Consider the following 224230-nt stretch of genomic DNA (forward strand, 5'->3'; position numbering starts at 1 on the left):
GATGTGAGTTCAATCCCTGGGTCGGGAAGGTCCCCTGGAGGAGGGCATGGCCACCCACTCGTCTTCTTGCCTGGAGAATCCCATGGACAGAGGAGCATGGAGGGCTACAGTCCACAGGGTCACAAAGAATTAGACACGACTGAAGCCACTTGGCACGCACGCACACCCCGTGTAAAATGGAAACAGAGATGATAAAAAGGAGGAAATAAGGGGGGTAACAGGGAGACAGGGACTGGAAACCATAAAGGTCTTTCCTGGAATTTTTACAAGTTCTGGAGTAAAATTAAAGTCACAAAAGGAAATGAGTGAGGGGGTGGCCCCTATTAAAGGTGTGCACTAAAGGGAGGGGTTCCCCTTTGGTTTCTATATCCATATATCCATAGATTTGCAGCAAAGACAACAGTCAGCCATCAGAAGGGATGTTCAAGGTTGGGGGCAGCCCTTGGAAAGGAGGGAGGTGGCAGAGGGAAAATGGAGCGGAGTTTCCACTGCCATTGCCCCACCCCACGCTCTAACAGGTCTTCTAACCCAGGAGGACTCTGGCCACTCAAGATCCCAGGGCAATAGCTGGGCACAGCGCCTCCCAAGTGCGTGGAGCTACCTCTGGATGGGGCACCCCCCTGCACCAGCTCCATCCAGTTGCTGAACAGAAGAGGCTCTAAAGAGTCACCTAATTCACAACATATTAAGCCATGCTAAAGAGATTTAATTAGCCTCTTGATGTTTAATTTCCTCTCTCTGATAATGTTTAAACTGGTATCAAAACTCCAGATCTGTTCCCAGCCAATTCAGGATGGAAAATCCTCCCCCACTCAAGCGCCCGTCTTCCCACCCCCTGCAGCTCCTCCAATGGCCCTGTTGGGGCTCCGGATATTGGCTCCTCTGGGGGCATCAGTGCTTTATGGGTTTTATGGGACCCGGAGGTAAATATTGACAAAGTTTAAACAGGTCCAAGTCAGAGGTGAATGAATGCATGCAAACCCACTCTAAGGGATGGGAGATGGAGGGGACAGTGCAATGGAAAGGCGGCACTACTGTGGCAAGAGGCTGGAGCACAGGACCAACAGAGAGCAAGACTGTTTCCAAAAATGGGAACAGAGAGGGGGCAACCGACAGAAATGGTGAGAGATGTGAGTGCCATGTCAGAGAAAGTCGTGTCATGTTCTGGGATCGAGGATGAGAGGGTTTCAGCCCAGGGATAGCAGGAGGGACAGCAAAGCTGTCCTGTGAGCTGTGGGCTTCTCCCAACTCAAGCTGTGGGCTCTGTCTCCAGGCTCCTGTTTCCTGCCGACCAGCACCCTTCACTGGACCCGTGAGAACACTGGAGGAGCCTGCATTCCCTTTCTGGTGGTCTTTGGATGCTAACGTTCCCCTGCTCTGCCTTTTTGGCGCTGGGTCCCAGCTGCCAAGCCATGGGCCAGTGTGTTGGAAACCTGGCTCTCCGGTATGTCTCTGCAGAGCAACCGAGAAGGGGAAGTGGGGGACTGCAGCTAGGACTGGCCCTTCCCTGGCTGCTCTGCTAGCCTGGCAACCCTCTGGGGCCAGGTTTTCTTGTCTATAAAATGAGAACAATTGTTACCTCACAGACTCTGTGACAGATGAGAAAGCACCTCGTCAAGGCCAGATGCCAATAGATGAGAATTACAGGAGTGGAGGGTGCTGGCTGCTCCCCTAAGCCTGCCCACACCCCATGTGGTTTCAATTCCTCTTTCCAGCTGAGGTTGCAAGCCCCATTCTTCTCATCTTACTCCATGGGCTCCAACAGAAGTCTATGTGCTCTGCCAGCATTTAGACAACACTGGCCGCTCTTAGCCTCCCTCCCCCACAGCCCCAGAGCAGGCTATTAACCGGAAACAGGAAGCAAAAAATTAACCAAAAATAAGAACCGAAACCTACCTAATCTCTCACTGCCTCTCCAAATGCAAAGAGCAAATGAGCAGCTCCCATGAGGGGAGAGGGGAACTGTCTTAAAGAGGTTACCCCAGGATTCTGACACTGCGAAGAACAAGGGCAGAGTGAGGGCTGAATCTGAGGGGAGATGTGAAGGGGAACTGCAGCTGTGCAGAAAGGGAGGGAAGGGGGCAAGAGGCTGATGTAATTCTGAGCACGGCATGCCAGTGAGATGGAAACAGGTTTTTTAATATTGGAATCCCCCCAACAGCCACTGGAACCTAAGTGCCCCTTCATTTTTATCCTTGTATTTGTGAGTATCACAGACGACAACAAAAACAGGTTGGCACCAGTTTCTTCTGTTAGTGCCCTGTGTCTTCAGGGAGGCAGTCGCCCCTCCTGGGAGAGGAAGAGGCTCCTTTCAGATGAACACAGGGCCCTCCCTGGCTGTCCTCATCACCAGCATCCTCAGAACTCGTGGATATTAACAGACAGCACTTCCTGGGGTTCCAGGACTTTAATTTTCCCTGCTTTATCCCCCCACCCCCGACTTTCTATTTTTTTCCTTTTTTTAAAATAATCAAATTGGCAGAAAACTGGCCGGGGCTGGTGGCCACTGAGCAAGGGGGGATCCACTGAAAAATCCCCCAAATTCACACTGAGGTTTCAGGTCATGGTTGCTGAGGTGGGGGTGAGGTCAGGGCTTGGAGAGATTTCCCAACTCACCCTAGAACTGTTTGTCCAAATGACTGGGGAAGAGGTCAGAATGGGGCCCCCATTACTATGGATGAGTGGAGAAGTCAACGCTCCCCCCATCCCTCAAGTTCTTCAGAGATTTAGAGATAGAAGGCTGCAATTTCTAATTGCCTACAATCTTCTCTTAAAAATATAAAACACGTGCAGTTGGCTTTGGTACAAAAAAAAGAAAACAACAACAACAAAAAACCATTCTGGTCCCTGTGAGTTTTCCCCCTTATCCCCCAACAAACCATTATGGCCACCTCAACCTCCATTCCATCAACTCTAGGAAGCCAGGTTAAGTTCCTGGGGTTTCCACAGAAGACAGAGAGAAGGGGGAACAGCAGTAAGAGGTGGAGGGGAAGGGGAGAGGGACATGGCCCTGACCACAGCCCTTCCTGAAGGGGCAGTAGGGGCTTACGGCTGCAGCCTCTCCTCAAAGATGGGTGTTGCTCAGGAGGGGTGTCAGGGCTAGAACCCAGCAGCTGCATGGTTAAGCCTGAATAAACCCCAGTAGTGTTAAAGGACAAGGCCCCCTGTTCCCTATGGCTTGGTTCCCATGTCCCTGGTCCTCTAAATCTCCCCTCTCCCTCTGTAACTAATAAACAATAAATAAATAAATTTTCCTAAAGTAGAGGGAAGAAGGCATGAAAAATTGGCATCTGCAGTGTAGCTTCTGGATGCCAGCAGGGGGCACTGTGGCTTAATTCCCCCCGCTTCCTAAATGGCCCCCAGGTATCCAAGGATACCAAGAGATGGCAAGGACAGTAAGCAGTTCTTTCAAATGTTCCCTTGTCATTGGCAGATTGGAGTCCCCAAGGTTTGCCTCCCTCAGTAATGTTCTTCAGGGGACACCGGGCGGGGGGAGGGGCCCCCTTAGCTCTCGGAAGCTAAAGGCTCCCCATCTCGGCTCTCAGTCTCTTCCGGGATGTCCTGCATTCGGGTGAAATCTGGAGGAGGAAGGGGCAAAGTCAGTGAGTGAACAGAGGCTCCTGTGATCAGCCGAACCCCTACACGGATGCCTCCCTGTCTGTGGGCTGAGCAGCTCAGAGAGCTGGGAGGGATGGCTGCTGCTGCTGCTGCTAAGTCACTTTAGTCGTGTCCGACTCTGTGTGACCCCATAGACAGCAGCCCACCAGGCTCCGCCATCCCTGGGATTCTCCAGGGAGGGATGGCAGAGGTCTGTAATCCCCGGGTGATGGGAAAACTGTCCACAAAATAATGGATCCATACCTAGGTAGCTTGTTAAATACATGGAGATACAATATGGTTAATAAGATACAAAATATTTTAAGATGAGTATTATATGAAGTCACAGTAGCTTCGGGTTATTTTGTATTTCCTGAGCCAGCTATAAGAACTTGGAGGTCTTTGACATTTTTTCACTCTGAAAATCTATTTCTGCTTGAAAAGGTTTGGAATCATGGACCTACTGGAGCAGAGGCCCCTACATTTTCTGCTTCTGAGAGATCCACTACCTGGTTACCAGGAGGCAAACCAGGAAGCACTCTAGGCCCGTCCCAAGAGTGACTGTGGAGCTCAGTGGTTGGTTAAACATTCTTGTGCTTTCCAATGCAGGCTCCACTTGGAAACTACAGCCCAAAGGTCTGTACCCAGGTTACACCCTGTTTCTACGCCGTGTCTCTGCCAGGACCTCACCTCGTGGACTATGGGGTGGAGACAGACGGCTGCCGCCCTCCTCCTCGCTGCCGGTGTCGGGGTCACTGCTATCTTGCAGCCGCTCGTCGGGGCTGCCCAGCTCCTGCCTCTCTCGATCCTCAAAGGGTCGATGGACGGAGCGAATAGTCACAGGCAAATCCAGGCGGTCGTGGCCTCTGCTGGGCTATGGACAGCAGGCGGAAAAAGCAGGAGGTCCAGGAATGAGCAGTGTGAAGACTTGACTCTCAGTACATCTACCACTGACTGATTTCTTTCTGCACCCATCGAAATTGTTCAGCCCTCCCGCCAGTATCCTAATATCCTTCAAGTTTAATGCCTGATTTCATTTGGCCTCCAGTTCCTCTCAGATTCTCTCCTGGACCCTGATGTCCACCCCAGGTTAGTTCACTACTTCAAGCGTCCTTACCTGTGGGGGTGTGAAACTCAAGTACAGGGCATCACCAGCAGGGAGGCTCCGACGCCGCGGATCCAGAGGCCGGCGGGCCCAGGGGGCCTCAGCGACGAGTGGGGGTTCCGTGTGGCCCAAGGCGGCCAGCTGCCTGCGAGCCTCCTCGGCCTCCCGCTCCAGCAGGGCGCGGGCCTGCTCGCTCTCCCGGAGCCGGGCTTCCAAGCTGCCGGCCTCAGTCGCACGCTCCTCGCCGAGCCGTCGGCAGCGCCGCAGCTCCTCCTGCAATAGTGCGTGTTGCCGCTGCAGCAACGCTAGTTCCGTAGCCTGCTTTTCAGGAGCCACAGGGACGCCCCCGGCTCTGCCAGCCTCCCCATCCCGGGAATTGGCTCTGGTCAGCTTTTCCCGCCGCTCGGGGCCCTCAGGGAATCGGGCTTCCATCAAAGTGTCCTGCTGGGCCACAGCCGCCTGCGGGTAGAATGGAGATGAAGGGATGTATCAGAATCCCATTTCTTCTATCCCTCACTCCCCAGGGCCCAGATTTTGAGTCCCATAGAGCTTGAATCAGAGGAAGGTTTAGACAGGCCTGTTAGGATGGTTCTGCTCTAGCTAAGTGGACAGCTCTGGCCCAGTCCCTCCCATTCTCATTGGAGCCCCTACCCTCACTGACCTGTAGGCCATGCAGGAGTCCATAGAGATTGATCAATCGCTGCAACGCTTCCTGAGGACAGAGGAGGTGGGGGGAACAGAGTCCAAGCTTCAGGATGGGAGAACTGACCAGAATAAGTGTGGGTGTGGGGACAATAAGACTGCAGGTATTCTGCGGTATATACAGCACCCCCCACTCCAAACTGGGCTCCAGTTTCTCAGCTGAGAGTAACCCCTCTTTCAGTCTCCCATACCATCGCAAGCCCATCTCACCTCCTGGGGAGATCTCAGCTGATTTCCATTTCGATCCTGCAGAAACGGGCAAGGATGGGGCATCAGCAGACACACGAGTCCCTGGTGCCTGTCCCTGATAGCTCTGTGTCAAGGGTCTATAGGCCAGCAGTCCATTTCCCACCCTCTATCTAAGTCCTGACACCTCCTGAAACCCACCTTCTGGCTGGAGTCTGAGTCGGCTCTGCAGAGCTCAATGGATCCATTGAAGGTTCTGGCCTCACCATCTGTTGAGAAGGGGAAGATGATGCACCGGCCTCGCTGCCCCAGCACCCTGACACCACTCAGACCTTGGTACCACCTCATTCTCTTTAACTCCTCCCACCTGCCGTGGTCCCCTACCCGGGCACTCACTGGCAGTGACTCCAGGACTTGTGTTACCACCGCTATCTGGCTCCACGGGCAAGGACGGTTCCCGGGGTGTCAAGAGCAGCTCCACTCCAGGCCCTACCAGCAGGTCTTTCAGGCCCTCCACTGTGTGGAAAGAAGAGGTGAGGACAGAAGGGATGGAATTCTGCAGGGGGTGGGAGGGGCTGCTGTTCACTCAGTTCACAGGACATGCAGGCATCTAGGGAAATGCCCCCTGCACAGGTAATGGGGTCTCAGTGCCAACACCACATACGAGGAAAAGATCATTAAAGTGCCCAGGGGTGTGCAGGATGAGAGGTGGCAAACAGTAGCAAGGGCCATCTTCCCCCACCATTCCTGGCATCCAGCACCCAACAGGCACTTGGGGGAGTTCCAGACTATGGGATGGACATTCCCCTTGTCTAGCCACGTGTCCCTATTGTGTGATGGCGAAGAGGTGAGTCCAGATTCTTCCCCAGAAGCTCCCTCACCCTCACGGATGGCGTCCTGCAGTAGCCGCTCGCCACGAGGGGACTCAAGGGACTCAGAGCGGAAGAGGCCCCTGGGCAGGGTGGGGAGGGGCACCCCGCTGCCGCCATCCTCTTCCACCTGGAAGTGGGTCATCTCGGCAAATAGCCCAACCTTCTCCTGCAGCAGCTCCACCAGGGCCCGGTCTTTCTGCTGCAGCTCCACTGTGGATGAGAGACAGGTGAGCACCCGGAAGAGCCAGTGGGAGTGGAGGGGCAGCCCCAGGGATGAGGAGCCAGGTATGGGCAGGGCGGCAGGACTGCATTTTGGGTTTTTTTGGCATTTATGCAAAAGAAGAGAACTTTTGGGGGGGGAATGAGTAACACATGCAGTGTTGTCTTCAAAACGAAAGCGTGTAGCAGGGCCTGCAGGCTGTCCACCAGCTTTCATCTCCCCATGTTTTAATTACAGAAGGAGTACAAGTTTCCTCTGGGCGTGTGGCTGCCCAGTTACACGCCATTTCCCAACCTGCCTTGCAGTTAGGCATTGCCACAGGACTAAATTCTGACCAGTGGATGGGAATGTCTTCCTGATCTGGCCTTAAAAGAAACAAGTATAAACTCTCCTCGTCCTCGAACCCTCCTTGCTAGCTGGGATGCAGATGTGAGAGCGGAAGCTGGAGGAGTGATGCGGCCACAGAGACAGGGAATCTTCATGACAAAGAGGACACAGCTGCTCTACCACCCTGCACTTCTCGCTTCTGGACTGTTAAGTGGAGAGAAATAATCTACCTCATGTGACCAAATGGTTTTTGTTGATTTTTTTGTATAGCAGTTAGATCACACCCCCAATTAACATACGGATCTATGGTAAAAAAAAGTCAGTATCTTAATCCTGTTATTCCTAGTTTCCCTTCCCAGAGAAACCACAGTAATAATATCCTCCTAGAGACACTCCACACATATACACAAAATGCATGGCACATATCTATCCCCAATGCTGGTGACAGCATATACTTCACAGTGTTTTAAACCTTGCTCTTCTCACTTAACTAAATGTTTTGGTTGTGGGTCTACATCAGCCCTCATACAGCTACCTCATTTTAAGATAGTATTCCCCTGTGTGCATATATCATACTGATAAATTATTTAAACAAGCTCTGTGGGTAGACTTACTGTTTTCTGTTTGTTTTTTGAAAACGTCATGTAATTTTTTTTATTCAACTTTTTATTTGGTATTGGAATTTAGCCGATTAACAGTTCTGTGATAGTTTCAGATAGACAGCTAAGGGACTCAGCCATACATATACATGCATCCATTCTCCCCCAAACTCCCCTGGACTTACTCTTGATACGCCGGAGGTAAGCCTCATCCTCTGTCTCAATCAGGGGGAAGTCCTCCCTGGATGGGCATCTGGAGGGATCACAGGTTGGGTGGGGTTCGGGGAAGGAAGCTAGGTTACACATCAGGAATCTGCCTTCCCTCCTTCCCAAACATGCTCTATACTTCCCCGATAAGTCTTGTCAGCTCCGCGCCCTGGCTTCATCCTTTTCCTGGCACTGACGATCTGCATCTACTTGCCAGTGCCTCTCCGCAAGTCACCCAGAGAGGCAGCGTAGTGCGGAAGGACAACTGCAGGTTTTGGTGTCAAGCACACTGGGCTCAGATTCTGGCTCTGCAGTTTACCAGGTGGTAACCTCTCTATTTCTTCATATGAGAAACAGGGATGATATCTTCCTCACAGTTTGTTTTTTTTGTATGAGGACTAAATGAAATAATATACGAGTGCTTTGAACGTGGCATAAGCTCAATAAAACAATTATGAATAATGGTTTCACGACTACAAATATTTACATTATTAATAAAGAGGCCGCTATAGATCGACTGTCAATGGGATAGGAACTTTGGTCTTGTTTTCCCAGAACAGGTAATTTCATATTTTTGCACAAATTTCTGAAAAATTTGTTCAAAAGTCTAAATTGCAGAAGTGAGAAAATATATATAGTTTTATATATTATAAAGTAGAGAAGAATCCATTCCCTGAAAAGTATAAACAAAAAAATCATAAACATCCTAATTGAGTTTATTTTTCAGGCATTATCCTTGAGAATGCACTTTCTTTTCTTTTTTAAAGTTTTATTTATTTATTTTTGGCTGTGCTGGGTCTTAGCGGCTGCACAGGCTTTTTCTCTAGGTGCGGCAAGTGGGTGCTATTTGCTAGTCACGGTGTACAGGCTCCTCACTGTGGTGGCTCTTGCTGCTGTGGAGGATGGGCCCTAGGGCGCTCAGGCTTCAGTAGCTGCAGCCCGTGGGCTCAGCAGCTGCAGTTCCCAGGCTCTAGAGCACAGGCTCAGTAGTTGTGGGGCACGGGGTCAGCTGCTGCGAGGCATGTGGGATCTTCCCGGATCAGGGATTGAACCTGTGTCTCCTGCACTGGCGGGAGGATTCTTGATCACTGAGCTGCCAGGGAAGCCTGAGAATCCATTTTCGACATTTTATATGCACTTGACTTTTTGTCTGCATTGAAGGCAGCTCTTGGTCTGAGCCACCAAGGAAGCCCCTTTACTTTCTTTGATCACAACAGACACATACTCAGATCTGATGTGTGTCCAACAGAAGCCAGAGATTTGCTGCTTTAGCACACAAAATGATTTCTTTGTAGCCTCTATCGTATGGAGTTTGTTTCAGTCTTGCCCCTCTGATCACTAGTATCAATGCTTTCATTATCCTTTTTTTCTTTTTTTTTTCATTATTCTCTTTTTCATTCATTTTTAGAAAATGAAGGTGAAAGACAATCCAATCCAAATAATGGCCCACTGCCTACAGACTAAGATGTTAATGGAGGTGAAACTGTACTGCTGACTGGCAGGCATGCCAGCACGTGCCAACTTAAAGTATTCCTTTGGCTTGTCAGCTCATGGTGCATTCAGAAGGCGGTTGGGGTTGTCACTGTATAAAATGCAACTTTACCGGGCAAGAGAACATAGATGACCTTGCCTGCCTTGGGCTATCTTGTCTCTCTCCTGGCCTCTCCTTCCACTTCTGAACCCTGGGTTCTGTTCCCTGGGAGTGCTGTGGTCCAGCGCCCCAAACTGCAGGAACCACAAGTCCATGCACACACTCACACTCGCACACTCTGCTGAATGACGCGGATCCAGGTGCTCCGGTCATCCCGGGATGCCGTGTGGACCTCGTACATCTCAGGGGGTGCCGCACTGATCAGAAACATCCCTTTCTCCTGGTTAGCGATGTCCCGCACGATGAGATTCTGCAGTGACACCACCGAGGGCTTGTCCTGCCAATTGGGGCACAGGAAGGATTAAAGCTGGGAATCCTGACCCCTGGATATTTGAGTCTTCAGTCCTCCTGGAGTATCCAAAGGATTGAAGAGTCAGCCAAGAATATAAGTTAAGAGCTCAGACTCTGGTGCCAGCCAGAGTGGACTTAGAGAAACGTCTGTGACCTTTGACAATTTAATTAACTTTAAGCTTTACTTTTCTCATCTACAAAAAGAGGATAATCATGTGCCTTCCTAACACGTGTAAAAAAAAGTGGCTGCATATAGTAACAATATGCGTTGGCTCTTCTTATTCCTTCTGATCATATTTATATGCATTGGCTCTTCTTATTTTTCCTGATTATATTACGGCAGTGGTTACAATAATAGCTATTTGATGTTGGAGGATTTCCTGGCCAGGATAGGAAAGTAAGAAGGGTCTGAAACACTTGTCTATGCTGAGAAAGAAGGTGGAAGGTCTCACCAGGGCAGGAAAGATGTACTTCTGGTCCTTCTCTTGGAGAAACACCAGCACATCTGTCATCAGCAGCATGAGCACATCTGGCAGGGGGATAGAGGCAGGAGGAGAGTCAGCGTTAGAGGATGCGAGCAGCTGTTTCCCTTTCCCCGACCTCTCTCCCTCTGGTTGTTTCCTCCCCCTTTGCAGACCTCCCACCTCTCCCCATTCCTACAGCTCAGAAACGGTGGGGGGCGGGGGGGACACATGTGTCATCAGACAAAACAGTTTCTTGGGCTAGAGATGCCTATAAGCAATCACCCAGTGGCCTTGAATAAAAGCCTCTTTATCCAATGAATGCTCCTTAGCCTGTGGTCTGCCGACACCTAGGTTGTCTGCTATCAGGCTTCAGAGGCTCTGTAGATCCTCTAAAGTTCCATAAGCAATTTTTACATATTAATCTATCACACGTGTGTTTTTCTGTGTGAAAGGGTCCAGAATTCTTGTGAGGGTAAAACGACTCCCAGAGCCTTTCAGTTCCATGTTGAACAACTGACATAAGATCTTTTTGGATATTTGGTCTAAGATTCCCCCCATGCCAGCATATTCCCCACTTCTTATTTTGTGCTCCATGGGGAGGGGAACAGTTAGGTTCCTTATTCATTTCTCCCACCGTTGAACAATCCCAATCTCCTTCAACAACAGCAGGCCCTGCTTTCATTTTCCTTTTCTGCCCCACCTTCAAGGCCCTCACATTCTATGGGGTCCTGTGCTTTAAGACTTGGGGGAGACAAAGGTCAACCCATGAAAGTCAGATGTCACAGTCAGGAAAACACATGCATCCTCTGCCCTTGGAGATCTTTCTAAGTTGTGGGCACACAGAAGGGGAGGGCTTCTGCTAAAGGCTTCAGAAATAAAGCTCTTCAGCCTTGCTATTTTTAACCCCCCCATGGTTTATATTCTTAGCTGCTGCGTGGGAGGGATGGGAAGGAGAGAAAGGGATGGAGGAAAGTGGCTGGCAAAGCCTGCAATACTCAAGCCTATGGAGTGGGGACTTCACGACACGGGACAGAGGTGCAGGCAAGCTCTGGCCTCAGGTAGCATTCCTCACACCTAAAGCTGAGGTCTGCGACTCTTCTGCTTTGATTTAGGTAGGCAAGCCTTGCCCAGTACAGTCTGGGAAGAGAGGCTGGGACAGTGCGCCCCGCCCTGAACACACCTTCCCTGCAGCCTTTTCTCTTCTCCACTTGGCCCGCCCTTCCCTGGGCTCCACCCCCTCCAAGGGCCTTCCTCAGCTGTGTTCCCAAAGTGCCTGCCCATTCCCCAGCCCTAGTGGCTGGGACTCCAGCTGGTAGAACCAATTACCAGGGGCTAGTCCTCTAATCCTGGAATTTCTCTGTTTTTCTCATCAAAATCGGTAGCTTTCTGGGCACGCAAGGACCAAAGGAATGAACAAATCCTGACAACGAAGTCCTTGTATCGCCCATGAAATTAAATCCAGAATTCTGACTTTTGTTACAACAGAGCTCACATATTTTCCTCCCACTGGGTCTCACCAGGGCTACATTAAAAGAGGTCCTATGGGCTTGGAGGCTTCTCCCTCTGGCCATGGACTCTTGCCTGGTCTGCAAGCTGTCCACTGACCTTTGAAGCGCCCAGTCGCCGTCTTCCAGAGCAGGCAGCCATCGTGGATGAGCTTGCGCCGCAGGAGCTCCTCTCGGCCAAAGGGGCCCTTGCCGGGAACCGGGGCCTGGGCCCGAGGGTCCATGCGGTTGTAGATCTCCTGCAGGCGGGCCCCTTTCTCCAGCTCGTGCACATCCTGGTCCACGTTGGACAGCAGCTCCTTCACCAGCCCCAGGGCCGTGGTCAGGTCCTGGCGCTCCTCCTCCATCCCTGACACCGAGGTCGGCGTGAGGAAGGGGTGGCCCAGCCAGCTTCATGCCAGTCCCCATCCCACTGATCTCAATGCCGCCTTCAGAGGCTGCCCAGGGTTCCATATGTGACCCTCTTCCTCCCGGTGGTTGTCCAGGGCCACGCCTCACCCCTGACAGCCCTCTCCCTCCTCCTCCCGCCTGGACTCGCCCTCTCACCATGGGAATGCTGCAGGATGCGGTTGATGAGCACCGGGTACTTGGTGATGCGCTGAGTCACTAGCAGAATGCACTCTTGTACCCCATGCCGCTTCAGCACTGCCGAGCGGGTCACTTTCTACAAAGCAAAGTCAGGGCTCAGGGCCAGAGGGGCACCCGTGGGGAGGGCACCAGAAAGGACGCTGGACTTGGAGCCTAAGCCCTGGTGCCCGCCTGCACTTGGTCATTTACCTCATGCTGGCTGGCGGGAGGTTAATGACTCTGGAAAATGGGGCCGACAAGGTCACAGGTTTACTGTGAGGACCCAAGGAGCGAGAGCACTCGCTCTACCCCTGGAAAAACGAGCAGCTGTGTCCACTAGGGCTGGGGCACTACAGGAGGCGGAGGGTGGGTCTTGGAGAGGTTTGCTCACCCGGATGAACTGCTGGAAGCGTTTGTCTCGGGCATACAGCTCCTTATAGAGTTTTAAGGCCTTGGTGTGGCGGCTACAGAACTCTGAGTAGGTCTTCCGCATCTGCTCTGCGCTAGGACCTGAGAACTAGAAGTTGGGGGAGCAAGGCTGGGTCAGCATGTCCCCCAAAGTCACCTCTCATCCCCAATGCCCTCTCGCCTCCTGCCAAACAGGCTGGCTTCCTGCCTTTCCAACTCTCTCTGCCCCACCCCCCAGAGTCTGGAGATGAGAAATGCCCACTCTAGTCACACCCCCGCCCAGGACTGCTGCCCAGGGCTCCTGGCTTTTCTCACCTGGCTGATGAGCAGGTCCCCCAAGCGATGGATGACGAAGTTCCGGGTGCTACCAGGGCACAGGGCATGGCGCCGGCGATCCAGCAGCTGGCTGAGGAAGCGCGTGTGGATGTCAGTGAGCTCGTCCACACAGGGGAACAGGCCCTGGACCACTCCCGGCTCCAGTTGCAGCTCTTCTAGCATGCCCGTGCGGAAGAGGCGGGTCATGATCTTCAGTGTCCGCACATGGTGCAGCTCTGTCTGGATCAGCTCTGTGGGGACGGTGGAACACCCGGCTTGGCCACAACTCGTGGGGCCAAGGCTGGAGACCTCAGGCTTATTAGAGGTTTTCAGTTTCCCTTCCAGGCTAATATTCTGCGTTATGATCTTAGATCATTTTTCTAATCATTTATCTTTATGCCTTGCCATCTCAAGGCAGAATGAGGCTGTGGAGACAGGCAGGGGAAGGGGCTGAGAGAGGCTCACTCCTGCCATCTCAAGGTATAAAGTCAAAAACTATGTGTTCCTTACATGCCTAGACTTCCCACAGTCCCCAGCACAGAGTTGGGCATGCAATGGGCAGAGAGGAAAGACTAAGAGTTGACTGGAAGGAAGGGATTACGAAGGGCCTTGGAGGTCAACAGCTCCAAAAGCTGTGGACCTCGTAGCTACTTATGGGATCACTGGCAGGGTCTTGAAGGCCAATGGGATAAGAGGAAAGTGTCTTGAGAGGTAGGGGCTGGCAGAGGAAGGACACAGAGAAACAAGGCCAATAACAAAAGAGAAGTCCGGGGTGGTCTTCCCGGCTCACCATAGATGACATCCTGCTGCTTCATCACCTCCTTTTTATGCTGCTGCAAGAAGCTGCTATCCACCGCAAGGCTCCAGGAATCAGCTGCAAAATCCTTCTCATCCATCTCAAAGTCACTCATCAGCTCATTGTAGATCACTTCGGCACCTGGACGCGAGTGGGGGAAACGACTCGGACCCCAAATCTCTTCCCTGGGTCCTGGGCCCTTCTCTGGATCCCCTCCCACCCTGCCTTTCTCAGGCCAGCTCCCGCCCGCCCCTCACGCCTGGGTCTCCCCCAGGTCCGGGCACGGTCACCTTCGTCGATGAGGGACTCCACCGACAGTGTCCGGTTCCGCATGTTGAGGGAGTCCGTGGACTGTGAGAGGATCCGGCGCAGCCCCAGTGGAGACTCATCATTGAAGTGTCTGAGGGGAGTGGAGCCTGGCTGCATCATCCGACTGACTCGGGCGAGAGATCCCTTCCCAGGTTGGGGAACAAAGGCGGCATCCCAGAGGCAGTCACTCCAAGTTCTCCTTACCTGTCTATCATTCTGAACTCAGGGATGGGGAGGATCTCTCAGCCCCTCCCCCCGGCCTGTCTCCACAGCCTCACTCTGCCTGCCTGGTTCTACCGTCCCCAAGCAGAGGCTCACCCAGCAATATTGGTGGTGGAGACGCTTTTGGCTAAAGACAAGGAGGAGCGGCCACGGCGGGAGCCGAGCAGGGACTGCCGGATGTCGGAGGGGTAGATGGCCGAGCTGGGCCGCTCCCGAGTGGTAGCTGTCGGAGGGGATACCAAGCAAGCAAGCCTCAAACCTGGTGCCTTCCCAGGACTCAAGCCTCCCAGGCTCCTGGACTAGAAAGGAAGCCTCCTCTCCAACCCCACCTTTAGCCCAGTTCTAGTCAGAGAAAGATGATAATAATGCTACCCATAAACTTGTGCAATACTTTTAATGGTTACAAAGAGCTTTTCTTATCTCTTCCCGGCCACAAGCCTACAAGCAAACTGCAGCTCAGGATGGTGAAGAGATTTGGCTGGGGTGACTCAGCTGGTGGCTGAGCACAGACTCAGACTCTAGTTTTCCTGACTAAGCACCCCGCTCTTTCTGTCACACCAGATCTTTCTGAATTGGCCCTTAACAACTTCTGCCAACATCCCCAAGGGCCATGTAAATAACTGATCATACTAATATAAAGTGTGAGCAGGCTCAGATGACCAGTCATTCCAAGCCTTCAACCTCATTTTAATTCTGCTGTCCCGCCCCCAGGCCCAGGGGTCTCCATCTCCCTTGTGCCGCCGCCATCAGCTTCCAGATGAAGGGAGGAAGGTGCCATGCCAGGGAACGACCTCAAGGGGGCAGCAGAGCCCATGGGCCGAGAGGCCTGGTGGGCCAGGGTCCTGTGGCGGCTCCTGCACCCTCACTACTCACTCTTACTGCGAAGAGAAACTGACTGCAAGGCAGTGTTGTTCTTCAGCAGGGCAGCTTTCTGTTGCTGTGAGACAGAGGGCAAGAGAGACACCAAGAACAGCTGTCACCCAAGGGTCACCTCCGTGGGCCCAGGACAGGAGCTGGGTGGCTGGCCCCCTCGGGAGAAAGCTGGCTTGATGGCTAAGGGCATCAGGGTGGCTGAGCCCAGTGCCAAGGGGATGTGTCCAGAGCAACAGGCTGGCCCCCTCTGGCGGGGCCTGAGGCCTAGGGTGGAGGGTCGGGCTGCCCCGTGGAGAGGAGAGGGGTTGGGGAACACACGGTGAGGAATGAACGGAATAGGCACGAGGGTACCACACACTCACTACCCTCTCCCCCAGCCCTCTGCCCTCCCTGCCATCTCACCTTCTGCTTGACCTTGGTACAGTTGGCGAGGGTGTCTTTACAGCGGTTGTGGATAGTCACATTGCAGGCTGGGAGGGTGGGGTAGAGAGGGTGACGGGAGGGCCGGGTGGTACAGGACAGGACACACCCACATGCAGACCCCCATGTCCCCCTGGCCACACCGTCAGAGACTCGCCCCCTCCCCAGACTCCTTGGCCATCGCCACACCCCAGTCCCTCTCCTCCCGCCTCCCCCTTCCTTCAAGCAGGAGATGAAGTGAGGGGGGGATAGGTATGGACCACAATTAAGCCATAGGAGGAGGATAATCCTGACTCAGAGATGACCTATGAGGTGGACTAGAGGGAAGAAGGGGTTACTGGCTGCCAGAGATGAGCTCAAGAAGCACAAAGGTGGCTGAGAATGACAGATGGCAGAAAGGACGCCCACGGAACAGAAGGTGGCACAGGAGCAGCTGGGAAGGGGGCTAGGGGCAGGGAGGGGAATGAACATCCCCTGGGCAGCGAGGAAATGGGCCACATCAAGTGGATGCTAGCAAATGCAACGATCCTCATCGCACAGATGAGGAACCCGTCTCCTGGAGAGCTTAAATCATTTGCCAGAGGTCCTAGTGGCAGAGGTGGAGTTCTGGATTCTACGTGGAGCCACGTGTCTGCCGGTGAACCCTGGCTAGGCCTAAGCAACGCAAAGGCTTATGGATCCAGCAGCAGAGCTGGGACTGGCCATGCCTTGCCCCTGCCGGCCACGCCTGCCTGCCTTCTGTACTGCTCAGCTATGCTTGCTATGACTCCAGTCTCCCTTCCGGGCCCGGGGAGTCTTGTGCTCCAAGTAAGGCAAACCCACAGCTCCCACACTCCATCTGCTTCTCCCTCATCACCCAGCCCACCTTGCCGTGGGGTAGGAGAGAAGAGGCGAGGAGGGGTAGCCATGCCTGGGCGCTGGGACTGCCGGCTGTCTGTCCCTCTCCCTGATCTGCCCTCAGCCCTTGGCTGGCTCCAGCTTCCCCTCCCCCATCCAACAACACCGGAAACTCTGCTAACTCCTTCAGACAATACCCAGCATCAGGCTTACTTCCACAAATACAAGGCGAGCAGGGTGGGGCAGAGGGGCAGACAGAAGTGGGGGCTGGGGCTGCGCCCACCCCGCTGGAGCTCTCCTCGACCTCCAGCACCCAGTGTCTCTGGATCGAACCTCCGCTTTCCACCTGCTCTCAAAATAGCGCTTGCTGCCCGCCTCCCCAGTTCCCCTGGCAACGAGCTTCCAGATTGGGATTTTGTCAGGTCCCTAGAGGGATCTAGATTGGGGTTCCCTCCTCACCCTCATTAACTCAAGTTGAACAGTGAGGAGGGAGGGAGGCCTCACTGGTTCTGTCTGGGGTTCCCTGCCAGGTTCCATAGAGATTTAGAAGCTAAAGCTTTTGCTCCTCTGTTCCGCAGTGGGCCGTGCTGCTCAAACCAGAAGCAGCTCTTTGCCATAAATCTGGGGGTGGATGGGTGGACAGGGTGGGAGCCCTCTGTACAGGCATCTTGGGGAAGGAAGAAATCTTGGCTTGTACTTAATACAGGGCTATCCTGAGATGTGGCTGAAGGTCAGGAGTTCTAACCGCTATTCCCTCAATATACACATTGCTACCATATCCTCTCTTTCTCACTACGTATCTGCTGGACTAGAAATTTGAGATGAGTGTCCTTATCCCTAATCCTTCAGAGATTTAGAGATTTCAGCCTCCACCTAGTCAACAGAAAGGGAGGGGGCAAGGGGACCCTGAAGTCCTGAACACCCAGTTCGGCCCAGGAAGATCGGCAGAGCAGCTGCAAGGCTGGCAGCCTCCCATCCAGCTCCCCTATCCAACCCCCCTCCCCAGACACACAACATTCCTTCTCCTTCTCCAATCAGTTCTCTGACCTTCAGCAGCTGTTCGGGGAGCTGGGGGATGCCCAGCGGACGACAGCTGCAAGGAGAGCCACCCTGGCCTCCCCTCCCCCATCCCCCCGAGTCCTGCTCATACCATATTCTGACCGCCACTATTCCTAGACGTAAGGAAAGGGAGAAAGGGATCAAGCATCCAGCCCCGGCATTTGGGACTCAGAGAGTGAGCCTTATGGATATAGGGCAGAAAGGACAGATGGAAGGACCAGGGTCAGAGTGCACTGAGGCAGAGTGACATTCAGGGTCCAAAGAACTTACTTGGGCAGATGAGGGCTTCCTTGGCTGTGATGCTCTTGTTACAGGCATAGCACATGGTCATGCCCGAAACGGAGATGGTGGTGAAGAGGTGCCCATTGGTGTAGCGCGCATCCTTGGCTTCCTTCATCTTCTCCTTTTCCCGGGTCTGCAGAGGGGCGAGAGAGACAGGAAGTGAGGCTGGAGGATGCCAGGGTGCCTGAGAAGTCCAGAGAGCCAGAGGTGAGCGAGCAACGCCTTCCTGGGGTTGCCAGAAACACACCACTTCCTGAAGCAGAGCCTGCCGCAGCGTGCCAGAGGTAGCTGTCCAGAAGTGCCTGGCCATCCCCAAGGGCCGAGCTGGCCCCTGACCTACCTGGCCCCTGCGGCTGGGTTGCCTCCTGTTGCCGCTCATCTCCACGGCTCTAGACCTCCGCGTCCTCACTCCACCTCCCGGCTCTAGCTCTGCTCGCCCCCAAGCTGCTGTACTCTATTCTCTGTGCCGGGAGAAGATGCGCAGAGAGGAGGGGAGAGCAGGCAAAGCAGAAGGTGCCAGCTCACCAGCGCTTTCAAATCTATGGGAGTTAGCTCCTCTTATAACCATGACAACCGGTGGTGGAGCCACTGTCTCTGTGGCAGTGGCAGTCACAGTGGGGGGGCAGGAGATCCCCTCATCAGATTGGCTGAAGGGGGCAGGATGCCTCCACTGCCACCCTCAACAGGAGGTCAGGATCCCAAACCTTAGAGGCCTCCACGTCTGCTCGGCCTAGGGACACAGGGCCTCTCTGCAGGAGGCAGCATGTCCCCTGTTAACCTCAGGGAGGAGGAGCCTGGTTTCAATCTCTTCACTTGTCTTCTCCAGGATCTTTAAGAAAGGAAACTTGGCCATCAAGGTCTCATTCCTGGCAGGAAGTCTCTTCTGCAGTTTAACTTTTATCCTTCTCACGCTCCCCTCCAAATCCTAGGATTGCTCCCTTCTTCCTCCTCACCCAGTTGGTCTGCGAAGTCCTTTCTGGCATCCACCCTCTGTCCCAGCTGCAGCGTCAGTTCCTCCTGCCCTGCTCTGTCTGGCTGGGGCACTCTCTGGGCTCGTCCGCACAACCTCAGAAGCAGGCATTTCCCATCAGCTTTCTCATCTCCTGCTTCACACCCCGACTCCCACCTCTGCAGGTCAAGTTCTTCTCCCTGACCTCTTTTCTGTCCTTCCTCAAGGCCCCCGAACTTTCCCTGAACCTGAGGAGATGAGAAGATGGGACACCGTACTTGACACCCATTCCGGGACCCTCCTCAGTGGTCACCTCAGATCCCTGGATTTTCCCTCCACTCTTAGAGAACTGAGAGCAGGAAGCAGAGATGGCAAGACCACCCCTGGCAAGGCCTCCCTGCCTCTCTCAGAAACCGAAGAGCGAAGAGCGAGATCCTGATGGCCGAGGGTGATGAGCCCCGAGTCAGATGACGCTATCGGGGCCCTGGGACAGCCAATCGAAACTCAGAGGAGGATCCGCAGTCTGGACTTGGGGGTGAGGGGCCCAGTCCTGACTCTCAGCAGAAGTCACTCTATCAGTTAGGAGGTGGGGGAGGGGAAGAGACGCACTGGCTTGGGGTGAGGGTGGAAAAGGGAAGTGTGAAGGGATGGTATGAGTCAACAGCACAGGGGCCAGAGGGCACTGGACTGTGGTGCCCGAGGGTCTCAGGGCTGCCTGGTGCCCCAAGATCCCTCTCTCTCCCGGCAACCCTCACAAGTCCCAGGTGTGTCTGATGGTGAACAGAGCCTGGAGCTCTTGAGGTTATGCTCCACCAATCACCCATTTTCCCTTTCTCCTCCCCTCCCAGCCTCCTGCTCTTCCCATAACACCCTCTCCTTCCCATCCCTGGCCTCCCACCTCTTTCCCACCCTTGCTTCTCCTCTGCTGCTCTTGGCCTCTCCCTCCCCTCCTCCTAGGCCTTGTCAAGGAAGCTCACCAACCTCTCACTCTAACCTCCCTTTTTCTTTTCTGATACCTACCTATCTGGGCCACTAGAAAATTCTCTCTTTGGTCTAACCACCATGTGCACAGCTCCAAATTATAGCTCTTTAGGAAATCTAATCCTCCTCTGAATAAAATGGCCTTATAGAACCTGGGAGATTTCCCTCATAGCTCAGTCGGTAAAGAGTCTGCCTGCAATGCAGGAGACCCAGGTTCAATTCCTGGGTCAGGAAGAACCCCTGGAGAAGGAAATGGCAACCCACTCTAGTACTCTTGCCTGGGAAATCCCATGGACAGAGGAGCCTGCCAGGCCACATCCATGGGGTTGCTAAGACAAGACTTAGCAACTAAACCACCACCACCACCACAGAACCTCAAAATCCAAGTCCAAACAGCTCACTGCTCTACACTTTGCCTTCTCTTCTCCTCACCTGCCCTCCCACAAACAGAAAAGTTTGAGGAATTGTTATGTTTGAATTAAAAGTAAGCAAACAAAAAACCGTGACTGTATTAAAAAGAGCAACATGGGGAGGGGAAAATTAGGGGTATGGGATTAAGAGATACAAACTACTGTGTATAAAATAGATAAGCAGGGAATTCTAGTGTAGGGAATTCCCTAGTAGTTAGGACTCTGCAATTTCGTTGCTGAGGGTTCAGTCCCTGGTTGGGGAACTAAAATCCTCACAGCATGACTAAAAACAAAAAAGCGAAACAGACAAGAAGCGAGGATGTATTGCATAGCACGGGGAGTTAAAGCCATTATCTTGTAACAACTTTAATGGAGCATACATAATCTGTAAAAGCACTAAAACGAATATAATATGGTAAATCAACTATATTTTTTAAAAAAATGACATATCTGAAGCAAGGTCAAGTCCAAAATGGGCAGCCCTGCAGATCCACGGCTGCGCCCCTACAACTCCCCCTCTCCTCCCCCCCCCCCACCACCTCTGCCCTCTGCCTTCTGCCCTCAGGCCTCCAGGAGCACTCACCTGGGAAAGAGGCGGGGAAAGAGGGCGAGAGGACTGGGGCAGCCAGAGGACAGGGACTCTTATGGACCTTCCCTCTCTGGCTCCAAGGGCCCAGTCTCCTCCACCTCTCAACACTCACCCTTTCTCCAAGGGACCCCCTGTCTAGGTGGGCCAGCAGCGGGCAGCAGCCACAGCAGCAGCACATCCCAACAGACACTGCCCAGCAGCGAGCGGCCCTGGCACTGCCTAGTGCTATTGTCCTGGAGGCAGTCTGCACCCTCCCCAAGGGCTCAGGCTGGTGAGGCCAGACAGACATAGGGCCTGCACCCCAGGGCTGCCTGCTCCAGAGTCGATGGCCGTGTGTGTCTCTGTCCTACTCTTTCCAAATATTCTTAAGATCCCCCCTTACGTGCCTGCCCACCAGCCAGCAGGACAGCCCTTCACCTCACGACCCCATCTGTCCACCAAGAAAAGGGCCCACTGCTCCCCAATCCACAACACCCACTTGCAAACTCAGAGGCCCTTCCTTCAGTCCTATACTGTTCAGTGTCCAGAGTCCTGCTTTCTTACAAACCCTCACAGAAGGTCCTGCCACACAGCCTGCATCTCTGCCACTGCTCCATCAAGGATCAAGTGAATAAAGCCCGGGTAAGCACCAAGCACAACGGCTGGAACGTAACAGGCACTCAGCATATGCTTGGGAAGAAGGGAAGTAAAGAAGCATGGACGGATGGCGAGACACCAAGACAAGGGGTCCTAGCAGCACCCTTACCCCTGCTCTAGGGAGCCCCTCATTCTTTCTCACAGCTTCAGAGCTTTCAGTCTCCCCTTCCGCCTCCTCTCTTTCTCTCTCTTTGGCTGAGCCATGCACTTGTGAAATCTTAGTTCCCTGACCAGGGATTGAACCTGTTCCCTGTGTCCTGGAAGTGTGGAGTCTTAACCACTGGACCACCAAGGAATTCTGGTCTCCTCCTCTCTTGTTATTCTTTCCTCCCTCCTCCCAGAACTTCACTCCTAATGCCTTTGAATTTAGGCTCAGATGGTATCCTCTGAAAGTCAGAAGAAGACTTTCCTTCCCACTGTAGTGCATCCCAGACTTTGGTCATTTTGGAGAAAGACTAGGCAAATGGCAGAGGGCATTGAGGCTGCTGGCTCAAACACACAGGCAGTCTCCCCTTCTTCTGTGCTTAGTCTCCCAGGCCGAGAGATGAGGAAAACAGTGACGTACGCAAAGGCCAAGGAATGCCAAAGCCAGGACTTTGGCTTCCTGTACTCCCAAGCAGGCAGCAGAGGATGGTGGAGCTGACCCAGAGGAGCGAGCACCTCTCCAGAGCCTAAGCTGTCAGTGTCCTTGTTCCTCCATCAGGTATGTCCAAACCAAGACCTCTGGAGAAGTCACATGATGCTGAGAATGACCGCTGCTCAGGCCAAGGGGCAGCAGCCTCTTCCCCAAGGTGGTACAGTCTCTGTCCAGGCCGTGCTTGGTGGCCAGAAGGTCCCTGGAAGGTTCTACTCGGTTTCAAGTCATCTGTGGCTTAGACCCTGGATAGCAGGGGTTCAGAATCATAGGCTGCAAAGGGCCATGAGTCCTGAGGGATGGGTTCTAGGGCTGGGAATGAGAGAGGGGGTTCCTGGCCATGGGACTGAGAAGAGGGCTCGGAGTGGTCTCAGCCAGGCTTTGCTTCCTTTATGATAAGATGAAGGCAGGAGGCTAAGGAGAAGGCGGCCAAACCCAAACGGTAACACCAAAGCCAGAAGCATAACACAAAAAGCCATCGCCGAACACACAAAGGCACTTAATAAACGCTTGCTTGATGAATGAAGATGAGCTACCGGACGGTGGGGGTGGGCACACGAGTGGAGCAGAAGAGGGGCGCTGAGGGCCATAGGGAATAAAGTTGGGCTGGAGAGCGGGAGGCTCAGGCATCCTGAACCCCAGCCCGGCCCCCCCACCCCCCGCCAGGCCACACCTGTCGGGTCAGGAGAGAAAGACAAGCAGAGATGGAGGGGGGCAGTGATGCAAACAGACGGGCATTTGTGCAGGCGAACAATAGCTGTGCCAGGACTCCCTGCCCTCCTGGCACAGGGCAGGCCGGCTGAGTTGGGAGGGGGCAGCTGCTGCCTGCAGCCCCTCCCCCACCCTCCCCCAAGGAGACATAAACAAACCCAGAAGGGTCCAGCCAGCACCTCTCAGCCATTTCTCTGACCAGCTCCAGGAACCATGCCCAATCTGCTCCCTCTCGTTCCTAGATAATACTTCAAAGGAGAGACTGAACTAAAAATGGAACTGCTTCCTCACGTCCAGAGTGCAATGAGCCCCCTACTTTGGTGACCATCATTCAAAACAGTGACCCAGAGCATCTGGGGATAGGCACACAGACACACACCCACACTAACACACAAACACACCAACACACAGGACAGGGCATGTGCACATATGGGATTCACTCCTTCAGATCTGCCCTCCCTGACTCCAAGGTCAGGGGTTCCAGGAAAGCCAGAGGGACTGAGACTGAACCCCTCTTGAAATCCCTCGGGCAGCCCGCACGTCCCTCTCTAGGCGCCATCAGACCCCCTGGAGTCACTCAGCCACTACCTTAAGCATCACACTCCCTTCCCCCATCCTTGCTTCTCCCCTCCCCCTCAGCTCTTTTCCTAACCTCTAAGACCCCAAGAATCTTTTCCTATGCCCCACAAAGCCTCAGCCTCTCCGGAGACCCCCTAGTTCTTCAACTTCCCTCCCAGACTGCCAGCACTGCCAGTTCCCTCCAGGGCTCCCCCAGCCCTCCTCTCCAGTTCCACTCCCAGTCCCGCACACAAAGCCAGCCACCTCTCCAACAGCCAGAACAAAGAAATAGTCTCTCTCCTCTCCCCCACCACCACACTCCAAAGCTGGGGTCCTTTAGATTCCAGGGAGACCCCCTAGCCTCCAGAGCCATCCCTGATCCTCTGGTCCCTGCTTCCTTCTAGGGAGGAAAGGACTCTTTGTTCTGAGAGAGGAGACAGTTATGGTTTGGGGGAGGAGGAAGGTGGGAACAGAGGAGGAAAGACAGAAAAGGGACCTCTGGGGTTTGGGGCCTGTGGAGGTAAGAAGTAGAGCGCAGAGAACGAGGGGGTGGAGGACTGAAGACAGCCTGGAAGAATAGAAACGGAGTGAAAAGAGAAAGGAGTCAAGGGTGGCGGTGCGGGAGCTGCATAGACTCTAGGAGAGTGGGAAGGAGAAAGGGGCAGGTTCCACTTAAATTCCTTCTTCTTCAAGGAAGTCCCGAGGAGGAAGGCAAGGAATGGTGGGGGGCAGGGGCTGTCAGGACCGGCTGTGAAGCATCCCCCCAAATAGGCAGCAGGGGAGACCATCTTCCTCAATTATCTCATTTCCAGCAGGCCCCCTCTCCTTCCCACCGCAGTATAAAAAGAAAGGAGACAGCTGGTGTGCTTGGGGGAGGGGGAAGAGGGGATCCAGGGTTTGTTGGCTAAGAACCAACTCCCCTCTTCTGTAACCACAGTTTTCCGGAGGTGGCCCTCCCCTTCCGACCAGCCCAAACTGACAAGCACCCTCCTCCAGTGGCCTCCGTGCCCTCTCAGACCTACCCACTCAGCCCCCCACATCCCCACCCCCAATCAGCTTCCCAACACCCCCAAACCAAGATCAGCCCCAGGACCCCAGGATGGAAAAAGTCAAGCTTCTAGATTCCCAGTCCTCCTAATGACCAAAAACAAAACAAACAAACGCAACCCCCCACAAGGCATCAGGACCCAGTTATCCGGCTCCCCAGCTCCTCCCAATAACGGAAAAGGGACCCCAGTATCTACCTTCCCAGAACCCCTGTCTATAGCCCCTCACCGGTGCCCCCACGGCTTTCCTTTTTAGGGTGGAACCAAATTTCCGTGGTTTCAAAAAACCTCTCCTCCCCCCTTGGCGCTACTCCAGAGTCTCAGCTCAAACGGTTGAAAAATAAACAGACTTTCATAGCTGGGGCCTGGCCCGGCGCAGGGCTGGAAAGAGCCTGCCTGCCACCCCGCTGTTTCACCGCACTTCAGCCGTCACTCCTCTGGACTTCTGTTTGTCTTAGGCCCTACCCAAACCCCCAGTTGCTTTCCTGTTAGCAGAATCTTATCCCAGCCCCTCTAAAGAAAAGTTCTAGGACAGGATCTCTCCCAGCTTGGTCTCTAGATAGGTGGCCAGGTTAGGAGCTAGGAGGGAAGTGGGGGAAAAGGGTTCCATCACCTTTGAGGGCTCCGAAGGAGTGCCGGCCCATGCCTGAAGACAGTGATGGTGGTCAGCATAGGCTGCCTGCCGGGCAGAGACTGGGATTGGAAAGTGGCCAGAGATTAAAGCAGCTATGGACTGCGTCTTGGCCTTTCCAATAATGGGTATAGTGTGGCTGCCTCAGGCAGCTGGGAGGTGCTGTCTGCATGCACCACCTTCCTCCCAGCTCTCACTTATTCACAGACAAGTCAGCTTCATCATTTCCTGGGGGCTGAGGTGTGGAGAGGTCACAGTCTTTGGCAGTGGGCCTGGGTACCAAGGCAGAAAAAAAGGATACTTGGAAAGGAGTGGCCAAGAGCTCCAGATAGGGTTGGGGGACTAGGCTAATTATATATCCAGACTCTAGAAATGACAGAACAGTCCCAAGATGAAGAGATAAGAGCAGAGGTGGGGAGAAGGGAGGAGGGCAAAGTGCCAAGTGGGTCAGCCTAAAGGTTTCAGGTTATTTCAGGAAGCTGGTGGGGCAAAAAAGGGATGGGGGACCCTGATGTTTCAGGAACTGGGGTGCCCAGGAACCTTCCTAAGGATGGAAGAAAGGATCCTAGCTACACAAAGACCTCTGCTCCCTTCACCTGAGGGTGATGGCTTGGGGGGAAGTAAGCTGTCCCTAAGCTGTCCTGACCCCAGTCACCCGCCCACCGGCGGGGAGAACTGAATCACAGCTGGAAAGTCCATCTGCGAGGAGAGGAGGAGCTGACTTTTGTCTTGCACGGGTGGTGATATGGGTGGTGTTGGTGGTGGGAGGAAGCTGGGAAACCACCCCCTCCCACCCCTCGGCCGGATGGCGGGGACAAAGAGGGAACGACCGAGCCAGCGACTGCAGGGGGGCGGGGGGGTACACAGAGAGCAACCTGGTGGGACCCCGGGAGAGGGGGTCCCTGAGAGCCTTCACCGCGCCCACCCCCCGCGACACACACACCTCCCTGTTCCCGCTCCGTCCCTTACCGGAGCAACTTTCTTTCACGCGGCCCAAAACACCGAGTCCCGCCGGATCGGAAGCAGCCCAGCCCCAGGTCCGCTCTCTCCCGGGATCCCAGCGGAGAATCAGCTCAGAGCCGGAGGCGCGGGTCGCGTCGACGGCTCCCCCAGCCCCCTCCCCACTCACTCACAGTCCCCACCCACCGCGTCCCGCCGCTTTCCCGGCCATCGCTCCGCCCGATTTTGGCGCCCAGAAAGCAGGCGGGGAGACCCGGGAGCGCCGCGCACGGGTACCGGGGATCGAAGGGCACCCCAAGGACCGCGGGCGGGAGGGACAGGGGTTTCAGAGCCCACCTTGCTGGCCAGCTCTTTGCTCCGGTCGATCCGCGCCCGTGTGAGGGATTCGATCCGAGACATAATCCGATGGAGGGGCGCCCAGGAGGCTGCGGCGCGGACCCAGGCGTCCGGCTATTGTGGGGGGAGGGCGGGGGAGGGGTCTGCCCCGCACGCGTCAGTCTGGGGGACAGGAAGTCTGACTCCCCTCGCCCGGCACCCAGAGCCAGTTCCTCAAACCCGAGTCTCCACCCCCGCCCGAGCTCAGGAAAGGGGGAGGCGGGGCGGAGGGAGGGCGGAGTGCCGCGAGCCGGACCGGACGCCTCGGTCAGTGGAGGGGCAGCTCGCGCGAGTACAGGGGGCCGTGGACTGGCAGTCCAGCGCCGGTGTGTGCATGTGTGTGTGTGTGTGTGGGGGGGGGGTGTCTCTAACCCCAGCCGCCTCGGCTGCAGTTTTCCTAAAACCCTCCCTGGCCCGCCCCGTAGCCCTCACCCCACGTTCATCTTCCCCTTCCCCTTCTCCTCCCCCAAAGCAGTCCATCAGTCTAGAAAGACCCGCGGGCCGGAGGATTCCAGCCGTTCCCAGCTCTCCAGGGAACCCGGATCAGTTCCTTCCTGGCCTTCGGGGGCCCATCAAAGCAGGCCAGAGCCGACCGACCCCCCTTTTACGATCGAGGCAGGGGTGGGGAGAGGGCGGAGAAATCAAAGGGAAACTAAAGGCTGGGTTTTAGTTCTTTACAGGGCCTGGAGGAAGAATCCGAGAGGAGAGAGTCCTTCCCCAAGCCCCCAGCCTTCCTGGGGCCTTCCAGGCCTGCACTCTGCCCACCCCCTTCCCTCCTGCTTCTGCCTTCACTGACGGCTGGGGCCAGGGGTTGTGGGACCAAGACTCCGAGGAATCCTTCCTTGTGTCTAGCCCCAGTTCTGTCTGTTGCAAGTTAGACCAGAACCAGAAAGCCCAGCAGCCAACCTGCCCCACTGGAGAAAGGCCAGTGGCTCCCCGGGGAGGAACGGTGGAGTGGGACACACTTTCTGGAAACTCTGCCCCAGCCTGAGGCAACCTCCACCTTTTGGGGGAAACGCCTCCTCCCCTAGTATTATCATCATTCACATTGCCCTTCATTTCTACCTCTCAGAGCCTCCTGTCTCTGGAGCAACCAAAAGCACAGAGTCCTGGAACAGAGCATCTTAAGTTTGTAGGGTCGTCCCTGACTCTGGTCCTCAAAGGTGTGGAGGAAGGAGGGGAGGAGAGAAGGCCCAACCCAGACCCAGCGGCTCCCTGCAGGGCTTCAGCAGCAGGGCCGGGCTGCAGGTTTTAAGCCCAGCTCAGCACTCTTGTAGGTGCCAATTTTAGCCTCTGCCACTATTTTGGGCTCCACTGCCTCACCACTGGCTGAGCTCCTTGGGCTCCTCACCCCTTCGCTGCTCCTCTGACTTCCCCTCCTGCCTAGCAACTCCTTCACCTCTTTCTTCACCCATTCCCCCGTTTAGGATCCTTATATAGCAAAGACCAGAAAACAAGGAGAGCAAACGACCATGCCCAGTTCTAGGCTGAACGGAAACTAGAAAGCAGAAAGGACTTCCCAGGGCCATCAGGGAGGCTGACCTCTCCAGGGTTGCACCTGCAGGGGAGACCTACAGGAAGGCCCTAGGAACTCCCCCCAAAGCAGCAGTCTTGAAGTTCCTATACCCATTACCCCAGACTTACCTCCCCCCAGTGGGCGGCCAGGGCTCAGGAATGTACTAAATTTAAAAACAGACTGCCAGAAGCCAGAATCCTAGCCGCAAGGCTCCACCCACTAGGGGCCCAGAGACAAGGGGTAGGCTGAGACCTCGGCTTTTCTCCCAGACCTAGGGTAGGAGGGTGTTGCAAGCTAAGGATGGAATCTTAAAGGGCCAAACTCCAGTCTGGATATGCAGTAAACCTAGGACCTGAATCCCAGCGTTCTGTGAGGGATCTCAGTCCCTAAACTCAATTTAGAAGGTCTCTATATGAAAGAAGAGGACCTAATCTCATAACCCTCTTCTGCTTCTCACCCCAGTCTTCAGTAAACTTTCCACCCATTTGCTCTTTGTTACGTTCCCTCTTACCCTTCCTCTTCTTCCTCTTAAGAGGTGAATAGTAAGAAGGGGACTTAGGGAGTGGGTAAAGGGAATCAGTCTACCTTTAAGAACACCTGTGCTTTTAGTGGGCTAGGCCTGCAGCTTGACTTAATTTCCACTTTCTGTATCCTTGGGCATAGTGAACCCTTTTCCTTTTGCTTTGGCATCCCCTGACCTTTCTTCCAAACTATTTTCATCCCAGTCCTGTTCCTTCTATCCAGTGATGCCTCCCAGATTTTCTGAAATAATTTTTTTAGATAGACAAAAACAAAAGCCGATATTAATTCCTGCCAGAATCTAAAAGTAACCACCCCTTCTTTAGCTTATTTAATTTGACAGAGAAGTGCCTGCGTGCTCAGTCGCGTCCGACTCTTTGTGACCTCATCAGTTGTAGCCTGACAGGCTCTTCTGTCCCTGGGAGTACCCAGGCAAGAATACTGGAGTGGGTTGCCATTTCCTTCTCCAGGGGATCTTCCCAACCCAGGGATCGAACCTGTGTCTCTTATGTCTCCTGCACTGGCAGGCAGGTTCTTTACCACTAGGGCCACCTGGGATGCTCGAACTTGACAGATAACTCCCCCACATTCAGGGGTAGGGAGGCCATCCCAGAGAAGAACCTGGTTGCCAGGGTCTTGTCAAGTAGATGAGCAGAGAAAGCCACAGGGATACCTGGGCCCAAGTCCTGTGGTAGCCAAGAGGTTTGTTTTTCTTACTATTACTTTGGACCTTGTGTATTGTGGAGGGAATGATTAATCCATCAGAGATGGTGGAAGACGGGGACTTGTCTGGTGGTCCAATGGCTAAGACTCCTTGCTCCCAGTGCAGGGGGCCCGGGTTCAATCCCTGGTTGGGGAACTAACTAGATCCCACAGTTTGAATGCCACAGTTAAAAGATCCTGCATGCCGCAACTAAGACCTAGCACAGCCAAGTACATAAATATTTAAAAAAGAAGAAATGGTGGGAGAAGTATAGAGGAAATAAACTGTTCCCTAGGTTTACTGACAGAGGCAGAGGAAACAGTATATAGTCAACGCTCTAGGTTCATAATACAGCAACACCTCTTACTAACTGTGGGGTCTTGGGCAACAGGCTTAGCCTCTAAGTTATCTTGCCATAAAATGGAAAGTAAAATACTTATCTTTGCCAGAGTGTTATAAGAATTAGATGGACTTCCCTGGTGGAGCAGTGGGTAAGAATCTGCCTGCCAGTGTAGGGGACATGGGTTCCATCCCTGGTCCAGGAATATCCCATACGCCTCTGAGCAACTAAGCCCATGCCCCCGTGCCACAACTACTGAAGCCCGAGCACCCTAGAACCAGTAAGTCACGACTACTGAGCCTGTGTGCCCAGAGCCTGTGCTCCGCAAGGGAAGGCGCCGCAATGCGAAGCCCGCGTACCACAACTAGAGAGTCGCCCCTGCTCTTCGCAACTAGAAAAAGCCCACATGTAGCAGTGAAGACTCAGCGCAGTCAAAAATGAATTTTTTAAAAAAATGAGATGAGATGAGCTCTGTGAAAGTGTTGTTGTCAACTCTACATCGCTCGTCAAGTAAGAAGAAATAAGCTACTTCCTTCTTTCAATGCTTGACTGAGCTTCTCTCCAGCCACACCTCTGGTGTTTACCTGCTTATGGCCCCCATCCTGAGCTAGGAGGAGGGGAAAGGAAGAGATTTAGTGACTCAAGAACACACACTCATGGGGGTGGGAGCAAGATGAACCAAGAGATGACAAAGAGGGAAACAAGTGGACAGGACCAGAGCCCTGGTGAGGAAAGGCGGCGGGGACAAGGTCCTGATGATGCTAGTCCTTCCCGCTGCTGCTCTGGGCTCGTCTCTGCCCACTTTCCCCTTCATCCCCTCAACAAACTGCCAGGCCAAGGGTGGGCAAATGCAAACCAACTGGGATCCGGATGGCCCCTGCAGACGGCCCCTGCAGCATCGACTTCCCCTCTCATTCACATTGCAGGAAAAGAAGGTGATTCTGCCATCAGACTCTCCTGCCCTGCACTGAGAGCCTGCGGGGTGAGGGGCCCCAGACCCAAGGTCTCACTCTTTCTTCCCTAGAGAGCTCTGCTCCCCACCAAGAGGCAAGAAGGAACCTCAGTTGTGCCCAGCTTGCTCTGGTCTCAGACTGCCTGATCTCATGCTTCAGCTTCTCACTACAGCCTGCGGTGAGAAGGTGCTAAGAACCTGGTTTCATTTCTGCCCTCCCTGCCTACCCAGAGGAAGGAGAATCCTGGCTAAAAGACTGACAGAGAAGAGGGCCCAGGCACTGTGGGCAGGTGAGAACCTTACTGGGGAGAAACCTGTGGTATTTCCAGGTGATCCTGATGATGTCTCGTCTGGGGTTTCTCTCAATGTTCAGAAGCTACCCCAGTGGGAAAATACATGCATACTTGGGTAAGCCAGGAGAGGAAAAGGGGGACAGCTCATTCTGCCAGTAAATGAAGAAAGTAGAAATGAATTCAAGCAGTAGGCAGAGCTCCCAGTTTCACCAGAGCCTGAGGGTTGGTAATAAGGAAGAGAGCAATGTGCCTTCATCTTCCTGGGGTCAGAATTGCACACAGCCCCACGTGTGCGCTGTGTGTGTGCTCCTATAATCATACACTCCTGGCTTCCACTCTGCCTATGGTCTAATTTCAAGTCCTTCAGCTGCTATATCCGCCCATAAAATTATGAGTGTAAAAGCACTTTGCAAACCCTAATACTCTCTGAAGAAGTAAAAAGTGTTGCTGTAATTATTATCATCGTTATGTCCAATGGCTGAGATTTCTGCTGCCCACCTCTTAGCTATGTGGGGCCTAAAGAGAGGGAGGGCTAGGGCACTCCTTAGCTTCTGAGGTTCCTGGCCCTTCTCTTCTTCCAGCTGTCTACAGCTGGCTGCTAAGCTAGAGGCATGGGGAAAGCAGAGGAAAGGAGATTTACTGGGACATAGGAAGGGAGCCTGAGAGACATAATGTGTTCCCTTAAAACTTGAACCATTGCCCTGTGTCTCTGCCTACTGGCGGAAGCTGGGGAGGGGGGCAGATGGTGAGGTGGAGAGGAAGGGAACTGGGGAGGGCAGGGGGTCCCCAGCTTCCCGCTCCCCTGACGCCTACCTTGGCCTTTCCGGTCATGCCCAAGATCAAGCTGAGTGTCCGTCGCAGGGAGGAGCCTGCCCAGGTACCTGAGCTCCCTTCCAGTTGGCTACAGCTGCAGAGAGAAAAAGAACAGGTGAAGAGATGGAGCTAGAGCTGGAAAAGAACAAGATACTCCCAGAGATGGTGGACAAAGGTGCCATAACCAGGGGAGAGAAAATGGAGATACAGGGGGAAGACTGAGAGAGGATGGAGACAAGGGAAGGAGGACTTAAAAAGAAGAGGCTCCCACCCCCTACCTCCTGGGACTTTCTGGCTATGGTCACTACAGTTTCCCAGGCCCCTCTATATATGAGGGAGACTCCAGGCTCCTCCCCGATAAATAGAGACTCCCCCCTCCTCCCTAATGCTGGACCAATCTCTTTCATGCTGCTTCCCAACGGAAATGATATGGGGTGTGGTGGGCTCTCCAAGAGGACGTTTTTCCCCCACAAAACAAGAGCCCTGTGTACGACCCTCTCTGCTGTGTGGAAAGGGCCTCTGGGCCTACCGCCAATAAGGACTGAATTTCCTGGGATTTCATCAGCCCCATCCCATGAGCTAATCCCAAACCCAGAGCCAGGAGGATGTGTCAGCTAGAGATTTTCAGGACCACAAATCAGAGCTTGATATCTTAAAGGGCCCATTCCCAGCTCACACACCCACACTGTCTCAGAGGGCTGACCCACTCTAATCAGGCTTTGGCTGCAGGAGCCAAACAAACAGGTGCTGATTTGGCATGCTTATTTACACAGACACTGAAGGCTCCCAGCCTCCACCTCCATCCTTGAACTACATGCCTTCAGCCCCTGCCCTCTCCCCTAGGGGCTCAACTGCCCACGCTCACCTCTTCTTAGGGCCACTCCCCATTGGTCCTTGGTCACAGTCTCTCCCTAAGATTGTACAGCAGCCAACCTTCTGACCCTGACAACAGCCATCAACCTCCACGCTCTTACTCAACAGACACCCTGGGGGTCTAGATACTCCTTTTCTTTCCCTAATTTCTTCCTCATCCCATGGAGATACCGGGAACCTTCTTTGCCTTCCCTGCCCAATGAGAAGAAGAGGAACTCTTTGTAGTTCAAGGAGAAGGATATTTGGAGGCCTTTGATCAAAAAACGTTAAGGGGTGCAATGTTGCAGAGACCCTTGAGGCTACAAAATTCCTGGCCCAGTCCCATTGCCTCCCCCCCATCCAGGCCTTTGAGAGGCTCTGAATCCCCCAAACTTACCTTTGGCTGAGGTCAGCGGCAGAAGACTGGGACAAATTCCCTGCCAACACAAAAGGAGGCGTGAGGTGTCCAGCTAAAGCCAGACAAAGGCGCTCAGAGCTGCCTCCCCCACCCCCTCCACCTGGATCAGGTTCCCAAGCTGCAGGTGCCTGTGACGCCATTCCTGAGGGCGGGCGCTGGGGAACAGGGAAGGAGGGCGGCGTCTGAGAAGAGCCGAGCTGAGGAACTTAGAAGCCTGGGTAACAGAGCCCTGAGGGGTTGTATGGAGAAAGGCTGGGGGCCAATGTCACAGTTCTGTTTCCGGTGAATGGAAAGGACAGAGGATTCACTCTGAGCTCCCAAAGCCTCATCTTGATGACAAGGCATGTTGAAGGTAACTGTCCCCCTCTCTGATGAAGGAAGAACCTGGAGAGCCTCTTTCTGTCCTGTGTTTTCCTTCTTTGGAGGGAGAGTACCAAAGTCTTGAATTCAGATCTCTCATTTGCATAAAGGCTTGAATTCAGATCTCTCATTTGCATAAAGGCATTTTGGAGTTTCCAAGGTTGAACACAATGCATGACCTCTGGACCCAAAATTTACAGCTGGCTCTGAGGACTGGGGTGAGACTGGCAGAAGGGGCCACCACTGCTTTGCTCCCCACTTTTACTCACCAGCTGGGTCTGAGCAGCCCAAGAAGCAATTGATGCCACTCATGGATACAGACTTGGAAAGCATACCAGTGGCTGAGTGGTCCAAAGGGCCAGCTGGTGGGTGACAGGAACCCTGATCCTAGAATCAAGTTAAGAATCTTCATGCAAAGACCAAGCTTCAATCATCTTCCCCCCAGGCTCTTCACTTTCCCACAGCAAAAGGCCCTTCAGGCCTTCTCCCCCTCCCTACTACCCATATCTGGAACATTCCACTTGAAATAGTTAGGAAGTTATTCCTGCTATTTAGCAGTCATCACTCTGTTGCAACTCAAATCGAGGCTGTCTTAATATAGAAAATATCCTAGAAAAGATTTACCCTGAATGGTTTGCAAAGTGACAAACTCAATCTACAGAGGTCAGGCAGATAGTGAAAAAAAGACACAAAGAAACAAACAAAAAATGGGGCAGTCTGGTTTTAAAACAATAGGGAATAGAAATATTCATAAACTACACACCCAATCTTTTGAACCCTTTTTTTTCCTCAGCCCTACTTAGACCATTACAAAAACTGGCTATAGATCAGTCCATAAGGCAAAATGTAACATACTTCAGATAATCTCTATCAGAGAGATCATAGGAAACAATCCAGAAGCCCCTTTTCACAACAGACTGAATAGCGAATCTATGGTATATTTATATATACAACAATAAAAATAAACAGACTGTAGTTCACCCAACAATACAGATGAACCTCACAAAGAATGCCGAGTGAGAGAATGAAGACACGAAAAACTTATATACATAATGGTTGCATTCATATAAAATTTAAAACAGGTAAAACTAATTGATATTGTTTAGAGATGCACATAGATGTGGTAACTCTATCAGGGAAACTGACCTGGAAAGTCAGGAAAGTAGTCCTCTCTATCAGCAGAGGGCTGTGAGTGGGGAGGGACCCGTGGGGGTTCTGGCTTTGGTGGTACTTTTTCTTTTTAACCTAGAGTAGTTACGTGAGTGTTTGCTTCCTAATTACTCATTACATTGTACAGATATGTTTTATATGCTTTTCTGTATGTATATTTCAAATTTTTAAAAAAATATCCAAATATTTAGAAAATTAAAAATACCCTTCCAAATAGACTTGGTGATCAAAGAAGAAATCATTATGGAAATTTAAAGATATTTTATGACAACAATAATGAAAATACTACTCAACAAAACTTGTAGGAGATGGTCAAAATGTATCTCAAGGATAATTTATAACTTTAAAATGCTTATATTGAAAAATTTTTAATTGAGAATTAATGAGCTATGCCAAAGGTTAGATAAAAGATCAACAAAACAAACCCAAAGAAAATAGAAAAAAAGGGTATCATAAAGATAAAAGCAGAAATCAATGAAGTAGTAACAGCATAAAATAGGATCAATAATGCCAAGAGACACGCCAATAAAACAGACAAAACTTTGATAAAAGTGACGTGCCAATAAAAGTAGGATGAAAAAGTGGATCTAACTATAGAAAGAGCAAAAGGCGACTGGACAGATCATGCTCTCTATAACACAACGCCAGTAATTTTAAAAATGGAAACATAAGAGATAAATTATTTAAAAAATATATGTATATATATGACTTACCAAAACTGAATCTAGAAGAAATAGAAAGTCTGAATGGTCCTATTAAAGAAATGGAATCAGTAGTTAATCTTTCCATAAACAAAACACACAAGGCCAAAACAGTTTTATAGTCAAGGAACAGATTTTTCAAGCACTAGATCACTGATCCAAACTCTTCCAAAAAATAGAAAACAAAAACTTTCAAACCCTTTCCTTGATTCTTAAGCTACACATAGGCAATATGAGAAAGGAAAATTATGGGCCAATCTCTCTTATGCGAAGTGCAAAAATTCCAAACAAAATACTAGCAAACTGTAATAGATTTTTAATAGCCTTAATAGCCACAAACTATTTACAGCTCCTGCCATTAAGAAGGAATCTTTCTTCACTCTTTGTATCTGGGCAGGCCCGTGACTTATGAAGATGAATAGACCGTGACAAAAGCAGCATGATGTGATTTTTGAGACTATACCTCAAGAAACTTAAAGCGTCCTCTCTTGCCCACTTAGAATGATATTTCCATGTGATGGAGAAGCCATATGGATGAGAACCAAAGTATCACAACAGGCAACCTAACAACCCACAGCCATGAATATCACCATCCTTGACCATCAGTCCTTTTCAGCCACCAGATAACTGTGGCCACATAAGTGAGGCCAGGTGGAAGTAGCAGAAGAACGCCCAGCTAAAGTGAAAGTGAAGTCGCTCAGTCATGTCCAACTCTTTGCCACCCTGTGGACTGTAGCCCACCAGGATCCTCTGTCCATGGGATTCTCCAGGCAAGAATACTGGAGTGGGTTGCCATTTCCTTCTCCAGAGGAATCTTCCCAACCCAGGGATCGAACCCTGGTCTCCTGCATTGCAGGCAGGAGCTTTAACCTCTGAGCTACCAGGGAAGCTCAATACCCAGCTAAGCTCAGTCCCAATTAACCATCCATAGCACTCTGAGGGGGGAAAAAAAGGTGGTTGTTTTAAGTCATTAAGTTTGGGGTTGATCTATTATGCAGCAATAGATAATTGATGCCACAAATGAATTCCAGCAGTGCATAAGAAAGAGAATCCATCATGAAAGAGTTGGAATTATCCTAAAAATATGAAGGTGGTTTAAGATGCTGAAAATCTTTAAATGTGATTTACCTCAATGACAATATTAAAGGAGGAAAAAACATTACCAACTCAGTAAAAGCAAAAAAAAAAAAAATCATAGGATAAAATCCAACATTCACTCATTGTAAAACCAAAGGCCTGGCAGTTACCAATAGAAGGAATCGTCCTTAACTTGAGGAAGTGAAGTGAAAGTTGCTCAGCTCAGTTGTGTCTGACTCTTTTGCAACCCCATAGACTATACAGTCCATGGAATTCTACAAGCCAGAATACTGGAGTGGGTGGCCATTCCCTTCTCCAGGGGATCTTCCCAATCCAGGGATCAAACCCATGTCTCCCACGTTGTGGGCAGATTCTTTACCAGCTGAGCCACCAGGGAAGCGCCTTAACTTGATAGAGTATCTTTTAAAACCTTACAGCCAAAAATCAATTTTAATGGTAAAACATGAAATGTACTCCCTCTAAAATTAGAAACAAGACAAGGATAGCTATTATCCCCATTACTGTTTAGCATTGCAATAGACCCCTAGCCAAGCACAATAGGGCAAGAAAAAGAAATGAAAGAAAGAAACCATTGGAAAAGAAGAAAACAAAGTTCATTTAGAGATGACATGATTGTCTGCTTAGAAAAGCCAAAAAGAAAATGCACAAATTGTTATAACTGAAAAAAAAGAGAGTTTAGCAAGATGAATAACTATAATTAATTCAACTACACTTCTATGAACCAAAAATAATTATAAAATGTAATTAACACAATTTCTTTATATAAGAAAGCATTTATAATAGCAACAAAATCTATAAGGCACATAGAAATAAATCTAATAAAGATTGACAAGACCTGTATGAAGAAAACTAATACTTTGCTAAAAGACATATTGTTTAGAAAGCCTGACTAAATAGAGATATCATTTTTCATGGATAAGAAAATTCAATATTAGAAAGAAGTCTGTTTTTCTTAAATTAATCTTTAAATTCAATATAATCTCAATAAAAATTCAGCAAGAATTTTAGCTGATTCTAAAATTCATATAGAGATATAAAGGACCTAGAATAGCCAAGATAATTTTAAGAAAAGTAACAAAGTTGGAGAACTTAAATCACTACATTTTTAAGATTTATAGTAAAAGCTACATTAGCCAAAAAATAGATAGATAAATAAAACTTGTAAGAAAAAAACCCTCTTCTATGGAGAAAGGAACGGCTACCCACTTCAGTATTCTTGCCTGGGAAATTTCATGGACAGAGGGGTCTGGCAGGCTACAGTCTGCGGGTGTGGGGTCACAAAGAGTTGGATATGACTGACCGACTAACACTTTCACTTTCATAATAAAGCTACAGTAAATTAAGATAATGTGATACTGGCATAAAAATAGACAAATAGATCAATGCAACAGAGAATAGACCCCAGAAACAGGCTCACACAAATACACTCACTTGATTTTCAACAAAGATACCACAGCAATTCAAGTAAGAAAGTTAAGTTTTTTTAATGAAGACAATGTATATTTTTATGGGGAAAAAAACCAAAACTTTAAGATTTCTTCTATATACAAAACCTAGATAAGTCACAGACCTAAACATGAAAGCTAAAACTATCTAGAAGAAAACATTAGAGAAAAATCTTCATATTCTTGGGGTAGGCAAGATTTCTTAAACATGACCAAAAGCACTAAGCATTAAAAAACTGATCGGGACTTCCCTGGTGGTCCAGTGGCTAAGACTCTGCACTCATAATGCAGAGGGCCCCTGTTCAAGCCCTGGTCAGGGAACTAGATCCCACATGCTGCAACTAAAAAATCCTGTATGCTGCAATGAAGACTGAAGATCCCACATGCTGCAATTAAGACCTGGTGTAGCCAAATAAATAAATAAATATTTAAAAAAAAAAAAAAACTGATAAATTGGACTTCATCTAAATTAAAAAGTCATGTTTATTAAAACACAGTATTAAAATAAAAATGCAAGTCAAAGACTGTGAGAAGATATTCAAAATACACATATCTGGCAAAGGACTCAAATCCAGAATACATAAAGAGCTCTTACAAATCAATAAGAGAGAGACAAACTGTTTTAAAAGTTGAGCAAAAGACTAGGACAGACATTTCACAAAACAATGTATTTGGATGGCCAATGAGAATATGAAAAGGTGTCCAATAAAATTTTTCAACAGGGACATGAAATGTAAAACCAGAATGAGACAATTGAAAAACACCTACCAGGATGACTAAAATTTTAAAATCTTGACAGTAACTTATAATGTAAATAGATCTGAAGAATACCTATCTATCTATACATGCACAACTGAGTCATTTTGCTATACACCTGAAACACTGTAAATCAACTGTACTTCAATAAAATGAAAGTGAAGTCGCTCAGTCGTGTCCGACTCTTTGTGACTCCATGGACTGTAGCCCACCAGGCTCCTCCATCCATGGGATTTTCCAGGCAAGAATACTGGAGTGGGTCGCCATTTCCTTCTCCAGGGGATCTTCCCTACCCAGGGATCGAACCCAGGACTCCTGCATTGCAGGCAGACACTTTAACCTCTGAGCCACCATAAAATCTTGATTAAAAAAAGCATAATATACCCAAGAAAACATCTAATATATATCTATAAACAGTATGGAAAAAATATGATAAAACTTTATTGAAATACATTGAATGGAGAAGCATACTGTTTTCATGGGTAGGAAGAAGCAATATTGTAAAGATGTCCACTTTTCCTAAAATAATTTTTAGATTTAATGCAATGCCAATCAAAATCTCAAAAGTTTTTAATGCATGTTTTATACATGTTATACTTCAATAAATATGTTCTTTTTAAATTAAGAAACTGTTTCTTTAAAGACATTATAGAGAGGAAAAAGTCAAACCATTTTTCTCAATCTTTGAGATCATTGCAACACATATAACAACAAAGGCTTAGTTTCAGGATATGTACAGAACACACTCAAAACAATAAAGAAAAAACCTTCAAAGAATCCAGTAGAAAAGTGGGCAAAAGATAGGAAAAGGCACTTCACAGAAGAGGAAACACAAATGACCAAGGTGAAGAGAAAAAAATGCCAATCCCATTTGTAATAAGGATAATTCAAATTAAAACCACAATGAGATTTATAACCACTAGACTGGCAAAATTAAGAAATCTGATGATTCCAAATGGAAAGCATGTGAATCAACGGGAGCACTTGTATACTGCTGGTAGAAATAAAAAGTTTGTCATTATCTCAAAAAAATGAACATTGTATACTCTGTGACCCAATAATCCTACTCCAAGATATACCTCAGAGAAATTCTTGCAAATGAGCACCAGAAGATGGATAAAAGGATGTTCATAATGACACTCTTCATGATAGCAAGCAATGGAAATTATACAAATGTCCATCAGCAGAAGACTGGAATGAAAATAACGGACTACATCTGCAACATGTGGATAAAAATTAGAATGCTGAGTGAAAACGCAAGTTATAGAAAATTTTGTAGAATACATAATTGTTTTTAAAGTTAGAAACAAAAAAGAAATAATATATTACTAGGTAATACTTGGTGCTAAAACTATTTTTTAAACTACTTTTAAAAAGTAAATGAGTTATTAAGAAAACTGAAGACAGTGATTACCTCTGGAGGGGAGGCAAGGGAATAATAGAAGAAAGGCAGACATAAGCAAAGATAAATGTGTTAGTAATGTTCTTGTTCTTGAGATGGGTGGTTGATTGATTAGGCATTCATTTTTCAATATTACATTTGAGACAATGGAAAAATACAATACAGAATATTAGCAACTCGGGCAAACTGGAGGATAAAGCTCCCATCTGAGGACATCTGAATTTTAGAAATTGTAAACACTGTGCTGGCCAAGCAAAATAAATTCTGAGCTAGACTTGGCTCATGGACTGTCAGCCTGCAAGTCCCAGTCTAGTTTAATGAATTTCAGACTTTTTAGTCTGTGGACATTGCAGAGGACTTACACCAACTTGCTGCTGCGGGAAGAAACAGACAAATAAACAAACAAAAAACAGATAGACGAGGAGAAATGTAAGGGAAGTACTTAAAGATTAGACGAAGAGAGGAGAGGAATGGGAGAAGGCAGGCATAAAAAGAGAAAAAAAAAACCCACACAACACTAGAGAGGGGAGAAAAGCAGGAGACACATAATACCAGGAAGCGGGCAGCCGGACAGAGAGAGAGGTGGAAGGGGTGGGAAATAAGTATGAAGGGCCCGGAGGGAAGAAGAGGAAAAAAAACCCACTGTCTCCTGTGTATTAGCTGCAGTATTGGGCACTTCAACACTTTTTTCCCCAGTCTAACAATCACAACTTGAAAAGACAGGTTTTAGTAGCCTGATTTTCAGAAAGATGAAATGCACTGTTCAACTAGTGTGACTCTCAAACGCTGTTCTTTCTACTGGAGGGGCTGGAGGGAAGAAATGCAGAAATGCTGATGGAGAAAAGTGTGACCTGGGATAAGATGGGGTTTGCTGCTTCCCTGACAGACTGTTAACAGCCCCTTCTTCTCAGCCTCTCACCTGAACCACAGGCACTTGGACCGTGAGGCCGGGTGGGTACACTGGCCAGTATGTGCTGGACAGGAGGTAACCTTAAGTCACTGGGCTTGAGGCATTTCTATGTACCGCTGTCCCTCATTATCCACGGGGGACTGATTCCAGGATCCCATGAATACCAAAATCCAAGGATGCCCAAGTCCTTTACATAACATGGCATAATATTTGCATATAACTTATGTGCATCCTCCCATATTCTTTAAATAAGCTCTAGATTAATTATAATACCTCATGCAATGTAAACACCACATAAATTAGTTGCAAACATAATGTAAATGCTATGTAAACATTTGCTAGCATAAGGTAAATTCAAGTTTTGTTGGAACTTCCTGGAATTTTTTTTTTTCAAGTATTTTTGACCCATGCTTGGTTGAATCCATGGATGCTGAACCTGCGCATACCGAGGGCTGACTATACTCAGGGACTCTTAGCTGGCAGACACAGAGGTGTCTCTAAAACCTCCGCGTCTCCTCAGTGGTCCCTAGGTCCTGGTTTGAGATCTTCCCTGTGATGTTCCCTTAAGCCAGAAGCCTGAGCCATCTCTATATCCTTTCTTACTTGATAGTCCTGTAATTATCTTGTTAGAGAACTATTCTGTTTCAGGGTTACCAGATGCCTAGTTTCATCCTACAAATAGTGAGTTCATCTCCAAATCTGAGAAATGTGGGGTCCACAGAAAGAAGTAGTTATAACTGGGGGAACAGAGGCCTTTTACTGAGAGAGGGGCAGAGATGCCCACATCAGTACAGAGACACGGAAGGCAGGGAACAGAGGGTCTCGGAGAAAGAGGCAGAGGCAGGATACCAAGAGCAGGAAACAGAGCACACAGACCCAGGTAAGTAGACAGAGGGGTATAGACACCAGATCTAGATTTGGTCAGATGAGGTCAAAGTGATCCCTGGGCACAGAGAGCCTCAGCATCTGGCGAACAGAAGAGGCACAGACTGGTGGTTGGACAGGCAAAGGGGCAGGAGAGCGAGGGAAAGAGGGAGCTTCCATGGGGGTTTGTTTGTCCATACCACGCAGGAGGGTCGGCCACCTTGGTGCTGCAGGTCCAGAAAGGGGTCCAGCTCCTCTTGGCTCCGCAGTAAGGACGGCTCCTCGGGGCCTGTGCATCCCGATGCCTGCAGTTTATTCCTGAAACACACATTGCCACCACTGCCCTCCGTACCCAGTGGCTGGTGACGGGCACCAGGGAGAAACACCGCCTCAGCCCAGTCCCTGTTGCTCGCCCCCAGCCCAGCCCTTCCTGTTGGCATAGGCGCAGGCCAGGGCCAAACTGGCCTCCCTTTCGGGCTGTGCTTGGGCAAAGCTGTGGCACTGGCTGCGGGCAAGGATGACCCCTGCTGGTCAAAGGGCAGTATTGCCCTCCAGAAGACAGCCGACGGTCAGCATGGAGGGGAAGGGAATGGGGGTTCTGACGCGAACCTTAGCCCCTACTCAGATAAATGGTGTGCCCAGAGCACCCTTCCTTCTCAACCCAAGGGACAAAATTAGTGTCTGATCATGAAAGGTGAACCTGGAAGATCCTGAGATATAGCTGGCATCACAAAAGGCACCTCTGCCTTGGACGAGCTGCTCTTAGGAAGGTGCCATGAGTCCTGAAGACCAGGCTTCTCACCCAAGTTCCCTCCCAAGCCAGTTCAGAGGCAAGGGTCCTCTCCCGTCACATGCCCAGCCAGCCCTGCCCAGGAGCTTGAGAAGTTTGGTCTACTCACCAGGCTAAGAGAATTTGTCCAAGGAGACCATTGCCAAAGCAGAGAGACAGGCCCTTCCAAGGCTGGCAGGCCCTCACAGGCACCACTCACACTGAACCCTTCATGCTGACCCCCAGGCCTTCTCTTTCTGGCTTCCTCTCTGTCTTTGGGGAAGTGGTCAGGGTTTTTCCAGGAGAGGGGAAGAGCTGGGTCCCTCACTTCCGGTTTGTCATGCATATATAGAACCCTGAGCAAGAGGAGCTCTTCCTCCATCGTAGGGCTGGACTACGATGTCTAAACATCATGGGCCTGCCTCAGCCTGCACCATCAGGCGGGCAGCAATTTGGGAAAGGGGGCTAGGTCCCATGCCCCAACTCTGGGAGCACGTCTCAAGAAAACTTCTGAAGCTGTCTGGGCCTGTTTCCTCATGTGTAAAATGAGGCAATTGGGCCATATGATCCCTGAGTCCCTTCCAGCTCTGACTGTGCTGTATGTGCTATGAAACGCAAGTGGGAGGAGGCAGTAAGACCCGAGCGTCCTGCTACTCACCTCCCTTCCAAACCTCCCCTTCTCCAGTCTCACCCACTCCCCTGGAGACTAGTAGAAGGAAGGAGCTTGGACACTGGGGAGAGCTACGTGTTGAAAGGCAGGGTCCATTCTCCCCAAAGGCCCACCACAGGCCTGGGTTCAGACTCTCCAGGCAGGAGGCTAGGGGCCCAGGCCTCTTCAACTCCTCTCATTCCTTCCCAACCACTTTCTCCTGGGTCTAGGACTTGAGGGGAGAGACAGGAAGTCTCTGGTGTTTTACCTGTTCAGTGGATCCTGGAGCTCCCTGCCCGGCCCCCAGCTATGCCTTTTGAAGGGGTCGTAGTTGTGGCCGTGGGCACGAAAAGCGCCCGACCTTCGGAGGGGTACAGCATGGAAGGCTTCGCCCTCCTTTTTTTCCCTCTCCTTCTCATTCTCCTCCTCGTCCTCCTCTTCCTCCAGCTGCGCTCTGGACTCCACCGCAGAGAGGCAGCGGCGAGTGTGGCCTCGGGGCAGCAGGTCTCCACCTGCGAGGAACACCTCCGGGACTTCTCTGTTCATGGGAGATGCACACAGGCCAGTCTGAATCAAGAAGACAGAGAACGCTGAGCAGAGTTCTAGAACTCTGGAACCGTGGAACTAGGAAAGTGTCACAGTCAGCCAGGCCTAGAGCATCTGGTCACCCACTCCTCCCTTCCCCAAGGCACAGAACTGGAGGATGGTTGGCTCAAGATTACACAAAGAATTAGCTGAGGAGTCAAACCAGGAACGTGGGTTTTCTGACTCCCAGTCTAGTGTTCTGTCCTGTACATAATGACACCCTCCTTCACTCATTATCATTCCATCTGATGAGCACCTATCTGACAGGAAACCATGCCAAGCAAAGAGAAATAGGTATTGTTCTTACCCTCAAGGAATTCGTTCTGGTGAGTGAGTGTGTGCATGTGTGCCTGTGTGCACGCAGACAAAAGCACAAGAAATGTTTCCCAAAAATGTCACAAGAAAAGTTTCAAAAGAGAAAGCTTTGTGCTGAGTACATATAACCAGTTGGAGGACTTGGAAAAGGGAAACAGAAGGAAGTAAATAGCCTTTGAGATGGGCCTGGAAGGGTGGAGTGGTTAGGATTTGGCCACGTTGGAGAGGGAGGAGTCTAGGCAAATAAAACAGCAGGGAGAAAAGGTGCGTGAGTGAGACAGTATTATGACTTCTTCCTTCTAAGACTTCCGTCATTTGGGTAGTAAGACAGCTATTCTGACCTTTCCCCACGGAGCTGAGCGAAGGGCCCCCAAATTAGCCATGTTGAAATTCCTTCACTCTCTCTCCCAGTAGGCATTGTTCTCATAACCCAACACTCCTGGAGGCTGTCAGGGCTTGCCTCAGTGTGTCTCAGAGTTAAGAACCCTCAGGAGCTCTTAAAGTTGAAAATGATAAGCCCCGCTCCAGAAACAAGTACCAAATACCAGAGTATCAAGGTGGCGGAGGGGTGGGAAGGCAGCTCACATCAACTGTATCTACCCCTGCACTCCCTCCCAGGCCCCGTCTCTGCAGAACTTCTGCTAGAGTTTCCCAGGCTCCTCTTCTCCCAAGAGAGAAGCAACTGAGATGCTGGGAGGACCCAGGAGGACCAGGAAGCAATGAGCCAGAACTTGCCCTCCTCCCAGGCTTCCTGTGAGAGCGTCAAGCCTTCTGCAGGTTATTTTATTCCCCACCCCCGACACACACACACACACACACACACACAGACACACACACACACAGACACACACACACACACACCCCTAAAGTCCAGGTTGTTGGAAAGTCGTTCCTTCCAGCTACTTCCTCTCTCACTGCAACCTGCTGCCTCTGCACCATAACCACTGAGATGGTGCCTGTGCCCCACTGCACACCTGTCTACCATGGGGAAGGGAGGACACAAGTACTCAGGCCTCTGCAGGTGGATTCTGCTGCCCTGCCAGGTGGGTCTAAGAATAGAAAAGGAGAGGCCTAGGAGACCAGCCCAGGCCTGGTGTCTCAGCACATTGGGAAGCCACATAGAGGGGGCCTCTCGTCTAGCTGTTGGGACACATCCTCTCTCTGCGTCCATAGACTTGGGCCTCATGTCATCTGATGTGCCATCTGTAAACAGGATGGCCCAGGGACTTCCCTAGTGGTCCAGTGGTTAAGAATCCACCTTGCAAGGCTGGGGACGTGGGTTCGATCCCTGGTCAGGGAACTGGGATCCCACATGCTACAGGGCAACTAAGCCCACGTGTCACAACTAGAGAGTCCGTGTGCCACAATGAAACATCCCACATCCCATCTTAGAACAAAGATCTTAAGACTCGACATGGCCAAATAAACAGATATTTTTTAAAAATAAAATAAATGGGATGGGCAGTTCTGCAGGGAGCAGGACAGAGCCTCAGGGCCCACAGCATGATCCCTGCCAACCAGGGGTCTCAAAGCTGAGATTTGAGGCAAGGGGCGGGAGGTACTGACAAAAAAGTATTGAGGGAAGCTGGGAGGGAGGAAAGAGTAGGAACTCGGGGTACTCACTAGAAAAAGAGCAACAGGGTCTGGGAATAGGACAGAAATGGGCACTGAGGGGGCACCATGAGGACCTCAGATCTGGCATTCAATGACCTCGGAAAAGAGACAGAGCTGTTAGACCTACACACCTTGTACCCAACTTCTACCTGCTCTTCCTGGCTGGATTTTGCTCACAGGGCTGGATTTGACTAGATGAATGAAAAGCAGTGAGTGGAAGCCCTTTCCTTTCCCTCCAGCCCTGGAGATGCTTCCTGTTGGAGGTGGTACCTTGCTGCCTTGGCCTGGCAGACAGACATTTTTAATCCTGAGATCTTCATGTCCTGGGATCTCACCCTTCTTCCTCCAACTGAGACCACCTTGAATCCGACCTCTTCTCAAAGATCTGCCCTCTTTCTAACCTCTTCTGTCATGTCATACATGGTCTCTGCCCTCTGTGAAAATGGAATCCACGGGACTCCTTCTCCCTCATATCTTCATTCCATTCTTCGGAAAGTTTTTTCTGTTTTCTAAATTCCACTCCTTCATCAATAACTTTCATTCTCGCCTTCAAAGAGACGAGGTTTAGCAAGGTTTCCTCATCCCCCTCCCAGAGATACTCCGTCCTCCGCTTTCTGTGGCTCTGTGTTCCCTTCCTTGCTGCTCCTCACATCAGTTCTCTCCCAGCCCCCTCCCATCTTTCCCTGGGTTCCTGAGCTCAGGAAATGGTACAAGGGAGCGGCCAGGGCTGGGGCTCACACAATGGCTTAATTTAGCTCCTGAATGAGATCACCTCGTGTCACATCTCTGCTTCCGCTGAGCAGAGATAGGAGATTCTGAAATAGGTCTGGGATCAGATGCTGGGGATGGGGGCAGGGGAGGAAAGCCAGAAGGGGCCCTCAGTCACCTTACTCTTCTTCCTGCCTCTGGCTCAGATGCTTTCCCCACCAACACAGACCTTCGGCATCTCCTGATCTCTCCTCTGTGTGTAATCTCCATCATTTCCCTAGTCGCCGTTGATTCGTTAGACATTCTACTGTGTGCTGAGAGGGAGGCATGTATTATTTTAGTAGAGAGAGATTTCTCTTATTCAGAACTCTGAGACTGTAATTTCTTCTGGTTGCTACGGTGGCTTTGATGTTCGGCAGATTTGCCAGCTCTGCCACTTTCATAAGCCATGTGACCTTGGGCATCTCAATAAAGAACCACATGACATTGCTTATTTCATGTTTTTGAGCTCTGGAATCATCTGTAAAATGGGAATGATAACACTACCTTGAAAGGATATCGAAAGACTTGATGATAATGTAGGTAAATACGACTAATACTGTGCTTGGCACATATTCAGTTCAGTCCAGTTCAGTTCAGTCGCTCAGTCGTGTCCGACTCTTTGCGACCCCATGAATCGCAGCATGCCAGGTACTTAGTAAATGCTACTATTGTTGTTGCTGTTATTTAGAGGCAGAGAGAAGGCAGAGCATTGAGAAATGGAGATCTGGAGAGAGGAAGGCCCACGGCAGAAGCAAGACCCCATGGACTGTAGCCCACCAGGCTCCTCCATCCATGGGATTTTCCAGGCCAGAATGCTGGAGTGGGGTGCCATTGCCTTCTCCAATATGATGGTTACCTCACTGTTATCTCTTAAAAAGAGAGTGAATAAATAACCCACAGGCTGACACTAAAACAACTGTGATGGGGACTAATTATCATAAAGTACTTCTGATATAAAAGAAAGCAAACAACCAGAGCAAGAAGGACCTTGATGAACTTGCACTCTTCCAAGAGAAGGGAGGGGCAATAGCCTCTGGTGATTTGCAGCAGAGGTTGGCAAACTATGGCCTGTGGTCAAATCTGTACTATTTTCTTTTTTATATGCTTGGGGGAAAAAAATCAAAAGAAGAATACTACTTTGTGACACATAAAAATTATATGAAATTTAAACTTCAGTGCTCATAAATAAAGGGTTTTCTTGGAACACAGCCACGTTCATTCATTTACATACGGTATAAGGCTGTTTTTGCATTACGACAGCAAAGTTGGTAGTTGCAACAGAGACCATATGGCCTGTAAAGCCGAAAATATTTATTATCTGGGTCTCTACAGAAAAAGTTTGCAGAGTCTTGATTTAGAGAAGCTGGGCCTCAAAATCTCAGGAAGGAGAGAAAAAGAGATTAAAGAGAGACAGTAAGGCTTACTGCTCACCAGCCAGGCGTCTCTAACCAGCTTAGGGAAGAGGGACATCAAAGACCCCAGCTCATCTATTTCCTAAGTAGCATCTGAGCCTACAGGGGTAGAGGCTTAAACCCACAATCAGTGCCTACATCATCTTGTGGGACCCTCACAACCATTTCTTGAAATAGATATTATTATTTCTATTTTACATCAGAAGAAACAGGCAGCACAGAGAAGGAAAGTAACTTGCTCAAGGTCACAGGGCTATAGGAGGTAGAGTTGAGTTTCCACAGCAGATCCAACGCACTGCAGAACCTGAGTTCTCCTCTGAAACCAGAAGGCAAGCTCCCAGTGAGCGCAAGTGGCTAGCTTTGAAAGAAGTCTGGGGAATTCTCTGGCAGTCCAGTGGTTAGCACTCCATGCTTTCACTGCCGAGGCCTCAGGTTCAATCCCTGGTCGGGGAACTAAGAGTCCATTCCACAAACTGCTCAGCCAAAAGAAAAAAACAAAAAAGAAATCCAGCACTGTTGTTATCCACCCCCATTCTCATCCTCATTTCTGCCCCCTCCACACTAGCCAAAGAGAGAAAGCAGCTTTCAGAAGAAATTAGATGGGGGTAAGTTAAATCTGTCCTTTCTACTCCCTCTGGATCTTAGATATCTGAATGAGGTGATGGGTGGTGGGCAGGGAGGGCCCTGCTTCTGTTTGCAGTCAGCAAACACTGAGGGTAGGAACTGCTGAGAGCAACCACAGAGCTGGGCACGTGGGATGGTGGGCAATGCTGTCAGGCCCCTTCACAGTCTGGGTGGCTTCCTGGGTTTGGCTCTGGGGTCCTAAATCTCCCCAAAGGGGCAATAACTGGGAAGACCTGAACAAACTAGAAAGTAAAGAATGGGGAGGAAGGGAGAGGCCAGATGGCATGATCTGCGGGCTTTTCCTCGGGGTCTCCTAGCCCTAGAGGACAGGGTCATAGAAAACCCTTTGATGGTTCAAAATTTAATATACCTGCTTCTTCTCGCATAGAAAGTAAATCATTAATCCAACAGTATCCCAAATAAAAGACTACAGCAGTGCTTCAGGTAAAGAAGGTTTCAGTTTTAAAAAAAAAAAAGAAGGCTTCAGTAACCACAGTTCCTTCCCACCTCTCCCTGCTCCCCGAACACCCCATTCTACAGTGGGTCATACAGCACCCAAGTCTCTAACCTCACCTTACCCTGACTTGGCTTTACCATTGCTCCGTTTCTCGGTGTAGGACATACAAGATTTTGCTATGTGCTTGACATTGTGTAAGTGAGGGCTTTTCAGGTGGCTCAGCGGTAAAGAGTCCACCTGCCAGTATAAGAGATTCGGGTTAGATCCTTGGGTTGGGAAGATCTCCTGGAGAAGGAAATGGCAACCCACTCCAGCATTCTTGCCTAGAAAATCCCATGGACAGAGGAGCCTGGTGGGTTACACTCCATGGGGTCACAAAAGAGTTGAAAACGACTTAATGACTAAACAACAACAGTGCCTTATGGCACTGTTCATTTTATAATTAAATTTCATAATTTTATAATTAAGATGCTTGCTCCTTGGGAGGAAAAGTATGACAAACTTAGCATACTAAAAGGCAAAGATATCACTTTGCAAACAAAGGTCCGTATAGTCAAAGCTATGATTTTTCTAGCAGTCATGTATGACTACAGTGCCCCACCACTGTGTTTGCACATAGACCTTTCTGGGTCCTGTCAGACACTGACAGGTGCTAAAGAAATATGTGCTGAATATGTTGTTCACTCACTAAGTCGTGTCTGACTCTCTGTGACCCCACGGACTGCAGCATTCCAGGCTTCCTTGTCCTTCGTCGTCTCCTGGAGCTTGCTCAAATTCATGTCCCTTGAGTCGGTGATGCCATCCAACCATCTCATCTTCTGTCATCCCCTTCTCCTCCTGCCTTCACTCCTTCCTAGCATCAGGGTCTTTTCCAGTGAGTCAGCTCTTCGCATCAGGTGGCCAAAGCATGGGAGCTTGAGCTTCAGCTTCAGCATCAGTCCTTCCAATGAATATTCAGGGCTGATTTCCTTTAGGACTGACTGGTTTGATCTCCTTGCAGTCCAAGGCACTCTCAAGAGTCTTCTCCAATACCACAGCTCAAAATGCAGAATCTTAATTCCCCGACTAAGGATTGAACCCGTGCCCCCTGCAGTGGAAGCCCAAAGTTTTAAGCACTGGACCATCAAGGAAGTCCCACGACATCTCCATAAAGGTCAGCCATCAAGCATCTGAAACACCCGCCCCAAGTCACCCCCACCTCTTTGATATGTTAGGCTCACAAAGCAATCAGGACTTCTGCTGCTTTGGGCTTCCAAGTGTGACCATCTTCTTTCTTTCTTGAAACAGATTTGCAAACTGAACCTAGAGATCCTGTCCTTTCTTTCTGCTAGGCTTGTGTGTTTTCTCTACCAGAGGTTTGCTGGGACCCAGGCTAGCCCCTGATGTGTGGGTACTAGGGAATAAAAGGGGCAAAACCAATCAGCCCCTTTCCACCTCCTGTCAGTTTCTTGGCCTGCATCCTGGGTGCCATGCCAGAAGGGTGGGGCAAGAGAAGGGCTCAGGTTCAGAGGGACACACCTGAGAAGACTTTGACCATAGAGTCCCAAGGAATTAACCCATTAGATCCCAGGGAACACCTAAAGGCAGGGGGTGAAGTAGGAAGCTCCTCATCTGAATGGATGGAGTGATCTGGAATCTGGAGGCCTCTGAGCCTCAGACATGAGTTGGTGGCCCTTTAAATCTCACAATTAACTCAGATGGATGAAGGGGGTACTGCCAGGCCTTAGAGGAAAGGGACGCTGGGTGAATTAGGACTTGAGATTTTAAAATTCTAGCCATCCTTTTTGTCCACACTTCTTGAGTAAGAAAAAGAGACTAGAAGACATCATAATGGACTCTGCTGCCAGGTGAACTTGAGTTTGAATCCCTCTTAACTGGCAGGGGTTAGCTGTTTAACTGGGCTTCCCTGGTGGCTCAGTGGTAAAGAATCCTCTTGCCAATGCAAGAGACCCAGCTTTGATCCCTGTGGTGGGAAGATCCCTTGGGAAAGGAAATGGCAACCCACCCCAGTATTCTTGCCTGGAAAATCCCACGGACAGAGGGATGAGCCTCACGTTTAATATAGCGATTGTGATATGCCAGCCTCATCAGGATTGTGAGGATTAAGAACGCAAAAACAAGCTTTGGCATCACTGGTAGCACAAGTAGTGCTAATTAACTGTTGGCCATGTTGGTGGTTTTCTATTTGGACACCTGTGCACACTCACACAGACACAAACAGAATGCACCTTAGTTAAAAATGGGAACTGAATACAGGAGACTGGTGGAGAACTGTTCTGCCACTTCCTGGTTGTGGTGAGGGGGTCCTGAAGATCTCTTCTTCTGGGGAATGCCCACTCATGAAGGAAGGACTCAGGGAAAGGGAAGAGGGAAACTCACCAGACTCGGGAGATATCCCAAAGACGGGAGACCTGTTCTTGCCCTCGGTTGGTGACTTCAGTATGGGAGGAAGTCCCGCTCCAGGTAGCCCCTCTAAGAATCCAGTCCAGCACCTTAATGGGGGTGCCTCTCTCTTGGTCCTTTTAAGGGAATAGCTCATGGTCCAGAAGTTTGCTTAGGAGACAGGGGGGACTCATTCCAGTCCAGACCAGCTGCCTCTCCAACAACTCTAGCCCTTCCCTTCCCCGCCCTACTTCAAACACCCTAGACAGTGCTGGGCCCCGGTCTTTAACCCCTTCGGTGCCAACTCTGGTCCGGAGGATTCCTGCATTCTCCTGTCCTTGACATTCCCCAAAGGGCAGCAGCCACCGGATTCAGTCACAGGTGGAAACAGATTCAGGAAGCCAAGCTGGGGTCACCCTGAGCGGAGAGTATGTGGGAATGACATCCCAGGGAACCTTCACCCACCCGCCAATAGAGACAGGGTGGAGCTGAGGGGAAAGAGAGGACATCTCAGGGAAAGGCCCAGTGTTGGCACCCTACTTCACAGCAAGGTCCTAGTGGGGTCGGGGAGGTCCTTTGCTGTCTCTCTAACCTGGTTTCTGAATGTTGGTCGTTCCCTTTAAGAGGCAGGTTACAGTGGGGCGGGGGAGGACGGACTGTATTTTCTGTGATGAAAGTGCAGGGAGGAGCGCTGACCAGGGCAGCTGCATCTGAGGACGGCTCTCCTTCGGCCAACAGGAGCAGGGTGAGCTGGCAGCTCAGCACACACGGCTCCACTCCCAGAGTGTTGTGGATACCAGGCACAGGATATCTGACGGGCTCTCCACCCCCTTCCCTGATAACCGCTCCTGGGGTTGCTGACTCACCTTCCCTGCTTCCCTGGGGCAGAGGATGCCGTGGGCAGACACTGGACTTCCTGAGGTACCGGGGAGCCTCTTCCCTGCCAGGCCCATGGTGGAAAGGACGTGCTGGAATTGGAAGCGTTCGGCTACCTCTGCCGACTCCCTAGATAAGGGGCCTTGGAGAAGTTACCTATCCTATTAGCCTCATCGCCTCCTCTGTACAATGAGGACAGTGAATGAGCGATGTACAAATAGTGGCACTTAAATGCTGGGTCCATAATAGTTATTATATAAATAGTAGTTATTCAATAAATATGCTCTTCAATAAAACTGCCACTTGCTGTGACCTTGGATAAGCCCCTCCACTTTCTGCCTTCCCTGATCTATTAAATGAGATTATGTGATCCACAGTCTATCCTTGCTCTCAAACCCTCACTCTGGGTGAGAGGAAGAGGGCAGCTGTTGCCAGATGTGGAAGCTGTGTGCCCTTTCCTACCTATGTGAAATTGTTAGTCGCTCAGTCATGACTCTCTGTGACCCCACAGGCTGTAGCCTGGCAGGCTCCTCTGTCCATGGGATTCTCCAGACAAGAATACTGGAGTGGAGAGTCATTCCCTTGTCCAGGGAGTCTTCCCGAGCTAGGGATCAAACCCAGGTTTCCCACATTGCAGGCAGATTCTTTACTGTCTGAGCCTCCAGGGAAGCCCTTTTCCTACCTGGCTGGGCTCCAAACCATATGAGTGACTGCAAGCCATATGACCAGATGAGTTGTTTCTTACCTCTCAAGAATACAGGGGAAACAGCCACCTGTTTTGTGGTGGAGGATCCTCAGAAATCCTGATTAAACAATCCTGTGATTGTACAGATGAGGACACAGGCTCCAGGAGGCGTGACTCACCTGAGGTCAGCCAGCCAGTGGGTGGTGGAGGTGGGTGGGGACCCAGCACTGGTGCGTCTGTGGTCCTTGCTCATTCCACCACCCTGAGCTGCTCCCTCCAGGTATCAAGCCTTGAAAACTCCCATCCTGTCACCAAGCTGCTTCACTATCCCCAGCTTTTTGGGAATCCTTATCCCCATTTCCCATTGGCTTTCTTCAGGTGAAATCCCAAAGCCTAGGATGTAAAAAAGGTGATAATCTTGGCCCTGGCTCCTCCTGGTACTGGGGCTGGGTGTGGGTGAGCGAGTGCCAGCTAAAAGTCTGCATGACATGGGAGGGATAGAGGGCTGGTTTCCAGGGGAGGGGATCTGGAACACACTGACAGCTGGGTTACTATCTGTTTTGCCTTTAAGGGAGGAAGTTCTCAGGATGGGTACCCAATCTCCAGGAAAGATGTGGGGTTGGTGCTTCCTTTCTCTCTCCTTTGCAGACCTGCATGAAATCTGGAGGTCAGGGTTCCCATCTTCCTAAGGGCGGTTTTCACTAGAGTGAAGCACTATCTGCTACTCATCCTCAATTAAATTATCTCAGGAAGAGGGCTTAATCCTAAAGCAACTATGCCAGCTAAGTCTCGCCATCTATAGATTTTAGAGGCTCTTCTATTCTCCAATGCCACTGCTTAAGGGAGGCTCAAATTCCACCCTGACTCTAAGGAATCTGGTCTCTCAAGAGACGAAGTATCTGGTTTTGGCCCTTCTTCAAGGTGCTTGTGACCCTGCCTTCACTTGCTTCTCCTGTCAGCTGGGTCAGACCTGGGCTCCCCCCTAGTCTTCTCTGTAACAAGAGCTGGGATCCAAAGTGGGAGTTCTGCAAGGAAAGGGAAAGACTGCCCCAGCTTTCAGAAAAGGAGTACCTCCTAGCACTCAGCCTGAGGAAGAAGTCTCATATTGCCTTCCCAAGTTATGAAGTTTCTCCTAGCCTCTAAACCAGAACCCTTCCTCCTACAGGTTAACTCCTCAGTGTTTCCAGTAGACACCACACAGGTGGCAGTGAGTTCCCACCTCCAAACACTAACATCTTAGAGTGCTAAAGAGGAAGACAATACATATCAAACTAGCTCCCTTTTCCTTCCCTATACTTGTTCTCAACCCCAAGCTTCTGATTCACTGGCCTTTCCCCCATTCTCCTGAGTGAATCCCAGGTCTCCACCAGCAACACAATGAACAAAAGCAAACACATCCTCCTTGTCTTCTGACCTGGCCAGTCCTGGGGTGTCCGAGCCGCAGGCCCTGAAGGAGGGATGTGAGCTGGTGGAGGGCTACTCCGTTCAGAGCCTCCCGTTGTCTCCATGTCCTTTTCATCCTTCAGCCCAGAGGCTCCAGCTGCTGGGCGAAGGAAAGGTTAAACCAGCTGGGCAGCACTCACTGCCCCCGTACCCCACCAGAATCTAAGCTGAGAAACGGTGGCAGGAACAAAGCGGGTGTTTGTTGGGTTTCTCTCCTGCCGGGGAGGCTGTTCTCTGACCACGGCATTCCTGGGTTGGACAGAGTCAGCTGAGAGTGGCTTCTCCCCACTGCTGCTGCAGCAAAACCCACTGCCTTTCCACAGGCTGTGCTTAGGTAACAACTCGGGGGGTTCAGGAGCTTCGGCCTGGCCTGAGCTCAGAGCAGAGGCATTAAAATAAGCTCAAACTTGAGAAAAGCTAAGTCTTCAACACAGGAAGGGCTCAAATCAGGTGTAATCGATAGCTTTTCAAGAACAGTCAGTAAAGGGGCTTCCCTGGTCCAGTGGTTAAGAATATAGCTTGCAGTGCAAGGGACACAAGTTCAATCCCTGGTCGGGGAACTAAGATCCCACCAGGCAAAGCAACTAAGCCCACATTCCGCAACCAAGACCTGACACGGCCAAATAAATATTTTTAAAAAATAACAAATTAAATTACCCTCAGAAGATCTGGGGCTAGAACAATTGCAGACCGTCTTTCCCCATTTTCCCTCCTCTACTGTGGAGAAGGGCTCACAAGCAAGGAAGGTTTAGAGGAATATATGGTGACTGGCACAGTGGTAAAGAATCCGCCTGCTAAAGCAGGAGACACGGGTTTGGTCCCTGGGTCGGGAAGATCCCCTGGAGAAGAAAATGGCAATCTGCTCCAGTATTCTTGCCTGGAAACTTCCATGGACTGAGAAGCCTGGCAGTTTATAGTCCAGGAGGTTGCAAAGAATTGGATATGACTGAGCGTGTGGTGACTGGTAAAAAGAGACAGGGAGACAAGGGACAGAAGCAAAGACTGTCATGAAGGTGGATGAGCAGAATGCCTCTGAGGGGACGGGAGCCACACTCCCTGGAGCAAGGAGGCAGAGTTCAGCTCACTTGTCCAGGAGCCTGAGGAGTCAGGGCCTGTGTACCAACAGCAACCTGAGTGCATCCAAGCGATGGGAAAACAGACAAGTCAGGGTGGCATTTGTTTTTATTAGAAAACCCCATCTGGTAAGAACTTTCCTAAGCCAGTACAGAGACTGGGTAGCCTCCAAGAGTCCCACAGCTTCACCTTCCATCCTCTTTTGAGAGGGGTGGCAGGGGATGGGGTGGTGTCAGGCAGCCTCCAAAATGCCCTTTCCTGGACCCCTGAGAGTTCACATCGCCAGCAACATACCCCCGGCACCTCAGTGCTGCAACAAAGGGCCCTGAGGTCAAGAGAGCTGCCAAAGGCGTTCCTGTTTGTCCGGCTTCATGATGGAACCAAAGAGGCGCTCACAGACTCCCCGGCCTGGTCCTTCACTCTGGTTAGAGCAGGACAGGATCCAGGAGAAGATGGCCAAGGGCTGAAGGAGAAGACACTGCATCTGAGATTCCCTTTGGAGTCTGGAAAGCACCTGGATTTCTTGGGCAGGGAGGGCTGTGGAAGCCCCACTCAGTTCTTCTTGGTTTTGGGGGTGTCGTATTTCCTCTTGCTGGAGTACCACAACAGCAGGGGCACGCCGATAGAAGGGAGGGTCATGACCCCGAAGGCTGCCCAGTCCAGCTGTGGAAGACAACAAAGGCCTTGCTAAGAAGCTTGGATTAGGGCACAGGACGAGACTAGGAGGGAAGGGCCCAGTGAGAAAAGGGAGCAGCCAGCCCAAAGAAGCAGAGCGTCAGCAGGAAGGCTCCTCTCTGGCCGCTCCGGACACAGAATGGCTCACTAAAGACCGCCCTTTCGAGCTATGAAACCAAAGGCCTCACCTGACCCAATCCAATCTGGGAGAGAAGCTTCTCTCTTCCGGACAATCTTTAAGGAGGGAGATGTCCAGGTGACGCCCTGACAGTCAAGCCTCCTGCAAACTAACCCTGGCCCACACCGCCAGCCCCTCTCTTCCATTCCTCTGCGTCACATGCTGCCCTCCAGCCTTCCTAAACTACCTGCTATTCCTAGACTCCACTTTTTCTCACTTCAGAGCTACTCCCTTTTCCTGGGGTGCCTCCCCTTCCTTACCTCCTCTTTAATTAGTGAAACCTCTCTCCCCCGGAAAATCCTCCCTGACCCTCAACACCAGGTTAGGTGTTCCCCCTGCATCTCCTCCTGAGCCCAGGGTATGACTGTTATCACAGCAGTCTCCCTCCACTGAGGCCTCCATAAGCCCATAAGACCTTCAATGGGAGGGACTGTGTCTTGCGCTGGTTTCTCCAAGCAAAGCACAGAAGCGAGCACGTAATTTGGAACCTCATAATTATTCCCTGAAGGAATGAATAAATGAATCTCCTCATTCAGCACTTTAGGCAAATCTTCAAAAAATTCTCTCCTAGACTAGACTACAACAAAGTTCCCATTTAACCTCCCAATGCTTGGCGACTCTTTGAATCTAAGCAGATACTCTTTTCATCCTCGAATTAGACCCAGGACTCCAAGGTGGGGCTTTACTCAAGGCTGAGCAGAGAAAAATGGCAGGTTGTTTTTTTTTTGGTTCTGGCAATTGTGATCTCATTGCCAAAAATCTCTAGCCATGGTTAAATCACGATGTTTGATGGCGGTGTGTACCAGACACCAAAAAACAGATATGACAAGAACCAACCAACTACACATATCTTCTAAGGAGGCCAAGAGGTCTCAGAATAAAAAGGGTGTTCTCCTCCCAGGGGAATGATGAGAGGCCTGCAAAGCTTACAAAATGGGGGGAGAATCTTCGATCAAACTCCCGCTGAGCCAGGATTCCTCCCTGCCCAGGTGCACTGGTAAAGCCAATCTGAAAAGAAGCAAAGAAGGCAAGTCTTTAGCTCTTTCTCATCTGGGAAAAGGGCAGTTTTTCAACCAACCCAGTTCTAAGCAATAGAGTCTTAGTTCCCAAAGGCCCAAGAAACAGCCAGATGAGGAAAAGTTTTTGAATTAGAGAAGATGGATGGTTCTTTCGTGTGTTGTAAAGATGAGTAAATTAGGAGCCAGGAGACACATGATAAGCATTTACTTAAAAAAAGAAAAAAAAAAAGGTAGGCCAGGTATGCTGCAGTAATGAAAGCCTCAGACTCTGGAGAGGGCTGCTCACCACCACTGGCGCTTCTGCCCTTGGCAACCATTCCCCATTCCTCAAGTGGAAACACTTCTGTAACGTACAAGCTGACATGAGGCTCCAATGAAATAATGAGAAGGATTCCGTAAAGTCTCAAGCCCTACCCAAATGTACATTACCAGAGGAGGGGCCGAGTCTGCCCCACATTCCTTCGTCTTGGAGAGCAGGCCAAGAGTTTGGAGCACATGGCAAATAACTCTGTTCTAAAGTGGCAGCTGAGCCTCGAAGTTTGTGTCTTTTAACCCATCAAGGACCAGGTGGAACCAAAGAATCCCAAACAAGGTTCTTAAAGCACACAGGATGGAAGATGTGAAAATAACATGACCAGAATTACAAGAATATATTCCCACAGGTTCGTTTTAAAAAGATAATTCGGAGAGTGCACTGAATGTTTGAGTCTCTTGAATTTCTTATAGTTCTATGGTTGACTATGTTAAGTCCCTTCCCCACTGTGCACTCACTAAGGAGCCTAAAGCCCATGTATATTTATAAATTCATGACCTAAGCTTTTTGAGGCCTACAACAGTATCTTATTAATCTTCTTTGTATTTCCTATCATCTAGCACATTGCGGGGGCTCAATAAATGTCTGCTGACCTTTACATCAATCAATCAAAAGACTGTTTACATTGGACTTCTACCCTATATGGGAAACAGAAAGAAATTTAAGACACAGTCCCTCACTTCAAGGCATTTATAATTAAATTGGGTGGTGGGGGGTGAGGGAAAAGACTTAGATATAAGAAAGAGAACTACTGAAGACAGTCAATAATTAAATGTTCAAGTGGCATGGATTTTAAGAGGTACAGACGTTTTGATGCCGTCAATGAATGTTTAGTGAAAGACAGAGTAGGAAAGCGCAATATGAATTGTAAAAGCAGGAGACAGAATCAAGGAGATGCAGTTCAGAACTGGGTCTTGAGAAGGTGCCAGATAATGAAGTGGAGGAGAGAGAGGACTTCAAACAGAGAACAAAGGCAGAGTGGAAAGGAGGAGCACCGAGAGAGGAGGTGCTTGGCCTCACTGGACAGAGGATCCTGGCGGCTCGAGGACTGAAGGGAGAGGCAGAACCCAGCAAGACTCCTGGAGGGTATGCAAGGTATCAAGGGTGGCCTTGATGGGAGAAGCAGGAGCATTCTAAGCAAGGAGAGACACAGACACAGCGGAGACAGGGAATAATCTGATGGCAGTGTAGAAGGTGGACTGGAAACGCAAGGACAGTAAAAGACCAGGTAACACATGACACTGTACAGAATAAGAGTGAAGCAGGAGGGAATCAGACAGTACTCCCCTCCTGTTCATTTCAATTGCTTGATTTTGAGACTTTACAACATAAGTTGAAATATGCTCCTTCCTACAACAATATCTCAAGTTTTTGGTCCTTCTTATGGAGAAGACTCTTGAGAGTCCCTTGGACTGCAAGGAGATTCAACCAGTCCATTCTGAAGGAGATCAGCCATGGGATTTCTTTGGAAGGAATGATGCTAAAGCTGAAACTGCAGTACTTTGGCCACCTCATGCGAAGAGTTGACTCACTGGAAAAGACTCTGATGCTGGGAGGGATTGGGGGCAGGAGGAGAAGGGGATGACAGAGGATGAGATGGCTGGATGGCATCACTGACTCGATAGACGTGAATCTGAGTGAACTCTGGGAGTTGGTGATGGACAGGGAGACCTGGCGTGCTGCGGTTCATGGGGTCGCAAAGAGTCGGACACGACTGAGCGACTGAACTGACTGAACTGAACTTCCTCAGAATTTAGCACCTGCTCTGGAGATTTTCTGCAAGAGACTGCAAAAGAAGGTAGAGCTGAGCCCCAGCCAGCTAAGGGTTTGGGTGACTCACCACAACAGGCCCATCCTCCTGGGCCAGGTATGTAACAGTTGCTGAGGTGAAGTTGAAATAACCAGCCTTGAGAGGGCGCAGGACCACAGTGTGGGAGACGTTGCTAGCACTGACTCAAGAGTTAAGGAGGGAAAAGGACAAAGCTACAGTTTTAACAAACTTTCAACTTAGGGACTAAATGCACTATTCACAAAAAGAGTTGCTAACACGTAATATTTCATATCTAAGATACTCTGCAAAAATAATAAACACAGGCTTTGTATCTAAGCCTAAAGTGGGTGGTATTATATGATATCTTTTTAATCAAGTTTTAAGAGGTCTATGACATAATATTGAAATGTTATAAAACAATACAGGTTATAGATGAAAAATTAGTCACTTAAGGTCACAGAAAATCTTTCTCTGCCTATAACTGAAGGAAATGCTTGAAAATACGAAACAAAAACAATACAAAGAGAACACTTATCCTTGTCAGAAAATCTAAATATACTTTAACTCACAAGGGAAAAAAATAATCTAAATCAAAACACTCAGGAAGGAACCTTCCCTGATGGCCCAGTGGTTAAAGAATCCGCCTGCCAATGCAGGGGACAGGGGTTCGATCCCTGGTCTGGGAAGATTCTGCATGCCACAGAGCAACTAAGCCTGAGCGCCACAGCTACTGAAGCTGGACCTTCCTAGAGCTCGCACTCCCCAAGAGAAGCCACTGCAATGAGAACCCCACACACCACCACAAGAGGAGCCCCGCGTGCCGCAACTAGGGAAAACCTGCAGACAGCAACGAAGACCCAGTGTAGCCAGAAATAAATGAATAAACAATGCGTTTTAAAAACACTCAAGAGATTACCAGTTGATCCAAATAAGGGGTTCACTGAATAAGAAGAGCCTTTAAAAAGGTCACCCAGGTCCTCCACACTAGCATCCCACAGAATTTCTTTTAAAAGCACCTTAAAGATCATCAACCAGCCAAAAACATCTGTCTACATTTTCCCAATATAGAATGTTTTAGGGATTTATAACCTAAACTTCATACGAAGAGTTGACTCATTGAAAAAGACTCTGATGCTGGGAGGGATTGGGGGCAGGAGGAGAAGGGGACGACAGAGGATGAGATGGCTGGATGGCATCACTGACTCAATGGACGTGAGTCTGAGTGAACTCCAGGAGTTGTTGATGGATAGGGAGGCCTGACGTGCTGCAATTCATGGGGTCGCAAAGAGTCAGACACGACTGACTGACTGAACTGAACCGAACCTAAACTTCAGCAACCTCCTTCCTCAGGCCCACCCTAAGTCATGCACACACACTTCTCACTAGTCTCTCTTGCCACATCTTATCCAGAGAGGTGGCAAGAATGGCCATATACACGTAGACTGACGTGACCCTACTGCTTTGCTGGCAACATCCCTCCCAACATCCCATCAGCCTTCATCAGCCAGTGTCAAGAGGATACGGAGCAATCCGGTCCCATTTGACGTTGAGCATTCCAGAGACAATGCCAAAGTCTTCAGGAGGGAAGGAATCATCAGATAATTCCACATCTAATGCAGCACTAAAGAAGGGAGGAAACAAAAAAAGGTTAGTAAAGTAATGGTTATAAAATTAAAGCAGTTAGCAATCAAATCTGTCTGCTTGTCCTAAAAAATCAGAACTACAAAATACAGGTACGAGTCACACAGTTACACTGAAGAATCTCACTCAAGGCCTGGATTCTGGGCACCAAAATAAAATACTCAAAATATCTAGGAAAGAATGGGCCTGAATCCATTTTTGCCCTAGTTTTTTCTCACGTGTGTGTATGTGTAAGGAGGAGAACGGGAGCAAGATGCATATGGAAAAGAAAATTAAAGGGAATAAAGTAAAAGAGAGGACTTTCCTGGTGGTCCAGGGGACGCAGTAATGAATACCCTGCAGGCCATAACTAAGACCCGACACGAAGCCAAATAAATAAATAAAAAGGAACTTCTCTGGCAGTCCAGTGGTTATGACTCTGTGCTTCCAATGTGGGACACTCAGGTTTGAGCCCTGCTCAAGGAACTAAGATTCCACATGCCCCACAGCGTGGCAAAACAAACAAACAAACACCACAACCCAAAGCCCAACCAAACAAAATAGAACAGTGAGAGACAAGAAAAAGGCCAATCTAGGAAAGGAAGCTGAAACTAAATCCCTAAGGGAACAAAGGATTATACATTTTCTGCCTTCTCATTTTCTTCTCCCTATTTCACCACAATTCTTGCTTCTTTCCCACTCTGAAACTCTTTCACGTCAAAAAAAGTGGAAGATGGTTTCTTGTAGCTTAGATAAGAATATGTCCTCCTCTTTCAAAAGCAGATGCAGCAGTATGTTCATTCATTCACTCATGATGTCTGCTGCTGAAAATCTCCCAAAGATAAATCACTGCTGGTCCCTGTTCCCAGCTAGGAAATTTAAGAAACCTGAAAAGGACCCAACCTATAGCTCCAGTGCCTCCTTACCTTGAGCCAACATTGTAAATGTTGTACTGTAAGGTCAGGTCTCGCCCCTCCACAGCATATCTGTTCAGCAGTGATTTGGAAGCCAAAAGCCTGGCTCCCTCCTCTGCTTGAGTGACAGCAAATAGAGCCAACACCGCGAATGCCAGCAGCCTCATCTTTGGAGAAAAAAGCAAAGCGAGCAGTCAATCCAAGCACGTAAAACCACCAAAAGCTTCCTGACAGCGCTTTCTTTCAAACTCTGTCAAAGCTCTTTTGAGTTTGTTAAAGCGGCACCCCCTTCCAACATAGCAGTCTCTAAGCCACCTGGGCCCTGGATGCTCCCTAACTGGCAGGATCTTCTGAGAGGACTCCATGTGCCCACGCTCCTTGGGCTACCGGATTCGGCCGATCTCGGACCCTCAGCAGCCTCTAGCTTTCCTTCACGCAGAAGCACCCCACGGCTGCTACCTCCCCTCTGGTCCTCCTCCACCAGCTCCCCTGGGATTCCACGGCGCGCTCGCGGGGTCCTCCCCCACGCTCTTGCATCCCACCCTCCATCCTTTCCCCGGGATCCCATTCGTCCTCGCCCTCCACATCCCTTTCTGGGGCCCTCCGTGGCCCCAGTCCCCTCCCTCATTCTTGCCAAGATTACGCTTCCTCCCGCCAGCAAGCACTCTCTCCTCCCTGACCTCCCGGAGCTAACTTTTAGCCACTGAGTGCAGTGCGGACACAAGATGCCCCTACTCTCACTCGCGACGCCAGTGCCTGGGGACTCACCGTGCACATCCCCCAAGGCCTTTCAGGGGCCGTCAGAACCGGAAGAGAGCGTCAGCACCCGAAAGACCGGAAGTAAGCTCTTGCCGGAAGCTTGGTTGCTCTTCTCGATGCCTACTGGGAGTTGTAGTTCTTAGACAAGCCCCACCTTTCCCTTTGTAGTGCCCGCTGGTCTCTGGGATGCGATGTGCACCCTTGGTCTCTTTTTTTCCCCTTCTTTCCCTTCTTTCTTTCTCGCTTTTATCATTCTGCCCTCCAGAATGACTTTTCAATCTGACTTGCTGTTACTGTGGACACCCAGCACCTGACTTAGTGTTTTGTGGAACTGACAAATTTAGAGATTAGAGTCATCTGTCTAAAATCTATCTATCCAGTGTACTGTCAAACTGAAAATTAGAGAAAAGCTATCTCTCTTGGGGCTACCACGGTTCTTTGTATTTCCAGTCGAGAAATTTGGTCATCCCGTATATCAAATAAGTCACCAAGCCCTGAACTTTCTTTAGAAGCCCTTTGAAGGGGATTTCAGAGGGCTGCATAGGAACCTAGAATGTTAGGTCCATGAATCAAGACAAACTGGAAGTGGTCAAACAGGAGACTGCAAGAGTGAACACAGACATTTTAGGAATCAACGAACTAAAATGGATGGGAATAGGAGAATTTAATTCAGATGACCATTATATCTACTACTGTGGGCAAGAATCCCTTAGAAGAAATGAAGTAGCCATCATAGTCAACAAAAGAGTCTCAAGTGCAGTACTTGAGTACAATCTCAAAAATGACAGAATGATCTCTGTTCATTTCCTAGGCAAATCACTCAATATCAGTAATCCAAGTCTATGCCCCAACCACTAATGCTGAAGAAGCTGAAGCCGAATGGTTCTATGATGACCTACAAGACCTTCTAGAGTTAACACCCCAAAATGATGTCCTTTTCATCATAGAGCACTAAAATGCAAAAGTAGGAAATCAATAGATACCTGGAGTAACAGGCAAGTTTGGCCTTGAAGTACAAAATGAAGCAGGGCAAAGGTTAACAGAGTTTTGCCAAGAGAATGCACTGGTCATAGCAATCACCCTCTTCCCACAACACAAGAGACAACTCTACACATGGACATCACCAGATGGTCAATACAGAAATCAGATTGATTATATTCTTTGCAGCCGAAGATGAAGAAACTCTATACAGTCAGCAAACACAAGACTGGGAGTGGACTGTGGCACAGATCATGAACACTTTATTGCCGAATTCATACTCAAATTTAAGAAAGTAGGGAAAACCACTAAACCATTCAGGCATGACCTAAATCAAATCCCTTATGATTATACGGTGGAAATGACAAATAGATTCAAGGGATTAGATCTGATTGACAGAGTTCCTGAAGAACTATGGGCTGAGGTTTCTAACATTGTACAGGAGGCAGTGATCAAAATCATCCCCAAGAAAAAGAGCTCTGGGAGTTGGTAATGGACAGGGAAGCCTGGCGTGCTGCAGTCCATGAGGTCGCAAAGTGTCAGACACAACTGAGCGACTGAACTGAACTGAAATCCCCTGAAAGTAGATCCTTTCTTCTTTCCTCCTGTAACTGCTTTAGTCTGTACGCATCGCTATTGCTATTTTTCACTGCAATAGTCTCGCTTTCTTGAGTCTTTCTCTGCACATTTCAGTCAGCTAGTAGACAAACTTCCCCAAACAGCATTTTGACTCTATGTTCAGAGGATGGATAGTGAAGTTAGGCAATTTGGAATACATGACTTCAAATCTCTGTTCTGTCACCTAAGTGTTTAGGTAACCTTGAAGCAAGTGTTAACTTCTATAAGCCTTGGTTTCCAAGTCTGTGAAATGAGATAATTATAGCACTCTCAAAATGCTGGAGGATAAAATAGGATGATGTATGTAAAACCCTTAGCATATTGTCTGGCATGTGTGTGTGCTCCATAAATGGTAACTATCAATATTGCTATTATACATCTCCATTGCAGCATGAGTTCATTCAATATGCAATTATTGGGCACATAATTGTGCCTGGCACTGTTGTAGGTACTGAGAATATAGTGATGAACAGAACAGGTAAGGTTTCTACTTTCTGGGGGCTTAACATTCTTGTAGACTGATACACATCACCAGCATTTGCTTTACTAGCCCCTCCATTCACCATTTCCCAGACTAGAGCTCCTTGAGGACAGGTGGTCTGTTTCCCATTGCTTAGTGTCATGCCTCAGCACACAGGATATACTCCAGGAATGACTCACAACAAATTCTCTACACACAACCTCCTACTTCCTTTGTGTGTGGCTTCCCTCAAAAAATTCTCTGTTGCCTCTCTTTCCTATTCAAATCCAAGCCCTTCTTCAGGGCCTCACCCTAGTCTCATCCCCTCTGGGAAGCCTTCATTGGCTTTGCCAGACTGCATTGCTCTTTTACAGTACCACAGTGACATGTTGTAGGTTTTTGTTTGTTTTCTGATTGTTTCTGATCTGGAAAGTCCACCTTCATGATTAGGTGCAATTTGTCTAATATACATTTATCCAAAGGTCCTACAGTGATGCTGAACTCACGGAGGTGCTCAAGAAATATCTGCTGACTGGAGGAATCTTCATCATTTCTGTTTACAGTCTCTCTATTGAAATCTACTGACTAGAGGCGTGGTTTTGAGATTTGATTGCTGGGAATTCCCTGGCAGCCCAGTGGTTAGGACGCCACGCTTCCACTACAGGGGACCCAGATTCAATCCACACAGTATGGCCAAAAAAGAGAGAGAGTCAGTTGCTAAGGGAGATGCTTCTGTTGAAAGACTCCCAAAAGAATACAACTTATTCTTTCCATCCTCATGGGGACCCCAAACCAAGAGCTTGAGTAGAACTTTGTTAGATGTTCAGGGCACTGTGTGCCAGGAACAGAGGAGTGCAGAGCCAGCCTCAGGCTACCTAGGGTGCTTACTGTGCCCCCAGGAGGGTGTCACTGGCTTTCTGTCCTGTTTCTTGGTATTTAAGGCAGAGCCCAAGCTGCCCACTGACTGCTCTTTGGGGATCTGCAACAAGAGGGCCACCAAGAGAATGTGTGACTAAGCTGAGAAGGAAGTGGCAAACCACTTTCCAGCTGGTGGCTGGGCAAGCACTCAGAAATAGAGCCTTGCTGTCAAACCTAGGGGCCTGCAATGGGCATAAAGTTAGCTGGAAGGGCACTCTGTACGTGGTGATGGAGAGAATATGAACCACGCCAGTTTTCGTGGAGTATCCAGAATCAAAGTTGTTACAGTAAATTTGCAGCAATCTTTTTTTCTTACTTTTACATTCATTTTTTGATTGTGATAAATACACATAATATGAAGTTTACCATTTCAACCACTTGAAATGTACATTTACATTCACATTATTGTACAGCCATTACTACCATCCATCACCAGAAATTTTCATCTTCCCAAACTGAAACTCCATACCCATTAAATACTAACTCCCAGGGCTTCCCTGGGGGTCCAGTGGTGAAGACTCCACACTGCAATGCAGGGCACACGGGTTCAATCCCCGGTTGGGTAGCTAAGATCCCACATATCACAGAGCAGCTAAGTCTCGTGCCACAACTGCTGAAGCCCAAGCGCCTAGAACCCATGCTCTGCAACTGGATAAGCCCACTGCAACAAGAGGCCCACACGCCACAACTAGAGAGTAGACCCTGCTCACCGCAACTAGAGGAAAGCCTGCACATAGCAATGAAGACCCAATGTAGCCAAAAATAAATAACTCAGTACTAACTCCCTTTCACCTGTCCCCAGCCCCTGGCAATTACTATTCTACTTTCTGTCTCTATGAATTTGACTAGTCTAGGTACCCCATGTAAATGGAATCATTTTAAAAAATCATTTTTAATTTACACAAATATTATAGGTTTATAGTCTTATTTTAAAAATCGAACAATAGTGAAATAGTGGGTATAAAAATAGTGGATATAAATATCAGGATGCAAACTCAGATGTTTAAGACATGTTAACTTCCTTAGTTTTCTACAATCAAACCCAATTTCTTCTTCTAGTCCCTGTTCCATTAGGTAGCAAGGACTTAAACCTTTATTCCTGCAGGAACTCCCCAGCCATTTTCTCCAGAGGTGCCTCTAATTTTCTAGAGGGCTCCCGATGTGCTACAGGCATGGAGAGAGGGGATCAAATACTTCTGGTGTTTGGTCATCAATACTTGTCCTCTTTGGCATCCACTGAGACTTCCTGTGGAGAAGGCAATGGCACGCCACTCCAGTACTCCTGCCTGGAAAATCCCATGGATGGAGGAGCCTGGTAGGCTGCAGCCCATGGGGTCGCTGAGAGTTGGACACGACTCAGTGACTTCACTTTCACGCATTGGAGAAGGAAATGGCAACCCACTCCAGTGTTCTTGCCTGGAGAATCCCAGGGACAGCGGAGCCTGGTGGGCTGCCGTCTATGGGGTCGCGCAAAGTCGGACACGACTTAGCAGCAGCAGCAGCAGAGACTTCCTGAGCCTGTCTGTTCCCGGATGTGAGTTCACACAGAGCACAGGTCATCCTCCTCAGGTTTATCCCAGACCTCCACAGGCACAGTTCTCCTCTCTCTCCCTCTTCCTTTTCCTCCGTCTGCTTTTTTCTTTTTCTTTTTGGCCACACCACTCATCTTGCAGGATCCTAGTTCTCTGACCAGGGATTGAACCCAGGCCCCAGCACTGAAAACACCAAGTCCTAACCACTGGACCACCGGGGAATTCCCTCCCGCCCTCTATGTTTCATGCCTCTCTGGAGCCATACGGAGCTCAGCTGGGCTCTCTCTGGCCCTTCACTTGCTTCTCAGTCACTCCTCAATTCCACAAACCAGGCTGAGACCTGGGGTGAGCAGAAATCCGAGTGTCCCAGACCCACTCTCTGGGCACAGTGTGCATTTTGGGGAGCAAGTGCAAGAATCCCTCTTGGATTTACTAGCTTATCTGGGTTTTTTCTTTGCCATCCTCTCCAAATTCCAAATTGCGTACAGTCAGAGCCAGCAGAGCCTTGGAGCTCCTCTGAGGGGCTTAGCCGCAGATGCCTAAGGCCCCCTCCGTCCTGTTCCCTCCTCTTTCTTGTCTTCCTCCCCAGTCTGGGTGCACTCATTCTAGATGAGATCAGCTGGGTGAGGGGATAGAAGTGGTGGAAAACTGGTTCTAACTCCTGTAGTATTTCCTCAACAAAAATTTCCTGATCATTCTCCAGAGTGCCAGGCACTTTTCTGGGCAATAGCAGCGGACAAAACAGACAAAAACTCTGCCTGTCTCTCAAAAGAGACAGACTAATAATAATAGTGATAAGCCAGACAGAATGCCATGCCTTTCTTGCTAATGAGTCACTGTCCAATAGCACTTTTGGTGAAAATGGAAGTGTTCTATGAGAGCTCCACTGTCCAATATGTTAGCCACCAGTCACGTGTGGCTATGGAACACTTGAAATCCAGGCTGGGGAACTGAATTTTTTAGCTTTATTTCATTTTAACTAATTTTTTTTTTAATAATGATGACTATTATTGTCACATCATCATTATTATTGGCTACACTGGGTCTTTTTGGCGGAGTGGGGACTTCTCTAGATGGAGTGTGTAGGCCACGTTGCCCCATGGCATGTAGGATCTTAGTTCCCCAACCAGGGATCAAACCCATGTGCCCTGTATTAGAAGGAGGATTCTTAACCACCAGACCATCAGGGAAGTCTCCATTTTAATTAATTTCAACTAAAGTGTGAAACAGTCACATGTGGTTAGTGTATTAGAACCACAGTCCTTATATACTGACATCTCTCTGAACTTTAGCTTTGAAATCCAAAAGGCCAGGGTGTTGACGACTCTCAGCAAACCTTTTCTCTGCTTTTCTTCTGAAACTTTTCCCCATCACTGGGAAAATGTACAGTCTGAAGTGAAGCATATGGAACAGTTTCTAGCAAGTCTCCAGCAAGAAATGCCCAGATCTTAACTGAGTCCACTGACTGCCTGAACCCAGGGAAGATGCCTTACTTGTGGTAGATGCTTCTGGGTGCACAAAGCACAGAGTGCTCCCCTTCCTGTCCCCCTCTTACTTCCAGGCTCCCAATTCATCAAGAGGGAAGGAAATAGGACTTCCTTAGGAAGGCTGAAGAGAGCCAACAGGAGAGCTCGGTGTGAAGGATTCCTGTTTCCCACTTAGCCCCTTTACCCTTTTATTCCCCACTACCCTATATGCAGGTTAGGAAGCAACGGTTAGAACTGGACATGGAACAACAGACTGGTTCCAAATAGGAAAAGGAGTACGTCAAGGCTGTATATTGTCACCCTGCTTATTTAACTTCTATGCAGAGTACATCATGAGAAATGCTGGGCTGGAAGAAGCATAAGCTGGAATCAAGATTGCTGGGAGAAATATCAATAACCTCAGATATGCAGATGACACCACCCTTATGGCAGAAAGTGAAGAGGAACTAAAAAGCCTCTTGATGAAAGTGAAAGAGGAGAGTGAAAAAGTTGTCTTAAAGCTCAACATTCAGAAAACTAAGATCATGGCATCTGGTCCCATCACTTCATGGGAAATTGATGGGGAAACAGTGGAAACAGTGTCAGATTTTATTTTGGGGGGCTCCAAGATCACTGCAGATGGTGATTGCAGCCATGAAATTAAAAGACACTTACTCCTTGGAAGAAAAGTTATGACCAACCTAGATAGCATATTCAAAAGCAGAGACATTACTTTGCCAACAAAGGTCCATCTAGTCAAGGCTATGGTTTTTCCTGTGGTCATGTATGGATGTGAGAGTTGGACTGTGAAGAAGGCTGAGTGCCGAAGAATTGATGCTTTTGAACTGTGGTATTGGAGAAGACTCTTGAGAGTCCCTTGGACTGCAAGGAGATCCAACCAGTCCATTCTGAAGGAGATCAGTCCTGGGTGTTCTTTGGAAGGAATGATACTAAAGCTGAAACTCCGATACTTTGGCCACCTCATGCGAAGAGTTGACTCACTGGAAAAGACTCTAATGCTGGGAGGGATTGGGGGCAGGAGGAGAAGGGGATGACAGAGGATGAGACGGCTGGGTGGCATCACCGACTCGATGGATGTGAGTCTGAGTGAACTCTGGGAGTTGGTGATGGACAGGGAGGCCTGGCATGCTGCGATTCATGGGGTCGCAAAGAGTCGGACACTACTGAGCAACTGAACTGAACTGACTGACCCTCATCTCTAGGAATGAGGAGCTATTTTAGCATAAAAGCAGATCACTCCTGTGCTCTGAGAGATGGTCTCTATGAGCAAGAGAGCAGCTTGTTTGTTGGTTGGTTTGTAGATGTCACATTCTGAAAAAGACACGGCTTGACTCACTGTGGAAAATTCTTAAAGAGATGGGAATACCAGACTACCTTACCTGCCTCCTGAGAAATCTGTGTGCAGGTCAAGAAACAGTTAGAACTAGACATGGACCAATGGACTGGTTCCAAATTGGGACAGGAGTACGTCAAGGCTGTATACTGTCACCCTGCTTATTTAACTTATATGCAGAGTACATCATGCAGAATGACAGGCTGATGAAGCACAAACTGGAATCAAGATTGTTGGGAGAAATATCAATAATCTCAGAAATGCAGATGACACCACCCTTATGGCAGAAAGTGAGGAGGAACTGAAGAACCTTTTGATGAAAGTGAAAGAGGAGAGTGAAAAAGCTGGCTTGAAACTCAACATTCAAAAAACTAAGATCATTTCATCCAGTCCCATGTCCTAGAGAAGGACATGGCAACCTACCCCAGTATTCTTGCCTGGAGAATCCCATGGACAGAGGAGCCTGGTGGGCTACAATCCATGGGGTCACAAAAGAGTCAGACATGACTTGGCGGCTAATCAACAATGTACCTTTCACTTCAGATTTACCAGTTGCAAAGAGTTGGACACGACTGAGCGACTGAACTGAACTAAACTGAACATTTTCTCCATTCGTTTTCTCTCTCTACATATAAATTAACATATGTGTGCACACACATATGCTATACATTCACATATATTTTTTTAACCATTCAAGAGTCAGTTGCATATCATGACCCTCCATCCCAGTTGTATCTCCCTCTTGTATCTCCCAGCAGCAGGAATATTCTTTTCCATAAACCCAATGAACCCAAACAGGTTTGACACTGATAACACACTATTTTCAGGTTTAGAATCCATATTCAGTTTTTGCCAAAATGCTCTTTAAGACAAAAAAAAAAAAAAAATCTAGGATCCTATCAACAAACCAACTTTTTGGCATTGCTTTTAATCAATAAATGCGTGCCAATTCAACGAAATGAGTTTCTCCCAGGGAGAGCTGTGGACAGAGAAGAGAAATGCATGCAAGATAGAGCCTTGGTTACTACCTTCAGAGACTGAGAGGATGGCGGGAGAAAAGGGAGAGAAGGCTCAGTCGGAGCTCAGGCTCTTGAAACAGACATTGAAGGGTCTCCTGCTAAGTCTTTGGATCCCTGAAGATCTCAAACAGGCCTGGCCACCCAAAGTGGGTCATGGACTATTTTCTGCTCCATGCCAAATTTCTCTCTAGCAGATGCAGATTCCAAGGTGGATTCTGGGATCTATATCTTCCATGTCTTGGTGCCCTTTGGGGTTTGGTCCCACTTTTTAGGATTTGGTCAGTGTTTTTTCTTATTTCTTTCTTTATTTTCTTTGGGTCTTTGTTGCTGTGCCTGGGTTTTCTTTAGTTGCAGGGAGCAGGGGCTACTCTCTAGTTGTGGCACACAGGCTTAGTTGATCCACGGCATGTGGAATCTTCCCAGACAAGGGATGGAACCTGGGTCCGCTGCATTGGCAGGCGGATTCTTCCCCACTAGACTACCAGGGGAGTCCACAGCGTTTCTTCTTAAGCTCAGTCTTCTTACTCGGAGCCCTGGTGGGGACTGGGGGAAGGGGGTGAGCAAATGCAGCCTCTTCTTGCTGAGAGTGAAGGAGAAGGAAGGGTGTGTGTGTGTGCGTGTGTGCGTGTGCACCCTCTCAACATCCCTCAGAGGAGCCCTCCTTGAACCTATGAGCCTGGGACCCCTCCCTTCTATTGCTATGACAACTGCTTCTATGAGGACATAGGGAGTAGAGAATTGTGAGCGCGGGGTTGGAGAGGGAGCGCACCAGAGTCTCAATGCGTTAGTGATCGTAGAACTTTATGATAATGAAGAAGAGAGATAATATGTCTCTGTCTTCGAGCCTTGAAGTAGGAGGGCAGGATGGGACACAGCAGGTGCAAAGGCAGGGTGACTCCTGACCTTCTACCTTTGTGTGAGCAGTCCCACTTCTAACTAACCTCTCCTTCTTCTTCCCTTTAGGAGGTTAAAGAAGCTTGGGGATCCCCAGGGGTAGAAAGCCCCTCCTTTAACACCACTGATATATCCTTGACACCCATCCACAGCTTCACTGATGACCTAGGCTATCAAGGGAGCCAGGACCTGACCAGCGTGAGTACCCCTCCTCTGGGGTCTCCCACCCTTTGCTCTACCACTGTATGGGCATCTTAGGTCACTGACCTCCCCTTTGATGTTCTGTGGCAACCTTCCATATCTTGTCTATGTCCTTCCAGTTCACATTTTTACTAAACATGGCTCAAATGGACTCCTTCCAGGAAAAAATACCGACGGTAATAGTAGTCACAGCTTATATCCATTGAATACTTACAACATGCCATTTTATGTGACTTTATCTCTCATGTAAACTTCATAAGAACCCTGTACGGTAAATGCTATTATTATCCCCATTTTTCAGATGAAGAAATGGAGGCAAAGGTAAATTAAGTAACTCTCCCAAGATTGCCTAAAAGATGCTAGAGTTTGAGCTCAGTTTGCCTGACTCAGGATCTCACACACAGAACTGCCTCCCAGCTAGCTACTCCATCTTCATGAGTGAGCTCAATTGTACCCTCTCAACATTTATATGCTGTTGAACACACTTGACATATGAACTTACTTGCTTGTTTATTTGGGGGAGGGCTTAAATGCTAGCTGTAATTTTGTTATTGAGCTATAATTGACACACAATACAACTATACATATTTAAAGTGCACAACTTGATGTTTTGGCAATGTATATGGTTGCAGAACCATCACCACAATCAAGATAATAAACAGATCCATCACCTTCAAATAGGAACCGCCTGGATTTCTAGAAAGATAAATTAGAGGGTTATTACCTGACTTCTAGAGGGATTCTTTAACCAAAGTATTTGAATCCTTTTTAAAATCATGAGCTCTCATCTGATGCGCTTAGAAGATGCCTGTGTGTCCTTTGCTGATACTGCTTGGTAACTTCTCTTTGGTCATTTTAAGCGCGTGTCTTCCCGAGGCAGGGCAGGCGAAAGCTGTGCTTCCCGCTCTGTACTCACAAGCAGGTGAGTGCTTGCCTTAGTCTTTCCCTCTGATCTCAGTCCTTCTCTGCCTCACTTCCCCCCCTTAGACTCGAAGTCCCATATGTAATGGGATGGGTCAGTGGAGAGGACGCTTCATTCCTTGCTCTCGGATTCTTCAAGGAAGAAGATCCCAGCCTCGTTCCAGGCAAGAGGCAGAAGCGGAATAAGACTGCCACTTTCCGGATGAGGAGAAATAAGGTGAGGGAGGAAGATGAGAATGACAAGGAGGATGAGGAGGACGAGGCAGGGCGCTCTCCTAGGGTGAGACGGAAACAACACGCATACTCAAAGACCCGCCGACCGAAGCAGAAGGAGAATTCAGGCGTCTTGGAAAGTAACTTGAACACGACCGTCTCCAGTACCAAGTCATCTCCCTGGAGTATGATGGAGTTCCGGCAATACTTGTGTATGTGTTGCCGAACTAAGCAGAAGTTAGTGGAGGAGAACAAAACGTCAAATTCCAAAGAAAGGAGAAATTCAGATGAAAAGGAGAATGGAGTCGCAGGTTCTACTAATGCGGAAGCAAGGCAACAGGCTCCTGAAGGAACTCCAGGGGAAGTTCTGGGCAAAAGCCAGGAGAACAGAGAGTGTAATCCTTCAACATGTAAATAAAGCAGATTTTATTTTTATGGATGGTATGTATGAACCTGATTGATGATCTTAATTATATTTGTAGATGTATCCACTTTCTTCCTCCACCTCCTCCCCTTTCATCTCTCTGAACATCTTCTCATCCTCTCTAATACTATATGAATTTCCATCTCTAAGACAAGGGGCTAGTGTATGGGTGGGTGAGACCTGGAGAGGGTTCAGGAGGCTTCTGAAACCCTTGAGGTCTGCAACTCCAAGAAGGTGAAAAACAACCTGAAGAGAAGAGTCTTGGGGTAACTAATGAGGGAAGCTTCAAGGCCTAGCTTTCCAGGTTTCAACTCCAGACTTGTCTCACTTTCTCCCTCATAACTCTCAGCTCTATATAGCAAAACTTTTGAGCTTCTGATTGTAGCAAATAAGAAGACCAGAAAAAACCTGCCCACAGGGATTCTCGAAGCCATTTTCAAGATTGCCATCACGGCAACAAAGTTTAAGACTAGCTCCCAATTCTATATTGCCATCTCACTTTTCCTTCCTTAGCTTGAGTAAAGGAGAAAAAAAAAAGGGGGGGGGGCACTTTCCCTCCAGGTTCTATCTTCTCCATTCCCCACATATTCACTAATTCAGAAGGAATCTTAGAAATCAGGAAAATATCTCAGGGCAGATTCCCTAGAAGCCGAGCCTGAGATGGAGGTTCTTGTGCAAGGGTTTTATTGAGAGAATGCTCTCAGGAGGAAGATGGACGAGGGAAGCAGATTAGGGCAGGGCAGGAAGCTAGGCAGGGTTAAGTCTGTGTCCACCTGATCCCAAGGAGCTCTGAAGTGCGGGTTACATCTCAAAACTGGTTGCACTTTTGAGGCAGGGGGTTGGCCTTTTGTAAGCCCATGTCAGTCAGTCACTGTGGGCTGCTCGAGATTCTCCAGGGAGGCAGCCTCCCTGCTGACTGAAGGCAGTTCTTTGGTGAAGGACTGTGAGCTGTTAGCCATCAACTCCATAGCAGCTGGAAACGGGTGTGTGGCCCCATAAAGGGAATCTGGGCAGGGCAATTCTGTAATTCATTGAAATTCTTGTGTTTCCCAGGATATACTTAATTTTTGTAAATGTCCCAGGTGTGCTTGAAATATGTATTACAGTAAAGTGCACAATAGTTAACATAAAAATGGAGAAAGAGCAGCTCTCCTTACAGAACTGCAGCGAACACGTCAAGAGATAGAAAATCCCTATTAAAACACCAAGAGTTGTAATCGTTGGAGCAACACCCAACCATGGAAGGTGGAATTAATGGGTGAAAAATCGAGGAGAAACAGGGCACTTGCGCAGTCTTCAAGTTTCTCCTTCAAGGTATTTGTTAATTACATAGGTCAAAATAATAACTTTACAGGCAGGAACATAGTGCATCCCACCTCCTTTTAGCTAAGTTATCAAGGGTAACATTGCCAGTGATAAGACATATTGACATTGTGTATCCTGATATGATGTGCTGAGAAGGCACACATGTCAAAATGCATAACTTCTGGCTAAGCGTGAGAAATATCAGACAAACCACCAAATTGAGAGACATTGTACAAAATGATTGACCAGGACTCCTCAAAAGTGCCAGGGCCCAGATAGATGGATGGCTGTCAAGGGGGAGGCAGGATGAGGGAGGAACAGATTGGGAGTCTGGGATTAGCAGATGCAAACAATTATATATGGAATGGATAAACAACAAGGTCCTACTGTATAGCACAGGGAACTTATTCAGTATCCTGTATTAAACCATAATGGAAAATAATTTTAAAATATATATATATGAAACTGACCACTTTGCTGTACACCAGAAACTAACAAAACATTGTAAATCAACTATACTTCAAAAAATAAATTAAAAAAATAATTTAAAAAATATTTTTAGCACGCCGCATAGCATGTGGGATCTTAGTCCCAACCAGAGATTGAAATTGTGCCAACCTGCAGTGGGCGGGCAGAGCTTTTTTTTTTTTTAGAAGCAGGGAGTCTTATAGAGAATTAAGAGCTTTCTCCTCCTACTTTCTTGCTCGCGGTCTTTCTCTTCCAGGCTAGGATCCGAGAGCTTCCGTTTGCCCTACTCCTAAGTGGCCTGCTGGGAACAGGACTTCTAAAACGACAAATATGTCTGGAAGGCTGTGGTCCAAGGCAATTTTTGCTGGCTATAAACGGGGTCTACGGAACCAAAGGGAACACACTGCTCTCCTGAAAATTGAAGGTGTATATGCTCGAGATGAAACTGAATTCTATTTAGGCAAGAGATGTGCTTATGTGTACAAAGCAAAGAACAACACAGTAACTCGTGGTGGAAAACCTAACAAAACCAGAGTAATCTGGGGAAAGATCACTCGAGCTCATGGAAACAGTGGCATGGTTCGTGCTAAATTCCGAAGCAACCTTCCTGCTAAGGCCATTGGACACAGAATTCGTGTGATGCTGTACCCTTCGAGAATTTAAACTTCTTGAAAATAAATAAAAGTGTGGATTTGTAAAAAAAAAAAAAAAAGAAGAAGAAGCAGGGAGTCTTAACCACTAGATAGCTAGTAAAGTTCCTAATTAATGAATTTTATAAAATGTTCACCACCACCCCGAAAAAAGAGTGCCAAGGCTCTGAAAGACTGTCACGTAGTAAAGGAGACTAAGGAGCCGGGACAATTATTAATAAATACAATGTGGGATTCTGGATTGGATCCTGGAACAGAAAGGACAAAGTGGTAAAAGTCAAATAAAATCTGTAGTTCAGCTCATGTTCTCATATCAACGTTAATTCATTTTGGTAATTTTACTGTGATTATGCAAGATACCAGGCTTTCCAGGTGGCACACTCTTAAAGAACCTGTCTGCCAATGCTAGAGATGTGTGTTGGATTCCTGGGTTGGGAAGGGCCCCTGGAGGAGGAAATGACAGCCCACTCCTGTATTCTTGATTGGAGAATCCCACAGACAGAGGAGCTTGGCAGGCTACAGTCCATAGGGTCACAAAGACTCAAACACAATTGAGCGACTAACATACACACACACACACACACACACACACACACAGAAATCACAAAGAGTCAGACATGACTGAAGTGACTTAGCACGCATGCATGCATGCAAGATACTAACAATAAGAGAAGCTGGGTGAAGAATATTTGTACTATTTTTATTATTTTTCTGTAAGTCTTTCTCCTATGGTAAGGAGAAATAGTTCAGTTCAGTTTAGTCGCTCAGTCGTGTCCAACTCTTTGCGACCCCATGAACCGCAGCACACCAGGCCTCCCTGTCCATCACCAACTCCCGGAGTCCACCCAAATCCATGTCCACTGAGTCGGTGATGTCATCCAACCATCTCATCCTCTGTCATCCCCTTCTCCTCCTGTCCTCAATCCTTTCCAGCATCAGGGTCTTTCAAATAAGTCAGCTCTTTGCATCAGGTGGCCAGAGTATTGGAGTTTCAGTCTCAACATCAGTCCTTCCAATGAACACACAGGACTGATTTCCTTTAGGATGGACTGGTTGGATCTCCTTGCAGTGCAAAGGACTCTCAAACGTCTTCTCCAACAACACAGTTCAAACGCATCAATTCGGTGCTCAGCTTTCTTTATAGTCCAACTCTCCATACATGACCACCGGAAAAGCAAGGAAAAAGAAGAACAAACTTATTTCAAAACAAAACATAAATAAATGCTTATTCTAAGAAATCATAGTAATCAATCCTCAGTTCAAGAAATGGCACATTTCAGTACTCTTGAATTATCCACACGTCCTCCTTCCTAATCACAGCTTCTTACTTCCCATGGAGGTCATCACTGTGGTGAATTTTATGGTAATTACTTCAAGGTCCGATGCTGGAAAGAGCAATGTTGCATAGGAACCTGGAAGGTTAGGTCCATGAATCAAGGCAAACTGGAAGTGGTCAAACAGGAGATGGCAAGAGCGAACGTCAACATTCTAGGAATCAGCGAACTAAAATGGACTAGAATGGGTGAATTTAACTCAGATGACCATTATATCTACTACTGCGGGCAGGAATCCCTTAGAAGAAATGGAGTAGCCATCATGATCAACAAAAGAGTCCAAAATGCAGTACTTGGATGGAATCTCAAAAATGACAGAATGATCTCTGTTTGTTTCAAAGGCAAACCATTCAGTCTCACGGTAATCCAAATCTATGCCCCAACCAGTAACACTGAAGAAGCTGAAGTTGAACGGTTCTATGAAGACCTACAAGACCTTTTAGAACCAACACCAAAAAAAGATGTCCTTTTCATTATAGGGAACTGGAATGCAAAAGTAGGAAGTCAAGAAACACCTGGAGTACCAGGCAAATTTGGCCTTGGAATGCGGAATGAAGCAGGGCAAAGGTTAACAGAGTTTTGCCAAGAGAACGCACTGGTCATAGCAAATACCCTCTTCCAACAACATAAGAGAAGACTCTACACATGGACATCACCAGATGGCCAACACCAAAATCAGACTGATTATATTCTTTGCAGCCAAAGATGGAGAAGCCTTATACAGTCAGCAAAAACAAGACTAGGAGCACACTGTGGCTCAGAGCATGAAGTCCTTATTGCCAAAGTCAGACTTAAATTGAAGAAAGTGGGGAAAAATCACTAAACCATTCAGGTATGACCTAAATCAAATCCCTTATGATTATACAGTGGAAGTGAGAAATAGATGTAAGGGACTAGATTTGATAGATAGAGTGCCTGATGAACTATGGACAGAGGTTTGTGACATTGCATAGGAAACAGGGATCAAGACCATCCCCAAGAAAAAGAAATGCAAAAAAGCAAAATGGTTGTCTGAGGAAGCCTTACAAATAGCTGTGAAAAGAAGAGAAGCGAAAAGCAAAGGAGAAAAGGAAAGATATACCCATTTGAATGCAGAGTTCCAAAGAATAGCAAGGAGCGATAAGAAAGCCTTCCTCAGCGATCAATGCAAAGAAATAGAGGAAAACAATAGAATGGGAAAGACTAGAGATCTCTTCAAGAAAATTAGAGATACCAAGGGAACATTTCATGCAAAGATGGGCTCCATAAAGGACAGAAATGGTACAGATCTAACAGAAGCAGAAGATATTAAGAAGAGGTGGCAAGAATACACAGAACTGTACAAAAAATATCTTCATGACCCAGTTAATCATGATGGTGTGATCTCTCACCTAGAGCCAGATATCCTGGAATGTGAAGTCAAGTGGGCCTTAGGAAGCATCACTATGAACAAAGCTGGTGGAGGTGATGGAATTATAGTTGAACTATTTCAAATCCTAAAAGATGATGCTGTGAAAGTGCTGCACTCAATATGTCCGCACATTTGGAAAACTCAGCAGTGGCCACAGGACTGGAAAATGTCAATTTTCATTCCAATCCCAAAGAAAGGCAATGCCAAAGAATGCTCAAACTACCGCACAATTGCACTTATCTCACACACTAGTAAAGTAATGCTCAAAATTCTCCAAGCCAGGCTTCAGCAGTACGTGAACTTCCAGATGTTCAAGCTGGCTTTAGAAAAGGGAGAGGAGCCAGAGATCGAATTGCCAGCATCTGCTGGATCATGGAAAAAGCAAGAGAGTTCCAGAAAAACATCTATTTCTGCTTTATTAATTATGCCAAAGTCTTTGACTGTGTGGATCACAAGAAACTATGGAAAATTCTGAAAGAGATGGGAATACCAGACCACCTGACTTGCCTCTTGAGAAACCTATATGCAGGTCAGGAAGCAACAGTTAGAACTGCACATGGAACAACAGACTGGTTCCAAATAGGAAAAGGAATACGTCAAGGCTGTATATTGTCACCCTGCTTATTTAACTTATATGCAGAGCAATCATGAGAAATGCTGGGCTGGTGGAAGCACAAGCTAGTATCAAGATTTCCAGGAGAAATATCAATAACCTCAGATATGCAGATGACACCACCCTTATGGAAGAAAGCAAAGAGTAACTGAAGAGCCTTTTGATGAAAGTGAAAGAGGAGAGTGAAAAAGTTGGCTTAAAGCTCAACATTCAGAAAACGAAGATCATAGCATACAGTTCCATCACTTCATGGCAAATCGATGGGGAAATAGTGTCAGACTTTATTTTGGGGGGCTCCAAAATCACTGCAGATGGTGACTGCAGCCATGAAATTAAAAGACTTTTGCTCCTTGGAAGGAAAGTTATGACTAACCGAGATAGCATATTCAAAAGCAGAGACATTACTTTGTCAACAAAGGGCCATCTAGTCAAGGCTATTGTTTTTCCAGTGGTCACGTATGGATGTGAGAGTTGGACCATAAAGAAAGCTGAGTGCCGAAGAACTGATGCTTTTGAACTATGGTGTTGGAGAAGACTCTTGAGAGTCCCTTGGACTGCAAGGAGATCCAACCAGTCCATCCTAAAGGAGATCAGTCCTGGGTGTTCATTGGAAGGACTGATGTTGAGGCTGAAACTCCAATACTTTGACCACCTGATGCGAAGAGCTGACTCTTTTGAAAAGACCCTGATGCTGGTAAAGATTGAGGGCAGGAGGAGAAGGGGACAACAGAAGATGAGATTGTTGGATGGCATCACCGACTCAATGGACATGAGTTTGGGTAAGCTCTGGGAGTTGGTGATGGACAGGGAGGCCTAGCATGCTGCAGTTCATGGGGTTGCAAAGAGTTGGACATGACTGAGCGACCAAACTGAACTGAATGAGTTTTTATTCATTGTATATTCCCAAGGAAAAGAAGGGGAAGGGGAAAGGGTCAGAATGTGTTACAAAATAATAGCAAGTGGGAAAGGAAGTACCTGGAACAACAAAATCAACCATCAAATAAACACTGCCCAGATTGGGTTGCTAAAGCTCAAGAGGGCTATGTCTCCTGTAGTTCGGGAATGAGAGGAAAGGATGAGGGAAAGAACAGATGGGTACATGCTTTTCTACCCTCCCTCCCTCCTCATAAACTCAAGATTTTACACAAAGCTATGGCTTCTAGCAGTAAACATGGAGTTATATTCATCCATCTTCTGTTAAATAATCTTGTGGCCTATTGGACGTCAGTTTCTTGCACCTGCATAAAAGTTCCTACGTGACTTGGATATACATTCATCTTTCCTTTTGTGGTCTCCTAACCCCACTTTCTACATGGAAGACCCCCTCATTGCTCCTGTCTACCCTCAGATTTGAGATTAAAATAGGTTTTAATCCATCCAAAGACAGCAGTCTGTGTAGCATGAATCACAACAAGGAATGGTCATGACTCAGGAGACCGAGAACAAGGGATGGAGAGTTCCTAGCTTCTTCAGGATTTTTGCACAGATCATTTAAATGGAGGCACCCCACAAATTAAATATACAGGTGTATGGGCTATTTTAGGGGACACAAAAGTGGACATAAGAGGGGGTAGGAATCTAGTTTTTAGGACAGACAATTTTGTTCGAAATAGGAAATAGGGGAAGGGGAAGACAAAAGAAAGTGTGGTTCAGGATGCCTCACTTCAAGAAGAGGGGCCCCCAGGCTTATGTTTCAGATCTTTTTGCCTGGTGCAAAACCTTTTGTCAAAGATGCTTTGGCTATTTTTCTCAAAATGAAAAGAAGTTTGTAAACAATAAAACCCCAAAAGAACATGGGGAAGACCAAGACATTATATTTACACAAACTAAACCACCCAGCAATCACCAAATCAGCTACTTGTGAGGTCCTACAAAGCCCAGACAAAGGTTATAACTAGAGGGGGAGTAGCAGCTGGGGGAGACAAGAACCCAGGCTCAGACCCGCATCACTCAATGCATGCTATTGCATTTGCCCCATTACAACACAATGAGGTAGGTTTGCAGTGATCTTACAGCATGTAAATGAAACTCCCTTTTTTCCTTTAGTTACCATGATACTAACCACTTCTGCAGCAGAGCAGGACCGTGGCTCTGGGAACCACGAAGAAGCCATAGCTGATGGTCTCCCTGGAAGCCAAGCAGGAAACGCCCAGAACTGTTTAAGGTTAAGGATCTTGTCCTTGCTTCATGTATCCATCCCTGGGCAGCTCAAAATGGGTACAGAGACATTGCTCTTAAAACCTATCTTTACCAACTCATGTTTTTTCTTATAAAAACACACACATACAGTATACCCTGCTGTGCCCGGTAGGTTCAACCCAATCCAGTGAAGGATGGACCTGATAAGTAAAGTGAGTCCTGTGTCTTGGGATTGGAGGTCTAGAAGGGAATCCTTTATCACACGTACAGAGGGCCTTTGCCTAATCTTAGCTTTCCCTCTCTGCTTTTACCTGGCCCAGGCTTTCCTAACCTCTCTGCACCACCTCTCCCTATTCAAACCAATTTCCAGTCTTTCAGCATAAGACCGAGTCATGTGGCAACCCAGTAAAAACCTAGCATCTTATGAAACATTGAAGATGGAGGGGTTTCAAGAGGACACCACAGCAGAGAGTGAAAATGAAAGTCACTCAGTTGTGTCTGACTCTTTTCGACCCCATGGATCATACAGTCCGTGGAATTATCTAGGCCAGAATACTGGAGTGGGTAGCCGTTCCTTTTTCCAGGGGATCTTCCCCATCCAGGGATCAAACCCAGGTCTCCCTCCCTGCAGGCAAATTCTTACCAGCTGAGCTACCAGGGAATCTGGCATAAAAGCCAGCTCTAACTGGCAAAAATGATGTAGTTCAATAAGCTGCTGCTGCTACTGCTAAGTCGCTTCAGTCGTGTCCAACTCTCTGCGATCCCTTAGACGGCAGCCCACCAGGCTCCTCTGTCCCCGGGATGCTCCAGGCAAGAATACTGGAGTGGGTTGCCATTTCCTTCTCCAGTGCATGAAAGTGAAAAGTGAAAGTGAAGTCGCTCAGTCGTGTCCGACTCTTGGCAACCCCATGGACTGTCAGTAGGCTCCTCCATCCATGGGATTTTCCAGGCAAGCACCAGGAAAGGGATGGAGTGGGGCGCCATCGCCTTCTCCGAGCTGTACACTCCAAATAGCTGTTCTCTCTGGTGACAGAGCAACAAAAAGCATTCCTATCGTGCAGACCCAGAGCTGCTGCCAACTCACCCCTGAGATTGATCACGTACCTGAGAACACAGTGCAGGCATGAGGGTCTTAGATTAAAATATACAAGAATACAAAACCAGAATATTTATATGTCCTGAAAAAACAGTTAAAATGCACAAGATACGTCATTCCCACAGAGCTAGTGTGGTTGGAATCCTGGAGAAACAAGGACCCAAGGCATAGTCACCAAGGGGAGCAAATAAATAAAATTGTATTGGTCCAGAATGGGGTGGGAGTGAGCTTTAGAAGCACCAGGACCGCAGCTGTTTCTTCAGACCATCCCTTTCGCCTGTCATCACAACCCACTGCCTAGGACAGTTCTCAGCACTCCATCCCAAGAGGGGGTTATGAGAAGACAAGATGTGGAAAACCCTGCCTTCCTGCTGACAAATTTCCTCCCACAGAATGCAGTTACTTGTGGGTTGGGTTCATCAATCTGGTCTCATACTTAATCTTTTCACTCTGGTATGGGAAATATTATCCCATCTCCTTCTTTAAGAGTAAAACAAATTCTCTATCCAGGCCACTTTCAAAAGCTGGAGATTCTGGGGATGCAGACTCGGATAAAGCATGCAGGGAGGGTTGACCCCCAAAGCCCTCACCTATGTTTGGAGAGAGCGTGACTGGAGTTCCTTCACTTCATGCCTTCCTCCCACCAAGAGAGAAGAGGGAGTGATGCTCTGCACCCCGGCCTGAGATATATGGCAGTGCCAGCTGAACCCTACCCACCCTGTCCCCACTTACTGAACTCTGCTGATTGATGCCCACTTCTCAAAACTTTCTGATCACAAAAGGATAGCTGCTACCTACTGTGGCTCTATTCTGGGCCTCTGGGAGCATGGCAGGGCTACGGATCTCTTCTTCCTCCTCCCGAAAGTAGGCTTGCTTTCCCTGGGAGCTGGGAGCTTGCTGGGCCTTCGGCAGACATGAAGCTACCATATGATCGGCGCTGTAGCAGAAGTGGTGCTTGTTGGACTGTGGTGACAGGTTGCATTCCTTGGCATGATGGTCTGCTGCTGCTGCTGCTGCTGCTAAGTCGCTTCAGTCGTGTCCAACTCTGTGTGACCCCATAGACAGCAGCCCACCAGGCTCCCCCGTCCCTGGGATTCTCCAGGCAAGAACACTGGAGTGGGTTGCCATTTCCTTCTCCAGCGCATGAAAGTGAAAAGTGAAAGGGAAGTTGCTCAGTTGTGTCCGACTCCTAGTGACCCCATGGACTGCAGCCTACCAGGCTCCTCCACCCATGGGATTTTCCAGGCAAGAGTACTGGAGTGGGGTGCCATTGCCTTCTCCTCTCTAGCTATGGTGCTTGGTCTCACTGCGATAACTTCTCTTGTTGTGGAGTAGAGGCTCTAGGCACGTGGGCTTCAGTAATTACTGCATGAGGGCTCATTAGTTGTGGCTTGAAGGCCCTAGAGTGTGCAGGCTTTAGTAGTTTTGGGGTGTGGGCTCAGTAGCTGCAACTTGCAAACTCTAAAATGCAGGCTCAATAGTTGCAGCTCACGGGCTTAGTTGCTCTGAGGCATGTGGGATTTCCCCAGATCAGGGATCAAACTGGTGTCTCCTGCATTGGCAGGCAGAAATTTTTTTTACCACAGAGCCACCATGAAAGCCCATCCCATCAGTTTTTACAGGTTAATTTTTTGTCATTATTTAGTTTTTAAATATTGTATAATAATTCACATTGTTATGTCTTTCTTGACTGATGGTTTAATTAGTAGTATACTTCATTATTTCCAAAAATCTTGAGTTCTAGAAAACTGTATTAAGATTAGAGATTGTACTTTGTATTATCATTTTATAATTTTTTGGCAGAGTAGCAGGTGGGATCTTAGTTCTCAGACCAGGGATCAAACCCACACCCCAGTCACTTCCCTGGACCACTAGGGAAGCCTTGATATTTTGTATTATTTCTATCCTTTAAAATTCATTGAAAATTGCTGTTTCCGAGCATATATTCAGTGTTTGCAGATGTTCCATGTATGCTTGAAAAAATATATATATATACATGTATATTCTACAGTTTATTGGATGTAGCATTATACAGACTGCTTTTCATTGAAAATAAGATGCACCCAGTATTTTTTTTTTTTTTTTTTTGGCTAGGGTTGTCTTAAAAAAGTACCACAAAACAGAGGGCTCTAACAGCAGAAATTTAGTATCTCACAGTTCTGGAGCACAGAAGTATGAGACTAGGGTGCTGGCAGTATTTGTTCTTTGGGAGGCTGGAGGAAGAGTATGTTCCATAGCTCTCCCCCAGCATCTGATGGTTTGCTGGGGATTTTTAGTATCAGTATGTGCTGTGCTTAGTCGCTCAGTTGTGTCCGACTCTGGCTCCTCTTCCAGGGGATCTTCCTGACCCAGGGGCTGAACCCGAGTCTCCTGCGTCTCCTGCATTGCAGGCAATTCTTTGCTGTTGATCCACTGGGGAAGCCCTACTCCGGGTATGACCTCATCTTAGTCAATTGCACCTGCAGTGACACCCCCTTTCCAAATACGGTCACATTCTGAGGTGCTGAGGGTTATGACTTTAACACATGCCTTTCTGAGAGACACAGTCCAACATACAACACACTGTTACTTTACTTACTATCAAAAGCTTTAAAATGTTATCAGCTTTAAAAAAGGCTACCAATTAAACTATACCAGGATACCAACGGATTAAAACAAACAACAAACCAAAAAACCCTTCCTATCAGATATCAAAATGTGAAAACATTTGTATCTTAGAGTTAATTAACACTGATACTTTTTCTTTGCCTGTTGTATAAATTTCTGCCTAAAGTTCTAGCTAGTTTATTATTAATATGGCTATCCTAATTTTATTCTGGGTTTGTGTTGATACAGTTTATCTTTTTCCAAGCTGTTACTTTGAATTTTTCTATTTTCTTATGTTCAATAAATGACTTATGGTCTGGATACAGTTAGATTGTTTCCCTTACCCCCAGCTCCACCCACTGAGGAATTCAGAATGTTTCATTTAAAGGTGAGTGATTGGGCTTCCCTGGTGGCTCAGAGGTAAAGAATCTGCCTGCCAATGCAGGAGACACTGGTTTGATCCCTGGTCCTGGAGGATTCCACATACTGCAGAGCAACTAAGCCCGAGAGTGAACCCACGTGCAGCAAGTACTGATGAAGCCTGGGTTCTACAGCAAGAGACGTCCCCGCACTGAGAAGCCTGCACATCACAACAAAGAGTAACTCCCACTCACCACAACTAGAAAAAAGCCTGCACAGCAGCCGAAGACCCAGCACAGCCAGTAAATAAATAAAATTATTTTTAAAAAGAAAGAAAGAAAAATAAAGGTGAGTGATTAAAAGCAGGCCTTTACATGTCTGCTCTTTGAGGGTGAGCCTTGTCTCTCCTCCCCCATCACTCCGCAAAGAAGGCTATGACCCAGGTGGTGGCAAGGTCTCCGGGGATGAAAGGTTGTTCCTCTCCACAAAGCAGCTGGTTTGGGAGCTCTGAGCCCACTCACCATGGGCTCTGTGAGTGCCCTTGGGGTGTCTTGACCCCTACTCAGCATCAGGGCAGGCTCAGTGCCTCCCCTCCCTGCAGAGGAGACCACCAGTGAGCCTGGGGCCTTCTGGACTTGGCCTCCGGGTCCCCGGTAGATGTTGGGTAGGATGTAGATTGGGCTGTCCTGCAGACTCACATCAGAGCATCCATTCACAAGATCTTCAGGGCCTTGTAGTTAGATTTTTATTTTGTTGATCCAACCTGACAAACTTCGAGTTCTTTTTTTTTTTAGCTGTGCAGACTTAGTCGCTACATAGCATTCAGGACGGTCTTCCCTGTTGGCTGGGTGGTAAAATATTCGCCTGCTAAGCAGGAGACATGGGTTTGACCTCTGGGTTGGGAAGATCCCCTGGAGAAGGAAACAGCAACCTACTCCGGTATTCTCGCCGGGAAAATCCCATGGACAGAGGAGCCTGGCAGTCTACAGTACGTGGGGTGGCACAACAGTTGGACACAACTTAATGACAGACAGCAACTAGCATTCAGGATATTAGTTTCTGAACCAGAGATAAACCTGAGTCCCGTGCATTGCAAGGTGGATTCCCAACCACTGGACCACCAGTCCCAAACTTTGACTTTTAATTGAAGCATTTAATCTATTTACATTTAATAAAATTACTTATATATTAAAGTTTAAATCTGCCATATTATGTGGAATTTCTATTTTGTATATTCTATTTTCTCTGGCTTTGTCTTATTTAAACTTTTCAATTTGACTAATTTTAGACTTACAGAATGATTGTAAAGACAGTAAGAGTTCCTATATACCCACATCTGGTTTCCCCTATTATTATCATCTTACATTAGTATGGTACATTTTTACAATTAATGAACCACTACTGATACATTATTATTAACTTAGTCTATACTCTATTCAGATTTATTTGTTTTACTTAATATCCTTTTACTGTTCCAGGGTCCTATCCTGGAACATTAGGGCATTACATTTACTCCTTTCTCCTAAGGCTCCTCTTGAATGTAACAATTTTTCAGCCTTTCTTTGTTTTTGATGACCTTGACAGTTTCCAGGAGTACTGGATAGATATTTTGCAGAACGTCCCCAGTTGGAACATGTTTGTTTTTCTCATGATTGGACTAAGGTTATAAGTTTGGAGGAGGAAGAGAACAGAGGTAAAATGTGGCTTTCCTCACATCATCTCAAGAGTACTTACTATCAACATGCTTTATCACTGACCTTGATCACCTGCCTGAGGTAGGGTTCCCCCACTCTAGTGCTCGCCACCCCACCCCTTTCCGCACTGGACTCTGTTAGGTAGGCGTGTGCAGCCCACAATGAGGAATGGGTATTCTATTCCTCTCCTCGAGGACAGAACATTTACATACGTTGTTTGTAATTTTTCTACACAGGTTTGTGTCTTCTCACTCATTCAGTTATTTATTTGTATCAGTACAGATGCAAGAGCATTCATTTTATTCTTGTTTATTTTGTTGTTAAATTGTTCTAGCGTCGGCCATCAGGAGCTCTTTCAGTTGGCTCTTGTGTCCCTTTGGCATGCGCCCATCATGATAGTTTTTTTTTTTTCCTTTCTTTTTTTTACTTTCCTTTTATTCTTTTTTCCTTTTTATTATGACTAAAGATTATTAACCTTCGGAATTTCCCTTAGTGTGGGACTGCTGGTGGTGGACTGTTTTCGTTTGTCTGAAAATATCTTTGTTTTATTTTCATTTTTTGAAAGCTGTTTTGTCTGGGCTCCGACCTTCTTTAAACATAGGGAAGATGGCATTTCACTCTTCTGCCTTCCAGTTTTGCAGGCGAGATGTAAGCAGTTGTCTGTTGTTCCTTTGAGGATAAACCATCTTTATTCCTTAGTTTCTTTAGGATGTTTTCTTTCGGCTTTCCCCTTTTTGCAGAGTTTAAGTCACTGGGTTTCCTGAATCTGTGAATTGATGGCTTTCATCAATTGTAGATAATTCTGACATTACTTCTTCAGGTTGCTTTTTTGCCATTTCTCTCCTCTCCTTGGACTCCAATTAAACATAATTTAGTCCAACTTCCTGTCTCTTCTGTATTTTCCGTCCTTATTTTTCAAGCTTCATTCTGTTTCTATAATCTACCAATTCTCTCGTCAGCTATGTCTAGTCTGCTATTAAACCCGTCTCTTGAGATCTTAATTTCATTTATTTTTCTAGCTAAAATTTCTATTTGGTCCTTTTCCAGTTGTGCTATGTCTGTGTCATTTCAGGTCTCTGCTGAAATTTCCAAGCCTTGCGTTTATCTTAACAGTCATCCATTTATTTCTGCATAAATCCAGTACATGGAATTGTCTATTTGTTGTCTCTCATTTCCTTTTAAGGGTGTCATTTCAGGTTTGCTTTCTTCAGGCTCTTGACTAATTCTCATTGTGGTTGATGTTATATTTGAAAAATTATTAATTATAATACTTTTGAGGTCTAGATTGGTGTTAAGTTCCTTGAGATTTCTGCTTGCTTCTCCCAAGCATCTGGAGATGCTACACATAGGGATCAGCTTATTCCAAGTTCGAGACTTGAGAGTTTCTGGACCACGCAGAATGGTGGCACACCAGGCTGCAGAATACAACTGCTTTCCTTCTGATTCATCCTTAGGGGGTCCTAGTCTAGGTGGATCTTTACCAGCATCCCTATATTTAGCTATCCCAGATTTTTTTTCTTCCTCTAGCTCTCATCCTTCAAGGCCCTCAAAAGCATAGCTCCGCCTCTCAGAAGCCTTTTCCCAATTGGAAAAGCCCCCTGGGCAAAGACAGCCCTGGAGTCTTCTTTTCTCTCTGGATTCCCAGTCAATCTTAGTTCAGCTCAGTTCAGTCGAATTTTGATACTTTTCATACTTAAAAATTCTGAGGGTTGGTCTGAAACATCCAGCCTACCATTATTAGAAGTGGAACCTCCCACTCGCTTTATTCCAGATATCACAGAACTCTAGCCCATAACCTCACTATACAAAAGATAAAGCTGTAGACGTACGAAGACTTCCTTAGGCTCACACTGATTACTTGCTGAGCAGGGATTTCCAGGTGGCACTAGCAGTAAAGAATCCACCTGCCAAGGCAGGAGACATGGAGACGTGGGTTTGATCCCTGGGTCGGGAAGATCCCCTGGAGGAGGGCATGGCAACTCACTCCAGTACCCTTGCCTGGAGAATGCCCAGGGACAGCGGAGCCCGGTGGGCTACCATCCACAGGGTCACGGAGTAAGACACAACTGCAGAGACTTAGCAGCAGCAGCAGCAGCTGTAGAGCTAGACTGTAGCCTCAGAGCCTGAGACTAGCAACTGCCAAACTCCACTTACATCAAATCTGGATGTAAAGGTTTGTTTTGGCCTTTTTACCTGGGGTAAGGAGAGGATAGTCTTGCCAAGAGATCAGGGGATGGAAGCAAGGACTTAGCCATATTCCTAGCACTTTTCATACATTCCTCTCCTAGCCCTGACTTCCGGGAGTAGTGGGTGGGGTGGGACCTGATAATGTATGGTCTGGCAACGAGGAATGGAAGAGAACAATCCTTTCCATTCCTAAACCATAGATTACAGATAGCCGCATGATCAGTTACCCCTTTACCTTCAATGATTCTGAACACTTTCTTTTAAATATTTTCTTTGGCTGTGTTAGGTCTTGGTTGCAGCACGCGGGACTTTCCTTTCGTCATGCAGGGATCTTTCGCTGTGGCTCTTCGGCTCTAGAACAGAGCAGGCTTCAGTAGCTGTGGAGCATGTGGGCTTAGTTGCCTGCAGCATGTGGGATCTTAGTTCCCCAACCAGGGATGGAACCCGCTTCCTCTGCATTGTAAGGCAGATTCTTAACCACTGGTCTAGATACGGCTTTACAAAAGCCCTTTTCAGCCAGCCTCCTCTACCCCAGGAAACAAACACCAAGACACCCTCACAACAAAGACCATATCATTTATTTACAAAGGCCAGAGTAGGAGTTGGGGGAGGTAGGGAGGGAAAGCCACACAGACATCCTCTCTGGATTGCTTGGGACCCTTTCCCACTTGGGAGAAAATTCAGTTCCTCTTGCCTCCATAATTGGTCCTCCAAGCAGCTGGGCTAAGTAGCAGAGAGAGGAGGTGATCTGAGCCTCCCCTGTGCTCCACTAGAGTAAAGTCCAATTCCAGATCAAAGGTATCATTGCTGCCCTCTCCTTTCCTTCCACAAATAGAACTTTCTGGCCTGGAGGGAAACAGTGAAAACTCAAGGGCAGGAGCGGCCAGGGGTTCTACAGAGTAAGACTCCTCCCCCACTATCCCCCGAAAGCAATAAGGGGAGGGGTAATCAAGGGTGCCAGTCACAGCCCTGACAGCTTCAGAAGGGGTACCCACACTACCCAGGGATCCAGAGGCCTAGGGGACCCAGCTCTCCAGGGTGTATATATTCCTGACCTAGACAGGCCCTTCTGCCTATTTCTGCCTGGTGGGCTGAAACTCTAACCAGAAATCAATAAGGTATCCACCCTCCCACTCAACTCACATGCACATGTGTGCGTGCATGCATCCATGCACCCACCCACCCACACACACCCTCACTGCTGAGACAGACCCCAATCCTCTTCATGTCTTCTGAGCGGGGCTTAAATCACTGGTACCTGGAGATGCGGGCAGGTCCTGGGTTCATGGAAATGTGTGTGAATGTACAGAAGCATGTGTGTTTGAGGAAATGGAACCAATATAATCCCTTGTGAGCCATACTATTTAGCTTCACTGAACCCTTTTCTTCAACTCAAATTTCATTACCATCTCTAAATCTCTTTTGCCAGGCCAAAGCCTAGACTCTGTGGACTAAAAGAACTATTAGTGTTTCCATTCCCTGTCCATTCCAACTTCCAAGTTCTCTGCTCAGGCTATTTCCCCCATTCCCTTCCTCCAGAAAGTCTCATTCCCTCATCCCCTTATTGGGCTGGTACAGGGCTTAGGTTAAAGCGTCTGCCTCCAATGCGGGAGACCTGGGTTCAATCCCTGGATCGGGAAGATCCCCTGGAGAAGGAAATGGTAACCCACTCCAGTATTCTTGCCTGGAGAATCCCATGAACAGAGGAGCCTGGCAGGCAACAGTCCACGGGGTCGCAAAGAGTCGGACACGACTGAGCAACTTCACTTCAGGGCTTGTTAACTCCTGCTCCAGGGGGCTGCGTCTCATGTCTCCCTTCAGACAGGGGGAACAAGCATCTTCCTTCCACTGGGAATGCCAACAGACCCCCTGAAAGTGTTCAGAACATGGGGTGAGGAGGAAAATCACAGCCTGCTTCACCTGGCCCTCCTTCAGAGGATGGAAGTCTAGCACTGGGTAGGCTGGAGGTGGGAGGGGATGAGGGGAAAGAGAGGAGGAAGAGTTACCAAAAGTAATCATAAGACAAGAAAAATCCTAGTGGTAGAGAGAGAAGACCCTGTTCTAACAAAGCAGACAGTGGGTTCCTCCTTCAACTCCGCACTGCCACTGAGAAGTGTGAAGGCTGCAAAAGATGGTTGTGGGGTAAGGAGGTGGGGCCAATCAACAAAAACTGAAAACCCTTTAAATAGCTCTGCTCGAGCAGGCAGGACCAGGAGAGAAGGTTCTACAAGAGGTGAAGTGGAAGTGGAATTCTCAGAGCCACGGGGTTGGGGCCCACCCCTCTAAAGTCACCCTGCTGTCTGGAGAGAACAAGGGGGAAGAACAGAAGGGATGACAAGCTGCAGAGGGCCAGCCTGACAGAGGAGCCAAACGCTGGCATCAAGGGAAGGGGGGCGCCAGAGGCCCAGGCGGAGGGATTAGGAGAGCTGAGAGCCCAGCAGCCTCTCGATAGCTGCGTTGATGTCCCCTCCCGTGGCGATCAGAGCCTGCAGGTTGGCCTCACGATTGATGAAGCCCATGGAGTTGAGCTGCTCCAGCTGCTGCTGAAATCTCACTTCTGGCGTCTGCACCTGGAGGGGACAAGCCTTGTGAAGTGGGCTCAGGACCAACCCCAGAGGGCCTAGCTGATTCTGAGGATTTATGATGGAGAGACGAAGTCCTCCTCAGAATCAACCAATGGGGTAGGGGTCAGTGACCAGCAAACAGAGGCCAGGGGCGACAGCATCCCAAATCACTAAACAGCTGTGCCATCATGGGGGGCGGGGGGGCATCTTTCTTGAAATTTCAAAGTAACAAATAGGTCTAGATCAGCCCATATTCCTAACCCTCCATCAGCACTCTGGAGATGTTAACAGGCAGTCCAAAAGCCAAATGTTCTGCGGTGAGTAAATACCGCCTCCAAACCTGCTCCTGGCAACTGTCACACACACGGCCACATTAAAGGTCAGAGAAGGGCCCCCGGAAAACACGAACCTGTTTAATTGTATTTAACCCATCAACAAACACAGTTATTTACAAAAGAGGAGGCTTTTCATTTTTGACACTCCAAAACACATCTCCTGGAAATGTTTTCCCCAAGGGATGTTCAGGAACCCATAGCCTAGATCACGAACAGAAGACTCAAGGTTGGAAGAAGCCCAGCGATCAGAGCGCCCAACCCGCAGTCCAGGAGCCCTTTGCCGCTCTGTGATGTTTCCATCATGATCCACCACACTGGGCTCCAGACCCAGCTGGACTGGGCCTTGGAGAGCACTTCACCCAGCCCTCTCAGAGCCTCGCACAGAGCTGGGCACACTTCCATTTCTGTTGAAAGGCTTTCCCCGGAGGTCACAGAGGTCGGAGAAAGGTCAAGGGGCTTACCTGAGGTAATCCCCTGCTCTGCCCCCAAGCCCCAGGCCTAGACTTTGTAGCCCAGGGCTCTGGTCACCTCTCCTCCCAGAATCCTCTTCTCCAGTCTCAGAGACAGAAGCTGCTTTATTTATTTTTATTTTTGTTTCGGCTGCACCACATAGCATATGGGATCTTAGTTCCCTGACCCGGGAAAGAACCCGTGCTCCCTGCAGTGGAAATGCGGAGTCTTAAACCACTGGACTGCCAGCAAAGTCCCAGACAGAGGCTGCTTTAATTATCAAAAGAGTCCTCTGATACAACAGAAGTATTAAAACACAGTGGTTAAGTGAGCTCTTATACAAGGCACATAGACCAGTACTCAGCTGACCCAGTAAGTGCTATTACTATGCTCATCTCCAGGTCACAGCTGTGGAAACTAAACTGATGGAAGATCAGTTACTTACCTAAGGCTAGAAAGTAGCAGACCAGGAACTAAAGCCAGGCCTGGCTGACTCCAAAACCAGCTTGTTTCCACTTGACTGCCACCCTTAGCACTGCAGGGTCCTAGCACCAGTCCGCTGCCCTGCGTACCTGTGAACTTCCGCTTCCAGCCAGAAGCTGGATCATCTGTTGCATGAGCTGCTGCTGAGCGCTGGAGGCCCCTGCTGGAGATGACGTGACTGGGAGGGCTGGCGAGGGGGTGGGCGCCTCGGGCGCAGACCCGGCGTTGCTACCTGCTGAGGATGCTGGGGGCCGGGCCATCCCAAAAGAGCCAAGGCTGCAGGCAGGAGAGACCGAGAAGGGGGAGATGGCCTCTGAGAAAAGGGTAGGAACGCGAGATCCAGCAGGAAAAGCAGTTGGAAGAAACAGGAAAACAGATCCTCAGGGACACAAGGGCTGCTGAGAGCAGCAGGAAAAGGGCTTGAGGGGGAGGAGGAGCCAGATCCCTGTTGCCCACCTGCCCCCGCCCTCACCTGGGTACCAGCCCTGGGGCCTCGGTCTGCAAGGTCTGCAGTCCCTGCTGGATCTGCAGCAGCGCCTGCATGGCTCGGGGATTGGTGAGAATGGAGAGTGACTCTGGATTCTGCATCTGGTGGGAAACAACATGGAAAGGCCACAGGAGGTGGCAGGAGTCGGGAGGTGGCCTAGACCCTGGGTCCAGAGCCAGGCGAGGCCCCTCCCTTAAGCTCCACCCCCTGGGCCTCTGGGTCCACACGGGTGGCCCTCAACCTCCACCCGTCTAGACTCCTCACTTACCTGCTGCAGGAAGACCGGGAGCTGCAGGCGGAGCTGCTCCTGCAGCTGGGGGTTCCCCGCAAAGAGCGGCACGTTCACCATCATCTGCCAGGGAAGGTAGCAGGGGGAGGCCTGGGCCTACCCACCCTCACAATGCCCCCACCGCCTCATCTCCCTCAGCACCCCACCACTGTAGGAAACCGGGCCAGCTTTTCCAAGGATCTCAGAGTATCCTGAAGTCCTAGGTGGGACAGTGAGAGGAACTGGAACTATACTCTGGACAAGGACAAGAGTCAGAAGCCAGTCTGATGAGGATGATAATAGCGAACATTTCTGAGTACACAGGGTTTACTCTGTGCCAGGCCATGCGCTAAGCACTGTATATTATTAACTCACTTAACCCTCACAACTCCAAGGCAGGTACTATTGTTATTACCATTTTACCGATGAGGAAACTGGGGATAAATAACTTGCCTGGCTCATGCAGCTAGGAAGTGGTAGAGCTCAATACAGAAACCTAGGCAGTCTGGCTCTGGAGCATTTTGATCATCACAAGTCACAGCCCCCAGCACACTCCCCCTCATGCCAGTCCCATACCTGAGCAGCAAAGTCGGGATTCTGGGCAAGCGTTTGCATCATGGTGCGCATGTAGGGGGCTGAGATCACGTTCTGCATCAGCTGGGGGTTCTCAGAGATCTGCTGGAGCAGGGCCTGCATTTCTGGGCTGTTGAACATCCCTAGGATAGGAAGGGAAAGAAACACAACAAGAGAAAAGGGGTCCAAATGGAAACCAGATGCCTGACTTCAATCTACCTTACTTCAGGCACTGAGCGGTTGCAAAACTCAGAAAGGCAGCAGTAAAGTGGACGCCCACGTCCCGGGGAGTGGGTCCAAGTCTCTCTTGACCCTGAGGTCATCTTGCCTTGCTTTGGTCTGGCTCCCTCACCATCTGTTCTGCTATGATCAAGCCGGTTACAAACTGGGTCTGATTCCTATCCCTCTGCTCCTGCCACAGGTCAGATAATGTCAGAGTTGGAAAGGATTTTACTAAAGATGACCCAGATCAATGGTTTTCAAACTTGTCGTAGCAGCAGAGACCCTTTCCTCAAACCAAATCTCATTAGGAATCCAAGTATGTCAATGGTCTGGTTGGAGCTGGGGTGGAAGGCCTGGAGCCTTTCCCATGTGGTCTTCCCCCAACCTGGCGATGGTCCAGACCCCTCAAGACTCAGCAGTATAATTCTGCAACCATGGGTCGGGTTCAAGTCCCTTATTTATGAAATAAGCATATAGAGGGAAAGGGACTTTCCCGACCAAGATATTCCCAAGTACAGAGAAATGGCATCTACCAGACATCCCTAGGGCCATTTACAGTCATAGTCTTGATAAATGGGGCATCTCCCAGGGTTGCGCAGTGCATAACCTACACTTCTGTACAAGGCAGCTCTGCACATCCCTCTCGCCCAGCCTCACATCTACCCGTCCCTCATTCCTCTCACACACCCTCATGCCCAGTCTAACCCATTTACACTGGATAATACCAGCAGAGTTGAAAGAGCTGAGAAAGTGGGACCTGGTTCATTCATAAGCCTCTACTTAGGTTACTCTTGGGGACACTGGGACAGGGCTAGAACCAAGCCTCACCCTCTGAAGGGTGAAGCCACTACTGCAGGCCAGAGCTCTGTCTGTGGCTCCGATACAGTCTCACCTCTGTCTTCAACATTCTGGAGCAGTGTGAACCCCCTTCAGGCCTGGGGCAGGGGGCTGCCCTGGTGACCCCACTCAGCTCCTCCCACCCCAGGACATACCTGACCCCAGGCTAGCCGCATTGATCCCAAAGGGATTGGAGACTGTCGGGTGCACCTGGCTGGCCCCTGATCCTCCGGTGCCCTCCCCACCGGACCCGGGGGCCTGGGAGGCGGGGGGCGAGGGGCTCCAGGGGTTAGGGAGGGGCTCTCGATTCTCAGTCCGCAGAGGCTGGGAGGATGAGCTCTCGGAGTTCCCGGCCAGGGAAGAGAAGGGGTTGTTGCCAAACTGGGAGGAGGGAAAGGTTTTGGGTTAAGGACTGAAACAAATCAGGGAGAAGGGCTAGGCCCTTTCTTTCTTCTCACCTAATAGCCTCCCCGTCCCCAGGAAAGGGAGAGAGATCTAAGACTGTGGAGGTCCTCATGTCAGTTTCTGGCCTCACAATGGGCGACTTCACCCTCACCCTGCAAGGCAGCAGTTGGCTGATGCTAATGACTGGATAACTGAACCCCTCAGATAACCGGAACCCCCCTCCCCCCATCTTCCCTGGTGGCTCTAAACATTTGGTTTCTAGTCTTCTCTGTGCTCTATAGTACTTGACACACACCTTTCCTACTGCGCAGCAAGATACTTGTTTTCCTTAGCTCTTAAGGGGCAGAGACAATGTCAGATTCACCTTGGCACTCCTGGCCCCGACACTAGTAGGTGCTCAACAGGTAACTACTGGCTTGATGGGAGCTGACTCTACTCCAAGCCCTGTGTGCCTTCAGCTCTCCCTTTCCCAGCCACCTCGGTCCAAGTCTAACTCCGCTGAGCCTTCTTCTGCACCTCCAGATCCCCCATGCGGCATTCTGTCCCTCCAGGCACATCACAGTGGAGCCCCTCAGAGGGGCACACCTCTGGCTGAGCACGCTTCCCTAGGTCTTGCCCTCTGTTGCTTCCTCTAGGTAATCTCTTCTTTCTCCTCTCCACCCCCATCTTAGACTGGCTGCTTCAGCTAAACAGTCCCCCTTAGCACCAGGCCCCCTAGGATGTTACCCAGGACTGTCTCAGGGTCTGCACCCCACTTCATGCTGGGCTGCCTAAGGTGGCACCCAAAACTGCATCTGAACCTCCTCCCTCTGGACCCGCTGATAGCCAGGAAAGAGCTCTGTCTGAGGCCTGTGATGGCTGAGGGAGCATAGGCCTCTTCCCCTTGCTCAGCCTCCCTCTCCTGTTCCCAGGCAGGCCTTACCCATGCAGGAGGTACCTGAGCAGCCTCAGCCCCACCGCACCACGGAGTTTCATATCCAGTTACTTTTCCTGTTTATTCAAACAGGGGGCCAGCTCCTGCTCTGAGCTGTGGTTCCTTTGCCCTACCAGATGCCTGTTCAGATAATAGGGTTTGCAGGCCAGGGAACATGTACCACAGTTTCAGTCTTTGTCATCATTGCAGGTTTCCTGTTCTGGTAACTTGCCTAGCACCCAACCCCACCTAATTCTGGGTCCTGCTTTGCTCTTCCCCGTACACCCCGAGGCCTGAATCTCTTTGCCAGAACTCCCAAAAGTGATAACTGCCATTTATTGAGCACCTACTATGTGCCTGACCCATTCATTCTAATGCTTATAATATCCCTCTAATACACCAGTTCTCAAAGTGTGGTCCTAGGACCTCTGCAAGGTTTAAAAACAATTTTTATAACCCTAAGACATTATTTGCCTTTTTCACTCTCATTCTCTCATAAGTATTCAGGGGTGTTTTCCAAAGGCTACATAACATGTGACAACGCAATGGACTGAATGCAGAAGCAGATCTGATCTGAGAACCCAGCCACACAAGCCAGACGTTCAAGAGATCTGCAAAAATGTCACACTAGGCCGTTCTTTCCTCTAAAGTTTTGTTTTGGGAAATGAAGTTATTTTTTTAAAAGAGCATGCTGGTTATATTAATGTGCAATGGGTTTATTGTTATTTTTAAATGAGTTCATAAATGTTTATTTAAATTCTCAGTTTTAATTTCAGATTCAGTGAATATCAATAGACCTAACCCACAAAAACAAAACCTCCTTGGGGTCCTAACTATTTATAAAGGGGTCCAGAGTGGAATTCCCTAGTAATCTAGTGGTTAGGTCTCCATGTTTCCACTGCAAGGGATGCAGCTTTGATCCCTGGTGAGGGAACTAAGATCCCACATGCTGTGCAGTAAGGCAAAAAAAAAAAATTTTTTTTTAATAAATAAATAAAGGGATCCAGAGACCAAAATGATTGAGGACAATGCTATAATACATTGTTTCCATTTTGAAAATGAGGCAGCAGGAAACTCAGGGAGGCTTAAGCAACTCACTTAAAATCACACCACTCAGGAATGGTGGAGCAGGTATTTGAATGCAGGCTTGTTGTTGCCAAACACTATTCTTTTAGCTGAGCCAGTGGTTCTCACACCTTAAAGTATATCAGAATTTGCTGAGGGCTTGTTATAAGCCTTGCTCAACTACTTGAATTTTTTTTTTAACCAGGTACATGCATTACTTTGATATACATTTTAAATTAAATACTTAAGTAAAATAAAACTTAAATGAACTAAAAACCCACAGGTAATCTTCATAAGCACTTTCTAAAATTTGAAAGAGCATGGCAATAATCGTCAAGATGACGGTGAAGAATAAGCTGCAGGGGGGAGGGGAGAGTCACCCTACCTGATGCCCAGGCTTAATTAAGACAACATGGTATGATTATAGGGACACAGCCAGCAAGGCACACACCAAAGAATCTGCCTGCAGCACAGGAGACCCGGGTTTGATCCCTGGGTCTGGAAGATCCTCTGGAGAAGGGAATGGCAAGCCACTCCAGTATTCTTGCCTGGAGAATCCCATGGACAGAGGACCCCGGCAAGTTACAGTCCATGGGGTCACAAAGAGTCGGACACGACTGAGCGAGTAACACTACCGCTAGTGATGCCATGAACAAGAAGTCTGTTGGGATGGCAAGGACTGCTCAGGACATGGTGCCTTTTCCTTTCCACAAGGGAAAAGTATTGTGAGGTCCCACTCTCCTACCTGGGTGCTGGTTGTGGGGGCAGGCTGTTCAGTTTGTGAAAATCCATCAAGCTGAACACTTAGGATACTTGCACCTTTCTGCAACTATATTATTCTTCGAATGAAACATTTTTAGATGTTTTTAAAAAACAAGTCTAAAATTATACAAACAGCATATCACTTCTATAAGGTTGAAAAAATATGCAAAATGATGCCACAGATTATTTATGGATACATGCATAGGTAATAAAAGAATCAAAATGCCAAACACCAACTTCAGGTTGGTAGTGACTCTGAGAGGGAAAGAGAGGCATAGGATGGGGGAGGGGCATGTGAAGGCTGCAGTTCCATGTGTAATATCTTCTTTGCTAATGTTAAAGATATCTAGGAAAACACACAAAATACTAAAAACATTCATTAACTCCGGGATAGAAAAGAGAGGGCTGGAGATGGAAATAGAAGGATCCCTTTTGTATACTTTTATTAAGCTTGGATACCTTTCCACACTTTTTAAATATCCTTCTATTTACTTTGTGTAACTTCTGAGTTTTGAAACAGGTAAATGCATAATGTATTTAGTGTAAATTAAACTTTAATATGAGAGAATGCTATACTTTTTGTATATTTGAAAAAAATTCACAAAACATTTTTGAAAGCACATATTCCCAAGGCCTAATTCCAGAGATTGATTAAGTATCTCAAAGGTGGGAACCAGGAATCTCATGATTAACAAGCACCCCAGGTGCTTCTGATGCAGGTGATCTGTGGACCACACTTGAGACACACCATGGAAGGGTAGGCTCTTTGACTTCAGGCTTGCCCCACAACCTTTGAGCCCTCGGCGCAAGAAGTCTGTCAGAACAACGTCAAAGCCCTTGGATACTACACTGCCCCCACTCCCTAGGGACCTCTGCTATCTTCTGCCCTAGTGCAGCCAAGGCCTACCCTCAGGGCACTAGGGAGGGAAGGAGGAGCAGATAGCACCTCAGGCTTGCCTGGGTCTGGGGTGGGTGATCCCGAGCTCAGACTGCCCTCCCACAGCCCAGCCCCTGGCCCCACCTGCTCCCTGGCAGCACTAAACATGGGCTCCTGGATGTCCGTGTACATGCGGCGGAGGGCATTATACCCTCCAGGGATGCTCTCCAGGTTGCTTAGAGCCCGGTCCTGGTTCCGCATCATCTCCTGCATCATGGCTGGGTTGCGAGCAAGCTCCATTGTCTGGTGGAAAAGGGAAAGAGAGAAAATGACTCTGGAACCAGGAGGTCACCAAGCTTGGAAAAGTGTGGCCCTTGAAGAGGGGGACCAGGACTAGGGTCCAGGGGCCAGGAACTGACCCAGAGTGGCTGGGAGGAGGGTGAACTGGATTTCCTTTCTCTACTGTCATCTTGGCTCCAACCCTGCCTCTCTGTGGGTATTCTGGTTGACTTTTGGGGGTACAATGATCCCAGATGGGGTGAGGGCAGCAGCTTTCCTCCCTCAGGTTCAGGGGATCTGCAGAAGTATCAGGGAACACAAGGAAGTTAAATAAGAAAGGACATGAGAGGGACTTCCCTTGTGGTCCAGTGGCTAAGACTCTGAGCTCCCAATTCAGGAGGCCCTGTGTTCGATCTCTAGTTAGGGAGCTAGATCCCACATGCCACAACTAAAGATCCTGCATGAAGACCCAGCACAACCAAGTAAATAAGCTAAATAAATATTAAAGAAAGAAAGGACACGAGAAAGGGGAGAAAGCAAAAGAGAAAGTTAACACCTATTGAACAGTTACTACATATAGGCACTGAGCTAAGTAATTTACAGAATTCAAGTCACCTTAATCCCCATGATAACTATCCTAAGTATGTTTTTCTGTCCCTATTTAGCAGATAAGAAAATAGGCTCAGAGACTCACTGCCTAGTACCCACAGTCAGTTAGTGGTAGAGACAGGGTTCAAGGCCGGGTTGGTCTGTCTGACCAAAACTAGATTACGGCTTCTGAAAAATGACCACAAATTGGTGGGGGGAAAGGAAAGCTTTCCTTGTCCTTCTTCCTAAATCTGCTCCATCCATGCCTCTTCTAAGACACTTTTATGTCTATGATAAGCATCTGATCTCTTATTCCACAAGTCACTCATTCACTAAGTACTTATTGAGTGGTTAACTATACACCAGTGGTAACTATACACCAGGCACTGTTCTAGGCAGTGAACAAAACATTTGCAAATTCTTGCCCTTCTGGGACTTACCTTCTGGTGAGTCCAGCACTAGCGTCCACAGTTCTGCTAAGATCATCTACCCTCGTCCCCTAGTGGGTGGCCACAAGGCGGAGCTCCCGAAGACCAACACCAGACCCCCTTGCCTGGGTCTTCCTTACCCACCTAACCCTCCCTTATCTACCTGGCCCTGCCTAGCCACAAAGGTCTCCAATCCTATTTTTCATTCCCAGGCCTTTGTGCTTGCTGTCCCTTAGCCCTGAATACTCTTCTCTTTTTTTCCCTCTGGTTCATTCTTCCTCTTTTGGGTCTCTGCTTGGGCAACACTTCCTTTATGGTCCCCTCTCAGCCCAAGGGTAGGGTCAGGAGCCCTTCTGTGTACTCCTAAGGGATCCTGTGACCATCTCTATGATAGTACTATCCGTGCTGTACTATAAATGCCTTCTTATTTGTCCTACTTCCCTTTGAGACCAGAAATTTCTGGGGGGCTTCCCTGGTGGTCCAGTGGTTAAGAATCGGCCTGCCAACGGAGAGGACACAGGTTTGATCCCTGGTCTGGGAATATCCCGCATGCTATGGAGCAACTAAGCCTGTGTCCCGCTACTACTGAGCCTGAGCTCTAGAGCCCAAGAGCAGCAGCCACCAAGTCCACGGGCTGCAGCTCCTGAAGCCCGTGTGCCCTACAGCCTGTGCTCTGCAACAAGAGAAGCCACGCAGTGAGAAGACGCAACAAAGAGTACCCCCATTCGCAGCAACTGGAGAAAGCCCACGCAGCAACAAACACCCAGCACAGCCAAAAATAAATAAATTAATTAAACAAATCTAAGAAAAAAAAAATTTTTTTAAGTAGTTCCTAGAGAGCTAGGCCCATGTCTTTTCATTACTGTACCCCCAGCGCTCAAAACATGGCTGCTGAATGAATGAGTGAACAAATCAAGGTAGGACAAGGTAGGACAGGGCACAGCTGGGTGCCCAGGGTCCTCCACGCCCAGACCCACCTGCCTCATCAGCTCAGGGTTGTTGAGCATGTGGCTGATCTCGGGGTTCCGCTCCATCAGCTGCTGCATCTGGGGGTTGGCCATGATCATGTGGCGCATCAGGTCGGGGTTAGACATCATGTCCTGGACCAGGGGGTTCTCCATGATCTGCGACAGCATCTCAGGATTGGACATCAGCTGCCTCTGCATCTGCTGCTGCAGCTCCATGAAGTTGGCAGAGCCCAAGCCCAGGCTGCCCAAGCCCAGGATGCCCCCAAAGCCAGCTGTGGGGGAGGGGGGCAGGGTCAGTTCTTCCCAAGACTCTTCCACCTGGCCAGAGCCACTGAAATCACCTGAAGGAACCAGGATGGGCCCCCTCTGCTTCTCACATCTCCCTTTCTCGATCATTTCCACAGACTCAGCCCTGATCTGCTGCTGGCAAAGAGATGGGTGCCTACCAGACTGAGACCTCTTTGATGGCCGAGGCTGACAGGCAGGCACGGTACTGAACACAGAGAGGGCAATCAGTGACGGCCTCCCGAATGAGCAAATAAATATTCTCCAACTGGCTACTGTTGGGCCCACCTTTTTCCCAAACTCCAACACCCTCTCCCAGGGTTTTCCACATCCCCAGCCCCATTTCTCCCTTCACTCTTAATGTTTCACCATGGGCCCTCTTCTGGGAAGCCCTTGCAGATTGGTTTCCTCTGCACGCGGCTCAAGCACCAGTGTCTGGAACACTATGTTCAGGGGCCCCAATCCCCATCAGATCAGGAGCAGGGATCAATATTCCCCTCTTCTTGGTCTCTCTCCCACTCTATAGACTCTAACAGTGTGGTGCTTTCCTCCCTAAAGGCTTACAGAGTATGGATGTAGTGGCACTGGGAGGTCCCTCCCCAGTCCCTGGGGAGGTACCCCCTCCACTGCCCCTTCGGCTTCCACTGCCTGTATCTGAAGTGGCACTTCCAGAAGTGGAGGGCTGGGCAGACGTGGCGGGTGAAGCAGGGGTGGTGGAGGGGGCTGAGGCTGGGTCTGGGGTGGAAGGGGAAGAAGCAGTGGCAGTAGCTGGATCTTGAACCCTGAGAAAGAAAGAAAAATCCTCATTGAAGTGGACACAAAAGGGAAGACCATGATTTCTACATGTGCTGTGCAGCTACAGCCCTAAACCAAGCCACCTCGGAGGTAACCCTGCGGCTGGAGCAGGGTGACGCCGGGGGCAGTCAGCAAATCGGACAGAGGGAGAAAGGAGCCAGTATCCTCTATCTCCAGGTCATTTAGGGCGAGGTAAGTCAAGTTCCCTGGCCCTGCAGGTCTGATCACAGGGCCTTCTGGCAGCCCATCGAAGAGCCACTTTCCTGGGTGTTGGCATTCCACAGACCTTCCACAGACACATGCTTAAACAATGGGTGAGAAAGTGTCAGATGGGGAAAAACAAAGAAAGCCCAATCTGAGGCTGGACCTGCTCCTCTCCTGAACTTACTTCTGAGGGGTCTTGATGACCAGATGAACAGTGAGCCCATCCTTGATCCCATGCTGGTTCAGTGTGTCCCCATCCTTGAGGATCTTGCCTGCGAAGATCAGGACCAGCTGATCCTGCTGTGCCTTAAATCTCCGGGAGATTTCCTCTTTAAACTGTGATCAAGAGGCGAAGGTCACTGTGGAGGCTGCCTGGGCTCCACCAACCAGGGACCCTGCCTCTCCTTCAAAGCTTCTGCATTCCCTTGCTCCCACCTCTAGTCGCGGGAAGTCCTTTCAGCAGTCTTGACTCCATCCCTCCAGCTGAAATTAAGCGGCTCCTTTCTTAACCAAAGGAGCTGGACCAGTAAGAGGCTTCTCTCAGCAATACTCCAGGGTCTCTCACCCTCCCAAGCCCTGCTTCTATCTGCCACTCCCTCTTCAGTCCCAAGTTCCCCCTGAGGGTACTACCTGGGCAGTTCTCTCATGGAAACTCCTTGGCCCAACCCTGTCTCCCCTCAGCCTTCTCTCTTCAGACTTCAAGTCTCTTTCCTCTCTTTATTCCCAGTTTTCTTGTAACAACTACAACAAATAAGTCCCAGTTATTTATAACAGCACTAACTATACATGTTAATTATTATCTCCATTTCAGAGACCAAAAAACTGAGGATTAGAGCAGTTAGATAAGTTGCCCTGGGGAAACTGGAACTCAAGTCTTGACATCAAAGCCCAGGCTCCTCTTAACCAAACACACGCTGCGAGGTGGAGGGGCGGGGCGGGGGTGGGGAGCTCTCAATTAGAGCTGATTTCAAATTCAGCTTTGCAGGCAAAAATTATTTAAATTATGGAATGTGGTCATTTTATATGGTCGGGGGTAGGGGTAACGATGGCAATAAAGGCTGGCTGGGGAGAGTTAGACTCCCCAAACCTATTACACACACCGTCCCCGACCCCCATCAACCCAAGCAAATCAAACACACACTCTTAAGTAGAGGGTGCACTTGCTAAGCAAAGGCAGCTTCCAGACCCCTCCCTTCCAATCAGACGCCTATCTTAAACCCCGCCTCTGTGAAATTCTGGAGCAGCCACAGGGAGGTGGCGAACGCAGGCAATATTCCCTCATTCACTCATTCAACACATTTTACTAAGCACCTACTGCACACTGTGTAAATCCCAGAGGGGCTGAGAATCAAATGTATCCACTTTAATTTGAAAGAGTAGGAAAGATCCAGGCAGAGGGAAATCCTCCCCCACAGACCAGGCGTCAGAATTCTGGGCGTTCTCTGAGTCGCACAGTAGGCGCCCAGAGTTCCCCCCAACCCGCGCCCCGCCGCCCACTCTCCGGGCTCAGCACCTGGCCCGGCTCCCACTCTGCCTCTGCGCCTCGAATCCCGACCAGTAACCGGGGCGAACACTCCTCTCAAACCTAGGGTCCTCCCGCCTTCCCAGTGCAAGGTGTCCTCTTCCCACTCTCCACCACGCCCCCAGCTCAGGCCACAAGGCAAACGCCGGCCTCCCTTCCCCAACACGCGCCACGCTCCCCCAGATCGCCCTCGCAGGATGCCCCCTACCCGCCAGCCCTTCCCTCCTGCTCCTCCGAGTGCCTGCTGGGCCCCCGCCCTCCACTCCCCGGCCCTCCTGCACGCCCGACAGTCTCAGAGCCACCCGCCTCTTCGCAGACCCCTCCTCCGCGCTCACCCCCACCCCCGCCACCCGTACTACCTCTTTGACCGAGGCTCGGTCGCAGATCACAATTTCCTCCTTGTCCTTGGGGGTCTTGACGGTGACCCGAATGGGGGGCCTCGTCTCGGCCCCGCTCGGCTCCGCCATGCCACCGCCGCCACCCGGCCGCCCGCCAGCTCGCCCCGGCTCCTCCTCCTCCTCCCCGCCCGCCCGGCCGGCCGGGCTCGGCTCCGGCGCCTCCAACACTCCCCTGTCCCCTCCCTCCCCAAGGCTTCACCGCCCCCTCCGGACCCGCCACGGCCACAGCGCCCCGGGCGGACTGGGGGGGCCACTGCAGTGGGGTCCGCCCAGGGCCGAGCCCGGGGTCCGGCGGCTTGGACCGGGCCTTGCAGGGCTGCGGTCTCCGAGGGGTTCGGGGCGGGGGCGGGGCGTGTCGGTCACTGCGGGGCGGGGGCCGAATTCCCCACGAGAGACCACAGCCCGACGCAGCCCGCCGGAGCCGAGCCGAGGTGCCCCCTGGGCCCAAAGCTGCCCCCGCCCCTCCGCGGGTAACTCCAGCTTCGGGACAAAGGACTTTCTGTGTCTCCGTTCCCTGTGATAACTGGCCTTTCTCCGGAAGCCCAAATCCTTTCCAGGCCTGAGACCTATCCCGACTTTGAGGTTGACTTTTCTTACTCTTGGATGTCCACCCAAAAACTCGTCTCTAGGACTGACTTTATTCCCCCGCGAGTAGTGGCTTGCACGAAGTCTACAAAGTACAGTTCCAGAGACCTGAATTTTGCCTGCGCGGCCTTTCTGAACCTTGATTTCCTAAGTAGTATCTCTCGCCTCATCTCACCTAACTGTATAATGTAAAAAACTGCTTTGAAAAGTAACCAAAGATGTGCCTGACAAATATAGGAATTTTACTTTCTTTTAATTACTGAATCGTGACTTGTCATGCGGATATGACTTTCCTCTGCCCGAGGGGGGGGATTAAATGTCCTTCCAATACTGCCACTGTCCTTTCACTCCCGCTCTTTTCCCGCATAACCGCGTGGTCGCACTGGAAAGGCGAACTATAGTTCCCAGGGTGCCTCGCGAAGCCGCGGAGAACTACAATTCCCAGCGTCCATCGCTGTGGGGCAGGGTTGAGTCGGAACCACAAAATCAGGCCTGGAAACTACAACTCCCAGGGCGTTCCGGAGCAGGTCAGCTGGACTACGGAAAGCGACTGGCGGAGGCCGGCAATAAGAAACTCTGGGTTCTGGGTGCAAAAACCCAGGGTTAGGAGCCTCAGGCATGCTGCGTCCCAAGGCTTTGACCCAGGTGCTAAGCCAGGCCAACACTGGAGGTGTTCAGAGCACCCTGTGAGTGCGGACCGAGAAGCCGGGTGGCGAGCACTGGCATGGGGCAGCGCGCGACTCTCCGAGGGAGGGCTGGGGAAGGCTCTCTGGGAAGGGAGGAGGTGGCAGAGGGGGCAGCAACTAGGTGAATCTGACGGAGAGCCCCTTTTGAAAAGGAAACCGACGTGCTAGGTGCTCTGGGCACGTCCCAGGACACACTCAGTCCCAGTGGCGGGAATTGGGATGGGTACGGAGGAGTTTGACTCCCTCTTGAGCACGTTGATATCCCTCCTGATTCTTCATCAGGCTGCTGAATAACGAAGGATCTCTGTTGGCCTACTCCGGCTATGGGGATACAGACGCCCGGGTCACCGCGGCCATCGCCAGTAACATCTGGGCGGCCTACGACCGGAACGGAAACCAAGCGTTTAATGAAGACAATCTCAAATTCATCCTCATGGACTGCATGGTATGAAGAAGGGATCCATTCTTCTGATCCTAAGGGGATCCCAAAGGGCAACCTGGACCCCATCCTGGATGGTTGGAGGGCCAGGGAAAGGATGTCTGGAAGATAGTACTAAGAGTTGGTCTGCAGCAGCATTTATGATAGGCAGGACCCTATGCATTGCTGAGAAAGGAGTCCTGGAACCGAGGTCTGGCTGGGGTTCTGGTTTTAGCATTGGTGAAACGTTGGGTAAGTGACTTAACCTCTTTGAGCTTTCTGACCACTCCTGCAAGGTGAAAACAATAATCCCCTCCACCACACCATGCACACAGGGTTATTGTGATCAAAGGAGAGGGTGAATCTAAACTGTAGAGCGATATGCAGACACAAAGTGTTGTCATCTGAGATTAACAGAACCCAGAAGCATGGCAGAGTCTCTAGACCCTGCCGTCCATTCACTTTACAGAGAAAGGTCATGAAGTCCAGGAAAGGGAAGTGGCCATTAGACTGTGAACTTCTTGGAAACAGAAACTGGCTCGTACATCTTTATATCTGTCCAGTCAACATATTTTTAGGTCCCTGCAGTGTTCCCAGGGCTAGGGGAAAAGTAGGAAAGAAGACAGACAAAAACTGCCACCCTAATGAAGCTTACAGTCTTGCATATGAACTTATTGTAAAATAAGTTCATGAGTATGTTTTGTAACATATCTATGTACGTTTAAAAAGTAGTATGTTAGGTATTGAAAATGCTAGGGGAGGGCTTCCCTGGTGATCCCATGGTTGGGACTCGGTGCTTTCACTGCAGGGGCCCCCCGGGTTTGACCCCTGGTCAGGGAACAAAGATCCTGCAAGCCATGTGGTGTTACCAAAAAAATAATGTACAAATTAGAAGAAAATGCTATCGAGAAAAAGCAAGGAAGTAAGATAGAGAGGATGTGTGTATCAGGGACAACGTCGCTGAAAAGGTGACATCTCATCAAAGATCCATCTAAAGGCGGCTGGTAGGCCATCTGCGTTAAGAACATTTCTGATAGAACAGCAAATGCAAAGGCCCTGCGGCAGAATGATGCCTGGTCAGGGATAACGAGGTTGAAGTGGCCAGAGTAGCATGAGAATGGGAGAGGTTAGTAGGCGATGCCAGAGAGGCAGAGGGCACGACACCTGGTTCTAAGCACATGGTGCATACTTAGTGAAAATTTGCTGAACCAAATTGGGAAAGCCCCAAGAGTGAATTCTCCTGGAAGGATTTCCACTGCACCTCAGCCACCTACCTCTTCCTCACTCCCTCCGTAACCACAGATGCCAGTTCAACTGATGATTCCTAGGGTCCCTAGCCTAGAGCTGGTGCCATAAGGGCAATAGCTTTCAGATGTCTTGACCACAACCCAGCCATACGAAATATATTTTCAGCCGGAGTCTAGTAAAACAAAAGCTTTATGAAACAGTACTTCCTTTGCTGTATGCAATACACTTTATTTCTCTTTTAATGCTGATCAACCTTCTTAATTGATCTGGGGCTAGTTAGCCCTGGCGCAAACCTACAGTTTGAAAAATATCATGTTGGGAAACAAGGAGAACTATAAGTTGGGTTGTGTTCTCCCCTTACAGTGTCACTGGGGGTGAAACCATAATAATAACATCACCCATCTGGACAGCCCTTTGTAGACACCGGACTCCTTCCTGCGTATTAGCATCCTCAGCAATGGGAGTGAACTAGGGATTACAGAAAGAGAAACAAAGCTTCTGGGAGATGGAGTTTTCTCGGGTAACTTGGTTAGTGGGTGACTGTGCTGAGGCTAGAATGGGCTCAGGACTTCAGGTTCAGGGCTGGGGCTAAAGTCCCCCAGCAGAAGCTCCTGCCCTGCCTGGGGCATGAAAGGAAGATACAGGCCATCTCAAGAGAAGCCCTTGGGGAAAGAAGGGGCGAAGGGTGCAAGCAGATATCACATCCCTTGATATCACCCCCACCAGGAGGGCCGTGTAGCCATCACGAGAGTGGCCAACCTTCTACTGTGCATGTATGCCAAGGAGACCGTTGGCTTCGGAATGCTCAAGGCCAAGGTGTGTATGTGCCCATTCCTGTACACCCCTGGGCTCAGCGTTCATGCTCCATCACTGTATCCGCTCCCATCCCCACCATCTTCCCAGAGTCTTTCTCATGTCACCCAGTCAATGTCTGGGGTGGGCTCACAGCCAGCAGCTAGGGGCTGGGGGCTCAGCGGTAGGAGTAGACCTGAATTTAAGATGCCTCGAGCGACAGGCCTTCTCTTCCCTTTCCCACAGGCCCAGGCCTTGGTGCAGTATTTGGAGGAGCCTCTCACCCAAGTAGCAGCATCATAATGGGCGTCGGTGGAGCCTGGGATTCAGAAGAGTGAGATGACCATGTGGTGGGGCACGGCTCCCTGGGGAAACCTTCCTGGACTGTCACAGGGGGTTGGAGTCGGGGGACTTTGTTCTTCCCACGAATAAACGTCAACTGCTGTCGCATGTCTTGGCTGTTTGCTTGGATGGGGGGAATCAGAGGAGTGAGGAAGGAGCAGGGATTGTGCATCACGCGCTTCGCGTTCAGCTAGGATGCTTCCCACACCACTGTGGCCCCCAGCCACCACACGGTTTCTGGCAGAGGTGCCTAGGCTCCCTTGGCCGGGTCGGTGCTGTGACTTCACCAGGCCCCTGCCACTCAGAGAAGAATCTTGCCTACCTGCTTGGCAAAACCTTGGGAGTGAGCCGAGGGGAACAATGGGCTGGTGGGGGTCACGTTGGACGAAGAACAGGCTGTGGGAGTTTAGTGTCCCTCAGTACCAACTTTGGGGGGCCCCTGTTCTACTCTTGGGATTGGGAGTGTGCCCCCTAGTGGCCAACGAGGGCCACCCCTTCCCTCTTTGGGCATTCACAAGCTTACGCACACCCCTCTCCAGATCAGGAAGTCCTTTGCACACAGGAAGTATCTGCCCTGAAGCTTCAGGTCCTGGGGAAAGAATAGAAACAATTAAGAAGTCCTGGTCCAACAGTCAGACCCGTCCCTGCACCTGGCTGTTTCTGCCCCAGCTCCCCCCGCTATGCAGAGTCCTTAGAGCAAGGCTGGATCTTTCCCAGCGCTGTAGGAAGGGAATCATCCCAGGGAAGCTGGTAGGTTGCAAGTCCCAGCTCCACCCAGGTTGAGAAACTGCCCATCCCAGGTCCTGGGCTGTCAGGGAGGGGTAGAAGTTGCTGCATCCAAGATGCCCCTCCCAGAGCTCTGCCCTGCAGTGGGGTGACCCCAGGCCCTCCCCCGACAGCCCTTCCTCTGGTCCCCCCAGTTACTGCTCCTACTAGGCTCCAAGGAATAGCAGAAAGCTGTGTAGTTTCTTGCTCCCTGAGGGACTATTTCTCACTCACTAGTAGCTGAGCCCCCTCAGCCACAGGTCCCAGGAGCCTAGCAACGCACATTCAGTCCTCAGCTAGCTCTCCGAAGGTCCTGTCCCTGTCCTAGCTGCCCCCATTGTCACTCCCTTGAGCCTGCTCACGGCTTGCAAGAGCCCAGGCTGAGAGCAGACACCCAACCTGTCTAACCTGTCTGACGTCATCATCTCTCCACCCACCTGGGCTCCAGGTCTCCAGCCGCTCACTCTTCCTGTTCTCAGCTTCCTTCCTCTCAGATTCCTTACAGCTCTGCCACCTGCCAGAACTGAGCCTCCCTAGGCCCTGGCTAGCCTAAAGTCGGCCCTCGATCCCTCTCACTGCAGAAGTCTTACTCTCAATGAGAGGAAGGGTGGATCCAGGTGTCTTGAGAGCTGAGGGTTGAGGGCATTGAGCCAACGCGTAGACCCATCACTTCTGCCCTCGAAGACACTTGTGCCCTCCATGCGGCGCCAAGATGGGGAACAGAGCCGAGGAAGATTATAACTTTGTCTTCAAGGGTGAGTCGGGGGTCCATAAAGAAAGAGGAATACCTGAGAGAGACCCAGGAAGAGAACAACAGAGCCAGAGGGCCCCTTCCTGTTTTTGAATCAATTAGCAGGGCCCCCCTCCTAGGGCTCATCATTCCTTCAGATCAGAAAGTAAGCTTAAGGAGTGGGGCGGGGGTGGGATCTGTTTACAGGAGCAAAAGTCCTGGAGCTGCCAGAATGCTCTGCGGAAGTAAACAATGCTGATCACTCCTTAATGGTGCAAGTCGGGCTCTTCTGCCCCACTCCTAACGGAAGCCCCGGTCCCTAGGAAGAGTTAGCCACTGCGGCACAAGAGATGGAGGTGAGACTTCAGAGAGGATTCCCTCCTGAGAAGGAGGGACAAGCAGACTTAAGAGGAAGAAAGTCACCTTTCTGGGCAGCTGTACAGGAAAGGAGAGATAGGAAGATCTATACCATCCAGGGCTGGAGGAAGACACAGGGAAGATATTATGAATCGGGACCAGGGTCTAATAGAATCTGGAGAACTCCCAGCACCGTAGCCTTGTCAGTCTGTCCCTTGGCAGACACCGTGGGCTCAAATACCAGGAACTGGGTTTAACTAGGCTATCCCTGGAAGTTTGCATGTATCTTTCCAGCTCCTTTATCTCACCCCTGTGTTTAGCCAGTCTTGTGTTCCCTACCCCCACCTCCACACCTCCTTCAGGGCAGGGTGGACTGGCATCACTGTGATTCCCTGTCCAGCCACTCCACCCTCCCAGCCTCAGCCCCACCCTCCCTTGAGCTGGGACTCTCAGGAGACCAGGGCTTGGGAAACCTGTACTCCCAGCATTTTTCCCAGGAAGGGAGACAGGGTAAGGGGTCACAGTAGCCTGGGGCGGTTCACATCTCAGCCCCGCCGCTTAGGAGTTATTGCAATTTAGGCTCACTAGAAGCAGACCCGGAGAAGTTTGGAGTATGAGATGTTTATCGTGGCTCAACAGCAGTGAAAGGAAGAGGAAGGACACAGGATCGGGCAGAGAGAGAAGTCACACTGCAAGGCAGGAACACAAAGCCTTGACCGTGGGCTAGCAGCTCTGGGCTTCCCCTCTCCTTGCTTGCGCGCTGGGCGCGGCTGCCCAGGAGAGGCATGAGCCCGGGTGAGGCTGCCTCGCCGTCAGAAGCAGGAGCTGAAGGAGCAGCAGCTGAAGGCTGGGTGCTGCCTGCACTCCCTGCAGCGGGGGGCAAGGCCTCCCTGGAAGGCTCGTGTGGGCAGCACAGCTCACGTTCACCACACTGGCTGCGTTACCCTGTGCGAGTCACTGAACGCCCACCCCATGTAAACATGGGGTTATCCTAATAGTGGTACTTGCCTTGCGGCATTGTTGTGAGGATTAAGTGAGTTCAGACGTTCAGGAGGGCACCGGGCATACTGGAGGGGCTCAATAAACGTTAACCATTAGTATCTCCATTTTTCAGAGGAGGATGAGACACAGAACAAATAGTTTTCAAAAGGTCACACAGTCAGTATTCAGAGCCCTGGCTCAGAGTCCACCTCGTGGGAGGGATGAGATGGGGATGAGGTTCCCAACAGCAGAAACACATACACACACACACTCATGTTCATAAATCCTCTTACCTACACACATCCATACAGCTCCCAGCTCTTCCCTATCCTACACAAATAAGGAATTTTTGAAGTTGGAGTGAGCCTTTCTGGATTTTATAAACAGGGAAACTGGGACCCAGAAAAGATGAGCCACTTGTTCAGGGTCACATAGCTAGTCAGAGGCTGAGTGGGGACCAGGGCCCAGATTATGCAGTGCCCAGTCCTGGGACACCAGCCCGCCTTTCCAGAACCACCCTGGGTAGCTCCAGGCCAGTGGATTATGGGCTAGATTTAACATTAACCCCTACACTTTAATGCCAGCCCCTAGCTCACTCACAGCGGGTAAGGCTGGGCCATAGATCCTGCCCTTCAACCCAAAGGCTCTTCATGGCCCCTCTGGTGTATCCTTGTCCATGAAAACCTAAAGGTAAAAGCACCAGCCTACCAACAACAATGGGCTTCCCAGGTGGCTCGGTGGGTAAAGAATCCACTTGCAATGTAGAAGACACAGGAGACCCGGGTTCGATCCTTGGGTCAGGAAGACTCCCTGGAGGAGGGCATGGCTACACACTCTAGTGTTCTTGCCTGGGGAATCGCATGGACAGAGGAGCCTGGCAAGGTACAGTCTATGGGGTCACAAAGAGTCGGACACGACTGAGTGACTAACACTTTCACTTTTCACCAGCAACAATAATGAGAGCAACAGTTTTGCATACTCACTGTATCCTGGGCAATATCTTGTTTACTTCTTGCAACAACTCACAGTAAAATTGTTATTCCCTTTTTTTTTTTTTATAAGAAAGAGAATAACAAGTTGCTGAAGCCATGCATAACTGGTCCCACATCCAGTTCCATGGTCTTAAGCATACAAGACTGCCCCTTCCTGAGGATAACAGGATCCTAATTTCTTGCACACACACACCCATACCTTTCCCCCACCCACAGGTGTGTCAGCTGCCAAACTTTCTCCTCACCCATATTGCTATTCCCACCTCTGCTCCCCTCACAAACACACACAAACTGCCCGCTTCTCCTTCCAGCTTGTATACATAGAAAAACGCACCTGTTCTCATATCCTTTCACCCAGAAATGTGCACCCCACCCCTCAGAGACCCCCTACCCTCCCTGTTACCTCACAACCCTTGAACGCCACTATCCACAAACCGTCCATAGACATCACTCCCTCACCAAATTCACGGGCTGATTCTGCCGCCGCGTTGCAACAGGCCAGGCCGAGAGCCCTTGAAGCCCCTCAGCCCGTTTCAGGCTCTCGTTCCTTCTGCTCCGGGGTGGGTGCGTCACGTAGAGTTGGAGACCCTTGTCTCTGCCAGGCTTCCTGTGGCGCTAGTGGTAAAGAACCCGCCTGCCGGTGCAGGAGACTTGAGAGACACAGGTTAGATCCCTGGATCGGGAAGATCCCCTGGAGGAGGACACGGCAACCCACTCCAATGTTCTTGCCTGGAGAATCCAAAGGACAGAGGAGCCTGGCGGTCTGCAGCCCATAGGGTGGCAAAGAGTGGGACGCGACTGAGCGTGCGTGAATGGCTTTGCCAGGAGTCCTGGCTCCCTCCTCAGTTTTCTGAGCTACTCGTCTTTTCTGATGGGCAGACCCTCCAAGTTCAGTCCTTATCTCTCCACTCCTTCAGTGGTGCTGATCGGCGAGTCAGGAGTGGGGAAGACCAACCTGCTGTCCCGATTCACTCGCAATGAGTTCAGCCACGACAGCCGCACCACCATCGGGGTTGAGTTCTCCACCCGCACTGTCATGCTGGGCACCGCCGCTATCAAGGCTCAGATCTGGGACACGGCTGGCCTGGAGCGGTACCGAGCCATCACGTCGGCGTGAGCCCCGGGCTGGGGGTGTACTGGGGTGCTGGGGTGCTGGGGAAGTCAGGGTGTACCGTTGGAGGAGGTGTGGAGGAGGAGGAGGCAAGGAAACTCAGCAGGGAGTTCCCTGAATGGGACCGTGCGGCCACCATGGCTCAGGGGAGAAGACACGAGTACTCTAAGCTACGAACAGTCTGAGACAGGAAGCAATGATACTGACTGCTGGCGCCCAAAACAGGGGTCATCACCACCACTTACTTGTCTTTACTATGTGCCAGGGAAGGTACAAGACACTTTACACTGGGCATTTTATGTAATCCTCCAAATACCACGGGAATAAGGTGCTATCATGAATCCCTCTTTAGGTAAGAAGTTTGTGTTTCAAGCAGGTGAAACTGGGGTGCAGCTGCGATGGGAACATATTCTAGGATCGAGAGCACCCCCCCCTCACTTCTGCAGTGCTTTGTACTTGACAACCTTCACTATCTAACTGCAGGGTGAAAGGCTGGACTCCATAGCCACACTTTACAAAACTCAGAGGGCACAGAGGAACATAAGCCTCTTGATACTGGACACAGAGGGTCTCCCAGTCAGTGTCAGGCCAAAGATGGGGTGTGGGTGTGGGTGTGGGTGGTGGGGGCGTTGCAGGAAGCAGAAGTCGGGGGCTTTGTGGCTTTGTTTATGCATATTCATCTCTCTTGGACTGGTCACTTGACTCTTGCAAGCCTCAGTACAAAGGGAATAATTATATACCACCAGTCTGGCTTCCCTGGTGGCTTAGAGAGTAGGGCGTCCACCTGCAATGCGGGAGACCTGGCTTCAATCCCTGAGTCGGGAAGATCCCCTGGAGAAGGAAATGGCAACCCACTCCAGTACTCTTGCCTGGAAAATCCCATGGACGGAGGAGCCTGGGAGGCTGCAGTCCATGGGGTCGCAAGGAGTCGGACACGACTGAGTGACTTCACTTTCACTTTCTTTCTTTTGGTCTGAAGAAGAGCTATCAAACTTCCAAGAGTGAGACTGGATGCTTAATAAGGGTGCCTCAGATCAGGGAGATTCAACTAGTTCTAGAAAGACGGCCATGAGACAGAAGCGCTGGGGGGTCAAGGCGCTATGTGAGGGAGATTTTGGGTGTTGGGCATCCAGGAAGCTAGTTTAACCAGAGCCCTGGTATACATCCGTGGATAGCTGGGGCTAACATCAGAACAAAGACCAGAGGCAGCACAGGGGTTAGGAGGGAGGAGGGAGCCTGTGGTTTTGGAGAAGGGAGGTGAGTCTTCAGAGACCGAGACCAGTATCCTTGGAGGGCGTTCAGCATCAGACACAGGAGGTCCAGGCTGCCCTGTGTGCTTTGGGTCTCTGGACTGTACCCTTTATATTTCCCTGTCTCTGGTGCTCTTCTCTGGCTTTTGGCCTAAGAGCTCTGCTCTGAGGTTGGGCTTGATGGCCCTGACCTTGCCTCTGTCCACCCCACTAACCCCCTACCCAGGTACTATCGTGGTGCTGTGGGGGCCCTCCTGGTGTTTGACCTGACCAAGCACCAGACTTATGCCGTGGTGGAGCGCTGGCTGAAGGAGCTCTACGACCACGCCGAGGCCACAATCGTCGTCATGCTCGTCGGTAACAAAAGTGACCTCAGCCAGTCCCGGGAGGTGCCCACTGAGGAGGCCCGCATGTTTGCTGGTGAGAGCCCACCACAACCCAGCCGGACCCCTCCGGCTGCCTGCCAATGCTCAGCCCCTGCTCCCACTGTAGGGCTCTGGCCTGGGCTTCCTCCCCAGGGTCCCCCTACCTCCATTCTGTCTGCCTCAGAATCTCCTCGCCCTTCCCCTCAGTGACCCTGTGTCCCTCGGTATATCCCACCCCACTTGCCCTGTCTTTATGGGCAGTTATTCATAGCTGGTTTCAAGGCAGCCCACGTCGCCATGCTCAGAGATCCCAAGTGTGGCAGATGAGCTTTCTTTGTCTCCTGTCACACTTTGCCCAGGAGCTTTCTGGGTTTTTGAGGCAGCAGGATACAGGGGTTAAGGGTGGAGGCTGTGGGGTCCCACGGCCTAGCCCACGTCTCTTGGTGAGTGACTAGATATGGGACACAACGCAAGTTCTTTGTTGGTTCTCTCTGTTTCTGGGCTTCAGTTTCCTCTTCTAAAAGAGAGGAATAGTATTACGACCTACCTTCCAGCTTGTTTGTAGGTTTAAATGAGCCACACATGCCAAGGGTTTAGTGCATAGCAAACATACATGGTAAAACGTGAAGTAAATATTATTGTCTTGACCCTTCACAACTAACGGTGTGCTTCCTCTCCGTCAGAAAACAATGGGCTGCTCTTCTTGGAGACCTCGGCCCTGGATTCCACCAATGTCGAGCTGGCCTTTGAGACTGTCCTCAGAGGTAGAGCCCCTGCCTCCATTTGACAGGCACTGCCATCCCACCCTTGAGGCTTCTGTGGGCTGTGGGAGGAACGCAGGCACCCAGCCCTCGCCCGCCCCAGCTGATTCCTCATCCCCTCTGTGGGCCTCCCCAGCCTCCTCAGAGTCTCCCTCATACACCCCTACCCCTGTCAGCTGGAGCTTAGGGAAAGAACCAGAAGGCCACACTCCCAGGGAGCTGAGTCTTAGTCCCACTCCACCCACGTAAGTAGATGGGACCTAGGCGCCCAAACTCCTCTTCCTTCCAGCAAAACCCCCAGTGTTCAGACAGGGGCACGCAGAGTGTGTATGGGGAGGGTGGGCTCCTAATCTTTGTCTGCCCTGATCACCGCCCTCTGCCTTCACAGAGATCTTCGCTAAGGTGTCCAAGCAGAGGCAGAACAACGCCCGGACCAATGCCATCACCCTGGGCAGTGGCCCAGCTGGGCAGGAGCTGGGTCCTGGGGAGAAGAGGGCCTGTTGCATCGGCCTCTGACCTGCCCCCACTGCGTTCCGGTGCCCCCCAGCCCTGCCAAGCTCCAGGAGCTTTCTCTGCCCTGTTGGTCCAGATGTCAGAGGGGCCAGTCCCCGTCCACAGCCCTGCGGAGCTCTAAGGTCTTCATGTGCCCCTCCCCCTCCCCAGATCTCTGTTATTGGTACCCTCCTTACAGACTACGGCCCTCCAATAAAGCTGTGTTTTATATCAAGCCTGACCATCCTGCTGCCTCCCCTTCATCTCTGGGCCCTCCTCTGAGTCCTTCTCCTTCCCCTCCCCTCATCCCCCCTACCGTATCCACTGCCCCCCAGGGCCAGCTGTCTCTGGAGTCTTGTGGTCTGGGGACAGTGCCAAGGGGGTGGGAGGTGCCCGCCCTTCCCTCTGCCAACCCCCAGGGCAGGTGGAAGAGGGAGCACAGCATGGCAGAGAGGGGGTATCTGGAAGAAGAGACAAAGGAAACCATCAGCGGGTACCATCTGGTGCCCTGGGCCTTGGTGCCAAGAGCTGAGGTCACTCCAATGCCAGGGGTGAGGGGAGGAGGCAGGGGGATGTTTAAGAAAAGGGGAGTCAGGGCTAACCCAGGCTGTGTATGCTGTGGAAGGGATTTTAAGCCTGGGAGGTAGAAGGCCTAAGTCTTCCATCCAGGTTTCTGCTTGACCCTGAAGAGAAGATGTGGTGTGTAGGGATGGATTGAATCTGGTGCAGACTGACGGGAGGGTTGAGCTCTCAGCTGGGCCCTTTCTCCGTCAAGTCCAGAAGCTGGCTTTCCAAGCAAGGTCTAGGTGGCCCTGCCTCGCCTTCCCCTGTTCTGCAAGGTAGGGTTGAACAAGGTCTCCTGGTGCCCCAAGGAACAGAAGGAGGTAAAAGGAGAGAAAAGAGGGGTTGAGTACTTGGAGACCCAAGTAGGAAGCTGTGGAGACCAGACAGATAGGAGCCATCCACTTCATGCAAGGTAAGCAAGGTCACCCAGAATGACACTAGAGAAAACCCCACTCACCCTAAGGTGGTTCTGACCAACGTGCCGAGAAAGAAGCCTGAGCCTTAAGTAATAATACTTTTAATAAAATTAAGTTCTTAATAGCACATTTAATACATTAACCCTCCCCCTTCTTGGTTTCTCTGCATTTTGTGCAACATCACTTTGACTTGATTATTCATGGGTCCGTTCTGTTTCCCGCCTTTATTTTGCTTTTGAAATGGTTTTCCTGGTGGATTTGTAACATGTCTTCACTAGATGCCTCAAATTAAGTCTGACCACAATCCTACTCTACTTTCTACAGTGGAGAGACCATTCCCCTGCCCCAGGGCTGTCTCCCCCCACCCACCCTACCCCACCCGCACCCTCGAGTAGGGAAGAGGAAGCCCTCCCCACCCCAGACGCTACCTTCCCAAACTAGCGGGGTTCTTAGGACAAAAAGAGCAGGGGAAAAGTCTGTCCCTGGGTGGGGTGAGAAGAGTAAATTGGGGAGGAGATATGTTTGGGGTCTAGGGCCAGGGAGGGGCATGACAGAGTCATTAGTGTCATGGAACTTCTTGCTCAGAGTCAAGAGGCCTCTACACCCCCTTGGACAGGAGCAAGGGTGGGGGAACCAACCTGATTACAAGCTGGGGTTGGTAGAAGGCAAGTGCTTAAAAAACAAGTTGATTTCTCACAAGCAAAAGCCAAGCTCCCCAACTTTCTGTGGAGAGGGTCAGGGTACAGCAGGTGACCTCTACCTGAACTCTTACAGATGGCAGTGAATGAGAACAGATGGTTAGGGTTGGGGAGTCCCTGCTGCACCCCCTGACTCTGTACCCTTGGGGGCCAGTTCTCCCAGGCCTTCAAGGACAGCATCTCCATTCCACCCCAGTGGGTGGCAAGTCCTTGGTATCTAAGAGATAATAAAGCACTCCTGCAAATTTGTAAAGCACAGCTCAGCTTGAAAGGAGACTGATTGTGGAGATCATTCTTTCACCTGCTGCCATGGAGGTCAGAAGCTAAGCAGTAGGAAAAAGAATGGGGGACAGATACCCTCCAGTCCCCGTGAAGCTCTGAGAAAGAAGTGTGTACGTGTGTGTCTGTTGGTGGAATGACCTACCAGGCTCTTGAATTAATCAGAGGTAAAGTGGATTGCAGTTATACTTCAGGAAGGACTTCCTCAGTTAGACCTGGGAGAAGTTGTCTCTGGAGGGTTGAAGCTGGGCAGTCTTCCTCCTCTCAGAGAGCCCCAAGAGGACAAGTTTGGAGTAAGGGCTGCCCAAAGACAGGGAGCCAACCATGCTCTCCCACCTCAGCTGTCCCTAACCCAGCCCTCCTCTGGTTGAAATGATCAGTGTTCATGCTTTCAAAGACCCTGGGAGCTGAGTCCCTCATCTATTTGTCCTATAATTGAAAAATCCAAGGATTCTTAGAATCAACCCCAGCAGACTGGAAGGAAGCTCCCAACCATAACTAGCAACCTGCTCCACCCTGATATCTGAAGATGGGGGGGGTGGTGCTCAGGGTGGACTCAGCCACTTCCCTCCTCTATTTTCCTCTTCATTATGACTTTTATACATTCTACTGGACCCAGGGGCCCTCAATGCTACTAAACTTTAAGCTATCTGAATATCGTCTACTAAGTAACTAGTAATTCTTTCTCTTTGTCTCTAGGATTATATGAAATAAATTTGAATTATTATTATTATTAATTATTATTATTATTTTGTAGTATTCTTTTCTTTTAAACCCCTCGGTTTTTCTTCTCTCTCATTTTTGGTTAAAAAAAAAAAACAAACAAAAAACTATTTCTCTTAAATCTCACACCTCTCTGAGGGTTCCCATAGGCCTGCTAGGCCTCAGTTCTGGACTTCCCCACCTTACTTGCCCCTGGGACCGGACAGGGGAAGGGAGGGGGGGGACACCCCAGGATCCTCAGTCCTACTGCTTCTTCCTTTCTCCTTAATCCCTTTCTTTGTTTGGCTCTGCCAGCTCCCCCAAAGGGGAGGGGGAGAGGGAGGGGGAGCCTTGGGGGTGAAATCCAATCTACTTGGAGGGCCCCAGAGGGACCAGGTTCCCCTAGCCCCTGTCTCCACAAGCCATCCCAGGATGCTCCCCCGGAAAAGCAAACGACATTCCTCCCCAAAAAAATGTGGGGGAAAAAAGGAACGTAAACCAGAACATATATTAAAAACACTTTTTTAAGATTTAACTCTGAATACAAATGTATTTTTTTTCTTCTTCTCTCCCTACATATATTCTAAACCTTCTAAAGTTTTTTTATTTTTTTAAGGATCACTTTATCATAAAATAAAATATCCTTTTCATATAATAAATTACCTAATAAAAAGTCTTTTTTTTTCATATTAGCCCAGGTTCTTTGCTACATTTATACGGTAATAAATGCCTTTATTAAAATAGAATATTAAATTATAAAGAACTGCTTTTTTTTTTTCTATTTTTGTTTTCTCTCCTCTGTGTTGGTTGCCTATCTCGCTCCCTCATGCTTTCTCTCCTCTATTTTGTCTCTCACTATGTGTTTTGTGTTGGTTTCTAGGTTTGGCTCAATTAGTAAGAGTGGGATTGAATTTTCTGAGCCCCCTAGTGTAACAGTCTTCCGCCTTTGTGGGTAGAGTGGAGAGGGGGAGGGGATCGACAGACAGACATCCCATCTTCCCACCCCCCTCCCCACCCTCCCTCGGCGCCCGAGGGGTGCCCATTTGGTTTGGTTTCTATTGTACAGACATCTCAGGATGGCTCACATTGGCGGGAAGGAGGGAAGTTGTCACAGGCCAATTTTCCTGGCTGTGACCTCCTTCCGCTCCCCTCCCTGGCTGGTGGTCTGGAGGGGAAGGCTGAGGAGAGGTGAGTTAATTCACAACAGGAGGAAGGAGAGGAGGAAATCCCCTCTGTGCCCCCATCCCTGCACCCCCTCTCCAACCAGGAAGAATGGGACTCCCGAGCCTCAAGGCTCAGAGATCACTTAGAAAAGTCCCACCCTACTATATACAAGAATCTCCTAGGACCCCTGGGGACTCCCATCTCCCATCCCCCATCCCCTCCTAGCCCGGCCAGCGGAACCAGGAGGGTGGGAGGCTGGTGATTGCCCCAGGTGAGCAGTAGGGAAGCAGCAAAGGGAGTGCAAGGCCTATAATAATACATGATTCTTAGAACAGGCCCGGCTGCGCCCCAATCCTGCTTGGCTCTGGAGTGACCCCTCTCTGAAGACAAGGTCTCTCCTCAGAGGCTTCATGATTAATTTGTTAACAAGGGTTCAGGTCAGGTCCAGAGAGGGGCGCAGGGAATGGGGCACTGCAAGGGAGGAGGAACCCTGCCTCCCTCCAGCAGCACCTCCTACTGCCTCCCTCCTGCTCCTCAAGAGCAGACACACTACCCTGGCTCTCCCCCTCCCACCACCAGAAAACCCAGCCCCCAAACTGCTCCCTAAATGTAATGCCCAAAGATGATAAAGGTGGAGGTTTGACCCTTTATGTACCCCAGTATTAGTCCCCTCTTCAAATATTCACTGAGAACAGGGATACATTCTATCAAGAACTTGAGGTGTTTCTTTGGAGGAGGAGAAAAGTGGGCCTCTGGATGACAAAGAGGAATTGAGGGGACCATCAAAATGTTTTTTCCCTCTGCCTCTCCCCAGGGGGATAGTGTCCCCAAAGCTGGGCTGGATGGAGCAGGAAGGAGAGGCGAGAAGGGAAGAAAGAGGAAGAGCAAGACAGGGCTGGTTGTGACAGCCAGCAAGGGGAAGCAGAGAGAAGAGCTGGAGGACAGAGCAAAGGAAAGAGGAAAATCCAAAGGGAAGGATGATGGGGAGGAGAGAGTGGAGGGAAAGCAGAGGAGCACGCCTCTCCAGACTCCTCTAGCCCAGCTTTGTGGGGAGGGGCGAGTTCTGAGCCCTTTATTGATTGACAAACTTCCTCCCCTTCCCCCTCAGAAAATCTATTCAGACTTCTGAAAGGGCCCCAACCCCCTCATACTGCTGGAAGCCCAGAACAAATCCTCAAACAGAATACACGGTGGTGGAGGGTCTAAAGGGTCGTGCTTGGAGGTCAGAGGTCAGGACCAGAGGCTTGGGGATTGTTGGAGCACCTCTAGATACAGATGGTAAGTCTCCCTCTCCCGTCCCCCATCCCCTCCCTAGAGGAAGGGGTAGTGTGAGTTGGGCGGGCAAGGAGTCAGGATGCCTTAGCGGCCACCTCTGGCAAAACAAGTTTCTCTTAGCTGCTTCCGGATTGAAGGGTGTGTTGAGGTATCAGAGTTGTAACTCTAGTAAAATTTCCGGCCTGGCCCCCCTCCCAACCTTTCCAGGACAGGGGGACCAGAGGCTCTGAAAGTGGCCCCGCCCTCCAGCCACCATCGCCTCCCCTCCCCCCTCCCCAGCAAGCGAGTATCTAAGCACCTTGCCCCTCAAACCACTGATTTGCAAAAGGCCCCAGTGGAAAACAGCTCCAGGAAGGGCCCCTGGGGAGCGGCCCCAGGAGGCCAGGGGCCAGGAGCTTAGGAAAATATTCGGATGGCTTGCGTGGCTGTGATGTGGCAGACGGGACACTCCGGGTCCGTCCTCTCACAGATGCGTACTGCACACTCCATGCAGAACAGGTTGTGTCCGCAGGGCACCAGTGCGGCAGTCACCTCACTCTCGAAGCACACCATGCAATCCCGCCCGCCGCCGGGGCTCCGCAGGCCGCCCCCCCCAAGTTTAGAGAAGCCCTGGAGCGGCTCTCCCGGCGGGCGTCTCGGGAGTCCAGCCAGCTCGGGCCCCGCGGAGGCGGCAGGAGAGCGATGCGCTCCCGGGGGCCCAGCGCGGGCCTTGGCGGAAGAGGAGGAGGAGGAAGAGGCGGAAGAGAAGAGCACCGAGGTGGGCGTGGCGTTCTCCTGGCCCGCCCAGAGCGGGGGGCTAGTCTCGGCCACTCCGTAGTACACGTCCTGCTTGCCCACGCCATAGCCAGGAAACAGGTACCCGCCATAGCCAAAGTCCCCTCCCTGCTCGCCGAGGCGCGGGGCCTCAAAGCCGGAGTCCACTCCGCACTCGCCGATGCAGCCCAGGCTGTTCTGCCGGAAGGTGGAGAGGGGCTTGCAGCCGGAAGGGTGCACCCGCCAGGCCTCGGAGTAGCGGCTATCCAGCGCGGCGTCGGGGCTCCCCGCCAGGAAGTCGTTTTCATTGTTGTACTCGAGGATCTTGCCTGTGCGGACCGCGATGTGCGTTTCGATCTCCTCGCGCGCGCGCTCCACGTTCCCCGGGGCACCGGTGATCTCGAACACCGGGTCGCGGTCCCGGCTTGGCGTGATAATGTACGTGTTGGTCTGCTGCTGGATGCGTTTGATGGTTGCCCCCTTGGGGCCCACTACCAGTCCCACCACGCGATAGGGCACCCGCACACGAATGGTCACTTGGCCGGGCAGAGCAGGCGCCACTCCAAAGGCGGCGCCCGACTTGTTGCGCGAGGCGCGGATCATGGAGAAGTGCTCCGCCGCTGAGATGATTTCCCGGCGGGCTGTGGCCACGTCCTCCCGCCGCCCAGTGACCATGAACACTGGCTCCTCGCCTCGCACGGGCGTCTTGATGTAGGTGTTGGTCTTGGCCCTCAGAGCCTTAATCTTGCAGCCTGGGATAGGGAAGGGAAGAGAGAAATCAACTCACAAGGCAAGAAGGTTTGTGCTGGAGCCAACAAGCTCCTGCTCCTACTCCAATACCCAGCCCACCAGGAACCTCTATCTACCCTTAGGAAACCCTCCCCCCCTACTCTAACCAGAACAATTCACTTACTGTATCTTAAATCTATCCAGGGTATCTATCAGCCACAGATTGCAAAATGTCACAACTTTCCCTTGAATTCCATGTAGGACCTCCAAATTCATGCACTCTTTGAAACCCTGCAACAATCACTGACCTTCCCAGACAAGCTGCTAATCTACTCACTAACTCCTCGACGATTAGCTGTTTCCCCCAATTTCTCTCCTGATTTCTGGCTACTCATACTTCCAAGTCGCTCAATCACCCACCCTGCCCTGCAACTGCGAATTCCAGTCTGTCACTGACCCTGATCTTGCCTCAGAAGCCTACAGTCTACTCCTCACTTGATCTCCATGCATTAAAAGTGTCTTCCAGTCTACATTGGGACGACTGACCCGCATCTGCTCCCATGCCTTCCACCCATTAGTGTCTCTCAGCCGGCCCCAAATTCACAGCAAGTTTTCAGCAACTCATGGAGTGTGGGAGGTGGAGAAGGGTCTGAGAATCAGTTTTAGGGAGGATAGGCGGATAATGACGTGTGAGGGACACAGTGCCTGACCTCATGGACACTCCTGCCACCCTGTCTCCTGGGGCAGGAGAGCCAAGATGGGCTGCGGGCTGAGTAAGGTGGGGGAGAAGGTGTTCTCGACCCATACTCCTGCTTTGAAGAAGGAGTGGGTAAAAGCTGAGAGGCTGGGGAGAGAGGCAGGAAGAGAAAGGAGAATGGCCCAGACAAAGAGAGACAAAGAGGGAGAAGGGGAAAGAGAAAATGAGGGAGGCTGGGATGGCCAGACTGCAGTCTAAAGGTGGCAGACCTTGACGGCTGACTGGACAAACCTCTCTCCTCCTTTTCCGATTCCCTATCCCTGCCCCTATCTTCACACAGAACCTCTGAGACTCACAGGTTTTCTCAAAGCAGACATGCTACATGTGTGTGTACATGCACACACACAGACACGGACCTAGAAGCCGCTGTACAGCTTTCCTTTATCTAAACGTTATTTCTGGTGTAAGTCTAATGCATACTTTCACATACCCCTCTCCCCCATACACATGGATTCGCTGTGTTTCATCCTTTCATCCAGCCCACTCTTCCATCCCCATCATTCCCAGGACACACGCAGTACATTCCTATACACCCCTGCCCACAACTTTTGCCCCCATCCACATTTAGACATTCATACCTGTCTCCAGATACGCACTTACAGTCCCCTTTCTCACTCCCCAACCAATGCCAGCGGTCCTAGTTTTCTGACTCTGCCTAACCCTCCAACCATAGGCCTGAGGTGAGCTCATCTTTTTTTCCCTCTCCTTCCTCCACTCCAGATGGCTTCTTCTCCAAACCTACCAGATTGGCATGTGGGAGGAGAGAGTGGGTTGGGGGCAGCTCTCCTCACCTTCAAGAGACCTTAGGAAGGAGAATCTGCTCCTCCCTTGTCTTCAGACCTCTTGGCAGTTGAGAAGTCCTACCTGTTGTCAAGCCCACATCCTTGCTGCTTTAATATCAGTAAATGATTGGGAGGCATGGGGGGTGGGGGAAGGAACAGTGAAGGCCCTTCTACAACTTCTAATTGCATGGCATCTGACAGGCACCTGGGTTCTAGCTCTACGTTTTGGGCCCCTAAACTTACAGGAGAGCTGTTATAGGTGTCTTTGGGGACTGGAATTGGGGCGAGGAGAACAGGCCAGGTATAAAAGTAAGGAAAAAGCTAGAGGCCTAGAGATGCAGAACCGGTAGCGGATCTCGCTACCCTCTCTGCTCCAACCCTGAAGAAGCATCTCTTGAAGGGAAGACCCACTTGGCTTCACCTTCCTAGAGGTCAAATAGAGCACCACTGACACCACAGCAGGAGAAGGGAGGTTAGACAAGAAAAAGGACTTCCATTTCCTTAAGGAGTGAGGAGGAGGCTTGTCTTCTCTGAATAGGAGAAATCCCCCTACTTTTATGAGAGACAGGCCCATCTGATGCGGAGGCAGAAGAGGAAAGAATGACTCCATGAAATTCCGGGGCCTCCCAAGACCACCCCCGCACCCAAGAAAAGATAACAGTGTCCCCACCCGATTCCAGGGCTCGGGGTCCCTAGTTTCTGACAACAAGAGGAAATCCAACTTTTAAAACCAGAAATCCCAAGAGATGGGGTGCCCCAGGGGGATGAGGGCTATGCCGGGGAGTGGCATCTTTCCCTCCTCCGTTCTGGATCTCCCAGCAAAATCCCCCCAACCCCCCACACTTCGGGTAGATGAGGTGTGATGTGGAGTAGGGGCCCCCCTGACCTGCCTCCCCTCCTCACCAGCCAGCAGCCGGCCTCCTCCTTCACTCCCAGCCGGAATGCAGCTTCTCTATTGTTCCCCACTGTGGGACAGCTCCTCCCCTGCTCCTCCCCCACCCCACACCTCCCCAGTCCAGCCCCCTTGCAATTTCCAAATCCCGCCCCCCCCCACTCCCCTTTGGGAAACTGGGAGAGGGAAGGGTCCCCAGGATCCCGTCTGCTCAATCTGGACCCTTACCAACATTCCCACCCCCACCCGCCCAGGGATGCTGGAGCAGAGGAGGGTGTGGTATCAGACACTCTACATTGGATTAATTCTGTACCCACCCCCCCTCCCCAACAACACACCCAGACCCATGCCCTCCAGCAAATCTCCAGGTGACGGTTCCTCACCCCTCAGCAAGCCCCTTCCCACCCAGTCCTACTCTCTCACTACCAGAGACCCTTCTCCAGGCCTCTGGCCCCTTGCCGTGGCCAGCCCAGAACAAAAGCCTGAGAGGGAGGAGAAGAGGTCCACACCGGGACGTGGCACTTCGCTGGAGGCACCCCTTCCAAAATCCCATAGACCATCCAACTTTAGTGTGCGGGTGACCACGGGACTCCCTCCTCCCAGCAGCCCCCCTTCCCCACCTCACCCCCAGGCTGGGACCCTCCCATGAGCCACACCCCCTTCCATTCCTACACTCAGCCCAACAAAGAGACAGATACTCAGTCTGCCTTCCCGGGCCAGGTCTCCCCCAAAGTCTGTAACTCCAGGTGGCTGGGGGTCCCAGGGGTGCCCCCTCCCCAAACCACTAGTACATGCCGTAGTTGGGGCTCCTGAGTAACTCTTTTGCACATTCGGCCAGTTTTTCTGGCTACGAGTGGACACCCCCTCCGGACAGCCTCCCCGGATTGGAAAACCGATCCCCCTCCCTTTTCCCTCTCTCCGAGAGAGGATATTTCTTTGTCTAAGGGCAGAGCCCTAGGGAAGGAAGGATCTGGAGGACAGTTCCAACTAGGGGATAGCAGGGAACTTTGAGGCACTTCGGAATCAGGGTAGGGGGCGGGTCCCCCTTTGTGGGGAAGGGACTGAGCCAGAGGCGGGCAAGGAGGGAGGAAGTGAACTTTCCATGCTAGGGATGGGGTGCCCCCCAACTCCAGCCCCTCTCCGCGGTCCCGGCGCCCGCTTACCTTGCCTGCCCACGATCTCTGCCACGTGCTCGGAGGTGGGCACTGGTACACATTCGGTGGTGTTGCTGCTGCCCTTCAGGCGCAGCTCGGCCTCTTTGTAGAGAGCGCAGAGCTTGGCGTCGCTGGCCCCTTTGGGGGCGGTGGGGGGCTGGGGCGTCTGCGCCGCGGGGGCCGCCGTCGGGGCGGCCGGGGGCGCCGCGGGCGGCGGCGGCGGGGCCGGCTGCGGGGGGGCGGCCGGCTGCGCGGGGGCGCCGCCCCCCCCACCTCCCCCGTCCTCGCCCGCCGTGGAGGCGGGGGGCTCCCCCAAACCCAGGAGGCAGAGTTGATCGAGAGCCAGCTGAAGGGCGCGCTCGTCTTCCAGCAGCCCTCGGTCCTTAGCGCTTCCCCCGAAACATCCTAGTTCTCCAAAGCCCCCATTTCTTTCCATTATTCCAGATACCACTAGACTAGGCATGGCGAAACAAAAGCTGGGGGAGAGAGAGAGAGGGAGAGAGAGAGGTGGTGGAAGGGAAAAGGGGAGAGAGGAGGGGAGGGGAGAGGAGAGGAGGGGGGTGTGTGGGGAGGGGGGAACAAAGAACTGGGGAGGGGGGAAGAAAGCGAGATAGAAAGATAGACCCTCCCTCTAAGCCCCCCTCCCCAAACACCCTGTAACCCGACTCCCCTCGCCCCAGCCCCCGGGGTGGGGGTGGGGGGATAGAGAAGCAAAACCGAGAAAGCAGATCTCCTCTCCTCTCCGGGGGTGACGGGGGGGCGGGGGGCTGCGGGATCTCTGCCCCCACCCCTCCCGCCTCGGTCCCGGGAGTCTCTAGACCCCACCGTCCAGACGCCCCCCTTAGGCTCCCGCACCGAGCCCCAGTCCAGGAGCGGCGCTCAGTGGCCCCCAATAGAGCCCAGCCCCTTCCAGCGCTCAAACTCTTTTGTTTTAAATGAACTGGATGGAGCAGCATGGAACTGACGGGAGGGGGGCGCGCCGGGGGCGCCCGGGGCATGCCGGGAGTTGTAGTTTCCCGCCCTCGGGGGCGCGGGGACGAATTCCTTGACCCGAGGAAGACAGGGATGTGCCTTCGGTCTTTACGCTCTGCTGGGAGGCGAAGCTGGGGGTGGGAAGGCAGTCGAGGTCCCTCATTTTTAAAGAGGAAAGCAGTCAGTGTACAGAAACGGAACGGGTTGAAAACAGGCTAATGGAGTGTGCCCCCCTCCCAAAACGGGCTCCTTCGCTACCCCGGCCAGTCTTAGGTCCCTCTTTCTTATGGTAATGAGGCGGGGGGAGAGGGCGGGGAGCTGTCCCGGTTGGGCCTCTGCGGCTTTCTCTGGCTTTCTCTCCCCTCTTCCCCCTCCCTACCGCGCTCCCTCTCCGCTCTCCGCTCCCCCCTCCCGTTCTCCCAGAGTCGATCCCGGCTCCCGGCCGCGGGCAGAGGTTCTCCGCAGAGCAGACAAAGCCCGCAGCGGCGATGCGTGGAGAACACGGCTCTGCGCGCTGGGGGGTGGGGGTGGGGGGCCGGGATGGGGTGCCGGGTTGGAGGGTGGGACCCCCTGGCAAAAGACGGGGTCCCCTCTTCCCCAAGCGGCAAGCCATCCCCCTTCCTCCCTTCCCTCCCCCCAGTCTCGGAGATCAGAGAAGCACCGACTGGGAGGTGAGTTAGTTAACATCCTTCTGATCAGTGGAGGGGAGCTGGGAGGGCTGTGGAGAAATGAGGTGAGGAGGATGAAGGGGTGGAGAGAAGTACGGGACCGAGAGCGGGGAGGCAAGGGAAGTCTTAAAGGCATGATAGGAGTTAACAGTTTCGGGTGAGAGCCACACGAGCTTTGGGTGCGACGGAAGGAGGAAAGAAGACACCGGGTGGAATGGAGACCCAGACTTCCTCAGGCCCGGGCCATCCGTTTAGCTTGGGGGGTGCTCTGTTCTTTAGCCGTCACCATCATTCCACTTTGCCTCACCCACCTCTCCCCCATTGAAAACCCACTAATTCAGCTCCTTTGACTCTGGAAATTAGGTGAAAGTAAAAATCAGTTTTTAAGTCGTGAATTGGAGAGCTGGGCATAGGGGAGTTTGTGGAAGTTAGAGTGTAATGCAATCTTTTCTTCTCCCCTTATCCCATAGCTTCGGCATTTCTTTTGTCACCCTTTTTATGCCTGGGTCTTTCCCAGTAAGAGAGGATGGCACTGCAACCTGAGGGCTTGAGGACGGACTTTTAAGAAGAACTTCCCAAAAGAGTTTGATAGGAATGGGTGGGTGTTCTTTTTTGGAGTGCCTTGGAAACCAAAAATCTGAGCTAGTTTGTGAGGTAACGTCCTGCTTGGAGGCAGGGGGATGGGGGAACGGAGGAGATGACCTCATAGACCAGGCACTGTGAGGCTGTGAGGGCTGAGCTGCGAAGCCCAGTTCCCTAAATTGATTCTTGGAAAGAGTAAACTTGCACACCAAGGGGAGGGTGGGAGACAGGAGGATGTCAGGAGGGCGTGGGAGCTGGCTTACTGTGGGTCTCTTGCTCTTTGCCCAGCGGAAGATCCAGGGAAGGAAACCATGACAGAGAAACACTGGAAGGCCCCAGAATTGGGGATGAGATGCCCCCTGGATCAAAGATTAAACAAAGTTAGCAACAAACCTTTTTTGGGGGATTAAATGCTCCCACCTCTGAGCAAGAGTGAGAGAGGAAGAATTGGAGAGATGAGACCTTCGGCTGTTCCCTGCTCTTGCCCACTCTCCTACCCCAGGAAGCCAGGCTGGGGGACCTGGGAGCCGTGGGGGGGCCTCCCGCTCTGTGGACAGGCGACTGTTTTGCACATCAGAAATCGCAGACAGTTGTGTAGGTCTGACCGTGTGCCAGGCATTTTTGTCACCAGCTGCTCGAAGCCTTCCTGTCCCCACCAAAATGAGATTCCCCCTAGACACCCATTCCTGAATTTTCCCTGCTTCCACTTTCCTCCCCACTAAGCTAATTAAAGCAGGAGGTTAATGATCAAAGAAGCCTTGGGGATTTGGCCAGGGAGGAAAACAAAGAACAGAAACAAGTGTAAGTGAGCGGGGAGGGGGCAGCTGCTGAATGCAAAGAGGTAGACTAAAGAGGGGGTAGAGGAAGGGGCAGTCCCTGCTGGACCCCCTCTCACTGATCCAGCAAGGACTAATCAGCCCCCCGGGGTGTATTCATGTGCCATGGGTCCACCCTCAGGCTCCCATTGACTCCAAATATCCAAGGCAAGAGAGGCACTTGGCACCTGGAGGGCAGGCTGTGTGTGAACGCACTTAGGTCTGGGGCATGGGTGTACACAGAGGTGTGTGCCTCCAAATTGTGTGGGGGTACATTCACCTACAGGGGACCTGCCAGAGTGCAGCAGAGGGGGTGGGGCATGCACCTTGAGAGGGGAGGGCTTTTTCACTGTTACTGTTTGGCTGAAGGGCTTGTGAGATCCTAGTTCCCTGACCAGGGCTCAAACCTGTGCCCTTGACACTGAAAACTCAAGTCCTAAACCACTGGACTGCCAGGGGGTTCCCTATTCTGAAGTCTTTAAATAACTTATTTGATGAGTCCTTTGAAATGGCAACCCACTCCAGTATTCTTGCCTGGAGAAGTCCATGGACAGAGAAGCCTGGCACTACAGTCCATGGGGTTGCGGAGATTTGGACGCTACTGAGCAACTAACACCTCCACTTTCTTTCTTTTCTCACTTCCGGAAGTGGGTGGCCTCCTTTATTCAGGGGACTCCCCTCATCCGCTGACATGTTGGCCAAGCTGTTTCTGTCCAGCAGCTCCCATTCTCCTCTCCCTCTGCCTACCCAGTCTATTTATTATATTATTATTTTTAGGTTGGGTGGGGGCTGCACTGGATCTGCATTGCTGCTCATGGGCTCTCTCTAGCTGTGATAAGTGGGGGCCCCTCTTCGTTGCAGCGCCCAAGCTTCTTACTGCAGTGACTTCTCATGTTGGGGACTGCCAGCGGGTTCGGTAGTTGCAGCACGCAGGCTCGGTATTTGTAGTCCTAGAGCAGGAGCTCAGAAGTTGTGGCGCATGGCCATGGTTGCTCGCTGGTTGTGGAATCTTCCCAGACCAGGGGTCAAACCCGTTTGCCCTGCATTGGCAGGTGGCTTCTTACCCACTGCGCCACCAGGGAAGCCCCTGCCTACTCAATTTAGAATTACGACCATGAGGGCCGAAGGCCTTACTTCAACAATTTTGCTTGGAAATCGACAGCTATGCCCACCCCTCCCCATCCTGCACTCTGCCTATGACCAGACAGGTGGGTAGGTGGCATATGTCCCCTTCAGGACCTTGGAGGATAGGACTGTGTGTCTCACCTTTGTCATTGTGTCCCACCCTGGTCCCCCAGTGTCCAGTACACAGCTCTACTCAGAGCAGAAACTCTGTAAGGGTGTGGTGAGTGAAATTGCACATTCCAAGCATCACGGTGTAAGAGGAAGGAGGTGGCCTCTGGAGCCAAGAGCGCTGCTTGTTCTGCTTCTTGGTTATTTATTTGTTGGGTTTTGGCTGCACTGGGTCTTCGTTGCTGCACGCGGGCTTTCTCTAGTTGCAGTGAGTGGGGGCCACTCTACTTCCCGTTTGCGGGCTTCTCACTGCACTGGCTTCTCTTGCTGGGGAGCACAGGCTCTGGGTGCACAGACTTCAGCAACTCCAGCATCAGGCTCCGTAGTTGTGGCTCGAGGGCTTTAGAGTGCGGGCTCAGTAGTTGCGGCACATGGGCTTAGTTGCTCCAAGGCATGTGGAGTCTTTACGGACCAGAGGTCGAACCCATGTCCCCTGCATTGGCAGGTGAATTCTTATCCACTGCATCACCAGGGAAGTCCCTGTTATGCTTCTTGAACAGTCAATTACTGCTGCGCTTCGATTTCCTCATCTTTCAAATGGAAATAATAAGCCGAGTTCCTAGCACAGTGTCTGGCTCATTTTAGATGTTCAATCAATGCTAGTTTGGGGGCCCTGGTTGTTCTCTGCTGGCAATTGACTTTAGCTAGACTGTGGTCTTCATTAATTAATTTTAATGCATTCATTCAGCAAACTACTTCCTATTGAGTTCTTAGGATGTGCCAGGCACTGGAGGAGATCCTGACCCACTGTGAGTCACCTGAAGTCAGTTCTGGATCTAGACTTGCAGCAATAAGATCATCCCAAACAAACAAACAGAGAGATCCAAACATAATTCCCGTTGAGCCCTGGAATGCAAGCCAACTCTATATATGTCTCTCTCACACACACACGGCCTCAGGCCTGTGGAACAGAGGCCCCTGTGGAGTTGTTGAGTTGGTGCTACGAGCATGTGTGTCTGTGTGCAAGTTGTATATGTGTGGGTGGGGATGTGTACCCACATGTCTGGCTGCAAGGCAGGAAAGGTGACCTAGTTGAGAGTGGGGTGGCCCAGAACTCCAGTGGAGGCTGGAGGACAGGGGTGGGATGGATGGTCCGGACTGTGCTTATCTCTGTGCGTCTATGTCCCTTTTCTAGCAAAACTGGGCACCTGTTATTGCTGTCCAGGCATCAAGGGATGGAGCACAGACCTGATGCCACTCCTCCCTTGTCGTTTTCTCAGAGCCCCTGGGGAGGGAGGCAGACACAGGAGGCTACACCAAGGCTGCCCTTCTAAGCTGGCTGGTCCTTACAGAGGTTATCTCACCTGTGTATCCCTGCTGCTCTTGAGAAGCCACCTCTATCGGTCCTACTGAACCTCCTCTACTAAACTTTATGGGGTTTTTGTTTTCTTTTCTTAATATTCCTCCCTTATGGGAAGTCTGCCTTGTGATCTAACATCATCCTTCCTGCTGAGAGTGCAGCCAGTATTCCCTCTGTTGGGTGTATTGCTCAAATACACCCAACTCATTCATTTGCATCAGGGAGAATGTATTGGGTAAAATTCTGTTGTAGGACACACAAAAGAAATGGCAGGCTTGCTCTCTGCCCACAGAAAGACACAGAAACTAGCCTATCTGACCCACAGAACATGGCCAAACAGGAATAAATGTGAGGGCAAAACAGCCTTTGGGACTTGGAGGCCTGCAGAGTTTGGAAGGAGAGAGGAGGCCACTCGGTCCTCCGCTGTGGACCCAGTCTCCAAGGGCTTTGCCGCCCAGCCTGAGGTTTGGACTTGGACAGACAAACTCCTCTCTGTTCCTCCTCCAGTACCACTCCGGAACTCCCCCCAGCAGGTCGCCTGCCCTCTCTGATTTCCCCAGGGAGAGCAGCTCAGAGGGGCTAGGGCAGAGCTAGGGTCCCCCAGGACAGCTGGCGGATAGAGCCCCACTGGGATTCAGAGTCGGACCCAGGCGTCCCAGAGGCGGGTGATACCGGAGCTGTGACAGTTGGTCCCCAGATTCCTCACCCGGTGGCGCCAGCTCTGGTTTCTCAGGCTGAGGAGGGGGAGGGGCACCTGGTGCCAGGCAGGGCTGGGTGTTCTCTTGGGGCAGGGAAGAGGAGGCAGGAAACATGTTCTTGGTAGATTGTTGGGGAAGAATTTTCTCCAGTGCCCTCTCTGTGCCAGGCACTGGGCTGGATACTAGCAGGTTGGTACTGAAGCATAAGATAGCGTCTGGCACAGGTGAATGAATGGATATAAAAGACATATTCACTGTTTAGAATGTCATAGGTGGACTAGAAACTGAATGAATGAGTGAGTGAGTGAGTAAATGAATGAATAGATTTAGCAGTTGTCTCATGGCCTTATTTTACAGAGAGCAAGAAAACCACGGCCGAGAGAACCCAGGTCCTGTGACTTGCGCCTTCTATTTCATCATGCTTCCTTTTTCAGGAAAGGGAAGAGGAAGTTTGAGAGGGGTGGGAAGGGACTTTCTATTTCCCGAGTTTTCTTATTGCTAGGCTCTTTACATTTACAGACTTGATCTCATTTCTTGATCTCATTTAATCCTCTTCACATCCCTGTGAGACTGGAATTGCCATCTCTGCTTAGCATCAGGGACCTAAGGGTCGGAGAGATTAGGTAACTTGCTCAGGTCACACAGCTGGTAAATGGACACCCCAGTGTTCAAAGCCAGATTTGTCTGACCCCAAAGTCTAAGAACCCAGAGGTAAACAGTGATACCTGGTGAGTAGTCTGGAGGCCGAGGAGAGTGATCACTGACCAGAAGAGGCTTCCTGCATGAAGTGGATCTGGAGTCCCTGAGGATGAGAGAGGTTCATTCAAAGCGAAAGGACTGGAGGGATGGCTGAAGACTGATGCTAGAGGTACTAAGGAAGCTTGCAAGTTGGACTAGTGGCCAGCTTGCCTGGATTCTGAGCAGCAGGGGACAGGGGGAGGAAAAGCGTCTTTGAACTTTGGCCACGAGGTGGCGCTGCAGACCAGCTACCGGGAGCAGCTCCCGGGTGGGCTTGGACACCAAGGCCCAGAGGTTTCTTCCTGCCCAAGCTAGGGCTCTGCGCCCAATCCTGCCTCCTCAAGTGTCATCTCCAGCTTCCACTTTGCCCTTTTCTGGCAGGGCATCTAACATACGGGAGATAAGGTTACCAGTCTGATGAAAAAGCCAAGTGGCCACGACCTGGACATCCACATGGTCTGACCAGCTCCCCAGGTCATCCTGAGCCCTCTCCACTGCTCAGGACTGGTTCATGTCCGGTTGACCTTCTGAGTCCCTGGAAGACACTATTTGGGGCCAGGCTAACCAGACATTTGAGTACCACCGACTTGGATCCAGAGGGGAATAATAATAAAACTGATAAGGAGATATAAGTTTTCATCCAATAAATACATATTGAACATTTGTTGTATCAGGCACTGTTCCAGGTGCCTGGAGATATCACTGAACCAGACAGACAAGGTCCTCACTCTCATGGAGCTGATATTCTGTGGGAGAGGGGAGATAGAGAATAAGCAAGTAAATCATGTAATTTCTGGTAGTGGTAATCACTGTGAGGAAGAACAAAGCAGGATATCGGGGTAGAAAGGTGAGGCGGCTGATTTAGAAAGGATGATCATGCTGTGAGAATTTAACTGGGCACGTATCCCTTTGCTTCCTCTCCTCTCCATGTCCGTGTACCTCTTCCTCTGTCCCACATTCTCCCCACCTTCTCCCAGCAGTCCCCCCAGGGAAAACAGGTGCTGGCTTGGAATCAGGAGTCCTGAGTTTTTAGTCTTGGCTCTGTGACAACAGTCCAAACCTGCTCCCCCGTCCCCTGCTTCTGGTAAATGACATCACCCTCCACCTGGTGGCTCAAGCCATCTATGAGTCCTGTCTTTTCCCTAATTCCTCCCATCTAACCCATCAACAAGTTCTGTCAACTGCGCCCCAAAACGTTTCCCAAATCCATCAACTGCCACTGCTACCCTCCTGACCCAAGCCATCATCCTTTCCTGTCTGCAGTAATCTCTTACTGGTCTCTCTTCTCCACTCTTGTCTCCCTGCCCCTTCAATCCATGCTCCACAAGGTGGCCAGAGCAATCGTTTAAAAAAAAAAAAAAATCTGATCATGAGACTCTTCTTCTTAAAGCCCTTTATTAGCTCCCTATTGTCATTAGATCCAAGACCAAACTCCTCGGCGTGGTTTGTGCTGTGCTCAGTCGTGTCCAGCTGTCTGCATCCTCATCAGCTGGAGCCCACTAGGCCCCTCTGTCCTTGGGATTCTCCAGGCAGGAATACTGGGGTGGGTGGCCATTTCTTTCTGCAGGGGATCTTCCCAACCCAGGGATTGAACCAGTATCTCTTGTTCCATGGCATGTGGAATCTTACCGAATTGGGGATTGGACTCGTGTCTCCTGGATTGGCAGGCAGACTTACCCTAGAACTGAGCCAGCAGGGAAGCCCTCAGGTGGCTTACTTAAACCATCCCCCCCCTTTTTTTTTTTTGGCTATGCAGCACGTGGGATCTTAGTTTTCTGATCAGGGATTGAACCTGTACCCCTTGCATTGGAAACACTGAGATTTAACCTCTGGACCACTGGTTTAGCCGCTAGTTCTCTCCCTAGTGTGTTTTAGAACGTCCTTCACGTTCCTCCCTCTGCCCAGCAGTAGAGCTGCTCCTGCCCTTCCTCCCTCCACCCCAGCCACATGGGCCCTTTTTCAGGCTTTCAGCACATCTTGTTCTTCCTGTCATCCAGCTTTGGCCTGGGCTGTCCCAGGCCAGTGTCCCTCACACTTCACCTGGCTCATGCTGGTTCATCTTGCGGGACTCAAATTACATGTTATTTTCACTGGGAAATCTCCCCTGGTCATTTTTGGGGATGTCTTACCACTGATCACACTATATTGTAACTGTCCATTTGCAGTTCTGTCTCCCCAGTACCTGGGAGCCACTTGAAGACAGTGATGGGCTCTAATCCACTCTTGTATTCCCGCACCTGTGCCTGGCACACAGTAAGTGCTTAATGTTTGTTGCTTAGAAGCGGTGCATGCTCTTCCATCCTTTCCTCTTGAACGGCCTCTGGCCCCCACACCCCACCAAATATTCATCTTCTCCCTCTGTTTTTCCATCATACCTCCCACCCTCCACACCCAACTGCATCTCTCCCCTGCCCTCCCCACCCCCTACCCTGGCCCTCACAGACATTCCTTATTGGATCCCTTAGGGGGTGATGCTTCAGATACACCCTCACTGGATTCCTCCTCTCCCCAGTGCCTAGTCTAGAACTCATATCCAGCAGGAACTCAATACTGGTGCTAATTCGCTGGTGTGACTTCTGACTGATGGCTCCGAAGGGGTCTAAGCAGTGTACCCCTCCTCTCGGTTGCTGCTGGTAAAAGGAGTCTTGGACCTGGGGTCCTTGAGAGTACGAAGAGGTGCCCACAGGTCACGTGCCCCTGCCAGGCCCTCCCCCCTGCTACACCTTTGCAGATGCTGTTCTCTCTGCCTCCAGCCCTCTCGCCCCCATCGTCTTATCTGTCTCCCACTCATCCTTCAGAGCTTCGCTCAGGAGTCTTGTCCTCCGAGAGGCCTTCCTGGCCATGCTGATGGACGCTGGTGTCCTGAGTCTGCCGTGGCTCTGGCACCCATCCCTTTTGTGGTTATCAGCCCTCAGTGCCACAGCTGGGGTACATGTTCTGTACGCTAGTCCAGACTTCAGGTGCCCCCAGGACAAGGGACCTGTCTCCCCAAAGTCTAGCAGGTGGGGCACTCCATAAAAATTTGTTAAGCAAATGATAAATGAGCAAGCGGAAGAAAATTACTGTATGATACTGAAAAAGTCACTCCTCATCCTTGGGCCTCAGTTTCCTCTTCTGTAAAGTGGGGGCAGGAGAGGTAGAACAGAGATGTACTTGCACACGTTTAATAACAGGGGTAGGGTGAGGGGAAGCCCTGGTTTGTGGTGGTTGTCAATTTCCAGGGTGTAAATTCTCTCACCATGGCTGATTTCAGTGTGAGCAAGGTCTGTTACCAACAGGTATAAGCCACCTCCCACTCAGGACTACAGGTGGGGTGGCTTGGGCTAAAAGGCTTTCCAGGCACTTTCTTGTTTTAACATCCTTGCATAAGCCGCCCCTCCACCACCCCACCGCCCTCCAGAGCCTGAGGGCCAGGCTGCTCCCCAGTTGTGTCCAGTTTGGGACTTGGCTAGTTGTACCCAGGTTGCCAGTTATATCTTCGGCTAAGTCATTTCAGTCGGGTCTCTTTTGCAACCCCATGGACTGTAGCCCACCAGGCTCCTCTGTCCATGTAAGAATACAGGAGTGGGTTGCCATTTCCTCCTCCAGGGGATCTCCCCGACCCAGGGATCGAACCCATGTCTCATATCTCCTGCACTGGCAGCTAGGTTCTTTACTAGTAGCGCCGTGTGGGAAGCCAGTTATACCCTTATTGCCACCCTTATTACCAGTTTTCTTGAGGTACTTCCTTGGCCTGCCTGGTGGTAACTCTGCATGCCTCTCCCAGACAGCCTTCCCAGGCTGCTCCAAGCCTGTTGGTTGGCCCAAGCCCTGAGGTCAGACCTGTGCAGAGGTGCCTGCCCTGCTCTCCAGGCCTTCTGGCCTCACCTTCCCACACTAACCGGCTCCCTCAGAGCGGGGGCTGAGTCCAGTCTCCGTTTTCAGCCTTGCTCAGCCACTGGCCTCTGACCCTGCTGGTCCCCTCTTCCTTCTCCAAATGCGTTTTTTCCTGACCTTTCTCCTGCTTGCCTGGCGCTCTTTTTCAGCCTCCTTTGCTCATCTCTCCTCCTCTGTCCCCAGGGCCAGTGGCTCCTAGGCCTGTAGTTTCCTCCACCTGACACGTACTTTGTCCGGCCTTTCTGCCCAGCTATTCAAGCAGGAGCCCATAGTGTGGCTGTCCTCCACACCTGGGCTACAGGCAGGCAGGTGGCACTACCCACGAGCCCTATGCAAATTACTTCATGTCTCTGAACTTGTTTTCCTCATCAATAAAGTGAAGAGAATGGTAGCAGTTGCCTCATGGGTTTGACGTGTGATTAGTGGGAAGAGGCATGTAAAGTACTGACGTAGCGTCTAGTGGACAGAAAGTGCTTCATGAATGTTGGTGATTGTTACTCAGGACTTAACTCAGTCACCCCTGGTTAGGGGCCTGGTTCTCTGTCCCTGCCTTCCAGAGCTGCTGCTTTTGGAGCACTCGTGCCATTTTAATTGCTTGTTCCACGAGGAAAAGAGCTCTTTGGGGCACACAGATCTGTGAATATCTGTGAATGAGGGAAGGAACGGATGATGTGGATGACTGCTCTGACAAGACACAGAACCAGGGCCTTCTGCCACTCAGGACTAGCCCGGGCACGCCCACCTATAGGGAGAAGGTGGGGCTGGTCCCCCGGGGCCAGCAGGTGGCGCCAGCGCCCGTCAGTCTCTGCCCGTGGCCACCTCCCTTGCCCTTGCTGGTTTCACAATCCCGCGCTAAAGGAGTTTGAACTGGGCCGCTGACGTAGGAGGTGGCGGGGGAGCCAGAGCCGGGGCTGACGCTCACTCATCTCTCCTGGGCAGACATTTTTCTAGGGGGTGCCCAGCCTAACCTGGCAGAGAAGGGAGCAGAGGCCACTGGGGAAAGGGGCCCTGCTTGAGGGGCTGTGGGCGCAAACCATGAAGCAGGGACGAGGTTGATAGTATCTTGGGCACAGGAATGTGAAGCGATTCAATCAGTGAGTCAAAAGCAGAGATCTAGGAACCAGAGAGAGTGTGGGGGACAATGTGGTGAAATCAATCAGTCAGAGAGGAAGGGGAGGCCTGGTTTCTATGACAATCGTAGTGTTTGTGGCAAGCTGGGGACTCCTGAGTCCCCAGGGTGGTGAGGAGTGACTCACCACAGGAAAGGAAAGCTGCAGAGGGCCTGGGTGCTAGGCACCGGATGCCTTGCGGCTCCTGCTTGGTATTCAGCACACGCTCCCCTGACCACAGCTCCTGGACCTGTGCTCTTTCAGATGCTTCGAGGGGAACTGAGCCCTGACAAGGGGCAGGGCCCTTGCTCCTCACTGGATATGCTCATCTTTTAGATGCTTGTTGCTCACAACGGCCCCTGGAATTAGTGTCAGCCCATCTTACAGAAGAGGAAACTAGAGGAAACTGTCAGGCTGGCCAAAGGTGACTCTAGTGACTCCAGGGTGACTGAAGTAGGACATGAGTGACTGAGTGAAGACTGGAATCCAGTCTAGTCTGACTCTAACCATCCTCGTGAAGATCCAGAAAGCAGATCAGGCGCATGCAAGTTACAGTGTGGCTAAGACCCAGGAGGAGACAGGAGGGGACTCCCTCCACCTCCCCCAGCCTCCCTGCTTGCCCTGCCCTCTGTGAATCCGTCCCTGATTGAGAGGGGGTTTGGCAAAGTGTACAGCCTGATGTGAGCCAGAAACTGCATCTAGCCTGCCTCTCACCATCTTCCAAGTCCAAAGAAGCAGGCCCTAATTCTGGCCATCCAATATCCCCCACAGCTTTCCATGTATCCTTGTCTTTGGGGTAGTTGTGTGTGTGTGTGTGTGTGTGTGTGTGTGTGTGTGTGTGTGTGTGTGAGAGAGAGAGAGAGAGAGAGGGTGAGAAAGGTCGTCATGTTTGCCCCCTTACTCCCTGCTCCCAGCCCCTGCTAGAGCCGGGCAATTCCCAGCATCCTCTGGCGGCTATCAGGACAGTTCATTCTTTTTTATGTTTCCAATGTATTGTTATATTTATGTTTTGTTTTTCAATCTTTCGGCCATGCTGCATGGCATGTGGGATCTTAGTTCCTCAACCAGGGATGGAACCCACGCCCCCTGTATTGGCAGCATGGAATCTTAACCACTGGACCACCAGAGAAGTCCCAGCACAGTTTCATTCTTGTCTAGCCATGGGGCCCCCAGAATTTCAGTATGAAAGGGAGTATTCCTGTCCCATCCCGGGGCCCTGATGACATGCAAGAAGGAGCTCTAGCTCTTCACTATCTCTTCCCTTGAAGCAGAAGGGACGGAGGTGAAAATGCCTTGGAAATCTTCTGGCCCAGTCCACCTGTTTTGCAGATGAGAAAACCGAGGCCCATAGAAGGAAGCAATTTCTCCAAGGTCACAGAATGAATTAGTATAGAAGAGAAAACTATATCCCCTGTTCTGTGATCTCAGAAAGAACCTCTTTGAATTTGATGCTGGGTCTTGGAATTGGAGTCAGGCCGAGGAACAGTGGGAGGACAGCAGATTCAATGGAGAAACCTCACATAGTATAGCTTTGTTATTGTTAAGTCACTAAGTTGTGTCCAATTCTTTTGAGACCCCATGGACTGTAGCCCGCCAGGCTCCTCTTGTCTATGGGATTTCCCAGGCAAGAATACTGGAGTGGGTTGCCATTCTCTTCTTCAGGGGATCTTCCTGACCCAGGGATCGAACCTGTGTCTCCTGCATTGGCAGGAGGATTGGATTCTTCACCACTGAGCCACAGGGGAAGCCCATAGTATAGCACTTACCCTCTCTGCACTGCAGTGATGATATGGACTGCCCTGCCTCCAGGGTTTCAGGATGGTGAATGGGATGATCCTTATGAATTATGGGGTGACATGAATGTTGTCAGACTGTCAAGGAAGGCAAGTCATGCGTGGTGGGACTGGAGACAGAGCTGCCCGGGAGTGCAGAGATGGGGGATAAGCCCTTGATCCTTACGAGAGCAAGGAAGCCAAATGAACTTTTGACACGCTCACTACAAGCAGCAATTCTCTTCCCTGGGGGTGGGGAGAGGTGGGCAGCAGGTTCCTGCAGACCCCAGGGGTGCCCAGAGGCTGTAGGAAGCTAAGCACTAATTAGCTCTAGCTCCCTAATTTGACTTAATTGACTGCTTGTGATCAGCAATTAGGAGGCTCCATCAATTAGCACAGGGTAGGTGCCGGCTCAGCTGGGGCTGGTCAGGGCTCCTCTCCAGGAGGCCAGGGAGGCAGGCAGGTGGAAGGGTGGTCCCACGGGGAAGCTGCCTCACTGCCCAGCCCCGCATCACCCCTCCCTTTCCCCCTCCGTGAGGGAGGGGCTCCCATCTGGACTGTGGCTTCTCTGCTCTCAGTTTACCCACTCTCACCAGCTTTCTGACCTTTCTGTCTAGAGGAGGTGGCGCCTGGCTGGGCCTGGCTCTGCCACTGGCCCCTTTGCAACTCTGGGGTTAAGAGTGTGCGCTTCCAAGCCAGGTCTCTGGGATCTGAATCCCAGCTCCGCCACTGATTGGTTGTGTGACCCTGGACCCACTGGACTTTGTTTCCTCACTCGTAAAATGGAGCCGATAATAACAGTCCTTCCCATAAAGGGTGACGGTGAGGATCAGGTGAATAATCCCCCTGCTCTATTTAGAACAGAGCCAGGCACCATCAGCGCTCAGTGTTAGCTGTCATTGTGATCCCTGCTCCAAACCTCAGCTTCTCCATCTGGTAAATGAAAGACTAAAGTAGTGTTTACCGAAAAATGCCAGGGTTCCACCCTAGACAGGAGAAGGCAATGGCACCCCACTCCAGTACTCGTGCCTGGAAAATCCCATGGGCGGAGGAGCCTGGTGGGCTGCAGTCTGTGGGGTCGTGAAGAGTTCGGACATGACTGAACGACTTCCCTTTCACTTTTCACTTTCCTACATTGGAGAAGGAAATGGCAACCCACTCCAGTGTTCTTGCCTGGAGAGTCCCGGGGACGGGGGAGCCTGGTGGGCTGCCGTCTATGGGGTTGCAGAGTCAGACACGACTGAAGCGACTTAGCAGCAGCAGCAGCAGCCACTCTAGATGAATTATTGAATCAAAATATCTAAGACTCTGGGGGCTGGCAGTTTTGAAAGCTCCCTCTCCCAAGCGATTTACTATTATTAGTTTTTGGCTATGCTGGGTCTTTGCTGTGGCACGTGGGCTTTCTCTAGCTGTGGCGAGAGCGGGCTTCTCCTGTTTCGGAGCACGGGCTCTAGAACGCTTGGGCTTAGTGGTTGCAGCACTCAGGCTTAGTTGCAGGATCTTAGTTCCCTGACCAGGGATTGAACCCATGTACCCTGGGTTGCAAGGCAGGTTCTTAACCACTGAACCACAGAGGCAGTGTCCCCACCCCTCACCCCCGCCAAGTGATTCTGTTGCACAGTGAGGGTTGACACCACTGGGTTTCCTCCAGCCATGACTCCTGAAAACTCTCAAGTAAATCCTTCTCTACCCTCACCCCCGTTCTGGACAGCAGCTCCCTGTCTGTGCCACACGGGAGCCTCCGCAAGGCCCGGAGGTGCTGCCACTGAACGGGAGCCCACTACCACCTGTGCGGCCAGAAGCAGGTCTCTCCTCACTCACTTGGACCAAGTCCTCTTCTATAAAGTGAGAATAATGCCCTTGCCCTGCTCACCTTTCAGGGCTGCTCAGAGATAATGTTTCACTAGCGATGGGACCTGCTTCACAGGTAGGCAGTCACATTGTTCATTCCTTCAGTAAACATTTATTGAGGGCCTAGCATATAACCCATCTCTTTTACACACAGTGACGACAGAGGTATGAACTCCTGGAGAGACTGGTACTGAGCCATCAGAAAAGTCAGGTTCTTGGGCCAATCTCTTTTTTTAGCTCCTGCCTGGTATCGAATGAGCCAATGAATGGAAAGAACCTAGATCAGGCCCTGTCACATAGCAAGCACTCAGTAAACAGTAGCTGTTGTTACTACTGGTATTGAGACTCGGCTGTGGGCTGGGTGTGCAGAGAGGCCTGGCTGCAGGACATATGCAGGGAGGCGGCGAGAGGCACGTGGGAGGCAGGCGGGGCTAGAATTAGGTGGTGAAGAGTAGGGTGAATGGACAAAGTAGAGGGAGAAATAGAGCTTTGGGAGTACCCATTCAGGAGGGAGATATGTTGAGATGTTCGGCTCACATGTGAAGAGAAACTTCCCTGTCCCTATGTACCATGCTGGGTGTCTCAGAATAAAGGGAAGAGACAGACCCACCAGTTCAGTTGGTAAAGAGTCCACCTGCAATGCAGGAGACCTGGGTTCAATTCCTGGGTTGGGAAGATACCCTGGACCCACTCCAGTATTCTTGCCTGGAGAATCCCATGGACAGAGGAGCCTGGCAGGCTACTGTCTGTGGGGTCTCTAGAATTGGAAATGACTTAGCGACTAAACCACCAGCACCAGACCCACCCAGCCTCTACCCTCAAGCAGTTCCCCTGATGTAGAAAGAGAGGTGAACACTGTCCATTTCATGTGACAAGGGATGTTGGGGGCCTAGCGGGACACCTGACCCCAACTTAGGGACACTCTTGGCTGAGCCTGGAGAATGAGGAGGAGTTGGTCAGAGGGCAAAGCGTGTGCCACGCCCCAGAAGTTCAGCTCAGAATAAACGAGAGAGATCAGGATTGCTGGAAGCTAGATACAGTCAGCAAAAACAAGACCAGGAGCTGACGGTGGCTCAGACCATAAACTCCTTATTGCCAAATTCAGACTTAAATTGTAGAAAGTAGGGAAAACCACTAGACCATTCAGGTATGACCTAAATCAAATCCCTTATGATTATACAGTGGAAGTGAGAAATAGATTTAAGGGACTGGATCTGATAGAGTGCCTGATGAACTATGGACTGAGGTTTGTGACATTGTACAGGAGATAGGGATCAAGACCATCTCCATGGAAAAGAAATGCAAAAAAGCAAAATGGCTGTCTGGGGAGGCCTTACAAATAGCTGTGAAAAGAAGAGAAGCGGAAAGCAAAGGAGAAAAGGAAAGATATAAGCATCTGAATGCAAGTTCCAAAGAATAGCAAGAAGAGATAAGAAAGCCTTCCTCAGCGATCACTGCAAAGAAATAGAGGAAAACAATACAATGGGAAAGACTAGAGATCTCTTCAAGAAAATTAGAGATACCAAGGGAACACTTCATGCAAATATGGGCTCGATAAAGGACAGAAATGGTATGGACCTAACAGAAGCAGAAGATATTAAGAAGAGGCGGCAAGAATACACAGAAGAACTATACAAAAAAGATCTTCACAACCAAGATAATCATGACGGTGTGATCACTCACTTAGAGCCAGATATCCTGGAATGTGAAGTCAAGTGGGCCTTAGAAAGCATCACTACGAACAAAGCTAGTGGAGGTGATGGAATTCCAGTTGAGCTATTTCAAATCCTGAAAGACGATGCTGTGAAAGTGCTGCACTCAATATGCCAGCAAATTTGGAAAACTCAGCAGTGGCCATGGGACTGGAAAAGGTCAGTTTTCATTCTAGTCCCAAAGAAAGGCAATGCCAAAGAATGCTCAAACTACCGCACAATTGCACTCATCTCACACACTAGTAAAGTAATGCTCCAAATTCTCCAAGCTAGGCTTCAGCAATATGTGAACCGTGAACTTCCAGATGTTCAAGCTGGTTTTCGAAAAGGCAGAGGAACCAGAGATCAAATTGCCAACATCCGCTGGATCATGGAAAAAGCAAGAGAGTTCCAGAAAAACATCTATTTCTGCTTTATTGACTATGCCAAAGCCTTTGACTGTGTGGATCACAATAAACTGTGGGAAATTCTGAAAGAGATGGGAATACCAGACCACCTGACCTGCCTCTTGAGAAATCTGTATGCAGGTCAGGAAGCAACAGTTAGAACTGGACATGGAACAACAGACTGGTTCCAAATAGGAAAAGGAGTACGTCAAGGCTGTATATTGTCACCCTGCTTATTTAACTTCTATACAGAGTACATCATGAGAAATGCTGGGCTGGAAGAAGCACAAGCTGGAATCAAGATTGCCAGGAGAAATATCAATAACCTCAGATATGCAAATGACACCACCTTTACGGCAGAAAGTGAAGAGGAACTAAAAAGCCTCTTGATGAAAGTGAAAGTGGAGAGTGAAAAAGTTGTCTTAAAGCTCAACATTCAGAAAACGAGATCATGGCATCTGGTCCCATCACTTCATGGGAAATAGGTGGGGAAACAGTGGAAACAGTGTCAGACTTTATTTTTGGGGGCTCCAAAATCACTGCAGATGGTGACTGCAGCCATGACATTAAAAGGCGCTTACTCCTTGGAAGAAAAGTTATGACCAACCTAGACAGCATATTGAAAAGCAGAGACATTGCTTTGCCAACAAAGGTCCGTCTAGTCAAGGCTATGGTTTTTCCTGTGGTCATGTATGGATGTGAGAGTTGGACTGTGAAGAAGGCTGAGCACCGAAGAATTGATGCTTTTGAACTGTGGTGTTGGAGAAGACTCTTGAGAGTCCCTTGGACTGCAAGGAGATCCAACCAGTCCATTCTAAAGGAGATCAGCCCTGCGATTTCTTTGGAGGGAATGATGCTGAAGCTAAAACTCCAGTACTTTGGCCACCTCATGCGAAGAGTTGACTCATTGGAAAAGACTCTGATGCTGGGAGGGACTGGGGGCAGGAGGAGAAGGGGACAACAGAGGATGAGATGGCTGGATGGCATCACTGACCCGATGGATATGAGTCTGAGTGAACTCCGGGAGTTGGTGATGGACAGGGAGGCCTGGCATGCTGCGATCCATGGGGTCGCAAAGAGTCCGACACGACTGAGCGACTGAACGGAACTGAGATGAGAGTGAGGCAAGTGGCGAGGCTGAAGATAATGAGCAGAGCCTGGGTCAAGGAGGGCTTTACACTCCAGCTCAAGGAATTTGGACTTTATCCTGAATAAAGTCAGGGAGTCTGAAGTCTTGTAGAAACACACCAAGGTTTACATTCTGGAAAGATGGCTGTGGTTTAGGGAGGAGAAAGGATCAGAACAGAAGCAAAGGTGGGAGCAGGAAGACTGGCCGGAGGCTCCTGCAGCTCCTCAGGTGAGGCCTGAAGGTGCGGCATCAGAACCTCGGAGCTGGGGAACCCCGTGGCGGTCCGGTGGTGAGGACTCCCTGCTCTCACTGCTGAGGGCCCGGCTTGGGGGAACTAAAATCCCACAAGCCGCGTGTCATGGCCAAAAAAACAAAACAGAAAGAACCACAGGAGCTGGATGCGGTGGGCAGAATGGAGAGAGATTCTGGATCCAGAGGACTTTGCGGGGGTTGCTCACCAAGGGAGACAGAAAGGGTGAGGCTGAGGAGGAGGCACAGGGCGGGGCTGGGCTGGTGGTGGGGAGGCCTGAGGAGCTCCATGTGGGACATCCAAGGAGGGATGGCAAGTGTGGGAGCTCAGCAGTCACCCCTGCCCTGGGAATCTTGCACGGCCTCTCCCGAGAGCCGTCTGGAGTGGAAGGGCCCCTCACCTTTGGCCCGGGCTGGGCTTCCCTTTCCCTGGCCTCTTCTGGATAGGCTGGGACTTCCTGGCCCAGGGACACCCTGGGGGCCAGGCCTGCGGGATCCTCCCCAGCCCAAAGGGGGAGAGCCCAGCTCCGGGGAGGCAGTTTTGGGGAGGCAGCGGTGGAGGCGATGAGTTCAGGGAGCTCCGCCACCACTCCCACCTCCTTGGGCCTCTGGCCTCAGCTGTGGCCTCGGGAATGGATTCTGAGGAGGAGGCCAGAAGGCCGCTGTCTGGGCCTGGGCTACACAGGGGCACTCTGCAGCAGCTTTGGCTGTGGCCGTGTGAATGGGCTCACTTCCCTCACGTGAGCATCTCAGTGTTTGGAAGCTGAATTCTCCGTGTCTGAGGTGTTCCCTTGCGGCTAGACTGCCGCACACTGGTCTGCCCCAGCCCAGGACACATCTCCATCTCTAGACGGTTCCTGCGGTGGTGCCTCTCTGCCTCCTTCAGCCCGCCCTTTGCCCTCCCTCACTAAGTATGGTTTCTGTGAGAATGTGACTTGAATTAACTCTTGGGAGAAAAAAAAATCACAGAAATCAGGAAAGGGGGGCCATGGGGAGGGGCCAGTGAGTAATGTTTCCATGTGTACTTTTCAAACTTTCCAACGGGAGTCTGGAAAGCAACACTCTTTCCATTGCCAGCTTGGACCTGGTCCGCCAAGGGTCCCTCTGTCTGTTTCTACAGGGCTGTGCCCCGGCCCACCCCTCAGGTCTGCCTTGTTTCCTGGGGTCCCAACCCCCGCTCCCTCTCGGAGGCTCACGCTGTGTGAGCTCTGGGCTCCAGGAAGTACCCCCTGGGGAGGCGCCTTGGTCTCTTCTCTGGTGTCACTCCATAGTGAAGGCCCTCCATCTACCTCCATTTCAGGGTGGACCCATGGGGCCTGCAGTCACTCTGGCCGACCCTTCGACCCTCAAGAACCTCCATCAGCGCCAGGGAGCCTGGGCCCGGAACTGCCTCTCTGCCCCAGCAGCACCCTCTTGGTGCCCTTCCCTCCCCTTCCTGTGCCCCAATTTCCAGAGGGTCTGAACACACTGACCCCCAAAGAGAAGCCCTGCAGAGCAGAGACCTCACCCTGAGAAGGTGGGTAAAAAGAAGAGAGCCCCTGTTACGTGTCAGGCCATGAGCCGGGCCCATGGCATGTCTTCTGTCCTGGGGAGGGGTGTCAGGACGTCTCTTCTGCATAAGGAAATCGGGGCTCAGCCAGGGCAATGGATGGGAACTTCGAGGAGGGTTGGGAGGTCATCTCAACCCCTTCTTGCAGGCTGTGAGCCCTCCCACCCTTCCCCAGAGCTCCCATCTGCTCCCCTGAGGGTCCTGGGCTAGAGGTCCTCCCCTGTCCCTTCCCAGCTTCTGACTAATTCTTTCTGGCGGCAGTTGTATGCCCAGCCCCCCATTGTGCCCATGCCAGCGACAGCCCACATCACATGGGCCACATCTGGCTCCATTTGAGCACACCCTCGCCTCCTCTGCCCTCCCCCTCTGCCCAGGGGCCAGGACAGGAGGGACTCCTGAGAATCCCTCTTCTCTGGGTCTAGCAGCCCCCAGTTGCCTGCCCTTGCACAGCCTCTAATGGAGTCACTTCTTCCCCGCCTTTCCGCCTCCACATCCTCTCTTGCAGCCTGCACCCCCTGGACATCTTGACTCCATCCTTCAGCATCCTTTCCCTCACTGTATCCTGACTGCTTGGACCATCCTCCTCTCCAGCCTCCACTGAACAACAGATTGGGAAGGGGAATTTCACAAGGTTTGAGCGGCAGAGATGTCCTAGGGTAGGTGGAAGGCCTGGCAGCCCCGGGATGAACTTGCCCCTAGCCCAGCCCTCTGTCCTCTTACCAGCTTGGGGTTTGGTGGGGGCGGGGGGTTGGGCATTGGTAGGGGTGATTCCAGGATAAGTGTGCATGAAGGGATGTGGCCACGCCTGTGTGGTGGGGGTGGAGGGCTGAGGAGAACAGTGTGGCTCACCCTCTCTTTTGTGAGGATGGGAGGAGCCTGGAAAGCCCTCTAGCTACTGGCTTTCCTCCTCCTTCCTCCTTACTTAGCAACTGTTGCCCGGTAAATATTTGCCCCACCAGGATCTGGGGCTGGAGTGCTGGCGTCAGCTTGGGCAGCTGCCCCTCTCCTCAATTCCTGGGCTCCCCCTCTGCCCAGCTTGCCACTCCTCCTGGTGCCCCCTGGCCTGGGCTCTAGATCTGATCCCCTTGCCCCTTGCCTCAAAGCTCAGTTCTTCGTCTCTCATGGTAGACTTCTTCCCTAACCTCCTTCCTTTACTTGTATCTCTCCCTCATCCCCACTTACCCTCTGTGCTCACCTCTCTCTGGTCCATCCATCATCTGTAGGCCACTAAGGTGAGGGCACCCCCCCCCCCGCCCCAAACCGAGCCAGACAAGTCCCCTTCCCTTACCCCACTATACCCACTGAGAGTCCAGCCTGGCTAAAGCTTCAGGTGCTCACTGAGCCCCAGGACCTTAACTGTCTGCTGCAACAGGAAGTGTGCCCCCACCCCTAAACCCTAGCTGAGCTCCCTGAAGCTCCAGGCAGAGGGAAGAGAGGGGATATGGGATGTTTTGATGGACACCTCGACCATCCTCCATTCCCAGGCCAGGAAGCTCCACTTTGGGAAGCCAGGACCATTTTCACCTCCTCTGGGGATGAGATTGAGGGAATCCTGGCCAAGAGGAAACAGATGCCCCCTCCGCCCCTCCCTGGGCAGCCTGGGAGCACAGCCTCAGCCCATGCATCCTGTCTCTCCCAACCAGCCCCTGCTGCCCCACCCTGCTCCAGTGGTTTCCCCATTACCTGTTACTCTGATGAAGAGCCCCTCAAGGGTCAAGGGCCAAAGTGAGGTGGGCTCTCAGGGTGCCCTGTAAGCTTTGGATTTACTGGACAAAGAGGGCAAATGGGGTGCTACTCTGGGGCAGGCCTGTGGGCGGCATAAGGATGGTGGGACAGGGCAATCCGGGGAGTTCAACCAAGGAGGGTCTAGAAATGAGAGGTTGGTCTGTGTGGTGCCCTAACTCCTCCCTAGAAGTTCTGGCTTCTAGGCAATGAATGATGAAGCATTGGCCCAACACAGTCCCTCCCCCACCCATGGCGCCTCTCTCCAGGAGCTCTTGATCTTGGCAGAGACGCTGCCGAGCCACCTGCCCCACCTGGCAGCCCAACCACTTCTCCAGAAAGAACCCTTTGCTCGGTCCACCCTCCAGGAAATCTGCAGATTAACACCATCTTCCTTTCAAGAATTCACCTTCCCAGTGGATCCCCCTAGTGTGAGTGCCTGGTGGGAGAGGGGGGTAGCCTTCCAAGTGACCCAGGAGCTCAAGGGCTGGAGGGACTGGGGCCTCTGGTGGGTTTCTAGTGAAGGTGATGAAGGAGAAGCTCAGGGACCCTCAGCTGCACAGGCGTTTCCAAGACCCTCAGAGGAGTCTGCCCATGTTTCCACATGGTCATATATCTGTGTAAAATCTGTAAAAGATATTCTTATACTTTAAAAAGAGACTCCCCACAAAACTCGGATGAACGTGTAGGGAGACCAGTTGTCGGGTTTGCCAGGACCTGTCCTGGTTTGAGCACCACCACTCCCTTGTCTTAGGACACTCCCCAGTGCTTTGCAAACAGGACAGGCGGCTACTCCAGTTTCAGGGCCCCACTGTTTGGTCAGCGGAGGGGGACAGGGGATCCTCTTCTGCCTCACCTTCTGGAAATGTATGGGTGTAAAAGGCTCGGGGACCCTGCTCTTCCAGTCCCAGCCCTGGAGTTGTGGAGCTTCTGTTTGTTTCCTTGACAACAGGGAGAGGAAACCCCCATTTAGGAGACCTGGGAGGCCCCAGCAACCACACACACATACAGAGACACACAGACTTACAGGCAGCCGCCCACACGCAGGGGCCTGCGTCAGCAGGAGCCGTCAGCACTGCCCGCCTCCGGGCGGGAAGGAGGGAGGAACCACCCAGCCAGAGCCCCAGCCAGCCTACCAGCCCCAGCCGAGCAGCCCGGGGCCAGCCGGTCCACATGGCTCCACCCACATCTTCGGTGCCCCGCCCCTACCCACGCCCACCCTCCCCCACCCTCACCTGGTGGGAGGGGCCAAATCTGGGGGATGGCGAGCAGAGAGGGAGCTGTCACTGCGGAATTCCTCTCTGGCCCTAGTCTGGTGTGTATTCTGGTGTGTCCTGTGACAGTTCGGGAAACTAGAGGCTCTCAGGTGGGCGGCTGTCTTGGCCCATTGGGTGGGGAAGGGGGTTTGAAATGTTGGGCTGGAGCTCCCAGGCAGATCCTCGGATTTTGCTGTTGGATTTGTCTCCTCAGGGTTTGAGCTGAAGAGGTGGGATGTTAGTTGACCTGGAGGCGGACACCTGGGGTTTGAGGCCTCCTTTTGTCACTTGTCGGCTGCGTGGCCTTGAGCAAATCAGTTAACCCGCCCAAGCCTCAATCTCCTCATCTGTATGATGGGGATAAATGGTGTTTGTGCGTCCCTAAGAGCTTTGAGACTGTTATGGTAGTAATCTTAATTGTCAAAGGGCCACACCTGGGAGACCTGCTCAGCCAGGTGTGAGGTGTAAAGGACTGGCTCTCTGCCCATTGTCCAGCGGCCCTTTCTGACTAGGCTGTTTCCCTGAAGGAATAGACGTGGACCCTGGCTCAGCAGCCAGCACCCCCACATCAAGGGGATATTAATGCCCTCCCTTGAGGTGCCCTGTGCAGGGTGTTATGTCTCCTGTGGTAGCATATGATGGGGTCAGAGCACTATTTCAGGAGTTCTGGGCAGGCCTACCTGTGTGACCTTGGGCAAATCTTTTCTCCTCTGGCCTTAGAAGCCTATTTGTAAAAAAAGGGGGCTTATTCCCCAGAGCCCTGAGGGCCCTCTGGGCAAGGGATCACCAAGAAGGGGTCCCAAAATTTCCCTGCTAAAGAGGCTCTGTCTCTGTCATGTAGTATATTAGGCTCTGGGGGTGAGATTTCATTCGAATGAGGAGTTCTTTGCCTTTCCAAAGGACTGTCAAACACACATTCCTTCTAAGGGCCTTCCTGGCTAAACTAAACTAAGTGAATTGCCCACAGCCTGCATCATTCCATCTAGCTGAGTCTGAGTGAGAAGAAGGCTGTCTAATCAGCTGGGCGGCCTGAGGTCAATTTGCCAACCTTTCAGAGTCTGGGGGTTTTGGTACATAAAATGCCAATAATAATACCTCCTTCCTAGGGCTTAGGTGGAGATTAAGTGGGATCAGCCCCACACAGCCCCTCACCGGGTGCCTTGTACATGACAACCATTTACAGAACAGGAGAGTCCTTCCACTCTCAAGGTTATAATATTCACCTGTGCACGAGTGACTCAGCAGTTCAACAGGTGTTTTGTGCCAGACCCTGTGATCAAAGAATGAATAAGAAAGGGACCTTCCCTCTGGAACCTACTATAAAAGGATCCTCAAACCATGGCTCTCAGCCAGCTCCCACTTTCCAAATCAGCCTCCACTCCCTCCAGGAGTTCCCCTCTTCCCATCCCTATGGGGGAGTTGTCTCCCCAGTGGCCTAGGATCCATTTGAATGCGTCTCTCCCACTCATAGACTCCTGTCTAGAATTACAGCTTTGATAGTAAGTGCTTGGGAGAAGGCAATGGCACCCCACTCCAGTACTCTTTCCTGGAAAATCCCATGGACGGAGGCGCCTGGAAGGCTGCAGTCCATGGGGTCGCTGAGAGTTGGACACGACTCAGTGATTTCACTTTCACTTTTCACTTTCATGCATTGGATAAGGAAATGGCAACCCACTCCAGTGTTCTTGCCCGGGGACGGGGGAGCCTGGTGGGCTGCCGTCTATGGGGTCGCACAGAGTCGGACACGACTGAAGTGACTTAGCAGCAGCAGCAGTAAGTGCTTGGTGTTCAAAGTCAAGTCCACCTGTATTAAAATCTCAGTCCTGCTACTCACCATATGACCTTAGGTAAGTGGTTCACAACTGGAGGTGGTTTTGCCCCGTAGGGAACACCTACGTGAAGATATTTTTGATGGTCATAACTGAGGGCAGAGGTAGATAGAGGCCCAGGGAGGCAGCAAAATATCCCACAGGGCCCGGACCCTTCCCCACCCAACAAAGAATTATCTGGCCCAAAAATGTCAATAGTGCAAACTTTGAGAATCCCTGCCTTAAAGGAATAATTTAATCTCCCTGGGCTTCAGTTTCCTCATCTATAAAATAGGGCTAATAACAGTACTTACCATATAGAGCTATTTATGTATAGGTTCAACACAGTAATGCAGATACCTAATGCCTAATTATAGTAGGTACTCCACAATGCTCCCCACATGAATCGTTATTAATATGCCCCTCAAAGCCCTCCTTCATTTCACCCTTCTGCTGAGCCCCCTGTTTCACTTGCTGCCTCTGACTCCTTCCTTGCAGGTCTCAAGGCCTCCCTTCTCTCCTCCTTAAGCCCAGCCTTATCAAGCAGCCAGATTCCCTCCCGCAGGTCTCCATCCCTGAGCCAGGTGGCTGCCTCCATCTCCCTCTTCTCCAGTCCTGCCTTTGCTCCCACACTTTTCCACCTCACCTCTAGTGTCTGCCTGCTCAGCTGAGCTGTGTACCCTCCTCAGCTTTTTCCCACTTCAGCACCTCTGTACAGAATTCCTCCCAGCACCAGTCCACCCCAGCTTCTCCCACACGTCCCATCAAAGAGGCATAAGATAGTGAAGGAATCCTGGTCCAGGCCACCTCGTCCATGTTCTGGGCTCGGCCTATTAATGTCTAGTTTGGGGAAAGTCAGCCTCAGCAGTAAAACAGGGAAATGATTCCCAGCCCATAAGGTGGTTCTGTCGGCCAGATTGAGCATGTTTGTGAAAACATACTAAAGAGTGTCAAAGTGCCAGTTACCCAGTTTGTAGAGCAGTATCCTATGTGCGTGCATGTGCGCATGCTAGGTCACTTCACTTGTGTCCGACTCTTCGTGACCCTCCGGACTGTAGCCCGAAAGGCTTCTCTGTCCATAGGATTCTCCAGGCAAGAATACTGGAGTGGGGTTGCCATGCCCTCCTCCAGGGGATCTTCACCAGGGATTGAACCTGTATCTCTTGTGACCCCCGCATTGGCAGGCAGGTTCTTTAACACTGAGCCACTGGGGAAGCCCCAGCAAACTAATTTTGTCTTTTATTTATGGACCATCTCCCTCCACTTGGATGTCAGCTCCATGAGGGTTGGGATTCTGACCTGTTTTATTCACTGCTGTCTCCCTAGTGTCTAGAGCAGTGCCTGGCACACAGTGGGTATTCAATAAATCTTTGTTGGATGAGTGAATTCACTGTGTGCATAAGGCACTTCTGTAAAGCCTGAAACCTATCTCCTCCAAGAAGCCTCCCTTTAAATGCATGGTACTTAATCACGGCAGCATCCCCATGTTATAGACGAGGAAACAGGCTGAAAGAAAAGATAGAACGCGCCCAGTCAGTCAACTGAGAAGTGGCAGGCCCAGATGCATTTGTTCATTTAAGGAACACTGAGCACCTCCTGAATGCAGGCACTGGGCCAAGTGTTAGGGACACAGAAGTCCAGGATGCTGTAGGAAAGAGGAGGGTCCCCTCCCCAAGGTCGTTGGTCTTCAAGACAAGTGTCTCTTCCACTGCCCAACAATTGTATTCTGATAGTTGGACCCTTGCACTCAACAGCTATATTCTAATATCACTTACTAATGTTCCAGCTTCCAGGCTTCTGGAACCCATTTGAAATTCATTATCCAGTTCAGGGTTCTATGCTGCTCTTTAACCCCTTGTGCTTGGTACGCCTCTTCCTGTTTTCCCTACCGGTGGACAACTCCCTAGAGAGCAAACATAGTAGCTCAACCCTCATTTCTTTGATAGCCACTCTGCCCCTGTTATAGATGAGGAAGCTGAGGCCCAGAGAATTCAGTAGCAGACCTGTCATCACCTGGCCAAGTGAGAGATAGGATTGGAAACTGGTCTCCACCCAGACACAACTCTTGCCAGCCCTCACCCCCAGCAGGCTCCGCTCCTCTGGACCTGGCCTTCCCTGCCTTCTGCTTTTGCTGGGACTGACCATCTACACCCTGGCAGGGGAAGAGCAGATGATGACATCTGGGGTTCAGAGTTAGGCCTGAATATTTAGGGTAAAGGCCCACTTTGAAGTTCAGGTTTAGGACTGAGGCCATTGTGGTAGTGGTGGTGGTGAACCCTTTGGAAAGAGAGAAACTTAGGGTGAGAATCCCCTCTCCTTTATCCTGCCTCTTTTCCCAAAGATGGGGAGGTCTGAGAGAGGAAGGCTTAAGTGTGATTTTGCCTCCCCAGCCAGGAGGGGAAGTCAGGCCAGGCCAGGCAGGGACTGGGTGGGGCAGAGGCCGGAGAGCCCTCTGGAGGGGGGCTGAGGCAGTGGGAACAGCCACTGTCCCTCACGTTTCACTGGCTCATTCACCCCACCTCTCGTTCTGACTTGGGGAACACAAGAGGGAGAAACAGGGAAAGACTTTCTGTTTTGTCTGGGAAGCTGAAGGTGGGTGCCCCACCCTGAGGGAGGGGGCTGCAGGGAGGGGAACCATATCGCGGGTCCCCCAACTCTGAGTATCCTGGATGCTCACCACCCTGCCCAGTCAACCCCTGGAGATGGAAACCTGCCATCCCTCAGGGAGTGTTTCTCTCCCTGAACACTCAGAGTCCCTGCCTTAATCCTGCCCCAGCTCCAGAACAGAAGACCTGTCCAGCCCTGTTTCTCTGTGTATCCTGATATCCTGGAGCTGTAGGAGTTAGCAACATAATTTAATTTCCCCAGTTCCTCATCAGAGACTAAGCCATGAGAGGCCCAGGGTCAGGGCAGGAAAGCACATGGGTTCTGGAGCCTCAGCCTCTGCCACCTCTTAGAGGTGATGAGATGAGATGGTTGGTGGGGCCGGGGCCCAGATGGGAATGGGGAGTAGGAGGCTGATTAAAGGGGTCTCCCGAGAGTCCTGAGGATGGAAGCTCAGGGACGTGGATGATCCTGTTTTGTGAGAGGGCCTGGCCCCTCCCCGGAGCCAGTGGCAAAGCAGACCTGGTCAGAGAGGAATGTGGAGATAAGTGCGGTGCTGGCCCAGCAGTCAGCAAGGCTGTGGGCGCCTTTGCTGTCTTCACCCCCATCACCCCCCTTTTCTGGCTGAAACCAGGATAGAGACCCAAAATTGGCTGTCCAGCCCCCAGCCCTGCTCCCCCTTTCAGGCCCCTTTGGGAACCACAAAAATTTGGGACCTGGTGTCCTGGCAATGTGATGAACGCATGCACAGCTCTGGTATCTGTTTTAAATTATCCATTAAAATAAGTACAGTCCTGGAAAAAAAAATAAGTACAGTTCTGGGGTTGGTGGGCTGGGCTGGGCTGGGCTGAGGACTAGAAAGGGACCAAAGCTGGGAGGAACCTCAGGCAGGCTCTTTTTCTGACTGCTGGGGTCCAAAGGAAGGGGATGGGGTGGGCAGTACTTGGGTCCTATTCTTGACCTTTTCTGGGGCCTCGGGGTTGTTCTTTGGGTCTACGATCCAATGGTTGATTTCAAAGGGAGATTAAACTGGGGCAGAAAATAGGAAAAGAATAACCCCAAACTCTGGTCCCCACCCTGAATTTGAGGGTGTAAAAGGAACTCAGGATCCAGAACTTTGTGGCAGCTCTCCCTCCAACCACCCCAGGGAACCCAGGCATATTTCCCCACCCCACCCTGGCATACTGAGATGTGGCTTTGAATGGACTGCCCACTCATGGAGGTGGGGGGTGGGGGAGTAGGGGTGACTCACTATTACTATGGGGAGGAAAAGGGGGGCCAGTGGTGGAAGAGTGAGTCACCCTCATGGGCACCAGCCTCAGCCTCCCCCCACTTTCCTGGATCTGCCTGCCTGGCGCCCTCCCTTGCTTTGTGCCTACTGCCCCTCTTCCCCCTGCCCTTTGCCCACCCAGCCTCACCCCTTGGCTCTGCCCATTTCCCCCTCTAAGGCCAAAGGCAGTGGGGGCAAGCTTTTAGCTTGGATCGCTGAGCAGGTAGAGACCTAGAGACGAGCTTCAGGGAAGCCCCAGGCACGTGGGGGTGCCTGAGGGAGGGTGGGGCCCTACCCCGGGGCCGTCGTCTCCCCTGCTCACCCCTCCCTCTCCCACCCCTGTGGGTTAGCCACGGCCCCTTTAAGAGAGTGGCCCCTCCTCCCATTCCCTAGACCTATTAGAGCCTTTGCCCGGGAGCCGGTGACTCAGAGTGTTCGCGGGAGCTCCGCATCCACACCGGCCAACCGAGATCCAGAGGTCTGACAGCGCCCGGCCCAGATCCACAAGCCTGCCAGGAGCCAGCCGAGAGCCAGCCGGCCGGCGCGCTCCTACCCCAGCAGTCTCTGTCCTTCGGCCTGAGCCCCGCGTCCTTCCCGGGACCTCTGCCCCTCGGGCAGTGCTGCCACCCTGCCGGCCATGGAGACCCCGTCCCAGCGGCGCGCCACCCGCAGCGGGGCGCAGGCCAGCTCCACCCCGCTGTCACCCACCCGCATCACCCGGCTGCAGGAGAAGGAGGACCTACAGGAGCTCAATGACCGCTTGGCTGTCTACATCGACCGGGTGCGCTCGCTGGAAACGGAGAATGCAGGTCTGCGCCTTCGCATCACTGAGTCTGAGGAGGTGGTCAGCCGCGAGGTGTCTGGCATAAAGGCCGCCTACGAAGCCGAGCTGGGGGATGCCCGCAAGACCCTCGACTCGGTGGCCAAGGAGCGCGCCCGCCTGCAGCTGGAGCTGAGCAAAGTGCGAGAGGAGTTCAAGGAGCTCAAGGCGCGGTGAGTGCCCCAGGTGGCGGCGTGGGGCCGGGAGGGGCAGTGAGGGCAGAGGGACTGCCGCCCCTGCCTGGGCTCCAGGCCGTTGGTAACGTTGCCGTATAGTTTCCTCCCTCCCGGAACTGCCCCCAGCGAGTGCCTGGCAGTGCCAAGGGAAATTGTCAAGACAGGACTGAGAAGGGAGAGGTCTCTGGGAGAGGGTGGGGTATATAAGGAATGGCGGGGTTCATCAGGGCCAAGTAGGAGCTGGTGGCAGGCCCGCAATCTGTCAGGGTGGGATTTGCCAGTCATTTGGGGCCTGAGAGAGGGCCTTGAGCAAAGCCGAACTGGCCTTGCCAGGTCTAAGACATCTAGGCGCCCAAGACACTTAGGAGTGGGTGAAAGGGTCCTGTTGGAACTTTCTTGGCAGCCTTGGCACCGTGCCAACCTTGCCCAGCCTGTCTCTGAAGACATGACTCCCACTAAAACAGAGCTCCTAGGCTGGGAGATGTCCAGTGGTGCCAGAGAGAGGTCACCAAAGCCGGGTGACCCCCTTTTCCCCCTGCAGGGGCACAGCGATGGCCCCCACTGCACAACCCTTTCCCAGGCTCTTGTTAAGAGTTTTGAAGTGCTCCTTTACTCCCTGCATGTCTGGGACTTCCCCTGGCCTCTGACAGGCCCACCGATCAACTCTAGGAGAGCCGCTCCCCCGCAGCTCCCACAGCCCTTGGCCTGCTTGGCCCAGGAATGCAAGGGAGGGAGGGAGACGGAGGGCAGAGGCTCCCGGCTCAGGAAGTTGTGTTATGTATGCCCAGGTCTGTACCTCCCCTTCCCCACCTCCCCACCCTCACCCTCTGCCTAGTCCCTCCCTGCCTCCCTTCTTGGGGTGAGCCACTTTCATTTTCCCGGCCAAGCCTAGCAGCCTCTGCTCTGGCCGGCCCTCTCAGCCACTGGGACTTTTTTTTTGTTATTGTTCTTTGCCTTATTAAACTCCTGGAATACTGTGACATTTTTGAAATCCAGCCGTTGGAAGACTCAGGCCCCTCCTACCTTACCCATCCCTGCCCCACCCTACCGCACCCTACTTGTCTCCTCCCTCTTCTCTAAAAAGGCCTTTGGAGCTGGGAAGTTTAGGCCCTCTTCAGCTCCCCAAGGATTTGTTTTCTGAGAAGACCTCAGCCAGAGAGCACTAAGGTGCTTAGAGACCCCTGGCTGAGGCTGTAGTGGTTGGTCTTCTCTTCTTCCCCTTTGCGTCGTCTTCTCCAGGCTCATGCTCTTCTCAGAAGCGCTGTGAATTTGCTACTCTTTATACCCCTTCGCTAGCCCCCAGCCCCTGGCATGGTGGGTGTGGCAGATGTATCATCCCCTAGTGAAGAGTAGATGGAAATGGTGTGGGTAGGCAGGTGACTCTCCCCCCCCCCACCCCCCGCACCCCCAAGCCCAGGCTTGCCAGGGGTCAGTTCCCTGATCAGACCAGGGATCCAAAGCCAGGAATCCTAACCATTAGGCCACCAGGGAACTCAGAGTGACTATTTCTGTTGAAAGGGATCATTCCTGTCATTGTCCACTAGTGATATGAATAACTTAGTTAACAGGGCAGACAAGAGGCAAGCTAGGGGAGTCCCAGGGAATTAGTCTTCCAAACTAGCTTACCCAGCTACCGAACTACTACCTTGCGGGTCCCTGCCAAGGGCATTCTTAGCAGGTCTTTTTCTGGGGAAGGTTTTGACCAGGGAACAGAACGAGTGGAGTCTATGGTCTCTCGCTAACCCAGCCACACCAGTCTGTCTCTGCCTCCTGGTGCAGCTGTCCCGGTCTGGGACACCAGGCGGGTGTGTGCGCACGTGGGACAGGGCCGGGGGTGGTGTGTGTACTTGTTATATTTAGCTGCCTGCCTCTCCTCTCCCCCACTGATCCTGGCTGGGGGTGCTGGGCTTCCGGGAGAGGGGGGGTGGTTTTGCACACCTGGATCCTAGGCTGATAGGAGGCTGGGCGGAGACAAAGAGGGCTCACTTGAGGTTTCTGTCCCCTTCTATGTCCCCAGTGGGAGGAGCAAGGATTTGTTGCTCCCTTTTGTGTCTGCTTTGCTCAGGGTGAGGTGAAGAACGCCATGAAGAATTTGGGAGAGGAAGAAAGGCATTGTCCTAACTCCTCCCACTAAAGCCTAGAGAGAAGGTGTTGTCTGGTTTAATGTTTAATTAGAGCTCAGAGTTCAGGGCCAGGCTTTGGGTTGGGATGCAGAGCTGTCTGTAAGGTTTTGTGGCGATTCCTGGCCCAGCCTGGGTACCTTGACCACACCCAGGGCTTTGGGGCCCCCTCTCATCAGACTGGGTTACAGGCTCCAAGCAGAAACACTGCTCCTGCCTGCAAACACAGACTCACATCCTTTATTCTGGAGCCCAGGGGTTTTGAACACCTACTCGCGGGAAGAAAGAGGAGGTTAAAAGCATCAGAGAAGGCTGGCCTGGGGTCGAAGCTTGGAGTTAGGCCCCATCCCAGGCAGGACAGCTGGGTGGATGACTCAGATACTGCCCCCCTCCCTCCCACCCCAGTGGCTTTGCAAGAGACAGGGTGGAGGCAGCAGATGTCTTAAAGGGAGGGGTGGGGGCCTGAGTGTCTGCATCCCTGCTCGCTGCTCCCCACTGCATCCTGGGCTCCTTTTCTGCCTTCTTCCTTAGGTGGTGGTCTGGAACCGGGGCTCCTGACAGACCGTGTACACAAGTAGTTCTAAAGCAGAGTCCAGAGTTACAGGCTTGGGCTGCGGGTTGGTGCGAGGGTCTGTGTCTTCCCAAACGGAACTGGTAGAGGAAGGCTGAGTCAGAAGTGGGGAGATCCCAGACCCACAAAGCAGAAGCATCCCTTTCCCCCGAACAAGGCCTTGGGTGCCCGACAACTTCCTGAATTGCCCGCCTTACATGATGGCCTCAGTCAGAACACGGAGGGACCTGCAGGCCCAGGTTCTTCCAAGCTCTCATCAGGATAAGAACAGGGAAAACCAGAGAGGTGCGAAGGCTTGTCCCGTGTCACACAGCCAATGAATGACAGGCCTGGACTTGAGCACACGTCTTTTGACTCTCATTTGAGTGCTCCTACCATTAAACCTTGGGCTTCCCAGGTGGCGCTAGTGGTAAAGGACTTGCCTGCCAATGTGGGAGACATAAGAGATGCCAGTTCGATTCCTGGGTCGGGAAGATCCCCTGGAGGAGGGCATGGCAACCCACTCCAGTATTCTTGCCTGGAGAATCCCCATGGACAGAGGAGCCTGGAGGCTACAGTCCATAAGGCTGCACAGAGTTGGACACAACAGAAGTGACTTAGCATGCACACACACACACCATTAAACCTCACTTCTCTAGCTTCAGGGACAGGTTGGAGGATGTGGAAGGAGGGTTGGGGTGACTGAAGTGCACCCCTGCACTCTGGAGATTCTGCTCTGAGGCCAGTGTTGTCTTAATGTTCTGCTGTCCTGCAGGGCCTGTTATCACTTGATCAATAGTCTTTGCCACAGCCCATACCTGGAAAGACCCAGGACCCTTCCAGGCCATGAATCATGAGCTGTGAGAGGCTGGTAACTCCTGTCTTGAGACCGTCTTGGGACTTGTCATAGGAATTGCCTGCCTGGACGTGTAAGAAAGTGTGCCCTTTGGGGATAAGGATAGCGGGGATGGAGGCCTTTGAGGATGCTGGGCGTGCTCCTGTAGTCATTTCTCCACGCTACCCCTCACCCTGAAGTCCACATTCTTATTCAAATGGAAAGAAGAAAGTACTATTAACCCCAGGGGCTGAGCTGGAAGTACTTGAGAAGCCCAAGAGAAACAAGAAAGACTGTAATTCCTGCTAGGGTCCCGACGACGGCCCTCCCATGGTTGATGCCATGTCCCTGGCACATCCCCTGGCCTCCAGGGGTCTGAGGCTTACTCTTGCACGGAATGAGCCCATTGTCTGCACTCCCAGGCCCACCCCCAGTGATTCAGTAGCTCAGTGTCAGGGCTGAAGGCAGGGACAGCTGGGGGGACAACTGGGAGGAGATGGCTTTACCTACCTACTGTGCCCCCTGCTTCCCTGTGCTCCTCCCCCCACCCCCCAGTCTCCCTCCTCCCCAGCCCCTGACCACCTTTAGCAGCTTCAGCAGCCAGGACCAGGTCTGGCCCAGAGGTCCAGGGCAGTTCATTCCATTCTTACCTCCCTGGCCCCTGGAACCCCGACTCCTGAACTGAAGATGACACAGGCTAAGCTCTAATGTTCTTGGAGATGGCGAGGAAAGAGGTTCTATGGGGAAGGCTGCAGGGTCTCCTTTCTCTTAACAAAAGGCAAGGTGATCTACCAACAAACTGACAGGTAGCATGAGGCAGTGAAAATACCCCTGGCCCTCGGTGTCCTTAGTTCCAGGCTTAGCCCTGCCTCTAAACTGCTCTGTGACCTTGAAGAAATCACCCTCCACCTCTGGATTTCCCTAGCTGTAAAAGAAAGGGGTTAGGGCAGAAGATCTCCAGAGATGCCTCCAGTTCCAAAGTAGTACCATGACCCACAAAGTGAGAAAACAGTTCTCTAAAATACCAAGCTATGCATATAAAAATCAGACATAATTAATGTGCAAATAGTTAATAGCCAATGCTATTCGCAATAGAAATATTTCCCACAAGCTGTGGAATTAAAAGTACTAACACCCTCCTCTCTTTTTCCAAGAAAGTTTGTGACAAACAGGTAATTATTATGACATTACACTCTTGGCTTAGGCTTTGTTTTTATTACTATTAGGAAAGGACACTGTATTTTGAGCATACCTCCCTTGAGGCTGTACCATGCAGGAGAGTCCCGAGGACCTGTGCTGGAGAAGAAGCAGAGGCTCTGGGGCAGGCAGGCAGGCCCATTACCTTAGTGCTGGCCGGGATTAGACAGCATGGGCCGGAATCAGAGGGAGGTGCAGGGTGACCTTGAACTGCCCACCTTCTGCTCTTCATGCCCCCATTGAGGCTGGGCTGTGAGGAGGTCTTGTCCCTAAACACTCAAGGAAGGGGGATACTTTGGGAAGGAGGTGGGGCAGAGTAGGGGGCCACACTCCCCTGTCCTTTTGTGAGGAAGCCTGAATCCTGCCTGTCGAAACCAGGAATAATTCTGGCCAAAATCCCAGGCCCAGCAGAGGAGCTGAGTCACGGTAGAGGGCAGAGTAGAGAGTGGACGGGAGACCCTGAATTGTCCAGGCAGAGAAAGAAAGACTGAGGGACGGCCTTTTTTGAAAACTAATTTTCTGAGTGGCAGGAAGAAGGAGGAGGCTCTGAATCAGATGGGGGCCAGATGGAGGGGGAACAATACAGGCATCCCTTTCGGGACTGGCTCAGGGAAGTAAGAGACCCTTGATTTCCAGGAGCGCAGTCCCTGGCGGTTCAGAGGGGGATGTTTGGGATTGCCAAGGCACCCCCCCACCCTTCCTCCTCCCGAAGCTCTGATGACACTGCCACCCTCTGCTGGCTGGGAGACAGCGTTGCATCTTCCAAGGCTGGAGCTGGAATGCAGCGGGACCAGAACTCCTAGGTCCTCCCCAACTTCCTTTCTGCATCTTGGGGTGCGGCTCCCACCTTCCTCCTGCTGTTGTCAGGGTTAATAACCGTGAGCCATCGGATGGAAGGTTAATACGTCCTAAGAAGGGACAACTGAATCGCTTTCTTGTAGGGATGTCGGCCAGTGGCCTCCCTCCCTCCCACACCCAGGACCTCCTACTTCTTCCTAGACCATCCTTCTCCCCTCCATGCCCTGACTTCTTTTGGTCTGTTCCAGGCCTTGGCCTGCATTTTTATGACAACACAGGAATGATTTCTGGAGAGACAGGCCAGGAAGAGGGAAAGTGGAGTTTGGCAGGAGGGAGCGGTTAGTCAGGAAGCCCGCCGCCTGTTGTCCAGGACCCCAGCGCACCGGCCTCGGACTGCAGGCCTCTCCGGCTGCTGCACAATGCCACGTTGATACACCCAGCAGCTGTGACTCAGGCCTGGCCCTGCGCCAGGCCCAGCGCCTCTGCTGGAGTTGCGTCTGAACATGTCAACAGGCCTCCTGTCCCCCTTCTCAGCGCCAGCCAGTTCCCCCATCCCAACCCTCCCTTTGCTTGGAATTAAGACCTGGCTTTGTCTGGGGTGAGGACAGCTGGGAGCCTAGCAGCTCTGGAAGGGGATCCGAGGGCCCTCGGACCCCGAGCATATGTGGTGGATGTCACGCCCAAAGGAGGCGTGCGGAAGCAGAGCCGTGCCTGCTGTGGGTGCACGTGCCGGGGTGGGAGGGGTGGGGGCGGGGATCCATACTGGGATCCTCCCGTGTACTTTCCAGGTGTGAGACATTCAGACCTTCCACAGGGTGGCATGTGGGGAAGGTTCAAGGGGCTTCTCAGTCCCTAGAACACCTGCCCCTCAGTGGATCTCCTTAAGGTCTCCTTTCCAGAGAGGGCTGGGGCCTTGAAAGCCAGATTGCGGAACCAAATGTCCCTGCCCTTCCACATCCTGCCCATACCTGAGAGTGATGGCAGACTCACAGACCAGCCTAGAAACCCAGCAGTGGTTCCTCCTGGGAGAGGGAACTGCGGAACCTCATGGCTCCACACACAGCTGTGGCGCAGCTGATGTTTGAGGGCTCTTTTGCTAGGTATCTATGTCATCACTTGGGTACTAGGGTGACTCCTGGCCATTGAGCAGAAGCCCAAGTGCCTCCCGGACACTCTTCCTGGGGGTTTACTGCCTACTTTCTGCGAGCCCTGCATGCATCGTGCCATTTTCTGAGCCTGTCTCCATCTGCTCCGAGTGTCCTCAGGTGACCGGGAGGGCAGGGTTTTAGGGTCTGAGCCTATTCTTCTGCAGGCCTCGGTTTCCCCACCTGTAAAAGGGCAGGAATTGTTCCAGGAGGTTCCCCCTTAGACACCTTGAACATATGAATCTTCTGGCCTCAGGGCATTTGGGGACATACAGAAAAAGCCGCGAGACACACTTATAACTGGAAAGAGAAGAAACCAGCAGGTAAAACAACAGCTGAGCGGACTTGGAAAAGGAGAGAGAGGTGTGGCTGGGTCTGGAGGCACAGGGCTCAAACGAAGGAGGCAGGTGTGGGTTTGGATAGGTGGAGGGAGGGAAGAATACATTGAAGTGGGAGGAGTTGCTGGAACAAAAGGAGGGTGATAGGAATGTGGGGGCCCGGCGTGGGGTGGCCACAGGATAGACCCCGTCACCTGGCAGGGAGTCAGCCTGGGAAGAGGTCTAGATGTCTGGGAGGAGAGGGGAGGGCTGGGACTCACTGCTGCACACCCAGTCCTGCTTTGCCCTGCCCAGCCACAGGGGGCTCCCTTTTTAGTGAGGCAGGAAACGCCAGGGCCTCGGGATCTCGGTGCTCCCGCCTCCCCTCCCCCCTCTTCTCCGCCCGTCGATGGGGAACTCCGAGGGCTGGTGAGCCTGGGGCGTGGTCAGCGAGGGGACTGGGGCGGTCTGAGGGCGCCCTGGCGGGCTGGCCAGGCTCTTCCACTGCCCCTGCGGCCATCTGCCCCGCCCACTGATTATTTTTAGCCCCAGCCGGCTGTCTCTGCTCGCCTCGTGTTCCTCAGCCCAGCGGAGGAAATGGGGGCCTTTCCCTCGGGGCCTAGCAAGTTGCTCCCAGCAACCCGGCCCAAACAGGCCTGTGGCCGCCCTGGCTTCCATATCTGGCATCCGAGCTGGGCTGAGGAGGCTGACTCAGCCGGCAGGTCAGCGCCTGGCGCGGTGCCCACTCAGCCCCTTTGCTGCGCCAGGTGCCTTGCTCCCCCTCACCCCCACCCCCACCCCCACCCCCACCCCCGCCCAAGAAGCCCCTAAAGCCCTGCCCTGCAGTGGCCCTGAAGCCCGGCTCCCCTATCCCTCCAGCCTCTGCCTAATAGCACCCCAGCCTGGGAGCTCCCAGCTCTCGTGTGTGTGTGTGTGTGTGTGTGTGTCTGTGTGTGTGTGTCTGTGTGTGTGTGTCTGTGTGTGTCTGTGTGTGTCTCTGTGTGTGTGTGTCTGTGTGTGTGTGTGTCTGTGTGTGTCTGTGTGTGTCTGTGTCTGTGTGTGTCTCTCTGTGTGTGTGTGTGTGTGTGTGTGTGTGTGTGTGTGTGTGTCGGCCTTATCCTTTTCCTCTCTGCTCTCCTGCCCTGCCCCACCCGACTTTTCCCGCCTTCTGCGATCAGATTTGCCAGCCATGGGCAGAGTTCAGAAACAGGATGCCCAGCCCTTCTTGTATCAGGAGCCCACTGGGATGAACCCACTCCAGTGCTGGAGGAGCCTGGCGGATGGGAGGGAGAGAGTGGGCTCCCCGTGGCGTGGCACGGGGGCCTGGGCAGGACGTGGGTACAGCCAGGGTCTCCCGTGTGAGCACTAGAGGATTTCCTGACACCTGCCCGGGTATTGTCTGCTGGAGGATGAGTCACCTGTGGAGCCCCTGGGTCCCACCCTTCCCAGCTCCCCTTGCCTGCCCTACCCTGTTCTTCCTGCCAGCCCACTGTGGGGCAGCATGTGCCCAACTTTCCCATTGCTGGCCCCCAGTGGACTGGGGCACAGGCAGCACCGCTCCTTGGGCTGAACGCCTGGCCAATGTCTGCTTGGGATCCCTGTTAGGGCTGGAGACCCCGACTAAGGAAGCAATGTCAGTTGGAGCTAGTGGACAGGCAAGACTGAGGAGTAGGTTCGGGAGGCGCTGGCTTCTGCACCCCACCCCCAGCCATCTCTTGCGGGGTGCGTGTGGCTCCTGGCCACAGGGCTCCTGAGGTCTGAGTCATAAGCCCATGGGTGATAGCGGCTGCTTCCCCACAGAGGGGAGCTCCCGGAAAATGACTGAGAAAACCACAAAGGCTCTTCCTTGCTTACCTCTCTGCTCAAGTGGCTTCCCTCATCCGCAGAGTGTATGTCGGTCCTTTCCTTGCAACTCTTTTAATGCTAATCAGAGTCTCCAGAAGGGGAAGGAAAATCGCCCCCTTAATTTCTTTGGAGACCATTAGCAGGGCAGGGGGAGCCATCCGGCACCCATTCACACCTCTGCTCCCAGACTTGCTGCAGGATCCTGGAGGCCCCCTGGGCAGAGTTCTCTGAGCCTGTTTCCTCCGACACCTAGGACTAGCACCTGTCTCAGTGGGGAAGCTGTGGCAATTCAGTTAATACAGTTTTTAGAGCAAAGAATCGGACACCACTTGGTGGCTGAACAGCCATAACGTGTACACAGTCAGCTCTGTTTGCTGTCATTATGTGATTACCAGTATTAGTCCTATTAGCATTAATATGGGCATTACTACCACCCACCTTTGGGAGCGTCCTAACTGAAGAGGTTAGACTGAAGGACAAAATCCTGCAGTTGTCAGGCTGTGAGCCCCCGAGGGCAGGGACCATGCAGCTACATTTTCCTGTGTCAGTGTCTGCCTGGCACTCTCACAGGAAAGGTATTTCCAAGGAGAACTTCTGAAGTTTCTCCTCTGGGTCTGAGGAGGCCATGGAGGTGGGACTAGGGAAGAGACCCCCTCGAGACTTCTTCTGAAAGCGTCATGGTGCTCTGTCCTGCTGCTCCCAGCTCAGGCTGGCTGGATCGGGAGCCCTGTATTCTGCTGGCTCGGTTCTCTCTAGACCTGTGGCTGAGGAGGAGGAGGAGCAGGGGGAGGATTCCTGATCAGCAGCCAGAATTGACTGTGACTCCGCCTGGGTCCCCGGAGCTGCATGCTGTGTTTGACATGGGGTCACTCACCTTCCTCCTCTGTGCCTCAGTTTCCTCATCTGTAAAAGGAGGGGGTTAAGCGGAACCTATGCGAAGCTCCTCCCAGTTCTCTTAAGTTCTGAGAGCCTCCCAGCCGTTAGCCTGCAGGGCAGGGAGGCCTGTTCTGGGAAGTCCCTGCCAGCCCTGGAGTCAGCCCAAGGAGCTCAGAATCTTTGTCTGCCGTGTCGCTTCACTTTACCAGCGGTTTTTCTTCTTCTTCTTTCCTCCCCCTGCAGCTGCCTCAGCTTCGGAAAAGTTCTGAAGTCATGGAAAGTTGGGGCTGTGCTCCCAGCCAGGGGATGGGCCGGATGGCAGCCAAAACCTGAGCTGGGTTTTGACTTTATTTTTAGCTTTTCTGGCTAAGACGGAGGAGGGGAGAGCTCCTTCAGGTCTGGAAGGGCCTCTTTTCACAGGAGACAGACACTCTTGCTCTAAACAGCTTGTTCTGAAATGTGGCCAGAGGCCTGGACAGAGCAAGGCTGGGGGTGCTCCCCCGAGATCTTCACGTCCTTCCCCTGCCTGCCGGGGTGGCACTCTGTCCCCCTCTCAGTGGACCCCAGTTGGAGGGGAGGTGACTCCTGATTGAAGACTTCTAAGCTAACGGCAGAAGCACACTGCCCCAGTCTTGGGCCCTCCGTCCAGAGCTTCTCCTGCTGGGCCTTCTTCATCCTTCTTAACACTGAATTGCTGGGGCTCCTGGAGCTGCAGGCTTGGTGGCAGGAGAAAAATGTTGGCGGGGCCACTTCTCTGCTTTCCAGGATAGATTTCTTTCTCCCCCTGCCCACATTTGCTTTTCGTTTTTTCCATCTGCCCAAGTGGGTTCATGCTTGAAGTCTGCTGAGTCGCAGATGGCAGCTAGGACTAGGCCCTTGGGCTCTTTCCTTCCACTCCCTGGGTCTAGTGCTTTCTCTCCCCACACATCGGTGAAGGGATCATTCCGACTGGGAAGTTCTTGCATTCCCCAGAGGTCTTTAAGAAAATAGGATCCGTCTATTTCTCCAGGTCACTATCCAGCAGAAATAATGAGGGGCCTGGGAAGGGAAGGGAGGTGGCAGAGGCCACCCCGTTTGAACTGGTTCTAGGTAAAGCTTTACCCAGTTTGAGGAGTGTGGAGGTTCAAGGCTGGAGCCCAGATGGACCTGGAGGCCTGGATCACATCTGGAACCAGATGCTGGGCTTGTGGTCGATAGGTTGGGCTCAGCATTCTCAGGCTCTGATGAGGCCGAGAGAGAGGGAAGGCTGGAACCCTTGTGCTCTGCCCCATCAGGGGACCCAGACTGGGCCTGAGAAAGGGAAAGATCAACACAATGCCTGCTCGTCTTCATTCCAGGTCTCCCTGAGCTTTGACCAAACTTTCCCTCCCAGCAGTCCCTGGTGTGTAAAGGGACTAGGGCAGGTGACTGACACTTTTAGCACTCAAACTGATAAGCGTCAGGCACACTCAGACCCCAGGGCTAGGAGCCTGGCAGTCTGGATCCCTGCAGAGGAGGAGGCTGGGCTGAATGGAAGGTGGGTGGAGTCAGGGGGGAGAAGGTTAAGGCCCTAAGTGAGAAGGGGCAGGAGACAAAGGTGGTTCTGTCTCTTTGGAAAGGAATGGGAGGGGAGAGAGGGAAAAGCATTCAGCTCATGGGATTGAGCTTTGCCCTTGGCCCCAGGCACGTTCCTGAGCACTGAGTCATGGGAAGGGTGGAGAAGCAGGAAAGGGGTTTTGGGGGCCTTGGGAGAGTGGGAGTCCAGCCCCAGAGGCGGGCAGACGCAAACAAACCAGAGCCAAGGATGCCCTCTCCTGGCAGCTTGGGGGATAGCAGAACCAGGTCCTGCCGCTGACCTTCCAGGACCTGACTTCTCACTCTCCCTGGGAGACCTAACTCTGTCTAGGAACGCAGACTCCTCCTCTTAAAGCCACTCTTTTCTGGCTTTTTCAGCAATTCCAAGAAGGAGGGAGACCTGATGGCCGCCCAGGCCCGGCTCAAGGACCTGGAGGCTCTGCTCAACTCCAAGGAGGCCGCACTGAGCACCGCTCTCAGCGAGAAGCGCACGCTGGAGGGCGAGCTGCATGACCTTCGGGGGCAAGCGGCCAAGGTGAGGCCCACCCGAGACCCACCCAAACGCAGGCACCCTGCTCCCTGCCCAAACGCACACTCACTGCTCCCTCCAGGCATTCTCAGGAGGCGCCTGTCCCACCGCATCAGAGCCATTCCTGTGTCCTAGCATTGCTGCATCCATCCAGACCACAGTGCTTCCTCCTTTGCTCCCCATGGTGTCTAGCACCATGAATTTAAAAGAATCCACAAACCGTTTCCATCTGACTTTGAAATGAATTGTGCCTGGCCCTGGATCCCTCCCGTTTGGCCTTGCTATAGACAGCCGTGACCTCTCTGGAAGATCAGAGAAGAGTGTAGACTGTCCACAGAGCCCTAGTTGGGAGCTGATGGCTGACCATATATGGACATATGTTTTTAATGTATACGATGGTCTTTACTTTCAAACACTTTGCTATCGATTCCAGCGTCTAGTCTCATGGTATAAGCTAGGGAACAGAATCAAAGAAGCAGGCTTGTTCCCAATCTGACCGCCACATCTGCTCAGAGTAAGGTCAGGACTAGAGTCAGCCACCAAGCCTCTGTCCAGGGCGCTCTTCCCTGCTAGGCCTTGCCACCAGAGTACACCGTGGAGAGACTAGGAGAAATCAGCAGTTTGGCCAGAAAATCAAGGCTGGGCCATTCTGCTCCCAGGCCCTGCCCCCAGCCCTTCCCAGCTGCACCGCCCAGGTTGTGCTTTCTAAGATGAAGATCTAGGAAGGGTGCACCCCTACTCAGGCTTCAGACGATCTTTTCGTGGCAGTAAGGGTGCGATCCATGGATCCATGGCCCAGCCCCTGCCTTCCAGTCCAGACACCTCTGCCGTCACTCTCCCCCCAGGGCCCCATCCTTCGGCTTCAGCAGTACTGAGCCTTCCGAAGTGCATGTGTGTGCTTTCGTACCTCTGCGCCCTTGCACTTGCTCCTGTCTGCCCACTCGCCTGTCCTTCAGATCTCAGACTCTGGAGGCCTTCTATAAGCCCCCCACTACCACCCCAGGCACACTTTGGTCCCTTCCCTCATGTTCCTTCTGTACTCTGGGCATATTTCCGTGGCTGTAGCAAAATACAGCTATAGAAAGAGGAGGCACTCTCTATATTTTCATTAGCACAGCAACTCTCCAAGGTCATTACTGTGAAGTAGATGCGTCATCACCTCTGTGGGCATCCAAGGCTCTTGCTCCCTTAGGCCTGTTTCTCCACATACAAAGGGAGGTGCTGGACATGACCCCCTTCTCAGCTTCCTTCCAGCTCTGGTGTCCTATGATCCCTCTCCCTGACCTCTGTCCCCTTCCTCTCAGCTCGAGGCAGCCCTGGGTGAGGCCAAGAAGCAACTTCAGGATGAAATGCTGCGACGAGTGGATGCTGAGAACCGGCTGCAAACCCTGAAGGAGGAGCTGGACTTCCAGAAGAACATCTACAGCGAGGTGGGAACTGTGCCCTGCAGACCGGCGGACTGGGGCTGGGTGGTAAAAGATGTCAGAGCTGGGCTGGGGTATCAGCTGTGTGCAGAGCTCCCCGGCCAGGCTGGCTTGTTCTAGTGATGGGGAGTCGGGGTGAGGGCTGGGGGGAGTGGTGGCCAGCCCCCAGGTTAAAGCGGAGCTCACAGTGACTTTGTTCAGTGTTAGGATTGGGCTGGGAGCTCAGCCACTTGGGCCTCATCCTCAAAGGCCTAGTTCTGATTTTGGTCTCTGGGTCCACCCCTTCCAGGAGCTCCGTGAGACCAAACGCCGCCACGAGACGCGCCTGGTGGAGATTGACAATGGGAAGCAGCGAGAGTTTGAGAGCCGGCTGGCGGATGCCCTGCAGGAGCTGCGGGCCCAGCATGAGGACCAGGTGGAGCAGTACAAGAAGGAACTGGAGAAGACCTATTCGGCCAAGGTGCTCATTCTCCCGGGGTTCCCATGCTGCCACTGTCCCCAGCAGCCCTCCCTGCTGCCCTCCCTGAGATGTCCTGTGGGAGATCAGGTGGACGGGGCCCCGGATTGCTCCGGACCTCGGGCTGCAGCAGCGATGTCCTTCTCGGGTCCCTGCCTCCTTCCTGGTTGGTCCCTGCAGCCCTAACCCTATGTCCTCTCTCCCAGCTGGATAATGCCAGACAGTCAGCGGAGAGGAATAGCAACCTGGTGGGGGCTGCCCACGAGGAGCTGCAGCAGTCCCGCATCCGCATCGACAGCCTCTCGGCCCAGCTCAGCCAGCTCCAGAAGCAGGTGCTGCCCCGCCTCCCCCCTCCCCCGCCCCCCTCCCCGCCCCTCCCCTCCCCCGCCCCCCCTCCCCCGCCCCTCCCCTCCCCCATAGGGCGGGCGCAGAACATGCCCCAAGGAGCATGGACTGAGTAAGAAGCCTGGGATTTGGAGCCACATGACCTGTTTGCTGGTCCAGGACTACCTCTTATCTCTTGATATTTACCTGCTTGACCTTCACTTCTCAGAGCCTAGGTTTTCCCATTTGAATATGGAGATCATTCCTGTCCTCCCTAACTCAGATCTGCCACAAGACTACAGTGTGAGGTGTTAAAAGTGGAAAAAAAAAAAGAGTGAAAGTGTTAGTCACTCAGTCATGTTTGACTCTGTGTGACCCCACAGATTGTAGCCTGCCAGGCTCCTCTGTCCATGGGCTTTCCCAGGCAAGAATACTGGAGAATGGGTAGCCATTCCCTTCTCCAGGGGATCTTCCCGACCCAGGGACTGATCCGGGGTCTCCTGCATTGCAGGCATAGTGAGGTGTTAACAGCATCAATATTGTCGCTGGCTGTGCCATTTGTAGCAGAGGAAATAGGTTCTAGCCTCAAGTTAAGAGATTTCAGTTGGATGTTGAGAAGGACTCCGCAGTCGCCAGCCAGCCCCAGCCACATTAGAGCCCATGAAAGGCTCTGATGGGAGCCTGAAGACAGGGGTGGGGGAGGGGGTGGGAGGGTGTGTGCCCCGGGGGGGTGCCCCACCCCTATCCCTTACCTCTCCATACTCGGGGACCTCGAGAGCTCACCAGACCCCCATTCCCCCTCAACCAGCTGGCAGCTAAGGAAGCGAAGCTGCGGGACCTGGAGGACTCGCTGGCCCGTGAGCGCGACACCAGCCGGCGGCTGCTGGCGGACAAGGAGCGGGAGATGGCGGAAATGCGGGCAAGGATGCAACAGCAGCTGGATGAATACCAGGAGCTGCTGGACATCAAGCTGGCCCTGGACATGGAGATCCACGCCTACCGCAAGCTCCTGGAGGGCGAGGAGGAGAGGTGGGCTCCGGGGCGGCAGGCGGAGGCCCCTTCCTCCTGCCGCCCGCCACCCGCCTTGACCAGGCCCCCTCACCCCTGCCTCCCCCTCCACAGGCTCCGCCTGTCCCCCAGCCCGACCTCGCAGCGCAGCCGAGGCCGGGCCTCCTCCCACTCATCCCAGACCCAGAGTGGGAGCAGCGTCGCCAAAAAGCGCAAGCTGGAGTCCACCGAGAGCCGGAGCAGCTTCTCCCAGCACGCTCGCACCAGCGGGCGCGTGGCCGTGGAGGAGGTGGACGAGGAAGGCAAGTTCGTGCGCCTGCGCAACAAGTCCAATGAGGTAGGCCTCCCAGGTCGGCTTAGGGAGACGACCTGGACGGTGAAGGGGTGGAGTTTGCGGGGAGGGGGGTTCCTCACATCAGACCAGGGCAAGTGTGGGTATCTCCTCCACGCTCCGGTTCCATTCCTGGCCCCGGGACTCATCAGTGCAGTGAGACCTTCTTGGACAATGTATTTAACCTCTCCTAGCATTGTCATCTGCAGAACAGGCATGAACAATGGCCCCTAACTTTTGAGTTCTTGGGAAGATGGAAGGACTGAGTAGGTCTGGTACAGCCTAAGTGCCCCTAGATGTAGCTGTTGTTTATCCTTGAAGGGGGAGAGCTGTGAGGGGAGGAATAGAAGGTGATAAACCCTCTAAGAGCCTGAAGGAGCCTCTCTCACCTGCCCCTTCCCTCTCGGGCAGGACCAGTCCATGGGCAACTGGCAAATCAAGCGCCAGAATGGAGATGACCCCCTGCTGACCTACCGCTTCCCACCAAAGTTCACTCTGAAGGCCGGGCAGGTGGTGACGGTGAGTGGCTGGGTGTTTCGGATGGCCTCGGGTGGGGATGGGCTGGCCTGAGGCTGGGTGTGCTGGAGCGTGAGTGCCCTTCTCTAATGAATTCTCCATCCCCCAGATCTGGGCTGCAGGAGCTGGGGCCACCCACAGCCCCCCTACCGACCTGGTGTGGAAGGCGCAGAACACCTGGGGCTGCGGAAACAGCCTGCGCACAGCTCTCATCAACTCCACTGGGGAAGTGAGTGTGCTGCAGGCTGGCCTCTCACTGGACAAGGCTTCCCCCGCAGCCAGAGTCGGAGGCAGCTGCCCCCAGGCCAATTCAGGGCCGCTTTCTCCCAGGGCCCAAACTCTCCACCCAGAGATAGCTCCCCTTGCAGCAGGAGGGGTGGGGGTTAGACAGTGAGCATGGTTAAGGGCAGATCATGCTCCTATCCAGAGACCTGGACAGCACGTCCCTGGAGTAGAAACAAGTGTCTTACCTCCAGCGCCCCGGAGGACAGAGCAAGTGGCAGCCTGGACGGGGGGCAGAGCGCGAGCAGGCTCCTGGAGGTCACTGGGGTGGGTATGCTGCACACCCTTTCTCCGACCCGCAGCCCCTAACCCTCAGCCTTGTCCTGTGTCCGCGGCAGGAGGTGGCCATGCGCAAGCTGGTGCGCTCAGTGACCGTGGTCGAGGACGACGACGATGAGGATGGAGACGATCTGCTCCATCACCACCACGTGAGTGGCAGCCGCCGCTGAGGCCCAGCCCACGCCAGGGCACCCAGCCCGGCCTGGGGACACCCTCTCCCTGGCCTCCCCCTGCCAAAAAATCTTTTCATTAAAGAACATTTTGGAACTTCACTCGCTGCCCTGGCTTTTCTTCTCTCTCCTCCCTAACCTTGAACAGGGAACCCAGGTGTCTGGGTGCCCTACTCTGGTAAGGAAGGGAGCGGGAACTTCTGATGCCACGGAGTCTTCCCATGGGAGCGGTGGACAAGAGTCCGGATTTATCCCCCGGGGCGGGGAAGGGAGGACAGACGTGGGGCGCGCAGCCCTGCCTCTCTCCGCCCACACTTCTCTCGCATGCATCTCCTTTCTTGTCTCCTCCTCATCCTGGTCACGTGCATGGCCTCTCGTTTTCCCCATTTTTCCTGGGAGAAGGGTCTCTTGCACCTACCCTCCTCCCAGTTAATTTTGCATGCCTGCCGCTCTACAAGCTTGCTGACTCTCTCTCCTTTCCCTCTGAAGCTTAGAGTAGCTAAGACAAGAATCAAAGCCTGGCTCCCGTCCCCTGCCTGTCCCCAAGTCTTCCTGACCCTTCCTCCTGTCATGTCCTTCCCTTCCCCTCTTCCCAGCCCGGGCTCCCCACCCCAAGTCCTATACCACCCACCAGTTAGGTTACTTAGGCGCAGAAGCCCACCTTTCTGCCTGGACCCTGCCGGAGCGCGGAGCCTGGGTGTTGGGCCTGAGCGGTCAGTCCCAGACTCGCCGTCCGGCCTGAGCCTTGTCTCCCTCCTCAGGGCTCCCACGCAGGCAGCAGCTCGGGGGACCCCGCCGAGTACAACCTGCGCTCGCGCACCGTGCTGTGCGGGACTTGCGGGCAGCCCGCAGACAAGGCGCCTGCCAGCGGCTCGGGAGCCCAGGTGGGCGGATCCATCTCCTCTGGCTCCTCCGCCTCCAGTGTTACAGTCACTCGCAGCTACCGAAGTGTGGGGGGCAGTGGGGGTGGCAGCTTCGGGGACAGCCTGGTCACCCGCTCCTACCTCCTGGGCAACTCCAGACCCCGAACCCAGGTGAGTCGGCCCTCTGTCTCCAACCCCCGGCGGGCAGAGGACCCTAGTCCTCCAGGGTTAGGGCCAGGCTGCCCTGTGGGAGGGAGAGCCTTCTCTTCCGCAGCCCGGGGGAGTGGGAGCCTCCTCCCCGCAGCCCAAGATCCTAGAGAGCGGCTGCTGCTCCTGCGTCCTGCCCCTCCTGTCTGAGCCCCAGATTGGAGGGCAGGGGCGGGGCTGGGTTAAGAGGGGAAGGGAGGGTTCGGCCAAGCACTGCCACTCACAACGCTTCCCTCTCTCCTCTCTTTTAGAGCCCCCAGAACTGCAGCATCATGTAACCTGGGACCTGCCAGGCAGGGGTGGGGGCGGAGGCCCATGCTTCTTCCTCACTTCATGCCCACCCCTGCCCTGCGCCTCACGGGAAGGGGTTCGAAGCCAAAGAAAAATACCCCTTTATTTTTTCTTCTATGTTTTGTTTTTTGTTTTTCTAAGAGAAGTTATTTTCTACAGTGGTTTTATACCGAAGGAAAAACATAAGCCAAAAAACCCCGCGCGCATCTCTCTCAATTCCCCCCCTTTTCTCCCTGCTTCGGAGAAACTCCGTATCTGCCTTAAAACCAAAGAGGGAGCCGAGGAGAGGGGATGCTTTTACAAAGCCTCGTTTCTGCTTTTCTGCCCTGCCCGCCACCCCCATCCCGGGGACCCCGTGACATGGTGCCTGAGAGGCAGGTGTGGAGTCTGCTCCGCCAGCCTCCAAGGGAGGAGGGCTGAGCCTCTCCCCTGGGCCAGCCCCCATCGTTCCACTACCCCCGGCAGAGGCTCCTCCGCCTGCCCGCCCCGCCCCCCCTCTCCCCAGCCCCGGGGTGACTCGATTCTCCCAGGTCCCAGCTGCGTTTGCTTCTTCTGTATGTTATTTAGACAAGAGATGGGAATGAGGCGGGAGGTAGAAAGGTAGAATAAGGTTAGTCTGAGCCTGCCTTCACCTAGCTTTAGAGCCAGGGGTGGGCTCTGCCCAGTCACTGGAGGTCGATCAAGGTCACGTGGGTGTAGGGGAGGAGGGAGAGGGAGGCCTACTAGGAAAGGGGAGAGCCTGCTGGGGCCCCACCGAAGGGGAGGAAGGGGAGGAGGTGTGGAGGGCTTGCGGCAGTGGGTTTCGGCAAACACTAAGGAGCCCCTTGCCTCCCGTTTCCCATCTGCACCACTTCTCCCTGAATCAATACACTAGTTGTTTCTATCCCTGGCTGCCGTGGTGTCTTTGTTGGTGGGTGTCCTTGTGTGTTTTCTGAGGGTCCCATACACGTCACTCGGTCACCTGCATCGTCACGCCGCCCAGCCTCCCCCTTGCTCTAGGGAGACAAAGACCGCAGAGCTTCAGGTGCACAGCTGGGCACCCAGCAGTGGCTGCTGGGGAGACGCTCTGACATGAGCATTGCCCACCCAGTGCAGGGCTGTCTCCATGAGTCCCGCAGAGAGGCAGAGCCTGAGGGCAAGCATTTCCTTCCTGACTTCCTTCAACCAGCCAGCACTTAGCGAGAAGCTTCTTTGTGCTAGACCCTGAGCTCAGCATGAATACCAAGACACATGATGATACAGACCCAGTCTGAGGACGGGTGACGTCTCAGGACCCGGGGCAAGGGCAGATGGGGAGGAGGGAGTTAGCAGGAAAGGGGCAGGACTGACTTTGCAAGCACGCAGTTAATGTCCGTCTGCGCCAGACTGCGCTCACCTCGGAGACAGGGAGATGGACAAGACCGTGTACTCAGTGTTCTCAGGGATCTTACACTCCAGTGGACTGCTGGGGACAAAGGTATAGGTCAGGTGGAGTCGGAGCCTCAGGGGGAGGCCTCTAATGTAGGGGAATGGGGAAACCAGACTGAGGGAAAGGACCTCAAGCAGGGAAAATGAGCTACAGGGACCAACCCTTCTCTGGCCCTTCATAGGTTCCAAAGCATCTCTGTGCTATTTCATTTGACCCTCTGCTGTCTTGACAGGTGGTTATTGTCCCCTTTGTCCCTGGAAATGGGGGCTCAGAGTTAACAAGACCACACAGTTACTAGATGGCAGAGAGAACCCAGGGTCCTGGCTGCAGACCCCTGCTTCTGTGACATTATGCTCCCTTCTGGGAAAACAAAACAAAACAGTGATGGTAAAATATAAGTTTGCGTTCCCTGTGGCAGATGAGTTGAGCCTGCAGTCAAAAGTTGTGAGAAAAAGAGCATGCCTGGGGCTGTGGGAAAAAGAATTGGAGAAAGCAAAATGAATGAGATCAGAAAAACCTCAAGTCCTGCTGGAAAGTCCTGGTTCCCTAGGGGCTCAAGCCAGGTGCCTCTGGGAAAGGGATACGGAGAGGATAGGGCATGGACTTGAGGAAGCGGTCCTTTTCTGGGGAGGGTGGTTCTGAAGAAGGAAATCCTTTCTCAGTCCCAGGCAAGGACTCAGGGGTCCCAGGGAATACGGGACTTGGGCGTCAATGGAGTTCCCGTCTTTTCTAAATAGGACCGTCCATATGGACTTCCCAGACTTGACACCTGGGGGCGCCAGAGCCCCGCTCACGGCGTGGGTTCCGGGGCAGCTTGAACACTGCGGGGCTCCGCGCTGGAAGCACTGAGGGCCGGGCTAGCAGGCAGCGTCCCTGCTCTTGAGCGAGGCAGAGGGCAAGGCAGGTCCGCGAAACCCGGGGCAAGCTGACCGCGCAGGCGAATTGGTAGCTCCAGCTCTGCCCAGCGGGTGCGTCACACACGTGGTTACCTCAAGTGACTCTCAGCGGACCGCACGTGACTATTAACGATTTGATCATTCTTCTTAACGTGTAACACATACTCTGTAGTAAAACGGAAAAAACACAAGTAATTACGAAAAGAAGAAAAAACGAACCCATCCCTTTTCAGTCACCCAGAGGGAACCTCCTGATGGATCTTCCTTCAGATTGTTTTTTCCCCCTGAACATACACTTTACATAGTTAAGACCTCACCGTGGTTTAAACTTTAATTCTGCTTTACTCAGTTGACGTGCATCAGCACTTTCCAATGTTATTTCAAAGTTTATAAGCATTATTTTCATTTTCTAAGTTAAATTATAAATTATTTTAATTAACTTATTTAGCCGTGCCAGGTCTTAGTTGCAGCGTGTGGGATCTAGTTCGCCGACCAGGGATTGAACCTGGGCCCCCTGTCACTGAGCACAGAGTCTTAGCCACTGGACCACCAGGGAATTCCCCCATATGGGTTATTTTTAAATAGCATCGACTCTTTTCCTATCGTGTAAGTAATTCTTGGGGATTCCCTAGTGGCTCAGATGGTAAAGAAGCTGCCTGCAATACGGGAGACCTGGGTTCGATCCTTGGGTGGGAAGATCTCCTGGAAAAGGGAATTGCCACCCACTCCAGTATTCTTGCCTGGAGAATTCCATGGACAGAGGAGCCTAGCGATACAGTCCATGGGGTCACAAAGAGTTGGACACGACTGAGCAACTTTCATTAACAGACACTAACTAAAGTAATACTTGATCATTATAGAGAAGGTAGAACAAGAAAAAAAATAATAACCATCTATACTTCCACTACTCAGAGATAACCTCTGTGAATACCATGGGGGGAGGCCTTCAAGCATTTTTTTTTTCAACTTATATACATATATTTAGTTTTCTCCTGGTTCTTATAAATAATGTGTCCTGGAACAGGGTATCTTTGCACGCATCTCTGGGCATGTCAATGAAATAAATTCCAAGAAGGGAACTAGCTGAATCAAAGGTATACATGTTATAAAGGCTATTGATAATATTGCTAAGCGTAACCCAGAGAAACTGGGTCCTTACCATTCTCACCTGCAGCAGAGCCCACTTTGCCCCCAAACTCTTCCCAACACCAGGATTTTTGTCAGTTTTAATCTTTGCCATCCTGTTAGGAAAACAGTTGCAGTTCATTAGTGTTTCAGATTGCATTTCTTTGAAGAGAAGTCGAAAATTTTTTTCCATCCACATACATTGGTTATTTACTTTTCTTCTGGTGTGAATAACATATTTCTATCCCTTTTGCTCATCTTTCTATTGGCAGGATCTTTCTCATATCAGTTCTTAAGATCAGGGAGAAAGATTTTTCTCTCAATTTTATCTATCTACGGCTATCAAGTCATGTGTTTTGCAGATATTTTGCAGCCATTTTTAGTGGCTAAATGAATAGACAACACTTCATTTAACCACCCCCTCCCCCGGACATTTAGATTAATTCTCAATTTTATGGTTGTAAATAATGAAGCAGTGAATCACTTTTCTGTAAATATTTCAGGTAGTTTCTTAGCACAGAATCTTACTTTAAATTCATGACCACACACCCCTGGGACTTCCTCCCCTGCTATTGCTGTTTTGAACTCAGTCATCCTTTTCTCCAGATGACCATTTCACACCTCTCCTCTCTCTTCAAACTTCCCCTCCTAACTCTCAGCTGCTGACCTGCTTCCTCCTTCATTTCAAAAAGACTGCTTTGGCAAGGTCCTTGTGACCTGCGTGCTGCTAACCCAGCGGCCACTTCGCAGCCTTCAGCTTCTTTGACCCTGCTTGTCACTGCTCAGCCAGTATTGCTGAATCATCCTCTTCTCCCTGACCCGTGACAGAGAGAGTGACCTAGCTTTCAATCCTCTCTCCTCTGTCTGCGCTTAGGCCCTGAGAATCTTCCTCCAGGTTCACAACTTTAAACGCCCTCCATAAATCTTTAGCTTATTCCTGTGCCCTGACCCAGGGCCTGAATACTCACTTGAAGTCAAATGGCATCTGAAAATTAGTATGCCCCGAACTGATATGCTGGTTTCTACCCCTCTGTTCCATTCATAATGGACTCTTACCTGCTCTGCCTATAATTTCCTCCACTTCAACCAATGACCACCCTTCTTTCCAGGTGCTCAGGTCAAAAACCCTGGAGCTCGTCCTTAACTCCTCTTGTCCTCTCATACCTCGAGTTCAGTCCATTAGCGAATGTTGCCAACTCCATCTTTAAGATATATCTGGAATCCAGTTCATTCTCACCACTACCATCACCACCACCATCTCCTGTCTGGGTTATGGGGTCAGTTTCCTAACCGGTCTCCTGCCTGTGCTCCGTACACTTTATTCTGCACTCAGTAGCAGAGTGGTCCTTTAATAGCTGGGTCACTCCTCTGCTCAAAACCCTCCAGAGCCTTTCCAAAGCACTCAGTGCAGAAGCCAAAGTTCTCAAAATGGCATGCAAAGCCAGGCGTGACCACTCCTGCAGCCCGTCTCTCCCTGCTTCCCCTCATGGTTACTACACTCAACTTCAGTGACTACCCAGACACTCCCTAGAACACACCAAGCGCACGCCTGCCTCAGGATATTTGCACAAGTGGTTCCCTCTGCCTGGACCACTTTCCCGATCAAATATCTGCTTGCTTGTTCCCTCACTTTCTTCAGGTCTCTATTCAAATATCACCTCCCCCCGCCCCAGTAAAACTTCCCTCGACCAAATTTAATGAAATAGCATCCTCCTGCTCGTGGATATCCCCGGTGGCTAAGTGAGAAAGCGTCTGCTTGCAGCTCAGGAGATTCAGGAGACGTGGGTTCAATCCCTGGGTTGGGAAGATCCCCTGGAGGAGGAAATGGTAACTCACTCCAGTGTTCTTGCCAGGAAAATCCCTTGGACAAGGGAGGCTGGCGGGGCCCATGGGGTCACAAAGACTTGGACACGACTAAGCAACTGAGTACGCACACACTCCTTCTCATTCTCAGCTTGACGATTTCCGAGCCACCCTCCCTGGTTTATTTTTTCTCTAGTGCATTTAACATCACTGCACATATTTCAGGCTTTCTTGCTGGCTCATCCTGCCTACAGTGCGGGAGACCTGGGTTCGATCCTTGGGACGGGAAGATCCCTTGGAGAAGGAAATGGCAACCCACTCCAGTACATTTGCCTGGAAAATCCCATGGACGGAGAAGCCTGGTAGGCTACAGTCCATGGGGTCGCAAAGAGTCGGGGTCGCAAAGAGTCAGACACGACTGAGCAACTTCACTTTCACTGCAGGTATTTCTTGTGTGTATCTGTTCATCATCTGTCTTCCACACCGGAATACATACATCTGAGGGCAGGTGTTTTTATCTGTCTGAATCTCCAGTACCTAGTGAAGTGTCTGACAACATAGTAGGTGCTTTATAAGTATTTGTAAATTCATAGACTCCGAAATAGACTCAATGTGAGCACTTTTGGAGAACCTGAGACCTCCAGCCAAGTTGCTTCCAAAGCGACAGAACCAATTTGCACATTCACCACTAGGGGGCAGGCTATTAGTAGTCCCGTTTTAAGCGAGGCAGCAGAGACCCAGAGGAACGAGAGGTTTACCTGAAGTCACCCAGTTCACTGCTGGAGGAGCCTAGGACTCCTGATTCCCAGAAGACAGTGCAGCAACTCAGAATACTGTGGGAGGACCCAGGAGGACTTTGCAGAGGAAGGGATCCTTTGGGAGAAGGGCATGGCAAGGTGGGAAGTTTTCTACCAGGTAGAAATCAGAAGAAACACCATCCCAGGTAGGGGATGCAATTTAAACAAAAACTTGAAAAAGACTAAAAATGAATTTTTTCTCATTAAAAAAAATTTTTTTTTCTCATTTAAAAAAAGAAGAAAAACAAAAGAATAAGAAAAAAGGATACAGAAAACATAATAAACCGATACTTGAGGAAAGGCAGAGTCCAGGTGGACTGGGCCGAGCCTTCCCAGGCTGAAGGGATGAGAGGAAGCCTGGAACACCATCAGGGAGCCTGAAATTAATTCCCAGGACCCTGGGGAGCCAGGGGGTAGTTTTGAACAGAGCAGTGATATGAGCGCTGAGGTTTTCTGCTGGCTCACTGATGTCTTTCCGTTCCCACTTCTTTCCCCCTCTCCTTATATGTGTGTGTCTCTCAGCTGCCCCCTGCCCCTCCAGGCCCAGAAGTAACTGGCTAAGCCATTTTCCTTTTCCATGTCACCACCCTGACAGCCTGTCAGGGAGCAGGAGAGGGAGGGGCTGAGACAGGACCCTTTGTCTCTTAGTCTCTCCAATGCCTCGGTGCCCCCTGCCCAGCCAGGGGGGTGGAGGAAGCAAGACTTAGAAGGCAGCTGAGAGGGGAGGGTGCCTCTTGCTCCCCACCCACCCTGGCCAACCTGGATGGACTCTGAGGCGCTGGCTTCCCCGCCCCCTCTGGGCCAGGCCTCGGGCGGGGCCCTTACAATCCTTGGGCTGAGTCTCCGTGCTTAGTACCAGTCAGTGCCAGCTGGCAGCTCCCACCGGAGACTGGGGTGGCATGAATATGGGGAAGGGGGGAGGAAGTGGGCAAGGACCCAAGGGAAAATAGGGGCCAGGATTTGAGGAAGTGGTAGTCATAAGCTGGGTGGCCAAAATGAGGGTCACAAGGGATGAGGAAAAGGCTAGACTGAGGAGTCTGGGGGTTTCTGGAGGAAGAGGGGATGTGTCAGGCCCCCTACTTCGGTCCTCCTGTCCCTGGCAGACCTAATCCTCTCCCCACCACCCAGTTTCCTCTACACCTACCCCCTTAAGCCGCCCCTAGCTAATTCTCCTTGGTCACTTTAAGAGCTGCCTGGGAACTGGGACATCGGAGGGGGCTGGCAGGGTCCCCACCCCCTCCCCCTCCCTGCCTGCCTCTGCTCCGCCCCCTGCCCAGTACAGACTCTGCTGGAAGTCTTGGACGCCTGGGTTAGGGTCTCCACTGCTGGGCTGGGGGTAAGGCTTGAAGGTGGTGGGGAAGGAGGACCTCGGCCCCTGGGGTGGGATGGGGGGGTGTGGGATGTCAGTTTCCTAACCCTGTGGACATGGAATATCGGTGTGCCAACTTCAATGGATAACTTAAGGGGCCCTCTGGGTGGTCCTCCGGCCTCAAAGTGGGGGAAGGGTAACCCCAGGGATCTTGAGGGACAGAGCCTAGGGGGACAGGATGCCTGCGTTTCCTCACCCTTCACTCCTCATCTCGTTTTCCTGGGACTGTCATTTGCTAACCTCTGTCCAATCACTTCCTGCCCCTCCTTCAATTAAGGACATAGGGCCCTGACACCCTGTCTTCCCACAGATGGGGAAACTGAGACTAAGCAAACCAGAGTCAGTGGGATCGTGTGCCCCGGCTGGAGAAGCGGAGGTGAGGCTGCAGAAAGCATCTCCTTCCTTCTCTACTACCAAGAGCTAGACAGGGGACTCGGGTGTCCCGCTCACCCCCGTAAATTTCTAACTGCAGCCAGAGCTACCTCCAGAGACTAAGTCTCTGTTTCCTCGTGGGGCAACTTAGCTCCTTCCTGGAAGTTTTGAGTTCCATGTCACAACCAGGAGAGGGTTCCCCGAAGCCCAGCTGGGCAACCTGGAAAGAAGCAGAGAGGGGACTGTAGACTTCCCCTACTTTCCTCCCTCTTCAGAAATGGAAATGTAGTCTCTTCCAATTCTGCTACAGGGATTGGGACCAACGCCCCCAAAAGGGAAAGCACTGGGGCAGGGAGGGGCCCAAGGACACCCCCAGGTATAGGCTCTGCAGTCCAGCCCTAGCTCAATTTCAGTGTCCTTTAGCCCCTGCCACCTTGATTCCAAATCATTTCTTCCTCTCTTGCTGTGTGTCCCAATCCTGGGGGAGAATGATTTTGAGTGGCCTTGGCCTGCAGTGGCTTGAAGTTGGGCTTTAGTTCCCCGGCCAGAGATTGAGGTCAGATCACAGAGGTGAGAACACCAAATCCTAGCCACTAGACCAGCGGTCAGGGACAAGCTTTGCAGAAAAGAATTCCCACAAGGCTGGAAAGCAGTGAAGCTAGTAAAGTGTTTATTTGGAGGAAAAGAGTACAGTATGTCTGGATAGACACATGGGCAGACTCAGAGGGAGAGTCCCTGATCGCGCCCTCGTGATAGTTGGAATTATTTTTATGGGGTATTTCTTCTGGTTTTCGTTTGGCCAATCATTGTGATTTGCCTGGTTCACAGTCCATATTTCATATATCTCAGGATGCTTCCACGTTTGCCCATGCATCTCTTGGTCAAGATGGACTCTACTGCAAAGGCCTATGGGTAGGCCATCCCTTAGCATTATTCCCCATGATCTCCAAGGAGCCTTTCTGTGGATGCGTGGTCAGACAGGTGCCCTAAAGATGAGTGATATGTGGTCTGGGCAGGGCCCAGCCTCCTCTCTTAACTGTCCTGTTACTTTCTTCTTGGAATTTCAGTCCATATGGAATGGATTTCCTATCGTGGGCCTGAGGGGCCCGTCTGCCTTCTGCCTCAGGAAGAATCCTTTGGCTTTCTCTGAATCCCCAGGGCCTCAGGGCTGAGGGTACAGAGGGTGGCGTGTCAGGAAGTGGTGGGGGATGTGACAGCATCTCTGCTTAGTCCACTTCTGCTTTCTACACATGCCCTTCTTGCCCTGCCCCAGGCGGAAATGCTCACCCACTACCCCAAACCAGACCTTAAGGGGAACCACATCTGGCCTGAGAAACTCTCTGCCCTGGACCGGCACCAGAACACTCACTTCCTTCTTTGTAAACATACTAAGTCTAGAGATGAGCCAAGCTGCTCCCAGGTAAGCTGAAAAGCCATCATTTTACTTATGTGAATCAAAGAGGGCAGGTGCCCTGCCTAAGATCACACAGCAAGTTATAGGGATCCAGGCCCAGGATCCAGGGCCTCTGCTTTCCAGCCCCATGGTGCCTCTTTTCACAGTCTTCCCACAGACCAGGATAGACCAATTGAGAACGGGCTTTTTGTTTCCCTGTTTTTGGCCATGTGACATGTAGGATCTGAGTCCCCCAGCCAGGAGTCGCAGCCCTGTTCCCTGCAGCGCAAGTGCAGAGTCTTACCCACTGGCCTCCAGGGAGGTCCCCTAGAAGGGGCTTTTTCAACTCCTCATTTTTCCAGTGAAGAAGTGAGGCCCAGCTGGGACAGGAGGCAGCTCTGGTAAATAGTGGCTCAGGATCAGGGCTAGTAGAGGACACCAGGCCCAGCTTCCAAAGCTTCTGCCCAGACCCCTGCTTGCCTCAAAATAGGAAAGAATCCAGCTTAGGCTTGTCTCTTTCAATTCCTATCTGGTCTGATCCTCTGGAAAGTCCTTTCTGAAATCTACCCTCCGTCCCTCCTCTTATAGCACAAACTTTCTTCTTCTACTAGGTCTCAGGGGGTTAGCCAAAGGCTTCTGGCATCTTAGTACAGTGGCTTAGGAATAAACACAGAACTTGAGCCTAGCAGTGGAGCCCTTGCTGTGCAGGCCAGGATAATATTAGTAGGAGACAGCTTCTTAGGCTTCTCGACAGAGACCCTGCCTCTTGGCTTATTTGCATAGGCATTTGTGTGTTCATTTGCATCCTCGCTGGCAAACTCAGTTTGCCTGGGGTCAGGCTGGCCAGCATCCGGGTGTGACCCCCTTACACATACATAGTTCCTGAGAGAAGGGGGGAAACCCAGAGAAACTGACCATAAAGGAGAATTGGCCTCAACTAATCCTTTGAACCAAGCTGGGGAGCATCTGCCTCGTGATGTCTGCCTGACAGTGGGCAAGGGAGATGAGCAAGGACCCCCAGAGGCTAGTGTGCTCCCCCTCTTACCTCCCCCCACATCCAGAGCCCTGCGTCCTCCACACATGTGGATTCAGGAGCCGCAGAAGGTGGGGCGCAGGGGGACACGAGTAGGAGGAGGAAGAATATGGGGAGATTCTAGTCCCTCCCACTTAGAGATGCAGTTGCCATGGTGACTGAGGACCAGTGAGGCGGGCTGGGGCTGGGGGTGGGGGGCGGGGGTGTGGCAGGGACGAAGGCACTGGGAGACAGGAAGCCTGGCATTCCAGAGGGAGGGAGACGCAGCAGCATATCCAAGCTCCAGGTAAGGGAGCCGAAGCGCTGACAGTTCAGAATGGAGGGGGCGGTCCATTGTCTGGCGCTTGCTCTGCCCCGAGGAGGGGGCAGACAGAGGGGGTCAGGCCATTGTGTTCAGTACTCAGCTGAGTCTTCCAGCACTAGTCGGACTGGAGGAGGAAACCCAGGAGGCTCTGGGTAAGGGGTTAAAGGGGATTGGGTTGGGTGGACAGAAAGAAGGCTGGAGACTGTGGGGGTGAGAAGAGGTGGGGGGTGCTGGGGGAGCAGAGGCTTGGGGATATATCCTTAGTGCCTTACATACATTCAGTTCAGTTCAGTTCAGTCGCTCAGTCGTGTCTGACTCTTTAATTATAAGTTGATTTGACTTGCTTGTGATTGTAAAAAAGAGGATAACAAGGGACTGGGTAGATAGGGCTAAGAAGCGGATCTGGGAATCTGATGTTCCCTAGGACTGTGCTCTTCTGGGGCTTCCTTGAAGCTGAGGGTAGAGGTGGTGGGAAGAATTAGACCAGCTGGGTCGTTGGCACAGCCAGGAGTGGCTTCTCTCCTGGCTCCAGGACCCCTCCCTTGGTGAGGTATCCAGGCTCCATCAGAGTGCAGAAGAGACAGACCCTGGGGTGAGCATGGGGTGGGTATGGGAAGCAACTTCTCCCACCTCCATCCCCACACCTAGATTTCCATCCTGGGCTGAAAGCTGGCCAGAAAGGGGTTGTTATTTGATGTGGTCTAGGGGCCATGGGGAAGGAGTCCCCACCAGGAGGTCAGGGCTGAACTCAGCAGAGCTGTCATGGGGGTCCCCAGGCTGGGCCCCAGGGCTTAGACAGAAAGAAGTTGGGGAGCCCCCACAGTGCAGCTGCGAAATGGCATAGCCCCGACAACCTGGTCCTGAACCACTGATCCCTTCCTACCGCCACCCCACCTGAACTGCTGCCCTACTTAGCCTCAGCCAAGACACTTCCTCTCCCTGGCCTTGGTTTCCTCATTTGTACTGTGAGGGGGTGGGACCCCGTCAGCTCTGAGCATCCTCGATGTTGTGAGAGGTCCTGCTACATTATCCGCCAGGCCCAGTGCAAAATGAAAGTGTGGGGCCCCTCATTCAAAAATCTAGACTTTCAAACATTCTGACTATTTACCAAAATATCTTTCCAGGGTGGAATGCCAGAAAAGTTTTCAGGAGATTCCACAGAAAACTCTGTTTCCAAAGACCTTATCTCGTTTCTCCTTTTCTTCCCCCCTCCCAAATTCCTTCCTTGCATTTCTGAAATCACCTATCTCATATATAGCCTCTGCAGTTTACAACCTGAAAATCTTATGGATTACCAGATCAACTTCACTATGATTTCATGAAAATGTATGTGAAATTATTAAAAAATTGCAAATGCTTATATTTAAAGTTTCTTTTATGACAGTGCTATGTTTAAGTGGGAATAGACATTAGCAAACATTTTTTTAGTGAAAAAAACAAAACAAAACAACCAAGACTTATAAGACAGCAGCACTTGGGCGTTAGACTGAGCCTGGGCCCCTGTGCGACTGCCCAGGTTACGTGCCCAGGAAGCCAGCCCTGACTGTGGGCTGGCTCTGTGCAGCAGCAAGAGAGAGGCAGTGTGGCTTGAAGTCTGACTCCTGAGACTCTGGTACAAGATGGGCAGTGATGGGGGCAAGGTGACCCTCCTCCCCACCAGGCTCCTCAGGGAACTAGCCCGGGAGGCCCTTGTGGAGGCAGTGGAGGCAGGACTTGTAGGCTTCTGTTTCCTCTTGAGTCAGGATTCAGCCCAGAGATACTGTTTCTTAGCCCAGGGGGGAACTAGAACTTGCTTTCTCCAGCCAAGTTGCTCAGAGTTGAGTTCCCTGGACCCGGGCAGGAGGAGGACAGCTAAGAGACACTGTAGCTAAGGGATTCACTCTGGAACGAGGCAGACCTGGTTTACCTTTCCTCCTGGCTACTCTGCCTCACTTCCCCTATCTTTAAAATGTGGGGACTTCCCTGGTGATTCGGTGGATAAGACTCCATGCTTCCAATGCAGGTGGTGAGGGTTCTATCCTTGGTCAGGGAACTAAGGTCCCACATGCTGCATGGCAAGACCGAAAAAAAAAAAGATTACTGTAGTATCTAGAAGCTAAAATTGTTGGGTAGAACAAAGCCTGATAAGGCAAACTTCATACTTGTGGTTGGAATGCCAGATGTTTTCAAGAGATTCCACAGAAAACTCTGTTTTCAAAGACCTTATCTCCTTTCTTCTTTTCTTCCCCCCTCCCAAACTCCTTCCTTGCATTTCTGAAATCACCTATCTCATATATAGTCTCTGCAGTTTACAATCTGAAAATATTATGGATTACCAGATCAATTTCATTATGATTTCATGAACACATATGTGAAATTATAAAAAAATTGCAAATGCTTTTATTTAAAGTTTCTTTTATCCCACTCCTGACAAGCCAGCCTTTGGGGGCTTGACTGGTGGCTCAGACGGAAAGCGTCTGCCTACAATGCCGGAGACCTGGGCTCAATTCCTGGGTCAGAAAGATCTCCTGGAGAAGGAAATGGCAACCCACTCCAGTACACTTGCCTGGAGAATCCCATGGACAGAGGAGCCTGGTAGGCTACAGTCCATGGGGTTGCAAAGTGTCGGACACGACTGAGCAACTTCCCTTTCCCTTTCTTCCCTTTATGACAGTGCTATGTTTAAGTGGGAATGCTGCTGCTGCTGCTAAGTTGCTTCAGTCGTGTTTGACTCTGTGCGACCTCATGGACGGCAGCCCACCAGGCTCCGCCATCCCTGGGATTCTCCAGGCAAGAACAATGGAAAGTGAAGTCGCTCAGTCGTGTCCGACTCTGTGAGACCCCATGGACTGTAGCCCACCAGGCTCCTCTGTCCATGGGATTCTCCAGGCAAGAATACTGGAGTGGGTTGCCATTTGGGTGCTGTTTCCTTCTCCAATGCATGAAAGTGAAAAGTGAAAGTGAAGTCGCTCAGTCGTGTCCGACTCTTCACGACCCCATGGACTGTAGCCTAAGTGGGAATAGACATTAGCAAACATTTTTTTTAGTTAAAAAAAAAAATATATATATATATATCAAGGCTTACAAGATGGCAGCACTTGGGCGTTAGACTGAGCCTGGGCCCCTGTGCGACTGCCCAGGTTACGTGCCCAGGAAGCCAGCCCTGACTGTGGGCTGGCTCTGTGCAGCAGCAAGAGAGAGGCAGTGTGGCTTGAAGTCTGACTCCTGAGACTCTGGTACAAGATGGGCAGTGATGGGGGCAAGGTGACCCTCCTCCCCACCAGGCTCCTCAGGGAACTAGCCCGGGAGGCCCTTGTGGAGGCAGTGGAGGCAGGACTTGTAGGCTTCTGTTTCCTCTTGAGTCAGGATTCAGCCCAGAGATACTGTTTCTTAGCCCAGGGGGGAACTAGAACTTGCTTTCTCCAGCCAAGTTGCTCAGAGTTGAGTTCCCTGGACCCGGGCAGGAGGAGGACAGCTAAGAGACACTGTAGCTAAGGGATTCACTCTGGAACGAGACAGACCTGGTTTACCTTTCCTCCTGGCTACTCTGCCTCACTTCCCCTATCTTTAAAATGTGGGGACTTCCCTGGTGATTCGGTGGATAAGACTCCATGCTTCCAATGCAGGTGGTGAGGGTTCTATCCTTGGTCAGGGAACTAAGGTCCCACATGCTGCATGGCAAGACCAAAAAAAAAAAGATTACTGTAGTATCTAGAAGCTAAAATTGTTGGGTAGAACAAAGCCTTTATCAATAAGGCAAACTTCATACTTGTGGTTGAGGTAAAGAAGATTTGTCAGAAGGAAGAACTAGGCTCAGGGCATTGAATCTAAGGCTTCCGGGGAGAGACAGGAACAAGGCAGGGGCCGGGAGCCTGGGGCTGGAACCTCCTCCCTCCTCCCCGCTCCCCACCATCAGAACTCTTCTCAGACAAGCCAGTCCATTCAAGCAGAGAGGCCTGCAGCAGGGTAGGTTTCCACTCTAAACTGAGGGTTAGGGGGCATGAAATGTGGGGTCCAGGTGGGAGTGATCCTTGATTCTGAGAGTCCAGAAAATTTTCTCCCGGTGACTGGGCCAATGGCTTCTCCCAGGGGCCTGGCAATGAGACTCCATGAGAGTCTGGGGGAGTCTAAAGTAAGTGTTTTTTTTTTTTTTTTTTAATATATTTGGCTGTGCTGGGTCTTAGTTGCAGCATGTGGGATCTAGTTCCCTAACTAGGTGTCAAATCTGGGTCCCCAAGTTGAGACTGCAGAGTGAGTCCTAGCCACTAGATCAGCAGGAAAGTCCCTTAAGCTAGTCTTGCCCGAAACAGTAGTCGGGAGCGGCTTGGCTGAGACCTCAGAGAAATTGAGGGAAAATGAAAGCAGAGGGAAAGGGAAGAAGTCTGAGCCGACTCGGACAAGGAATTCTTCTAAGAAGGAGTCTAAGCTGTCCCACCTTCTGTACACCTTGCTGTGGCAGGGAAGGGGGTGGGTGGGTGGATATTACGCAGCAGGAAAGACTTCCTGACCATGAGGAATATGCATTTAAGGAGGTGGTCTATTTATTAGAGTCGGATTAGCCCTGGGACGTCTGTGCTCTGTAACCAGCAGTCAGCTGGGGCTGAGTGAGCAGGAAACTACCCACTTTCTAGGTCATGAAGCCTTTGGTGCTAGATGCCTCATTAACCCTGCATTATGAGATCCCTGGAGCCCTAAGGGAGGGGTGAGCAGCCACCATCGGGCCTTTGGGTGCCTCAGAAGTATGAGCGCAGATGGGAAATTTTCTGGGTCTCCCACTGGCCTGATGCCGCCCTAAGAGCGCTGGAGATAAGACTACAGAAGGAATTTTCTCAGCAAAGCCATGGATGAGAGCCTAATGCAATTGTTTTATTTATTACAAAAAATTTTTTTAATCATTAAAAAAATATTTATTTATTTATTTATTTGGGTCTTAGCTGTCATGCAGGCTCAGTTGCCCCAAGGCATGTGAGACCTTAGCTCCCTGACCAGGGATCGAAACTGTGTCCCTTGCATTGCAGGGTGGATTCGTAGATACTAGACCAAGAGCCAAGCCCCGAAATCATTTTTTAAATGGAAATATATTTAGTTGACAATGTTGTGTTATTTCAAATGTACAGCAAAATGTGGGCTTCCCTGGTGGTCTAGTGGTTAAGACTCCATGCTTCCAGTGCAGGGTGTGGGGGTTTGATTCCTGGTTGGGGAAGGTCCCACACTGCTGAGTAGTGTGGCCAAAAAAAAAAGAGAGAAAGAAGAGAAGATTGTACAACAAAGTGGTTCAGTTTTACATACACATACGTATATACAGATAAGAAAATTCAAAGTGTGAGTCGCCCAGTGGTGTCTGACTCTTTGTGACTCCATGGACTGCAGCCCACCAGGCTCTTCTGTCCATGGAATTCTCCAGGCAAGAATACTGGAGTTGGTTGTTGTTGTTTAATTGCAAAGTTGTATCTGACTCTTTGCGACCCCATGGACTTGTGGCCCACCAGACTCCTCTATCCACGGTATTTCCCAGGCAAGAATATTGGTGTGGGTTGCTATTTCCTTCTCCAAGAGATCTTTCCGACCCAGAGATTGAGCTCGGGTCAATCTGCATTGCAGGCAGATTATATATAAACATATTCCTTTTCAGATTGTTTTCCATTATAGGTTATTACAAGTATTAAATATAGGTCCCTGTACTATACTGGAGAAGGCAATGGCACCCCACTCCAGTACTCTTGCCTGGAAAGTCCCATGGATGAGAAGCCTGGTAGGCTGCAGTCTGTGGGGTCGCTAAGAGTCAGACACGACTGAGTGACTTACTTCACTTTCACTTTTCACTTGCACGCATTGGAGAAGGAAATGGCAACCCACTCCAGTGTTCTTGCCTGGAGAATCCCAGGGAAGGGGAATCCTGGTGGGCTGCCGTCTCTGGGATCACACAGAGTCAGACATGACTGAAGCGACTTAGCAGCAGCAGCAACCTGTACTATACAGCAGGTCCTTGTTGTTCACAGTTGTATTGTTTTTTAAAGACTATGGCTCGGTTGGACGTGGGAGGTCTGAAAGGTTATCCCACTTCAGGGATTTCCCTGTTGGTAGGAGTGGAGAGACCCCACCTTGTGGGTAAGTGAAAAGAGGAATATGAAAGATGGTATCATGTCTCCTATCTGGGAAATCTTGAGCAAGAGGTAAAATCCCTGCTAGGCTTGTTAGACTGGCTGTGACAAGATAGAGGGACAGGGGAATGGCTGAAATGACCTAGAAACTTTCTGGCCTTTTAAACTTTCTTGATAGACAGGTGAGAGGAGGGCCAAAGAGAGAGGTGTGTCTCCTTTTATTCCCCTCCCAATCAACCAACTTCCGCCCAAGCCAGGGATCTGTCACAACTCGAGAGGTGGAAATTCTGGTTTCCCTTGCCCAGAGCTCCCGGTGCGGGCTTTGCCACTATGGGTACCTGGAGGGCCGCACTCCTGGCCCAGCCAGGCTGAGCCTCCCGTCCCCCACCTCTGGGGCCTGGGAGCCCTCCCTTCTTCTTTCTCTTGGATGGCACCCCCTGCCCAAGAGTCTGGATACCTGGGTTCTATGCTGTGTCTGGCTCAACGGTACGTGAGATGTGATGGCTGACTGGAGGGGTGGCAGTCCAAGGGGAGGATTATGCAGAGACCAGGGAGACGGACAGCAGCAGCACTAAGACCAGAGGGGGGCGGGCAGCTGCAGAGGCTGGGAGACGACCAGCCGCTCCCTGCCCTGGGCCACTTTCCATGTGATGCTAGTAGCTAGCCTGGAGGGCTGGTCTCCCATCTCCTCTCTGCAAGAAGAGGCCTGTAGGCCTCAGAGTCAGAGAACAGAGCAGGCCGATTCAGACCTGGTCTTCTTGTTTGGGTCATCAGAGGGCAGGGCTGAGTACAAGGCCCTGGTTATCAAGAGATCTGAAAGCGCCGGGAGAATCAAGTCTGAAGAACCTATATTGTGAGTGCAGGAAGCTGCTCCCTAGAAAGTCCTGGAGCCAGGACCAGGCAGTGGTTTTGGATCTGGGCTACGGGAGGAAGAAAGGCAAAGAGTAGATAACAAGAAGGACTTCCTTGAGAGTAAGGTGAGGAAAGGCAGAGCCGGGCTATTGGTGCAGAGAGATCATAAGGGATGGGGAAAAACTGGACTTCAGCCCGGAGGGGAGAGTGGGGCAGAGTGAGCCTGTTAGAATGATGGAAGTGAGACTCTCTGAGGGCACGCTGGAGAGGAAACTGGCCCGTTCCCCTAGCATCCCCCCCCTGCCATACACACTTCTGCTGCCTGGGGCTCTCTGATTGGTTCCCAGGGGGGATGTGGTAAGGACGGCTCACCCAGAGAGTACCCGGTGCCTGTTTCCCCAGAGACGTCCAGTGACAGCCCCTGGCTGAGCATGGCCCTTCCAGCCCTGGGCCTGGACTCCTGGAGCTTCCTGGGCCTTTTCCTCTTCCAGCTGCTCCTGCTGTTCCTGCCACCGCCGACAACTGCGGGGGGTGAAGGGCAGGGACCCACACCCAGGGTCAAATACTATGCAGGTAAGGGTTTGATGATCAGGAAGTAGGGGATGGCAGCCCCGGGCTGGAGGCGGGTGGAGGAAGGAAAGAGAGAATGGAAGGAGAGGGGTAGGAAATTGGACTTGGAGAAACCACAATAGATAAGTCATGGAGAGGCAGAGGGCGTCAGGGAGAGAGAGACAGCCAGAAATAGAAATTCAGGCTGAGAAAGGAGTGAATGATGAAAATCACTTGGGGGAGAGACTGAGGACAGGGAGGTGAGGGGAGCAGGAGGCCAGGGGCGATGTGCCTTCTGGTTCTCCAGAGCTGGTGATTTCTCTTTCCCTCCTTCAGTGTCACTGTTATCAAACTGGGCACTTCAAACCCATAACTGCTTTCATGCCCTCAAATGCCCCAAGGACATTTGTGGCTTAAGGGAATCCATGGACCGGGTGACCCAGGACATAAAGTGCACAGATGATGCTGGACCATGCTGTGTCCAATACTGTGGACACCAGGAATATAAGAACCCAGAGTAGCCTTGCTGGGATATGGGCCCTGGGACCCTGTGGGCACAGTTTGACTGGTTTCTTACTGCGGCTGTGGGGGGCTGCTGGCCCTCCACCTCCAAGGAAAAGACTCAAGGAAGGACATGGGCCCTGTCGGAGTTGTAGGGGCAGGGTCTCCTGGGCATGGCTGAGTCTTTAACATCTTTCTGGGGCAATGTGGTAAAGGAAATGCATGTTGCCCATTGATGGAAGGGCCTCCCTTGTGTTAGGTGCTGGGATTACAGCATAAACCCTGCCCCCAAGGTGCTGATGGTCCCCAGGGGCAGGCAGGTGGGCCGTCACACAGCCATACTCGAGGGTGATCAGCTCAATGACAGAGGGGTTTATACAGCTCTGGGGAGGCCAGCCTCTCTGCCACCTTGCCCCAACTCCTCTGCGTGGTTGGTGCTAATATTCTCTGAGCCTCCGGAGCTAACAGTTAGCTGATCAGTCCTCTAATGCAAAAGTGCAAATGTGCTCATGAGAGAGAGAGAGTTTGAGAAGCTCATCTCTCTGCACCAGGGGACCTATGTGCCAGGGGACCGGCCACACACGCCCACCTCTGCCACATCGCAGTGATGGGGAGACCTCAGGGAATCTCCCACAGCCAGCCGAAATCCCCAGTCCAGGTGATATCCAGGCGCCTGCAGGAAACTCGAGAAAAACATTTTCTTTCTGTTCCACCTATGGCAGTGGTTCTCGTGGTGGAAATTTCCTGTAGAGGAGGGAAGGAAAGCGGGGTTGGTGACTGGGACAACTGCAACCCACGGTTACTCTGACACATAGTCCTATCTACCTCTAGCCTTGTCTGTGGCTGCCAACACCTTCCTGTCTGTCTATCTGCTCTCTGCCCTCCCTGCCTGTGAGGACTGACGTGTCCTCCCCAGCCGCAGCCCCCTAGGCCTGGAAGAACATCCCTTGTGCCTCGCTTTATTTCCTGTCCCTTTGTCTGTCTCTTGAGTTTGGGCCACCCTCCGTCTGTCCCAGGCTGTTATTGCCCTGTCTCTGGTTGTCTTTCCTCTCCACTATGAGCTCAGCACCCAATGCTCCTAGGCCATCAGCAGGGTCGGGCAGAGCAGGGATCTGCTGCTGAGGAGTGGGTCCGGCTGCAAGGGCTGGGGGGAGCACACTCTGCCAACACTTTCCTTTCCCTGCTTTTCTCTCAGAAATCAGCTGCTTGCCCACTGCCTTCTCATCACTCACCCTTTCTCACCACCTCTCAACAGGGGATGGACGCAGAGCTCTTAGCTTCTTCCACCAAAAGGGCCTCCAGGACTTTGACACTCTGCTCCTGAGTGATGATGGAGGCACTCTCTATGTGGGGGCTCGAGAGGCCATTCTGGCCTTGAATATCGAGGATCCTGGGGTGCCAAGGCTGAAGAACATGGTGAGAGGCCAGGGAAAGGGTGAGGGCTGGAAGTGAGGAGGGGGCTGGCAGCTGCCCTGTGCCTGGGCTGTCTATGCATGGATAACTACCCAATTTGCTGTCATCTATAATCAGCAACGATTAGCAGTTCTTTATTTTATTTTATTTTATTATTTTACTTTATAATACTGTATTGGTTTTGTCATACATTGACATGAATCCACCACGTGTGTACATGAGTTCCTGATTAGCAGTTCTTGGTATAGACATATACCTGTATGATGTTTCTGACAGACAAGAAACACAACAGTGGCCTCACACTTCATGGGTACCATGAATACTGGTTGAATAATACTAATCGCTAAAATGGCTGATATGGAAATTGACAAAGTGAACGTGAAAGTTGCTCAGTCGTGTCCAACTCTTTGCAACCCCGTGGATAGTCCATGGAATTCTCCAGGCAAAAATACTGGAGTGGGTGAAGGGGATCTTCCCAACCCAGGGATTGAACCCAGGTCTCTTGCATTGCAGGCAGATTCTTTACCAGCTGAGCCACCAGGGAAGCCCAAGAATACTGGAGTGGGTAGCCTATCCCTTCTCAAGGGTCTCCTTCCCGACCCAGGAATCGAACCAGGATCTCCTGCATTAGCAGGCGGATTCTTTACCAGCTGAGCTACCAGGAAAGCCCCAATACTAATTGTTAAAATGACTGATATGGAAATTGACATATGAGAGAAACATTGACTCAAACTATATCAATAATGTGATATCCACCCACTGGAAGATATCACTGAAGCTTCTGTGTTAAATTATAGTCACCCTACTCACAGGAATAATGTGAGGGAGAAAGGGAGAGGGAAGGAATAGAGGGAGGGAGGGAGCAAGCAATTACTGAGCATCTCAACACCGTCTGTGTTGCTCAGTGTGTGGTCTGTGGGCCACCTGCACATATAGGATGCGGATTAAAAATACAGTTTCTCTGAGGTGTGAGGAACCGAAAATTTTTAACAATTTCCCCAGGAAGTGTGTTTTGTTTTGTTTCCAGCTGCTGCTTTGTATACCATGCATGGCATTAGGTGCTTTACATACAGAAATCTGTGCCATTGACCAAGATCACTCAACCAGTAAGTGGCTGAGTCTAGGTTCAAGCTCAGGTCTCATTCCATTGACCATGTTCTTACATGGAGCTGTGTCCTCATGAATATCAGTATCATTAGAGTAATAGCCAGGGTCACAAAGTGAGGTTCTCACAGCCTACCAGCATGCAACTAACCATTATGCCTGCGGGTGATTTCACACCAGAGCCAAGGAGGGGGTAGCAGGTCGGAGAACTCAAGATCTCATTCCCTTCATCTCCCCTCTCCCAATGCCCTACTTCAGATACCCTGGCCAGCCAGTGACAGAAAAAAGAGTGAATGTGCCTTTAAGAGGAAGAGCAATGAGGTAAGTAGGGGTGGCGATACTGGGGCTCTGGAAGAGAGCCCTCGTGTCCCCAGGCCATCACTGGATGACCTTAGGTGAGGCAGGCAGCAGAGGACGCTTGTCTGAGTCATGGTGTCCTAGAGGATCATGATCACGTGGCCTGCTGTTCTATGGGGACTGCCTCAGCATTGCCCAGTCCTTCTCCCTACTGGCGAGTGAGGGAGCAGTCCTCCAGGGGCCGGAAGTCTGGGGCAAGTGTCCCGGAGGCCTGAACTGTCTCTCTCCCCCAGACACAGTGTTTCAACTTTATTCGTGTCCTGGTATCCTTCAACGCCACCCACCTCTACGCCTGCGGCACGTTCGCCTTCAGCCCTGCTTGCACCTTCATTGTGAGTTATCTGGCGCAGGCTCTCAGGCCCCACCTCACCTCCACCCCCAGCTCATCCTCTGCAGCTCTGAAAAACTCTGATGTTGCAGCCCAGGGTCCTTGTGAGCTTCCGAGCTCCAGGTCAATTTTCCTCTGCACCCTCTACCCCTTCCTCCCTCAGGTCCCTCCTTTCCTTTCTCTGGCGTTCTGGCCCCCCCAGCCACATTCCCCCCTCTAGGAACTCCAAGACTCCAAACTGTTGCCCATCTTGGAGGACAGGGTCGTGGAGGGGAAAGGCCAAAGCCCCTTCGACCCCACCCACAAGCACACGGCTGTCATGGCAGGTGAGTGTCGGGTCCCCTGGTCCATCCCAACGACTGCTTTCCCCGGTCACTCTGTGACACAGGGAATCTGACGATTTCCTGAAAGGTGAGAGGACAAAGGGAGGGGAAGCCAGGAGCCTCAGAGCATAAAATCAGAGGGAGTATCAGGTACCCCAAACAGTTGAAGCTGCCACAAGGGAGGTGGGGCAAGATGGATGTGGAGGGATGCACAGAGGTAGGAGGGTCCTGGAAGGGTCTCAGACAGGGAAGAGGCCTGAGAGTCACCATTTGTTCAATAAGCAGGCTCTGTATGAACAGCCCCTCTGGTGTGCCAGGCATTGTGCTAGGAAACGTAGGGATTGAGGAAATCATGGTGCTGTGCCCTCATGGACACAAACCATCATTCCCCCCACCCCCTGGCTTCCTGGCCTTTGACTGAGTGGGACCTTGAAAGACAAGTAGATGGGCAGGGAAAGTGTTCCAGGAAGAAAAGGGTAGGCCCTCATGTATAGAAACAAAACAGCCATCCTGGGGGAACAATGAGTGATTCTAACTGGCAAGTGGTTCAGCTGGGTATGGGAGGCAGGAGCCAGAGAAAGGCTGGAAAAATGCCAAAACACTGAAGGCCATAAAGTTGGCCAGTCCCTGTGGGAGAAGGGCCTAAGAACGGTGCTCAGGGTGGGCTGTGAGCTGGGCTTTGGGACTCCACGGGAAGGTACAGAACAAATGAAGAAGGCCACAGACTGATGTCAACGCCGACCTCAGTCAGAGGCAGATCTGAGAAGGGCAGGGGCACCCTCCAGCTGACAAGATCCCCCCTCCTCTCCTCACATTAGATGGGATGCTCTTTTCCGGCACCATGAACAACTTCCTGGGCAGTGAGCCCATCTTGTTGCGCACTCTGGGATCCCAGCCTGTCCTCAAGACTGACAATTTCCTCCGCTGGCTGCAACGTAAGGATCTCAGCCCCACCCAGCACAGGTCTGGCCCCCTTCCCCAAGTCCCGGAGACCTGCCACTCTGAACTGCTGTTAATTCACTCAACTCTCAGTGGTTGAGGCGTACTACATGCAAGGCGATACTGCAGGGAAGACAGAGCTCCTGTCCTGAGAAGGTTTCATCTTTTTTAAAAAAACTTTAATTTTTAAACAAGTTTGGTTGCACTGGGTCTTCGTAGTTGCGCAGGCTTTTCCCCTCTGGTTGTGGCGAGCGAGGGGCTACCCTCCAGTCGTGGGCAGTGCATGGGCTTCTCATTGTGGTGGCTGCTCTTGTTGGGAAGCGCAGGCTCTAGAGCAAGCAGGCTTCAGTAGCTGCAGCACACGGGGTCGCAGCGGTTGTGGGTCTCTCTGGCTCTGGGGCACAGGTTCAATAGTTGAAGCCCACAGGCTTAGCGGCTGCATGTGGGATCTTCCCTGACAAGGGATCAAACGTTTGTCTCCTGCATTGGCAGGGAAACTCACTAAGCTTTCATCTTATGTAAATAATTAAAGTACCTCCCCTCACCCATGGCCACGCCTCGACCAGCCGTGGATCAGGGGCATAGTACCTCCTGGTCTTCAGAGTCAAAGAGTTTTCCCAAAGGGGACCAGGACACCTAGGTGCTCCATTTCTTAGCCTATTTGCCCTTCCCCTGCAGCGGACGCCTCCTTCGTGGCAGCCATCCCTTCCACCCAGGTGGTCTACTTCTTCTTCGAGGAGACAGCCAGCGAGTTTGAGTTCTTCGAGAAGCTTCACATTTCCCGGGTGGCCCAAGTCTGCAAGGTCGACAGCCTGGTGGGAGGCGGGGCTGGCCGTGGAGAAGCCAATGGGGGAGATGGCAGAGGCGGGGCCGGGCGCTTAGGGCCCAATGGGGGTGAGGGGGCGGGTTAGAGGGCGTGGTCACGCGTGGGCCGTCGGGGGACCCTCTGACTCTTAGACTGCGCCCCTAGAATGACATGGGTGGCGAAAAGTTACTGCAGAAGAAGTGGACCACCTTCCTAAAGGCCCAGCTGCTTTGCACCCAGCCGGAACAACTTCCCTTCAACGTTATCCGTCACGCTGTCCTGCTGGCAGACAATTCCTCTACCGATCCCCAGGTCTATGCAGTCTTTACCTCTCAGTGGTGAGTAGCTAGGCGAGGGCGTGGGGGTTGGAAGTGGGATTTGGGGTCAGCCCCCATCTCGCCCTGGCCCGCCAGGGAGGGTTGGAACTGATTTGAGCGAAGCACAAACTCCACACTTCACATATGAAGACATTTGATCATCACCATCTCCCAGGAATTTGACTCACGCCCTTAATGTAGGGCTCAATGTAGATAGGGAAAATAAAGCTCAGAAAGGTTCTTATTAGTTTATGTCCTGCCTGGTTCCAAAAAGGATAGGAGGCAGCTTACAAAAGGCAAACATTAAAATAAAATAAACCTATGAGGAAATGGACATAAAAGGAGAATAAGAGAACCCAGCAATCGAGTCAGCATGTTACAGATGTTTATCACTTATACAGTTGGGGATGTTGGGAGACATGTAGCTGTGAACTTCCTAGTGGTCATAACATAAAGCGAAACAGCATCAACAACATAAAATGAAAATAAAGTCTTTGCTTGGAGGTTGAGACTTAATTTGTTGTGGTCTGGCTCCTACAGCTTTCAGGTGTCTGCTGACAATGTATCAGGTACCAAAGATATCTTTTGTAAGCAGGGTCTGGTATCTGTGGCTTCCAGGACCGAGAATATGGTTTATGCCACAGTCAGGTTAAAAGGAAACAATAGAGACAGAGCTTTTGTCTCCACAGACCAGGGCGGAAGGAATAAAAATAGTCTTGTAGTTGGGTTCTGTTTGGTTATCTGAGGACCGAGAATGCACTGGACCCCCAGGGAGGAGAGCTTCATCTGGAGCCTGTCCGGGAGCTGGCTACATTGCTTCTCCCATAGAGGCTCAGTCTGGGCAGGCCAGGCGGATGACGCCCCAGGGCCTGAGCCCAAATTAGTTCTCATTAAGGATAACCACACCTCAGATTCTAAAATGGGATAAAGTCTGGGACTCTCCTAGCTCTTATCGCCTCGGCTGGGGACTGACCCAGCCCTTCATACTTCTCCCCTTCTGGGGTTTTTCACCAAAAGCGGGCCAAGGTGGGAGGGGGAGCTTCCTGGTATAGCAGAGGACATTACAGACGACATCCCCTCTGGCTGTCTCCAGGCACCTTGGTGGGACCAGGAGCTCTGCTGTCTGCGCTTTCTCACTCAAGGACATCAAGAATGTCTTTGAGGGGAAGTATAAGGAACTGGACAAAGAGACTTCACGCTGGACTACTTATGAATATCCTGATATCAGTCCACGGCCAGGCAGTGTGAGTATCATCCACGCCACTGAGTAAAGCCCTCCTCCCCAAGACATATAATATGCGTGTCAAAGCACCTGTCACAGCATGATAGTGCCCCATAAATGCTAGTGCTCCCCACACCCCTAAGTCTTGTCTGCTCAGATATTCACCCATTCCCGCTGCCCACATTCCACATCCATGGTGTCCAGCCCCATCCTAAACACAGAATAGCACCCCTGCACCCCAGCTAAGTGCACACCATATGCTTGGGTATATCACTGAAAAAACAAAGGCGCACAGGCTGTGCCAAGGACTTTCTTGGGCCTCTTCATCTGCATTTCTTAGTTAACTTTTGTTTTTGGATTGGAGTTGTATATGTACAACATTCGAAGAAGATTTACATGGTTGGTTACAAACAACAGCCCAGTTTCCTCTCTTCAGCACTTTTCCCTCTCTAGAGACAATCATCTTCAACTCTTTTAGCTGATTCTTTTGATTTTATCCCCAAATCTCAAAATATGTTTATTGCTATTCCTTGATGCTTCCATTTCAGGCAGCATCTATTGAATTCCCATTGTGGATGGTGAAGATTTAACCGTGTCTCCCCATCCCCGCCCCCACTCAGCAATGAGCTGGATCTGACTCGCAGCAACTAGCAAGAACCCTTTGTGCATCTCTTTCCAAATCCGAGTTCAGTAACATTACATTGATAGCTTGAAATTAGCCATGATGGGAATAATACATTATGGAAATCAGCAAAATCATCATCTCAGAGCAGCCTTACCAACACACTGCTGTACCCACCTCTTATCTCCTAGCATTGGTTTATAGTCAGTTTGGTCAGGCCAGTATTTATATTATGATTCATTACTCACAGCTGAGCCATGTAGTAGGCCATGATTATTTTTCCTTTTTGCATAATTAAAAAAATTTTCCCTGGGGTTAGTAATTATCTTGATTTTTTTTTTGCTTTGTTTTCTAAGCTCTTATCTTTAATTCAACCCCAAACTCTACGTCAATTAACTGAATCTCTTTTGAAAACAGACCCATTTGGTAGTCTAAGAGTTTCATTTTCCTGGAAATCCCTTCTATCTGCTGCAGTCTTGACTACCTCTTTGTCTCGTGTACATCCGGAGCACAGCTGCCATCCTGGAAGCTCCCTTCCTCATCATTCTGGGCATTCCCTTTTCCTCTTTCTTGTGATAATCTGGTGTTTCTTGCATCCCACAACTTCCTATTTTTTCTTTCTTCCACTGTCTTATTTTAGTGGAGGATGGGTGGGTGGGTGCTAGGTTGCTTCAGTTGTGTCTGACTCTGTGCGACCCTATGGACTATAGCCTGCCAGGCTCCTCTGTCCATGGGATTCTCCAGGCAAGAACACTGAGTGGGTTGCCATGTCTTCCTCCAGGGACTCTTCCCAACCCAGGGATCAAAACCGTGTCTGTTATGTCTCCTACATTGGGAGGTGGGTTCTTTACGACTAGAGCCGCCAGGACAGCCTCTGTAAATTCCTGGAAAGGAATACACAGCAGGTAAATTTTTGTGAGACCCTGAATGTCTGAAAATGTCTTCATTCTACATTCATCTTAGATAGTTTGCTTAGTTGTATCTATTTTAATTCTAGGAAAAAATAATCTTCCTTTCAGACTTGGAAGCCATCCTCTATTATATTCTAGCTTACAGTGCTACTGTTTGAGAAGTCTGAAGCTATTCTGATCCCCAAAGCTTTGAATATCTGTTTTTCCTTCTGAAATCTCGTAGTACCTTTTTTGTGTTGCTGGTTATTTTGAAATTTCATGATATTATGCCTTGATGGGATCTTGTTCATTTATTGCCTGGGCGTTCACTTTGCCCCCTATTAGGCCTGGAAATTTAGTTCTTTCAGTTCTAAGAAGTTTTCTTGAACTGTTACCTTTTCATTTAATACATATTTTTTAAGGTCACCTGTCACTATTGTAGGCAATGAAGACATAGTAGTGAAGGAAACAAAAAACTCTTTCTTCACGGAGAGGATATTCTGCTGTTGGAATGCTTTCTCACTTCCTTCTGAACCCCCTGGATTGGTTGGTCCTATAACTTTAAAAATCCTTTTTAGGAATTTTCCCAAGTCTTTGGTTTTGTTCTACTTTCTAAGAGAGTATCTCAATTTTATCTTCTGATCCTTCTGTCAGATTTTAAATTTATGCTAACATATTTAATTTCCTAGATTTTTTGAGCTTTGTATATGTTTTATGCTGCTGCTGCTGCTAAGTCGCTTCAGTCGTGTCCCACTCTGCGACCCCACAGACGGCAGCCCCCATCCCTGGGATTCTCCAGGCAAGAACACCGGAGTGGGTTGCCATTGCCTTCTCCGATGCATGAAAGTGAAAAGTGAAAGTGAAGTCGCTCAGTCGTGTCCGACTCCTAGCGACCCCATGGACTGCAGCCTAACAGGCTCCTCTGTCCACGGGATTTTCCAGGCAAGAGTACTGGAGTGGGGTGCCATTGCCTTCTCTGATATGTCTTATAAATATGTTCTATTATAGAGAATTTTAAACATATAAAAACTGGACAGAATAGTATGCTGCTGCTGGTGCTGCTAAGTTGCTTCAGTCTTGTCTGACTCTTAGCCACCCCATGGACTGCAGCCCACCAGGCTCCTCTGTCCATGGGATTTTCCAGGCTAGAGTACTGGAGTGGTGTGCCATTGCCTTCTCTGACAGAATAGTATAATGGACCCCTATACATCCATCAGCCAGCTGCAACTCCTCGCCAGTCAGACCACTTCATCTCTACCCCACTCACTTCCCCTCTTATTTTTTGAAGCAAATTCTGGGCATCATTTCATCTGTGTTAGTTTCCTATGGCTGCCATAACAAATTACAACAAACTTCGTGGTGTAAAACAACAGAAATTTATTCTTTCACACTTCTGGAGGCCACGGGTTTGAAATCAAAGTTGCAGTCAAGGTTGGGTCCTCCTGGAGGGCCTGAGAGAGAATCTGTTCGGCGCCTCACTCCCGCCCTGGCTGGGGCTGTCTTTGGCGTTCTCTCACTCCAGTCTCTGCCTCTGCCGTCACGTTGCCTTATCTCTGCGTATCCCCTCCTCTTCTCTTATGAGTCCACTTGTCGTTGGATTTAGAGCCCATTGTGATCCAGAATGAGTCATCTGGAGACGTTTAATTATATCTACAAATACCCTTTTGCCAAATAAAGTCACACTCCCAGGTTTTCAATGGGCATACCTTTGGGTGGCTACTATCCATCCCATTACCTCATCCATAGTGATTTTAGTATCACCCAAGATAAGGGCTTTGAAAAAAATAATGTATAGTTCCATCATTACACCAAAAAAATAACGTATGCGTGCATGTTTAGTTACTCAGACGTGTCTGACTTTTTGTGATCCCATGGACTGTAGCCCGCTGGGCTCCTCGGGATTTTCCAGGCAAGAATACTGGAGTGGGTTTCCACTCCCTTCTCCAGGGATCGAACCCAGGTTTCCTGCATTGCAGGTGGATTCTTTACCATCTGAGCCACCACGGAAGCCCCCCACTCTGCCCAAATTAATAACAGTTTCTTAATCTAATATGCAAAAGTATTCAAATTTCTAATAGTCTCATAGATATCATAAGGGTTTTCTTTTTAATATAGTTTGCTTTTGAAATCAAAATCCAAATAAGATCTGTAACTTTGGATTGGTTGTTCTTCTCAGTCTCTTTTACTCTATATGTTCCCTTTCCAACTTCTTTCTTCAATTTATTTGTTATATAGAATTTCCCACAGTCTGGATCTTGATGATTTTGCATCGCTGTGGTGGAGTTTAAGTATTTGCTGTTTGGATCTAGAAACTTGACCATAAAAACTTGCTCTTAAAGTTAACTTTGGGAAGCAAAATAAAAACTTGTATTTAGTTTGGTTTTCTTTCAGGACATTTATAATCTCTGGCCGCATTCTTTGGAATAAGAACTCCTCTTTTGAAGCATTATGTATGTTCTTGTTTCATGGGTATGCTATCTTCATTCTTCTCTCTCTTAAGGTAGTAATGATACTTTGCTGTGAAGTTTTCTTTTCTCTGAATCATTTGTTTCCTCTTAAGGTTTATTAATTTTTTCCCATGTCACTGTTTGTTTATATCTTTCATGTCTACGGTTTCACTCACATATTTGGTCATCCTTGGCTATCTACTCATAGTTAAGAGCGAGGGGACCTTGAAGCTATGAAAACTCTGCACACTGGGTGACTTGGCAACTTGAACTCCACGATAACTCCACTGAGAATGGGCTGGCTAGGCTGCTTTACTGGAGACCTTCAATATCAGTATCTTTAAGTCTTTCCTTTTGGGCCTTTAGTCAGCTTTCCTGGAGCAGATTCTTCTGGTCTTCTCTTGGAGTGAGGTGGTCTGGCTCCTGGAATCTGGGTCATGGGGAAGAAAGGCTGCGGGTGGGGGAAGAGTCTCAGCAGATGCTGTGTCTACCTGCATTTAATCCCCTGCCTTCATCGTGGTGTGTCACCCCTCCGCTGTCCTCCAACCAGAGTCCTCTCTAGAGAATAAGCCTCCAGTCCTGAGCCAAGGTATGGAAGGGACAGTCACTCAGCTGCATGGAGCTGGGACGAAATCTGCCTGCTTCTTAAATAGATTTTCAAATATAGCCTTTCTTTTGCCCCGTTTCCAGAGGGGACTGAGGCCACTAATTTATGAACTTCAGAAATTCTGCCTTATAAATCAGAATTTAAGCCTGGGCTGGCTTAGAAAGATTCTTTTTTCCTGCTAAGTCTTTTCCCTTTTGTTCATTTGCTTTCTAGCTTCCCAAATGTGGCTGCTTTTGCCTCCTCTCATGTTCTCACATGTCTTTTTTAAAAAAAAAAAATCCCTTTTGGAGGATGTGAGAGTAGGTACATGTGCTCATTCTGGCATCTAAATGAGATACAGATGTTATTACGTCACTTTACAGATAGGAAGTTGCGGCTCACAGAGGTAGGGTAACTTGTCTGAGGACACAGCACGTAGGTGATGCAGCTGTGGCTGGCTTTAAGACAGTGCTGTTGGAAACGGAGGACAAGAATCGTGACCAGTGATCAGGACACAGGTGTCCCAGAGCCACAATATGCTGTTGTTGGCAGGGCCTTTCAAGAACAGCCGGTCCAACACCCTCATTTTATGGGTAAGAAAAAGAAGGCCCAGAATGGAGAAGGGACTCTCCCCGAGTCGTGCATCCAATTCATGCCAAACCATGATGCAGAATACTCCCTGCTACACCACCCCTTTTTGTGACAGACTGCAGTCCATTATTGACTCTGTGAACATTTATTGGGCCCCAACTGAGTACTAGGTCCTATGCTAAGCCTGGGCCTACAGACATGAGTTCAGGGTGGTCCTTACCTGCAGGGGATCCTCACCCTACTTTCTGCTGGTGGCTGGGCATCCTTGGTGACGGGGATGATGGATAGAAATAATGACAGCTAACGCTTATCAAGTACTTACTTCATGCCAAGTACTGCTCTAATTACTTTTCATGTAATTCGCTTGCATCCTCATAGCAAGTCTGTGCTGTGTTGGTAATAGGCCCAGTTCACTGTTAAGGAACCTCAGACATGCTGAATTCAGACGCTGCATTTTAAAGCCAGGCAGTGCCAGAGTGCAGCTTTAATCACAATCCTGAAATGAGGACTGCCAAGAGGGAGGGAGGCAAAGGAGATTAGCCAAGAGGGAGGGAGGGAGAGAAGAGGCCACGGGTGGGTTGAAGGGAAGGAGAACGCTGACCTGATCTGCCTCCTTCCCCCTTCAGTGCTCCGAGGGCCCCTCCTCTGACAAAGCCTTGACCTTCATGAAGGACCATTTCCTGATGGATGAGCCAGTGGTGGGGACACCCCTGCTGGTGAAGTCTGGTGTAGAGTACACATGGCTTGCGGTGGAGACAGCCCAGGGCATCGATGGGCAGAGCCATCTGGTCATGTACCTGGGCACCAGTGAGTAGAGGGCTCCAGGGCACCCCTCAAGGGACTGGAGCCTGGGTTGCAACTCAGGTTGAGGGGGGAGACCTTTAAGTTCATTCACTCATGCATTCATTCAGCAAATTCTTTTTTTAATTGGATGATAATTGCTTTATAATATTGTGTTAGTTTCTTCTGTACCACAGTGTGAATCAGCTATACGTATACATATAACCCCTCCCTTCTGGACCCCCCACCATCCCACCCCTCTAGGTTATCACGAAGCAGCAAATATTTATCTGAGCACCTGCGCTGTGCCTGGCACCCAGCTAGGCTCTGAAAATCTAGCAGAGGAACCAAAGAGCCCCATCCCTAACTTTTCTGAACTTTCAGTCTGGTGGGGTAGAGAAGCATGAAGGGTTTTGGTGACCTTAGCAAGTGCTGTTTATCTTATTTATTTATCTTATGGGGGGAACCATGCTAGAAAGGTGAAGAGTAAGGGAGGATAGAGGAGGAGTGTATAGACTTGGGGAGGGAGAAGATGGGCAGGAAGTAGAGGGAGCTCTTAGGTGAAGGCTTTTGTGTTTTCTATGAAGTAGGAGAACACAAGGTCATGAGTGGTGGGGACTGAAGGATGGAAAAGGCAGATTTGAGAAGAGAGAAGTAGATTCAAATATTCTTTGTGGAAGGAAGGAGAGACGGTCTGTCGGGGGATGGGGAAGATTGTGAAGCATATGTATTGAGGGCCTGGCTAAGGTGGATGACCTTGAGCTTTAGTAGAAGCAGCCCATCAGGTTCATTATTTCTTTTAGGACATCAGCTGTGCCTATATTGAGTACACAGTCGAGAACGAAACAGACAAAAAGCTAGCTCCTTTTGGAGTGCATGGAGACAGACAATAAACATACTGAAGGAGTCAATTACTTGGCACATTACGAGATCAGAAAATTAATAGAACAGTGTGATGGGGTGGTCAGGAATGCTTGTTGGGAAGGTGGTAATTTTTGAAAGGGTGGTTGGGGTAGACCTCACTGAACTTTGAGTAGAGACCCTTGACAGAAGTGAGGGAGGCTGGTGATATGATTTTCTCCAGAAGTGATTAAAAGTCCACATATCCATGAAGAAAGGGGATAGTTCGGTTCCTCTAGGGCTGGAGTTTGACCAGGCAGTTTCCAAGGAAGGACTGAGAGGCAAGGGATTTCCAGCCATTTACGAGAGCTCCGTCTCTGTGGCAACGGAAGGAAATGGTCTGACAGATCTATGTCCAGTGCAGACTTCAGAAGGAACTTTCTTTCTTTCTTGTTTTGGCTTCAAGGCATGTGGGATCTTAGGTCCCCAAGCAGGGATCAAATCAGCACGCCTTGCATGGAAGCCCAAAGACCTAACCACTGGGCCAGCAGAGAAGCCCCAGAAGGAACTTTCTGACAGCTAGGGGAGGCCATCTGGAGTCAGAGAGCAAGCATGAGAGGCTAGGTGCTTTCAGCTCTCTCTCTCCACAGGCACAGGCTCCCTCCACAAGGCTGTGGTGAGTGGCCACCACGTTGCTCATCTGGTGGAGGAGATTCAGCTGTTCCCTGACCCTGAACCTGTTCGCAACCTGCAGCTGGCCCCTACCCAGGTGGGAAAGGGCCTGACCCTCAGATGGGGTCTCCAGGGGGGCAGGTCTTGGGTGCTAGGTCCTTACTAGGTGTGGCAGGGTGACTTGACAGGCTTCATCTCTCTTCCAGGGAGCAGTGTTTGCAGGCTTCTCAGGAGGCATCTGGAAGGTTCCTCGAGCCAACTGTAGTGTCTACGAGAGCTGTATGGACTGTGTCCTTGCCCGGGACCCTCACTGTGCCTGGGACCCTGAGTCTCAAACCTGCCGCCTCCTGCCCACCCCCATCGTGTGAGTGCCAGTTACCCAGGGTGTGCGTCTGGGTTCCCTCTTTCCAGATGCTATGAGGTTGGTGCAAAAGTAATTGCGGTTTAGGGCTGTGAATTTTATATCATTTTAACTAGGCTCAAACACATCTTTATTAATCAAAATAGGAACTGTTACAATCAATACATTTTTTGCCAACAAGAAATAAGTTGGTTTATTCCCGAAGCATAAAAATCTGTGCTTCAGGATTCGATGAGCTCTTGGAAACCATTTTCTGCTGGTTGTGGAAGCGTTTTCCCTTCAAAAAGTTGCTTGAAGAAGTGGTAGTCGGTTGGCAAGAGGTCAGGTGAATACGGTGGATTTGGCAAAACTTTGCAGCCCAATTCGTTCAGCTTTTGAAGTGTTGGTTGTGCGGCACGTGTTTGACTGTTGTTGTGGAGAAGGGGCCCTTTCTTTTGAACTGGCTGCAGGTATTGCGGTTTTCAGTGCATCCCATTGATTTGCTGAGCATGCTTCTCAGATGTCCTGGTTTCGCCAGGATTCAGAAAGTTGTAGTGGATCAGACATTTAGTGGTTGGACCAAAAAGAAGCTCCAAAGAACTTCTCAAAGCCAAACTTGCACCAAAAAGGGTCCTGACCAAACAATGCCCATGACCTCTTCTTGGTGCAGGTTTGGCTCTGGGAAGTGCTTTGGAGCTTCTTCTTGGTCCAACCACTGAGCTGGTAGTCACTGGTTATAGTATACAATCCATTTTTCTTTTCTCATCACACATCACAATCTGATCGAGAAACGGTTTCTTATTGTTGCATAAAATATGAGGAGACAAAACTTCAAAATGACGATTTTTTTGATTTGTGGGCAGCACCTGAGGCATTCACTTATTGAGCTTTTTCATCCTGAATGACCACAGAATGGTGGACATTGAGTTCTTTGGCAACTTTTGGTGTAATTGTAAGAGGACCATCTTCAGTGACCTCTCCACTGGTCGTTGTCAACTTTCGGTGGCCGGCCATCGCACTCCTCATCTTCAAGGCTCTTGTCTCCTTTGCAAAACTTCTGGAACCACCATGCACTGTACGTTTGTTAGCAATTCCTGAGCCAAATGCGTTGCTGATGTTGCGAGTTGTCTCTGCCGTTTTACGACCCACTTTGAACTCGAGTAAGAAAATTGCTCAAATTTGTAAACATCAAGTAGTAAGTCATTAGCAAAAAACAGAAAGCAAAAAATATACATTAAAATGATGTATACTATAACCACATTTATTAAGAATGTATTCCAATATCAAATGGCAAATTTCAACAATGCAAAAAACGTAATTACGTTTTCATCAACCTAATACTAATGCATCTCCTCCAAGACAACCCCCGGCCTCTGGGGGCTCCTCCAGGGATGGAGTTGCAGTGTTGAGCTGTTTCAGGCCACCCTGGGCTTCTCATCCCCTGATCTCTGTTCTACCTTGTCTCCCCGACCCATCTTTCTCCCCACTGCACTTCCCTCTCTTGCTCCCTCCTCTTCCCACTCTTGCCTGTTTCAAGGGATAATTTTTGCTTTCCCTCCTCAGGAAGTCCTGGAAGCAGGACATGAAGCAAGGGAACCCAGAGTGGGCATGTGCCAGTGGCCCCATGGGCAGGAGTCTGGGGCCCAGGAGCCGCCCCCAAATCAGTGAGTGTGGGGCCAGAGAAGGTGCAAAGGCTAGGGAGGACTTCCAGCGGTGGGGACACTCCTGCGTCAATTTCTCCCCTCAGCATCTGCCTGGCTAGGGAACTGAATACCCAGAGTTGGGGTGGATTTGAATGTCAGCTGTAGGGCGGAGGGATAGGAATTCTAAGCTGGGATTCAGGATTGGGGTTGAAATTGGTTCTGGTGTCAGAGCTGGAGTTAGATGGACTGGGGCTTAGTTTGGGGCCCAGACTGGAGACAGGAAAGGGGTCAGAGCTGAGTTTAGGACTTGAAATAGAAGTTGGAGACGGGAATGGGGCCCCACATGTCGGGGCCTGCATTCTCCCCTTAACCTTTGGCCCCTTTCCTTCCCCTGCAGTTAAAGAAGTCCTGGCTGTCCCCAACTCCATCCTGGAGCTCCCCTGTCCCCAGAGCTCGGCTCTGGCCTCTTACCACTGGAGTCACGGGGTAGAAGCCATCCCAGAGGCCCCTTCCACAGTTTACAATGGATCCCTCTTGCTGCTTCTGCGAGACGGGGCGGGGGGTCTCTATCAGTGCTGGGCCACTGAGAATGACTTCTCATACCCTGTGGTCTCCTATTGGGTGCACAGTCAGGACCAGCCCCTGGCCCTGGACCCCAAACTGGCGGGCATTCCCCGGGAGCGCATGGAAGCCCCGCTGACCAGGGTTGGCGGTGGGGCCGCCCTGGCTGCCCCGAAGTCCTACTGGCCCCACTTCCTCACCGTCACCGTGCTCCTTGCCCTGGTGCTTTCAGGAGCCCTCATCACCTTCCTTGTATCCCCGTTGGGGGCACTCCGAGCCCGGGGCAAAGTCCAAGGCTGTGGGACCCTGCCCCCCAGGGAGAAAGCCCCACTGAGCAGCGAGCAGTGCCTCCAACCCCCCAAGGAAAGCAGGACCTCTGCCAGTGATATGGACGCCGACAACAACCTCCAGGGCACAGAGGTGGCTTAGACTCCGGGTACAGGCTGGGGCTGTTGGATAGGGCAGGGCACGCGGCCATTGGCTGGGGAGCCGGGAGCTGCTCCTTCCTGACTAGGCTGGGAGTAGCACCAAAGACCGCTTTCCCCCCACCAGAGGACCTTCTCCGCCATTCTGTGCCACTGATAGCGCTCAGTGAGGCTGGCACAGCAGCCTGGCTCCCCTCTGTGGAACCCGCTTCTACCAAGCATGTGGCCTCTCTAAGGGGGGGCTGCCCCAGACCTGGTCCAGGCCGTGAAAGGAGGACCCAGAGAGGATCCTTCAGTTCTGGGCATCCTGGGACTGTCCAGAGACATACCGCTGCAGGAGACCCTAAACCAGCGAGCTCCGCTCTGAAAGCAGCTGCCTCCTTGGACACCAACACTCCCCAAGGGCTCTCCAGGACTCTGCAGGGAGCCGCTCCCTCCAGCTCCCCCATCAGCTCCGCTGGGAGGTCTTTCCACAAGTCTCACCTCCTTCCATCTTGCTTCAGTTGGGGCACACTTAACCCCTTCTGGCCTGGCTGGAACGGCAGGGGTAATCTGAGCCTTGATCACTCGTTTCCCTGGCTGACCCCTGGACTCTCTTCTCTCCCCTCTCCTCTGTTTTAGAATTCAAAACCTGCTTGTCACAGACAATTTATTTTTTATTAAAAAGACAAAGCTTGTGACTGGTGCTGTTTTTTGTCAGAGCAGAGCACTCCAGCCAGGGACCGTGAGGGGAGCAGGAAGTCTGAGGACATTAGTAGGTTTGTGGGGGGATTGTTCTCTCCAGCTCCAAACCACCCCTTTCTCCCTGCCAGCTCCCTCCCAGCCCCCAAGCAGCCCCTCAGCCCTTCCTTCTACTCCAGACCCTGCTGGAGAGCACCTCCAACTCTGTCTTTGGGGCCAACTCACATCTGCCTGCTGGCCAGGCAACACCTTATCCATCCCGGACTCTGTGCCGCGGCCCCACAGTTGCTGTCCTCAGCTGTCCCACACTTCTCGAGACTCCTACTCAGTCCCCCTTCCCCTCAGCAGCAGTTGGTTTCAACCCTTGGAGGACTGAATTTACAGGAAGCCCATGCAGCCACCCCCATCCTGGCCACATCGTTCCTAATATCTGACAAATGCTCTGTGCACACCCCCTTGTCACCCTCCCACTCTGCATCCCGTCACGACGTTTGTCCTGTCTCCCTCCAAGGCTAACAGGTGCGCTGGCCTTTCCACGGGCCATGCCAGGACGCCCTCCCCTGCCCTCCCCACTTTACTGCTCCCTCCCTGTTAATCTCCCTTCTTCCACCCACAAGTGTACTGGGCGTTCTCTGTACCGAAGGGGAAAAAGCAACGATCCTTCTTGCAACTCCGCACTTTCAGTCTACCCCCTGCACCCTCACTAAACTCTTTCCTGTCAACTATTGAACACCAGGTCGGGTTCATTCTGGCTGTCCCCCCAGCACTCACAGTGTCACCCTCACCCTCTTTAATCCCCTGCAGGCTGGCTTTCCCCCCCACCTCTCTACTTAGATGACTCTTCCCGATTTTCCATAAGCCTCTCGCTGGCCTTGATCTCTATGTAGTCTTCACACCTTGGCCATGCTATTCTTCTCACAACTCACTCTTTTTAAATTTTTATTGCTGTATAGTTGATTTGCAACGGTGTGTTAGTTTACGCTGTACAGCAAAGCGAATCAGTTATACCTAAACATATATCCGCTCTTTGTTAGATTCCTCATAACTCTCTTCTGCTGCAGAGAAGGCAGTGACACCCCACTCCAGTCCTCTTGCCTGGAAAATCCCATGGACGGAGGAGCCTGGTAGGCTGCAGCCCATGGGGTCGCTAAGAGTCGGGCAAGACAGAGCAGCTTCACTTTCGCTCTTCACTTTCATGCATTGGAGAAGGACATGGCAACCCACTCCAGTGTTCTTGCCTGGAGAATCCCAGAGACAGTGGGCCCCCGTCTCTGGGGTCGCACAGAGTCAGGCACGACTGAAGCGACTCAGCAGCAGCAGCAGCCACTCTCTTCTACGATGGCTTTTTCTTTAGAAGATGTTTAAAAATTTTTCAGTTGTGATAAGAAGAACACGGTAATATAAAATTTACCCCCTTAACCATACAGCTTTGGCTTCCCTGGTGGCTCAGTGGTAAAGAATTTGCCTACAATGCAGGGATGCGGGTTCCATCCCCCGGAGAAGGAAATGGCAACCCACTCCAGTATTCTTGCCTGGAGAACCCCATGGACAGAGGAGCCTGGCGGGCTACAGTCCATGAGGTCACAGAATCAGACATGACGTAGCAACTAAACAGCAACAGACCATACAGTTTAAGCATACAGTTCAGCATGTGAACTACGTTCCCATCATTGTATAGCAGATCTCTAGAACTTTTTCATCTCCTGAACCTAAAAGCTGATGCTCACTGAACATTTCCTCCTTCTCTCAACCCCTAGCAACCACCATTCTGTCTTCTGTCTATGAGTCTGACTACTTTAGGTGTCTTATATTTGATCTTGTGTGACTGGCTTATCTCACTCACCATACTGGCCTCCGGGTTCATCCATTTTGTTGCATTGGACAGGATTTTCTTCCTTTTTTGAGGCTGATTAATATTCCATTGTATGTAGAGACCGCAGTTTGTTTGCTGATCTGTTGATGGATATTTGGGTAGTTTTTACTTCTTCACTGTTGAGAATAATGCCGCTAGAGACCGCGGTTTGTTTGCTGATCTGTTGATGGACATTTGGGTAGTTTTTACTTCTTCACTGTTGAGAATAATGCCGCAGTCGGCATGGGTGTGCAGATATCACAAGATCCTGTCTGCTACGGATTCTTCGTTGGAGGTGTTTGGCTTTTTGTTTCTTTCTCCCTTGTTGGCTCCTTTCCTTCCTCTCATCACTTCTGTCCTGAGGCCCACCCTTCACGGTTCTGAGCATCCTTTCCAGGCTGTCTCCTTATGGCTCCTGCATGAGCTCTAGGTCAAGGGCTGTGGGCCAGTGGAAAGGGCACAGGGCCAGGACTGAGCTCCTGCCTGTGATCTGCTGACGATAGACTTGAGCACCTTCCCGTCTGCACCTCAATTTCTTCACTTCTCAGAGGGAAGGGATGCACAGGAAGCTTCCTGCTTTAAGTGTTATGGATCCCTCTCTCTCAGATACACAGCTCCAGAGCCTAGCCTTCTCCTGTGCTCTGGCCAGGACAAGGATAACACTGTCGGACGTCTTTATCCAGGTGACCTGGGGGCTCCCGGAACCCCATGTTTTCTATTCCCCTCCTCTACCTCCTGCCGACATCACTCTGGATACTCTTTCTGCATCTCCCTCTCAGGCACAGTTTAGGGGCTGTCTCCTCCTTCTCTTCCCAGTCTGCTCCAGTCTGGCTGCTTAGTCTTTCCCTAAGATTTCCCCAGCTCTCACTGTCTGTATTGTTCAGAGGTACTTAGACCCAACCATAAGAATGTAAAATACAGTTTTTCACAAAGATGGCACTGAAGGCGAAGAAGGAGGCCCCTGCCCCTCTGAAAGTCAAAGCCAGAGCAAAGTCTTCGAAGGCCAAGAAAGCAGTGTTGAGAGGCATCCAGAGCTACCAAAAAAGGACAGTCCGACGTTACCTACCTTTCCGGCACCCAGTATACTGTGGCTCAGGAGGCAGCCCCAAAATCCTTGGAAGAGCGCCCCTGGGAGAAACACGCTTAACCACTATGTTATCAGCAAGCTCCCCCTCACCACTGTATCAACCAGGAAGAAGACAGAGAACAGCAGCAACTCACTGGGGTTCACTGTGGATGTCACGACCAACAAGCACCAGGCTAAACAGGCTGTGAAAGAGCTCTGTGGCCAAGGTCAACACTCTGATCAGGCCTGATGAAGAAAAGAAGGCCTGTGTTCAACTGGCTCCTGACTACGATGCTTTCTTTGGAGGTTGCCAATAGAGCTGGGATCATTTAAACTGAATCCAGCTGGCTACTTCTCAGTATAAAAGTTTCCACAAAGAATGTAACACAGAATGGGATGGCACATGTAGTTGCTCCTGCTGGACGCTCAGCACCCTGGGGACAGGTGTATCTGCTTTCCATCTCCACAGCCTACAGAGCGAAGCACGATGCTCTCGCGAGGGGAGGCGCTTGGAAAATGCTTACCATTTATGACAGCAAAACCCTGGTCAGTCTCAGCCTAGCTGACCTCTCTGCAGTCTTTGACATCAGTGACAGTTCCTTCTTGTAACACCTTCGCTTTGGCCCCCGGCTGCAGTGCTTTTGCGTACCTTCCTGCCTCTCTGGCCATGCTTTTCAGCGTCCTCCAAGAGCTTCTCTCTTTTTTTGTTTCCTTCGAAAAGTCCCCTTGGATAATATCTTCCATGCCTATTGCTTCCACTCTCACTCCTCAACCAAGGATGCAGATTCATTCATTCAGCAAACAAGCACTCAGTACTTTGTGTGGTTCCGAATCAGGCCTCGGGACTTCCCTGATGGTCCAGTGGTTAGGACTCTGGGCTTCCATTATAGGGGGTGTGGGTTCGATTCTTGGTCAGGGGAACTGAGATCCCACATGCCAGGTGTTACAGCCAAAATTTGTTTCTTTTTACATAAAAAAAAAAAGAGAGAGAGAATCTGACCTGGGGAGAAACACGAGTTAGACCTGCTTCTTACCCTCAAAGGGCTTACAATCCAGCAAAAGGGATAGATGGAAACAATCAGAGCCCAGGGTGGGGTGCGGGAGAAGTGGGGCGTGGGACAGAGTATTGCAAGCTCAGGCCTCCTGTACCCCCCACCCCGGATACACCGCCACCCGGATACACCACAGATATCTCTAATGCAATGTGTCCACAACCGAATTTATCAACCCTTTCAAACCTTCTTCCCCTCCTTTGTTCCCCATGCTGGTTAACCACACTGCAATGCAGAAGCCTGGGACCTCTTTTCTCTTACGTCCTCCGCATTTAGTACACCACCAATCTCATCCCCTCTTCCTCCTCCCTCTCCTTGGAATTCCTCAGGACCTCTTCATTCCCAGTGGCCCAGACCCCTTCCTATGACAGCTGGAGCCGATCCTTGACCAGCCTCTGCCACCTTCTCCTACTCCCATCCTGGATTCCACTCTCCAGTCAAAGGGAGCTTAAGAGAGAAGGAAAGAAAGAGAGGAAAGAAGGAAGAGAGGGAGGAAGAAAGAAAGAAAAGGAAGGAAGGAAAAAATAAAGCCTGCCTAAAACTCTAAATCCAGATTTAGAAAGATGAAAACCCCTTGGTATGGCATGGCTTGTCTCCAGCTCCCCCATCCACACCTAGACGCTGCTTGGAGATCGTGAGCTTCTCTACACAGCTTTGTGGGAAGCTTTATTGAGTGCCTAGCACTACTCCAGGCCTTGATGACACAGAGAGGAAAAGACATTCTGCCTAGGGGGACCAACAGTCAGGTTCCTTTGGACATGCTTTGACTCCCCGCTAGAACAGCATCCTCTCTGTGGACTGGCCTCTAACTTCCCATGCAGAGTTAGTGACCAATGTTTACCCCAGTATAACCATTTTCATACAGTGCTGTTTCTTCATTGTGTTTCTGTGTACCTGGCATATGGTAAGCACTCTCTCAGTGCCGAAATCCATTCCTTTGTTTAACAAATATTTACTGAACAACCAATCCCATAAAAATAAACGACCCAGTCAAAAAATGGGCCAAAGAACTAAACAGACATTTCTCCAAAGAAGACGTACAGATGGCTAACAAACACATGAAAAGATGCTCAACATCACTCATTGTCAGAGAAATGCAAATCAAAACCACAATGAGGTACCATCTCACACCAGTCAGAATGGATGCTATCCAAAAGTCTGCAAACAATAAATTCTGGAGAGGGTATGGAGAAAAGGGAACCCTCTTACACGGTTGGTGGGAATGCAAACTAGTACAGCCACTATGGAGAACAGTGTGGAGATTCCTTAAAAAACTGGAAATAGAATTGCCATATGACCCAGCAATCCCACTGCTGGGCATACACACCGAGGAAACCAGAAGTGAAAGAGACGCATGTACCCCAATGTTCATCGCAGCACTGTTTATAATAGCCAGGACATGGAAGCAACCTAGATGTCCATCAGCGTATGAATGGATAAGAAAGCTGTGGTCCATATACACAATGGAGTATTACTCAGCCATTAAAAAGAATACATTTGAATCAGTTCTAATGAGGTGGATGAAACTGGAGCCGATTATACAGAGTGAAGTAAGCCAGAAAGAAAAACACCAATACAGTATACTAACACATATATATGGAATTCAGAAAGATGGTAACGATGACCCTGTATGTGAGACAGCAAAAGAGACACAGATGTACAGAACAGTCTTTTGGACTCTGTGGGAAAAGGTGAGGGTGGGATGATTTGAGAGGGTAGTGTTGAAACGTGTATATTATCATATGTGAAGTGGACTGCCGGTCCAGGTTTGATGCATGAGACGGGGTGCTCAGGGCTGGTGCACTGGGATGACCCTGGGTGATGGGATGGGAAGGGAGGTGGGAGTGAGTTTCTGGATGGGGGACACATGTGCGCCCGTGGCTGATTCATGTTGATGTCTGGCAGGAACCACTACAGTATTGTAAAGTAACTAGCCTCCAATTAAAATAAATAATTTAAAAAATATTTACTGAGCACCGACTGTGTGACAGGCACTGTTACATACCATGGGCATGTCAATGAACAAAACAGATGCAATTCTTGCCATCACAGAGTCTACACTCTAGTGCAGAAGAGAGATAAATAAAATAGAGTACTATATAAGCAACTTTTGGACTATGCAGCTTGCAGGATCTTCCCCAATTGGGCCAAGGCAGTGAAAGCCCGGAATTCTAACCACTAGGCCACCGGGGAACTTCAGATAGGGTACTTTAAATGGTGATGTGCTATGGAGGAAAAAAAACCAAACTTGAATTGGAGAAAGAAGGTTGAGAGTGGGAGGGGTGTCTACAAGTTTAAATAGGAAATTCAGAGTAGGTCTCATTTATAAAACAGGGTTTGAGCAATAAAACAATGAAGTAAGTGAAAGTCGGAGCTATGTGAATGCCTGAAGAAAGAACTTCCAGACAGAAGCAACAGCCAGTGTGAAGGCCCTGAGGCAGAAATGAGAATAGCAGGTGAAATGAGAAAGATGCTGTCTGTGCGTGGGCGAAGATTATGGGACCCTGTCCGTCATTGTAAAGACTTTGACCTTTACTTGGAATAAACTGGGGAGTCATTGAAGGATTATAAACAGACGAGGGACTTAATCTGACTTAAAGTTTAAAAGTATCACTCTGGCTGCTTTATTCTGGTTAGTACATAGCAGAAGCAAGGGTGGGAGCAAAGAAACCAGTGAGGAAGCTCCTGGAATAATCCAGGTAGGAGATGATAGTGGCTGAGATTAGGGTGGTAGTATGGAGGTGGTGTGGAGAAGGAAATGGCAACCCACTCCAGTGTTCTTGCCTGGAGAATCCCAGGGACAGGGGAGCCTGATGGGCTGCCGTCCATGGGGTCGCACAGAGTCGGACACGACTGAAGCGACTCAGCAGCAGCAGCAGCAGCAGCATGGAGGTGGTGGGAAATACTCAAGCTCTGGCCATTTTAAAATTTTATTTTACTGAAGTATAGTTGATTTACGGGTTGTGTTAATTTCTACTGTCCAGCAAAGTGATTCAGATACATACATATACATATACGTGGGCTACCGAGGTGGCTCAGTAGTAAAGAATCTGCCTGCCAACGCAGGAGTTTGATCTCTAGGTCGGGAAGATCCCCTGGAAGAGGAAATGGGAACACACTTCAGTATTCTTGCCTGGAAAATCCAGTGGACAGAGGAGCTTGATGGGCTACAGTCCATGGGGTCACAGAGTCGGACTCAACTGAGCACGCACATATACATATACATTCTTTTTCACATCCTTTTCCATTATGGTTTATCACAGGATGTTGAATATATATCCTATGTCACCTGTGCTATACAGTAGGATCTTGTTGTTTATCTGTCCTGTATATGATAATTTGATCTACTAATCTCAAACTCTCAAACCACCCCCCGACCTTGTCAACTGCAAATCTGTTTTCTACATCTGTGAGTCTGTTTCTGTTCTGTAGATAAATTCACTTGAAATATACTTCACATTCCACACATGTGATACTATGTGATCCTTGTCTTTCTCTGTCTGCCTTTCCTCACTTGGCGTGATCATCTCTAGTTGCATCCATGTTGCTGCAAATGGCATTGTTTTTTATGGCCGAGTAGTATTCCATGGCATGTATGTACCACATCTTTAGCCATTCATTTGCTGATGAACATTTAGGTTGGCTAATTATAAGCAGTGCAATGAACATTGGGGGTGCATGCATCTTTTTGAATTATAGTTTGCTCTGGATGTATCATATGGCGACTTTATTTTTAGTTTTCTGAGGAACCTCCATACTGTTTCCCATAGTGACTGCACCAATTTACAGTCGCACCAGCAGTGTAACGGGGCTCCTTTTCTCCAGATCCTCTGCAGCATTTGTTATTTGCAGACTTTTTAAAATGATGGCCATTCTGAGTAGTATGAGGTGGTACTTCATTGTAGTTTTGATTCGCATTTCTCTAGGAATTAGTGATGTTGACCATCTTTTCATGTGCCTGTTGGCCATTTGTATGTCTTCTTTGGAGAAATATTTATTTAAGCATTCTACCCCTTTTTTGGTTGAGTTCTTTTTTTTTTAATTGAATTGTATGAGCTGTTCGTATACTTTGGAAATGAAGCCCTTGTGGGCTGCATAATTTGCAAATATTTCCTCCCAGGCCACAGCTTTAGATATATTTTTAAGATAAAGCCAATGGTATTTGATGATGGATTGTGTGTGATATATGAGGAATGAAAGAACAGTTAATGATGGCTCTAGGAACTATATTCAATATCTTGTAACAACCTATAATGGAAAATAATTTGAAAAAGAATATATATATATATGTATTTCTGAATCACTTTTCTGTACACCTGAAACTAATACAATATTATAAATTAACTCTACTTCAAAAAAAACTGGCTAATAATTTATTTTAAAATTTGTAAATAAGTAAAATATTTTTTTAAAAAAGGATGGCTCCAGGATTTTCGGTCTGGGTGAATGGAAGGATGAATTTGCCAATGAACTGAGATGAAGAGAACAGGTGGGTGAGATTTCAGGGAAGAACAAGAGTTCTAGTTTTGACATATTAATATATATGTAATTAATCACCCCATATTTAATAATAATCTATATTTTAAAACAATATAAAATGCTTCTATAATTTATATATATATACTTTATCACGGCTGAGTAATAAATTCCATTGTATATATGTACCGTATCTCTTTTTTTTTAAATTAGGATTGGAATACTGTCCACCTTTATATAGGCTTTTAGAATTTACATCATACTTCTACACCCTTAATCTCATGACTAGATTGTTCCATCATGTTGCTTTTTTTATTCAGCTCAATTCAGTTACTCAGTCATGTCTGACTCTTTGCGTCCCCATGGACTGTGGCATGCCAGGATTCCCTGTCCATCACCAACTCTTGGAGCTTGCTCAAACTCATGTCCATCGAGTCGGTGATGCCATCCAACCATCCTCTTCTCCTGCCTTCAATCTTTCCAACATCAGGGAATTTTCCAGTGAGTTAGTTCTTCACATCAGGTGGCCAAAGTATTGGAGCTTCAGCTTCAGCATCAGCATCAGCCCTTCCAATGAATATTCAGGGCTGATTTCCTTTATGATTGACTGATCTGATCTCCTTGTAGTCCAAGGGACTCTCAAGAGTCTTCTCCAACACCACAGTTCAAAAGCATCAGTTCTTCGGCGCTCAGCTTTCTTCATAGTCCAACTCTCACATCCATACATGACTACTGGAAAAACCATAGCTTGGACTAGACAGACCTTTGTTGGCAAAGTAATGTCTCTGCTTTTTAATATGCTGTCTAGGTTGGTCATAGCTTTTCTTCCAAGGAGCAAACATCTTTTAATTTCATGTCACCATCTGCAGTGATTTTGGAGCTCAAGAAAATAAAGTCTGTCACTGTTTCCATTGTTTCCCCATCTATTTGCCATGAAGTGATGGGACCAGATGCCATGATCTTAGTTTTTTGAATGTTGAGTTTCAAGCCAGCTTTTTCACTCTTCTCTTTCACTTTCAAGAGGCTCTCTAATTCTTCTTCATTTTCTGCCATAAGGGTGGTGTCATCTGCATATCTGAGGTTATTGATATTTCTCCCGGCAGTCTTGATTCCAGCTTGTGCTTCATCCAGCCCAGCATTTTGCATGGTGTACTCTGCATATAAGTTAAATAAACAGGGCGACAGTATACAGCCTTGATGTACTCCTTTCCTGATTTGGAACCAGTCTGTTGTTCCATGTCCAGTTCTAACTGTTGCTTCTTGACCTGCATACAGATTTCTCAGGGGCAGGTCAGGTGGTCTAGTATTCCCATCTCTTGAAGAATTTTCCACCCTTTGTTGTGATCACACAGTCAAAGGCTTTGGCATAGTCAATAAAGCAGAAGTAGATGTTTTTCTAGAATTCTCTTGCTTTTTTGATGATCCAACGGATGTTGTCAATTTGATCTCTGGTTCCTCTGCCTTTTCTAATCCAGCTTGACCATCTGGAAGTTCACGTTTCACGTACTATTGAAGCCTGGCTTGGAGAATTTTGAGCATTACTTTGCTAGTGTGTGAGATGAGTGCAATTGTGCAGTAGTTTCGACATTCTTTGGTATTGCCTTTCTTTGGGATTGGAATGGAAACTGACCTTTTTCAGTCCTGTGGTCACTGCCGAGTTTTCCAAATTTGCTGGCATATTTTTATTACTCTTTTTTAAAACTAATAATTGGAGAATAATTGCTTTACAATGTTGTGTTTGTTCCTGCCATACAACAATGCGAATCAGTCATAAGTATGTATGTATCCCCTCCCTCATGAGCCTCCCTCTCTCCCCATCCGATCCCACCCCTCTAGATCATCTCAGAGTGCCAGGTTGGGCTTCCTGTGTTATATAACTGCTTCCTACTGGTTATCTATTTTTCTCCAGACAGTGTATATATATATATATATATATATGTATATATATATATATATATATATGTCAATGCTACTTTCTCAATTTTCCCTTCCCTCTCCTTCCCCCACTGTGGCCACAGGTCCGTTCTCTACGTCTGCATCTCCATTCCTTCCCTGAACATACATTCATCAGTCCTATTTTTCTAGATTTCATACATATGTGTTAACATACAATATTTGTTTTTCCCTTTCTGACTCACTTCACTCTGTCCAACAGGCTCTAGGTTCATCCACCTCACTATAACTGACTCAAATTTGTTCCTTTTTATGGCTGAGTAATATTCTATTCTCTCTCTCTATATATATACACACACACACACACACACACACACACACTGCATTTCCTTTATCCATTCATCTGTTGATGAACATCTAGGCTGCTTCCATGTCCTGAATACTGTAAGTGATGCTTCAGTGAACATTGGAGTACCTGTGTCTTTTTGAATTGTAGTTTTCTTAGGGTTTATGCCCAGTAGTGGGATTGCTGGGTCATATGGTAGTTTTATTCCTAGTTTTTGAAGGCATCTCCAAACTGTTCATCATAGTGGCTGTATCAGTTTACGTTCCCACCAACAGTGCAATAGGGTTCCCTTTTCTCTCCCTCCTCTCCAGCATTTATTGTCTGTATACCCCATCTTCTTTATCCATTATCTGTTGATGGACATTTAGATGGTATCCATATCTTGGTTACTATAAATAGCGCTGCCGTGAACACTGGTGTTGATGCTGCAGTCTTTATTTATTATTTTTACCCTTTAAAAAAACGAAATGTAGTTAATTGACAATGGTGTGTTGTTTCAGGTGTACAGCAGAATGATTCAGCTATATGTATAAATATTCTTTTTCAGATTCTTTTTCATTATAGGGTATTACTTTATATTTCATGATAGGGTATTGAATATAGTTTCCTGTGCTATACAGTACATCCTTGCTGTTTATTCATTTTACATACCCCCACCATGCTGAAGTCCTGATACAGAATTTCTTCCCAAAGAAACCTCAGTGTCGCTCTAAAGGCAAAACGTTCACCTGACTGGGTGAGGCCCATCCCCATTATCAAGGTAATCATTACTTAGAGTCAACTGATTGTGGACGTTAATCACACTTACAAAACATCTTCACAGCAACATCTATTAGTGAATAAGTATTATAGTCCTGGTCTTCCCTGATAGCTCAGCTGATCAAGAATCCGCCCGCAATACGGGAGACCTGGGTTCAGTCCCTGGTTTGGGAAGATCCCCTGGAGAAGCGAAAGGCTACCCACACCAGTATTCTTGCCTGGAGAATTCCATGGACTAGTCCATGGGGTGGCAAAGAGCCGGACACGACTGAGGAACTTTCATTTTCACCTTCATAGCGCTAGCCAGACTGACATAAGACTAACGTTCACAATAAGTTTGAAATGCCCATTCGATATTTTGTGGCAGTCATCAATACAAATCTGGTGTTCAGGACAGATCTTTCCTAGAACTATCAAATTCTTTGTACCTGCGTACTAAGTCATTTTAGTCATGCCTGACTCTGCAATCCTAAGGACTGTAGCCTGCTAGGCTCCTCTGTCCATGGAATTCTCCAGGCAAGAATACTGAAGAATACTGATGCCACCCTCCAGGAAATCTTCTCGAACCAGGGATCAAATCCATGTTTTGCAAATCTCCTGCACTGGCTGTGCTTAGTTGCTCAGTGGTGTCTGACTCTTTGCAACCCCATGGACTGTAGCCTGCTAGGCTCTTCTGTCCATGGGGATTCTCCAGGCAAGAATACTGAGGTGTGTTGCCATGCCCTCCTCTAGGGGATCTTCCCAACCCAGGGACTGAACCCAGGTCTCCCGCATTGCAGGCAGATTCTTTACCCTCTGAGCCACCAGGGAAGCCCATTGGCAGGTGGGTTCTTTACCACTAGTGCCATCTAAAATACGTATAACATAAAATTTACTATTGCTGACATTTAGCCATTCACAATGTTGTATAATCATCACCACTATCTGGTCCAGAACACTTTCATCACTCCAAACAGAAACTCTGTATTAATTAAACAGTCACTCCCATTCCTCCTCCCTCCAGTTCCTGGGAATCGCTAATCCACTTAACCTGCTTTCTGTCTATATACATTTGTGTATTTTGCATGCTGCATCTAAATAGAATTGCACAATATGGGACTGTTGTGTCTGGCTTATTTCACTTAGCATAATGGTTTCAAAATTCTCATCGACATTGTAGTATGTTTCCATATTTTATTTTAAATAGCTTATGCCCCATTGTACAGATAAACAAGGAACCCTTGTTTCTACTTTTGGGCTATTGCAATAGTGCTGCTATGAACATTTGTGTTACGAGTTTTTGTTTGA

General features: G+C 50.7%; 8 protein-coding genes, 2 long non-coding RNA genes, 1 other non-coding gene and 1 pseudogene across 45 annotated transcripts; 7 read left to right on the top strand and 5 right to left on the bottom strand.

Moving 5' to 3' along the window:
• Positions 1 to 2118: 2118 nt before the first annotated feature.
• ARHGEF2 (Rho/Rac guanine nucleotide exchange factor 2) lies at positions 2119 to 51191 on the bottom strand. 24 transcript variants are annotated; one of them, XM_069544123.1, is made up of 28 exons: positions 50961 to 51191; positions 43093 to 43391; positions 41607 to 41724; positions 34944 to 34982; positions 33330 to 33447; positions 32680 to 32719; positions 31431 to 31524; positions 17803 to 17947; positions 15619 to 15686; positions 15217 to 15280; positions 14440 to 14566; positions 14103 to 14212; positions 13807 to 13953; positions 13017 to 13267; positions 12685 to 12810; positions 12273 to 12390; positions 11827 to 12075; positions 10210 to 10286; positions 9574 to 9743; positions 7794 to 7861; positions 6472 to 6672; positions 5987 to 6106; positions 5792 to 5859; positions 5615 to 5650; positions 5364 to 5414; positions 4715 to 5161; positions 4288 to 4471; positions 2119 to 3578 (listed from the first exon to the last, which is right to left on the bottom strand). In XM_069544123.1, exons 2-28 carry the CDS (start codon positions 43368 to 43370, stop codon positions 3505 to 3507), a joined length of 3588 nt encoding a protein of 1195 aa, XP_069400224.1. In that variant the 5' UTR covers positions 43371 to 43391; positions 50961 to 51191; the 3' UTR covers positions 2119 to 3504. The 24 variants fall into 24 exon arrangements, with proteins under 24 accessions (XP_069400224.1, XP_069400222.1, XP_069400225.1 ...); XM_069544121.1 differs by having other exon boundaries at positions 14103 to 14329; XM_069544124.1 differs by lacking the exon at positions 34944 to 34982.
• LOC138415780 (uncharacterized) lies at positions 26510 to 36670 on the top strand. The gene is made up of 3 exons (XR_011247405.1): positions 26510 to 26620; positions 30397 to 30614; positions 35329 to 36670. It is a non-coding gene; the product is annotated as an uncharacterized lncRNA (long non-coding RNA).
• Positions 37723 to 37795, top strand: TRNAM-CAU (transfer RNA methionine (anticodon CAU)). Its single transcript has one exon. It is a non-coding gene; the product is annotated as a tRNA-Met (tRNA).
• Positions 51192 to 55131: 3940 nt separating the features above from the next.
• SSR2 (signal sequence receptor subunit 2) lies at positions 55132 to 62413 on the bottom strand. Of its 6 annotated transcripts, none has more exons than XM_069544339.1 (6): positions 62300 to 62413; positions 61544 to 61698; positions 60520 to 60618; positions 59067 to 59175; positions 56825 to 56902; positions 55132 to 55704 (listed from the first exon to the last, which is right to left on the bottom strand). In XM_069544339.1, exons 1-6 carry the CDS (start codon positions 62306 to 62308, stop codon positions 55594 to 55596), a joined length of 561 nt encoding a protein of 186 aa, XP_069400440.1. In that variant the 5' UTR covers positions 62309 to 62413; the 3' UTR covers positions 55132 to 55593. The 6 variants fall into 6 exon arrangements, with proteins under 6 accessions (XP_069400440.1, XP_069400453.1, XP_069400445.1 ...); XM_069544352.1 differs by having other exon boundaries at positions 62212 to 62313; XM_069544344.1 differs by having other exon boundaries at positions 62226 to 62300.
• Positions 62414 to 73294: 10881 nt separating this feature from the next.
• LOC138415816 (large ribosomal subunit protein eL33 pseudogene) lies at positions 73295 to 75745 on the top strand (annotated as a pseudogene).
• Positions 75746 to 89666: 13921 nt separating this feature from the next.
• UBQLN4 (ubiquilin 4) lies at positions 89667 to 105012 on the bottom strand. 2 transcript variants are annotated; one of them, XR_011247427.1, is made up of 12 exons: positions 104780 to 105012; positions 103083 to 103234; positions 102464 to 102681; positions 101624 to 101886; positions 99496 to 99654; positions 95485 to 95710; positions 94274 to 94413; positions 93698 to 93781; positions 93415 to 93530; positions 93032 to 93218; positions 90795 to 91680; positions 89667 to 89956 (listed from the first exon to the last, which is right to left on the bottom strand). XR_011247427.1 is itself a non-coding variant. In XM_069544377.1 (11 exons), the coding sequence occupies exons 1-11, from the start codon at positions 104885 to 104887 to the stop codon at positions 91528 to 91530; spliced, it is 1806 nt and encodes a 601-aa protein (XP_069400478.1). In that variant the 5' UTR covers positions 104888 to 105012; the 3' UTR covers positions 89667 to 91527. The 2 variants fall into 2 exon arrangements, 1 of the variants encoding a protein (XP_069400478.1); XM_069544377.1 differs by having other exon boundaries at positions 89667 to 91680.
• A 30-nt stretch (positions 105013 to 105042) lies between these two features.
• On the top strand, positions 105043 to 108997 carry LAMTOR2 (late endosomal/lysosomal adaptor, MAPK and MTOR activator 2). Its single transcript, XM_069544390.1, has 4 exons — positions 105043 to 106089; positions 106372 to 106534; positions 108482 to 108571; positions 108794 to 108997. Exons 1-4 carry the CDS (start codon positions 106022 to 106024, stop codon positions 108848 to 108850), a joined length of 378 nt encoding a protein of 125 aa, XP_069400491.1. The 5' UTR covers positions 105043 to 106021; the 3' UTR covers positions 108851 to 108997.
• Positions 108998 to 109443: 446 nt separating this feature from the next.
• Positions 109444 to 116928, top strand: RAB25 (RAB25, member RAS oncogene family). The gene is made up of 5 exons (XM_069544396.1): positions 109444 to 110409; positions 113632 to 113827; positions 115302 to 115495; positions 116124 to 116204; positions 116590 to 116928. Exons 1-5 carry the CDS (start codon positions 110367 to 110369, stop codon positions 116715 to 116717), a joined length of 642 nt encoding a protein of 213 aa, XP_069400497.1. The 5' UTR covers positions 109444 to 110366; the 3' UTR covers positions 116718 to 116928.
• Positions 116929 to 120944: 4016 nt separating this feature from the next.
• Positions 120945 to 127401, bottom strand: MEX3A (mex-3 RNA binding family member A). Its single transcript, XM_069576393.1, has 2 exons — positions 126868 to 127401; positions 120945 to 123296 (listed from the first exon to the last, which is right to left on the bottom strand). Exons 1-2 carry the CDS (start codon positions 127319 to 127321, stop codon positions 122188 to 122190), a joined length of 1563 nt encoding a protein of 520 aa, XP_069432494.1. The 5' UTR covers positions 127322 to 127401; the 3' UTR covers positions 120945 to 122187.
• A 546-nt stretch (positions 127402 to 127947) lies between these two features.
• On the top strand, positions 127948 to 176014 carry LMNA (lamin A/C). Of its 3 annotated transcripts, XM_069544402.1 has the most exons (16): positions 127948 to 128119; positions 128471 to 128501; positions 147309 to 147524; positions 148063 to 148213; positions 156611 to 157210; positions 168829 to 168985; positions 170284 to 170409; positions 170693 to 170863; positions 171067 to 171192; positions 171993 to 172213; positions 172307 to 172529; positions 172935 to 173042; positions 173149 to 173268; positions 173660 to 173749; positions 174532 to 174804; positions 175092 to 176014. In XM_069544402.1, the coding sequence occupies exons 5-16, from the start codon at positions 156855 to 156857 to the stop codon at positions 175116 to 175118; spliced, it is 1998 nt and encodes a 665-aa protein (XP_069400503.1). In that variant the 5' UTR covers positions 127948 to 128119; positions 128471 to 128501; positions 147309 to 147524; positions 148063 to 148213; positions 156611 to 156854; the 3' UTR covers positions 175119 to 176014. The 3 variants fall into 3 exon arrangements, with proteins under 3 accessions (XP_069400503.1, XP_069400509.1, XP_069400505.1); XM_069544404.1 differs by lacking the exons at positions 127948 to 128119; positions 128471 to 128501; positions 147309 to 147524; positions 148063 to 148213 and adding an exon at positions 150531 to 150594; XM_069544408.1 differs by lacking the exons at positions 127948 to 128119; positions 147309 to 147524; positions 148063 to 148213; positions 174532 to 174804; positions 175092 to 176014 and having other exon boundaries at positions 128258 to 128501; positions 173660 to 173872.
• On the bottom strand, positions 133584 to 150398 carry LOC138415883 (uncharacterized). The gene is made up of 3 exons (XR_011247435.1): positions 150307 to 150398; positions 133912 to 133988; positions 133584 to 133789 (listed from the first exon to the last, which is right to left on the bottom strand). It is a non-coding gene; the product is annotated as an uncharacterized lncRNA (long non-coding RNA).
• An 8190-nt stretch (positions 176015 to 184204) lies between the features above and the next one.
• SEMA4A (semaphorin 4A) lies at positions 184205 to 211498 on the top strand. 4 transcript variants are annotated; one of them, XM_069576420.1, is made up of 15 exons: positions 184205 to 184321; positions 192966 to 193136; positions 194869 to 195029; positions 196389 to 196451; positions 196721 to 196819; positions 197036 to 197141; positions 197957 to 198073; positions 198756 to 198880; positions 199048 to 199220; positions 200293 to 200443; positions 206184 to 206364; positions 207828 to 207946; positions 208056 to 208213; positions 209753 to 209853; positions 210230 to 211498. In XM_069576420.1, exons 2-15 carry the CDS (start codon positions 192995 to 192997, stop codon positions 210820 to 210822), a joined length of 2289 nt encoding a protein of 762 aa, XP_069432521.1. In that variant the 5' UTR covers positions 184205 to 184321; positions 192966 to 192994; the 3' UTR covers positions 210823 to 211498. The 4 variants fall into 4 exon arrangements, with proteins under 4 accessions (XP_069432521.1, XP_069432531.1, XP_069432510.1 ...); XM_069576430.1 differs by having other exon boundaries at positions 184210 to 184321; positions 192911 to 193136; XM_069576409.1 differs by lacking the exon at positions 184205 to 184321 and adding an exon at positions 189069 to 189576.
• Positions 211499 to 224230: the final 12732 nt, after the last annotated feature.

Source organism: Ovis canadensis, chromosome 1 (assembly GCF_042477335.2).
Source record: "Ovis canadensis isolate MfBH-ARS-UI-01 breed Bighorn chromosome 1, ARS-UI_OviCan_v2, whole genome shotgun sequence".
Taxonomy (NCBI): Eukaryota; Metazoa; Chordata; class Mammalia; order Artiodactyla; family Bovidae; genus Ovis; species Ovis canadensis.

Excerpts from the sequence above, each read along its gene's own strand:
- LMNA (XM_069544402.1), top strand. The coding sequence starts at position 156,855 with ATGGAGACCCCGTCCCAGCGGCGCGCCACCCGCAGCGGGGCGCAGGCC. Across the intron at positions 168,986-170,283 it reads TTCGGGGGCAAGCGGCCAAG|CTCGAGGCAGCCCTGGGTGA; the intron begins GTGAGGCCCACC and ends CCTTCCTCTCAG. Across the intron at positions 173,043-173,148 it reads AGGCCGGGCAGGTGGTGACG|ATCTGGGCTGCAGGAGCTGG; the intron begins GTGAGTGGCTGG and ends TCCATCCCCCAG.
- LAMTOR2 (XM_069544390.1), top strand. The coding sequence starts at position 106,022 with ATGCTGCGTCCCAAGGCTTTGACCCAGGTGCTAAGCCAGGCCAACACT. Across the intron at positions 106,090-106,371 it reads GGAGGTGTTCAGAGCACCCT|GCTGCTGAATAACGAAGGAT; the intron begins GTGAGTGCGGAC and ends ATTCTTCATCAG. Across the intron at positions 108,572-108,793 it reads TCGGAATGCTCAAGGCCAAG|GCCCAGGCCTTGGTGCAGTA; the intron begins GTGTGTATGTGC and ends CCTTTCCCACAG.
- SSR2 (XM_069544339.1), bottom strand. Across the intron at positions 60,619-61,543 it reads ATTTACAATGTTGGCTCAAG|TGCTGCATTAGATGTGGAAT; the intron begins GTAAGGAGGCAC and ends TCCCTTCTTTAG. Across the intron at positions 59,176-60,519 it reads AAATGGGACCGGATTGCTCC|TGCTAGCAACGTCTCCCACA; the intron begins GTATCCTCTTGA and ends CTCTTGAGTCAG.
- UBQLN4 (XM_069544377.1), bottom strand. The coding sequence starts at position 104,887 with ATGGCGGAGCCGAGCGGGGCCGAGACGAGGCCCCCCATTCGGGTCACC. Across the intron at positions 93,219-93,414 it reads GCCCCAGGGCTGGTACCCAG|CCTTGGCTCTTTTGGGATGG; the intron begins GTGAGGGCGGGG and ends TCCTGCCTGCAG. Across the intron at positions 91,681-93,031 it reads CTGGAAGCGGAAGTTCACAG|GTGCAGACGCCAGAAGTGAG; the intron begins GTACGCAGGGCA and ends TGTCCCCTCCAG.
- SEMA4A (XM_069576420.1), top strand. The coding sequence starts at position 192,995 with ATGGCCCTTCCAGCCCTGGGCCTGGACTCCTGGAGCTTCCTGGGCCTT. Across the intron at positions 200,444-206,183 it reads TCAGTCCACGGCCAGGCAGT|TGCTCCGAGGGCCCCTCCTC; the intron begins GTGAGTATCATC and ends TTCCCCCTTCAG. Across the intron at positions 207,947-208,055 it reads TGCAGCTGGCCCCTACCCAG|GGAGCAGTGTTTGCAGGCTT; the intron begins GTGGGAAAGGGC and ends TCTCTCTTCCAG.
- ARHGEF2 (XM_069544121.1), bottom strand. The coding sequence starts at position 43,370 with ATGAACAGAGAAGTCCCGGAGGTGTTCCTCGCAGGTGGAGACCTGCTG. Across the intron at positions 10,287-11,826 it reads GGCGACTGGGCGCTTCAAAG|ATGTGCTCATGCTGCTGATG; the intron begins GTCAGTGGACAG and ends TCCCCCTGCCAG. Across the intron at positions 6,107-6,471 it reads GCAGGACGCCATCCGTGAGG|TGGAGGGCCTGAAAGACCTG; the intron begins GTGAGGGAGCTT and ends CTTTCCACACAG.
- MEX3A (XM_069576393.1), bottom strand. The coding sequence starts at position 127,321 with ATGCCTAGTCTAGTGGTATCTGGAATAATGGAAAGAAATGGGGGCTTT. Across the intron at positions 123,297-126,867 it reads AGAGATCGTGGGCAGGCAAG|GCTGCAAGATTAAGGCTCTG; the intron begins GTAAGCGGGCGC and ends TCCCTATCCCAG.
- RAB25 (XM_069544396.1), top strand. The coding sequence starts at position 110,367 with ATGGGGAACAGAGCCGAGGAAGATTATAACTTTGTCTTCAAGG. Across the intron at positions 115,496-116,123 it reads GGAGGCCCGCATGTTTGCTG|AAAACAATGGGCTGCTCTTC; the intron begins GTGAGAGCCCAC and ends CCTCTCCGTCAG. Across the intron at positions 116,205-116,589 it reads CTTTGAGACTGTCCTCAGAG|AGATCTTCGCTAAGGTGTCC; the intron begins GTAGAGCCCCTG and ends CTGCCTTCACAG.